Source organism: Crinia signifera, chromosome 4, assembly GCF_055691185.1.
Source record: "Crinia signifera chromosome 4, ASM5569118v1, whole genome shotgun sequence".
Classification (NCBI taxonomy): Eukaryota; Metazoa; Chordata; class Amphibia; order Anura; family Myobatrachidae; genus Crinia; species Crinia signifera.
In genome coordinates this window covers 244,023,909-244,312,266 of record NC_139220.1, presented here as the reverse complement: position 1 = coordinate 244,312,266, position 288,358 = coordinate 244,023,909, and the positions used below count along the sequence as shown (strand labels likewise).

Sequence of the window (288,358 nt, the reverse complement as noted above, 5' to 3'; positions counted from 1 at the left end):
CACACACGGCGCTGCTGCTGCGCCGAGCTTTCCTCCTCCCTGCACCCGGAAGAGGATCAGTGCAGGGAGGAGGTCACAGGTCTGGGCAGCACAGCTCTGAGGGGGCGATGTGGAGCCGCGGGGGGGCCGTGCGGGGCGGTGGTGGGTTCGCGTTAGAAGCCCATAGGCTTCTATGGGGCATAGCCAGATTTTTCTGGCGATGCCCCCCACCGCGGTAGAACTGAGGACTTGATATGTAACTGGCACTACTGGGGACATGATATGTAACTGGCATTACTGGGGACATGATATGTAACTGGCACTACTGAGGACATGATATGTAACTGGCATTACTGGGGACATGATATGTAACTGGCACTACTGAGGACATGATATGTACTGTAACTGCTACTAAATATGTGCAAGAAAACAATTAATTGGAATTCAAATTCAGTACTTGAGATAGTACACAAACTTTGTTTCATGTTTTGAAACCTTGGGGGAAATTTACCAATATGAAAAACCTAGTTTTTCGTATTGGTATTTCCCCTACGGCTGCATACGACTGTTTCAGTCGTATGCAAAGTCGTGTTCCGGAGGGTAATTTACAAAGCAGTCATATACGACTGCTTTGTAACCCTCCGATGTCATAGGAATTCGTATTAGCGGCCGTATATACGGCCGCTAATACAAATTATTTGTAGCAGTCTGCACGGATCAGTCAGATCCGTGCAGGCTGCAAGGTGTAAAAAATAAATAAATAAATGGAAAAAAAAACAGCGTGGGGTACCCCCCACAGCCGAAACCAGAACCAGGCTGACGGAGCCTGGAGCCGGTAATTAAAAATCAGGGAACCCGACAAATAGGGGTTCCCTGATTTTTAACAACCAGCCCCAGGCTCCTGCTCTGGGGCTGGTTCCCAAAATACGGGGGACAAAATGACTGGGGGTCCCCCGTATTTTAAGAACCAGCCCCAGGCAAAACCAGCCAGCAGGGTAATGCCACAGCCGGGGGGAGACTTTTTATGCAAGTCCCCCCGGCCAAAGCATTAACCCTACCGACCAGTCAGCCTGGCCAGTAGCCCTGGGGGAGTGGGGACCCCCCCAATAAAGGGGTCCCCCCCCTCCAGGACTTACCTGACCAGGCTGAAGCCTGGTACTGTCCCCGATGCCCCTGGGCGGTGGGCATCGGGCTGATTATGGTGTACCACAAGTCCCAGCCTGCTGGGCATTAAAGGGCCCGCTGGCACTTGTAGTTCCACAGTTAAAAAAATAGTACACAAAACACACTGGCACACATTTTAAAAAAAAGTTTAATACACACATCACACACACACTGATACTTACCTATCTTGATCCCGTCGGTAGGTCGCTGGCTCCGGTGTCGGCGGCTCCAGTGTCGGCGGCTCTGGGGTCGGCGGCTCCGGGGTCGGCGTCCTGTCTGAAGAAAATCCATGTTGGACGTGTGGAAGTAAATCCTACTCACCAGGTCCTCCATGGATGGTCTTCTGTCTTCTCTCTTCTTTTCCAGGACTTATTTCTTTATGTTGTTTCTTCTGTCTTCTTCTTTCTTCTTCTGTACGCTGCCGGCAGCTCCCGGGACTTTCAGAGCTGGAGAGATGTTGCCTCCTCGATGTCTGGACTAAGAATGAATTCTAGCCAATCAGGAGCCGCCTAGCGGCCAATCAGGAGCCAGTAAAGTCGGCTCCTGATTGGCTAGAATTCATTCTTAGTCCTTTGAGATTCACTTTACAGGATTCTTACCGATAGTACTCACTTAAGCACATGTAAGCACGTATTGTCTTCCTTCACATTGTTGGACATACCACTATGCAAGGTAGACACCTATACTGTAGCTTGTGCTTCCCAAACTTCTGATCCTCCTGTACACCACACCCTTTTACAAAAATGTCCCCCTTTGAGCCCTGCCTCAGAGCAGAATACACAGCACTTTTATGCCATACAAGTTCATCTCTGCTTCAATTGCAGTTACAAATGATTTTGCTTATTAGCTAAGCTCATTTCTCTCTCATAAACACAAGTTTCACATGCCCACTGAGCATGGAATCTCAGCTTGTACCTGGTTCTGGGCTCCGGCTGATTGAAACAAATGTACATCCAACCCTAGGTAGCAAAGTACAGTATGTTCTAGAGAATGTGAAAAATATTTATCCTGGGAATAGTATGCAGCTCCTTACTGGAAAAATACTGTTGGGTAAACTCCATTAATGGAGGCTAATAAAGCATAGCTTTAAATAGCAGATTTTGTCCATATTCATAAATATTTTTCATGAAGAGAACTAAAGACTTGTTGCAATAGTTTTTCAATTTGGTCACATCACTAATTGTATTATTATGTATTGTCAATTTTACTAGTAGTAACTTACATCTAGGCAATGTCTCCATTTACTCAGTAGTATTACTTTTGAGTGCAAAACAACTGTGCTATACAAAATCAATATTTATTTTCCATTGAATATTTCTGTCACGGCCCAGCGGCACTTACCTGTCCACGCTGTACGACGGGTCTTGGTCCTGGTGCGTTCGGCTACTGGGCGCCTAGGTCTCGACGTTGAGTCGCCGCTGCGGTGTCCTCTGCCCTCCTCCACCGGCGTGCACTCCAGCTGGCTTTGGCGGATGTGTCCGCTATAGGGCGCCATCTTTCCGGAGTCCTGTCATTGCGGCTTTTCCAGTGGCAGAGCCAATCAGCATGAGCCAGGGGGGTTAAAGGTGACCTCTCTGCAGCATTCAGGGGCCAGTGCTTCGTGTGCCAATCACTAGGGAGGAAGCTGCGTCCTTTGCTCTTTGAATGTATTCCTGCTTCGGTATCCTATACCTGCAAACCGGTACCTGAACCTGTATACATGCTCCTGTCTCCAATACCTGCAAACCCATACCTGTACCTGTATACCTGCTCCTGTCTCTGGTACCTGCAAACCTGTACCTGCACCTGTATACCTGCTCCAGTATCTTATACCTGCAAACCTATACCTGCAAACCAATACCTGCACCTGTATACCGGTTCCCATATCCGGTACCTGCAAACCAATACCTGCACCTGTATACCTTCTCCAGCATCCTATCCCTGCAAACCTCCACTTAGCAGCTGCTTTCGGATCGCATCGCACACACATTGCATGCATGCCGTGCGATGCGATGTGATCTAGCCCATAACGTATGCGATTTTCGCAGCATGTATGGGCACCTTTAGTGCCTGCAACATTTTGCGGACACATCACTGAGATGGTGTAGGCATACATGTACATGCACCCGAGATCCTCCATGTTTCATACGCTCCCAACAATCGGGCTGCAGCTTGTTGCAATGGCAATGTGAAAGGGAGCAAAATATATGGTTTGCAGGAGGGCGCCGGACACCCTAGCACCGGCCCTGCCTGAGAGCATGACAGTTTCATGATAAGTTTCATGATAAGTTTCCCACACTAGCCACTGTATTTCTCTACAGATATGTGTTCAAACAATGATGTATATTTACTAGAGATGTGCAGGCTCAGTTTCTGGAAACCCAAACCCGCTGAACTTCAGGGATTCAAAATATGAAGCAAAAAGTCTTTCATCATTTTATTTATCATTTTGTAAAGTGCAACGGAATATTCTGCGCTATATAAGAAATTGTTATTAAATAAATAAAAAATCCCGGCATAAGATGAATTTAGGAATGTTTTGTTATAGTAGTGTCAATCAAGTTTAAAAAAAAAAACCTGCATTGTTTTTGAAATCTGTAAATGAAAAAAAAACATACTATTTAGCATATTTTGGAGCACTGTGAGTGTGGTATATTTTGTCTTATCAATAACAGTGTCTGGATGTCAGATCTTGACCACAAAAAAATTTAATAGCATTGGGATTACATTACATTTTTTTGTGGTATGGAACAGGTCAATCCAAGCATACCTGATCACCTGCTGTGGACACTTATTCTTCTGTTCCCGTGGACGGCTGATGGTATCCGGACCTGTCAGCTTATCCAGAGGGACATAAAGATTGGAGACTCTTTTACCCATTGTGGTGATATACGATTTTAAATACTTTTATTGTGAGTGTATTTGTTTAATAAATTGTTTATACTGCAAAAGTGTAATTGCACTATGTTCCACTATGTGGAATTGCACCATTCTTCTGAGTTCCCCAGAGCCATTTGAGCGTGAATGAAAGGAAAGAGCCTGGAGAGCATCATTGGTCCTAAAAGGATCTCAAAGCTTTTTTTCTCCTACTGCATGTGAGTGCATAAAAAGGAATCAAGAATATTATAACTGAGAAAAACTTTACTTTGCACCATGTTGGTTTATTTTGAGTTTTAGGAAGTTTACCACCTATCAAGCAGTGCCAAAAAAGGGAAGTACTGCATGTGTATGGAGGTGGAGGGATAACTATTGGCAGCACCATTGTAACACACAAATGTTGTTTATTGTATCATTCAGTAAAGAGTTTGTTGGACTTTAGAAGACACAGAGGTGCACTATTCTATTAAGGGCAAACAAAAGGGATTTAACCTATTTTTTTGCACCAAGTTTCTTTTCCTGATCACATCAATTACAGAGCATCTTCTCCAAAAAAAATAAAAATAAAACACGTTTGAAACCATGAAAATGGGTCAATTATCAGGGATTTTTTCTCCCGCCAAAGTCAGTCACTTTGCACTAGGACAAGCTCGCACTCTCTTTTACTATGCTAAAATATATTAATGAACCACTCTAAGACATCCTGACATCATTTTAACTAAATCGGAGCATCTTCGTAGTTTTCGTCTTTTTCACCTAAAAAGTGAAACTTTAGGTCTCTTGCCAGAACAGAAGATGTTGACTCAGATCAAAAAGCTTTTACACGTTTCTTATTCAGGTCAAGTCACAACTTTTCCACACTAGCCGATTTTGAATTTCTCAATTTAATTTTTTTTCACTCTGCCCTAATGAGGGTACATCAGCGCTCACCTCTCATCGCTGCCCCGTACACAGGGCCGTTGCTAGGTTTCTTGGCGCCCTGAGCAATATCCCCCCCCCCCCAATATCCACCCCAAAAAATAACCTCTGACCCCCCCCCCAATATCCCCCCCAAACCTCTGACAACCCCCCCCCATAAAACCTCTGACACCCCACCCCCCCAATATATAAGTATACACTGCAAAATAAATGAAAAAAATAAACACAATACCGTGTCTCTAGTGCAGGTACAGCTGCCAGCAAGGAAACACATGGAGGGTGTCAGTAGTAGGAGCGGAGGATCTGCAGGCCTGCAGCTTGCTAATTGAAGCATGCTGCGTACAGCGGGAGTTGGAGGGAGGTTGTCCTGTAGGCGCCAGGCGGCCCAGGCAGCAGAAGCAGGATGTTACTCAGTGTGGAATGGTAACCAGCAGTGGCGGGGCGGTGCGCCAGACAGGTGTTCGGGAATTGGCACAATGAGTACAAATAAGTGCAGAGGGCTCGCACCCGCGCCTATAACCCATCCTTCCCCAGCCCCAATTATGCTCTGTGTTTGTGGCGAAGTGAAGTCACATTGGCGGCTGCTGTTGGAGGTGCCTGCTGAAGAAAGAGCACCCTCCAGTGGCTGGCACTCTAGGCAGCTGCCTAAAGCTGCCTAATGGTAGCGCCGGCCCTGAGCAGCAGTAGTAGTAGTAGCAGTAGTAGTAGCAGCAGTAGTAGTAGTAGCAGCAGTAGTAGTATCCACAATAATATAAGCTGCTGTAAAAGCAACTGTAATAATTATAGTATTAGAAGAAGTATTAGTAATATTAGATACAGCAGAATTTAGTAGGTAAATAACTGGCATTTTTTCTACGTACAAATGGAACCTATGTTCATTATATTGTTGCCATGTTTTATTTACATAGTGTGGTGTAATGATATGTCTGTGTGTGTGTTCATAGGACAATGTAATCCAAAATTAGTAGAGTGTGATAATCAGAAAGTGAGAGATTTTGGGAGAGTTTACCCAATTTTTTTTAAAGCGGCAATCATTTCACTGAAAAACCAGGTTGATTTTGCCATGTAATCGATTGCAACTTAAACATTGGAAAGCTCTCCCAAAATCTCTCACTTTCTGATTCTCACACCCTATTAGGTTTGGCCCTGTGTGTTTATGCATATACTGTAAAGGATGTTTGTGTACACATTTTTACATACATTATAAGCAAAGACTGCTGAAATAGTAAAAAAAAAGATGGATAATTTTAGTGAGGTAGGCTTAAATTAATAATATCCCACTGTTTATAATTATAGGTACAGAGATATAACCACTTGAGTGGTATGCCCAGAAATGTTCCGGGCTCAGCTGCGCTGCCACAGCGGGCTGTCCCGGAAAATTTACGGGCATGCCACAAAGAAGGTGTGCGCCAGTGGTGTCCAGGTGTGTACCACTGGTGCATCACCTGTACGGGCACCCCCCCACACACACACACAGTGGCCACTCTGATCCCTGTCCCCTCTCATCACCTCTCCGACGATCGTACGCCGGCCAGAGCTCCCCTGTCCCAGCCGCCATTAGTTGTAGTAGCAAACAGCTGGCGGCAGGCTCGGGGATGTTCCGCGCGGCTCGGAGGGACTCGGGAGCTCGGGCGCCCGAGTCCTCCCGAGCTACCCCTAACATCCCCAAGCCTGCCACATGTTATAAAGATGGCTGGGGCGGTGGAAGGGCTTGGAAGCTCTGGCGTGCGATCCCGGAGCAAAGATGAGGGGGAGTACTGGGGAGGGTGGCCCACAGCTCTATGGTGAGTTTTGCTGGGGCAGGACAAACCTGCCCTGGTAGGTTTGTCCTGCCCCAGCAAAACTCACTACTCATGGGGTTAAATAACCAAATGTGAAAAAAGATATGTTAACATATAAAATGACAACTAGTATAGATTGCATAATAAAGTGAGCTTAAATACACAAAAGATGACCAACTGTATATGGCTATATATATATATATATATATATATATATATATATATATATATATATATATATATATATATATATATATATATATAAATCAATGTGTGTATGTTCCCTATGAACTCCAAAATGGCATGACCGATTTTGATGAAATTTTCAGACATTCCTCAGATTAGCCCAGCGGGTGATCCTGTGAAGTTTGGTAGCGATCGGATCAACAGGAAAAAAAAATTTGGAAGGGGGATGCAATTTTCACCAAAGTTGTGCAACGGAACCAAATTAACCATCAAAAAATTGTCACCAAATTTAATCAAGGCAATAATCATTGGTGGCAAATTCAAAGGCGAAGACATACTGATTCCACGCATACCGATGATTTGCAACAATTTACCATTCAAATTAAAGCGGCTCCAGTTCCCTTTGCGTCTTGCCTTTGCTATTACCATCAACAAAGCACAAGGCCAATCGTTGACTATTGCTGGCTTAAATTTGTAAAATTCATGTTTTTCACACTGCCAGTTGTATGTGGCTTGCTCCCGAGTTGGCACACCGAAAAATGTATACGTTTTTACTCCAAATAAAAAAACAAAAAACATTGTCTATCCACTGGCCTTAAGATGAATTAATAAAAGAAATATAATGATGTAAATATGTAAACATATACTGTATAAGCAAGGTTACATTATAAGGTGATGTGGGTCTAAAATAATGATTTGCTTTTAAACTTATTTTGGTTTAACAAATATTTTATGTGCAGTTAAATGGTAATATGATGGGGTCCAATATGGCATTCATATGCAAATCTGTTCATGCATGATTATAAATGTACCCACATTATATCTATTTCTGCATTTTCTAAATGTAACTAATTTTATATTTGATATATTGATAATATATTATTGTTGTGGTCTTGAGGCAATGATTTATCCATTGTGTTCATTTCCTATATATAAGTCTGTGTTATAGTAGTCTTATTTACAACAGCAGCTTTTCACATATTGATTTCTTAGATGTTTCCATTAGATTAAAAAGTTAACATTTTTCCACCTGTGTCTCTTAAAAAGGGGTACCGAGCCTTCACCTGTAAGCATTAAAACTAAAAGACTTGCCATTGTCACAGCTTGTGAGGATTGTTAGAATTAACTCTGATAGAAATTAATTCACAGGGGCCCTTGCTAAAAGGAACAAAGCTTTATTGATAGAGTTATGATCCCAAAGAAGTGTGCAATGCTATACAGAGAGGTTTGTAGTTAAATACAGTACCCTAAATAAATTGTTTCTCAAGGTCAGTGGTTATGCTTTACAATACCAGGGTTCTGATCACTTTAAAGTTGGCACAATTGTAAGCTTGCGAGCAGGGCCCTCATACCTTTGACTGTCTGTAAATACCCAGTTTGTTGTATCAAATTCTCCTATTTTAAAGCGCAACTGAATATGCTGCACTATATAAGAAACTGTTAATAAATAATAAAATAAATAGGCAAACATGGATTTATTATTACTTCTAAGTCAACATAATATTTAATTTACTCCTTTTGTGGAGCTTTTTTTTTATCCTTACAGATGTGTTTCTTTCTATAGAAATCACTGCATCTTTTTGTTTGCACCTTCAGATCAAGTCAGATTTTTCCTAAAATTGTTATTGTAAGGAAAAATCACTCGGTCTTGCTATGGACCATGCAGGACCTTTGCAGATGATTAAATCCTGCAACAGTGTTGAGTACTGTATGTGTGTATGTGAGTGTCAAAAGAAAAAAAGTTTGGTACCGTGTTAGCCAGTTGATAAGAAAAGTTTTATTGTTCCTCAGTGAGAAAAACAAAATAGCAATCTAGCAAATATGATACCTTTTAATGGCTAACAAAAATAAATGTTGTTAAAATGCAAGCTTTCGAGACTTCTTAGGTCTCTTCCTCAGGCATGGTATAACAAGGTGTGTGAAGAACCACATATATATACACAGCAGAGTAGGAACAAGATGTGATAGATGGACATTCTTAAGATCAAAACAAAACAAAATAACAGAATGAGCTTGTAAATTGAGTCCTTAATTGGTTTGTAGATAAGTAGTGTGAAAGTTTTATTGTCTCTAAGTTGATGACAGACCAGAGTTAGAGCTCCGATGCCCTCACTCTCTCTGGGCCAGATTCCTCAGATGTTGTAGTGGGCCATAAATCCCTCGGATAGATTCAGTCCTGTGTTAAGGGTGTCAAACGTTGTCATTAATTTGTATTCTCTTTGTGATTTGAAATTTCCTTTTAGTATAATCACTTTCATATGATCCTGATTGTGTCCTGGGCTGCAGAAATGTTTGGCCACAGGAAAGTGTGTCTTTTTTTCCTTTATTGTGTGGCGATGGGACCTCATCCTTGCCTTAAGTTTTTGTCCTGTTTCTCCAACATACAGACCCCCAATAGGACATTTGGTGCACAGAATCAGGTACACTACATTGGTAGTAGAACATGTGAATGTCCCTGGGATCTTATAGTCCTGTTGTGTGTTGGGGATCCGTACACTGTCTGTAGTGAGGATATGGGCACAGGTTTTGCAGCTCCTTACATTGCAGGGATAGGTTCCTCTTTGTGTAATGGATGGCAGTGAACTTCGGATTATAATATTTTTCAGGTTTGCAGGTTGTCGGTAACATAGTAGTGGAGGGTCTGGGAATATTGTTTTCAGGCGGTCATCTTTGTGTATGATGTGAGGTAGTTTTTTTGCAGTTTTTCTTAGCACCTCAAGCTGTGGGTTGTAGGTGACTACCAGGGGTACACGGTTGTTTCTTTCTCTTTCTTTATATTGGAGAAGTTGATTTCTGGGTATCCTGATGGCTCTGATAATCTGATCGTTGATTGATGTGGGATGATATCCCTGATTTAAAAAGGTCCCTTTAAGTTGTTTTAAGTGGACATCTCTATCTGCTGGGCTGGAGCAGATGCGATGATATCTGATGGCCTGGCTGTAGACAATGGATTTTTTGATGTGTTGGGAATATTGTTTTCAGGCAATGTGTAATGTTTGTGAGTGTGTGTGCATTATTGTATATATGAACCTGTAGTGTAAGCCCCCCCCTCCCCCCATCACGTCCCCTGAGGTAGAGCTGGCAGAACTACATCTCCAAGCAGCTCTTGAGCCTCTCAGCAGCCCCAAACCTCCCAGCAAACCCCCCACACCCATTTTATGGATGGGATGGAGTGGAGGCCACTGGACTAGTTTAATTGCTTTCTGTTACTTGTACCACAGGGTTTTCAGCTTTGACAACACAGCAACCATTTTTTAAACATTGGATACTGCGGGTAATGGGAGTGTGTATACCCATGGTAATCCTAAATTGGATTACACACAAAACTGGATTGTCATGCACATCTTTCTTTGTGGAGGGCCTGGATCACTCCAAGGGAGGGATGTACTACGACTGTGCGGGATGCCTTACAATCTCAGATGATTTTTTAAAGGGACAATCAGTTACAAGGCACAACCATGCTATGTAAATGATTGCCTTTTAAAAAAAAGTCTGCATTCGCACAACCGCTGAAGTAAGATGCTATTAAATCCACCACATTTGAGGGAGGGGCGTGGCTACGGAGGGCAGGGAGTGAGACGCAGGTCGCTGCTCTCTCCTGCTCCAACATATGGCAGAAATCCTGATTGCTCCCCCCAGAGAAGTGTGTTAGTGCACAGGCATAAGGAGGAGGTCTGTCCCCACAGCTGCCTTAACGTGGAGATTACCTGCTGAATCAGCGGCGCAGACCTAGTGACGTGTCCCCTGTGAGGCTGAGAGGTGGACGCTGGGAGGCAGGAGAGGCGCACGTGCCCGGAGCTCAGACCAGGAAGCAGGAGAAGTGACGCGGCGAGCCGGGTGAGAGCCGGAGTCACCGCTCTGACAGGAGGGAGCCGGAGAGCCGGAGACCCAGAACAGTGAACCGGAGAGCCTGTGGAGTGAGCCGGAGAGCCGGGGGAGTGAACTGGAGACCCGGAGGAGTGAATCGGAGAGCCGGGGAATTGAGAGCCAGGAGAGCCCACCGCACAGGAGTTGCTGAGGCTAAACTGGTGAGGAGGAAGAGGTTGGAGGAAGGAGAAGGTGCCCGACTACAGGGGAAGAAGGGCTGAGGCACCCTAAAGAGATAAGGGGGAGAGAAAGAGCGCAGCAGGGCCTGATAAATGGTGAACAGCAAGAGATGAACTGTGATCTGACTCCTTAAGAGGAATCAAGAGCTGTATTGCCTGTGGAAGTATTATCTGCTAAAACAGCATGGCTTGCAACAAAAAGTGAGTAACACTGACTCCATCTCTTTGCTTAAAGCCCCCCCTTTATATATATATATATATATATATATATGTATATATATATATATATATATATATATAGCCCAGTTACAGTGAGAAATATAAATACATCATAACAGTGAGAAATAAAAATACATCAATAAACAGAAACTGTATAAACAGTGCTCCTCTGCCCCGTCTTTCGGAATAATATCCCCTTTATAAATGGGGAAAACCCAAAATGCAACTGCAGCCAATCGGCTTGCAAAATTCTCAAGACAACCTACCACTCCAACCCCCTCCACCAGAGAAGAGACTTCTCCCCCAGTTACCCCTCCTGATACGGAGTTAAGCGCCTCCGCTATACAAAAAGTACTTGACGCCCTATCAGCGAGTGAGGGACGATTGACTAATAAAATAGACAAGGTCCAAGAAGATCTGGACGTGATCAGGCAGTCAGTCCAAAAAGTTAAGGAACGTGTCAAGGAGGTAGAAAACCAGTCACCCCATTGGTGGCACAAATTGAGGACATGGCCACTCAAATAAAATTAATACAAAGATGACCGACATGGAAGGAAGGTGTCGGAGAAATAACTTAAGATTTGTTGGCTTACCCGAAAAAACAGAGGGCTCAAATCCAGAGTTGTTCCTGGAAAATTGGTTAATAAAAATATACGGGCAAGAGGCCTTCTCCAAATATTTTTCGGTAGAAAGAGCACACCGGGTTCCCATGAGAGCACCTCCCCCGGGAGAACCGGCCCGTACTCTTATTGCTAGAATTCTTTTTTCAGACCGGGACACAATCTTGAAATTAAATAGAGTCAAAGGCCCTTTGCTATGGGACAATGTGAGAGTCGCTGTTTTTCCAGATTATGCAGTGGGAGTGCAAAGAGAAAGAGCTCAGTATTTTGAAATCAAGAAACGCTTGAGAGAGCTGGAGCTCCAATATGCAGTTCTTTTCCCGGCCAAACTCTGGGTTGTGTGCGAGGGCAATACAAAAATTTTTTCATCCTCAAAAGAAGCTGCGGCCTTGTTGGAATCTAAATTCCCAGGCAAACGTTCAATGAACACTAATTAACCTGCAGAATCAGGGGGAAAAAAATGGGTTGGCCGGATTAATAAGACCAGTAGCCCACGATAAGCAAGCTCTCTGTATAAGGAATGGGGTGTTTTTTTTTATCAATTTTTTTTTCCTTCTCTTTTCTCTCTCTTTCCTTTTTGGGGGAGTTAAGAGGAGAGGATAGGTATTGCTGCAGATATCTGAATGCTTTAGATAAAAGATGATCACTGTGCAAACTGAGAAATGTGTATTATGAATATCATATAGGATGAACCACCCTTTTCTTCCCTTTTTCTGGATGCGTGGAGAACCAGGTATCCAGTTGAACAAAAATTTTCCTGCTTCTCCAGCTCCTACGCCTCATTTTCAAGAATCGATATGGCCCTTGTCACAAAAGACTGGATGCCCCTGGAAATTAGAGTAAATCTAGGAGAGGAAAAGGATTTCCCTTCTTGGAAATTAAATGCACACTGGCTAACCCACTTTAAAGTGGGGGAGACCCAATGGCAGGAATTTTTTTATATTAATCAGGGTTCAGCACCAGTAGAAGTTACCTGGGACACATTCAAGGCCAACCTCAGAGGCCAACTTATAAAAGAAATAGCAAGGCTAAAATCAAATCACAAAAAAAGGAACAACAACTGTAGTTAGCTTATTGCACCTTAGAACAACAGTACCTACGGGGAAAGACGCAATCTGATAGAGAGGCCTGGGTAAAAGCCCAGGAAGACTGGTGCAAATGCTTAAAGGATAAGGCAATGCACAGAGAGATATTTGCGGGCCACACCAGATACGCGGAAGGCGATAGGCCAGGGAGCTTTTTAGCCGGGTTAGCAAAAGCAGATCGATCCAGGAACACCGTTACATAAATCAGGGAGAAAGGGAGGGGATATAATTAGGCAAACACCTGAAATAGCTGGAAGATTCAGGCAATTCTTTAAAGAACTATATACATCACAACAGAATCATACCCCTGAGGAAACGCACGCATACCTTGGGGGGAATTCTGCACCCCATACTGTCAAGTGAATCTAGAACTATGCTGGATGGCCCAATAACACAGCGGTAGATAGAATCAGCGATAATGGAAATTCCTGGGGTAAAGCCCCAGGACTGGACGGGATCCTCCAGGAATTATATAAAAGGCATAGGGAGTTTTTCTCCCAAAAATTCCTGGAATTATTCTCTGGTCTATATAATAGCCAAGTAATACCGGCGTCCATGTCTGAGGCACCAATTGTAGTGCTTCCAAAAAAGGACAAGGACCCAAGCTTAGTGGAATCCTATCGGCCCATTTCACTTTTAACAAATGACGGTAAGATCTTGGCCAAAATATTGGCAAAAAGACTCAATTTGGTTATAAATGAAATAATCCACCCGGACCAAACCGGCTTTTTGCCGGGGAGGTCAACTACAACCAACCTAAGAAGGTTATACTGTCACCTTCAGACCCCGCAAGAGAACAAGGAAAACTCGGTGGTTATTTCTCTCGACGCAGCCAAGGCGTTCGATTCCATAGAATGGGGGTTCTTGTGGGAAGCATTGGAATGGGTGGGGATAGGGCCAGTTTTTATCAAGTGGATTAAGATGCTGTACATGGCCCCGGTGGCAAGGGTCTCTGTTAATTGCTTCATATCACCCAGATTTGATATAGAAAGGGGTACAAGACAAGGGTGCCCATTGTCGCCGGGGCTATTCGCAATAGCTATAGAACCACTAGCTTGTTTAATTCGGGACAGTAAGGCAATACAGGGCTTAAAAATAGGAGCAAAAGAAGATCGTATCGCACTTTACGCCGACGATATACTACTGTTCATTCAAGACCACCAGAGAGTAATTCCGGAAGCCTTGGATATGATTGACACTTTTGGGAGACATTCGGGGGCTTAGAATTAACTGGGCCAAGTCGTGTGTGCTCCCTTTAAGTGATACCTTTGACCCAGAACAGATAAACCATACCCCTCTGAAATGGGTGGACAATTTCCAGTACCTGGGCATATGGATCTCAAGGGAGACAGCTAGATTTGAGTCACTTAATTTGAAGCCCCAGATGGACTATATAAAATCCAGGATAATACCATGGGGCAAACTACCCCTGACCCTGACAGGACGAGTTAATTTAGTAAAAATTATTATTCAACCCAAAATAGTATATATACTTAACCACTCTCCACTTTACCTCCCCCGAAGAATCTTCCAGCTAATTGACGGTTTAATATCCTCATTAATATGGGGTAGTTAAAAAGCCAGACTTAGAAAAGAGGTGTTGATTAAACGTAAAGGAGAGGGAGGACTATCTTTGCCAGATTTCTGGCTATATTATATATCATCCCACTTAACCCATATTAAGAGCTGGATACAGATGGGAGGGGAATACGACCTGATATCTGAATTGGTGAAATTAGTGTCACCAGGACATACTCCCCTACACTTACTTCTATGTGGTAATCTGAAGCGTAAATGGCCACCAATAATAAGACAGGGTATTATAATATGGAGACAAGTGGACACAATGCTTGGGACCCAGGGCATGGACCCAGAAACACCGTTACATAACGCATATCCCCTAAGAGAGTTAAAATAACTCCAAATGGAGAAAACCTGGGGAGAAAGAGGAATTAGAGAAATAGGACAAGTGTATAAGGAGGGAGCGATATGCTCATTTCAGCTATTAAAAACCGAATATCTACTACCTAACAAATTCCTGTTCAGATATATCCAAATGCGTCATTCTCTGGAGAAACAGTTTGAGGGGGGGGAAACCAGATATAAATGATTCAAGGACAAAAAAAATAATAAAAAGAATCCTGGCAAGACAGGAAATCTCATTCTGTTATAAGGCCCTCTCGCAAACTAGGCATAAAGACGGGTTAATCAACATAAAAGGTAAATGGGAAAAAGATCTGGGACCGATAACAGAGGAGGGATGGAGTAAAGCCCTGAATAATGTAAGAACGGCTACCCATCAAATAAGGTTCCAACAGATCCAATTGCATCTGCTACATACAGTAGGATTTACATTACACCTGAATGTATGTACAGATTCGGAGGCAGAACCAACACAAATTGTCCTAAGTGTAAGGACCCATCGGGAACATTCTGGCATCTATTATGGGCATGCCCAAGGGTGACGGAATTTTGGGTAAAGGTCATTGACATAATTGTATCAAAGGGTATCCCGGCAAATTGCTGCACACCCAAAGTTTGCGTCCTCTCGATAATAGAAAATGATACAATGGATAAAAACAAGAGACAATTTCTCATCAACCTGTGCACTCTAGCCAAGATATGCATCGCCAGAAAGTGGATGGCAGAGGATGGCCCAGAGGTGGGCATGTGGAGGGCACTAGTTGATGAGACTATTGCCCACGAGAGATATGTCTTTGTGACCAGGGGTATGGAAAATAAATTTCACTTAATCTGGAATAAATGGTGAAACAAATAAGAACATAAGTACGAAATTAGGATACCTGACACTGGATAGGATAAATATACAAAGTAAAACCTGTAAATAGTAGTCAACTTAAGAAAGGGAGGGGGGTCTAGGTGGGAGGGGGGAGTGAGGGCGGGAGACAAGGAACTGGAGCAGCAGATATGCAGAATAGGAAATGTATTAAACAATGTGAGTTGAGTACGTCCAAAACTCGGCGCTACACAGTGACACCCGTTTGTATATAGAAGCAGGGGGAAGAGAAGTAGATCGGTAGTAAGCCTACATATTATATAAGCTCACATATCACTAAATTACACCATGAATAACTTAATATATAATTTAGGTACTGTAATAATAAGTAAGCTAGAAAGAGAGTATGAAGAATTATTAAATTAAAATAATAGATATAACAGATAGTAGACCACAGGACACGACATAAAAAAGCACTATGACACTGAATAAAGAATGGACACATAATACTAAAATAAAACACTCAGGAGTAGTATAGCCGATAGCACAGACGGATAGTCAGGATTGAAATCAATTAATGGGGGTCAATGATGTGGCGCCGAGGAACGGAGGGAAATAACAAATGTAAAAATAAAATGTATTTGCTCAAAGTTGAATGTTGTATGAGATGACTAAATAACTTGAATGCTGAAGTCTCACCCCCCTATTTTTATGTATGAAATTGAAATTTATATAAATAAAGATGAATTTAAAAAAAAAAATCCACCACATTTGTCTATATTAACACAGTTGCATTCATACAATGAAAATATATGCAACATCCTTTCAAAGTGTTATCAAAAAATGTATGTCTGCATGTTTTATCTCTGTATCCTTGTATCTTTACATTTATTATATATTTATTTATATTTGGCTTTGGTAACTGTGATCTGAAGTTAGAACCTGAAGCAAACATATCTCATCAGCTGAGCATCAATGCTGGTGGATGACACTATTATCTATCTCCCTAACATATTAGACCAGAGTAGCAATATCTCATTAGCACTATGTTCTTCAAATATACAATTATCTCTTTGTATTAAACATGACAAACAAGCAAATAGATTTTTTTCTCTGTCCCTGTCAAGAGTCTTATCACATCTGATTGTCTTTGCAGCAAAATATGAGAATGCCAACATGTAATCACACATATAAATAAATACATTATTTATTTTGAAAGATCCCTTTTAGCACCATCTAAAAACTGTCCGCTCAAAAGGGCCCATTCAGGTGAAGATTTAGCTATGTGAATAGTGGCTTCAGCTGCATGTACTTTGGTCAGAACACCTCTCAGGAAGACGTGCAGTCCACAGACTTTCCGAGTACAAAATGCCTCTTTACCTTTTATTTAATGGCCACTACTTACCATATATTTACAAGGAACGCATCAGAAACCTGTAATTTATATTTTCTTTTTAGCCATTCTGATGATGATTACATATAATATCCACAGATTTAATTGGTGTCCAACACCTACAGTATGTAAATGAGCAATGCTGGAAACTGAAATCACTTTTTAAGTAGGTTCTTTATAGAGCAGGACTTAAAGACCTATTGATTTTTTTCAGCCTTTGGTCATTTCCAAATCAACAAACATGCTAATGCTGTATATTTTATACTTCACGGATCACTGCATATGTATAATACTGCTGGATAGTGAGATACAGAGCCACCTATTATGTATATGGCATGAGTTGCATTGCATCTAGTACGGGAAGTATATCGCCATCATAGATTATTTGTTAGACAACGTTATTTCTGCAGGATTGGACCATCAGCATAAAATGACACAAAAACAAATTAAACATTATAACAATAAAATAACAAGTCACAAATGCCACAAAAGAATCAGTGATATACATAAAAAAAGGTGATATACACATAGTATAGTACAAGATATTTTAAGTATATAAAGAAGGTTCTGATAAAATACAGACATGGGCCAGTGGAGGTGGGGCTGCAGCACAATTCAGAATTCAAAACTGCCACCAACTGCCATTCCAAGTTGATTTATTGGAAGTGGGTGTGGCTCCCCTTTTTGAATTGTGCTACAGCCCCATCTCTGGAGCCACCACTGGATATGGGTCCTTACTCTGGTTGGATGTCAGGGCAGGCAGCTGACATCCGCTGTCATCAGCTGCCCGCACTGAAAACTGGGCATTCCCATAGGCAAATTCCATGGCCCACCTCCCCACTCCTCTCCGCGTGAGCGCTGTGGGCTCTCGGACACAGCGGCTGCACATGCGCATAACAACCTATCTAGTTCCCATGTGCAAATGCGTGGGGGATCGATTGAATTAGAGTAACCCCCATGGTGCAGTGTATATCATGTGATGCGGGCCCCACACATGAGCAGCAGAGAACTTACGAGTCAGGCTGTTTTCATAACACATTCCCTTGCATGGTTACGATACAGTGACCGGGGGTGGCAATTCGAGGGGGGGGGTGGGGGGGGGGGGGGCAGAGATACAAATGCCCAGTAAGCTGTGCGCTTCGGAGCTTACTGAGCAGATCAGAATGAGAGCCTTTTTACGAAATGCATTTTGCTATTAGAACAGTATTTTCATTGTTGTAATGCTATTTAATTGCCTTAAATAATTTTATTTCTCTAACAGTGTATTGAATGTAATTCAAATGCAAAAAATATCAGGTTTTAATAAAATTAAGTAACTGGTCATAGTAGGGATCGTGGAGCTTCAAGTCTGTCTTTCCATTCACAGCTTCAGTGTGTCCTTGGAATATATCTGAAAATGTTAGTAACTATGCAATACTGTGCTAGGATTTACTGGTGCTGCTGCTTCAGTAGCTGCCGTCCTGCTTATGTTTTATTTACTGTAAAGTTGCCAAGCTAACTGTTGCGTTTGCTTGGATATTCTTTGCTATGTGTCCTGCATCTTGTGTCCTTTGACGAACACCAAGCCAATGCTAATGACCGTGAGGCATGAACAAGACTTACTGTCAAAACCACGTAATGATATACTGATGCCTTGGCAACACTGTAGTGTTTCTGATGGATAAACAAGGCAGAATTGAGATGGCATGCTGCTCCATTCCAAATTCCTGATTAAAAGAAGCGACTTAAGGTAAATTGTTCAGCCAGCTGGTGCCAGGTCTATAGCACCAATGCTGGATGTATAGCGGGCTACAAACAAGGCTCAGCATGGAAAATGCGCCAAAAACAGTCTTTCATTTCCACCCTCAGTTATGATCGCCGTGCCTTCTGTGCTATTTTCTTTCAAATACAAAATAAGAAAACAGCATTATTTATTTATTTTGGCTGCATTTTACTTTTTTTTTTTCATTTTCAATCCAAAAAACAAACAAACAAACAGGCTACTAAGGAACCAGCATGTCACCTTCTGGGGCTTTGAAATGATGGTTTTATTCACAGTCTATTGACTTGTCTACAAGCTACTGCAACAGCTAGTTTGCCTACAGTCTTGGTTCCGTTTCACACATCTTACTCTGCCTGGTTGCTGATTCAAAACACATGCACCTGTTCCCTTGGTCCCCATAAACCTCCGTCCCTGTGTTCCAGTGCCAAGTCATTGTGGTTTTTCCTGAAATACTACAATCTCTTTATTTCTGCATCTAATCGTGTTTGGTTTGCTTCCTGTAATCTGTTTTTGTGTGGGTGCTACTGTATTATAATGTGTTTTTTTATTACTGACTTCAATTGTGACTTGTTATTGGTTTGTAGTTATTATTAAAGTAACTGCATTGGCATATATTTAATAAGTCTACTTTATATGCATCGCTGTGTCTCTATGTAATGCCCGACTAAAGAGCCATATATAATCTTCAAAGGAAGGTTCTTAACAATAAAGAGTGTGACCCAGAGTTTAACATACACCTTATTTGTGAAGCATTATCTTGAGTGAATATGTGGAAGATTTATTAAGCCTGGTGTAGTGATAAAGTGGTCGGTGATAACGCAGCAGCCAGTCAGTTGTCATCTTTCAAACCCAGCCTGTAACGACATTTAGGAGCTGATTGGCGGCCACTTTTACCAGGCTTAATAAATCTGCTTCTAATTGCTGCAAGTACAGGTTAAACAGAACCATACATGTTTTGTTTATATTTGCACTTATGACCAACAGGGATATCAACATACACTGTTTTTTCATATATATATATATATATATATATATATATATATATATATATATATATATATGTAGTCCTCACTGGTAAGTATCTTCTACTTTACAGGTAAGTATCGCTTTTCATTTACAGGATATCCAGATATAAACTTATGGACAGTTCATTACAATAAAACACAAATAAAACAATAAGGTAGTTTTATTACACTGGAACTCTGCTTTCGATGAAAGCCTGCTTGAAATCAACGTTATTATTGGGCATGAGATATCAACATGCAAATACAAACATTCACTCACATAACATTTGTGAGAAGTTACTGTCTAACAATAATACTTAAGAATCAGTTCCACCGTTTGACAGCAGAATAAATAAGTATTTAGCACTTCAATTATAATGGATAATCAAAACGTTACGATGGTAAATAACGCAAATAAATACTCTACCAACACCCAGAGGCCTCTGTCTAAATTGTTATCCTAGGTAGTTATTACTTTTATAAATAGGCAAACTAATTTGCTGCTAAAACATTTACTCTATATCAATTACATTAGAACGTTAAACATTTCCCCAGTACCTTTCGTTTCCTATAAGGCCTTTAGTTACCCAAATGGGTTATTATTGCGCAATAATATTTCTGAATGATAATAGTCTGGAGTTAGCTCTTTTTATGACTATAGTCACCTGTAATATAAACGCTTTTAATAACTGTCTATCCTTTCTATTGTAGGATTTCAGGTCCCACGCTGCGATGTTTATTCCTAGATATTTGTAATCCAAAGTGGGAAACGTATCAGGTAAGTCTTCCTAAATAATGTCCTGCCTTGGTATATACCCAATTCGAAGAATAAACTGTCAATAAAGGAATAACCTGCGCTGACACTTTTCTTTATAATAATTCTCCGTGCTCTGCCTTGAACTCTCTGCTGTTTGCAATGCAGAATTAATTTCTGTTCACTGGAGACTGTGCTCTATGAATTGTCCCTGTGATTACTGAATGAGGCTTAAGATTGTACTGGTGCACTGCTGCTAGTAATGCTATCTCCAGATGTAGTTTCCTAAAGTTCTAGTTGGATTGGCAGCTGTGGTCTAAAGCTCCCAGGTTAGAGAGTCTATTGGGTACTATGAGAGCAATAAAAGTCTTTAATGATAAAGTTCTTCTATAATCACTGTCGCCTCAGTAATAGCTGCTGACCCAGAATATACTGGCTGGGAGATTTGCTTCCCCTAATACTGGAGAATAGACTTGTAATTAAGTCCTGAACATAGGTCACTCATAGAGTTAATGCTGGCTTAGCACACAAATATGCGGCTTTGGCTGAGCGGAGCAGCGGGGTGCTACTTGTGAACTGTCACTTAGACTTAGTAAGGTGTCATATGCTGTGCGGGAGGCGGGACTGGGGAGGTGTTGGGCCGCCTGTTTGGGGCTGGGTCACGACTCACCACACCTCCTCTCTTTTCAGTGTCTGCTGCAGATTCCGGACGATCACCGCTTTGGTTGCCGCCCCTCTCCGCCTCCTGGATGACGCTGCGGCCCGCCTGGTCGCCGCCTCCTTGATGACACCTCTGGACCCTGGAGCTCCCCGTCTGAAGCTGGGAAGCGTAACACCGCTGAGGCTCCCTCCGACACTCACTGCTGGATCACCGCAGATTTAGGGGGATCGTCTGAACGCTGGTAAGCAGTCCGGTTCTCCCCAGCACCTCTCTCCACCTTCCTCTCCAGCTGCGTAGCTCTGCTAATTTTCTCACTGCTCCAGCAACTGCCCAACAGCCCTTAACGGCTGTCAGTTTTTTACCAAGGCTCTCGTGGCTCACGGTGCCAGTCCTGTGCATGGGCTGAATAACTTTATCGACATAGGGGTTTTCTGCCAGCAGTTCGTTGCTCCCTGTCTAATGTCTCTCTGGCGGGGAGCACAGTGTAAAACCATTAAAAGAACAGTCTCTTGCCTTCTGTGGAGGCATGCCCATAGACATACATTTAATGTCCCCTATGGGGTTTAATTATCACACAAAACATAAAATATTCTCTATGAGTCTTGCAGTATGACATTAAATGTACATTCATAATATATACATATCTACAACAAGGGTATATATCTACCGCTAAGGTGGCGGCTACCACACACTTCCCCGTAGAACCTTGCATGTCCCCATGCAACAAATTTTAAAAATAAACAGAATCTTTCCTACTTAGAATAAGATTCAAAAGGAAAAAATAAACAATACTGCATTACATTTGACCATGTCAGTAACACATTAAAAACTTTCTCTTTCTACTCTCTATACCTGAGAGGTAAGACGCCTTGTGTACTTCTGTTCGAACGTCTTAAGTCTGAGGTATCCTGGGCCACTTCATCATGTGGAATGACAGAAACATTACTTTCAGGGAATACAGGAATTTCAGTACCAAGGTTAACAACATTTGGATTTTCAGAAACATTCATAAAGCAGTAAGGCATGCCATTGGCTAACCCTGGCCAGAACAGATTTAACATTTCAGGGAATGAGCCACTGCTGTCCGTATCTGCAGGCTCCGAGACGGGAAGCTTAGGAATTGACACTGAATCATGACATTTCTTGAGCTGGTTTCGGTGTATTACTACTGAAGTTTCTTCGCCCAATTTGGAGATTTGATAAATGTCCATTCCAGGGTTTGGGATTTCTTTGATGATGAACAGCTGTTCCTCCCAAAACGAATCCAGTTTGCTCTGTCGTTGATTCTTTTTCTTCCAGACAACATCTCCCACTGCCAAGGGCTCTGCCAGTGCGGTTTCATTATAATACTCAGTCTGTTGTTGATGTAATTTATCTCTTCTTTGGTCAACAAGTTTGTAGGCATCACGGATTCTTTTTTGATGAGTTTTTACCCATTCCGTTTTTGGATTCTCCACTGAAGACATTTCCTGGGGTACTTCCAACTTTAGATCTGCAGGCAACCTGCCATTTCTCCCGAACAACAGATAGTATGGAGTGAATCCGGTAGCTCCATGCTCCGTGTTATTGTAGACAAAAGAAATCTCAGGTAGCAATTCAGGCCAATCTTGCCTTTCAGACTTGGATAGGGCTCTTAGAATGTTAATTAGAGACTGATTGAGTCTTTCGCAGGCCCCGTTGCACTGGGGATGATAGGCCGTAGTGTGTGTCTTTTTACAGCCATACCATTTGCACAGTTCTTGGAACAAGGTCGATTCGAATGCAGCCCCTTGGTCTGTGAGGATTCTTTCGGGATAACCGTACTGTTTTACAAATGCTCTCCAAATTATTTCAGCAGTGGTTCGGGCCGTAAGATCCTTCACAGGCATGATGACGGCAAATTTGGAGAAGTGATCTATGATCGTGATGGCGTATTGGTAACCTTGGCGACTCGGTTCTAATTTCACATGGTCTATGAGAACCAGCTCCAGGGGATGATGACTAACAATAGGATGTAGTGGAGCTCTTTGGGACGTTGCCGGTTTCTTTTTAAGTATACATCTCGTGCAATTCTTGCACCATTCTTCCATATCTTTCCGCATCTCTACCCAAAAGAAACGTTGCCGCACAGTGGATTCTAACTTCTCAGCTCCATAATGCCCGGAGTCATTGTGATAAGCTTGGAGCACTCTGTCCTTCTGACATCTGGGTATCACTATCTGACGGATTAAAGCATGTGTTTTGGGGTTAATGATCGCACGCACCAGTAGGTTCCCTTGGAAACGGAATTTGCTCCTCTGTTTGTATAATCGGATGAGCTCAGGATCCGCTTCTGGTTCGCATTCATACTTCCACCTTTTCTTAGCGGTTATCAATGTCTTCAATTTGGTCAACAGTGGACTTTCCTCCTGAATCTGTTCCCAATAATCTCTGTTTTCAGGGCTCGAAGTATCGGTTTCAGTTTGAGCGGCTAGCTGTTTCTTCTCCTTAGAAACGGTGGTTTTACCAAGGAAGATGTCTTGGAAAGCTGGCATCTCTATCTCTTCCCACTTGTCCGCATCCTCTTGAATAAACTGCTCTTGAGAGACACGAGAGAGAGCATCGGCGTTGCCATTGCTTTTCCCAGATCGATATCTGATGACAAATTGGAAGTTGGCTAACCGGGAATACCACCGCTGTTCAAGGGCTCCTAACTGAGCCGTTGCTAAGTGAGCTAACGGGTTGTTATCCGTGAATGCGACAAACGGGGTTGCAAGCAAATAATTTCGGAACTTTTCCGTGACTGCCCAAACGAGGGCTAACAGTTCAAGTTTAAAGGCACTGTAATTACTATCATTCCTTTCACTCTTTTTTAGGTTTCGACTAGCAAAGGCAATGATACGCTCCTGATCATGTTGCTTTTGAGACAGCACGGCCCCAAGCCCTTGAAAGCTGGCGTCAGTATATAGATGAAAGGGCTGACTATAATCAGGGTAGGCGAGGATGGGCGTAGTGGTCATTAACTCCTTAAGGGTATCAAAAGCTTCCTTCTTGGTCTCAGTCCAATTAATGGGAGTCTGTTTGCTCTGCTGTTGTCTATTGATCCCTCGTAGTAATTCATGTAACGGGGCGGCCACACGGGAAAAGTTCTTTATGAATCTACGATAGTAGCCTATAAACCCCAGAAAGCTGCGAACGTCTTTAATGGTCTTTGGCACAGGCCAGTCTCGGATAGCTGAAATCTTATCTGGATCAGGGACGATTCCTTGGGCGCTTACAACATGCCCCAGATATTTGACACTGCTCTGAAGAAGGAAACACTTGGAGGGCTTGACCTTCAAGCCGAATTCCGCCAGTCTTTGAAACACCTCATGTAGATGTTGGAGGTGATCATGGTACGTGCTGGAGTACACTATCACATCATCGAGGTATAGTAAGACGATTTCAAAATTTCGATGCCCCAGGCAGTGCTCCATTAGTCGTTGAAATGTTCCCGGAGCATTACAAAGCCCAAAGGGCATCCTATCAAACTCGTAAAGTCCCATGGGGGTGGTGAAGGCAGTTTTCTCACGATCCCCAGTGGCTACCTGGATCTGCCAGTAGCCACTGGTGAGATCTAGGGTGGAGAAGTACGATGCGGACTTTAGGGCGGTCAGGGATTCCTCAATTCTGGGCAAAGGGTAAGCGTCCTTATGAGTAACCTGATTCAGTTTTCTATAGTCGACGCAGAATCTCAAACTTCCGTCTTTCTTTTTCACGATGACAATGGGTGCCGCCCATGGGCTATAGCTTTCATGAATCACCCCACTCGCCTTCATGTCCTCTAACATCTTTTTCACTGGCTGATATAAGGCAGGAGCCAGCGTTCTGTATCTTTCTTTTATGGGTGGTGCGTTCCCAGTTGGAATGAAATGTCTTATGGTCTCAACTTTTCCGAAGTCGGAGGGGTATTTACTGAACGTTTGGGCGTTTTCCTGCACCACTCTCAGAACGCCTTCTATGAGTTCCTCCGGGGTGTTTTCCTCCCCGATGTGTATCTCTTTCCACCAGGGCTTATCTTCTGTACTTTCAGCTGTAGCGGTGGAGGATTGATTGAAGCTCACTACGTCATGGATATCTTGGAAAGCTATCCAGCTCAATTTCGCCAATGTCTGGTGATGTGCTACTCGGATGGGATAGTCATGCGGATTGAGCACTCTGACAGGTATCCTTCCATTGCTTACAGTGACAAGGGTTCGAGCAACGACTAGGTCGAGTCGGGATTGTGTTCTGCTCGGTTCCACCAATGCCTGATAGGATCTTCCCATTGGGCCACACCGGGCTTTGCACCATAGGATAACTTCCGTATTTGGTTTAACCACAAAGGCTCTCTGATCCGTGAACTTAACTCTTCCGATTTCTCCAGTTTCTTTCACAAACTGTTCTTGGCTACGCAACACTTTTATCACTTGACATAAGGCTTTTTGGTGACAGGAAGGCACGTGGGGTAATTCTGACTGTAAGGCGTTAATCAGTTCATTGGGGCAACTTTGCAGGATGTTCATCCCGATGATTATTGCAGGGATAGACGAATCTTCAGTATGCGTGATAAGACACCCTTGCCGAGTTAACAGTGTCTGTCCTATTTTTACATTGACCTCACAATATCCTTCACAGGGGATGGCTAGGCCATTACTGGCTAGGAGTCTAAGCCATGTGGGGGGCGGTGGGAGTGTCTCCCGTATATCGAGAGCACCACTCTTCTGGGGACGGACCTATTGAGGGTAATCTCCCCGGGGATCGGTCTCTGTCCCCGGGGCATTCAAGTTTAAAGGTCTCTCCTGACGACACATTCGCTCAATATGACCACCGCGGCCACATCTCCTGCAGATGGGACGACCTTGGGCGTCGAATTGATCTGTTGGCCTTCGGCCTCTTCCTTGACTAGGGCCCCACCACCCGCCTCGTGAAGAACGGTCTCTAGTATGCCAATCAGAATTTGGTCTTTCGTTGGGTCGACTGTTTGCTAACCTCTGAATCTCTTTCTTCATGTCAGCCATTCCTGTAACTAGATCCTCTATCTGTCCTTTTAGGATGTAGTTTAGATCTCCAGCAGCCGACTGTGTATTCTGAGCATTCACTTGTTGTGTCTTAACCTCCTTTGCTGCCCCCAAAAATTCATCTGGACTTGAAAATGAATGTTCCTGATACCCTGGGAGTTCCGGGAATCCAGCTCCAGTGTTACGCTTAACCCCAATTAGTTTAATGGCTGCATCTTTGAAATCTAGGCATTAAGCTTCGTCTTTTTGCAGACGCAAGAGTTTCAATTGGGTCCGGACACTGTCTTGGTGTACTCCTTCGATTAATCTGTTGATAAGAGCCTCATTTTCGTCTGGAATCTGGGCATCTTCTGCATCGAATTCTTGTATATCCTTCAGCATTTCCTGAAGACTCAGGGCGAAATCTCTCAAAGTCTCATCCAACCTTTGCTTTCTTGCATAAAACCGTGACTTTAACTCTGATAGAGTGGCAATATGGAAGGTTGTTGCTAGTCTCTGAAAAATCTGATCTGCCGTCTGCTTTTCTCTTGCTGGCCAGGACCAAACTTCCCTTAGCGCTGGTCCTTTTAGCTGCCCTATAACTATTTCCACTTGTTGCTGTGGACTTAATGGATGAAGTATAAATATAGAGTTCAGTTTCTTTTTAAATGCTTTCAATGAAACGCCATCCTTTCCTGTTTCTTCGCCAGAATAGCATGGAATCCATGGCGCTCCAAAATGATATGGCAAGGTAATTGGGTTAGGGGTGGCCATGGCTGGTTGCGGGGTTCCTTCAGCTGAATCTCCGCTGGACATTTTGCTGTTTTTCTTGTACGAATCCTGTTCGTGCGACGCCAAATTTGTAGTCCTCACTGGTAAGTATCTTCTACTTTACAGGTAAGTATCGCTTTTCATTTACAGGATATCCAGATATAAACTTATGGACAGTTCATTACAATAAAACACAAATAAAACAATAAGGTAGTTTTATTACACTGGAACTCTGCTTTCGATGAAAGCCTGCTTGAAATCAACGTTATTATTGGGCATGAGATATCAACATGCAAATACAAACATTCACTCACATAACATTTGTGAGAAGTTACTGTCTAACAATAATACTTAAGAATCAGTTCCACCGTTTGACAGCAGAATAAATAAGTATTTAGCACTTCAATTATAATGGATAATCAAAACGTTACGATGGTAAATAACGCAAATAAATACTCTACCAACACCCAGAGGCCTCTGTCTAAATTGTTACCCTAGGTAGTTATTACTTTTATAAATAGGCAAACTAATTTGCTGCTAAAACATTTACTCTATATCAATTACATTAGAACGTTAAACATTTCCCCAGTACCTTTCGTTTCCTATAAGGCCTTTAGTTACCCAAATGGGTTATTATTGCGCAATAATATTTCTGAATGATAATAGTCTGGAGTTAGCTCTTTTTATGACTATAGTCACCTGTAATATAAACGCTTTTAATAACTGTCTATCCTTTCTATTGTAGGATTTCAGGTCCCACGCTGCGATGTTTATTCCTAGATATTTGTAATCCAAAGTGGGAAACGTATCAGGTAAGTCTTCCTAAATAATGTCCTGCCTTGGTATATACCCAATTCGAAGAATAAACTGTCAATAAAGGAATAACCTGCGCTGACACTTTTCTTTATAATAATTCTCCGTGCTCTGCCTTGAACTCTCTGCTGTTTGCAATGCAGAATTAATTTCTGTTCACTGGAGACTGTGCTCTATGAATTGTCCCTGTGATTACTGAATGAGGCTTAAGATTGTACTGGTGCACTGCTGCTAGTAATGCTATCTCCAGATGTAGTTTCCTAAAGTTCTAGTTGGATTGGCAGCTGTGGTCTAAAGCTCCCAGGTTAGAGAGTCTATTGGGTACTATGAGAGCAATAAAAGTCTTTAATGATAAAGTTCTTCTATAATCACTGTCACCTCAGTAATAGCTGCTGACCCAGAATATACTGGCTGGGAGATTTGCTTCCCCTAATACTGGAGAATAGACTTGTAATTAAGTCCTGAACATAGGTCACTCATAGAGTTAATGCTGGCTTAGCACACAAATATGCGGCTTTGGCTGAGCGGAGCAGCGGGGTGCTACTTGTGAACTGTCACTTAGACTTAGTAAGGTGTCATATGCTGTGCGGGAGGCGGGACTGGGGAGGTGTTGGGCCGCCTGTTTGGGGCTGGGTCACGACTCACCACACCTCCTCTCTTTTCAGTGTCTGCTGCAGATTCCGGACGATCACCGCTTTGGTTGCCGCCCCTCTCCGCCTCCTGGATGACGCTGCGGCCCGCCTGGTCGCCGCCTCCTTGATGACACCTCTGGACCCTGGAGCTCCCCGTCTGAAGCTGGGAAGCGTAACACCGCTGAGGCTCCCTCCGACACTCACTGCTGGATCACCGCAGATTTAGGGGGATCGTCTGAACGCTGGTAAGCAGTCCGGTTCTCCCCAGCACCTCTCTCCACCTTCCTCTCCAGCTGCGTAGCTCTGCTAATTTTCTCACTGCTCCAGCAACTGCCCAACAGCCCTTAACGGCTGTCAGTTTTTTACCAAGGCTCTCGTGGCTCACGGTGCCAGTCCTGTGCATGGGCTGAATAACTTTATCGACATAGGGGTTTTCTGCCAGCAGTTCGTTGCTCCCTGTCTAATGTCTCTCTGGCGGGGAGCACAGTGTAAAACCATTAAAAGAACAGTCTCTTGCCTTCTGTGGAGGCATGCCCATAGACATACATTTAATGTCCCCTATGGGGTTTAATTATCACACAAAACATAAAATATTCTCTATGAGTCTTGCAGTATGACATTAAATGTACATTCATAATATATACATATCTACAACAAGGGTAAATATCTACCGCTAAGGTGGCGGCTACCACATATATATATATATATATATATACAGGGAGCAGGAGTCCGGCACACACGACTGCGCCGTAGCGCTTCACAAGTTATACTTCGCCCGGTGCCCTCACTGGAATAGTGTATAGCTTCAGTTTGGAGGTGCGGCACTCGAGGCTTGGATAAAGAAGATGCAGTACACAAGATCAGGTTACAGTAACCTGATCTTGTGTACTGCATCTTCTTTATCCAAGCCTCGAGTGCCGCACCTCCAAACTGAAGCTATATATATATATTTCATATATATATATATATTTGCGTGCCCTGAGTGTGAATTTGCCTTGTGAATGGATGGCGCCCAGCCATCATTCACAAGGCGGGGTTTGGTGGACTTGCAATGCTGCAAATGTGCAGCCTTGCGAAGCAACCTGAATAACCTCCACTGTGTGGGGATTCTAGTAATGTATAGTACATTATGTCTGTTTCCTAGTCATGTACATTGGGTCCGAATCCTAGTGCATTGCATTGTGTTCAGATCCATGTAATGTACATTCTGTTCGGCAGGGCCGTAACTAGGTGCATGCATCACCTAGGCCCCCAACTCTCCCAACCACAACCAGTGGCCACGCGTCCCCTCCTCACTGCACTGTGCAAATCAGCCGGCAAGTCCCCAGTCAGTTATGGCGCCGCCTGCCAAGCAGAGCGCTGAGTCTAGGACACAGAGGGGAAGGACTGCGCTGATACTGGTTGGTGCTACACCCAGGGCCGGTGCAAGGCACCGGAGCGCCCCAGGCAAGTCGGGGTAGGGGTGCCCTGGTGCCGGGGAGGGGGAGGGGGGTACCTGTTGCGCCTTCTGGGGAGCGGGCAGGGGGGGGTCCATGCTGGCATCTGACAGGAGCCTGCAGTGGTGTGCTTGCCGCGTGGGTACCTGTGGTGCTGTGTATAAAGCTGGCGGCGGCGGGGGGTCCCTGCAGTGAATAAGAAATAACTAGCGCTATGCGGCGGCGCGGGAAGCGCTTCTGTTTTGAAAACACTAGCCGCACGCTGATTGGCTGAATCTCAGCCAATCAGCGTGCGCCCAGTGTTTTCAAAACAGAAGCACTTCCCGTGCCGCCGCATAGCCCGGCGGATAGCGCTAGTTATTTCTTGTTCACTGCAGGGACCCCCCACCGCCGCCAGCTTTATACACAGTGCCACAGGTACCCATGCGGCAAGGACACCACTGCAGGCTCCTGTCAGAAGCCAACATGGACCCTCCTGCCCGCTCCCCAGATGGCGCAGCAGGTACCCCTTTGCACGGGGGGCGAGGGGCGAACTGTCGCCCTCCAGTGGCTGGCGCCCTAGGCAAATGCCTAGACCTGCCTAGTGGCTCCGGCCCTGGCTCCACCTCTGTGTCCTAGACTTGGCACTTTTATCAGCACATGGCACTGTGACTTACAGAGGAGGATGCCAGCAGGGGAGTACAGTGCAGCATGGAGGGGACATGCTGTCACTGCCTATGGACAAGAGAGGACAGAGAGCAGCAAGAGCAGCAGTGGGCACTGACAGTCCAAATAAATTGTATGTAAAATGGGGTGAAGAGGGACATGGCTGACATTGTGGAGAAGGGGGAGAGGCTGACACTGGGGAGAAGAGAGACAGGCTGACACTGGGGGGAAGGTGGACACAGCTGATACAGGGGGGTAGATGGACACAGCTGACACTGTAGGGAAGGGAGACAGGTTGAAAGTGGGGGAAAGGGGACAGGGTTGATTCTGGGAAGAAGGTGGACATGGCTGACAATGTGGAGAAGGGGGACAGGCTACTCTATGGACAATGTGTGCATAAGTGACACTAATTCTGTGGGCATTGTGTATAAGCGGCATTATTGGTACTATTATGTGACAATGCCCCTCCCTCATGAAGCCAATGAAGCCACGGAGCACGCACTGAATTAATTTTAGCTATTGGGGGGGGGGGGGGGGGGGGCGGGGTACCAATTCCCATTCTGGCACAGGGCACCACAATATCTAGTTACGGCACTGCTGTTTGGATCCTACTAATGTACATTGAGGCAGTTTGTGAATTTAATCTCACAATCAAAAGCACAAATCTTCTTAAGCCCACAAATGAATACCAACCCTCTACTCATTTCATAAGGACTGTACAACCTACTGTACACCAATGCCTGTATATGTGAAATGCCTGTGTGATATATCCGGTGAACTGAGAAAAGCTGCAACCATTGTACACGATAATAACCAGTGCTGTTTAATTATTCCGTTATTCTGCTTTCCAGATTCCAAAACTCTGCAAAGAATTGGATCACTAGCAGAGGCAGATGCTGGGTCCCTCAGCACAAGGTTATACTTGAAAGCCTTTTATGACACTATAACAGATGCTATAACAGAATAACTCATACTTAATCCTTTTGTTTCTAGGGGTAGCCACTTTCTGGCTACTTCTGTTTCATTTGCCATTTTCTGCATCTGTTTCATGGTGCGATGGCATCAAGATCATCTCTAAGCTTATCTGCTGTGTATTCTTTCTGTGCCAGGCATCTGTGCGCATGAGAGCAAGCAACAGGCAAAACTATTGGTCTTTTGACATGTGATGTGGAGATAACATGGTAAGCTAATATACCCAAGTGCAAAGACCAACACAGTTCATTATAAGGTGTCACATTGTGCAAAGCGTTTTCCTGACACCTTAATGACACCACTGTTATCAACTCCATAGTAAAAACAATATGAATTTGTCGCACTTCCAGTGTTGTTATTAATTAAGAGATAACAGTTTAGAAAACTGATGAGATGCATCTAGATAAAAACAAGTGGATGATATTAGAAAGAAAGCAAATACATTGTGTGTTTACCCCATAACTTTTATAGGGTAAGAACACAGGGGTAAATTTACTAAAATGGGTGTTTTATTGAAGGTGGGATGTTGCTATGGGCAACCAATCAGATTCTATCTATTATATTCTAGAAGGTGCTAAATAGGGATGCCAATTCCAGGGTGTTTTTTCAATCCTGGTATTGAAAAATTCTCAATCACGGGATTGGCCTCCCTAAAAAAAAGCCTCTGTCCCCTCAAACCAAACCATTATTTACATGGGCGCGCAGTGCGGCCAAGAGCGGGGCAGGCAGTGCGGGGGTGCCACCGGTAGCAGGCGGCAATGTGGCTGATGGGTTGTGTAGCATGACCTCTGACCTTGATAATTTGTGCAGAGCCACATGGCAGAGTCAGTAACAGCCGGACAGCATTTGAGAATCCTGAAAACCCGGGATTGGAAACTCCATTCCCAGTATATTAATCTCAACAATTTTAGGGTTAAATCATGAGATTCTGCCAATCTCAATTGACCACCCTAGTGCTTAATAAATAAAAAGAATATGATCCAAACTTCAACAGAAATCCCATTTTCACAAATTTTCCGACAGATTTACTGCAGTTCGTCTTTGTACTGTTTGAGTGTATGTATGTGTGTGTGTGTGTGTGTGTGTGTGTGTGTGTGTGTGTGTGTGTGTGTGAGGGGGTTGTCGCAGAGGAGTAACTAGATATTCGGAGGCCCCATAGCAAAAGTTTGTAAGGGCCCCCTGTTTAGCAACTGATGGTGATAAATGTATGCAAAACATATTAGTTTGACAGCAAAGATGGGCCCCTTTCAGCTCTGGGCCCCATAGCAGCTGCACCCCCTGCACCTATGGTAGTTACGCCCCTGGGTTGTCGTTAGTGGTGGGATCATTCCTTGCTATATGCATATGAGGTACACAAATACTCCAGTTTTGCACTTAATTGGACAAATATTTAAATCAACTGTCACACATAGTGAAGGTCCTTTAGTTACAGATAGATACGTTACAATGAGTTGGAATAGTCTCCAGTCAGTTTGGCCACATTCTCTGGGGTGCATGTAAAGGAAATCTGTGATGCTTGTCACAATATCACATATACTAATAAATGGTAAATAAATAAAGAAATAATACAATTTGCCTTTAATAATTAAAACTATGCATGTAAAATACTTGCCGATATTGTATATGCTTGCATTTTTAGTTCCCTATTTTTAACATTTGACTTTTCATATAGAATATATATTAACAGTGTTCCACTGACCCAGCCTAGCTTCCTACCCATGTAAATACATACAGTATGCTGTATTTAATATAGGACTCTTGTTGTTGAGCACCAAAAATAAAATTCTCCCACTCAGCCCCCAAAGCTGTAACTAATATCTTTTACAGTTGGGTCAAAAATTCAAGGGGTGATGAAGGCTGGATGCAAATCTTTGGTGCCAAATAGAAATGTTTCTGTGTTTGACCACCTAATATTTCATAGTTCTGACTATGTTTGTCCCTGTGGGTGGTTAGACCCCAAAACCCACAATCATACAAATATAGAACATCTCTCCCAATGCGATCCTATCAGAGCTGTACATTTAAGACTGTGGACAGCCCAAAAAGATTTTAATAGTGCACTCCTGCCAAACGCATTTAACTTGCAAACACATCAAGTAAAAAACAGTGTGACGATGGCTAGGTGTTTCAGAGGAAAGTTTACAGGAGTAGGACTGATCATTATGGTGCTTGTATGCAAAGATGCCCCTGGGATCCATTATGTGGTCTACAAACAGTGGCTCCTGTTTCCCATGTACTGCAGGAGGCTTTCCCTGTCCCTGTCGGATTAACTCGGAAGAAAATTCAACAATATTTTTAACACTTCAATATAGCAAAGAGTAGATGGGGTATACCACTGTGAAGCAAATATATTAACCGTCTGGTGCCTTGCATGTAGAATATTACTACCACCACCAAACCTACTGGGTGTGGTTTATCTAATGTGGGTGTGGTTTTACACAGATGAAAGAAATATATATGCATTTTTTTAAATGAAAATGTAATGCTCATGATTGGCACTTTTGTGAGACCAACATAATAGAAAGTGATATACTGTACAGTATGCTTCTACAGATAATGTGCCTTTCTGCCCCTGACATAAGGCTGCTTGAAGGGCTGTGACTTCAGACTCCCTTTTACTACAAAGCTGGAGGGGGTTTCTTTTAACCTAAGGGCTACTGTAGCTTCATCAAGGATCCTAAGTCTTCTGCCAACCTCCCTAATTGGAGGGGAGAGTTTGGAGACTCAGGGGGTAAGAACTCTCAGGAGTACTCCAGTGAAATGTATTCGCAAAGACTTCAGCAGTTTGCTGACTGTTCCACTAGTGGTGGACATGGAAAGACTACACGGACAAACATACTGTCTGTTAAAAATGACTTACCAGCACCACAACATCTTTAGGTTGGGGGCGAGGCAAGATATAATCATATTTTGGTGCCCCTAAATAGCTGTATGTCACCCCCTCAGGTGACTCACCTGCCACATCACCTACCTAACAGATATACTGTAGTTTTATATGTATTTTGAAAAATGTGCACCTAAAATCAGCAAAACGCTTTAAGGAGACTCCTTGCCACCCAATGGGACTGGACAACCACCTTCTTCACTAAGTCCACATTTGACCGGACATGCCCCAATTGCCATTCATCAACCTCCTGCAGTAAATTGCCATCCTTGTAAATACAACTCATCCCCACTTGGCTGCTATGGGGGCGATTCTGATTGACTTACTAAGCAGCGAAAATTTGCTGCTTAGTGAGCCTTCTAACGCCACCCACCACCCGTGTGAATGCCCGCCCCCGCACATCCCCGCCGCACATGGTCCGCACATCCCGATGCTTTGCGAGTGGATATTTTGCATATACATCCATTCACAGGGCAGTGTACGGGGCTGAAATCATTAGATTATTCTCTACGGATGATTTTTACCCTGTTCACAAATCTAAGTCATCTGGACTGACCTAGACTTGCGGCGTCCGGGTCCGAGAATGGGGCTTATAACGTGACATAAGCAGTCCACCCCCTGAAGGCAGGTGCCCGCCTGCATTCACATGGGGATGCCCAGTGTTTTTCTGGGTGAACCCACCATCTGACCACACCCCCTGGCTGCCTCCATCCTGCCCCCCACTGTGCGAACACCATGGCGACTATGCAAGTCCTGCGCATATGTGACTATGTGCATACGCAGTGCGTTATAACCGGTCCCTGTTGCGAATTTGCCAGGGACCGAGCCAACCAGAATAAGGGCCTATATACCATCTTTATCACATGTGACGACAACTTGCTGCACTACCATCTGCTCCATTCGGTTGCTGTACCTCATCCTAGCCATTCACAAAGGTAATTCTCTGAGGAGTAAAAAGAGGGAACACCATCTCCCCTACAGCTAGTGCCACCACACCATCATGTATCTATGAACTCACTAATTGTACACTATAGTGGAGGTACCAAATATCGGGGTATTATAGGAACAGACACAGTGGAGGAAATTTACTAAGATGGGAGTTGTATTTCACATGAGATGTTGCTATGGGCAACCAATCAGAATCTACTTTATATTTATTTAGCACCCTCTAGAGGATAATAGATAGGATCTGATTGGTTGTCCATAGCAACATCCCATGTGAAATACAACTCTCATCTTAGTAAATTTATAAGTATGTTGACATTAAATGTACCCACCTTTATTTATCTATTTGGCTTTTGTCTAGTGCAGTTACTATCATCTATCTCTTTAACATTTCTGTTTCAAGGTAATCTATTTGTTTCTAAACTTATGAAAGATATGTGCCAGTTGTTAATGGTAGATATAATTACTACCTCCATTTATCACATGCAAACAGATGGCCTGGTAGAAAGGATTAATCAGCCCCTAAAACACATGCGAAAGAGGGCAGTGTCTCAAGAAAAAAGGGGATTGGGACTTACTCTTAAGGTGCCCACGCACTAGAATGATTTTTTTGCCGATTGGCCGATTTTCAACCGATCCTGGAGGTGGAGGTCGTATTAAAGTCCCTATCGGCACACGGGTTTACTGCAAACCCTAAGAAATGTGCCATTGGTATGGTGAAAGAAAAATATATGGTGCACATTGTGGGCAGAGGACAGGTTAAACCTCAGCTTAGTAAGGTAGGAGCAGACCTCACTTGGTCTAAACCCAAATGTAAGTCACAACTTAGGAAATTTCTTGGTCTGGTGGGATACTACCGCAGGCTCATATGAGATTTTGTCACTAACTGAATATCTTAAAAAACAGTCCCCAGACAAGAAAATGTCGTCAAGACCAGTGGAAACTGCTCGACAGGATTTAAGATGAACTTTGTGTACAGAGCCTGTCTTTCAAGCTCCTGACTTTAAAAAATAATTTGTCTCGCAGACGGATACCTCTGGGACAGGATTAGGGGCAGTCCTTTCTCAAGAGGTAGATGGAGAGGAGAAGCCCATCCTCTACCTTAGCCGTAAATTACTGCCCAGAGGGCACAAGTACTCTACTGTAAAGCAGGAGTGCTTGGCAACTAAGTGGGCAGTGGAATCCTTAAAATATTATTTATTGGGATGAGATTTTTTGTTGGTCACAGACCATGCGCCCTTGCAATGGATGCACATGAAAACAGAGAGAAGAATGCTCATGTGACCTGTTAGTTTTCAGCCTTGCAGCCATTTAAGTTTGAGGTGGTGCAGCATCGTCCAGGGAAACAGCTTCTCAATCCATATGTCTTTTCCAGGAGGTTTTTAGGTTCTGATCCTTCAACCAACCCTATGGTGAAGCTAATGGAGTTGGAGGGGCAGATGGCACAAGTAGAGGTAGGCGAGGCAGAGAGCTTGTCTGAGAATTTATTAGCTTCACCAGGGTGGTTGAAGCTAAGGGGGGAGGAGTGTGGCAGGGACAGCATACGTGGACATGATGGTAATGTGGAGAATCCAGTTCAGGATTTAGAACAGCAGCAGCATGGCTAGAGAGATCCAACTTTGGTTTTCGTAGGATGTTTTATGAATCACTAGCTGATTAGCAGCACCTGGTGCTTCTTGTGATTTGTGTGTTTAGCACAGAAGATTGGTGTCCCCAATGGCAGTTGGTGCAGGTGCCAGGTATTACATTAGGGATTCTCTTGAAGTACCTTTATTGTAAGAACTGCCATTGCTCTAACCTGAGAACTGCCATGCTGTAATTTAAGAAATGTCAATCTGTTATCCTGGATTGCTATCTACCTACTGACAATAAAGAACCAGACTTCATCTTTAACCAGTGCATGTGATTCCTTGTCACATTATATAAACAGTATACTTATTTTTATATATCAAGTATATGCGGTGAAGAGGGAGAGAGAAAGAACTAAGGAAGAGCTGTGGGGTGAAGAGAAGAGGAAAATATGAAGTGGGAGCTGAGAAGGGCACAAGGCCTGTTCCAGAAGAATGGCCAGCCGCCCACAGTAAGTAACCACACACTGTAGGGGCTGGAGCTAGGTGCAGAACGGAAAACAGCCCATGACCCTTTCCAGATGCTCCCCATAACCCTTCATTGCCCTGCAATGAAGGGCTGTGGGGAGCAGACAGAAAGGGGATTATCTACATCCTGACACCGTCAGTGGTAACGGAAACCCTAGATGGTGCTGCCCAAGTACATTGACTGATGCCTTTCAAAATGTTTACTTTTTTTTTTGGAAGGGGGGGGGGGGTTGATACTCCATTGTAAGTTTTGTAGTTGAAACTGAAATAACAAACTTGCCAGTATTTACACAAAACTGCCAGGGATTGCTCTATTTGCGGGAGAGGATAGCCATTGTACATTGATTGAGATGCCAACACAAAAGCAAAGGGTTCGACCCTTCTTATTCATACACCCGTTGATATCAAATCTGTCATACAGTATCATGGTCTTACTTCTGCATATAGTCATTGAGATATCTGTCTGTAGCTCTCACAAATGGTAGCAGCAGAACCCATGTTATTGTCGTATTTGATGATGTCCCTTCTATAGACAAAAAAAGCCTTTTGTCAATTCCAATGCAGAGCCTCCAAATTAATGTTAATGTGCATGTTCGGCCTGCCGCACATCTCCTCTCTTCATTCTCTATTAAGCAGGATGTGCCCCTGAGCGACTCACTGAACCAGAGACTAGTTTATATAGTTGTAGGCACCACAGATACCATTGTGCCAATGCCACTCACTGTAAAAGGGCCACTGCCAACATTGAGTGTACATACAGGTGTGTGCTATCCTAAAACACACACAAAAGCGGAATTAACTCCCAAAAAAACCTGTCTGGTTCTGCTTGTGCCATTATATGCACACATACAATATTGCATTAATCCATTGTTACCCTGAATTATGTTATCTTCCAGTTAAGAATCCTAAATACCGCATTGACTAACATTCATCGCACAAACTTCATCCTTCGACATTACCTTGGTAAGCTGCATATACCTTGCTCTTGTAGTGATTGGTAACTGATGACCCAGGGCTGATGCAAGGGTTCTTCAGTTTATGGCCCCCAAACACTATTAATACCCACTTACAGTATCAACATTTCAGGGGACAGTGCAGAGAGGGCAACAGAGACATTGGAGCAGATTTATCTAGCCTGATAAAGTGATAAAGTGGCCGGTGCTAGTCCACCAACCAGTCAGCTGCTAATTGTCAAGTTACAGGCTGGGTTTGAAAAACAACAGTTAAGGTGCCCATACACGGTGCGAAGATCGCACCCGTTTTGGGCTGGATTGCATCACATGCATTTTGCATGCGATTTGCGTGCGATGTGATGCGATGTGATCAGAAGGCAGTACAAAAAGTAGGTGCAGCACATACTTTTTGTATTGTGCGATGAGACGCAACGGGAGCGCGCATTGCAAGGTGCAATCGCACTGTGTATGGGCACCTTTATTATGGTTGGGGGCCCACACCCCGGACCCATACCTAGTATTAGGGACCCCCAGTGACAGAGAGGCTTTGACGTACGGCCTGGGGGCTTAGCCCTATATCTGCAGATCTCTGTATTATCTGATTAATATGTAGTTATTTTCTCACTCAGTGTGCAATTGGGATACAACATGTTTTTTTTTTCCTAGACAGAATTGCCCCTCCCTTTTGGCACCTGAGTGACACACCTCTGATTGAGCAGCTTACCAACAAAAGTGTTGTGCAGTTGAGAGGCATAGATGGGCCAGCATTAGGAGGGATTGCTGACTCCAGAGTGCCATTGGAGAAGCCAGGGGTAGCTCCAGGTAAGCTGGCTCTCAGACGTTATACGCCATTATCATGTGGCCTTACACTGGGCGGTACTTGTGGAGTATCACGGCTCCCATCGTATGGCATCGTATGCCATATGTAGTGGCATACGATGCGATACGATGTTTTACCGATTTTTGAGCATTTTAGCTCAAAAATCGTATGCGATCGCATCGGATGCCATACGATGGCATCCGATGCGATGCGATGGCACCCGATTTTGCACTGAAATGCATCAGAATGCATTGAAATGTGTATTAAACTTGTGAAATGCCCCCAAATGCCATTTTTCATAGTGCACCACCCCCACTATCAACGTGAACCCGAAGCGTGGCGAGCGTAGCGAGCCCGCGAGGGACGGCGGTACGCGTCCTACGACCTTTTCATACCCCCACTATCCACGTCGGCGTGGAGTTGAGAATAGAATAGTGTGGCGAGCGCAGCGAGCCACCGAGCCCGAAGCGAGGCGAGCGGACGCGGATACCTGTGAAGCCCACGAGCGGACGCGTATAGCTGTGAAGGTATCCGCGTCCCCTCGCGGGGCTCGCTGCGCTCGCCACGCTTCGGGCTCGGTGGCTCGCTGCGCTCGCCCACTATTCTATTCTCAACTCCACGCCGACGTGGATAGTGGGGGTATGAAAAGGTCATAGGACGCGTACCGCCGCCCCTCGCGGGCTCGCTGTGCTCGCCACGCTTCGGGTTCACGTTGATAGTGTTGGTGGTGCACTATGAAAAATGGCATTTTGGGGTATTTCACAAGTTTAATACACATTTCAATGCATTCTGATGCATTTCAGTGCAAAATCGGGTGCGATCGCATCGCATCGCATGCGATTTGATCGCATGCGATGCGATTTTAAGCATACGATCAGCATACGATGAAGGTCGTGGGAGCCGTGATACTCCACAAGTACCCACTGGGCTATTAAGCCTAGACATATATGTTATTGCTTATGGGATGGGTTTGGGAATGTGGTGCCCCCTGTGTTGGTAGGGCTGGTCTGCTCCAGGTTAGCACACCCTAACACTTTATTAACTCTTATTTTTCCTATCACATTGTATATATTTTGTATTTTAATCACACCTTCACTTCCCTACATAGCACTTTGTGCTTCTTATTAACCCTTACTAATTTGTGTGCTGCCCTGGGGTACTCAGCCTGTGTCGGCATGTTGGGGGCCCACACCCCAGACCCATACCCAGTATTAGGGACCCTTAGTGACAGAGAGACCTTGACGTACGGTCCTATATCTGCAGATATATGCAACCAAGATCTCTGTATTATCTGATTAATATGTAGTTATTTTCTCGCTCAGTGTGCAATTGGGATACAACATGTTTTTTTTCACCTTTATTCTTTCTCTGATCTCCCAAACCGTTAAGCATGAGGTGCATGCAGACACCTGTGTGTTGATGATCAGACTTTGGGGCCGAATCAGACCCATTTGTATGGGTCTGAATTTGGCCCTGTTTTCGAGTGTGGGGTATCTGCGCATGGATGCCTTTGGCGAGTATCACACTCACCATGGTGTTCGAAAGTACAGGGGAGAACCAGGGGTTGGGCAGGGGCCGGCAGAGGGGCAACGGCCAGTGTTTTATGGGCGTCCCAATTAAAATGCTGGGCTTTTCCCTGAGATTGCAGGTGAGTCGATGCCTGCGTTAAGCAGGTGGCTGACGTCACATGATGTCAGCACCGCCCCGAATTCGGACTGCAGCAACCATCTGAAAAGTATTAACTTACTTTTCAGACCAAAGGCTGCAGAAATCATTCGATGGTCAGCGAACTGGGAGGCGGCATGTGAAGGGATGCATTTGTGAACACATCCCCTGGCATGCTAGTGACGGGATTTGGGCAACGTTGGGGGCAGGTGCTCGGCAGGGCAGTTCGTGGCACTGACATGTTCGGTAGGCTGCAAGTATATGCTGCCTTGCGAACAGGTCTGAATCAGGCCCTTTATGTAGGGGTTATTAGAACCATAGGCGAATATAGAATTATGGTAATGGGTGGTCCCAGATCTAGACATAATAGCAGGGGGACCCTTGTGCGGCGTAGCCGCGTGGGGAAAAGGGGGCATGGCCTCATGGGAAGGAGGTGTGGCATCACAAAAAGGGGTGTGGTATTACACTTTAGACCATACACAGTAATGCCCATTACACATTTTAGCCAGATCTGTAATACCCATTACACATAAAGCCACACGCCGTAATGCCAATTACACATAAGGCCACACACCATAATGCCCTTTACACATTGTGCCACACATCATGATGCCCATTACATACTATATAACAAACCGTAATGCCCATTACATATTTGCCACATAAGTGCTGCTTACCTATGTGCTCATTGCTAGGGGGTTCTTGCTTGATGGCAACATAGTACCCATTACACATGATGCCGCACACCATAGTACCCATTACACATGATGCCACACACCATAGTACCCATTACACATGATGCTGCACACATAATGTCCCTTACACATGATGCTGCACACATAATGCCCCTTACACATGATGCTGCACACATAATGCCCCTTACACATAATGCTGCACACATAATGCCGCTTACACATGATGCTGCACACCGTAATGCCCCTTACACATTAAGCCACACATTATGCGGAATGCCCCCACATACCGCCACTTGTAGTGTCCCTTAAGCAATGCCCCCAAAAGTGCCACTTACTGTAAATTTTTATATGAGCCTTCACTGCTGCTGCAGCGAGAGATGGAGAGCGGTGCAGCTGCTTCTATGGGGAGAGGAGCAGAGCGCAGCGCAGAACACGCTCCCACTCCCCTCCTGGTGTCCCCTCTAGCCGAGTGGACATTTGAAATATTGTTGTGCGTGATGTCGGGGGAGCACGCCGGGCGCCGGCACCATATGATTAAGGGGGGGGGGGGGCGGGCTGAGGTGAAAGCGGGGAGAAGAATTGGAGCGGAAGATGCAGGGGTGACAGTCATTGACAGCTGGGCAGAGAGTAGGGGGCTGCCCGGCTGTATTCAGAGAACTGCAGGTCACGGCTGTTTGAAATAATACCCCTTTCACAACAGAAAATGCAGGGATTTACCCGGGAATATGATCCAAGGATCATGCAGGGACATTCCCACGCTGACCCCTTATATACCAGCCTAGTCCCTGCATTTTCTGGTGTGAGGGGGTGAGACAACCACTCCCCTCTCCCTACTTCCCTTTAACCAACCAGCTATATCGTCGGAACCAACTGACCCATTTACATGAGACCAGTATCATATTGAAGAACTTTTGAGTTGGCTTCGAATGATTTTGGTCCCGTGAAACTGGGCTGTTTGGTTCCAGAGAAATCTGCCCTCAAAGGACATTTCAGAAAGGAAAGAAAGGTTTAACCTCAATATCCCTGGAACCAATTAACCCATATGGATCCAGCCTGGTATCAGATTGAAGGTCCAGCGATTTGGGTTCGACTGAGATCAACCTCCAGCTTCAGTGATGCCGAAGGGGGAACTGGCAGCCGTTGAACTGGGTGGGGGTCGGAATTAGCGGGTCCCATGTTATCCTATAGGGAAAACATTCCAGCTTTGCCTGGTAGTATCTCCGGTTCCCAGGGGGCTAGAGACACGGGGCTGGGCTCGTTGGAAAGTCCCATCCATCAGCTACAAAATTGCGTAATGGGTGGTCCGGTGCACCCCCGGACCACCCCCTAGATTCGCCTATGATTAGAACCGGTTCAACGCTGTGTGAATTTGCAGAGGTCTGCAATCAGATAGCCCGGACAGTGAAAATATAACCTATAGCCCGCCAGCTGCGAATCCATACGCAACTCACTCACCATCAAGTATGTGAAAATGTGCGTAACTCTCACCCTTCCTCAACTCTGTGACAGACACAGGCTAATGGAGGCCAAAGCTGACATCACAGACCCTCCCTGAAAACGCCTGGGCATGTCTGCATTTTTAGGACACTTCCAGAAAACGATACATTAACACCCACAAAGAACAGCTTCCTGTCAGTCAAGGTGCGAGGGAATTGCAAAAACAGTTATTTTCCTTCAATGTTTGGCTCAGCGCATGGCTACTACAATCCGTCCGATGCGCCGTTGTTTGATAATCGATCAGTTTGTGAATTCACACAAAAGCGATCAGGTCTGAATAACCCCCTTAAAGAGTGACGATTTTGGTTTGAATAACCCCCTTAAAGAGTGACGATTTTGGTTTTTAAATATGACAGGACAGGCAAACTCATCCCATTTATTGATGCTGCTGTCTCTAATTATCCCCTTAAATAAATTGTTAATACTGTAACCCTAGAAGGTCATATGTTTTATGCAACAAAATAATTTAATGGTAAAGTAATTTGATCAATAATTAATGTGTTCATTATTTTATTGATTTCTCCTGATCTATTTTTATGAAGCATTTATTATAGTCATTATAATTATTATTGCTGTTATTTTGGTGATTTATGATTTGTTAAGATTTTCTGCACAGAGACAGAACTAAAGAATAAACAGGGTACAGTCATGAAATATAGGCTTGTACAAAGGTTATACATTTATGTATTATTATTTTAACATTGACAGTAAGAATAATGGTTTCACTTTATGAATATTTGCTTGAGTAATACATTCTCCACAAGATGCTTTCAATACATTTATAGTCTGAGTCTTCCTTTCACTGAGTTATTTTGATGGAAACCACTTATCAGGGAACCTCATGGCCCTTATCTATTTCCGCTTACTTCTTTTTCCTAGCTGATACACTTAGGGCTGTTTCACACAGTACGGTTCCTGCCGCACGGTGAAATCCCGTACGGCCAGGGAGCCGTGCCGCACTCAGCAGTTGTGAATGGACACTATTGTGTCCATTCACACGGGACGGCCACGGCCCGGCCGCACGGCTGCAGCCGGATCCCCCCACTGGAAGGGACGGCTGCCGGGCTGTGGCCATCCCTGCCATTATAAAATTCTGAGTGCGGCGCGGCTCCCTGACCGTACGGGATTTCACCGTGCGGCAGGAACCGTACTGTGTGAAACAGCCCTTACAGTATGTTAGTGTAACTGGCTACAAACGATTTGCTGTGTGTGTGACAACTGCTTTCTTTCATCTAAAACAAAGCAGAATTATAAAGTTTATATTTTAGCACCCTCGTATCGTTTTTCCACCAAAATCCATGGTCACACACCCGATTTTGACCCGGGATTTTGGTGGATCCCTTCATGGTCCCCAATTCCACTGCCCTGTTTTCCCAGGGTTGATTCCAAGGAAAAGGGAAACCTGTGAAATCAAGGCAGCAGAGGGGGGCACCGGCAGTGGGGCACCAGCGGGGGGGGGGGTCAGTGGTGGGTGAGCAGGCACCAGCGGCAGGGTGGGCAGAGGCTTGCAGGAAACTGGCAGGGGTGGGCACCCATGGGGGGGGTTCAACAAAAGATAGACAGGCACTGATGGTGGGCAGTAGCGGTGGGCACTGGCGGAGGAGCGGGCTAGCAGTGATGGGAGGGACTCCTGACAGGGATCAAGTAAGTATACTTTCCATGCCCCCCCCCCCCCATTCCTCTGCCTGAACCTAACCTACCCCACCTACCTAGCTATCAGGTTGCTGGCTGTCCGTATTCAGGCATCAACAGTCTGAATCTTACAAAGTTCCAGCACCTGTTTTCTGAAGACAGTCAGTATGCCGACATCGTAATAATGAATGCCATCATCCTGACCGCTGGGATGCTGACTGCATCCCCTGTAGAGCTAGGAATACCACCAACCAGCCTTCTTTTCAGGTACTGTCCCACTGCTATACCAAGTTGTCCTACAGGGGTAAAGGTTGGGGATCACCTAGCAGCTTGGAGTGTGCTGGAAACACCTCAAAAGTAATATGAACTAGGGTGTGATGCTAGGATATACTTTATTTTCTGTCTTTCTTCCAACCTCCCATATGTTGAAAGGAGACATACAAGTTGCACCAGCTACAGAATAGGCACTGGTAAATTTATAATGGATGCAGTGTGGGGGAGGGTGACCACATCATACACAATGCATCCATTTCTTGAATACTTACTGTAGCCCACGCAGAGTTGCCTTGCTGATGAAAGCAGTACATTAATTTTTTCACATGCAAAGTGGAAAAAGTTACAGGAAATTGACCACCACACCATTTTTCTCACACCACGCACCCTGCACCTGTTTTTTTTTTTTTTTTTCAATTCTTATCCTCCGTAGTTCTCCGTAGGTAGCAGCAGTGCTGCAGTAATCCCCGGGAAAATGGCATGGTGGCCATTTTACATTCATTTAGCGCATGTACAGTAGACTCTGGGCCAGTGCTAGGGTCCTCTAGTGACAGCACTGCCAGCTAGAGAGAAGTGGACCCAGATGGAGTCTGTACACGGGCCTCCTCCTCTCTAGAATCACCCCAGTGGATAGTTTTTTTTTAAAGGGGCAATCATTATACGGCAATATTTTGCCTTGTAAATGATTACTCCATTAAAAAAAAGGTACTTGCTTCCTAGCAGGGCGCCCAGTACGCTCTAAGCGTACAGGGATATTCTCTGTACTAAAATCGCATCGCATTTCACGGCGCTACCATGGCGCAGTGCGTCTGAGTCCCCTTGCGGGGCTCGCTTCGCTCGCCCACGCTGCGGGCTCGGTGGCTCGCTACGTTCGCCACGCTATCTAAAATCAACTCCATGCCAACGTGGATAGTGGGGGTATGAACTATCCACGTTGGCATGGAGTTAAGTTACTTTATTTTAGATAGTTTGGCGAGCGTACCCAACCCGGAAGTAGCACGGTGCCATGCTGGCGCCGTGAAACTACACAAGAACCCAATTTTTTATGTAATTTATTCACTGCTCTGTTGGCCCCAGGGGATTGCATCGCATCACATCGCACCTCACATCGATCGCATGCGATTTTATAGGGTGCTAGGCCATACCCTTAACTATACACTTGCATGACATACAATGATGTTTTAGTCAACCCCCCCCCCACACACACACACTATCCACGCCACCCCGAAGCGCGGCGAGCACAGTGGTATGCGTCCTCCCAACCTTTTCATACCCTCACTATCCACATCGGCGTGGAGTTGAATTTATATAGTGTGGCAAGCGCAGCGAGCCACCGAGCCTGAAGCTTGGCGAGCGCAGCAAGCCCTGTGAGGGGACGCGGATTACTTTACATGTATTCAGCATCCCCTCGCGGGGCTCACCACACTTCGGGTGCGGTGGCTTGCTGCGCTCGCCACACATATAAAATCAACTCCACGCCGACGTGTATAGTAGGGGTACGAAAAGGTCGGGAGGACACGTTCCGCCGCCGAACACCACGCTTCGGGGTGGCATGGATAGTGTGGGGGGGGGGGGGGGGGCAGTAAAACCTCATTGTATGTCATACAAGTGTATAGCTAATTTATAGTTTCACATATTGTGCCAAATGATCAATTGTCCACGAACACTAATAATTAGACTCTTTCTCATTTCATCGTACTATAAATGTAAGGTTTATTATTGAGACATTTGTTGTGCCATTTATTTTAAAAACTATTTTTTATCTCTTTTGCAAACAAACAAATGCCGTCCTTTTTACCTCTGATTATTCCAATTATGAACTGTCTTCTTGCTGGAGTAAGTTTGACCTTGCACATATGCGTCCTCAACATTTTTTAGGAAGCATAATAATCATTTGTTAAGCTTTTGTCAGAGTTACAGAAAACATTCCATTCAGCTTTAATAACAAATGTAATTTTTAACTTTTTGTTTTCTACTTACAGGTCAAGTTTGAGACAAATTTGTCAGTTATAGAGTGACTCATTTTAGAGAAAACACAAATACTAATCACTCTTCTTTACACGCAGCATCTAGATGTTACAAAATGAACCAGAATAATCAGTACAATGTTTTTGAAGAAATAGGTCCAGGAACTCCAGGTCTGGGAGTGGATCAATTAAATAAATTATATATATACATATATATATATATATATATATATATATATATATATATATATATATATATATATATATATATATATATATACAGTCCAGGTATAGAGCAGCACAGCTTGAGACCTGAGCAATATGGATGTGGTGCCTTCCACTCCCCCTCAGGGTACATACATCACTCCAGACGGCGGCACTCGACAAAATAACGGAATGTCCAAGCAGGTAAGTAGATCAACGTTTCAAACTTTTTACTTAGTTCTTCATCAGGATATAACAAAACAGAAAGACAGTACATACATTTATACATACCACCAAGTGATGGACACCCAGACTACACCTCCCATCCCGGCGCCGTCGGACCCGTAGCCACGCTTGCGTCACCGGCGCACACTGGGATAAGGAGCGGATGGCCATGCATCGCATGACAAGAAGACAATAAGAGCAGCTTAAGGGGGTAAATCATCCGATCAGCCCCATGCCAGACATTTCTTTGAAATGAAACATAATCTTGCTAGTTTCAAACATGTCATAATAGATCATGTCCCTGAGGATAAAAGGTGACAAGCATAAAAGCCTCTTACGCCTGGAATCCAAGTGGATTTATTTACTAGATACAGTAAAACCTAAAGGGCTTAATGATCAATTAAATATGAATATCTTTTCTAACTAATTTAGGTACTGTATAGATTCTAACCATTGTTGAACTGCCTGTATGAATTAAAGTCCCAATGTGATGTACACCCAGTACTTTATGGATAGTTTTCTACATGATTTGATATGCATTAAATGTATGCCTTTATTGTAGGTATTATTATTACATATATGAGTCACTTTGTAACTATTGTATATATATGTTTGTATGTAACACAGCGCTGCAGACATGAGTGCCTAAACATTGGGCGGTATTCAATGACCTGAATCGTTGGTCACAGCGATTCAGATTTTACATTCGCCAGCCATTCACCGGTTTTTTTACGTCGATTCGCCAAGCGTAGGGATTCGTCGGGAGTCGCCGGGACTAGCTGTGTCACCCTATTCAACGTGGCTGAGAATCGCCGCCCCCAACGGCGATTCTCAGCCAATCCGGCGTTTCCCTAAACAGCTTCAGTACTGTAAGAAATTGCAGTGAAATGCAAGAAAAATGCAAATTACCCTGAAAAAACGATTCCAATACAGCAGACTGCAAAAGCTGTGTAATCTCCTCAAAGGCCAAACAAAGGAGTGAGGTGGGGAGGAGAATCATGGGTAAGTGCGGTGCACCATGGGTAAGAACAGTGCTTTGTGGGAGAAAAAAAAAATACCAGAAAAAATTAAATATATATTTGTATAGCACTTCTACGACCATCACATCACACAAGGGCAGCAAATAATAATACATTACACTTGCAGAGTTAAATTGAACACTTAAAACCAATTATTTCACAGGTTCCTATAAAAGTTCACCATAAAAAGATGACGAGGGACACTCGGTGAGGAACGGCGATATGAAACAAGAAATAAGAATCGCCAACCTCTCATTGAATACACTTTTGGCGATTCATGGTGATTCCCGTCGACTACCGGCGAATCCCCATGAAAATTCCTATAGACAAAAACCGGCGATTTGTAGAGAATAACATTTGGCGATTGGTGCTTCATTCACCGGTCGTCATCGGCGAATAGAGGTCGTTGAATAGGGTGATTCGCTTTTTCAGCTCCAAAAATCGCCGGCACACACGGAAAAAACACAGAATCGCCATAAAACTTGGCGATTCTGCCTCATTGAATACCGCCCATTGTATTATGTGCCGGCTTTTGTGTTCACAGATCTGCGTGCGTCTCCGTCCCCATGGTTACCGCCGAAGTGTATGCAGAGGGGAGGTTCTGAGAGGTGACACCCGGAACTTCCTTTAGACGCGCATGCCGGGGTGGCGGGATGCCAGGTGTGAGCTACACATGTATTTAAGGTGAGCAATGTTTTGTATGTTTTACTCTGTGTTGCCTGACGAAGGGCTAATAAAAGCCCGAAAGCTTGCAGTTACTGTTTGGTCTGTGGTTGTCCTTTTATTCAAGTCTGTGGGTGCTCGCATCTGGAGTGTATGTAAGTGTAAAAGTTGCTGGAAGCACCGCAGCAGCTGCTGTGTTGGAGGAGGGTGCCAGTCCCAGGTTGTCTCTCTCTACCTGCCTCCTTGTGGATTAAGGTCTTGGTGCTTTGATGCTTCATGTGCAGAAGGTGCTGAGGCCTTAGGTTCAGACTCCTCAGAGTCAGGTGCTGAAATAATCTCTTGGTCCATAGATGATTGAGGATGGCTTACAATGTTAATTCAACCTTATACCTTATACAGCTTGACATCTCCTGGGGGATGTACTTGAGGTCTACCATTTGTTTCTTTAGGATTACTAGGTACAGAAATTGCCACATGTATGCTGCCCTGTGTGTGTGCAGTTGTTGATATTGCACAGTTAAGATGGCCATACACCTGAACTATATCAGGCCCGGCAGATTGAGTGCACAACATGATATCGGTACAATGGGAGGTCCCGCAAGTCTAGAGGTTGTCCCTCAGATCACACATGTTGCACGTATGATCTGCTGGCTTTCATTGCTGCCGTAAGCAGATCGTATGTGCTTTTATTTGATCGCACTTACAACCTGCATATGATCAGGTCGTATGCAAGCTATTCAGGTGTATTGCCAGTATTGCTGTATATAGGCACACACCAGTGGATGACTCAAACAATGAATATCCCCAGCCGAAGCGAAGCGAAACATGCTCCGGGCACCATGGCTCCTAGCTACACCACTGAATATCCCAGGTATTTACCAGTGGTGTTATATGAAGGTATTAATCAAGTCTCTCATCTCCCGTCTCCCACATTGGTACACTGAACCAGGGATGTGCAGTCAGGGGAGGCAGGGGAGGCAGTGCCTCCCCTGTCATAAATGATTAAAACAAAATACAAAGATATTTAAAACACATATACAGTGCAATAAATATCTTATTGGTATTTTTTTAAATCATTTATGTGATGAGACCCAGTGTAGGAGGCTGGGAGACAATGGCAGCCATGCCTCCCGCTGATAACTGAAATCTGTCAGCCGCGGGGGGCGGGGCTTAGGACGAGCAAAAAAAGAGGCTGAAAAGCCCATTAGAAAACAATGTGGAAGCGGCACCAACTCCTCTGCCTCAGTGACAGGGACTGTGCCTTCAGCCAACATCAAAGCACGCCCCTGTCACTGTGACAGTTGTGATTGGACAGCGGATCAGTCTGTCACACACTGACAGACTGATCCGCTCCGCTGTCAGGGTATGGCAGACACCCTGCCCCCACCCCCCGCTGCACGGCCATTCCGCTTTTGCTATTGCAGCAGCCAGCTCACCTGCTGGCTGCTTGCCCCTTGAGGATGCTGCTGCATTCATAGAAATAATGGCAGCTGCAGATCCTAACAGCTGCTGGCACCCGCGATCCCTGGCCCCACTGTAAACAATCTCCCTGCATTTGGACAGGTGAGACACAGGGGAGTGAGGAGGGGTACCTGGGGGATCACCAAAGACCACATCGTGCTGCATGTCCTTCAGTCCCAAACTGCAGAGAAGGCTCAGCAAAGGCTGGAGTCTTACCGACCCGCCGGAGTAGGACATAAATCATCAGGGAGGATACAGAGAACAATCTGCAGCACATCAGTGACCTGGAGCACACACATGGTGAGGGGGGTCCTAACTTTTGAACTGCCAGGGAGGGACATTAGTGCATTAACCCTTGCACTGGACACTGCCAGGGTGCATTAACCATTGCACTGCTATATACTGCATTGACAGGACAATTGCACTGCCAGTGTTAGACAGTATTACCCTATCCCTTGCACTGGTCATGTACTGATTCATACTTTGGAAGGTGCACCTGGCAGATATAGTGGGTTTGCAGCTTGTCCCCCTGGGATGCCCAGCGGTCCCGCAGTCTCCTGCACATTACATGCACACTGCCAGCTACGCATCAGCCCCCAGCACTGGCTGTAGGGGGCATTCATGGTAGGGGTAGCGGGCGGCAGTGGTAGTGGGACTCGTTCCCATTTGAAAAATGCAGAGCCTCACCAGTGACTGACCTCACCGCATGTCACTGCACTGTACAGTCCCTTTAAGAAAATGTAATCAGTCATAATGGGGCAGATGTCTTAAGCCTTAACAAGAGATAAATGCAAGGGTGATAAGGAGAGATAAACGTCCAGCCAATCACCTGCTAACTGCCATGTTACAGGCTGTGTTTGAAAAAAGTCACTAAGGAGCTGATTGGCTGGACGTTTATCTCTCCTTATCCCACTTGAATTGATCTCTTGTTAAGGCTTAATACATCTGGCCCATTGTACGCTAAAAAGGTATTCCAGTTTCTGCAAATAACAGTCTTTAACCTTTGGAAGTCCAATGTTTTTTTTTGTGTGTGTGTGTGTGAATCAAACAGTCTGGTTTAAATGTTTAATTTAATTGTCATTTTTTTTTTATTATTCAGAAATGGTCTACATTAAATGTAGAATGATGTTTATATTCTTATTTTAAAATGGCTCACCATTGGATCTGCTACTGGTGCTAGGGATTTTGAGCCTGACTAGACGTTGGACTTGAGAGGGTTAAACTTGGAAACAGCATATTTTTTGAGTGTGGTAGTGCAGTCATGTGCAAAGATTGCTAAGGAGAACCTTTATCTTATCCACCAATCAAACGGCATTGCAGGGTTCACAAGCTCTATTTAGTTGCAAGCATGATAGCTTCAAACTCGACACATAAGGAATTCCTGCTCTTAACTCTAGTGATCAGCAATGAACTTGATAAGACCCAGCACACTTGAGGGTTTATTTAAAGGCTGCTGCAGGGGATCTAAACCATTTATTTGTCTGAACAATTGCTAGATTACAGGTTTTTTTTATTTACTAAGCCTTTGATGGAGATAAAGTGGATGGAGATCAATTACCAGCCAACTAGCTCCTAACTATCACTTTTCAAACACAGCCAGTAACATGGCAAATGCCCCCTGCATCATTAACATTATTTTATTGGCATAGAGTGCTTTACCCACGCAGTCAGGATCACCAATGGAGTTATGCTTCAATCAGTAGGCACACACTGGAAAGTCCTTAATGGTATAATTTGTTTATATAATGAAACTGGGACTAATCATAATACAAACTGTTAATCAGAACAAGTTAACTGTATATGAACAGCAATCACTGCATGCTCCATCTCTGGTTCATGTCGCCTTCAGATCTCCATTATCACACACAGGAACAAACAAGTGCAATATACATCACAGACACTATGGCCCTTATTCTGATCGGTGCGGATATTCCCGCATTCTTACGGAGCGGTCCGCACGCCACGGTGTTCTGCCGCGTGCGGCCATCGTCCGTAGAAACGCCCACGGGTCCTCCGCATTCGGACGGACTTAAGAACAGGGCGTGTTTACGGACGACATACAAACCATGCGTGTGCGGGAGAAACACTCAGATTCTGCACGGTATTACAGAGTATTACAGAGTATGCTCGGGAATACCGCATCCGAACGGGAGCCAAGCGGTGCTACCGCACGTAAGCGGAGTATTTACGCCAAACAACCCACTATTATGTATCTTCTGCAATACATCACATGACCCACTTATTCAATTACCTATCCTCATAAAAAACTTCGGTACTTATGTAGTAACTGGGCTGCCGATTTCTAAATCGGGTCGGATCGGGAGATCGCATCGCATCGCATGCGACCATGCGATTCGATGCGATGCGATGCGATGCGATGACCCGATTTTTCCATAGGAATCAATGTTAAAATGGACTGAGTCCATTTTAACATGGAATTCAATAGGAAAAATGGGTCCTTTTCATACCCCTACTATCCAAGTGGGCATGGAGTTGGATATAAACCTGTGGCGAGCGTAGCGAGCCACCGAGCCCGAAGCGTGGCGAGCGCAGCGAGCCCCGCGAGGGGACGCAGAATACTGTTTAAGAAATCTGCGTCCCCTCGCGGGGCTCGCTGCGCTCGCCACGCTTCGGGCTCGGTGGCTCGCTACGCTCGCCACAGGTTTATATCCAACTCCATGCCCACTTGGATAGTAGGGGTATGAAAAGGACCCCTTTTTCCCATTGAATTACATGTTAAAATAGACTTGGTCCATTTTAACATGTAATTCAATGGGAAAAAGGGGTCCTTTTCATACCCCTACTATCCAAGTGGGCATGGAGTTGGATATAAACCTGTGGCGAGCGTAGCGAGCCACCGAGCCCGAAGCGTGGCGAGCGCAGCGAGCCCCGCGAGGGGACGCAGAATACTGTTTAAGAAATCTGCGTCCCCTCGCGGGGCTCGCTGCGCTCGCCACGCTTCGGGCTCGGTGGCTCGCTGCGCTCGCCACAGGTTTATATCCAACTCCATGCCCACTTGGATAGTAGGGGTATGAAAAACACATATCTCACTCAATCTCACTTGCATCTGACACATTAATGACAACTGTAGTTAAGGATTAATGATATATTTGTGACAGAAAATAAAGCAAACAAACAAATTAATGTGACTTATTAAGCAATGTTAAGGCATGCAGGATACGGCCAAATACATCATCGCCAGCTAGGGACTTGCGCCATACAAATTCGGTCATGTAGCTGGTCAGATTGCTGCGAGCTGTTCCACGATGGCACTTATTCCTCCACTTGACACAACCCCATAAACGTTCTATGTTCTGGGTGTGTGCCCCACTTTCTGGATCCACAAAGTTGAAGCGGTGGTTCACCCTGGCATGAGTGTAGCCAGCCGCCTCCAAATCAGTGGTTCGGTATGCTCGCCAGCAATCCGACATCACAGTGGACCCAGGTTCGATGTTAGCTTGAATAGCAGCCATCAGGGTTGCAGCATCTCTCTGGGCAACTGGCAGCATTAAGCATTGCCCAGTCTCTCTGCAGACACCGCCGAACACCCATTGCTGGGGAAGTAGTCGGCCCACATTGGACTTACGACGGACAAAAAGAGTCTCATCCACCTCGACCACTTTTCCTGGGCCTCCAATCTTGCGCTGCGGCTGAGCAAGAATATCCTGTTCACAGGCCTGACGCATAAACGCATTATATGCGACCACTGTCTTGATTGACAGATTCAGTTCCTTTTGACACAACTCCACTGATGTCAACGCCTGGCTCCACAAATATATGAAACGGACAATTGTGACAAAAGGGAGTCGGCACCCAGGACTAAATAGCGCAGCACGAACACTTTTTTTCTTGCCGCAAGCCTTGATATAACACCGCCACTTTTGATCAGCCATGTTCAGGCGCATGGGATGCCCGTTGTCGCAGGTGGCTGTGGTGGGCAGAAGGCCATGTTGCTGCAGGAAAAGAACAGCAGCTTCTTCAGTCTGCGGCAATGTAAACAGCCTTGCCGACGACGCAGCTGCTGACGTGGAAGCTGTAGCCATATCCGTATCCAAATCTCCTCCAAAATCACCTCTCTCAAAACAGCACTTTCTCCTCTCAAACACCCTCACATTTTACTCCTCCCTAACCTCCTAAAATACCCTTTCTCCCAATTTTTGCCACCTGTGCCAAAGCCTAAATTAAAAATTAGGTGCAATAGGTGAAAAATCGGGCCCATCGCATCGGATCGCATCGCATCGGATCGCATGCGATTTGGTTGTATGCGATGCGATGCGATGCGATATCGCATCGCATCGCATCGGATTGTATGCCTTAACTTAAGGCATACAATCCAAAAATCGGCAGCCCAGATACTACATAAGTACCAAAACTTCTTATTTTGAATTGGAATCAATTAGATGCCAATATATCCTTACAAGCATGCCTAACACATGCATTGCACACATTAACCCTTACAGCAATTGAAGTGCAATGGTTTCAATTAAAGCACTGACAAGCGTCCTATTAGTGAGTAATGAGTAAAGGAGTCGATTCTATTGAGTTCAGGTGTTAATGCTTGTAGTCATTAGGCGTACGTTCGCCTACCGCATGAACGAGTGGTGTCCGCAAAGCAATAGTACACTTGTGGACACCGCACATTTCTTCCCTTTTTGATCGCGTGCATTCGGAGTGCTATCCGAATGTACGCCCCCCAACATAAGTGTACTCCCCCGTGTCCGCCCATGTTTCCGCCCCGTTTTGCCCACTTTGAAACTACGCCCATGTGTCATTCCGCATGACGCCCATAATACGCCCATATTTCCCGACTGATTGCGGGGAACAGTTTGGGACGGGATTTGGCCGAACTGGTACGGAGTCATGGCCTGGCACATGCGCGTTGCGTTCTCCACGCATGCGCAGACGGCGTAAAGACGCCATCCGAAAGTATGCGGTAAAGTACGCGTCAATCAGAATAAGGGCCTATAACACATAAACACATACATTACAGCTCCACCTGCTGTCCCTCCAGTGTAATTGCATATCAAGTCTCAGTCTGGTGTAATATTTCAACATTTATTTCACATGGAAAGTATTAAAGCATGCCATAAAAAAGAAGCCTAAGGAAACTTATACTATGCTATTAAAGGATTACTTATCCTTAAAATTGAAAAATATTAAGTGTTAGTCTTACTGTACATTTCACTGCACCTCTGTCAAATTGTAAAGTAAAATCTCCACTTTCCATTACACTTAGCTACAACTCTTCCAACACTGTAAGGACTGTGACACTGACAAAGGTCAAAAGCTGAGTCTAAAATGCCCTGCCCCAGTGTGCGAATGAACAAATCCACATGGTGCAGATCTGTAAAGCACAGTTGGCTATTTTAGCTGTCTGTCATTGTGCCTGAATCAGGCCTGCTCGCTGGGCTGCAAGTGCAGCCGCCCCGCTGAAAGCATGTCCACCCTGCCCACTGTGCACGGCTGCGAACACGTACACAGCAGTACACATAGAGGGAAAATCAGTCACTAGCAGATGATTTTCCACTGCTCACAGCGGGGAGTGAGCCAGAACTCACTCAGCATTGTGAGGCAGTGGGGAGAAGGAGGCCGCTGATGACATCAGTGGCCCTCCCTCCCAACAGCCAGGGAATGCCTGCAATTTCTGAGGCACTCCTAGAAAACACAGGTGGCATGCCCCAAATGCCCACAGGTTGTCAATCACCCTACAAGCGGTGAACAAAGGATAGCTTTTGCTTGCTGCCTTCAGGCAGATGGCTCACACATGCGCACTGCTTACCATATGCATGTGCATCGTTCGATATTTGGTTCGGGCTGCGAATTCGCAGCGCAGTGAATGAATCTGAATCAGTCCCATTGTCCGCTCAGTTATAGATACTTGCTCCTTCCCATGGTAACATGAAGCAGAGGAATGGTAAAAAGAATGGTAGAAATATTTCCTTAGTATTGAACTCCAGCTATTTGATGTAAATTACTTAGCTCATTAACATGTGTTGGCAGTGATATCCCAGGATCCGACAGTCAGAAGTGCCTACACGGTTTGGGTTGATTCCTGTTGCGTAAAATAGACAAAGGAAGATTTGGGATAAATAACTGCGCTTCGGAGCAAGCTTAAACCTATACGGTGAGTGTGTCACCATACACATAACAAGTACAACAATGGAAAAGATACCAACAGTTTTTTCAAGCGCTCCTTCTATGTACAAGTCCAGATGTCACTCCATCCTAGATGTCTCTGATAATGGCTCATATGACATAGAACAAAAAGAAACCATATATGGTGTGATACCTTCAAGTGTAAATTCTAACACTTATAGACTGTATATGATAAGAACCGTACCCTATGTAATTGTCCACTAAATAAATGGTGGACAATTCACGCTCAGGTTTGAGGGAGTGATGTCACTCCATGGAATACTCCAGTATTCTCCAAGTTGTTCCACATAGAAGAACCAGAAAATAGGTGTCCAAATAGTGAAATAACGTTTTAATAAGTTAAAAAACAATACAATTCATTATGGGTGTAAACAATGGACTCTCACCAGATGATAATGTCTACTGTGCAAAAGCAGACAAACAGGGCATGAGATGACAAAACCACAGGCGTTCCTGGATGCTTTCTGTAGATGTTAAGTCCTGATGTGTTGTCCACTGTTCACAAGTCCCCTACGGCGGGCAGAAAGCATCCAGGGACGCCTGTGGTTTTGTCATTGTTTACACCCATAATGAATTGTATTGTTTTTTAACTAAAAAATTAATTAAAACGTTATTTCACTATTTGGACACCTATTTTCTGGTTCTTCTATGTGGAACAACTCGGAGAATACTGGAGTATCCCTTGGAGTGACATCACTCCCTCAAACCTGAGCATGAATTATCCACCACTTATTTAGTGGACAATTACATATGGTACGGTTCTTATCATATACAGTCTATAAGTGTTAGAATTTACACTTGAAGGCATCACACCATATATGGTTTCTTTTTGTTCTATGTCATATGAGCCATTATCAGAGACATCTAAGATGGAGTGACATCTGGACTTGTACATAGAAGGAGCGCTTGAAAAAAACTCTCGGTATCTTTTCCATGTTGTGTAAAAGCATTTTGGGGGAGCTACAGTATATATAATATACGAGATTCTTGGCATAGTATTGGCCAATAGTATGAACCTGCCCACCACTTGTCAAGGTGACCTCGTCGGACATTTCCTTAACATTATAGGGGTTCACCCCTGGAGTGCAGGGCACCCCCAAACTGCCCCATCCAGTCCACCTATCCGACAAGGTTACCTTGACGAGTGGTGGGCAGGCTCATACTATTGGCCAATACTATGCCAAGAACCTCATGTATTTTATATAAAAATGTAAATGGTGTATGGTGCACCTTCTACTCTGTTCCTATGTTGTAATACTAAGTCTCAGGTAGCACATCCCATTATTAGTAGCTAGGATGTGCAGACCAGGCCCCCCTTTCCTCCTGTATATATATTTTGTGAGTAGGGATATAAACCTTCCGTGTGTTTTGACACATGAGAGGACAACGTCAGCAACACAAATGACCCTTCTATTAAATGGGGACTGGCCAACCTAAATTGCAAGAGTTGGAAAGTATATTATTATATACTCATTACTCATGTACAGTATTTATCTCCCTTGCTATCATTTTCAGAATTATACCATACATGTTACAAGACTGGCATAAAAACAGTATGTAAAAAAAAAAGAAATTAAAATTTTGCCAATGTCATAATTAACGGAAACATTCGTGTACATGGAAAAGCTGGCAACTTGGCTAATTCTTCCAACTCTTCCAACTTCAACTCTTTGTTACTTTACAAAAATAGATCCATGCTGAACTGCCAAATCCCCACCTTGGTGTCCAGACTGTAAAACAAACACCAATAACTGGAAATGGGCAAATTTCCGTTCTGCACGCTCAACATTTTTCTTGAACACAGAAGATATCTGTCACTATCTTTTATTTTATTTGAAACTTCTTTTTATTAAGCACTTCAAGAAACGAAAATGTACAAGCATGTCAGCAGAAATCTGAATAATGAACATTGTAAACCAATGCAAATAGTATTGATGGCACATGTTTGAATTAAAAAAAAAAGGACATCGTAGTACTCCCTTGTCATTATTCATATATGAGACATTGAAATGCATACAAGGTACAGTTTGACAATTGTTAAAAGGTATGCATAAACTGCAATAATGTGCCAAATATCAATGTGCATTTCAAAATTTGACAGTAAAATAAAGTAATAAAAGAAAATATTAAAAAAGATTATACTCTCTCTCCTCGCTCGTCCACCCCCCACCCCCAAAATGCCCAGCTCCATCACCGCAGTTCCATTGCAAATTAATTACCAATTATCCAATATCTATAGGGGTCTTCAGCTATTGATCACCAAATTGTGTGCTTCATGCTTTCATGAATCTGTTCTCTCACATCTATAGAGAAAGTGTTTCTATAACTTTCCCTCATTAGGAAGAATTTTTCGACTTTTGATTCTTTATTAAAGGTAGCTTCGACCAAATCCATTCTAAGTAAATAAAAGCATTTACAGATGGAGCAGCCGTAGGCTGCCTGCCCGATCAACAGATCTCATGTGCTGGCGCAGGCTGGCAGACGGCAGCTCCATCTGACAGGCACGCGCAAACGTCTTACTCGCTTGCACGTCCCCTTCATCAAGGTGATAGGGAGCAGCTTCCCTGCCCGTCTCTGCTTCAGGGAGACAGACAGGGAGCAAGGGCAGGCTGGGGCAGCTGGGGCAGAGTGGGTGGAGGGGCAGAACGGGGCATGCGACGCTCCAGGCGATTGGCGGTAGAATCACCAGGAGCAGCTCAACTGAGTGCTATGTGCAACAGAGATGTTGGAATGGCTTGAATACAGCAGGATCCGGGGATGCCTGAATGTCTCTGGGGTACATTAAAACTGGAACAGAACAACATAATTGTGCCAGAACAACATAAATGTGCCTCCTTGGCAATGACAGGAACTGGAACTTAAAGAGATCTACTTGGCATATAACTAAAACTAATAATTTATACACAATGACAGCGCCGCAGGTTCCCCCACGGCACGGACACCCCTGCCCGCTACAGCACTGCAGGGACGCCGGGGCCGCAAGTTTTTTACACAGTTTGCTGGGGGCGAGGGGCGAACTGCCGCCCTCCAGGTGCCGGCGCCCTAGGCAAATGCCTAGAGCTGCCTAGTGGTTGCGCCGGCCCTGGACAAGGTTACCTTGACGAGTGGCGGGCAAGCTCATACTATTGGCCAATACTATGCCAAGAACCTCATGTATTTTATATAAAAATGTAAATGGTGTATGGTGCACCTTCTACTCTGTTCCTATGTTGTAATACTAAGTCTCAGGTAGCACATCCCATTATTAGTAGCTAGGGTGTGCAGTCCAGGCCCCCCTTTCCTCCTGTATATATATTTTGTGAGTAGGGATATAAACCTTCCGTGTGTTCTGACACATGAGAGGACAACGTCAGCAACACACATGACCCTTCTATTAAATGGGGACTGGCCAACCTAAATTGCAAGAGTTGGAAAGTATATTATTATATACTCATTACTCATGTACAGTATTTATCTCCCTTGCTATCATTTTCAGAATTATACCATACATGTTACAAGACTGGCATAAAAACAGTATGTAAAAAAAGAAATTTAAATTTTGCCAATGTCATAATTAAGGGAAACATTAGTGTACATGGAAAAGCTGGCAACTTGGCTAACTCTTCCAACTCTTCCAACTTCAACTCTTTGTTACTTTACAAAAATAGATCCATGCTGAACTGCCAAATCCCCACTTTGGTGTCCAGACTGTAAAACAAACACAAATAACTGGAAATGGGCAAATTTTCTTTCTGCACGCTCAACATTTTTCTTGAACACAGAAGATATCTGTCACTATCTTTTATTTTATTTGAAACTTCTTTTTATTAAGCACTTCAAGAAACGAAAATGTACAAGCATGTCAGCAGAAATCTGAATAATGAACATTGTAAACCAATGCAAATAGTATTGATGACACATGTTTGAATTTCAAAATAAAGGACATCGTAGTACTCCCTTGTCATTATTCATATATGAGACATTGCAATGCACACAAGGTACAGTTTGACAATTGTTAAAAGGTATGCATAAACTGCAATAATGTGCAAAATATCAATGTGCATTTCAAAATTTGACAGTAAAATAAAGTAATAAAAGAAAATATTAAAAAAGATTATACTCTCTCTCCTCGCTCGTCCACCCCCCCCCCACCCCCAAAATGCCCAGCTCCATCACCGCAGTTCCATTGCAAATTAATTACCAATTATCCAATATCTATAGGGGTCTTCAGCTATTGATCACCAAATTGTGTGCTTCATGCTTTCATGAATCTGTTCTCTCACATCTATAGAGAAAGTGTTTCTATAACTTTCCCTCATTAGGAAGAATTTTTCGACTTTTGATTCTTTATTTAAGGTAGCTTCGACCCAATCCATTCTAAGTAAATGAAAGCATTTACAGATGGAGCAGCCGTCAGGCTGCCTGCCCGATCAACAGATCTCATGTGCTGGCGCAGGCTGGCAGACGGCAGCTCCATCTGACGTACACACGCGAGCGTCTCACTTGCTTGCACGTCCCTATCAGCAAGGTGATGGGGAGCAGCTTCCCTGCCCGTCTCTGCTTCAGGGAGACAGGCAAGGAGCGAGGGCAGGCTGGGGCAGCTGGGGCAGAGTGGGTGGAGGGGCAGAACGGGGCATGCGCGGCGCCAGGCGATAGAAACACCAGGAGCAGCTCAACTGAGTGCTATGTGCAGCAGAAACCAGAGATGTTGGAAAGGCTTGAATACAGCAGGATCCGGGGATGCCTGAATGTCTCTGGGGTACATTAAAACTGGAACAGAACAACATAATTGTGCCAGAACAACATTAATGTGCCTCCTTGGCAATGACAGGAACTGGAACTTAAAGAGATCTACTTGGCATATAACCAAAACTAATAATTTCCTACTTGGCAAGAAACTCAAATAAACAGGTAGACTTGGTGATAGGTTTGCTCGAAGTAAAGGAGAATCTAGGAAGGGGAGACTCCGGAAGCCAGTTGTCGGCAGGTTAGCTGGAAGTGCCAGGATGGCAAAGTCACCATTAGCAGAACAGCGTAGATGTAGCTCTCAGCAACTGGGTAACAATCTGTGGTTTGGGATAGGAAACAGGATGCAACAATCCCACCGTACAGTGGCAGGTGAGTGGCTAGGGAGCCAGGCAGTGTTTGGTGAGCAGCTGGGAAGCTGGGCAGTATCTGGTAAGTGGCTAGGAAGCCGGGCAGTGGCTGGCATCCAAATAGCGCGAGATTCCCAGGCAGCGGCTGCTGTCCGAATATCCCTGGATTGCTGGGCAACGGCACAGATTGGATGGAGCTGGAAAGCAAGACAGGGTCAGGTTAAGGATGCGGCTTGGAACCGGGTCAGGAACAGGGTTACAGATGCCGCTTGGAAGCCAGGCAGTACAGGGTTAAACAGGAGCAACCAGTAGCAGGCGTCTGAATATGATGTTGCTGAAGGCAACCTCAGACATTGACTGCAGGATATTTATCCCTTCTGTGTTACAAGGATTGAAAGAAAGCTACTACAGTAAGTAGCTTAAAGGGTGCTGGTGAGGGTTGCTTTGGCAAGCGGCTACCAATTGGACAGAGTAGGTCCCAATAATAAGCTAAAAAAAGGGGGAGAAAAATGAGGTAGCACTAGGACCAATGAGGAGTTTTTAGATGAAAAATTAACATTTATAGGTACACATACAATATTAATAAGTACAAAATAAAAAATAAAATATTAAAATGAAAATATGGTTGAAAGCATTTACACACTGCCCTTTAAGGCCAATAGGTCTTGAATTGGATCCACTCCCATTTTTGCCGCCAAAGATGGTTTTGAGAGAAAGGACCAGTCAATGGAACAGAATTGTGCACTTCCCAAAAGGTTGGAAATATGTAGATGTGGGTGTATTTACCGATACAGTTCACCAGTGTAGTTGATCTGGGAGATCTTTATATCCTGTTTGGATTGCATATCAGCTGTATCATCCCTTGTTGGTGAAGCATGAGGGAAGGAGTCCACTGTCAATCTGACTGTTGTAAAAAAAAGTCCACTGGTAAAAGCGGCTGGTTGGATCCCAATTTAAGGTGCATGAAGTGGCAGTTGGGGTCAGGTGAGGTAGGAAGCATTCTGGCGCGTTTCGCTGTCGCCAGGGGACAGCTTTTTCAAAGGTATACCTTTGAAAAACCTGTCCCATTAATGCCCCGCATGCTGGGACTTGTGGTTCTCCAAGTCCCAGCATTCAGGGGAGGTCTGCATAGTTCACCTGCATAAAGCAAGGTAAGCACAACCCACGACACCGGTGACAGCCCTGGGCTTCTGCCTTGGATGGGTGAAGCCTGGTGGGGGACCCCTTTATTGGGGGGGTTCCCACTACTCCAGGTACCCCGTCCAAGGCTGACCAGCCATGGTGCTCATGTTTCGGCCAGGGGACCTTAAGTAAAAAGTGTCCCCTGGCTGTGGCACGACACCGCAGGCTGTTGGAGCCCAGTGTTGGTTTCAAAATATGGGGGACCTCCAGAATTTTTGTCCCCCAAATTTTTGGACCCAGGACTGGTCCAAGAGTCAGGGGCTGGTTTCAGAAATATGGGGGACCCCTATGCTTTTTGTCCCTCGTATGTTTGGAACCAGGTCTGGCTCAATGAGCCCGGGGCTGGTTATGCTCAGGACGGGGGACCTCACGCCATTGTTTTTTTAACAAAATTTGCACATTTACTCAAATTCGCACATTTTCATGACTAAAAATCGCACATTTTCATGACTAAAATCACACATTATCGCACTTACTGTTATCGCACTTTTTGGTACTTATGTAATATCTGGGCTCCCATTTTTCTTATGAGACCGCGTCCCCTCGAGGGGCTCGCTGCGCTCGCCACGCTTCGGGCACGGTGGCTCGCTGCGCTCGCCACACTATATAAAATCAACTCCATGCATAATTGGATAGTAGGGGTATGAAAAAATGGGGTGCATTTAACATGGGAGCCCAGATAATACATAAGTACTCACTTTTTTACCCAGCACACGCATCTTATTAAATATGCTACTTCGCAGCAAAAAATGCGATTTCAAAAAGTGCGATAATGGGCGAAGTTGAGCGTGACTAAAAATCGCATTCCATTAAATGTCACCCAAAGTGTCTGTCACTATCTTTTCAAGCAAATGTCTGCAGCCAAATCAATAAATGCCACCTACTAAAAGTCTGTCAGAGTTTGAGGATTTTCCAAAAAGTAGTGAGACAATTTTTACAACATACTTTACAAATAATCTACTGACCTCAGAAAATAGAACCACACTACCATTTTATCCATAATAACGTAATCCTCCTAGATTTGTGGTTTTAAAACAGAAGAGGAATATGAAATTCAAATAAGAATGTGTGCCTACATTGTGTCTCTAATATAATGACGGAATTCAGCAAAAAGGTTTTGTATTTTTTTTTTTGTTAGGTTGGCATTGTTTCTTATTATTTTTTGGGCCATATAATATTCCACTGAGTAAGGTATTGTTAAATTACATACATTTATGCCTCAAGAAAAATAGTAATTTCTCTCTTCTTTAATAGTGAGTCAATTAAACCACATTACTCAAACAAGTTTCCTAGCAAGCGTATAACAGTATGGTCTATAAAATCCAAATAATCATGTAGTCACTAGCCAGGCACTGTGGAGAAACCCCACTCAACATGTCATAAATTATAACCATTCTGAAATCACCATAAACTTTGGAAACACAAAGTATATTTGTTTGATGGGAAAATGTTAAATCAGATGTTTCCAGGAATATTATGGATGAGTGAGATATTCCAAGCCCTTACCGATTTGGTAGTTAGCATAAACCCACTTTAAGAGACAGAGTAGTGTTTCAAAGCCCTGGGGACACATAACATGTTATAATAGTAAAACCATTGACCTCTGAGGAATAGAACAGAATCGATGTAGGCGGCACTCACAGAATTTTCAGCAAATAATTAAGGCATCCATTGTTTTTTTATATATACACACACATGCAAATAGGTCCTTTTTCAGATCGCAGTACAAATTTGTTCTCAAAATGGGCAAAATCATGTGCACTGCAGGTGGGGCAGATGTAACATGTGCAGAGAGAGTTAGATTTGGGTGAGTTATTTTGTTTCTGTGCAGGGTAAATACTGGCTGCATTATATTTACAGTACACTGCATTTTAGATTTCCGTTTCAACACGCCCCACCCAGATTTAACTCTCTCTGCACATGTTACATCTGCCCCATCTGCAGTGCACATGGTTTTGTCCATTTTGAGAACAAATTTGTACTGTGATCAGATCTGAATAAGGACCAAAGTCTAAACTTATATTTTGATCCAGAAGGTAATAATGGGGCAGATGTATTAAGCCTTATCAAGAGATAAATGCAAGGGTGATAAGGAGAGATAAACGTCCAGCCAATCAGCTCCTTACTGACTTTTTTCAAACACAGCCTGTAACATGGCAATTGGCAGGTGATTGACTGGATGTTTATCTCTCCTTATCACCCTTGCATTTATATCTTGTTAAGGCTTAATACATCTGCCCCAATGAAGGGGTGCTCCCAGCTGGGACCTTAAAAGGATCTAGGTACATATAACACCTAGTAGAAAGGGGCACTCAACAGAGCATCACGATACAGAAGATTTTGTTACTTATACCCCTTTCACACCGCACTTGTTAAACGGTATATTGCCGTTTTTTTCCCATTTCAACGTTTAAGGCTGCAGTGGGAAAGCGCCAGAGTTCATTTACCGGTTAAAAATAACCGGTATTTCAAAACGCTTAAAAAGCAGTCCTACACATGTCAGAGCCATTTTTTATGCAGTGAGAATGGCTCTGAAACGGTATTAGACTACAGACCTGTGATAGGCTGTCCCCTGCATGCTGCCTTGAAACGTGTTCAGGGGATTAAACGGGTTGTCTGATGTGAATGGTATTTAAGCAGTATTTAAAACAGCAATCTACTGCAATGTGAAGGCTCAGACCCGTTTTAAATACCGTTTCAAAATACCGTTTTTTAAAATGTTTAGGCAGTGTGAAAGTGGTATAACATACCGCCAGGTCAGGCATGGACGTGTGTTGCCTTCTTGAAGCTGCTGTTATGTTGCATGTCTTGAAAAAGGTCAAGCACATGCAAAACATCAACATTATGACCTTAAGTTACTGCATATAATTTTTTTCTTGAGTTCTGTAATTGTGGACCTTGAATACTTTTCTTGCTTATGATTAAAAATGTGTTGCACTATAAAGAATATAATTGGCAGCTTACATGAATACATTGATACAGTATGCAGATGAATCTATTGAGAGCAGATAATATAAAGCATGCTGTATTACACAATAAGACACAACATTGTATTATATTCTGAAATGTCACAGCATGCTGAAAATGCCACAGAATATATCTTTATAGATGTGACTGCACTTGCAGGAAGATCATTATTGAGTATCGGAATAAGTTGTTTAACTCTGTGAGAACTGAAAAAGGAGATCTTCCTATATACTATAAGAGTTTGATTTTTTTTTTGTAAATGACCTCTTTGACCTGTAGAGACTCTTCCAAGTGGCATTTACACTTGTTCTAACCCAATCAGCTGATGCTTCTATCTATATCTATGCAATGTGATATCTGAATAACCGATTGGACTGAAACATTGTTACTAACTGCTGGAGTCCAATTCTGATCTAACATGTCCCACAGTAATTATATAGTATAATACTGTCATGTAAATCAGGGCTGTCATGTCAGCAGCCCCTAGTGGCAAGAGGTCACATTGCAACCTTACTTGATGTGTAGTATATCAATTATAAAAACAATGTACTTACAAATAAACATTGAAATCAGGTGCATTTAATAAGGAGAATAAGATACTTTGAAATCATGATTTTGATTCATTATCTATACAACCAGTGCTACTTTATTACTATTTAAAATAGTCACTGTAATTTGTAGTACTATACTTTAAGGTATTGCAATTCAAATAAATGAAACGTAGACCTATCATCAGCAGACAAAGAGGGCAGGAGTTTTTTAGGTTGACCGATGTAAATGAGAATGCTGTCAGTCAGTTGTCAAGGAATTATGACATTATTATATGTTTTTGAACATGTCTCAGTCCACAATATGGCTGTGTCCATTAAACAAGAACAGTTATTTATGTTTTATTATACTTAAAAAAACGATATAAGCAATCATCTAAACAGTCAAATATTTGGAATCAGAATACCCCCAAAAAAAAGGAGCTTAACAGCGTTACAGTATGTTTGTTGCATATTACAAAAGGAGTCCCAAGCTATGATGGGGGCATATCTGGCTCTTCTGAATTGTAGCACCCTTACTTACTTACCACTCAACATACCCAACAGTGGGGCCAAAAATTCTGCAGGTCAAACTGGCAGAATTTAGAATATTCCTCTCAAATCCAACCTCTTTTGATGTTTTATATAGATCATGGGTGACCAACCAGTCCTCAAGATCTACCAACCGTTCATGTTTTCCAGACCGCCTGTGGATGCGTAGACGTGTTGGTTAGGAATGAATGTAGCAAATGTTTGAAAATGTGGCATTTAGTAATGACTGCACCTGTGCACCAGTCAGGTGGTCTGGAAAATGTGAACTCTTATTGATACTGGAAATTCCCATTTCAGAGCATTTCAGTGAACACTAAAAAAGACAGACTAAAAATACTGTACTACCACTAATATTTACCTTGCATATGTGATGGCTGTCTGCATGGTATATATCATATATTGTTATAGCTATAAAAATAAGTTCTTTTTGGACTTTTATTGACAATTTACTTCTTGCCTGACTGCCAAATGAGATATTGGGCCTGATTCAGACCCATTCGCAACCCTGCCGATTATTGGAAGACTGCATATGCCCGTGGTACACTGTGTTCATGTGTGAGGTCCTCTGCAAACAAAGTCAGCGAAGATTGACAGCCAGACACTGTCTGAAGGAAGGTCCCAGTCATTTTCAGGGAGGATCAGGAAAACCGCTGGCGGAACCAAGACGTATTCTGGAAAGGCATCTGACATCAGCACCAGCCTCGATTGGAAGAAATCCATTGATTTGCCAAGTAAGTCCAGAGCTACTCCATTAGACAGTGAGTGAATGAGAACGAAGTTCCCCCTATTTGTACAGTTGCGAGCGCATTCACAGCTATGCACAGGGGTGGGTTTTTACTCTGGTAGGGCGCCATTTACTTGACCACTAGGGTCCAAAAATTAGCAGCCCAGCGATCAATAAAGCACCATGGGATTATTTAATCTGTTCATTCTAACCACAATGTAACCCTGAGCTGGCGTAGGCTGGCGGCCAGGAGCTCCATCTGACGGTAACGCGCAAGCATCTCAAACGCTAACATGTCCCATCAGCAAGGCGGCATGGAGCAGCTTCCCTGCCCATCTCCGCTTCAGGGAGAGGGGCACAGTGAGTGGGGGCAGCTAGTGGGGGCTGCAGGGGGGCTGCATGGAGGGTGGTGGAGGGCTCCGACAGAATGGGGTACATGAACGTCTTGTGCTTGAGTGCCCCCTTCTGTCGGAAGGCGGTGGCTGGCGCAGGGTGGCGATTGGTGATTCTATAGCCAGGAGCAGCTCCATTGAGAGCTGCTCCATCTGTACATAAATTGTGTCTGGAAATGAAATGATTTGAAAAGGGGTTAAAATTCTTCCGATACAGTCATCAGGTTCAGGTCTTACTTCACCATTCTGCAGAACATCAGTGCACAGTGTTTGTGCAAATTCCGCAATTCATGGAATTTGTGGTCCATAAATAGAGATGTGTAGACGACAGTGTCCATTCATTCTGTTCTGTGGTGTGATTGGGGCATAAACGGGAAATGTCCTGGCAGTACAAAAAATAATAGGAATTCTCTCTAGAATAAAAAGTATAGAGTGAATTCCATGCAAAACACACAAAGCCACAGTTCACCTGTGAAACGAGAAATTAGAATAAGATTAATATTCCATGAAGCAGTTCTGAAATTGTAGTTAACTTTTACTGTCTAGTTTGCCCCTTTTTCTGCCTGTGATACTTTTACAGCTCTGATTCTAGTTCCTGTTTCCACCTTCTATCCCTTATTATTATTATTATTATTATTATTATACAATATTATTATTATTATTATTATTATTATTATTATTATTATTATACAATATTATTATTATTATTATTATTATTATTATTATTATTATTATTATTATTATTATTATTATTATACAGGTTGAGTATCCATTATCCAAATTCTCAGGAACAGAAGAATTTTGGATAACGGATTATTCCGTATTTCCGTATTTCAGAATATTTTTATATATTTTATATATTTTATATTTCAATGATGTATCAATCACATGAAATACACACAAATATATTTTATTTGTGCATAAAACAAGGTTTTAAAATATGAAAAAAAGTACTATCTCAGACTCTTAGAATAAGATTAATATTCCATGAAGCAGTTCTGAAATTGTAGTTAACTTTTACTGTCTAGTTTGCCCCTTTTTCTGCCTGTGATACTTTTACAGCTCTGATTCTAGTTCCTGTTTCCACCTTCTATCCCTTATTATTATTATTATTATTATTATTATTATTATTATTATTATTATACAATATTATTATTATTATTATTATTATTATTATACAATATTATTATTATTATTATTATTATTATTATTATACAGGTTGAGTATCCATTATCCAAATTCTCAGGAACAGAAGAATTTTGGATAACGGATTATTCCGTATTTCAGAATATTTTTATATATTTTATATTTCAATGATGTATCAATCACATGAAATACACACAAATATATTTTATTTGTGCATAAAACAAGGTTTTAAAATATGAAAAAAAGTACTATCTCAGACTCTAAATTTGAATGCCAAGCAATCATTTTCTTGCACATATTTAGTGCTAGTTACATATCATGCCCCCAGTAGTGCTGTTATATATCATGCCCCCAGTAGTGCTGTTATATATCATGCCCCCAGTAGTGCTGTGCTGTTACAAATGTCCCCAGTAGGTTTATGTCAAGAATTTTATTTTCACTTTCTGGAATGTATGGTTTTCTGAATAATTTGGCTAACGGATATTTGAATAAGGGATACTCAACCTGTATTATTATTATTATTATTATTATTATTATTATTACCATTATTATTACATATCATTTTTACCTAATATATGAAGAGATCACAACTAGGGTACATGTTACCTGCAATTCTGGAAATAATATATTTCTGCTGCTGAAAAGCAGTTTGAATTAAAAAAAATGTATTCTATTTATTAATGAATTAAGATAGGGCTTATCCCTCTTTATGAGGCCTTACTGCCAGACTATATAAACATAAATTAGAGAATGTTGTGTAAATATAAAAATGTAATACTAATTAATAGTATTAAAAAAGTCATAATTTAATTTATGTGGTGTTGCCTACTAAAATACATGCCAAATGACAGAACAGTCATGAACTGAAGGTGTCTCCTGCTGCCTCCCAGTTCCCAACATAATCCAAAGGCTTCAGGATGCTATTTGCAATGAACTACAGTATGTCATACTTCACTGTTTCATTGTATAATGCAGTGAAATGCAGTTTTGAATAAGGGCAAGGAACAATATTGGGCTACAATGATGTACAGCCCTTCTCCCCCGGATGCTTAAAACTGGGTGAGAAACAGCCAAACTCTGCTACTAAAGTGATGTTTCATGTCACTGGTCATACACTAGGCAAGACTAAACACAGAAAACACAAGTTAGTTATACTGCATCATCAAGGTCTCTCTCAGGCAATGCTGAGAAATACAGGTACAGATGGGGCTTGCCCCACCATCTCGCCATCCCCTGGACTTTGCTGTTTATACCTCCTTAACAGACTTATCCCTCGGTTCTGGTGCAATTCAAAAGACGTCCGTCCATCTGGACGCCTGGGCTAACACCTATTTCTTGCGGCTTGTCAGCTCCCAGCGCCAGCCCTTTCCATCTTGGGGCCATGCTGGTCATCAGCAGCCAACATCTTGCGGCTTGTCAGCTCCCAGCGCCAGCCCTCTCCATCTTAGGGCCACGCTGGTTGTCAGCAGACGAGTGGACGCCTGGATCACAGAGTCTTTTCCCGGTACCGGCTCACCTACAACGGAGCAACACCGGTTGAAGAGGACAGATGTGAGGATCTCAACAACTACCGCACACAGACGAGGACAGCAAGTGGTAATATCATTGATACTGTGAACTAAGATGATTTACTAATCAGTACCATTCTTAAAAGGGAGTCAGTGTTGATATTTCCATAAGGATCCAATTGATTTAACAGAGGCACTATTATAACGAAATCAGGTCTAAGGAGACAAGTCGGATGCCCATCAATTAAGATTTTTATTGTATATTTACATATGCATTTTATATATTATGTATGTTTTTTATTCAAGTGTACCGTTTAAATTTGTTATTAATTAAGTAAAATAATTATAAAAAGATCAACACAGTGCGCGCTCTTTTTTATTCTATTTTTGTTCATTCGATCCTAGAAAGGCTCTCTAGTCCTTCCTTTTGTATGGAAGCAGCCGTTAAGCTGTGGACCTAAATGTACAGATAATTATTAACTGTTTAATTAACTGCGCCTGATTTATCCATTTATTGGTAATTTGCTCTTTACAGAATATAGTTGAACATTCACATCAGTCCCTGCCCCAGTGGAGCTTACAATCTATATTCCCTACCACATGCACACGCACACAGAGACATTATAGGGTTAATTTTGTTGGGAGCCAATTGACCTAACAGTATATTTTTGGATTGTGGGAGGAAACCGGAGAACCTGGAGGAAACCCAGGCAAGTACGGGGAGAATATACAAACTCTGCACAGTTAGGGCCATGGTGGGAATCGAACCCATGACCTCAGCGCTGTGAGGCAGTAATGCTAACCATTACACCATCCGTACTACCCAGTGTAGCCCCTGTCCGCAAGCGCTCGCCAGCGGGGAGGGTCTGGCGAGCCCCGGCCAAGGATGGCAGGGGCTACATCTGTAGGTACTTGTCCATCATGTAATACCATCAGGTATCCGGTTCCAAATTTATTCTGCAGCAAGACAAGGACCCCAAATATATAGCCAGTGTCATTAAGAACTATCTTCACCATAAAGATAGCATGGCAACTGATCCGTGTGAGGATGCCGCTTATTGACACTACGTCTGACGGCCTGCGTGGTGACGTCATCTGAGGGCGTCTCTTCCGGGCTCCAGCGCTGTAGGAATGGTCCTGTTGGGGATATAAGGTGAGCATTTTCTATGTTTGTTTGTTTATCCTGATGAAATTCTTGCAAAAAGAATGAAACGTTGTTTGATTCAGCAATCCTTGAGTTGTGTATTTATTAGACACCACGAGTGCCACGCCGCTTTGTAGTAAATATATATATATATATATACTGTATATATGTATATATATATATAGGTACGGTATAGGCGAGCACACCTCAATGGAAACTCACTTGGGGTGCCTTCCCCTGGATGCTCCCAGTCATGGGGTCCACAATGTAGTCAGTTCATAGGGCGGCACTCACATCAAAAAACGGGTACAAAGTCGGAGCTGGATCAACGTTTCGAAGTTTAATAGATTACTTCGTCATCAGGATACATAAAAACAGTGCATACAATACCAGAATTTATACATACCCGATCCCCGCGAAAAGGAGACGCCGTCTGCACGTTCTTCCGGGTCACGTGGCGTATGGACGTCATCATCCGGCTGCCGTTGCTATGGTATCAGCATAGCATTCGGCGCTCAGATGGCGCGTCGACACTGTTACCCAGGAAGCTGACGGATCCAGCTGATAGGTGCTTACGCGGCAGCCCGTCGTCATGGAAACACGACGCTAGCTCGCCGCAGCATTCACCTCAGCAATCTACATTCACTGTGTGTCTGACATCGCCTTTTCACAAATACATAAATAACACCCAATGCAACATGGTACAAGAATTAAATAAGGGAAAGAGTTTACACAAATAAGCTTTACATCAGGATACTTGCAAAAAATAGAAACTATTAGTTTAATGAATGCAAAAAATTAAAAGATAGCACCCATAGTAGTTCAAGCTAAGCAATCAAATTCAGAACATGAATTAATTAGTTCTCATCAAAAGATCAAGTACACACTACATAAGATTATGCACTATACATTAGTATGTTTACAGAAAACAATGCAGCCCATGGGATTCGTTCAGGCCACCCGGGGAAAGGGTGCCTAATCTCTGAATCCAGCTGGCCTCTGCCCTAAGCAGTTTGAGGGATCTATCCCCCCTTCTTAGTGAGACAGGGATATGATCTATAATCACACTTTTCAGAGATGCAATGCTATGTTTGGCCTCAAAGAAGTGGCGTGCTAGTGGCTGATCACTGCCACCCTTCTCGAACGCCGCTTTAATGGAGGATCGATGCCCTGCTAATCTTTCCCTAAGGGTTCTTTCAGTTTTACCGATATAATTTAACGAACATGGACAAGTAAGCATATACACAATATATTTAGTTGTGCATGTCACACGATGATTAATGCTGATTTTGATGCCTGAATGGGGATGTAGGAAATATGGGCCAGACGACATTGATCTGCAAGACGTGCAGTCCAGACACCTATAGCAACCATTCCTAGGCCTAAGGAACTGTTCACTATTTTGGTGTCTAAGACCTGTAATGTCAGCCTTGACCAAATGGTCTCTCAAATTCCTTCCCCTAGTGTAACAACTCATAAGTCCCATACCAGTAAGACCCAATGTAGGGTCCGATTCGATCATGGGCCATAATCTCCTACCCACATTACTGATGGCATTACTCTCGGTGTTATAATGCTTCACCCAAGGGAGTCTTTTTAACGTTTTCTCACGTGGTGTTGGGCAGAGGAGCCGATCCCTGGGTTGTTCGAGGGCTTTACTTTTAGCCTTCTGCAGTAAAGGCATTTGATACCCCCTCTGGTGGAACTTGGTCACCATTTTGTCAATAGCCTGTTCAGCCAATAGGTCATTGCTACATATACGTTTGGCTCTCACAAACTGTGAGTAGGGGAGGCCAAACTTAAGGCTTTTGGGGTGAAAGCTGGAAGCATGTAGCAGCGAATTAACATCAGTTTTTTTAGTAAATACATCGGTCGTGATCCCACCGTCCTGGATTGTGAGCATCACATCCAAAAAGCTGACACAATGTGTATCTACAGTGTATGTCAACTTAATGGGACTGAGGCTATTATTTTGACGTTCGACAACTGTAGCCAAGTCCTGGGCGGATCCTCTTCAGATGAGAAACAGGTCATCAATGTACCTGGCATAGAAAACCACCATGCCAGATACATTGATGTCCGTGAAGAAGAAATCACGCTCAACTTGCAGCATAAAGGTGTTGGCGTATGCCGGAGCAAAATTGCTGCCCATGGCACAGCCAGACATTTGAATGTAATAACAGCCATTAAAAAGAAAATAGTTGTGCGTCAACACCATCTCCAACAAGCTCAAGAAAAAATCAACATTGGGTCCCTTGTAGAGGTCATTACCTTCAATCAATCTTTTAACAGCCAATAGACCTTGATCATTTGGTATGACCGTTATAAGCTTGAAACGTCTAAGCTACACAACAGGCTACCCATGGGGACATGGTCAATTTCATTGAGTCTTTCTAGAAAAGCAGTAGTATCACGTAAGAACCCAGTAGTAGCTGTAACACATGGTTGAAGTATAGCATCTATATACGTGGATACGTTTTGGAATAACGACCCACGTGCAGCTATAATGGGTCTACCCGGTGGGGGCATGATACCCTTATGAATCTTTGGAAGTGTGTACAGGAGTGGCACTGTTGGTTCAGGTTGACTTAATGCTTTAGATAGTTCTGAACTAATAACACCAGCAGATACCGCCTCCTGTAACACACCATCCAATAATCTCATAAATTGCTCGGTGGGATCCTTCCGGAGCAATTTGTACACATTTGTGTCAGCTAATTGCCTCTCAATTTCTGTGACATAATCTGAAAGGTTTTGCAAAACAATTGCCCCGCCCTTATCAGCGTGGCTAATAACCAGGTCTGTGTATGTGCCCAGATCACTCAGTGCACCAGCCTCCTCTTTGGTGAGATTACTATGTGTTTTAGCACATTTAGAGTTCTTCCCTATTTCTGATGTTACATCATGTGCCAGCATCCTATTAAAGGTTTTTATGGTAGCACTGTTGGATAGGGGCTCAAACACAGACCTGGGTTGTAGTCTCTGTACTTGACTAGGAATATCATTTACAATAGGAACATTACTCTTCTTATTCCTAGTAAAAAATTCTTTAAGTTTCAATTGCCTTGAAAGTTTATATTTTTCAATTTCCCACTTAGTGGGATTAAACAGTGTTGTAGGAACAAAAGATAAACCCTTATTCAAAACACTTAATTCATGTTCATTCAATATATGATTGGACAGGTTACAAACTAAATTCTCTGGGGGGGGGCGTCCTCTGCCCCTTCCTTTTCCTTTGGCATTGGCCACCGCGCCTCGTCCGATGGCGCCGGTGCCAGTCCGCGTTCTTGCCCCTAAAGGGAGAGAACCAGAGGGTGGTCTAGACATAATGTTGGCATTATCAGAGTCACTGGTTGTAGTAGCCTCCGCTGAAGAATCAATAGTTCTGGATGATGCTACTGTATTACGTGTTCTATTTCTATAACCTCTCCGATTGTAATTAGGTTGTGACGGTCCACCTGACAACCAGTGGTATACCTTGTTTTGGTCATAGTCCATTTTAACACGGTCCATTTTGTTCTTTTTGAACAGAATTAAGTCTCAGCGGTACTCAGCAATCTGTTTTGTCAGCTTGTCAGTCCAGTCAGTAGTTGTATCAGCAGAGGCGTAGGGAGGGCGGAGCCACTGGAGCTCACGCTCCGGGCGCAGATTGGTAGAATGGCGCCGGCCGGCCCGCCCTCCCTCCGCAATCGATCCGTGCACTAGATCAATAGTACTAACGGGCAGCAGGCAGCGTGCGCTGCCGGCTGCCATGCCCGGCGCCTGCCTCCTGCCCTGCTCACCCGGTCCAAACATCACGGACGGTGAGGCCGGGCAGGTAACTAACTGCTCTCTAAGTTGTTGCTGCTGCTGCTGCTCGTGACGGCTTCCGGGTAGCGCAGCGCAGCAGATTCCAGAACTCCAGACTCCTCCCAGGGTCCCGGTCACCTGCCCATGCTACCCTCCTCCCTGGCTACAGCAGCGCGTCATCAGCCATCCCAAGCGCTGGCTGTAGCCTGGAGGAGGAAAAGGTGTTCTGCTGCCGCCCGTGCCGCCCTGGACCTGCTGCAATCATTTATCCTTATTAAAGGTGAATGTGGATTTTTTTTTTTTTTTTTTAATACAGCTAGCTGATAATGTTACAAACTTGGGGATTGGTGGGGCCCGGGGGAGGGGTGGGGGGGGGGGGGGAGAGTGCTGTGCTGTATATATCTTTATGTGTATATATATATATATATATATATATGTATTTATTTACAGCATCTTATATAGCGCAGCAGATTCCGTTACAGTGTCTAATATAGCGCAGCAGATTCCGTTACAGCATCTTATATAGCGCAGCAGATTCCGTTACAGCGTCTTATATAGCGCAACAGATTCCATTACAGTGTCTTATATAGAGCAGCAGATTCCGTTACAGCATCTTATATAGCGCAGCAGATTCCGTTACAGCGTCTTATATAGCGCAACAGATTCCGTTACAGTGTCTTATACAGCGCAGCAGATACTGTTACAGTGTCTTATATAGCGCAGCAGATTCCATTACAGCGCCTTATATAGCGCAGCAGATTCTGTTACAGTGTCTTATATAGCGCAGCAGATTCCGTTACAGTGTCTTATATAGCGCAGCAGATTCCGTTACAGAGTCTTATATAGCGCTGCAGATTCCGTTACAGTGTCTTATATAGCGCAGCAGATTCCGTTACAGTGTCTTATATAGGAAAGCAGATTCCGTTACAGTGTCTTATATAGGGAAGCAGATTCCGTTACAGTGTCTTATATAGCGCAGCAGATTCCGTTAAAGTGTCTTATATAGGGAAGCAGATTCCGTTACAGTGTATTATATAGCGCAGCAGATTCCGTTAAGGTGCGTACACACACGGGGGGGGGGGGATATATTGCTTGCAATATATTGCTGAGCAATATATTGCTCAGTGTCTCCTTTTGATCAGCGACCAGAGATGGTCGCTGATGAAAAGGAACCTCTGCTGGGGGAGCCGCAGAGGTAATTAGCTGGTCGCAGGAGCAAGCTCCTTCGACCAGCGATTACAATGGGGCAGAAAACGGGAGCACGCACCCGGCGATTTATCGCTGGTGCGCACTCCAATCACTGGCAATATGGTCACCTGCGAACATATTCCCAGTGATTATAGCCCCTATCGCCCCCGTGTGTACACAGCATAACAGTGGTTTTTTTCTTTTCAAATGTAACATCCCAACACATGTTAGCCACGCCCTCAATTCATTACCGGGGGGGGGGGCGCGAAATATGCCCTTGCTCCGGGCACCATGACACCTAGCTACACCGCTGTGTATCAGATTCAAATGTGGCTTTATATGTTGTCTCAAACGCCACAATTTTCTCCCTTGCAATCAGCAGCTCCCTGTTAGCCTCTTCCACAACCAATAGGATAAGATCAAAGCTACATTTGTTGACAATAGCAATCCAGCGTTTACAGAATGTTGTGCTGAAGCGTCCTATTGTGGGGGCATTTTTTACACGGAAACCGCGTGGGATCAGTTTATTTCTAAAGTACTCACTTAACGTGATGCCATGATATAAATAGTAAATTTCACGTTGTTTGAGTTTGAGTAAATCTTTATACAGCTGGTTAGCAGATCGTATCTCAGTATCTTCATTAAAACGTTCCTTACTCAGGATTCTGTCGGCCTCTGACTCAGAAAATGACAACATATTGCCTTTAGTTGCAAGTGCTATATTCTCGCCAGTAAAGCCATCATCACCATTATCACCACGTGTGGGTAAAACATCAATTCCAGACTCCATGTCTGGACAAACAAGGAAAGCAGGGATCCTGTATATATAGACGATTAAGTGGGTGCTCCAAGCCAAGCAAATTAGGGATACTCCACTCCCAAAAACAGCGATAGATAGGTACGGTATAGGCGAGCACACCTCAATGGAAACTCACTTGGGGTGCCTTCCCCTGGATGCTCCCAGTCATGGGGTCCACAATGTAGTCAGTTCGTAGGGCGGCACTCACATCAAAAAACGGGTACAAAGTCGGAGCTGGATCAACGTTTCGAAGTTTAATAGATTACTTCGTCATCAGGATACATAAAAACAGTGCATACAATACCAGAATTTATACATACCCGATCCCCGCGAAAAGGAGACGCCATCTCTGAAAAGTGTGATTATAGATCATATCCCTGTCTCACTAAGAAGGGGGGATAGATCCCTCAAACTGCTTAGGGCAGAGGCCAGCTGGATTCAGAGATTAGGCACCCTTTCCCCGGGTGGCCTGAACGAATCCCATGGGCTGCATTGTTTTCTGTAAACATACTAATGTATAGTGCATAATCTTATGTAGTGTGTACTTGATCTTTTGATGAGAACTAATTAATTCATGTTCTGAATTTGATTGCTTAGCTTGAACTACTATGGGTGCTATCTTTTAATTTTTTGCATTCATTAAACTAATAGTTTCTATTTTTTGCAAGTATCCTGATGTAAAGCTTATTTGTGTAAACTCTTTCCCTTATTTAATTCTTGTACCATGTTGCATTGGGTGTTATTTATGTATTTGTGAAAAGGCGATGTCAGACACACAGTGAATGTTGATTGCTGAGGTGAATGCTGCGGCGAGCTAGCGTCGTGTTTCCATGACGACGGGCTGCCGCGTAAGCACCTATCAGCTGGATCCGTCAGCTTCCTGGGTAACAGTGTCGACGCGCCATCTGAGCGCCGAATGCTATGCTGATACCATAGCAACGGCAGCCGGATGATGACGTCCATACGCCACATGACCCGGAAGAACGTGCAGACGGCGTCTCCTTTTCGCGGGGATCGGGTATGTATAAATTCTGGTATTGTATGCACTGTTTTTATGTATCCTGATGATGAAGTAATCTATTAAACTTCGAAACGTTGATCCAGCTCCGACTTTGTACCCGTTTTTTGATGTGAGTGCCGCCCTACGAACTGACTATATATATATATATATATATATATAAAAGCACTTACCCCCCACGACGTGAGGAAATGGAGCCGGCACACAGAGTTGAAGAAAAGGTGATTTAATGTATCAGCAACATGTAGGCAGTAACAGCTGTATTCCCGACAGCCGTTTCAACTGCTCACAGGCAGATGAAAACTACCTGTGAGCAGTTGAAATGGCTGTCGGGAATACAGCTGTTACTGTCTACATGTTGCTGATACATTAAATCACCTATTCTTCAACTCCATGTGCAGGCTCCAATTCCTCACGTCGTGGGGGGTAAGTGCTTTTATTATCAACCTTTATGTGCCTGGCAATGGGACTGTGTTTGACTTTGTGGAGTGCCCACCTGTGACCCCTGCATATATATATATATATATATATATATATATATAGAAATACAGTATGGACCTCGCTTTGCGCTGACAATAATCTGCTGCTGCTCCAATAGGACTCCCCTGTTAGTGGGAGTCAGACAAGAGATTTAGAAAAAGGGGGGGTTCTATTGGAGTGCGCTGATTAGTGTACCACCTAATTACTTCAATACAACATACAATATTACTACAATTTTGTGTGATGACGGTTGATATTTGTCCCTTTCCCGAATGAGACGTGCCAATCTGTTCAAGGTATAAAAAAGTTCTTTATTGAAACCCAACGCGTTTCGTCAGAACGACTTCATCAGGGGTAAAAACTAGAGGTGGTACAGAAAAGAAAAGGGATGTACTGATCAGTTATGAATTTCATCGTCTTGTTTATCCAAATGGCAAATACATCTACTGGTTTCAGATACATACCAATAAGATTTTCAAGTATGTGGTTTGGTCCACTTTTAGTACTTGTACAAGGTAAAATCTAAAATCGTTAAAATAACCATAAATTACAATTTAGTACAAAAACAACGTGAAGAGCAAGCAAAAGGATGAAAAAATGAATGAAAAAAGGAAAAAAGAGAGAGGTTGGCGTTTTAGGCCAGACTACATACCCATATATGGGGTTTGGGCCAATACACAGGCTTAGTGACAAATGTAGATGTAGATCCGCGAATAACAAAAGGAGATTTAAGTCTGTAAATAATTATGGGTAGATTTAATTAATATGGCCCATATTATTGATATTCAAAAGAATTAATTTAAATTTTAACATACCCCTATTAGGATGGTTCAGGGGGAAAAATCCGTATGGTTCGAAGATATCAGGTCTGTGGACACTGGAGGCACTGGTTTATGAACCTAGATAACCATATATTAGTCAATTTTTTAAATTTTTTTTTAAATATGGATTATAATTGAGATGGGGTAGATTAATTTATAGTTTTACCCACCAATAGTAAGTGACTCCGTAGTATGAGCACAGGATCTATTCAGTAGAAGATTTTAGTGGTTTTGAGGAAGATTCTGAATAACAAAGTATGGTATCAAATTAGTTAGTGGGTCGGGTTTTTTTTAGAAAACATAACCAATTGTGTCGGACATACCGATAATAAGGTGCATTGACGTGCAGAATTCTTATGGTCGGGTATGGAAGAATAACGTCCTTTAATTGTAGGATCACTCCATTCCTATATATTAATTATACAATTTATCATAATGATTTCCAATGAAAAAGTAGGGGGGGGGGGGGTGAATCTATACATTTACGTACCAATACATGTGTTATGTGAAGGCTCCACCCGCCTTATATGGATAAAATACAACGATTGTCAGGAAAAGAAATCTAGAAATAAAAGAATTCTTATTTTTTATTTTTATTTTCATTTTTAAGTTCGTTTTTAAAGTAGAGGGGGCGGGTATATAATAAACATACCGTATCGATGTAGAATAATTATTTCCCACCAGACAGAAGGAACACTTGTTTTCTCAAACAAATTCTCCTAAGAAAAATGGATATATTGGTAATTCACCTTATGGTTTTTATGGGGGAGGAGAATATTATAATTTTATAATTAATCTTTTCAATGCATTTGCTTGCACTTTTACAACCTTAATATTCTTCTCATAAGTATTCGGGAAAAAAGGCAATATAAAAAGAATTATTTGCCCTTTTTTGTATATATAAGTCTTAAACTAAGCAATGTATTTATTTGTACTTATTACATTATTTAAAATGTGCAAATAAGTTCATATACATTTCAAAGATACGGCTCAACTGGTGTATTCACATTTTATTAATAATTAAGAAAAGCATAAAATTATTCACATTATCACATCATAGTACCCATTATTAAGGGATCATCGAATCCATATCTAATTATAAATAAATATTTATATAAAAAATTATTTAATAAAATTATTTCAATAAGTCACTTAATAAACACATTAATTATAGAATCATTAATTAACACATATAAACACTATTAAATGAAGGTCTATTAAATAGTTAACCATCCCTTAAACTGGGAATTGCGGGGAAGCTATTATTATTGATACACATCACTAATCCCACTATGTTGTTATAATAAATATAGTAAATATAAGTAATCACTTAGCGCTATTATAAATATTGAGAATTGCGGGGAAGCTATTATTGATACACACCACTAATCCCACTGTGTTGATTTAATAAACAAATTAAGTAATCACTTAGCGCTATTATAAATATCAAGGGGCATATGCTGCACGATCTATTGTGAACGCTGTTATAGTGTTCCAAACTGGGAACTAATAAGCGGGGAATAGCGGGGAAACTAATAATTAGCACACACATCCATTCAGTTTAGCAACCGACTTAGGGAACCGTATATTTATGACTAACGGTGAAGCAATTAACTATGCACATATGTGAAATATATATATCTGACACATATTAGCGAATGATTATACATAATCATTATCATAGGTATGGTTTATGATGGCGATCTAAGCACACTCCCTGTAGTGATCGCGCTATTAAAACAAATAGTCAAAAACGGAGAAAAACGGGGACAGTGATGCGAGCTGCGCCCTAATGGACATCCGCCCTAACAGGAAGTAGACAGGTGGAACGCACGCGAGCTGGCGTGCGTTCCACCACTTATGAAGTTAGCGTTATGGACATTAATACATGTAAAATATTTATCTTTACTGATGGAGCTGTATAAATAGAACTGTTCTACTAGCCCACTATATCTATACAAGTATTAAAACAGACCATTAGCCTCTAATTGGTAATAATGAATACCGGAAGTAAATCTGGGTTCATCTCCTATATATAGGCTCCAGTGTTCACTAGGCAAGTACTACCAGCCAGTGAAGGAGCCTCTGGAAAGTGCTACATTGTGGTGAGTCTGTATCTTTGTAATCTTTGTAGTTACTCTGTTTGAGTAACACCTTGTAATCTAACACATTGTATATGAACTTATTTGCACATTCTAAATAATGTAACAAGTACAAATAATACATTGCTTAGTTTAAAACTTATGTAAAGAAAATGACAATTTTTTATTATTGCAATTTTTTATTATTGCTCTTTTTCCTGAGTAACACCTTGTAATCCAATACATTGTATATGAACTTATTTGCACATTTTAAATAATGTAATAAGTACAAATAAATACATTGCTTAGTTTAAGACTTATATATACAAAAAAGGGCAAATAATTCTTTTTATATTGCCTTTTTTCCCGAATACTTATGAGAAGAATATTAAGGTTGTAAAAGTGCAAGCAAATGCATTGAAAAGATTAATTATAAAATTATAATATTCTCCTCCCCCATAAAAACCATAAGGTGAATTACCAATATATCCATTTTTCTTAGGAGAATTTGTTTGAGAAAACAAGTGTTCCTTCTGTCTGGTGGGAAATAATTATTCTACATCGATACGGTATGTTTATTATATACCCGCCCCCTCTACTTTAAAAACGAACTTAAAAATGAAAATAAAAATAAAAAATAAGAATTCTTTTATTTCTAGATTTCTTTTCCTGACAATCGTTGTATTTTATCCATATAAGGCGGGTGGAGCCTTCACATAACACATGTATTGGTACGTAAATGTATAGATTCACCCCCCCCCCCCCCCTACTTTTTCATTGGAAATCATTATGATAAATTGTATAATTAATATATAGGAATGGAGTGATCCTACAATTAAAGGACGTTATTCTTCCATACCCGACCATAAGAATTCTGCACGTCAATGCACCTTATTATCGGTATGTCCGACACAATTGGTTATGTTTTCTAAAAAAAACCCGACCCACTAACTAATTTGATACCATACTTTGTTATTCAGAATCTTCCTCAAAACCACTAAAATCTTCTACTGAATAGATCCTGTGCTCATACTACGGAGTCACTTACTATTGGTGGGTAAAACTATAAATTAATCTACCCCATCTCAATTATAATCCATATTTAAAATTTTTTTTAAAAAATTGACTAATATATGGTTATCTAGGTTCATAAACCAGTGCCTCCAGTGTCCACAGACCTGATATCTTCGAACCATACGGATTTTTCCCCCTGAACCATCCTAATAGGGGTATGTTAAAATTTAAATTAATTCTTTTAAATATCAATAATATGGGCCATATTAATTAAATCTACCCATAATTATTTACAGACTTAAATCTCCTTTTGTTATTCGCGGATCTACATCTACATTTGTCACTAAGCCTGTGTATTGGCCCAAACCCCATATATGGGTATGTAGTCTGGCCTAAAACGCCAACCTCTCTCTTTTTTCCTTTTTTCATTCATTTTTTCATCCTTTTGCTTGCTCTTCACGTTGTTTTTGTACTAAATTGTAATTTATGGTTATTTTAACGATTTTAGATTTTACCTTGTACAAGTACTAAAAGTGGACCAAACCACATACTTGAAAATCTTATTGGTATGTATCTGAAACCAGTAGATGTATTTGCCATTTGGATAAACAAGACGATGAAATTCATAACTTATCAGTACATCCCTTTTCCTTTCTGTACCACCTCTAGTTTTTACCCCTGATGAAGTCGTTCTGACGAAACGCGTTGGGTTTCAATAAAGAACTTTTTTATACCTTGAACAGATTGGCACGTCTCATTCGGGAAAGGGACAAATATCAACCGTCATCACACAAAATTGTAGTAATATTGTATGTTGTATTGAAGTAATTAGGTGGTACACTAATCAGCGCACTCCAATAGAACCCCCCCTTTTTCTATATATATATATATATATATACATTATATATATATATATATATATATATATATATATATATATATATATATATATATATATATATATATAGTTCCAGAAGTAGAAGCAGCAACACCGCCGAAATAGTAACTTTAAGGGTGCCGGTCCAAAGTATCCTCAATACGGGTACCCAATAGTAGTTTGCAGACGGCCGCACTCCCAATAAATAGTCAGGATACAGGTCACTTATATGAATAACGTTTCGAGGTTTTATTTACCTCTTCATCAGACTCAAATATAAAACAAACAACATGTGATATATATACTTACAATTCCATACAGTACAACCCACCGGGCGCGGGAGCAGCAGCCGGCGTCTTCTGTCTCCGTCATCACTGAGTGTCATGTGACGTCATCCCGCTCAGGCGTAGAGGCGGTCCGACGTCCTGGCGGCTCTGTTGCCACAGTGATCTGAAAACAGACACAAATATTTTAATACCATGACCAAAACCGTGAAAACATAAATTTTAAAAACAGTTTACATGCAGACAATGTTACTAGAAGCAGAGAGACTCAAAAAACAATAATTCCCATTATATAAGATCAAATGGCAATAACGTACTGGGTAATCTCAATACGTAATTATAAAGCATAACCAGTAAATAAACAGCATAAATCAGAGGAAGCATCGGAGGCCCAGGTGCTCATTAAGTCCCCGTGGAGATAAGGTACCCAAGCGGTGAATCCATGCTGTTTCACACCGCATCAATTTAAGGGACCTATCCCCACGTCTAATCGTTGCAGGGACATGATCAATAAGGATGAAGCGGAGTGAAGCCACACCGTGGAACGCTTGCAAAAAGTGGCGAGCCACCAGCTGATCACTTGCTCCACTATCAATTGCACTTTTAATTGAGTGCCAAAGAGTGGCCATCCGTTCCTTAATGGTCCGGTCCGTCTTACCGATGTAACCGTATCCACAAGGACAAGTCATCAGATAAATCACGAATTTCGTGGTACATGTCAACCTGTGCCTGATGAAGTATTTTTTGCCAGACAGGGGGTGGCAAAAAAATTGTGATGCTGTCATAGATCGACAAGTGAGGCACCCCAAACATTTGTAGCATCCATTTTTATGGGCCAAGAAATTATCTGAGTGGACCTGACTACTGGTCACCCCTGATATATCGGTTTGGACCACCCAATCAAATATATATTTGATAAATAATGTTCTTTATTTGGTCAGGATATGTGCTGGATCTAGAGAGACACCTCAGCAACCATAATTTTTCTAGCAGCCCCATTAAAGTTACACACTGTATATACCCCACAACCATAAACTTCTTGGATGTGCAAGTTTCTGTACATGAGGGTTGTATTTCTACCAATCTTTTTACAAAGACCACAAATCGAAATACCATACTTCATGCCAATAGTTTTAACCCTAAGTCGCTGAAGTATGGTCTCCCCTACTCCCAGTTTTTACGGGTTAGGAGGATATGTAGTTCTGAGGAGGCAGCCACAATACAAATGGAAAAAAGGTACATACATTTGAGGAGCGTGGCTAGAACTAAAGCTATGGCCAAGAATAGAGTTGACCTGCTTAAAGTACAACCCCGTAAGACCACGGGTGATCGTATGCCATGGGTCAACCACTATAACACCCAGAGCAATGAGATGAACAAAACAGCCAGAAAATGGTGGCCCATCATTACGTCTGACCCCAAAATTGGCATGGCTGAACAGAGGCTGATGCCATGTTACCAAAGGGGTCGAAACATATTTGATTGGATGGTCCATACCGATATATCAGGGGTGACCAGTAGTCAGGTCCACTCAGATAATTTCTTGGCCCATAAAAATGGATGCTACAAATGTTTCGAGTGCCTCACTTGTCGATCTATGACAGCATCACAATTTTTTTGCCACCCCCTGTCTGGCAAAAAATACTTCATCAGGCACAGGTTGACATGTACCACGAAATTCGTGATTTATCTGTTGACTTGTCCTTGTGGATACGGTTACGTCGGTAAGACTGACCGGACCATTAAGGAACGGATGGCACTCATTGGCACTCAATTAAAAGTGCAATTGATAGTGGAGCAAGTGATCAGCCGGTGGCTCGCCACTTTTTGCAAGCGTCCCACGGTGTGGCTTCACTCCGCTTCATCCTTAATGATCATGTCCCTGCAACGATTAGACGTGGGGATAGGTCCCTTAAATTGATGCGGTGTGAAACAGCATGGATTCACCGCTTGGGTACCTTATCTCCACGGGGACTTAATGAGCACCTGGGCCTCCGATGCTTCCTCTGATTTATGCTGTTTATTTACTGGTTATGCTTAATAATTACGTATTGAGATTACCCAGTACGTTATTGCCATTTGATCTTGTATAATGGGGATTATTATTTTTTTAGTCTCTCTGCTTCTAGTAACATTGTCTGCATGTGAACTGTTTTTAAAATTTATGTTTTTACGGTTTTGGTCATGGTATTAAAATATTTGTGTCTGTTTTCAGATCACTGTGGCAACAGAGCCGCCGGGACGTCGGACCGCCTCTACGCCTGAGCGGGATGATGTCACATGACACTCAGTGATGACTGAGACGGAAGACGCTGGCTGCTGCTCCCGCGCCCGGTGGGTTGTGCTGTATGGAATTGTAAGTATATATATCACATGTTGTTTGTTTTTTATTTGAGTCTGATGAAGAGGTAAATAAAACCTCGAAACGTTATTCATATAAGTGACCTGTATCCTGACTATTTATTGGGAGTGCGGCCATCTGCAAACTACTATATATATATATATATATATATATATATATATATATAAAAATATAAATGGACCCTGGAGCTGGACCCCTGGACCATGGAGCCCCAGACCCCTGGACCATGGAGCTCCGGACCCCTGGGCCATTGTGCCCCGGACCCAGGGACCTACCTACGGGCTCTAGATAGGTAAGTATCAGTATGTGCAAGCTTTAGATGTATTAAAGTTTTATTATTCATGTGTCTGTGTGTGTTTATTTTACTATTTTTCGCTGTGGAACAACAAGTGCCAGCGGGCCCTTTAATTCCCCGCATGCTGGGACTTGTGGTTCTCCAAGTCCCAGCTTGCGGGGGTGGCTTGCTAAGATTTATAGTTCCACAGTATTAAACAATAGTTTATTCTTTGTTTTACACTTAATCAGCCCGGTGACCACCGCCCAGGGTCACCGGGGATAGCACCAGGCTGCAGCCTGGTCAGGTAAGTCCTGGAGGGGGGGTACCCCTTTATTGGGGGTCCCCACTCCCCCACTCCCCCACTCCCCCAGGGCCCCTGGCCAGGCTGACTGGTCAGTAGGGTGATGTTTTGGCCGTGGGACCTTATAAAATAAGTAAATGCTACCTATAAACTGATTGGTTACTATGGTACCTTCATCACTCTTTTCAATGCTTGATGAATGAACCCCTTTGTCGATAAGTACAGTACTAAAGTCACTCACTTGCATGATTCCACAGATAATTCACACTATCATTTTATGATATTAGTATGTGTAAAAGGAATCTCAAGTAATAAAACCAGCATTCTATTCTTTTATTATAACTTTGTAATTGATACTTTTGTTCATTGATGTGCTGACAATAAATGTTACCCTATGTTTTACTAAATGTTTGTTTAAGGTTGAGGTTACTTTATAGTTTATATATAACAGCATTTTAATTAACATCAATTCTCAACAACTACTGTAGCTATTCTGAAATAATTAAAATCATAATCTAATGCAGATCCAAAGGTCTACCCACTTAAACAATATTTCCAATGTTTGAGTCATATTTCAGTTATATTTGGTTATCTTTGAGAACCAGGCTTCCAGGTTACTCATAGTTTCATATGAGTGACTAAGGGATTAAACATATAATAACATACATTAAAGATTTTTCCAAAATTATATTTTTTAGCTTGCCAGTAATTTGTAAGTAGATAAAATAGTTCCGTGGGTTAGGTCTCACATATATATCCTACAAAAAAAAAAGGAAGATAGGTTTGAAAAGATTAATTAATTTAAGAAATAGCCACATTTATACCAAGAGAATTTGTCACACGGTATGATTATAGTATTCAAGATGGGACAATTCCTAAATATATGGGAGAATATTTGGATTGCAGCAGAATAGGACAGGGGGTCATTTAGCTCTTTAAACAACTAGGTGGAGATTCCATTTCAGACAGTGTTCCGGAGACAATAATCTGTTTAAACAACTACAGTTGGTGAAGATTCTATTCCAGGCGGTGTTCTCCAGAGGCACTCATGTCTTTACGCAACTAGGTGGAGATTCCATTCCAGGCAATGTTTTTCAGAGGCACTCATTTTTTTACAGAGCTAGGTGGAGATTCCATTCCAGGCACTGTTTATCGGTGGCCTTCATCTCTGTACACATCTAGGTGGAGGTTCCATTCAGACAGTGTTTTTTAGAAACAGTCATCTTTCTACATAGCTAGATGGTGATTCCTCCTTTACAGGCAGTGTTTTGGAGGTGCTCATCTCTTTACACAGCTAGACAGAGATTACATTCAAGGCAGTGTTCTGAAGGTACTTATCTGTACATAGCTAGGTGGAGATTCCATTCTAAGCAGTGTTTTTTGTAGACACTCATCTTTTTATACAGCTAGGTGGAGATTTAATTTGAGGCAGTGTTTTTCAGAGGTGTTTATTTTTTTACTCAGCTAGATGAAGATTCCATTCCAGGCAGTGTTCCAGAAGCCCCTGACGAAGTCCGTGCAGTGACGAAATGCGTTGGGAGTGGCCTACAGACAGCAATGCGTGTCCTGTTCCACAACAGTCTACGGTGGTGAAGTAGGCGGCAGCGTGGACGTTGATACCTGTGCTGGCAAGCTGTTATATTTTAACATTTATGTATGTGAGCCTTTGTTACATTAGTAAAATTATTTGATATTATTGCTCTTTGTGCGCTCTTTCTCCATTTTTCCTAAGTGTTCCAGAAGCATTCATCTCTTTACACATCTAGGTGGAGATTCCTTTCCAGGCAGTGATTTTGGAAGGCATTCATAATTTTACACAACTAGGTGGAGATACCATTACGGACAGTGTTTTTCAGAGGCACTCATCTTTTTACACAGCTAGGTGGAGATTCATTTCCAGGCAGTGTTTCCTTAGGTATTAATCTCTTTACACAGCTAGGTGCAGATTCCATTCCAGACAGTGTATATCGGAGGCCTTCATCTCTGTACACATCTAGGTGGAGGTTCCATTCCAGGCAGTGTTTTTCAGAAGCAGTCATCTTTTTACACAGATAGGCAGAGACTCCTTCCTAGGCAGTGTTCTGGAGGTACTCATCTTTTTACACAGTTAAGTGGAGATTCCATTCCAGGCAGTGTTTTTTCGGAGGCACTCATCTTTTTACACGGCTAGGTGAAGATTTAATTCTAGGCAGTGTTTTTCAGAGGTGTTTATTTTTTTACACAGCTAGATGGAGATTCCTTTCCAGGCAGTGTTCCAGAAACATTAATCTCTTTACACAGCAAGGTGGAGATGCCCTTCTAGGTTGTGTTTTCCAGGGGCACTCATGTCTTTACACAGCTAGGCAGAGATTCCATTTAAGGCAGTGTTCTGAAGCTACTCATTTTCTACACAGCTAGGTGGAGATTCCATTCCAAGTAAAGTTTTTTAGAGGCAACCATCTCTTTACACAGCTAGGTGGAAATTGCATTCCAGGCAGTATTTTTCAGAAGCACTCATCCCTTTACACAGCTAGGTTCAGATTCTATTCAAGGCAGTGTATATCGGAGGCCTTTTTCTCTGTACACATCTAGGTTGAGGTTCCATTCCAGGCAGTGTTTTTCTGAAGCACTTCTCTTTTTACACAGCTAGGTGGACATTCCATTCCAGCAAGTGTTCCAGAAGCACTCATCTCTTTACACAACTAGGTGGAGATTCCATTCCAATTAGTGCTTTCCAGAGGCACTCATCTTTTTACACAGCTAGGTGGAGATTCCTTTAAAGACAGTCTTTCAGACCTACTCTGATTCCATTACAGGTAGTGATCTGGAGTAACTCATCTCTTTACACATCTAGGTGGATATTTTATTCCAGGCAGTGCTCTGGAGGTTTTTCTTTCTTTACACAGCTAGGTGGAGATTTTATTCCAGGCAGTGCTCTGGAGGTTTTTCTTTCTTTACACAGCTAGGTGGAGATTGCATTACAAGCAGTGTTTTTCAGAGGCACACATTTCTTTACACAACTAGGTGGAGTTTCCTTCCCAGGTATTGTTTTTGGAAGTCATTCATAACTTTACACAGCTAGTTGGAGATTCCATTCCAGGCAGTGTGTATCGGAGGCCTTTTTCTCTGTACACATCTAGGTGGAGGTTCCATTCCAGGCAGTGTTTTTCTGAAGCACTTCTCTTTTTACACAGCTAGGTGGAGATTCCATTGCAGGCAGTGTTCTGGAGGTATTCATCTCTTTACACAGCTAGGTGAACATTCTTTTCCAGGCAGTGTTTTTGGAAGGCATTCCTATCTTTACACAGCTACAGTAGGTGAAGATTCCTTTCCAGGCAGTGTTTTTGGAAGGCATTTATATATTTACACACCTAGATGGAGATGCCATTCCAGGCAGTGCATTTCAGAGACACTCATCTTTTTACACAGCTAAATGATGATTCCATTCCAGGCAGTGTTCTGGAGGTTTTCTTCTCTTTACGCAGCTAGGTGGAGTCCATTCCAAGCAATGTTTTTCAGAGGCACTCATTTCTTCATTTCTTTACACAGCTAAGTGGAGATTCCATTCCAGGCAGTGTTCCTAAAGCATTCATCTCTTTACATACTGTAGTGTCACGGCCTGCTGTGCTCCCGGCATTGGTCCCGGCCGGCTCTGTCCAGGCATCCTGGGGTCCGGGCGACGTGTGGCAGTTCCCCGCTGGTGTCCTCCATGCTGGCCTCCGTTTCCTCTCTGGGCATGCGCAAGGCTGGGTGCCAGTATCCAGATTCCTCTCCGGCATCTGCCGCAAATGTGTCTCCTGTATGGGGGCGGCCGTATTGTTGAAGTCCAGGACCCATTGCTTCTATCTCTATATGTCACCCTGGAACTTCCAATCACCGGGCTGCTCTGCACATATATTCCAGCAGCCTAGGTCTGCTAATCAGTCAGTGCAATGTTGTCCATTAGGTAGCAGCTCTTAGCTCTATAAAAGGCAATTGTTGCAGTGGTTTTCTCTGCTGCAGCCTGATATCCCAGGTGTTTTGCTACAGACACCCTTCCTATTGACTCTGCTGGTCATTTACTGCCCAGGAATAATATTGCTGGTGGGCTCACATCTACCGTCACTGGATCCGAGGCTGACATTAGGCATTCACACCAAAGGTGGTTGTCCGGTGTCTCCGTACCCACGGTAGTCCTCACTAGTGACAACCTCAAGTGTTCCCGGCATACATACCTGCAGCGACCTTACTCAGCAATCATCGTCATTATTATCTTCATTACTGTATCACCGTCATCATATCTTCATTATCATCGTCTTCGTTATCTTCACTATTATCTTCATTATCATTGTCATCATTATCTTCATTTTCATCGTCATCATTATCTTTATTATCATTGTCATCATTATCTTCATCGTCTTCATCAGGCCACGTTTTCGAATCATTACTGTGCCGCTTAGTTCAGAGACTCCCGCTCCCCGTGTGGGGTACCTATATTGCTACTAATCTATGCAGCACAGTTATATCAAAGAACACAGCTTCGGCTTCTCTCCAGCGACTCCTCTACAGGACCCGCAAAACGTGACACATAGCTAGGTGGAGGTTCCATTCCAGGCAGTGTTTTTCAGAGGCACTTATCACTTTGCTCAGCTAGCTGGAGATTCTATTCCTGGCAGTGTTTTGGAGGTACTCATCCCATGAATGTGAATACCCCTGTTAGAATTTAATAAACTGAATATTCCTATTAGAATGTCTGCATTCATCCCTGAAACATGAATGTGCAGGGAATCTGGTCCTCGCTGCCGTGCTGACAGGTACAGTACGTGTGAGCGTGTGAGACGCTCATGCGTCCCCATCAGATGGAGCATCTGACCACCATCCTGCACCAGCTCAACAATCTGGCAATTCCACAGGCTGGCTGGGGGGTGCTTCATCTGTATATATATATATATATATATATATATATATATAATGGTAGGTGGATCCGCACACTATTTGATCACGAGGCAACAGGGAGGTGCTCCACTTTAAGGGAATCGATATCCCAAATATAACTTTGTTGTTGGAAGCAGGCACTCACCAAACAGCATCAGAGCAAGTTGAAAAGGATTTTTTAATCAATCATCATGTAGGTCGACGTTTCGATCCGCCACAGGGATCTTTGTCAAGACAGGATATGTCACAAACAGGACAAGCAGCACCAGGAAGTGTCAAAACCACTTCCTGGTGCTGCTTGTCCTGTTTGTGACATATCCTGTCTTGACAAAGATCCCTGTGGCGGATCGAAACGTCGACCTACATAATGATTGATTAAAAAATCCTTTTCAACTTGCTCTGATGCTGTTTGGTGAGTGCCTGCTTCCAACAACAAAGTTATATATATATATATATATATATATATATATATATATATATATATAAACGCAGGTGGGTGATGGTTGCTCCTAAGAGGTAAGTCACCAACGCGGCACTCCAGGGCTTGTGAGAAACAAAAGGTTTATTGTGCAACAGTTTCGGGGACAACGTTCCCCTTCCTCAGGCAGACAGCAATACAACATTACAAACATAGGGTCCTACTGTACCTTATAACAGTGTGTGTAGCAAGAAGGCACCTCCTTCCGTTGTACGCGGCCGGTGGTCTGGTTCAGAGCGGGAGACGCCGCCAGCCGGATGCAGAGCGGACGTTACTTCCAGTTTCTGACGTCACCATGCTACGTCTGACACGCAGGCACCCGTTGCCATGCACACAGGGTAGCGTGAGTTGTTTACAGACGGTAGCTAGGTTACCAGGCACTGCGTAACAGCGGTAGCAAGGAATGGTGCTAATAGTGAAACAAATTGTGCTGTGTGGGGTTAAGAGATGCGTACAAACACTTATTATAAAAACATTTTGCTGATGTGAGATATATACACATATTAAATAGATTATGAAACGTGCAAAATAAAGATATTGCACGTAAGTGCTAAACAGTACGAATTAAGTCGAAAAAGCATGCAAGACATTTTCACACCCAGGCTGGATTATCTGGGATCATCATGAATGAAATAGATATATGGTTTAGAGTGTCAACAGGGTATCCATAATGGATAAATCAGTCCTTCAAATGCAGAAAAGGGGTCAATCCATCAAGTGCTACTGCAGGCATAGACAAACGGTGGACATGACTAAACCAGAGGAGACTAGGTCAGTGTATTCCACATAATTTGCTCATTGAGCCCTTTAGGTGAGACTGTATTGAGCCTGTAAATCCACCTTGCTTCCAGTCTTAGGAGTGCTTTCTGATGGTCACCCCCTCTGGGCATAGGTGGAATGTGGTCTATCATAAAGTAGCGTAATGATGCCAGTGGGTGGCCCTTGGCTTTGAAATGAGCCGCTACTGGCTGGTCCATGGGTTTATTTTCTAAAGCAGCCTTTATAGCCGAGCGGTGTGCAGCCATTCGCTCCTTAAATTGTCGGGTGGACATACCGACGTAGTATAGTCCACACGGACATACTATGATATATACAATATATCTGGTGCTGCAGGTCAAGATGTGGCGGATCTGTAGCCTTTTATCTTCATGGGGGTGTTTGAAAGATAAGCCTTGGATCAAATAGTTACATGTGGTACACTTAATGCATTTATAGCATCCCGGAGTTTTTCTTTGCCTGGTGGATGCTCGATTTTCATCGAACCCTGTTATGTCCGTGTGTACCAATAAATCTTTCAGGTTACGACCCCTCTTGTAGCATGTCATCGGTCTTATTTTGGAGAAGCACGGTAATTTGGAGTCAGTGGCTAGGATAGGCCACAGGGCTTTGCTGGCGATGGGTATAAGGCTGCTGTTGGTGTCGAATGTGGTGGGCCACGGGAATACTTTGGTGTTTTCTCCTTGGGTGTTTTTTGGTTTGAGTAGATCTTCACGTTTAAGTTTGAGTACTTTCACTTTAGCCTGATTCAGCGCTGACAGATGGTAACCCCTTTCATGAAATTTGTGAATGATGTTATCAAGCTGTAATGGAAGCGTATCTGTATTGCTACAGATACGGGCCGCCCGGAGCATTTGGGAGTATGCTAGTCCCTTTTTCAATGGTGGAGGATGATGGCTGCTGGAGAGCAGCAGAGTATTCCTGTCTGTTTCTTTGTAAAAAATGGAAGTGCTGATGTTACCTTCATTCAAAGTCACGGTCACATCTAAAAAGTTGATGGTATGACTGCTATGTGCATATGTGAGTTTGATTGGACCTGGCATTGCATTGATGGTGGTCATGAGGTCGACGAATTCATCTGCCATGCCCTGCCACAGCATGAACAGATCGTCGATATATCGACACAGGAGGATGATGTTATTGTTGGAGATTTGTTCTTGAAAAAATATACGCTCCTGGGCGACCATGAAGACATTGGCATATGCCGGTGCCACGGCTGATCCCATGGCACAGCCTGCCTGTTGGAGATAAATTTGGCCATCGAATCGAAAATAGTTACGGCATAAGACCAGTTCAAGCAATTGGAGGTAGAGTTTTTTGTTGAAGGTAAACCCTTCGCCAAGAGAGTCCAAGAATTCTTTCATGGCCAGGAGCCCCTGGTCATGAGGGATCGAAGTGTATAGCGATGATACATCCATAGTGCATAACATAGCAGTCAGGGGAAGTCTAGGCAATCGTTGTAAGCGGTTAAGAAAGCTGGTGGTATCCATGAGGTGCGTGTCTTGAACGATGACGTGGGGTTGAATAAAGACATCCAGTAATTGGGAAACCGGTTGGAATAGGCTGCCTTGGGCAGAGATTATTGGGCGACCTGGTGGAGACGTTGCATGTTTATGGATTTTGGGTACACTGTACAGAATCGGTAAGATGGGATGAGTTGTATGCAGTGCTTCTTTGAGCTTGATATCAATGATCTGCTGATCGACCGCCTCCTTGAGTAATGCGGTTAGTTCTTTTTGGTATTTCTCAGTGGGGTCGCTGTGCAGTTTCTTGTACGTGTTCCCGTCCGCTAGTTGGCGCATAATTTCTGCTCGATATGTGCTCAAGTTCTGGATTACGATGCCAATATATATATATATATATATATATATATATATATATATATATATATATATATATATATACACAGTATATATATATATATATATATATATGCAAAAAAGATGAAAAGAGAAACGCACGAATGAGCAATAAATCAGACAATATTTACTGTTCTTAATATGCTCACATACATTAAGGTTAAAAGATAAATGCTTGCCAGCCGTATGTACAACTCGATACCAGAGTATACACAAGCCACGCCCAACGCGTTTCGTCACTGGGAAGTCCTTCCACTGTTGATCCAGCTGAGACTCTGCATCTTTCCCTCCGGCGGCTCCGACGTTTGGTTTTTGCGACAGGCATCTGGAAGCTGTTCCTGGGGTATTGTGATACATCCTTGCAGAGTATACTCTGGTATCGAGTTGTACATACGGCTGGCAAGCATTTATCTTTTAACCTTAATGTATGTGAGCATATTAAGAACAGTAAATATTGTCTGATTTATTGCTCATTCGTGCGTTTCTCTTTTCATCTTTTTTGCAAGCATTTCCGTTTGGGATTGGTACTATCCTTGAAAGAGGGACTGCACACATTTTGGACATTGTGGACTCATAGGACACTGAGACTTTCTTGCACTGGGTATCTTGTTTTCTATATATATATATATATATATATATATATATATATATATATATATATATATATATATATATATATACATTATAGTGCATTGCCAGTACTATAGTGTATTCATTGCAGTGTATATTCTGGTTGATTGTACTAAAACGTATAAATTGTCCTAGACCATGCACTGTAGTATCCATGTTGTCTGCATGATTTTATCATCTCCAATACTTGTGTAACCCCTGTGGTGACTGACCACACACCATAAGTATGAGCCCCTATCACTACATTTGCCCTTCATACACCAGAGACAGAATGCAGGGACATTTAGTTCTGTTCAGAGCCTTGCTGATCTCATTGAGAATGGAACTACAACAAATCTTTTGCAGTAATAGAAGCCAACTTTTCCATCAGCTCAGTAGAAGTGGTTCTTTCTCTACAGATTGCTCAATGTTAACTTAGCTTGCCCTCCCAGTTTAAAATAGTTTAAATCTGGAAAAAAATGTTTGAGCATTTGGAAACCTTACTACCCATCTTTATGAACATCGGAATAATCACCTCCTTTCAATGGACTGCAGTAAGGTCAGTGGCTGGGGAAGTACTGGCTAGCATCAGTGCCAGAATAAAAAGCACACAACTTAGAAGTATACAACTATGACTATAAATGTTTACAATAATCCGAAAATGATTGTATTAAATAGAAAATGACAAATATAATATTATAAGTGTTACATTTATTTTTGTATTTTTCTAATTTTTATATTCAGTACTCTGCAGTATACAATAGTATGACAGGTGAGGCACTGCCTCCCCTACCTGCACATCGCTGCCTCTCAGGGGGGTATTCAATCCCAACCGCTATTTTTGCTGGACGGAAATAGCATCGTTTCCGACATTATTACGTCAGATGTCTTTCCACCAATTCAATGTGGGCTCTGTCCTTCCGACTGGTGAATTATGGCCCTGATTCTTATTGATTTAAAAAGCTGTGAAACGCTAGGAACACCGAGTCCTTGTAATGCCGCCCCGGCAAAATGCATGCCCAACCCCCTGCCATTTCCCCTTGCAATCAAGCGAGGGGATGTGTCACAAAGACACATCCCCTCACATGTGCCTGCATCCGAAAAAATCATTCGATGGTCGACAACCATCGAATAATCTCTCCAGGGCACTTATATTTGCGGGCTTACGGCCAAAGACAGTGTGGGTGGCTGACATGCCCCCAGCACACATTTTCCCACCCACAATTTCATGCCCCCGGCACTACTTGTCCCACCCTCAATCCCATGGGAATGTCCAGCATGTTCCACATCACTCCGTGTGAACAGCGAGTATGCAAGTCACCAAGTCCATTTGCTCAGGGACCTGCATATGTGCATAAATCATTAAAAAAATCGTTCCTCTGTGCGAACAAGCGGGGGGTCCAATGAATTGGAATGACCTCCCATATTCGACCAGTTGGAATGTCCCAGCATCGGAGGAAACAGGTGCTGATATTTTACAATCCAATTGCCGTTTCCGACAATACAGATTTGCCGCCGTAGGGAGACGACCTGTGGCAGGCGGGTCTGGGCCAGGATTGAATACTGTTGACTGCTATTTCTGCCCAGCAAAAATAGCGGCCAGGATTAAAACCCCCCCTCAGTTACTGCCCAGGAATTCCCAATTAATTTTAAAGGTATATAGCACAGGCCTAAAGTATAAGAGTTGTGTGTAATGCAGGTCTACTGACCTGGTAAATCCAATACTTTGCAGTTTGGCACACACGGATGCTTCAAATAAATATAATTTCCAGTACTTTCAGTTCATTAGAATATAATTATCTGCTATGTACGATTAGTTAACTTGCTCATGCTTAAGCCTTATCCCTCTACCAAATGGGAAAGAAGTCAGTAAAAAAAAAAACTAAGTCAGAATGTTTGAAGCAGTAAGACGGCTATTTAAAGTTCATCAAATATAGGGAGTTTGTATCTACTTTAAGAAACATTTCCATTTAAACATAGTGGAACAAACATATCAATTTATGTCATGGAAATATTTCTTATTACAAAGAGCTATTTTTTCAGTTACGAAGAAACCGCTTTATTTCCATGAACAAGTACAGTAAAAAGTGAATGCATTTGTTTTGCTAGCAAGTTAGTTTTAGAGTTCCCGTAACAACTCTGCTTAATATTACAAGTGATACATAAGAGCACTAAACCAATGTTCCATCTCCTTCAGTAAATGGTGTCAGAAAGGTAAATACAGAAAGGGCAATGTAGTATCAAGGCTGGATCCAAGGCTAACAGTGAGCTGTTTGTCTTGTAACCGACTCAAGAAATGGCATTCTGGGAGGAATGAAAATATGAGTACACCATGCACTTTAATTTCCTGACCTTCGCCTAACGGCTCTATACATCTTGTGAATGTTTGTTGTGAGCTGCACAGAACTTTTGTACTATTGTAGCATATTTTCAGAAGTTTGGATATCTGTTCTTCAAAACTTTAAGAACAAGCTTAAGTTATATATATCTATTTTTCAATACCTAGTAAAGTCAATGGTTTCTAAAAGTCAGCTAGTGAGTCTGTTGTCACGGGCTCCTAGTGACACCTTCTTGTCAATAAAGGGTAGTTTTCCCTGCAATGGCTGCAAGGTCTGCCCCTTTGTTGAAAAGGGCCCCAACATATGGGATTCAGATTGCAGAATCAAAGATTTTATCAACTGTAATTCTGTCTTTGTAGTTTATCTTTTAAAATGTGGATATGGCTTAAGGTACGTCGGGAAAACTAAGAGGTGCCTTAAGACCCGAATTCTTGAACACATTAGAAACATCAAGCATGGGGTCACAAACCATGGGGTATCCCGACATTTTAAAGAAGTACATGGATGTGACCCTTCAAGCTTACGTGTGAAAGGTATTGAAAAAATACAGCAACCAAAAAGGGGTGGTGATATGGAAAAATTCTTACTCAAGCGGGAGACGTCATAGATTCTGTCTCTCAACACGCTGGTCCCCCATGGACTTAATGAGGGGTACGAAATCACCCCCTTCATTAACTAGTTGTCTATTTTCAGAGTCTCTGTATACTCCTTCATTTCCAATACCGCTAAACTACTGCTTAATATGTTGCATTTTGCTTACCTGTTTGTATTATGTCGATTTTTGTATTGTGTCGACATTTTACTTTATCAATTGGTGACTATTCTAACTATCATATGGTCATTGTTTTATTGCCATATATTTTTAAGCACGTTTTTTATGAATTGTGTTATTTTATAACTGAGCTTTTTACTATGTATTACCCAGTGTATACAACAGCTGCCAATACACGTGAGCGGCCATTTTATATATATCTCTCATCAGTTTTTTTACTATTAAAAGTCCCATGCTCTAGGTACCATGGAGGCACCTGTTGGTTTAAGTATAATGCCAGCAGTTAAAACTTTAACATCTTCCGTTCAGCTGTTGGACGGCTTTTCACATTAGCTAAAAATCGGCTGTATATTTCCCAGCTGCTTTTTCATTTGCCCAGACGAGTCGGGCCCCCGCACTGTGATTGGCAGTTGTGGAGTATGTAATGAGCATGAACGTCAGCAATAGCCACGCCCTCTGACGAAGTCCTCAGTGACGAAACGCATCAGGGCGTGGCTTGCTACGTTCCTGCTCTCTGTGTCTCCCCGGACGTCTGTTTCGCCTACCGGTGTCCTGTGTCCCTGCGGCGCAACCCAGCGTCAGCACTCAACTGAGACCCGGCGTACCTTACAGCACGGACCGTGTGAGCAGCCTGTCGTTTTGGTTATATTGTTAAAGCCGTGTGGTAGCCAGCCCACAGTGTCTTTATTGCAGGTACGGGCATTTTATTGTTGTACAGTACCTCGGATTTTACCGTGTTGGTGTCCAAATAAATCTCTTTTAATACACCAGGAAGCGCTCTCTTCCCATTTCTTTTGTTTTACCCAGATTGTTTCTCCGTTGAATCCAGGAGCTCGCTGGGAGATTGAGCTGCAGCCCTTAAAAGGACTCTGGTGCCTGTGTTCCCCTGAGTTAATCTCAGGTGGTGTTGCTGGACTCATTGACTATTACACACCCTCAGCGCTACAATATTCAAGTATTTCTCATATAAATATATATATATATATATATATATGTACTTGTGTGTGTATATATATATATATATATATATATATATGTATTGTTGGATATGATCATAAATCCAACAATAGTGTATTAGATGTCCACAGGGAATGTTTTGGGGTCCTCAGCCCCCACCTACAGCAAAAGGACACCCACATATAACACATTTTTATACTTACCAGCTCCTAGCATTCACAGAACCACTACCCACCCGCATCCACTGACCGGAAGTGGTCACCCGGTACTTCCGGATGCAGGCGTCGACAGGGATTTCAAAGCAACCACCCATTTGCATTTCACACACCAGGAAGACCAGTCAGTCTCCTGAGAGCCATTTATTCCTTTGGGATCAGTCTCTGGGACCATGAGCAAGGTGTTTTATTGTTAGAGTGGTGGCAGTATTGGATGACTCGATCTGAAGGCACTGCTGACCCGAAAAATGGGCTGTGCTACACTCCAGTTTGGTGTGGTATTTGGTGAAGGGGGATCTATCGCCATGGCCCCCATTTTCGTCACTTTAAAGGCATGCCCAGCACTCTCCGATCAGCTGGGCAGCTCCCTGCTCTCTCCCTGCACTGATGAGATTGCTAGCTGCTCTGCATAATAAGCAGCGGTGATCTCCGTCTCCCCCCAAATGCCCCCCTGCTCATGGGACACTGCCAACCATGGAAGGTTGGCAGCGGGACAGTCTCCAAATAGCAGGAATTGGGACAGTTGGGAGGTACGGGTAAAACCGTGTTACAACCAGATGACTTAGGGGAAGATGTACTAAGACTTGGGGAGCAATAAAGTGGAGGGAGAGATAAAGTGCCATTGAATAAGCTCCTAACTATCATGCTACAGAGTTAGGAGTTGGTTGGTAGTTTATCTCCCTCCACTTTACTACTCAACAATTCTGCCCCTGGGGGGTTTATGTGCTGCATTTTAGAGATATAAAGTAGATGGAGATAAAGTACCAACCAACAAGCCCCTAACTGTCATTTTTAAACACAACAGCCTGTAACATGGCAGTAAGAAGGTGAATGGCTGGTGCTTAGTATCTCTCTCCAAGGCTTAGCACATAGACCCCTTAGTGCTGTACAACTAATAATATAGATTTTGTTCAGTTTTGGCACATGGCAACTAAAACTCACCTTCCCCAGTAATGCTTGGTTACAATGACTAGACCTGTGTGTGAGACTTAGCAATATGCCAAATACATCCAGGAATAACTTTAACACATTCATGTTATATTTTTAGCAGAACAGGGTTTCTTTTAATGCTTAATATTATTTATTATTTGTTAGATCTGGAATTGTTCAGTCACAGATTCCTTGCTTACTTGACAGTTAGAAACCATGTTTTGATGCTTATGACATAGAGATACAAAGGAATATGTGTGAGGTCACCCAATTCTAAAACAAGTCTGTCATTGTCTCTGTTATATACAGTTTCTTTCCCACTGAGGTAATTCTCCACCGTATGTAGTCATAGACATGTCACTAGACCAGTGGTTCCCAAACTTTTTTGACTCACGGTACCCTAGAGCATCAAAATATTTTCAAGGCAACCCTAGGCCAAATGCTTCTTATCGAGAAATTCAGAAAAAAAATTAAATTAAGTGCATTGGGGCAGATGTATTAAGCCTTAACAAGTAAGGGTGATAAGGAGAGATAAACGTTCAGCCAATCACCTGCTAACTGACATTTTTCAAACACAGGCTGTAACATGGCAGTTAGCAGGTGATTGGCTGAACATTTATCTCTCCTTATCACCCTTGCATTTATCTCTTGTTAAGGCTTAATACATCTGCCCCATTGTGTTTATATGTCACAGTTATGTGCTTCTATTTGTCCACATATATTATATATTACAGTATATATATAACAGGATTTGCTTCTATTTGTCCACGTATATTGTGATTGGTAGCCACCAGCACTGGTTTTGCCTGGTACATTGACCATAAATAATATGAATTGATCTTGGTCCACCAACCCAAGGTACCCCTGCAAGTGTCCTGAGGCACCCCAGTTTGGGAACCACTGCACTAGACACTACTTATTGGTTTAGTATGATTTCCCGACATTCAAAATACCGACACTCAAAATACAGACAAGCATTCACAGTCAAAATAACGACATGTTCAAAATGCCGACATTCATTATGCCGACATTGTCAAATATTGACATTGAAATGTTAACATGACAAAAAGTTGACATGTTTTTTTGTGTCTATATCAACATATGTCGACATGGACACCTTACAAGACTGGTGCCTCGCTGTGCTTGGCGTACCTTTAGAAACTTATGGGAAAAGGTATTAAGATGGGAGTTCTATTTAACATGGGATGTCACTATGCGCAACCAATCAGAATCAACTTCTTATTTATTTATTTAGCACCTCCTAGAAGATAATAGATAGTATCCGATTGATTGCCCATTGCAACATCCCATCTGAAACAGAACTCCCATCTTAGTAAATTCCCCCCTTACTCTATACCCACGTGGATCATGAAGTAAGAACAAGTCAGTTTCAAAGAAAAAATCATGAAAAAATCATGTAAACTTTTCGACATGATGACATTTTAAATGTCCCAATTTTGACCATGTCAGCATCATGAATGTCAGCATTTTTGACGTGTTGGTATTTTGACTGACTGTAATTTGACTGTCAGTAAATTGACTGCAACCCCTACATATACTTCAGACTGTATACTTTCACGTATATCCTCCAGATTATATTAAAAAAAAGGTAAGGCAGTCTTATTAGGCAGGCTTTCGGCTTTGTGGCTCCAACTCTATGGAACTCTCTTCCCTGCACAGTGCGAGTGGCCACTACTGTAGAATTCTTCAAAAATAGACTCAAGACTTTCCTGTTCTCTCAAGCATTTCACAAATACAAATACACTTAGGGGGCTATTCAATAACCCGCAGCTATCTCCCGAAGGGGGAGATGGCTGCGGGGCCCTATTCAATGCTGTCTTCCCAATAGCATTAAACAGGGTATCTCAGCAGAACGAGCCCGACATCACAATCAAACGAGCGCGTGCTGCCAAGAATGGGCGGTAAGTGACGAGCCGTGGCAACTCGCTGCCACGCCCCATTCTCATCCCACGGCAGGCGGGACATTGAATCCCGTCTGCTTGTTCTCGGTCAAGCAGACCGAGAATAGGACAGGGTCATGGCTGATAGGGTCATGGCTCGACAGCCATGACCCCAGATTGAATACCCCCCTTAAGCTTGTTTTGTGTGCTGTAAAGGCAAATGTAAAGCACTTTGAGTCCTATTGGGAGAAGAGTGCTACAGTATATACTGTATTTTTTGCACCATAAAATGCACTTTTTCTCCCAAAAAAGTGTGGGGAAAAGTGTGTGCGTCTTATGGAGCGAATACTGCAAAAAAAGTGCAAAAAACTCTTGGATGCTGCTGCTACACAAGCATCTCAGGAGCTGCAGCAGAGTCCGCTCCCCCCTCCGCTGGTACTTGTCAGCAGCTCACAGAGGTCCGGGCAGCGGGGATCATACAGTGTGCTGTGGGGTCCATTTGGCGAATGGGATATCATCGGCGGGGTCCCTGCGGCAGATGGGAACTAGTAGCACTACTAGTTCCCATTTGCCGCAGGGACCCCGCCGATGATATCCCATTCACTGAACGAAGCCCACAGCACACTGTATGATCCCCGCTGGCCGGACCTCTGTGAGCTGCTGACAAGTACCAGGGGAGGGGGGTAGCGGGCAGCAGACATACAAGTACCAGGGGAGGGGGGAAGCGGGCAGCAGACATACAAGTACCAGGGGAGGGGGGAAGCGGGCAGTGGGCATACAAGTACAGGGGGGGGGGGCGTACAAGTACAAGGGGAAGGAGGGAGTGGGCATTATACTTTTTCCTGTTTTCCTCCTCTAACACTAGGTGCATCTTATGGTCAGGTGCGTCTTATAGAGGGAAAAATATGGTAAATATAATTATTATTATTATTATTATTATTATAGATACAATGAAAATGGTTTGTAAAGGAAAAAGTTTCATTAGTCTAATTACTGCCTTTTAATCCCCAAATATAAATAATGTATTCAACACTTAGCCATTATTATTAATAAAAGCTCTATAACAATGGTAATATATTGCACATTAGTTATCAATCCATCAGGAGAACTTTTATGAAAAATAATACTTTAGCAAGTAACCTATGCAATCCGCCATTCACTGACATTATTTGTCCGAGTACACTGGTTGCTATGTCCATGCAGTGCTTGTAGCATCTTCACTCATCTGTCTGAATAATGCAATCTCTGTCCATGGTGCTGACATAAATAATTAGACATGCGTGATTTACTACCACAATAAAAGTGACCTTAATTCCCACTTTCTCTTTCATCCTTTGATCTTGTTAGAACTTGCTTTGAACTATTTAAATGATTATATGGTTTTATTTTCTTGCATTAAATTTTCAATTTTCTATAACCTTATTATAAAAATAAAAAATATAGGTTAAAAAACACACCTTCCCATAGAACAGTGGTTCTCAACCTCAGTCCCCCCAACAGTGCACGTTTTCCAGGTCATCCGGCAAGTGCACAGGTACACTCATTATTCACTGACACATTTTAAAAGCTGATTATGTCACCTGTGAGTCTGTGAGTGACCAGGAATACGTTCACTGTTGGGGGGTCCTGAGGACCAAGGTTGAGAATCACTGCCATAGAAGGAAACATGCAAACATTTTACCAGGGTTCATATACATATCTTATAAAATACTGGAGATGAATTGATAAGTATATGCATACCTCCCAATGTTCATTGGTGGTCCAACGGGACCTTTGCATGTCCGACATTTTAGGGGTGTGGTCTCGTGGTGAGGGGGCATGGCCTTAAAATTGTGTCACTTGTGCGAGGCCATGCCCTGTTTTGCCGCTGCTGCGCCTCTGCCTGCGGGGAATAGACACTGTGTGCATGCTGACCCCGGCGGGCCGCTGGAAGGTCCCCAAAAACCGGGACGTTCCCACAGTAAACAGGACAGTTAGGAGGTATGTACAGTATATGTAATGTACAGTTCATAGCTTTAAAATACAGACTTGTTCCATATCTCGGATGCATCAGCCACCACCTAGCCACACTAGCAGAGCATACTGTATAAAGGCCAGATTAAAGCATACTCCAAAGATCCTTCATTACTACGTGTTTCAGAATAAAAGCATATATTGTAGCACAGGTATGTCATACTGTTAAAACACAGAGCTCCTTGTTCAAAGGTAAACATTATTTCAAAGACTCTGCCCCTTGTAAGCTTTGACCGTTTAGGCCATGTAGAAAGCAGCAATTGCTACTTAGCAGAATTAAACAGTAAATTATGAGGTCTGGAGGGACTTTGAGCAAATTACACATTTCAAAAGGACTTATGGAGTTAGAAAGTTGCATACAGAGATGAAGTAATCAGTATGACCGACTGAAGGCTGGAACCGGGGCTTACGTTCACTTGGAACCTGGTATTGGGAGTGTATTTTACTGAAGTTTACTAGAAAAATACAGTACTGTAAGTGGATGGAAGACAAGATAGAGAGGTATTTTAAAACTGGGCATACAAAAAAGTGGAAAGAGAATGTTGTGATTTTAATACAAGCAAAAATGTTTTAGTTTATAAGTAAATCTGTAAGCTACATACTATGGACCTTTTTCGGGTCCGTTCGCTCGCATGCGAATTCGCATGTCAGCTCGATTTTTTTTAAATGTGCATTGTTTGCACGCATCCAACATTGCGGGCAGTGGGCGGGGATTGGGGGGCCGGGCTACTCGCCCAAGGGAATGCCCAGCATTTCATGGGCGTTTCCATGAAAATGCTGGGCGTTCCCATGATAATCGCTGGGTGACGTAGGCGCCGGGTGCAGGCTGCTGTCATAACCGGATGTCAGCTGCCCGCCCATTTCAGCCCAAAAGTGCACGCATATATAAGTGACCTGAGAGTCACTTATGCGTGCATGCACCACATTGTTCGATGGTCGGCGACCATTGAAAGATGTGGGAAGTTCCCCTTGGCCTGCGAATGGATGTTTATGTAAAACATTCATTCACATACTGGGCAAACGAACCTGGCGTGTGAATGGTGGGCCGGCGTACCACCATATGCTGGGCGGGTTCTGGTTGACTCGCAAGGGTGCGAATTTGCATCCAAGCGAATCAACCAGGATAACCCCCTTTGCACAATACATTTTATACTTATACCCCTTTCACACCGCACTTGTTAAACGGTATATTGCCGTTTTTTTCCCATTTCAAAACGTTTAAGGCTGCAGTGGGAAAGTGCCAGAGTTGATTTACCGGTTAAAGATAACCGTTATTTCAAAACATTTATAAAGCAGAGTCCTACACGTTTCAGAGCCGTTTTTTATGCAGTGACAATGACTCTGAAACGGTATTTAGTAAAAACAACAGATTACAGACCTGTGATGTCCCCTGCATTCTGCCTTGAAACGTGTTCAGGGGATTAAACGGGTCGACTGATGTGAATGGTACTTAAACGGTATTTAAAACGGTAATCTACTGCAATGTGAAGGCTTACACCCGTTTTAAATACCGTTTAAAGATAGTGGTTTGCTGAATACACTTTGGAAAAAAAAAAGATAAACGTTTTGGCAGTTTGAAAGTGGTATTATAAAGGCTTGGGAAAGAAATTGAAATGTTCAAATTGATTGTTTATTTTATATGAATTATTTTTGTTTTCAGTTTCTTTATAACGATTTAATAAACTAGGAGAGAACTGTAGGTGTCACTAGGGATTGAAAATGACATTCCCTATTGTTAGGCTTAGTTTGCTATCCCTAACCAGGACACTTATGAATTATACAGGTTCTGTCCCTAACCAGGACACTTATGAATTATACAGGTTCTGTCCCTAACCAGGACACTTATGAATTATACAGGTTCTGTTCCTAACCAGGATACTTATGAATTATACAGGTTCTGTCCCTAACCAGGACACTTATGAATTACACAGGTTCTGTAGCTCATTAAAACCAAGGTAAATACAGGCTTGCATTAAGTGTATGTGGTCATTAGGACGTCTAGGTTTACAGTCAAAAGGTCAACCACTATAGGTCGACAGGTAAAAGGTTGGCAAATTAAAAAGGTCAATATGCATTAGGTCGAAATGGTCAAAGATTGATAAGATCCAAAGGTTGATGTTAAAAAGGTCGACATGGGAAAAGTCTACATGAGTTTTTCATTGTTTTTTTATTTTAACTGACTCGCTCATACTTTACTATTACAGTGGGCATAGAGTTAGATTTTAATAGTGTGCCAAGCGCAACAAGGCACTTATGCCCAAATCATGGTGAGTCACGCGAGGGGACCAATTACACTTACCTATGTCAACATAGACAACCAAATTTGTGAAACTCTGATATCAAACTTTTTTCCATGTTGACTTTTCCTATGTCCATATATTGATTGTGTCGACCTTTTGACCATCTTGACCTAATGCATGTGCCAATCTTCTGCCTGTAGACTAATAGTGGTGGACCTTTTGACTGTCGACTAGACACTGTCAACAAATAGATCCAATGCAAACTGTACAGTACCTGATGGTGACTAAAATAGCATACTGGGGCAGATGTACTAAGCCCGGAGATAAAGTGAAGATAAGGTGTTAGGAGATAAAGCACCAGCCAATCAACTCTCAACTGTCATTTACAAACACAGTTCATTGGCTGGTCTCGTTTTACCTTATCTCCACTTTATCTCCAGTTTATCTCTTCTCCAGGCTTAATACACTGAATCCTATCTAGCTCTCATAGGGCCAGATGCACTAAGCTTCAAAAGTGATAAAATGGAGAGTGATAAACAGCCAACCAATCAGTTCCTGCCTGATATTTTTCAAACACAACCTGTGAAATGGCAGGTAGGAGCTGGTGGCTGTTCATCACTCTCCATTTGATCACTTTTGAAGCTTAGTGCATCTGGCACATAGTATGATAAACCAGCTATTATTAGCCTATTTACCTGAATAATTATTGAATAAAATAAGATTTCTCTAAATGTCTGTAATACCCCTTTCATACCCCTTACCCTTTTCAGACAGAAAATGAAATTACCGGGTGAAGCCAGTAATTTGCTGAATAACACGGGTATTTCTTCTGTGTGAAAGGGCACACCCGTGTCGTAAATCCCATGTCTCCGACCCTGGAATTGACCAGGGTCGAGGACACGGGATTTATGACCCATGTTGACCCTTTCACACAGAAGAAATACCTGTGTTATTCAGCAAATTACCCGGTAGAAATTTTCAACCCGGTAATTTGTTCTTCTGTGTGAAGGGGGGTCAGGCTGCTCCCGGCAAAATGACACGTGGCGAGCGCAGCAAGCCCCGCGAGGGGACGCGTATTACTTTACATGTATTCCGCATCCCCTCGCGGGGCTCGCTGTGCTCACCATGCTTTGGGCTCAGTGGCTCGCTGCGCTTGCCACACTATATACAATCATCTCCACACCGACGTGGATACTGGATAGTGGGGGTATGAAAAGGTCGGAGGACGCGTACCGCCGCCCCTAGCGGGCTCGCTGTGCTCGCCATGCTTTGGGTTGCCATTGATAGTGGGGGTGGCGTGGGGGTGCTTTTAACATTGTAAGCACCCATTACGGTGCTTATACAATTAATTATCTTATAGGGGGCACATTTAACATTGAAAACACCCGTTAGGGTGCTTATACAATTTCAAATCGTATACCATTGTATATGGCATACAATGCGATGGTATACAATTTAAAATGGTATAACATCGGCTGCCATCGCGTAACATCGCATCGCATACCATCGTATGCCTTATGGTATGCGATGCGATGGGCGCCGTGCTAGGAAACAAGTATTCAAATAATCTCTATGATTAATGATAAGTGGGGAAAATGGGGCTCACCCGTGGGAACGCCCAGCGTTTTATGGGCATCCCATGAAAGTACAGGGCTTTCCCATGGATAGGCGGGTGGGCCGATGTCTGCAGGGGTGGGCAACTGAGGTCACATGACGTCAGCTGCCCGCCCTGTCTTTGTCCTAGCATCCGCAAATAAAAGTCAGTTGAGACTGACTTTTATTTGCGAAAGGCAGGAGAAATCATTCGATGGTCAGCAATGTCCTATGAGGGGATGTGCACATCCCCTCGCATGGTACCAAGGGGATTCCGTGGCGGGGGGGGGGGGGGTTGGGTATTCGGCTGGGTGGGGTCTCAGGCTCTTGGTAAGCTGCAATGTTCCCAGCTTACAGAGCCAACCTGAATGAGGGCCTTTGTTAGCTTGTCCCCGTTAGCTAATGCCAGCGCTCTGATTCCTCCCTGATAAATACTGCTTTCACATTCAAGGCCTAATGGACACTGGGTACACTGTAGCTGAACCGGACAGAAACCTGGAAATAGAACGATAACTTTACTTTTAGCCTTTTCAGAGCACACTTCCCGGCATCTCACTGATGACAAATAGCCTGGAAATACAGTATGCTGTGATAAGGAATGTTAGTGTATGGGGTCCGGGCTGGCTGCAGCTGCTGTGTTTCTCCTCCACTCTATGCACTATGGCATGGACACACAGAACTTCTCATATAACTTGTCAGTCATGTTACTTAGGTTTTAGAGAGTATCTCTCTAAAAGGAGTAAAAGTAAAAATGTTTTCTTTAAAAATCCAATATACTGCAGACCTTATTCCGATTGGTATGCTGGCATGCGAGCTCAATGGTTGTGAAGTGCGCATATACATTTCTGCACATGGGTGATTTGTTTGCCGGGTGCAGGCACCCAACACTGCGGTAGGGGGGCAGGGGGCGGCGGCAGGTAGTCGTGCCTATGGGAAAGCCCAGCGTTTCATGGGCGTTCCCATGGAAATTGCCTGTTGAAGCAGGTGCGGGGGTGTTCCTGGCCAGGGTGCACGCAAATTTAAGTGACCTGAGAGTCACTGAAAGCAGCACTTATTACCTGGTGTTTTGCCCGTTTTTTACCATTTAAAAAACGGTAATATGTCAAGTGTGAAAGGTCCAGAGTGAATTTACCAGTTCCAGAAAACCTGTACTGTATTACTAAATGGTAAAAAAGCAGGGTCCTACCCGTTTCAGACCCGTTTTTTTGCAGTCTGAACGGGTCTGAAATAGTATTTTGTCTCAACTGCAAGCTACACAATGTGATAGGCTGTCCCCCTGCATGATGTAAGTACAATGACATCCACTGTTTTCTATGGGTTAACTTAAAACGGGTTTAATGTGAAGGGACAAAAACGGCATTGAAACGGTAATATATCTGTAATATACCGATGTGAAAGGGTTTTTAGCTGTCTGACCCATTTATAGAAACATTTAAAAATACCATGTCGATGCCATTTTTGCGGTGTGAAAGCAGCATTAGATATGCATGCACCTTAAACATCATTCGATGGTCGGAAATCATCGAATGATGTGGGTGTTTCCCCATGGGCTGCAAATGGATGTTTATGTTAAACATCCATTCGCAGCCATTCGGGTGAACCCACCGTGCGAGGGGGGGCAGGCGGACCAGCGGGTGGCGTCTGGGGGACTCACAAGGCTGTTAATTTGCAGCCTTGCGAGTCCCCCAGAATAAGGGCCTCTATGTCATCCTAGTTCCAGCACTGAACACCAAACCCACTGCTGTGCATCACATATTTCCTTCACTCTGATAGCACATTGTACTATATTGTATATTTCCAGATTTTATGAGAACAGTCCCAGCATTATTGACTGAAAATCTTTAACATTAGTACCTGTATTGTATTCCAAGAATAAGTTTATCTTATTGTAACCAGATGTTAATAACCAACTAGAAATAGCTCATATGACTGTATTACAGCATGTGTCACCTGAAAGTAAGTCATGGCTTTCATGAGTAAGGCGTTCCAGGGGTGGGGCTGCAGCACCGATCAAAATTCAAATAGGGGAGCCACACCCACTTCCACCGAATGCCATTCCAAACGGATTCACTGGCAGTTGGTGGGGCCTCCCTATTTGAATTTTGAACTGTGCTACAGCCCCTCCTCTGTTTATATGTGTTTCCCACCCAGCAACTACAGCCCATAGTAATAACAGTGTTAAGGAACTGAGTAACTGTAAGTGCAGAATCAGCAGAAATAACGGATATTTTAGTTTTGCATTACTGTAAGCACTATTAAATAATGTGTCATACATTGTGAAAAAAACAGGAACATTACATTGTACATGAGAGACCAAACAAGACCATTACAGACACATTACACATTTTACAGATTAAAAAATACAAATAATAAAATCAATTCAATATGCAGAAATCATAATTACATAGGGATCACAGTAGGCGAGAGGGCTTTGCTAACAAGAACATACACAAATGATTTCAACTGCGCAGATTAATTTACGTCCCTTCCCTATTTTTTCCTGGCTGCTGTAATTTACTGGTGCTGTCTGGAGGGCAGATGACTGTTAACAGTTTCCAACACTTGAACTCAGACAACCCTTCACTGCCAGTTCAGACAAAAAGAAGCAGTTTTTTACTGGCTGCCCTCTTTATTGGCTGCCCTCTGAAATTTGCATGAAGCCTCTGTCTGGAGAAATAGGGGCACTCGAACAAAGCATGTGTAGTCCAAGTATTCCTATGTGTAAGAGCTGCCTGCGGATCCTACTCATCAGCCTGCTGATGGAGGCAGTTTGAAATATATATATATATATATAAATATATGTGTGTGTGTGTGTATATATATATATATATATATATATATATATATATATATATATATATGTAACAAGACCGAAAAACCCAACCGCGCCTCACAAATAGAAGGCAGCACCTCTGAGGGGCCCCCTGTTAGACAGGACCCTGTATCATCTCTTGGAAGATTCCTGAATACATTTTTTATGATTCTGCTTCAGACTACTATACTGTTTGTTCAACAATATTGTTGTATATGCAAATGAATTGGCGCACTCTGATACCCCATTTTCTCTATATATATATGTGTGTATGTGTGTGTGTGTATATATATATATATATATATATATATATATATATAAAGGTGACAGGGTGAGGGCACTCCAATAATGAAAAACACGGTGCCGGGGTGCTGCACTGGGGGAACAGGTAGATGCAGGGCAGAAAGTGGCACACGCTCGGACTTGCAAAAAGAGATGACAGACACACTGATCTGTATCAACGTTTCGGGGGTTTATTCCGTTGTCAAGATAAGTTCTTATCTTGACAACGGAACAAACCCCCGAAACGTTGATACAGATCAGTGTGTCTGTCATCTCTTTTTGCAAGTCCGAGCGTGTGCCACTTTCTGCCCTGCATCTATATATATATATATATATATATATATATATATCACACACACACAGTTGTGTAAGTTTGTTCTAGTTACCTGGAGGCTAGGGGAAATGTCGATCCCCCCATGATAGATGAATAGGTAGGTAGAGATAGATAGAGCGTGAGGGAGATATATAGAAGGACTGAACTACCATTGGTGTGTGTATATCACCATAGATGTCACCTGGAATTTGGAATGACTTCATAAAAAAATGCATGGACTTAAATATAAAATCCAATATAAACCAAATTCATTCCTACCAAATTGCTGCAGTCCTGTTAGTATATAATCCTAATTGGGCCCCATGACCGATGGTGGGGGGCCTGCGCATGCAGGTATATTCACAAGGGGAGGGCTGGGGGGGTCAGAGGGTGGTTGCAGGAGACCCCCCAGCGTTTTATGGGCGTCCACATAAAAAAAGGGCCTTCCCCTAGAAGCGCAGGCCTGCTCAGGATGGGCTGCTGACGTCACATGAAACCAGTGCTCGCCTCCTAGAAGCGCAGGCGGGCCGATGCCTGCTCAGGATGAGCTGCTGACGTCACATGAAACCAGTGCCCGCCACCTTTTCGGCCATCTCCGACGGTAATAAATCAGGCCATAGAGTGATATTTCTTTGGCTGCCTTGGTCACAGCGACTATATACAATACACTGCTTCGGTGCTTCCTTCTGGATTTTGCTTCCTTGCCCCACTGTGGGGGTAATTCAGACCTGATCACTGGGGCCTGAGATTTCAAAACCCATCGATCAAGTAAATGCCACACGGACTGCATTCCCCTACTCATGTGCACAGCTGCGAATGGGATCGCAGCTGTGCACATGAGGGGTAAACCATTCATAATTCACACACACTCCCTTACATTATCGTCAGGGGAACGCCCAGAGTTTCCCCTAGGCGTGGAGTTCCGTGCTCGGGATGGGCCCCCATCTTCGGCCATCTCCGGTTGAAATAAAAGTCAGTTTTCACTGACTTTTATTTCTAACGGGGAGAGAAATCATTCGATGGTCGGCGACCATCGAAAGATTTCTCGTCCCTTCTGCCGCATGCGAGGGGATGTGTTCTCGGACACATCCCCTCTTGTATGTTACCGAGGGGATGCGTGCTTACCCGCTCCCTAACAAGTGGGTCTGAATCAGGCCCTTTATGCATTCCAAAAGACAATTAACAAGTCAATCCTCAAGTAATAACATAAACACCATATCTTTCAATCTTTAAAACACTACAGGAATATTGGCATATACTGTATTATCACTTATTAGGGGTGAGGCTCCCAGCACACAGTGGGGTCGATCCTATTAGGTCCAAAGGGTGTGAAGTGCCATTCAGGTGCCGTTTTGATGTAAACGCCACCTGAATTAAGCCAATCTTGCACCCATTGCTGGGCCGAATTCACTTAAAATTGTTCCCAACCCTATGAAGGTGCGAGCGCTTTTAAGCGAATTCAGCCCACCATAAAGTGCACCCGGTGCCGTGATGATTTGCACTCATGAATCATCCGCACGGAATAGGATCAACCCCAGTGACTCTGATAGGAAAGTCTTTAGGTAACATCAAAGTCCAGTATGCAGTAATAGTAAACAGGGATCTTGACTTTGGGGACGGGAAATATTTCACAGGGTCCTTCTAGTATGTAACACGTCAGGGATATTCTGGATCTGCACCTGACTGCTGCAATTTCTGTATCAGCTACAAATATTCTTGGAGTGGCCCCAATGGATCGGGTTCAATATCTACCAGAATCCAGCATTGTCCAGATAAGCTAGTTTTTTTCTTTGTTCATCTGATACCCCTATTCACATTGCTATGTTGGGTGGCTCCCGGGATTTTGTACAAGGGTACTTCCTGGTTGAGGACTGGCTGAGTCCCCTTTGAAATCACCATCATCAGGTCCCGAGCTGGCTATTGCTATGGTAAGAACAGGTGCCGGGTCACATCAACTCAGCTTACCTGTGCACACTGCACTTAGAGCCAGGTTGAACCCATGTTCACTCACTACCTGAGTTGAAATGCCGTGTCAATGGACACAACTTGGTGCTTTACACTGCATAATATCATGGGGTACTGCACGCTCATGTGTAATAACCTGGTATCAGTGACGGATTTAGGGGGAGGCACGTGCCCCCCTCTCATTTCTGACACTTTGTTTTATTGTAGTGGACAGCCTGGACATGGTCATGCCCCGTTCCCCGTGTTATGAGTGTCCCCTGCTCGCAGCTTACCCTCAGCCCGGGAGAGAGAAGTGATCAGCAGTGCAGGGGCTTTTCACTCATGAACAGGCCACTCGTCTGCTCTGCCTGCCTGCTGAGTTTGCCCTACAGCTGGAACTCCAGTCTGCTGTGTTCTCCTATACAGTGGCTGTGCACAGGAAATTGAGTTCCAGCTGCAAGGAAAACTCAGCAGCAGGGAGAGCAGACGACGCGGGCAGAGAGCTGCATAGCATTCAGTGCTGTTAGTGTGTGCTAACAGTTAGCTGCTGCTTACTTCTCTCTGCCAGGCTGAGATGTGCTAAATGGGTGTGGTATGAGCTCTTGACAGTCAGGATGCCGACAGTCAGTAGTCCGACACCGAAATCCGTAACTCAAACAGTGGGGCGAGCACAGAGAAGCCCCTTGGGGGAATCCCATTAAGGAGAAAAACCCCAGTCATCAGGATCCCAACTGTTGGACTTTTAACAGTCGAGATTCCAACGTCATTCTAAACAGAGGTAGGGGGTTCTATGGTTGCCAGGTGACTTTTTAACACTACAGAAAAATGGGCACAATCCCCCTCCCTCTGTTTATCTCTTTATGTCGTTATTTATCGTTTTATTTCATGTCCCTCATGAGCTTTTTTATCACTTACTCACCTCCATTTTCTCTCTCCCTCAATTTCCCCCTCTGTCACTTTCTCTCTCTCTCTCTCTCTCTCTCTCTCTCTCTCTCTCTCTCTCTCTCTCTTCCATCCCCCTTCTCTCTCCCTTCCTCTCTCTCTCTCTCTCTCTCTCTCTCTCTCTCTCTCTCAATCTCTCACTTTCCCTCTCTCACTTTCTATCCCCCTCTCACTCCCTTCCTCTCCCCCTTCTCTCTCCCTCGCTTAAATACCCCTCTCTTTCTAACACCCACATTCTCTCTCCTCTCTCTCTCTCTCTCCACTTCACTTTCTTTCCCTCATTTTCTCTACCTCACTCTACCCTCCTCTCACCCACTTTTGTCTCTCTTTCTCTCTCCTCCCCCTTCTCTCTCCCTCATTTCTTCCCCCTCTCTCTTTGACTCACTTTCTTTCACTTTCTCTCTCTATCTTTCCCTCTCTTTCACCTTTCCTTCATTTCTATTCTTCACTCCCCCCTTTCCCTCTCTCTTACTTTATACCCCACCCCTCTGTCTTCCTTTCTATCACTTTCTTGCCCAACCTTCCTCAATCCCCTTACTTTCTCTTCACCTTTTCACAAATACTTTTACTTTATCCGTCTATACAAACTAAACTCTAATTTTCTCTTCCCCTCTCCCTATCTCCCCCTTCTCCCTCTTTTTTTCCACCTCTCTTTACTCGCATGTTATACCCCCTGGTTTCTTTTTCTGCCTATATACCTCCACTGATACATTCCCCTTCGTGTTTAAGTGAACCATTCCCGCCCAATTTACCCCATTTACAGTACTTCTTCATACAAAGACCTCAGATAGGCTCTGCCTCTTCCATTCACCCTCTCCCCCCACTGCTTTTTCCTTTCACCAACTTTAGTTCCTCTGCCTCTCACTGTTACCCTCTTCCTATTACCCACTGCTTCTTACTGTTAACCAGACCATCAAGCACCTCTATCCTGTTACCGCCTACTTTTAACCCCATTACCCACTGTCTATCCTTGTCATTCTCTACCTCCCACTGACACCCACTATTCTGCCCTTTGTAGTGAGGCCACACCACACTACAAAGGGCATGTATCAAATAACCTTCCCCACTTCACCTATCATGGTTCCCTGTCATTTTCTTCTGATTCCACCCCTGCCTGGCATATTGATGGCAGTGTCAAAAGGGGTATGAGTGAAATTCCTTTCTATGTAATAAAATCTTATACAGTATTATGCTATTATTCAATACTAGGTGCTACTGTTTTTTTCTGCAGTCTGTTGTCCTATTACTGGCATTATTGTATATTGTATCCATTGTATTGGCTACATTTTATTTTGTTATCCATTGATAAATTTTTACTTAGTTAGCAATACCTGGATAATTTACCATAGGCTGTAATGTTGCAGTAAAGTAAATCTTTCTCTATTTAGTCAAATGTCCTATAAAGTCACACAGGGGATGTGCAAATAATTAGTGATGGTATGCATAAATATTGTTTTTTTGACACAAAAAGAAAATCTCAAGAATCAAAACACAATTGTCAAGATATGCTGTAATGCGGAATGCAAAAGTTGATATAATTAAAATAGGAAGTGAATAGTAACAAACCTAACTCCTAAACTCTATTAACCATATGAAGGAAAGTTCAATACTTTAAGATTTAGGGCCAGATGTATCAAGCTTTAAAAAGTGATAAAATGGAGAGTGATAAACAACCAGCCAATCAGCTGCTACCTGTCATTTTTCAAACCCAGCCTGTAACATGGCAGGAAAGAGCTGATTGGCAGTTTATCACTCTCCATTTTATCACTTTTTGAAGCTTGATACATCCGGCCCAAAGTATTGCCATGTTTGTTATACATTTCTATTATAAAATGCATTGTTTTATTTCACTTTACTTCTTTGAGTATAAAGTAAAGGGTACATAACCCATCATAAAGTAAATATGACGAGCCTGTAAAAAAAAGCAAAAGATCAAAAAGGCTTTGTCTACATTTGTTGGTGTAAGTGACTTCACAATACATTACTATTCCATCATATAAGGTAACTGTAAAATATGAAAAGTTGATACACAGCACATAAGCACAACCAGTTGTTGCTCCATAAAGAGACTGAATAGATCACCTTGACTTTGAAGATAATACAATGTTGAAAAATGCATTAATAATGCACTCATGGTTGTTGTTTGAAGTACATGTTGCTGGGGCTGGGACTTCTTGTCCCACAGAAGCTAGGGATATATAGATAGGTTTATAAAGCCTGTTTTAACCCTTCATGAGGGAAAATTAGGCCTTTAGTCTTCTGTAACTGCAGTTTAAGCTTATGGTCTGTAATAGCGTCCTTAATTCCAGTTGCAGTATGTGCCTCCTTACGGCGAGGGACCTTTTATATGTTATCGTCCTAATGATAGGACACCCCAGGGGGTAGCAGTTCGTCCCATGGTCCTAAAACCCTCCTACTTTTCTTTTACCCCACAGTTTCGGTCGGTTACATCTGGACTTTTGCCTACCCCTGCAGGAGGGTCCAGAACACTTAGTAATCAGCAGGCATTTCCAGGAGTTATCAAAAGGGGGGGGAAAGTTGACAGGAGGAGTCTGGAAGTCGGTGCCTGCTAAACTTGGTCAGATTGTGAAAAAAATTCTTTCCTTCAAACTCACTTACAATACACTACAGCCCTGCTATTCCTCCTGCTGCTGCCGCAACTGCCTGCTAGGGACCTGACACAGTATACCATAAAGGAGGATTTTGCATTCTAAAGGTGGAAGGCTGGGAAACATCAGAAAGCTGCTGAAGAAATCCTTATAAAGAAAACTCAACAATTTCTCCTATCAAACAACAAGAGACCAACTTAAATTAAAGTTTTCTGCCAGGTGTATGGGACATAGATTATTCAAAAACTGCACTGAACTTTTAAAGGTAATGTTGTTGTTGTTTTTTTTATTAACTCACTGGCTTTTTTACTTAACGTGTGTAGTATATATAATATATAATTTTTTAATTTATGTTATGCCAAAAATGTCAATGATTAGATGTTTTCTGCAATGTCAAAGTGATATTTCCTGTATGATAAATAATAAAGTAAATGCAGTAGTCATTGATAGTCACTGGTACATATTGTAATGTATTAGCTGGCTATTTCATCTTTTGAATCACACGGTGCGGTTTTGCTTGTGATTGGGATCGAATCAGGATCGAAATGAACGGCAAGCAAAACGCAATCGATTTGGACTATATAGTACAGATATAGTCTGTACTATAGATATATGTACTATATAGTCTTGCCTGCACAGTCTAGTTTACCGTTTGATTCACACTAAATGGGAGCGCGCATCGGGTTCAAATTGGTAGCGAATGAGGCTGAAAACCATTCGATGTCCATTCGATTATGATTTGATTTTGACTATATAGTCAAAATCGAACACAAAATCTCACCGTGTGTACACAGCATCTTGCTAACGGTGTAATCTAATTCTCCATAGTGTGCATGAGTGCGCACGTTCCGGAGAATTACAATGTTCGCACATCTATGGGCTGCGCAGGATAATCTGTGCTGTTTGTGGCCTGCGTTGCAGAGGGAACTATCTGAACCTCAGCAACTAACAATAAAAGTGACTTCTACAGTATTTATTTTTTATCATTTACTTATACAGGTATAGAGCCAGGAAATGTTTTTGCGCTTAACAATTGGGAAGAAAACACTTATAAAGCAAGTTAGGATCATAACAGACAGATAAAGAGGTTAAATAATACTTATAATGACATACTTAGTGTCAAAGGTGATTATCTTATGTGCCGCTAAGGTGGAAACTCCACTATATCATCTACGATGAGCTGAGTGTATTTACCATCAACTCCACAAATAGTGTTATTGGACCACATCCCTTTGCCACCTCTGAATCACTGTCCACTTTTCATGGAACACTATAAATAACTCCCCAGAATATATTGAGGTTGACAAAGGAGTTACTTACTGTATATGTAAGGTAATGTATTTCTGTAAATCAATGTTAGCATACTTATGGGTAGGGATACCTGTATCTTGGTCAAATAACAACTTCTAAAATAAATACATTGTTTTATTGATATTTACCTATTACTAGAACGCTAAATGGTATTTATTTTATATAATGAAAGATGTGACCCAGATTTTCATCAATTCTCAATATTTTGCCATACGCACACACGTAATTAACTTTGCAATGGACCGCTAAAGGATACCAGATTAAATTGGCAAAGTTGATGGGCGCAAGGTGCCTGTGTTCTGATTGAACTTTGCAGACATTTTTCTGCAATTCAATTTATTCTATAATGTATCATCTGACTACGGTCACCAGCAACCCAAAACTGTGCTGATAGTTTAGGGCAGTGATGGCTAACCTTGACACTCCAGCTGTTGTTGAACTACACATCCCAGCATGTTAATATGTTGCATGTTCACATGAATAGATAGATAGATAGATAGATAGATAGATAGATAGATAGATAGATAGATAGATAGATAGATAGATAGATAGATAGATAGATAGATGATAATTAAATACTCCATATTTGTTCATAAGTGATTAATGTAGGGAAAGTGTCAGGGTGTGGCAAGGAAAAGCAAGATCTTACTATTGGCTATATGGAAATACTGTAAATCTATATTCAAGGTGGAAGGGGAGAGGGAATGCACAGGAAAACTGGTAACATACTTAGGACAGCACAGTCTGTCAAAATTTCCACTTTCTTCTCTTAAACCACTATATTAAGGTTTCCTGTAACACCAGCATTCCAGCTACAACTGAATAAGCTAAGCAGTGACTGCCCAAAGTGGGCATTTAATACGGAAAATCATGATGCTGGGTTATTTTAAGGTGATATGAAAATAGAACTGGAAAAAAAGAAAATAAATATTGAGGAAATATCTTACTGAGTAACTTGTCTAGAGAATAAATATCTGTCATCGCTTTACTGAAGACACACAGGTAAGGATTGTGTTAAAAGAAATACATGGCGCTTAGTATATAATTATAAAATTATCAAAGGTTTCGCCGTTAAGCCAAAAACGCTTACACATACACAGGCTGACTGACAGCAGATAGATATAGAGAGAGAGAGAGAGAGAGAGAGAGAGAGAGAGAGAGAGAGAGAGAGAGAGAGAGAGAGAGAGAGAGAGAGAGAGAGAGAGAGAGAGAGAGAGAGAGAGATAGATAGATAGATAGATAGATAGATAGATAGATAGATAGATAGATAGATTGTATATACTGTACACATGAAATTCTCAGTTTAGTGCTTAAGTAATGTAACTGATTTTCATATTTTGAAATGCTCCTGGAACCTTCTAATACTGTGCTCCTTAGCACCCCCTGTAGGCTATTGAAAACTACAATACTTAAAACACAGTGCCCATTGCTTTAATGCCCCAGCCCAACTACGCTACAGCTGTATATTTAATTAATAAAACTATTATCCCTATGTATTAATATAACACAAAAGTTTACTGTATACAAATAATAATAACCATTATTTACCCAATAGGCAAAATAGGCAATTGCCTAAGGCACCACTTATCAAGGGGGAGGCAAGAATAACACAGACGTTTCTTTTTCTACTATTTGGTCTTTACCAGTCACCTATTTTGTTGAAGGTGAGAATGTTGGATAGAGGATGGATAAGTGTATATAAGCAAATGTTTCGGAAATGTTAGAATTTTCACTACATTCCCCATTACGATGAACGCTTGCAGGTTTTACTGGCAGATGTTGGTCTTAGGTGTGCGCCATCACACAGCAGAATGTCATTACAATGTGATCCCAGCTCTCTTAGTAGAAAAGTGATTCTACAAGATGCAAGTCTACAAATATAGTGAAGAATGGGCATTGGACATTGAGCGGAATGTCAAAATATAATTAAAACTTGATGGCTGCATGCTTTGTAGCGCTGCAGAATGGGCTGCTCCATAACTTAAATTGTGCAACATTTCACCAAAGTTTCACTCATTGCTGTACTTTGACAAGAAAGCAGTACATTGCGTATTAGTGTAAACCATCATTCTATGGCAAAGAATGCTATCCATACACACCACACATGCATAGCATAGATTAAAATACAGGCATATACACGCAAGTATAGCAATGACAGCTTTGATAAGTAGACATGCATACATACATACATACATACATACATACATACATACATACATACATAAATACATACATACATACATATATACAGATGGAGCCCCACTCAGCTTTACAAGGGCTGGTGATCCAACCCCTCGCCAGCCGCCATGCCCCACCATCCATCGGAACGGGGCGCGCACACACGAGACGCTTGTGCACCCTGTTCCGCCACCTCCCCGTTGCCGTTTGCCGGTCCCCACATCCTCCCCGAACTCCCCCTAACCCTGCCCATCTCCCTGAAGCGGAGACGGGCAGGGTTTCCGCCACCCAGCTGCCGAGTGACTGGGACGTGCGTGCGTGTGAGATGCTCGCTCGTCCTAGTCAGATAGAGTGCCTCTACACCGGCGATCCCCGGCGCTGGCTGAGACACGCTTCATCTGTACATACAAACTTTCATACATATATAACATACGTTCATACATACATTACAGTATATACACACACACACACACACACAGTGATATCAGCACTGCCATGGATACACAGAGACACACTTACATGAACAAATTAAGAACCACTTGGATGACTCCACAATATGGCATACTTGCGGTTTTCACACTTGCATTTTTAAGGGTTGTCCATTTATATTTGTTGTATTTGCCAAAGTTCCAATTCAGCTTTACATTGTTGGTCAGATAGAGCATTAATTGTACTATGATGGGGAAGTACTAAGCCTTGAGTAGTGATAAAGTCAATACAATACCAGCCATTCAGTTCTTAACTACCATGTTACAGGTTGGGATTGGAAAATGGCAGTTAGGAGCTGATTGGGTGTTACTTTATCACTCTCCACTTTATCTCTCTCCAGGGGCCAGATTCTTTAATATTCAAAAGTGATAAAATGGAAAGTGATAAACAGCCAGCCAATCAGCTCCTGTCTGACATTTTTCAAACACAGTCTGTGACATGGCAGGTAGGAGCTGATTGGCTGGCTGTTTATCACTCTCCATTTTATCACTTTTGAAGCTTAGAGAATCTGGCCCCAGGGCTTATTACATGCCCCTACACCTTGATGTACTATGATATTAATACCAAGAGCTCTGTATTATAGTTTTAGTTATATCTACATTTTAGAACATCTTCCTTTACAGATAACTCCATATCTACAATATATCTGGAGTAAAAGCCTTAAAAAGTAAACTGTTAAAAGGAGGCAATATGAATAGGTTTCATCATGTCTTAGTTTAAATCTAGATCTTCCCCTTTTTGTTTCTATTACGTTTTGCTATGTCAAGAGGTTTTGTGTATTTTTTTTTTTTTTTTGTAACCACAAGATGACGCCAGGCTCACTCCCTAGTTCTCCACCCCCATCCTCCTTCCTTCTAAACAAACCAGTCTCTGTGTCTTCGATGTTCAACTTCTCACCAGCAACAAAAGCAGTGTTCATCTAGCTACTTAGACCACATACAGTGTGCCAGCACCCTGCTACCGAGGGTCCATAGAAGCCAAGAAAAGTAAAGCTTGTTTAAATGTGAGAAAGGGCGAGAGGGAGACAGGGACAGAGAAAATCACAGGCAGAAATGTGACCGTTAGAGAGGGGGAGAAAATGGGTTTGGTGGAGCAATGGAAACCTTGCAAGTTTACATTTGAGTAATCACTGACTGCTTGTGAGAGGCAAAACAGCCAGTCTGTGTATGAACCGGACACTGAGTGTATGAGTCCTTCTCTTTGCTCAGTCACTTTCAATGGGCCTACAGTATTACCTGAGGAAGAGATTTTTTCCACCTTATGAATACATGCATTTCATGACAAATCGTGTAGAAAAACATCAATTTAAATGATACAGAACATTTTTTTATTCAACATTATGATCAAGTGTATATATTCCAAGTAAAACAAATTTGTTTATATTCAAATTATTTTCAATCATACTGCATTAACTACACCCCGAAAATGACCGTTTATTTTAAATAAGCGTCAATTTTGGTAAAACTTGCTCAATTGCCATACAAACTGTTTAATTGGCATCTGTCAAATCTTTTTCATTCATTTCCACAGGAAAATTTAAATAACAATTTCTACAGTAGTTTGATAATAGGAACAGTGCTGTACATATATTATATGTAAATAGGTTCACTGTTTGGTAGCATAGAAGTAGTCTTACAGTATGTTCATTTTATTTACTGTATTTCTTTTTGTTTTGTTCATGTTTTATCTTTTTTTTTTTTATTTCATACTAGGGGGTACATTTACTACAGTACATTTACTAAAGTGTAAGGTTTTAGAAGTGAGAGATGTTTCCCATAGCAACCAATCAGATTCTACTGTCCGTATAATTTATTTAGCACCTTCTACCGGAAAATAGCCTAAAAACTCACACCTTAGTAAATTTACCCCTTATTGTCCAGTTGACAATAATGGATAATGCCGTTTTGGAACATTCATGTGGCTTTTTGGGATATACAGTTACTAATTAAGGAATATTAGCTTTCTAGTCCTAGTAGATAGACAATTCTAGATACAAGTCTGGATAAGTTCCAGCAATATCACGGCTGGTTGGGATATTTTTGGCAATCATCAATCTGGAAACCCTGGTGAGGTATAAAGTTCCAAAAAACAGAGGTTAAAAGTGCACCTATAAATTATGTAAAGAAGAGAACAGATGAGAAATGTTTGACTGAAGATTTATATACTGTATAAGCATCGTACATGATTTTACGGCACTGCTGTCAATACCAATTAACATTTTTAAAACTGATTTCACTGAAAGCAAAATGAAAATGACAATTATTTAGTGTTTTGTAAGATTTTTTCCTTTTTTTAGAGAAAGTTTCTTGTATCTACAGTTATACGTGATAGCAATCTATCTGCTATATTACTCGAACTGAGTGATTAATAGTAAGAAAATACTGAAACAAATTATTAGTTTAACAGTCCACACACATTGGACGATTTTGACCAGCATTTATGGATAACGATGATGGAGAAAGTCGCTGGGCTGAAAATCGCTCAGTGCATACACACAGGACGCTATGGAAAGCCATAAACCCCATCGCTCATCTGCTCGTAATACCAGCAGATGAGCGGCCGGGCCAGCGATGATGCGGGAGCACGTATAAGCTCTCATCGTACACACTGGGCGGCTTTTGTGCTGAAAGCAGCTCAGTCGACATAACTTGGCTGTTTTCAGCTCAAAGTCGCCAACTGTGTATGGGCCTTTAGCATCACAACCCCAAAGTATTCTGAAATCTGTTTAATGATCGGCAACATGGATAGAATCTTCAGGTGTATTGATGGCAAATGGGTTTTAGAACTTGGGAGATACAAGTGTTTTTTTTTCACAATATTTTATTAACTTGTATTTTCCCACTTATAAATCACAAAAAAATGTATTTAAATATAACTAACCCAAAATACTTTAAACACCTTTATTTGCTGGAATACAGATTGGCTTTTATTTTTCATCCTATGCAATAAAAAGCTTATGTTGCTCATAACCTATATGGGGGAATTCAAGTGTTTTGCAAGGGCATAACTACCATAGAAGCAGGGAGTGCAGCCGCTATGGGGCCCACAGCAGAAAAGGTGCCACCATCCCTGTTAAAGTAACATGTGCTATATACATTTGTTACCATTGGGAGTATGTAGGGCCCTTACAAAAATATGCTTTGGGGCCTACATATTTCTAGTTACGCCACTGTGTTATGCTGTTGGGCTGGTAAATGGTTCATTTACAGTATAAAAGTTGTAAAATCAAATACTGTGAAACTTTACAATAACCTTCAAAATTTTGCTTATGTCCACCTGCTATTTTAATTGCCAATTTATCATTCTGCCATGCACTAAACGTTAGTCCGATTCAGAAGTGCATGCAATGTTAATGTCGGACGCAGTGGAGTGAATTCTTACCACTGTGCACAGGGCAAAACTGAACTTGTCGTGTGCTACAAAAGAGGAAGTATTCGCAAAGCGAGTGACATGTCAGCAGCATTTGGGTATATAACATCTTAGATAGAACAATCATATTCTGGGCGTTCCATAGTCAGCCTCTGTAAATTTGTTGGCATCTGTAGAGGCTCAGGCATTTTAGTAGAGCTGCTCAGTCTGAGACACCATACATTTGATCTGGGATCTGATGGTGCAGCGGATATGCGTCCAATGTACCCAATGTTCCATAAAATGATGGCCATTGTTTATTCTTAGTTTCTTATAAAGCTCGGGAAATTCCATTGGATTTACAATTGGAAACAATGAAAAAACAAACTGAATAGTTACAGACAGTCATAGAGTTGGCAAAGCCCTGCTCGCAAGCTTACAATCTATAGGGAAATAGGCATTGATACACAAGGATAGGTGTTCTTGGTGGGCTGTATGATATGGCCACACAGCATTGTTGGCCTGGAGTCAGAAGTATGGGAAAGTGAGAAAGAGAAAATGGCCCTTATTCTGATTGACTCACAAAGGCAAATTCCTTCTCAAATGCACAAAACCATGTGCACTGCAGGTCGGGCAGATGTAACTTGTGCAGAGATTTGGGTGGGGTTTTCCTTCAAAGTGAGATCTTTATTGCAGTGTAAAAATAAAGCAGTCAGTATTTTCCCTGCACAGAAACAAAATAATTCACCAAAATCTAAATCTCTCTGCACATGTTACATCTGCCCCCCTGCAGTGCACATGGTTTTGTCCATTTGTGATGGAATTTTCCTTTGCGAGTGTACCAGAATAAGGGCCAATATGTGTGGACTGTATGATGGGAATGTACAGTAATTGGAGAGGAAAGGTTTATGAAGGTTATATGGGCTTTTTGCAAATAGCCTGCCTGCAAAAATTGCAGCTAGGCATGCAACTTCATGTACCTCTCAATCAGGCTGATAGTTTGCACACTGCTGAATTAACGTGATACTAGTGTAATGCCCACAAGCTTTTCCAATTTCATTATCAAAATTAGCTAGGTACATCACAAAGTACAGATTAATGGTATTTTGGGCTTTTGCTAACCTGTTATGTGCATGCCCTAATGATGCATTCAATGACAGATGCAAGACTGTCAATGACACCTAGGGCTAATCAATAAAGTTAAATCTGGGCCTGATGGACTTCCTGCCTAAGTGGATCACATCGGGGAGGCTATTGTCAAATTAAAGAATTCTAAATTTTTAGGTCGCCTGCCTAGGCAATTGTATCAGCAGGTGCCCAAGACAGTAGGTCACATAATGCCCTTCTGTATAACTGTACTACTACTATCTTAGTAACTAACGGTAGCCCCTTCTGGCTGAAACGTGGAACTGTCTCTCATGCTCAATAAATCAGTTATCGGCTGCATGCTTTAAACCAGGCATGTCCAACGTTGGCCCTCCAGATGTTGTGAAACTACACATCCCAGCATGCTTTTCAATAGTTTTAGCATTCTCTAATAGCAAAACTGTGGCAAAGCATGCTGGGATGTGTAGTTTCACAACATCTGGAGGGCCAACGTTGGACATGCCTGCTTTAAACTCTCAGTTAAGAATCCTCCTTCATCCTTCTGGAACATCTACCACCATTAGTGTGACGCACAACCATTTAACATCTACCACCATTAGGGTAGCATACACAGAGTGATCCATGCTCCATTTCTAAGCTATCTGGTTAAATTGCTTAGAAATGGGGCAGAATTCACCCAATGTGTATGCCCCTTAAGTTTCCGGTCTTGTAGACAGATCAGTAGATGTGCCCCAAGCAAATGTGTCACACAAAAGTCAATTTTTTTGTTTTTTCACAGCTCATATTTTCTTTATTTTAGTTTAGCACAACACACAGGTGTACATGTAAGGCACTGCATCGGGAACTTGCTCATAGAATGTTGACGTATCTACCACTGTCGCTCTCACATTGGGCCTTATTCTAGTTCACTCTTTCTGGCAAAATCCTTCTTAGATGGGCAAAACCATGTGCATTGCAGGAGGGGCAGATGTAACTTGGGCAGAGAGAGTTAGATTTGGGTGGGGTTTTACTTCAAAGTGAGATCTATATTGCAATGTAAAAATAAAGCAGCCAGTATTTACCCTACACGGAAACAAAATAACTCACCCAAATCTAATTCTCTCTGCACATTTTACATCTGTCCCCCTGCAGTGCACATGGTTTTGTCCATCTAAGAAGGATTTTGGCAGAAAGAGTGAACTAGAATAAGGCCCATTATGCCTACTTGTTGGGGAAGTGGCATAATAACACAATTTGAGGGAAATTGCATCATACAGTTTATTTTGCAGGTCATGATGTGAAATGCATTGCCCCTTCAACACACATACACTAGCATGCACACACACATACACAGTCTCTCTCACACACACACACACACACACACACACACACTTATTGGCCCTTCCCTCTACAATCTCTCAGAAATTCTCCATCATCATAACTGAGCTACAAAGACAGTTGGGTCAGTTTAGTAAGGTGGGAGTTCTATTGAAGATGGGGTGTTGTCCATAGAAACCAATCAGATTCCGTCTATTATCTTCTAGAAGGTGCAAAATAAATAAGAAGTATAATATAATTGGTTGCTATAGGCAACATCTCATCTTCATTAGAACTCCCAACTTATGAAATGTACCCCTGTGAGAGCAGGAAGGAGCTCCTGTAACCAGTCATTGTACAGTGTAATTAACAAACACTCCTAGAAGGGAGACAACACAAGCCAGGGGCCACGGAGCAAGGTCAGCAAAGTGTTTGCTGCTTTTGGGATTGTGCTCTCATCTGACCTCATGGCAATGTTGCCAAGACCAGTCATGATGGGATTAAAGTGGACCTGTGACATAATTGGAGCTGGCCATTTTTTGTTTGAAAGCAATATTCATGAGAATGCCCCATCACAAGTTAATTCCCTGGAAACTGGGACGTTATTGAGGTACTTGGAGCCAGATTCTCTAAGCTTCAATAAGTGATAAAATGGAGATTGATAAACAGCCAGCCAATCAGCTCCTGTCTGACATTTTTCAAACACAGCCTGTGACACGGCAGGGAGGAGCTGATTGGCTGGCTGTTTATCACTCTCCATTTTATCACTTTTAAAGCTTAGAGAATCTGGCCCTCTATGAGCTACAGAGCAGCACGGACGGTGTAATGGTTAGTATTTCTTCCTCACAGCACTGAGGTCATGGGTTCATTTCCAATCATGGCCCTGACAGTGTGGAGCTTGTACATTGGGCCTGATTCAGACCTGCTCGCTGGGCTGTGATTGTTCGGAGCCCAGCGAGCAGGTTAACACCGCCCCGCCAAGTTCTCACCCCCCTCACCTGTGCACGGCTGCAAATGCATTCGCAGCCGTGCACACATATGGAAAATCACTCACCATCGAATGATCCCCCCCCGCTCCTAAGCGCTAGACTTACTCAGCGCTATGAAGGCCATGGGGAGAAGGAGGCCTCTGATGACGTCAGCGACCCTCCCTCCAAACGGCTGCGGACCGCCTGCATTTTCGGAGGCACGCCCAAAATACACTGCGTTACCACCCCCAAATGCACGCAGGCTGTAAATAACTCTGCGAGCAGCCAGTGAAGGCTTTCCTTCGCTGGCTGTCTTTGTACATTAAGGCTTGCATATGCGCACTGTGTGCTGCGGGAATGCGCGGTCATACAATAATCGCTCTTGCTGTGAATTCGCAGCCCAACGAGTGAATATGAATTGCATCGATTCTCCCTATGCTTGCATGGGTTTCCTATGGGTACTCCATGTTCTTCCCATGCTCCAAAAATATACAGGTAGGTGAACTGGCTCCTGCCTAAATAATTAGCCTGGTGCCCATCCACTACACAGACATATCTGAATCTACAAATCTCTTCAGATTTCCCTTGAACTCTCCCAGGAGATTCCCAGGAATCTGATCTGACCCTGGGCTAAATTTTCACGCTATTCACTTCAGATACAGGTCATACAGCTTATCAGATCTATAATGGACCTCTGATGGCTTCAGATCAGATGGATCTTTTGTGCAGCACCGAAGATTTTTTGGGTCATATAGATCTGAGACAAAGCTGCACATTTGATCTGAGGGAGCTCAGATTTGGCCTGTTTTTTTTTTTTTCAGATCAGTCTCTCAGATCCATCTGAATCTGAAGAAAGAAGCCAAATCTGACTAGTGAATGGGGGATGAGCCAAGTTTTATTTAAAATTCTATGTTTCTATGTTAGGTACAAGGCCATTTTCTCAGCAGAACCAATGTAGCCAAACAATTCTCTACCAGCCAGCGACATAACTGACCGGCTTTGATTTCTAATGTATAATTAGGGTTTTTATTTACTAAGATAGAAGTTCTATTAAAGTTGGGATGTTGCTATGAGCAACCAATCGGAATCTACTTCTTATTTATTTAGCACTTTCTAGAAGATAATAGAATCTGATTGGTTGCCCAAAGCAACATCCCATCTTCAATATAACTCTAACCGTAGTAAATAAATCTCTTAGACTCCATTTTCATGAATATTTGTACTCCTCATATGAATTAGTTTAACATATAAAATGGCTGCCCTCTAGACAATGAGCATAACTGAGCTGATTTGCTGTAGTAGAGATTCACTCATCATTTACTTCCTATTGTAGAGAAAATGCATAGGATACAAAGGTCTAGAATGGCTGAACTGCAGACATTTTCCAATTAAAATAGTGAATGTTCTGTATGTTTTATTTTGGCAGCAGGTCTGAGCTGAAATGGTTTCGTTTATAGTGAAGGCTCTGTATTTACGCTTAGTCTCAAATTAATGCAGGAGGGGAAGCGTTGGAATTCCCGTATTGCAATGGAAAGACCAAGGTCTGAATGAATAAAGAAAGCCTGTGGAAAGGAGAGAACTGACCAGATATAAACGGAGGGAAGTTTTTAGTTTTAACCCTTTACATTTCACTACTGTAACCAATATTATAACACAAAGATAAAGACCCAATAATTAATCTCTTACAGTATATATCATGATTACATATAGTTTTAGCCCCCACAGGAAAAAAATAAAACACATTAGTCCCTGTAGACACATTAGCTTCTGATAGGGAAAAATAAGCACAATTAGCCCCTACACATGTAAAAATAAATGCACTTGCCCCCACAGGAAAAAAAGAATCACATTGGCCACCACAGGAAAAAAAATAAAGCGTACACAGAAGACTATGTTGTCAGGTGTTAAAGGATGAATCGAGGACTTAGTCAACCTCAGGGTTCTCGTCTGGTCCATATTTTGGCTAATGGCATCCGGAAGTGCACACTAACCGGAGCAGATGACTTCCAGTTTGCGTTACATAGTGGAATGCAAATATTAGAAACCCAGCAGCCATTGTGAATCCCCTGGAGGTGGGGGAGAGAACCATGGGCCAGGGCCTTTGCAAGCCATTGAAGGTAGCATGTGACTGGCTCAGTAGGAACATCCCTGTGCTCCCAGTGTCACAATGCAGTGTGTGTTCCTCATTTTTCAGTGGCAGAGGATTCTGCGCCAAGGGCATCAAGCACTCTCTGTGACAGCACTGACCACACTTTCCTAGTTATTTGTAAAAAAAGAAGATGAAGATGTACATATAAGTAATGCAAAGTGATGGACCAGTGTAACAGGACACTTTAAACTAAATGAATAGCACTATTCAGCTCACAAAAAAGACTGGGGCTTAAAAAAATGTTGCATATTTCTCTGGAATAACAAATGCATCTTCTTCATCACAACATGCATCTTCTTTATATTGCCATAAAATCAGCCTTCATGGAACAATGACTGCTTTAGTGATCATGTTCTAAACAAACTGACCCTGAGATGTTTACAATATGAATTATTTAATGACAATATCCCATCAGTATTACATGATACATTGTTTTCTACGCCTGTGATCCTAACAGAATTCAGAGTATGTTTTAAAACATTTAAAAAATAATTTCTAGAAGATGTCACTCAGGTGAATGAAACACATAAACAAGAGATATAATGCTCTCTGCCTATTAATAGTAAGTTTATCTTTTTATGTTTCACATCTTCAGGAATGAATAACTGAAAACGATCATTTGAAAGGAATGAACGTAACCTAGTGTTATATTCCAGAAAGTGCATGAAATGATGTCACTCTTGTGGTACTCTGGTTAATGTAATCCACATTTACATATTACTGAAATGAGACATGTTCAATTATTTTAATATAAGGTCATTGTGCTGGGGAAACAGCAGTAATCTGCAGGGAAAATATACTTCCAACAACGTTGTGGGTATCCCAGCAAAACCTGCTGTAATTTCACAATGACATCATCACATCTTCAGCATTATATTATTAAGCACTTATTGAAGGGAAAGCAGACACCAAATGATATTTTGTTTTATGACTAACCTTCTCAAGAAACAGGCTGGAAGCGGTCATCACTGGCGTCATAGACTCGCCCAAAATACATCTGGGCACATGCCTGCGTTTTCCCAAACACACCTTAAAACGCCATCTTTCTGCCCCTAAATGCTGCCTTTCTTTAAATCAAACTGCGACTACCAGGGGCGGATTGGTGATTTCAGACTGTAGAAATCATTGGATTTCTACAGTCTCCGAGTACCCCTGCTTCCCGACGATATATACTGCTGACTGTGCATCCACACAATGCTCCAGCAGTTGGCACCGGGGCAAGTTTGTTCACCAGCTGAGATAAGTCCTGAGTGACGGTCCTTTACATCGCTGCTATATATATATATATATATATATATATATATATCCTGAGTGCCGCCGTCTGGATAGCTGTATGTACCCCGAGGGGTTTTGGATGGCACCGCAACGAGTATATCACGTGCCATGGTAGTGCTGCTCCACATCTGGACTTTATATATGTATATATATATATATATATATATATATATATATATATATATATATACACAATAAAGATGGCACTCTCCAGGGCTTGATACTTCATATTCAATTTGTTGCTTTAATTCATCAGCAAAATGCACATTGATACATACATGTCAGGTCGACGTTTCGGCCACAGAACGTGGCCTTACCAGGGGCGGATTGGGGACTAAAAGTGGCCCTGGAAATTTTCTGGAAGTGGCCTCATGTAGGCCGCAACAGGTCAATAATGGGAGGGGCCAGCATAACAGTAGTTTACTAAGAGACATCGGTGACAGGCAAGACTAAAGGCCAGATGTATCAAGCTTCAAAAGTGATAAAATGGAAAGTGATAAACAACCAGCCAATCAGCTCCTACCTGTTGTTTTTCAAACCCAGCTTGTAACATTACAGGTAGGAGCTGATTGGCTGGTTGTTTATCACTTTCCATTTTATCACTTTTTGAAGCTTGATACATCTGGCCCTAAATCATCAATAGTGTCTGGAATTATACAGCACACATGGCCGCACCCCTTGACTGATATGGCACACTTAACAGTAACTTGGCAGTAAGAAAAAAATACAACACCTTTTTTTTGCTTTTAATTAAAAAAAAAAAGCCAGCTCCCCAGGAATTATATGGCACACATGGCGGCACCCCTGAAATTATACAGCACGTATGGCAGAATGCCTGAAATTACACTGCGCACACGACCGCACCCCTTGACTGATATGGCACACTTAACAGCAACTTGGCAGTAAGAAAAAAAATTAAATAAATTATTTTAATTATAAAAAAACAAAACACACTGCTGCACTCTGATACAGCACACATGGCGGCACCTATGGACTGAGACGGCACACATGGCATCACCTCTATAATTATACAGTACAAATGGCGGTACTCCTGGAATTATGCAGCACACATGGCAGCACTCCCGGACTGATACGGCACACATGGGACACTCCTGGAATCATATGGCACACATGGGGCACTCCTGGAATTAAACGGATGGCATAGTTGCCTACCCTTTAAGAGGATGACAAAAATATGGTGATGGAGATGCAGATAGTGACAGGAAGAGACCATCCTGATGGGGAGAGGCAGAGAGGCACTAGGTGACAAAGATAAGCAAACTGTGACTGGAGAGGGTGACAGGGAGTGTAAATGGGTGATGTCAGGGAGAGGAAGACATAAAGTTGGTGAGAGGGTGACAGGCATTGTGTGACAAGAAGAGGGGAAAGGGGAGAGGCAGTGGCTGATACCAGGGAGAGGCAGTAGATGGCCAGTGAGAGGGTGACCAGCAGTAGGGGACAGAGGGAGGATGATAGGAGAAGCAATGGGTAAAGGGAAAGGCAGTGGTTGATGCAAGGCAGAGGTTTACAGGCAGTGGAGGAGAGGATGAGAAACAGTGGGTGATACCAGGGAGGTGACAGGGAGAGGAAATGTTAAAAAAAAGTCTGTGGTTTGGGGGACCAAACAGCAATTTGGGGGCCCTAACCAGGACTTTAGACCGGTTTAGCTGGTGTTTTTAGATGCAAAAAGCGCTGTTGAGCACAAATCAATTGGTTTTATGTAAAATAAATCTGAATCGTTCTTTTATGTAAAAGAAAACTGAATCGCTACAGTGACATAGAAATGACACAGGATTACCAGGGGCATAACTAGAAATTGTGCTCCCCCAGCCCCCAAAAAATCTGTTATGCCAAATACACATTACTCAACAATGTAATGCCAATTACACATTAGGCCACACACCGTAATACCCAGGGGCAGATCCAGAAAAAAAGGACAGGGCACCACAACAGTGGGAGAGGTTATTTGTGCGAGCTCCTGGAACAGTGGCAATGGCCTCACATTGGCGTCGTCTCAAAGGGAATGATGTAGAGAAGCAGTGGACAGTGAAAAGAGAGGGAAATGATGGGGAGAGTTTGAGGGTGATGTAGTGGATAAAGGGGAAGGATAGAGGGATATAGAGGGGCAGGGAGAGACAAAGGGTGACAGTGAGAAGCAGTGTTTGACCTCAGGGAGAGAGTAAAAGAGGTAGTAAGTGGGTGATGCCAGGGGAAGGCAATGTGTGACAGAGGATGGCAGGTAGAGGCATTGAATGACAGCAGAGAGAGGTGACAGAAAGAGATGGGGGGGGGAGGTGCGGGGATAGAGGGGAAGGCGGGGAGGGAGAGAAAGGAGGCGGATAGAGAGAGTGGGGTAGAGGGAAATGGAGAGACAAAGGAAGAGAGGATGAGAGGGAGGGAGAGATACAGGCTAAAGAGGGGGAGAGAGAGAGAGAAGGGGGAGGAGAAATGGGAGAGAGAGAGAGAGAGAGACGAAGAAGAGGAAGAGAGAGGGAGAGAAGGGGAGGAGAGTGAAATGGAGAAATCAGGGGTAAAGGAATGGAGAGAAAGGAAAAGAAAGACACTGAGGGGTGGATAGAGAGAGAGAGAGAGAGAGAGAGAGAAGTTAGAGAGAGAAAGATGGAGTGATGTAACATTGGTGCAAGTGTGGTGTGAAGCAGCTTGTGAGGTAGAGGGCCATACTGCCACACCCTTAGCTGCGCTAGACCTCCCGACTTACCTGTCAGCTCCAGGCTGCTGCACGACTCCCGCTTCTGGTTGCCAGCTCCCGGCAGCTGCGAGGGTCAGAGCCCATCTCCTGCTGCTAGATGTCAGCTTCCGGCTAGTGCGAGGTTCATATCCCAGCTCCTGGCTCTTGATTCTGGTGTCAGCTCCAGGCAGCTTTGAGGGTCAGGCTCCCGTCTCTACCTGTCTGCTTCTGGCTCCCGCGAGGTTCAGACTCCAGCTCTCGGCTCTTGCTTCTGGTGTCAGCTCCTGACTTAAACTAGATTAAAAAAAATAATCACCTAAATGACAGGGGGCACGTGCCTTGGTGCCCCGCCCCCCCCTGGATCCGCCACTGGTAATACCCATTACAGAATAAACACACTGTAATGGGGCTCCATACACTGTTATCTCTGCCCCCCCCTTCCCCATGGAACATCATAAATTCCTTCCCATGCTGCAACATAAAGTGGCTCCCTGCCCCTTTGGCCTGCGCTCTATGACACTGACCTTCACCCTGCATTCTATCACTCCGAAGCGCTCCCTCACCCTGCGGCCTGCTCTCTACCACATTGACGCGTTACCTCACCCAGCGGCCTGCGTTCTACCATACTGACGCACTCCCTCAACGCGTGGCCTGTGTTCTATCACAGTGACGTGCTCCCTCACCCCTCGGCTAGGGCTCTGTAACATCAACATGCTCCCTTACACTGTAGCCGGGGCTATATCACACTGACACACACCCTCACCATGCTGCCACAATAGGTGTGCGCCAGTGGTGTCCAGGTGTGCACCACTGGCACAGCACCTCTAGAGCCCATCCCCCATCACAAACCTCCAGTCCCCCCATCACCTTTGCTCCGGCGATCGGTACGCCGGAGCTCCCCTGACCCGCCCACCAGCCAGTCACTCATTTTACAGTGACGTCGGCGGCAGACTCAGGTATGGTCGGCGCGGCTCGGGGGGACTCGGGAGTGCTCAGGCACCCGAGTCCACTCGAGCCGCCGCAAACATCTATCAGCCTGCCACTGACGTCACTGCTGAATGTGACAGGCGGCCGGCTAAGGCAGCAGGGACAGCGGCGGCAGGGACGCCGGAGCAGAGGTGAGGGAGGGGGGCTTCCAAATTCCTGTGGTGGGTTTTGCTGGGGCAGGACAAAGCTGCCCTGGTAGGTTTGTCCTGCCCCAGCAAAACCCACCACTCAAGGGGTTAACCCTCATACCCTGAGGCCTAACCCTAACCCCCCCCCCCTCAGCCTAACACTTACCCCCCTTCCCTGAACCTAACCCTCCCCCAAATATAAACACATACCAAATACCCTCACTCTTACCAGCAGCATCTCCTGTCCTCTCCAAGTCCTTTCCCTCTGGCACAGGCAGCAGCAGCAGCCATCAAACCATGTAGCTCCGCCCCCCTACCGGGTCACGTTTAGCTCCGCCCCCATCGGGTCCCGCGAAAGGGGGCTGTTTTGGGGAAAGTTTCTAGGTGCAGTGGGCTGGTTGGAGAGGGAAGAGGGTAGAAACTGGGCTAGCAGGAGGGGAGACACTGGGATGGGGGGAGTCAGTAACAGTAGGGGTTACTGGGCTGGCGAATGGGCAGACAGTGTGAAGGGAAGGAGCACTGACCTGGAGTTGTTGGTGCGTGCTGGTGTTTCTTCCTGGAATGCCTGGTCCCGCAGACTTGTTCCTCCAGCATAGCACCCGACTCTGCTGCTGGGGTATGGGCGGGCACACCAGTGTGCTTGTGATGTGGCTGTCTGTGGTCCTCTGCGCTGTGATGCAGTGTGGCCTGGCCCGGTTTGGGGGTGGGGGGGCTGGCTCGGTGGAATCTGTATGTACTCAGCCCCGGCGTCTGTCAGCGGGTGGAGCCTCTCTCCAGCGCTAGAGAGCGCATGTTGGTGATGACAGATGTCATGTGGCTGGGACCGGCTCGGCTCCTGAATACCGTCACGAACTGGGCAGGGGCACAGTGCAGCGCAGGTGGGCCAAACTCGGGTCTCTATCTATATATAGCGGGAGGAGGAAAGTCCTCAGCAGCGGGTGCGAGGAGGCGAGGCCTCAAGGGGGAGGAGAGGAGGCCGAACTGGGCTGGGACATGGGCTGCAACCTGCCGCTGAGGCTGCGGCTCAGCTATACAATTACAATATGTAATGGCACCCGGCCGAATTGTGTGGGCAGCGCAGGCGCGCTACACACCAGCCCCGCATCTTTCGGCCTCACTGTGGGCGGCCTCCCGGGAAACTTCCCGGTGAATTTCATGGCCAATCCGCCCCTGCGCCTTACTCATGACCACATCAAAGACAGACAAACATCCTCTAGCATCCTTAAAAATGGTCTGCTATTAGGGGCAGCCATTTTGTGAGGGTCAGTTAGTTTTCATTAGCACTGCAGGAGGAGATCTGTGGTCCCTGAATGCGGCAGCAGAATGCGGAGGGGGAAGGGGGGGGGCGGTGTTGCCGAAATCGTCAGGGAGGGGGTGCCTATTTACTAGTTACGCCACTGGTCTTGGGAGCAACCATGGTAGCTAGCTGGTTGAAATCCCATGGCATGGGTCGCTGGATTTTGGCCCGGGACCCTTTCACACCAGCACTACACCCGGGTTGTTCCCAATGCCTACCCGGAGAATTTGGCCGGTGTGAATGGGGTATAAGAGTAACCAATTATTTGTATTATTTGATATTCCTTATCAAGTTGACTTACAGTAGTACAGTACAGGTATGTGTAAAATTGGTCAAAGCCTTAGTCAGAGTAAACAAGAAAATAAATACTATACAACAGGCAAAATCGGTCCTCAACTCTACAAACTAGACATGTTTTTCAGGCCACCCTGCATGTTTGGAAATGTGAGTTAGTAATGACTACACCTGTGCACCAGCTAGGTGGTCTGGAAAAACATGAACAGTTGGTAGATCTCAAGAACCAGTTTGGCCACCCATGGTATACAACAGCTGCTTATTGCCTACCCTGTTCTTCTTCTAATTATTGATAGAAAGTGTGTTCAGACTTTTACACTAGCCTCTGTTTTTTTTTTTGTGTTCAGATATTTTAAAATCAGCAAATATATTGTACATTTGAATTCCAATATATAGTGTAGGTCTGATGCTGCATTAAATAATTTGCAATTCATTGACACATGCAGGTTTACCCAAAGTGGACAAAGTTTTGCATACAATTGGCCATTCATTACAAATTTGCTGATTTGCATGATTTTAGGTGGAGTATTTTACCTCCTTTCCTCTACCTTTGGGGTTGATTTTTTTTTTTTTTTAAATCCCAGCTTAGTGTGCGTATACAAATATCTGTCACAGTTTCCAGATCAGATCACCCAGCAAATTACATGTACCAGGTCACCCAGCAGGTACACAAGGAGTGTTCCCCAACTGTCACATATTCCAGAGTACAATGGTGATGTACTATAAATGACAGGCGGACGTGTTGTCCATCAACAAATCGATGAGCCAAAACCTTTAATTTGGTATATGCTATGCATTGTATCCATTCTAGGAGCTAAAGTATGGTGATCCATGGCACCTTTTGTATTTTTGCTTTTTGCTTGCTTGCTTGCTTTTATCTCTGTATGTAAATATGATTTACATTACCTTTGATTTCGCACTAATGTACATGGAAGATCTTCCAGTGCATTTCAAGTTGAGGGAGAAGGGAGATTCCTCTGAAAACGATGGGGCAGATGTCCTAAGCCTCAAAGGTTTATGCAAACCTACAGACCAAGGGCCCGATTCAGACCTGATCACATTGCTGCAAATGAGACGCCTCCCGCTAAATTGAAATTCCACCATGTGAATAAATGTGTACGTTCCGTACATATAAGGAATCTCCCTTCCTCTGTTCTAGTGCACTGCGCACTGTTTATCGGGACAATGATGACGGGTGGTCGGGGCAGCCCCCTTCCTTCAGAAAGATATGAGCCTCTGCTGCTGCTGATTATACAGTATCTCTGCATTTTCATGATGTTGTGTAGGTGGACCTTCAGGCTGTGCACAGGTTTTGCAGCAAAGATCGCCAACTCCGTACGCGGTAAGAAGCTGGCCGAACGGACCGCACGTGTATTTTTCACGGAATACGCCTCCTCCATCTCAGGGAACCTCCCCCATCATTCGATGGTCGCAGACCATCAAATGCAGGACCGAGTGCTCCACCAGCTCCCGCAACCTCAGACCACATGGACATTTTTCTGGGCGGGCAGCTGACATCCGGCGATGTCATATGTCCGCCCCCTACACGTGCGTCATGGCCGCATTACCATACGTACGCCCAGCGTTTGCATGGGAACGCCCATGAAACGCGGGACATATGCATATGGTAATGAGCCCAAATAGCCCTTCACGCCCCTCTTCACCCCCTGTTCGGAGTGTTCACATTTCATGCGGGATTTTGCCGTACGCCCCGCTCGCACATGCGCAGAGACGCCTCTGCACATGCGCAGACACAAAACATCGGCGGGCCGAACGCACGCGGATATATCCGCACCGACCAGAATAAGGGCCCATGTTTCCTTATATTACAGAGTGTAGGCAAAGTTCAGGCAAGTAATTTATTTATTTATTAACAGTTTCTTATATAGCGCACACAAATTCCGCAGCGCTTACAGAGAATATTTGAACATTCATGTCAGTCCCTGCCCCAATGGAGCTTACAATCTATATTCCCTACCACATGTACACACACACACAGACATTCTAGGGTTAATTTTGTTGGGAGCCAATTAACCTACCAGTATATTTTTGGATTGTGGGAGGAAACCAGAGTACCGGAGAAAACCCACGCAAGCACGGGGAGAATATACAAACTCTGCACAGTTAGGGCAAAGGTGGGAATAGAACCCATGACCTCAGCACTGTGAGGCAGTAATGCTAACCATTACACCGCCCGTGCTGATCAGTCTCTGCATTGATTCCTTTATAGGAGTTATGCTCACAAATTTGGGATTGGGTACAAACCAGAATGGTCCAGCCCTGCAGCAAACGGTGCCACTATGGAGTTTGTAGTGCGCTTCTCCATCTGGGGGGTGCCCATGACATCTGCCACCGGTAGTGAGGGAGACTACAGCCTCCCTATATGGTTTGGACATTATGGTTTATACCCAGACCATATGTAACAGGCACTGCGTCTAGATGGGACACCCTATGGGCAGGGATGTGCATAACAAGCTCCAGTGTGGCAGAGGTTGCTGCACGGCTGGACCATTCCGGTTTGTACCCAATCCCGAATGCTGGGATTCCGAACGCATAGCTCCCTGATTTCCTGCAAAATGTGTTTAATAAATATGGGAAGTTTTCTAAAACAAAGAGTCGTAGATATATATATATATATATATATATATATATATATGGGGAGGGAAAGAAAAAGATGTATGGCGCCACTTGTGTCCTCAGACTGTCCAAATGCTCTGATAAGCAGTTAGTAAACACTGGTAACCCTTATTAAAAAACAAGGGGATGTCAGCTAACCTCTAAATATGGACACCTTGGTAAGGGGTGTCACGAAAGGGATTTACAAATGGTTGGAATAGAGGAAACAGGGACAGTCAATACCTATGTACTACACGAGAAACTCTTTATAATAAAAAAGTTTTATTTTATACAAAAAAGTGCACAATAGCACTAAAAAAGGGGAGAACAGACAATAATACAATATATAGAAAAAACAGTAGTAAAAAATGCGGTATTGTTACTAAGAGGCCTACAGGTGATATCGCTAAAAAATGGGAGGAGGGAAATATATACTCTAAAAAAATATATATATAATATATGCTCTAAAAAGTCTAAAAAGTGGATAACTTATCTCAATGGAGGAGTCAGCAGGCACTACCCAACGCGTAGACGAAACGCGTTGGGTAGTGCCTGCTGACTCCTCCATTGAGATAAGTTATCCACTTTTTAGACTTTTTAGAGCATATATTATATATATATTTTTTTAGAGTATATATTTCCCTCCTCCCATTTTTTAGCGATATCACCTGTAGGCCTCTTAGTAACAATACCGCATTTTTTACTACTGTTTTTTCTATATATTGTATTATTGTCTGTTCTCCCCTTTTTTAGTGCTATTGTGCACTTTTTTGTATAAAATAAAACTTTTTTATTATAAAGAGTTTCTCGTGTAGTACATAGGTATTGACTGTCGCTGTTTCCTCTATTCCAACTATATATATATATATATATATATATATATATATATATATAATATATATCAGAGAGAGAAGCTATAGAGAAAATTACTTTTAACTTGTACTATGCAACAAGGACACACAGGTAATGGCAATTGCTGAAATTCATTTGATTCCGATCCCCTGCTAGGGAACAGAGGCAGGGCTGTGTGTATTCATCCTACACTCTGTGCCTGTAATAACCATGATGGAATTCCCAATTGCTATGGCTTTTGACCCATGATGTGAAATGTTATACTACATGTCCACTGCCCTCTCATAGTAGCACCTCCTAACAAGTCCCTCTGCCTTCCTGTGGGACACTCTCCTATCATGGCCTCTGAGTGGCATTTCCTCTTCTATAATATCCGGTTTCTCTTATTTCTTTCCTTATAAACTCCAGTCATATTCTGTATATAGCACTTAAAATGCAGTGTTTATTTTACTATCATCATTTAAAGGCATCTGGACTATTGATTTGTACATTAATGCTTGTCGTGCACTTTGTAATCCAGACAATGGGCCCATTGATCTTTCAACAACGAAATATCCAGATTTGTTTTAAAGCGCCAATCATTTTCACTTCCAAATCAAACTGGTTTTGCAGTGTAAATGATTGCCGCTTTAAAAAAAACTGGAGATTTCTTACCAAATCTCTCACTTTCTGATTATCTCACCCTATTACATTTCCCCCATAGTATCTATACTTAGTGGCACATTTATACCCCTTTACACCGCCGAAAAATCCGGGTCAGCGGCGGCTCAGACCCGGATCTTCGGCGGTGTAAATCCCTAACGCCGTGTCCCTTTACAAGGGACTTCTACCCAGGTCCTGACCTGGGTAGAACACGGCTAGGACCTGGGTAGAGGGCGGTGTAAATGGGAACGCCGGGTCGGATGACCCGGCTCCCATTTACATGAATGGGGAACGTCCAACCTGCGGACCGCAGCGTCCGCAGGTTGGACGGGTTGTCAGCCTGACACTGACAGCCGGCGCTGCTGTCTGCTATACCCTGCAGACAGCAGCGGCGGCGGGGGAGGGAGGTGAACGGATGCCTGTGTGCGGCATCCATTCACCTCCTGTACAACGGCGGGGGGGGGGGTGCGCGCAGTGACTGGGGGCAGTCCAGCAGCTTACCTTAGTGCTGGGCTGCCCCCTGCAGCGTTCCGGTCCGGCAGCGGCGGTGATTGGCGCTTGGAGATGACTTCATCCTGTCATCTCCAAGCACCGGGAGGGGAGGGGGGGGGGATGCGGGCCGGGCTGTCCACCCGGTGTAAATTGCACTAAACGCCGAGTCGCACCCGGCTTGAACCTGGGTCTAAAAAAGTCTGGTGCGACCCGGCGTTTTGGTGTAAAAGGGGTATTACTAAAGCTTCTAAAAATTATCAGAGGTGATATTTCCCATAGCATCCAATCAGATTCTGTTTATGATTTCTCCATTGTACCCTAGAAAATGATAGACAGAATCTGATTGGTTGATATATTCTTTTCATTTTTAGAAGCTTTAGTAAATGTACCCCTTTCCCTTAAGTCAGGGGTGATGTTACTTAGATATTGAGAGAAAAGAAAGTTTGTAATACAGTAAATGGAGAAACTACAAATAATGCAGTGTGTAATAATAAGGCTGTCTAGTCATTGACTAATGAAACAACACCCAGCAGCAGTGGCGGCTCTTACCTTTGTGGAGAAGGGGGGCTGCTGCAATGCCGCCCCCTCCCCCCTCCACTCCCGCTGCTGGACCCCACCGCTAGTGTTCGCTGGTCCTTTGGTTTCTTTCTTCATTGTCATTTTTAGTTTTATCTCTCTTCTTTGTCTTTCTTCATGTGCAAAATGTCACTGGATCCTCTTCTTGATAATGTTGCAGCAGATATACTTTAGCGTTTATCACCCAGTTATAAGGTAATTATTATTACCTTTCATGTATTTCTTAATTACATACAAATAAAATGTTTCTCTACCTAATTCTTGACCACCTATCGGCAGCCTCCATCAATTGTTATCATTTTTCCTTTAACATCCTCATTTTTATTACCATCAAACTGTACGCCTTTCCCCATGCTCTATAGTGTATATAGCATAGCTCCTTGGCTCCACAGCTACTTTATTATTTCCCATAATCCATTCTGGTCTCATTGGCCAGCCTAGACCTGACAGCCTCGTCACCTTCTGAGAGTAAACATTTATATAACAAAGACACAATCAAGAAATCCATTTTAAAAGAAATTTATTAAATATGAAAAATTTCAAGGTATAATCAAACTTCTTTACTCTGCATTATACATTAGAAAATGATTGACCAAGGCTGGCCGGCGGCTCTTTCAACCCTGTCCTATAGAAGGGTCAAGCTGGTGGTAGCCTCCTGACTCATAAAGAGTCATCCTTCAGCACTCAGGAGAGGAAAAAAACCCTGTGGGGGAAACCTCTGGGGACCCGTGGCTGAAGGACTACGCATCCCTCTGGGCATTAGGTGGCTATGCAGAGTTACATTAACAAACTTAATAAAATACTGTATAAACATTGCAGATTGAAATATACGTTATACCCTAAAAGATAACATTGGGCCTTATTTTGGTTCATTCTTTCTGACAAAATCCTTCTTAGATGGACAAAACCATGTGCACTGCAGGGGCGGCAGATGTAACCTGTGCAGAGAGAATTAGATTTGGGTGAGTAATTTTGTTTCTGTGCAGGGAAAATACTGACTGCTTTATTTTTACACTGCAATATAGATCTCACTTTGAAGTAAAACCCCACCCAAATCTAACTCTCTCTGCACAAGTAACATCTACCCCACCTGCAGTGCACATGGTTTTGCCCATCTAAGAAGGATTTTGTCAGAAAGAATGAACCAAAATAAGGCCCATTGACTGACGTCATTAATATTACTCCTGTCCTTGTCTCCTGATATTACCCATTTCACATTTCTCACAAAGCTGCAACATTTTTTAAAGAGGATGCTCACCCCCTTTTGAGAAGCTCCGTATATTCCCAAATGGTGACGATTTCGCCATAGCTGCGATTTTCTGCTAGAACCTCCAATAGTAGTAAACAAGTTCAAGGTCATTTTTTTTTTTTAGGGTAGTCAAGCTCCAAGTCTGCAGGCACATCCAAATGAGGCACCTCATGACAAGATACTTACCTCCCATAGGGATCTCTCCCCAAGAAGGCTAGTTATATATAGGAGGAAACATCAGGTTGCAGAAGACATATCTGGAGGATGGTAATGGCAGCAATGATTATATTGTGTCCATGTCCTGGGTAGGTGGCAGCAACAGGAAAGCATTGGTATACAGTAGGCAGTCACCATTATGACATCACTGCACAACCTCAATCGTGTTTTAAAGTCCTTAAAGGAGAAGTGCTCAAAAAATAGTGATGTGTGATGTTTCTATTCTTCCATAATACCACCACTTCCTATTACACACCTATCATGTAATACACATCTGTCCCCTTACCATCTCTATATTTTCCAAACAAGACTGAGCTTCTATCACCACTTTCTTATGTCATTGCTCTGCTGGTTTTGTCTACGTTTTTTTCAAGTCTGCTAGTAGGGTAGAAAACAAGCAAAAAGTGAGGCCTCACCCCTTCGTGCCACTGCCGCACTTTTACAAGTTGGGACGTATGGTGTTCTAGCAGCAATTACTTTGCAGTGGAAACATCTAACCATTATGGTTTTTTTTAAATCTTTTAAAGATTGCAAACAGATACTGTACAATGAGATCACATTGTTACCTCCCCTTGAATAACCTATCAATGTAAATAGGTATCATCAGAGATTATTGGGTTGATGGATTTCTACTCTGCTGACATAATCTGTCATAGCCCAGGTGGAACAATTAGCTTGCAGTAAATTACCACGGCTAATTGAATTCCCTTCCCCCAGTATATCTAACATCGTTGGTTAATTATGCGTATATATGTACCAATTATGGTAAGGATCTTTCTTACACAAACATAAATCATTTATTGTAGTGCATTCTAAACATTCAAATATGTCTTAACTATTGCCAAGAAATATTGTGCATTTTTCCATGAATGGCTCCTTAAAACTTGCAGCGCCACCCCTTATACTCCTGATATCATAGACAACACTCTTGATCTCATTCAATATAGGACAGACTGAGTAGACTTGATTTCTTTTGCTGAGTCTGTGAACGATGTCAGACTATAGATATACAGTATTGTTTATCACAAGAACAAATGTTATATCTTTCTAGTGTATACCCAGCATTACATTTTACAGGTCTAATTTGTGCACTAGGAGAACTATACATAGATTGGAATGTGAAAATTAGGTAGTGCTGATAGTATCCAAATATTTCAAATATGTATTTATATCAGCCTTTGTTTAACAGAATTATCGTCCATCCACTATACATTTACATGTCACCATGGAAACACATCATTTCCTGTATCCATGGAAATGATATAGTTGCAGGTACATTTGTATTCTTACAAGTATTTTTTCCGCGATTTCAAAGGATCTTTTATGTCTCCATTGTTACATGGCAGAAATGCATGGATATTTATAAACACACAGTGTAATACAAGAGTACAAATATGTTTCTATTATTGTGTGATGTTCTACTAAAAGTCAACAGAAAAGTGGAATTCAAAGAGCCGGCTGGTAATCATTGATTTAGCCAATGTTGCCACGTCTCATCCTGAGCGAATTTCAAAAGGCTGCATTGTACGGGGACTCCAGCTAAAGTCATTCTGGCGTACAGGACGCCAAGATCAAATATACACAGTGCTTCTCTTTCACAAATTTGGTCTGGAACACACAGAGCACAATTTTCTTTGCTTTTCAGCTGAAAAAAATATCAAATGCTTTTTCTTTCCCATATTTCCATGTAAAGTTTCTTTATGACGCTTCTTTAAAAAAGCAGTTTTACAGACTTTCTAGGTTTTGATTATAGCGGTCAAACTGTAGTGTGTGTCTTTATTATTGCCTCGTACAGGCGATCCAAAGGGATAAAACTAGAATTATAAGTATCATAGCTTCTGGTATCAGGACTACATTTTGCATTGGGTAATGGTCTCTGTTTCTGTGCAGAGTTACTCACTGAGGGGCATTAGCTTTTAAGGAGCAGTGGCACATCTATCATGGGGATCCACACACCTAGGGGAGGGCCTCTATATTTATTTCATGAGCCACGATTTCCAACCAAGTGCCGGATGTAATTCAGTGCAATTCCAGTGGCCATGTAGGATGTTGGAAGACGAACCCTGAGTTTTTTTAAGAGGCAATCATTTACAGGGCATGGTTTTGCCTTTTAAATGATTGCCCCTTTCCTGCATGGCCGGACTTGCACTGCATTGCATCCAGCCAATAGACATTTGCACATTTATACAGAATTACTTATACCTTCCATAGGCAAAATCATTGTCTGTTTGGAGAAACACATTGCCCAATATTTATACAGGCTGGACTAATAGGCATTATTAAAGGATTTTATACTCTCTGAAGGTTTGCATTGTAGCATATGCAGCTGAGAACCACTCACCCAACAGTCAGCAGCTAACTGATCTTATTGATCACTTTCGAGAGGTGACAGTTCCGCTTGTATATATAGGAAGCAGCTTAATACTTCACTTTAGCTATTTGGTACCTTTTTCTATCTATGAAACTCAAACTATTGGCAAGTGATTGGGGAATTATGTTAAATATAAGTTGTTGTGATGTGAAAGTGCTTATCCTCACATACTGTCTGAACATGCTTACTCTGTAAGACTCCTTAAAGTGTAGACCAATCTCCCAACTGCTGCCCACATCCATGGACATGCAACAAAGTGTTTTGTTATGGATCAGGTCTTGTGGCCCCATCTCCCGTTGCACATACCTCTGGGGGGGCGTGGCAGAATTGAGGTTATTCAGAGTACTGTGCCCTTGTACAATCTTCCTGGACGTTCCCTCTAGGATATCTCAGGGGGCGCATGTAAAAATAAGGTAAGTATGCTCTCACTTTCAAGTATACAAAGTGGTCCTTATTCCTGACTCGAAAGACACTGCCCCCCCCGAACCCCCGCAGACATGTAAATGGATGATTTGCATAGTCATCCATTCACAGCCTTGGGTGCGGGGGAGAAATCATTCAATGGTCGGTGACCATGAAATGATTTCTTCAGCACATGCAGATCTGAGACACCTCTATGGTGTCTCTGATCTGCGCCCACTCAGCTAATGTAAAAATAATATATTTGTGTGTGTGTGCCAAAAAGAAGAATGACCTCATAGCAAGGTAGTGTGGTCTTGCTATAATAGGTGTGGTCATGTAGGAAAAGACTGCAACACAATAGTGCCCACATATTATGGACCACACTGTAATGAACATTGCACCATATTATCATATAATGCCCCACAATAATGCTCCTTGCACCAAATTATGCCACACACAGTTATGCCCCTGACACAACATTATGCAGCATGTCTCATGTCGTAATGGCTCTTTCTATTGCCGCTACCTGCCTGTTGTCAGGAGTGGTTTCACAATGCTGCTTCTGCTGACGCTCCTGATGCCGCTTTCCTGGCACTGCATTTTTACCAGTATTTCATGAGGGGAAACCTGACTGTATGATGGGTCTTATTCGGACCCTAAAGCAGATCTGACAGATCTGCGCATGCATGTGCCAGACCTGAAACTATAATCACAGGAGGTAGTAATTTCAGTGTTGGCCAGGGGCAGCAATGGGGCAAAGATGCGGCATTGCGGGGACAGGATGCAGCATTTTGTGGGAGCAGTCAGGTGTATCCTGACCACTAGGGGGGAGGGCCGCAATAGCTGTGTGATGACACATGCAGCCATTGTGACCCGGAACATGTCTGGCCTGCGTTTGGCACTGCAGCAAGGCTGCAGAGCCAGGGGGCAGCTGTTCATGTGCGAGGGCTTCGTGTGTGGGCACGGCGCTCTAACCAGCCTTTATTGCTTGCTAATAATTTGATGCTGAGACAGCATTGCTAACCAATTGATTCTTTGCTACAAAGTCTGTGGATAATACATCAAAAGCTGGCATGGAAACATTGTTGCATCCATTGTACTAATGGCTTATTACCTGCAACTCTAATACACAGATACTGTACTTGACTAATTCCATGCAAATGATATGGCTGTTTTACTTTATTTTTTATTTCATCTTATATTTGAGACCAGCTGATTATGGTAATAATACTTTACAGCTGAGGCTCACGAAAACCAGGCCCTGCAAGGGTGGGCAAACCTCCCAGGTTTCCCTGTTTCCCTCACATTCTCCCCCGCATCTTCTTACTTTGCTTTCAAATACCGGCATTCACGGGTATAGGTGGAGGGGGCGTGGTTAAAATTATGATATTTATATCACTGTAGTCCCGCCCCTTCCACGTACACCCTCGGATCGCATTATTTTCTGCAATTCAGCGGGGCTTGATGATGCAAAGCACCGTCCCCACCCTCCTGAGTGCAGCTGAAAGTCTCCTCTCTGGGCTTCTCCCGTAGAAGAGACATGAAATGTCAGCAAGTACAGTACGCTCTGTTTTTACTTAGTTTTTCCTTGCAGGTTGTTTTTCCAAAGGGTTGGGTATCCCTTTGTAAAAACAGCAGCAAATTGAATATATCAACAAATCTGCGCTTAGTCACCTTCCTTGTTTTTTTGTTTTGTTTTGTTTTTTCCTCTTCAATCAACCCGAGGTCGATCCCTGAACATGGGCAAAAGGCGTATAACATTTAGTTCTCTCTTGTTATTTCAATGAGATCTGTGGAGCCCAGCCCCATATATATTTCAACTGGTTATATATGCATATTGGATTTATTTATTTTCTGTTTGTAAGTCCAACTAAACAATACAAATAAAAAACTATGTCACACAATAAAAATAATGCATAGATTTGTCCTAATCACCACCCTGGAACGGCCAATACATTTCTAATTCTGGATCACCAGTACTACAACTCTGTGTGTAGACAATCGGGTCACATGTGAGTCAAAACTTAGATGTATGCTTCGTAACAAAACACTGACCCACTTCAACCAACATAAGTATCGGAATCAGGCTCATAATGTATAATACATTTATATATATATATATATATATATATATATATATATATATATGGAAACATAATAAAGTACAAGAGTTAAAGTAACAGAGCTTAATCTATTTATAGTGCTTCAGTTAATTCAACCTAAAGGGCCCCATACACTAGCTATATCATCTGCAAAGTGTCACATCGTATGTGTTTTACATCCGATCCGACGCACGGTCCCGTGAGTGTCGTATAGGAGCCCCTTGATTGGTTGTACTCCACCAGCGATTTATCGGATTCGGATGGAATCGTATGGTAAAAGGGGTGCTTTTTGTGTATGCGATATATTGTATGTGATATATCGCAGGGAGTTTGACTGATGTTTCCAGTCCCTCTAGCCCCCCAATCCTGCCCATCAGATATATCTTATGGTACAATTGTATACCATAAGATATATCTCATGACATTTATCCTGGCTTGATCAATCGTATGAGATACTGTATATCTTATGCAAAAATTACACCAAAGTACAATATCGTATAGAATCACTCCCGGGAAGCTCGAGGGGGAGTTCAAGTGAAATTCCATCCAACTTCAGGGTCAGGCATATCGTTGAGGTGTATGGGGCCCTTAACAAGCATTACAGAACTTAGACAGTATTAATTAATAATCGTTATAAATTAGGATGGATATTACAGATAAGTCCAAAATTTGTACAGTACGAGGGTGCAGAAGAACCACAGGTTTGCTTTAATTTGACAACAGACCCTGCTCAACCGCAACCATACATTTGCACAAAGCATATTGGTTAAATCAGGGGTAGCCTACTCCAGTCCTCGAGAGCTACGAACAGTTAACTTTTCCAGGTCTCCTCACAGAATCACAAGTGAAGTATTCGGCTCCACCTATGGATCTATTAAAATGTGTCAGTCAGTAATGAGTGCACCTGTGTACCTGCGAGGTGAGCTGGAAAACGTGAACTGTTGGTAGCTCTCAAGGACTGGAGTTGGCTACCACTGGGTTAAATCATTAAACTGAATTTGCTGTAATCTGAAAACAGACCCCGCTGTACACAACCACAAATTTGCACAATTTTGTATTTGTTAAATCATTAATCAGGAGTTGTCAGGCAACTGCTGCTTGGAAGATTACAGACTGTTTATATGACATTTGAAAGGTCTGTGACTTTAAATCCAAGTAGAGTTCAAGCTCTTTAGAATAGGTGGTTAGGGGTGGAAATAGCACCAACTGTACATAGGTAACTTGTGACATGATGAGAATACTCTTTTGAATTAAGTGATGTACCTTTCACCTTTGGTGCTAGTTTGATCCTTTGATCCTTGTTCTAAAACATCTAATTGGCAGCCAGCACATAGAAGGAGAGGGAAGAGGGGGTTCGTAGTCGTACATGGGGAAATTTGATAGATTGTTGATCAACAAAAATGCTCTGCTTTTCTTTTACATTTTTTGTTGTTTAAAGATATTTATAAACAAAATTTCAATTAACGGCAATTTAGAAAACATTAATTTACGAGTTTTAGTATTTAGTAATTTATGAAAACCATGTTTCTTAAAGGGTAATTTGGATGGGAGACAGTATGATACACAGTAATCCAAGATTAAACATTAAGGGGGTTATTCTAGTCCATTCTTTCTGACAAAATCCTTCTTAGATGGACAAAACCATGTGCACTGCGGGTGGGGCAGATGTAACTTGTGCAGAGAGAATTCGATTTGGGTGGGGTTTTTCTTCAAAGTGAGATCTATATTGAAGTGTAAAATCATGCAGTCAGTATTTTCCCTGCACAGAAACAAAATAACTCACCCAAATCTAATTCTCTCTGCACATGTTACATCTGCCCCCCTGCAGTGCACATGGTTTTGTCCATCTAAGAAGGATTTTGTCAGAAAGAATGAACTAGAATAAACCCCTAAGATACATTATTTTAATCACTACAGAGATAATAAATCAAGGTTCATATTGATATTACCTAATTTATATGAAATAATCATCTAATATCTTTTATGCTCCATAAGACTTGTAGATGTATAAATGTTCTGTGTTCTGGTGTTCTGTGATACTGTACGTAGAAATGCAGGCATTCTCTAACCCAGTGGTAGCCAACCCTAGCCCTCGAGAGCTACCAACAGTTCACATTTTCCAGACAACCTAGCTGCTGCACAGCTGCACTCATTAATCACTGACACATTTTAAAAGATACACAGATGGAGCTAATTAGCTCACATGTGATTTTGTGAGGAGACCTGCAAAACATGCACTGTTGGTAGCTCTCGAGGACTAGGGTTGGCTACCCCAGCTCTAACCTGTACAACTCCTGGTGTCTTGTTTTACAGTTGTGCTCATACATTTACACACCCAGAATTTGTGATTTTCTGGCCATTTGCCAGAGAATATGAATGATAACTCATAAACTTTTCTTTCACTCATGGTTAGTGGTTGGGTGAAGCCATTTATTGTCAAACAACTGCGTTTACTCTTTTTAAATAATAATGACAACAGAAACTACCCAAATGACCCTGATCAAAAGTTTACATACCCCCGTTCTTAATACTGTGTATTGCCCCCTTTAACCTCAATGACAGCTTGAAGTCTTTTGTGCTAGTTGTGGATGAGGCTATTTATTTTCTCAGATGTTAAAGCTGCCCATTCTTCTTGGCAAAAAACTCCCAGTTCCTGTATATTCTTGGGCTGTCTTGCATGAACTGCACGTTTGAGATCTCCCCGGAGTGGCTCAATGATATTGAGGTCAAGAAACTGAGATGGCCACTCCAGAACTTTCACTTTATTCTGCTGTAGTCAATGACAGGTCGACTTGGCCTTGTGTTTTGGATCATTGTCATGTTGGTACGCCCCATAAGTCCCATTCCGGGCTGATGAGTGCAAATTTTCCTCCAGTATTTTCTGGTAACATGCTGCATTCATCATGCCATCAGTTTTGACCAAGTTTCCAGTGCCTTTGTAGCTCACACATCCCCAAAACATCAGTGATCCACCTCTGTGTTTCACAGTAGGAATGGTATACCTTTCATCATAGGCCATGTTGACTCCTCTCCAAATCTAACTTTTATGGTTGTGGACAAAAAGTTAAATTTTGGTCTCATCACTCCAAATTACTTTGCTCCAGAAGTTTTGAGGCTTGTCTTTGTGCTGTTTGGAGTATTGTTAGCGGGATGCTTTGTGGCATTTGCATAGTAATGGCTTTCTTCTGGCAACTCGACCATGCAGACCATTTTTCTTCAAATGCCTCCTTATTGTGCATCTTGAAACAACCACACCACTTTTTTTCAGAGAGTCCTGTATTTCAGCTGAAGTTGTTTGTGGATTTTTCTTTGCATCCGGAACAATTTTCCTGGCAGTTGTGGCTGAAATTTTTGATTTGGATTCCACAGAATCCCTAATTTTCCACTTCTTAATTAGAGTTTCAACACTTCTGATTGGCATTGTCATTTGCTTGGATATCTTTTTATATCCCTTTCCTGCTTTATACAGTTCAATTACCTTTTCCTGCAGATCCTTTGACAATGATTTTGCTTTCCCCATGACTCAGAATCCAGACCCATCAGTGCAGCACTGGATGAAAGATGCAAGGGTCTTTCAGGAGACTAGAAACTCACTGACCTTTTATACACACACACTGATTACAAGCAAACAGACAGATCACAGGTGAGAATGGTTACCTTTAGTAGCCATTCAAACCGGTTTGTGTAAACTTGTGTGCATGTTATCAGGCCAAAATCTCCAGTATATGTAAACTTTTGATCAGGGTCATTTGGGTAGTTTCTGTTGTCATTATGATTTAAAAAGAGTAAACACAGTTGTTTGACAATAAATGGCTTCACCCAACCACTAACCATGAGTGAAAGAAAAGTTTGTGAGTTATCATTCATATTCTCTGACAAATGGCCAGAAAATCACAAATTCTTCTAGGGTACGTAAACTTATGAGCACAACTGTATATGTACAACTGCCTGTGTTCTGTGATACTAATAGTAGAACTGCCGATGTTCTGTAATACTGATGATATGTAAAACTTGTGATATGTAGTGTTCTGTATTACTGTATGTAGAACTGATGGTGTTCTGTGATTCTGTTTGTAGAACTGTCAGTGTTCTATGATACTGTATGTAGAACTGTCAGTGTCCTGTGATTCTGTTTTTAAAAATGACAGTGTTCTGTGATATTGTATGTAGAACTGACGGTGTTTTGTTATTCTGTTTGTGGAACTGACAGTATTCTGTGATACTGTATGTAGAACTGTCAGTGTTCTATGATACTGTATGTAGAAATGACAGTGTTCTGTGATACTGTATGTAGAACTGTCAGTGTTCTATGATACTGTATGTAGAAATGACAGTGTTCTGTGATACTGTATGTAGAACTGTCAGCGTCCTGTGATTCTGTTTTTAGAAATGACAGTGTTCTGTAGGCTTACTTGGAGGGGAGCTAGAGACCCCAGAGTGATTGATGAAGCTAGAAAGAAGCTTAATGCGGCCGTTGCTCGTTGGGTGCTGGCTACTGGGGGGGCTGTTGTCTCTCACGATAGGATCAGATTTAGTTGCCAGCATCTTTTCCAGCCTGATGGGGTCCACTTAGTGAGTGAGGGTCTGTTTATGTTCCTGGAGGGTCTGCTTGGTGTTATAGATTCCGTTGTCTAGTTGGTGGTGGGGCGGGGGTATTTCAGTATAAATCCCCCACTTTGGCGGGAAAGAACGGCTGATTTGATCAATTAGATCACACTAGGTGTTTATGTTGATGTTTTAATGGCTTGTTTGAGGTGCACTCACCTCTCATTGGCTTAGGCCTTTCGCTGTATCACCCGTTCGGGGACAGCGACCCCACCCAGCTGGGTGGGTATTCGATGTGTTAGGTAGAGTTGGAGACCGCCTGTTTTTGATTTAGGCCAGTTACGTTAGAGTTGGGGTGGAGTTACATTAGTAGCCGTTCTTTCTGGCCACCATTAATAATTAGACAAATTAATTTAAATAATCAAATTAGATTAAAAGTTGCTACAAATAAATCAGTTAACAATTTCTGCCAAACCTACGCCTCTGAGTCTTTATTTCAGGTTTAGTTATGTTAAGTTAAGAATGTATATATATATGACATGCTAAAGGTACACATAAGATGTTGGGATCTTTATGTATGTAGAACTGTCAGTGTTCTGTGATACTGTATGTAGAAATAACAGTGTTCTGTGATACTGTATATAGAACTGCCGATGTTCTCTGATTCTGTTTGTAGAACTGTCAGTGTTCTGTGATAATGTATGTAGAACTGTCAGTGTTTGTGATAATGTATGTAGAACTGTCAGTGTTCTGTGATAATGTATGTAGAACTGTCAGTGTTTGTGATAATGTATGTAGAACTGTCAGTCTTCTGTGATATGTGGAGCTTACATTTTTCTGACATTGTGATATGTAGAAATGCCTGTGTTCTGTGATATATAGATTTGCCCGTGTTCTGTGATATGTAGAATTGCCCGTGTTCTGTGATATGTAGAATTGCCCGTGTTCTTTGATATGTAGAATTGCCTGTGTTCTGTGCTATGTGTAATTGCCCGTGTTCTGTGATATGTACAATTGCCCGTGTTCTGTGATATGTACAATTGCCTGTGTACAGCACACGCACTATTGCGCACTCCCAAAAATTGTCTAGTGTACACTCTACTTACATATATACCTGATATATCATTAATGACCAAACAACACAAGATATATTATTGTTCAGTTGTTTAAAGGGTTGTTCATTGTAGACGCACTATATTGTTTGTCCTGGGGATGAAGGGAAACCATTGCATCCTTTGCACACTGTCATTTGTTGTGCAACACACAGGAATGACAAATAACAATAAACTATAAGGCAGTGAGATAATGGTAGTTCCTGCCATCAGGCCACCTTGCTTGCACCTCATGTCACCTGTAGATTGTAAGCTCCTTGGAACAGGGCCCTCTTCCCTTCTGTTCTCATAACCTTCTTCTCTTGCACTTCAAATACAGCTCTTCTACTCGGCGACAGTGTATACCCACATATCTTCTTACTTATAATCGTTCATCTCTTCTAACGGCAACCCGCCCCTTGTAGCAGTACGCAGACAACTCAGCTGTATTGTGCATGAGAATTGTGGTGCTAATTGTTACACACACTCTGTTTTCAGTTACTGTGATGTTAATTTATGTGTACCCTGTATTGTTCTAATGTGTACCATATGTATGGCGCTGCAAACCATTTGTGGCGGCTTATTTATAAAATGTAATAATAATAATGGTACACAGAAAGACATGCTGGATCACAAATACGTATTTGCTATAATCGCAGCACTGTAATGCTGAGTGTAAACATAATGGGTGAGATTTAATAGGACGAGAGATTCAGAAAGTGAGAGATTTGGTGAGAGATCTCCAGTTTCTTTTAAAGCGGCAATCATTTACACTGCAAAATCATACTGGTAAATAATTGCCGCTTTATTAAAAAATGTGGATATTTCTCACCAAATCTCTCGCTTTCTGAATCTCTCGTCCTATTAAATTTCACCTTGTATCTCAATCCTAAATACGCATGTGAAAACCTGAGTTGTGTTTTAGAACTTCTGAATGCAGGACATTCAGATATTGCTTTCAAACACTGTGTAATAGGTAGATGCTTTGTACAAGTGGAATGCTGTTGTAAGTTCCCCTCTCATTTGGAAAAGTATATATGAGGAAATAATTTGCTCTTCTACATTATTCTTCAAAGATGACTTGCGAACATGTGTTTAATATAATACTATAATTGAAGCATAGTTATAGCACATCTTGAGCTGAAGACATATTCAAACTTGTAGGTTAATTAAGAAATCCCTCGTTTCACAGCAGGCTAGGCCAGCATATTGACGAGGAGTACAGCAGGACTCACAGTAGTCTTCGGTTATATTAGCATTTTGTGATTCAGGAATATTCAGGGGACTATATTGAGGGACCATATCGCCCATGTTTTTTGTGTGTACAGAGTGATAAATCACAACAAGCGTGCTCCCACAGCCAGCCCTTAATGGTTTCTAGTCGCAGGAGCACGGTTTTGGGGTGTATTCAATGATTTTTGCGAGCTGTGACAGCGGGCAGTGCTGAATCCTTGCTGTCACAGCTTGCAGGGTCAGTATTCAACTGACCCCCCTGCACACGCCATTTCCACCTTGCTAGGTTTTTGTAGCGAGAGGGAAACGGCATGTGCAGCCGCTAAAACAGCGAGACTCGTGGCTAAATGCAGCGGGCTCCCTGCATTAGCTGCGAGCCTCGCTGTTTGGGGGAATCCTCTCCGTTCTCTGACAGCGAGGATTCCCCCGGAACGTAGAATAGGGTGAGCAGCTGGCCACATTGAATACAGCCCCTTGACTTTTCAGTGGTAACTTGCCAGTCAAAACTGAAAGGTTACCAGGGGGAAATGGTGCACGGTGCGATATGTTCGCTGAGCGATAATAAGCAAAAATTGCTTTTATATTGCAACATGTGTACACACCTTAGGTTTTGGAAAGAGTGGCTTCTTTAGGTTGTTTCATTGTGATAGAGATGTGTTGGGCAATTTCTGTGGCCCCCTTTTCTTAGGTAAAAGATGCTGAGAACAGGCAAATACATGAACAAAAATTCTGCTCTGCAAATGTAATCATTATACTTTAAAAAAAGAAGAAATGCAAGTGGTTTATAACAGTCCTGACTCTTTTCTGCTACATACAGTTCTCAGTCTGTGTGAGGTTCTGTGGGTTTTTCTTTTAAACAGAGCAATGCAGGCTGGGATTATAAAGTAAAATAATTGACTGGATTTTACTATACTCCAGTGTAATATCCAGTATCTGTCAGTTTCACTTAGACCCAACTATGTAACGTAATCCTACAGAATATATGGAAACACAGCAAACCGCAAACCAGGTTATAATAACAGTGCTACAAGAGCCAAGCAATGCGAAGTAACATGCGAATCCCATACAAAAGATGTATAACCATTTTACACCCATTATCCTTTAGAGGAGATCAGGGTTTATTTATTAATAAACTGACATTTGCTTTCATTGCCTAACTTGGAATAGAATGAGCACAGCTAATTGTTATTTAAGGGGAAATTTACTAAAGGAAATTTGTAAAAATATAGGTGTATTTGTATCCAGAAATACACTTATTTTTGACATTTACTATCCCGAAAATACGGCAATTCGTATTCGTATTGATGTGCTATCAATACGAATACGAATTGCCGTATTTTCGGGATTGTAAATGTCAAAAATAAGTGTATTTCTGGATACAAATACACCTATATTTTTACAAATTTCCTTTAGTAAATTTCCCCCTTAGTTGCTGTTGTTTATTACATATTTGCATTTTTGCATTTTGTTACTATGTAAACCCAAGGACAGACAACTAGGGGGGAATTCTGTTGTTGCGGAAAGGTGTAGATTGCCATTGCTGCAGCATATAACCACTGGCAATGGCAGCTCATCTCGTACTATGTACCTGGCCAAAGGTCAGATTCACACAGAAGTGCTCAATAACCTATGGGGCAGTAACAACTTTTGTAGCGCGATTTGGCTGCCAGTACAGTGCAGCTATTGCAGCGGTGATTTACCAGCAATTGAATTCTCCCCTAATCTCAGTTATTCACCCAACCTTTTCAATGCTTTTTTTTTTTTCTCCCAACTTTATACATCAGGAAGCAAAAATAACACACATTTAAATATATAGCTCCTATATTAGGGGTAGGCAATCTGTGGCACTCCAGATTAAACTATCCCATTATGCTCTTTGCTGTTATGCTAAACCTGTGGCAGGGTATGCTGGGATGTGTAGTGCATGGCAGCTGGAGGGCCAGAGATTGCCTACCCCGTCCTATATAAAATATAATTAATGTACATACTGTATTTATTTATTTATTTATTTACAGCTTCTTATATAGCGCAGCAGATTCCGTTGCGCTTTACAATAGTAGACAGTGATAAAACAAACTGGGTAACAACAGACAGATTTGGAGGTAGGAGAGCCAGGGCCGGCGCCACCACTAGGCAAATCTAGGTATTTGCCTAGGGCGCCGGCCACTGGAGGGAGGTATTTCGCTCTCCCCTTGCCGCCCGGGTACCTGTCCTGCGGCGTAAATGTGCGTAAAAGCTGGCGGCGGCGGCAGCGGGGGGTCCCTGCAGTCAATAAGAAATAACGAGCGCTATCCGCCGGGCTATGCGGAAGCGCTTCTGTTTTGGAAACACTGGCCGCACGCTGATTGGCTGAGATTCAGCCAATCAGCGTGCGCCGTGCGGCCAGTGTTTCCAAAACAGAAGCGCTTCCGCATAGCCCGGTGGATAGCGCTCGTTATTTCTTATTGACTGCAGGGACCCCCCGCTGCCGCCGCCAGCTTTACAGTGCCGCAGGACAGGTACCCAGGCGGCAGACACCGGGGCGCCCCCACCCCGACTTGCCTGGGGCGCTCTGGTGCCTTGCACCGGCCCTGAGGAGAGCCCTGCTGCAAGCTTACAATCTATAGGGACATATGAGGCAAACACAAGGACAGGCACCAGTAATAGCATAGCAGTCCCACCAAGTTACAAGTCCAGAAGGGAAGCTATATAATACATAAGTGCCTCGGAGGGTTATGCATGTAGAACTTCAATATTATAGGCTTGCCTGAAGAGGTGAGTTTTCAGGGAACAGTTTGGAGGCTACTATACTGTATAATATTTGGTTTGACACATTCAATTCATGTAACATAATATAAAGTTAACATTTACTGTTGATTTTTTTTCTTAAGGTCCATACACACTATGGGCAAGATGCACAAAGCTTCAAAAGTGATAAAATGGAGAGTGATAAACAACCAGCCAATCAACTCTTAACTGCTATGACGCAGAATGTGTTTGTAAATTGTCAGGCAGGACCTGATTGGTTGGTTGTTTATCACTCTCCATTTTATCACTTTAGAAATTTAGTGCGTCTGGCCCTGGGCATTTTAGCTAAGCATGTATGGTGAGAGATGATGGGGAAAATCGCTGGGATGAAAAACGCTCAGTGCATACACTCTGAGCGTCTTTCAACCATTTTAGTTATTTTCCCGGGGTTGACGTCTGATTGTATCAGTTGTATTCCTGTACAGTATTTGTACAAACCCCTTATGTTCTGTCATATGTTTGTTTATTGTGACCTCAGCAAATATCTCTTACCTATTCTATTTTTTTCTGTTATTTGACAGGTAAACTATGACCACTTTATTATTAGTGTTCGTGTGTTTGCGGGTCATCGCTGCAGCAATATCAGTGGAGGTTTCAGGTAAGATTTCATACAAAATCCATACATGACATTTCATCTTATCACATTACTCTGTGGGGTTTATTTACTAAGCTATGAGTTATATTAAAGATGGGATGATGCTATTAGCAACCAATCAGATTCCATCTATGCAGTGCATGTATGTATGTGTTTAAGTACAGTTTTCAGTATGTGCAATTATCATGATTAAGCCCCGTACACACTAGAGGACCCCCCACAGCACAGCCAATATCGTTACAATTAGTTCCAGTGAATGATAAAGTACTTACATGCTGAATAATATAATTAATCATATAGTTCAGAGACATCACCTACCCAAAATCCTCATGCATCATGCAGGTGGTTGGCTACATAGCCAAAATTTACCTAAATGTACCACTATATTGGGCATACACACTACACTTTAAAAAAAAAAAGATATTCTTCTGAAGGGCCCCTCTGAATGATATCTTTTAAAATCTCATCTAGTGTGCATGGGGCTTTACCTTGCATATTTTAGCTCAGCGAGGGGGTATATGTACGAAGCAGTGATAAGGGAGGACAAGTGATAAAGTGCCTGGTACATTATCACCGGCCAATCAGCTCCTGACTGTTAAGTTACAGGCTGGGTTTAAAAAGGGACAGTCATGAGCTGATTGGCCGGTGATAAAGTACCAGGCACTTTATCACCTTCTCTCTTATCACTGCTTCATACTGTACATTTACCCCCGAGTGTGAAGGGTGTCCAAGTCTGCACATGCTCTCACTGCAATCATTAACTAGCCCCTATACCAAGTAGTCTTCATTCTAGCACCCTGCTCCTTGCAGTTCCTCCTTCCTGCCTGGGGTGTCACTCGCTGCTGGGGTGTTTTTGCAACAGTCTGGTTTGTATCTCAACATTAAAATACAAAGTAGACTGTTCTAGAAGTATCACAGCAGACAGCGACACCCCAGGCAGGAAGGAGATACTACAAGGATTTTACAAGGAGCAGGGTACTAGAATAAACACTAACCAAGTAGATATTCTGGATGACATAAGGTGGCTTCTACTGTATTTATTAAGTAAACAACATGCATCCTATTTTTTCATAAAAAATCACTTTTAAAAGTACTTGGAGTATAATGTAAGCATAATTTATGATATGTTCTTTCCAAGCTGTATCATTGTAGGTTATAAGAATACATTTCCAGTGATTTTCAAAAAAGCCTTCCCCACCTCTACACTCAGAATTTATTGCATTTATGAGTAATTAACCATTATGTAGTGTATACATACAGTCATGTATTATGCAGTGTTACACACAGAATATTTCAGTCATTCAAATGTGTTCTTGCCCAGGGCTAGATTTTTAGAATGGGGTGGATGGAGCTACAACTCCTGGTCTCCACATACAAATAGTCCCATCATCATCGTGATGACCAGCTGCCTAGCTGGTCCCACAGTTGACCATAAATCAGGGGTTCCCAATCTTTTTCGAATCATGGCACACTAGAGTATCAGAATTTTTCCGTGGCATCCCTAGGCCCCCAAAAATATATATAAAATGAAGTAGATTTGGATTATATGTGATTCTTAGCTTCAGTTATGTGTTAAAGGGCAGGATTTGCTTCTGATTGTACACACATTTTATGATTGGCAGCCACCAGCACTGTTTTTTTCCATAAGTAATTGTTCATAATTAATTTGAATTGGTCCTGGACCACCAAACCCGTCGCACCCCTGTAAGTGTCCCGAGGCACCCCAGGGAGCTGCGGCACACAGTTTGGGAACCACTGCCATAAATCATAAGTATTCAAATGAAATTGCTATTTTCCCCATAAAATTCTGCAATTTTTATTTTATTTGACCACACCCACACAGTACAGGCTGCAGCTCCTCCCTTTCTCAGTTTCAACATTTTCATTTCAAGGCCAATGTGACTCTAAATCCGGCCCTGTCCCTTCCCAGTGAAGCTAACAGTCTATATTCCATATCACCAGGGGTTAAAGTGAGGGGGAACGGGGTGGAACTGAGTTCCACCACCTCTAATGGTGAGGTGGAACATTTTAACCTCCACATTGGCCCTGTGCAGTAATTCTAACAGAAAAGCATTCTAGTTTGCAGGGGGATGCCAAAAACCCTACCACTGGCCTTGTCTCTGTCGAATGGGGGTAAGGGAGGGAGGTATAATTAGGTAGCACAGATAAATGAGTTCCACCACCTTTGCATGACCACTTTAAGCCCTGCATATCACACAGACAGGCATTCACACTAGCTTTAAAAGATGGGGTCAGAAGCCTTGGTCTAGAATTATACTCATGACCTTTAGGCTGTGAAGGAGTAATGCCAAACACTACATCAACCCTGCTGCCCAAAGTTATTCTTTTCTGTCATATTTTTGTAAGTTTGTCATGTTTTTAGCTTTCTATAGTAAGTTGTGTTTATGCTAATTTATTTATAACTTTATGTCTAAGGGCGGTATTTAATCAGGGATTCTAACTGTCGGAAATGTCCAGACAGTTGGAAACCTTGGCCTTTTTCTCCCAGCTCAACAGAAACTCGACAACCAAAATTCAATGCTCCGGTTACTGAGTGTCGGAAAGTGGTCGTGTTGGCGAAAACAGCCGCGGATTGATGAAACACAGAAATTAATTTGACAATCCACGGGCGTATCCGACAAAACAGATTTGACTTGCTTTAAAGTTGAATCTGTTTTGTCAGATTCCTTCTTCAATGCTGTCAGAAACAACAGCAATGAATCGGTGGCAGCCGCTATTCCCCTGTCGGAAATAGTGGCCGGCATTGAATAACCCCTAAGTCAGCAATAAAATGAATAGCCTTGTTTTAACAGACCAGTGTATATATTCTTTCTTTACTAATTTTAATAATTGTATTATCTGTGTTAAAGTCCAAAATATGATCATTGTATACATGTTATTGCTATAAATGACACATGTAAGCCCCCTGTGTAATTGTGCTCTCTCTTTGAATTAATTTACAGACCCTGCTAACTCACTGAGTGTTAGTATACCCTCGGAGGTTCCACTGAACGTCCAGCTTGGACACTCAGTTATCATCCCCTGTTACTTCATCAATGCTTTGGAACACGTGACTGTGGTTCCCTCAACAGCACCTTTAACACCCAGAATCAAGTGGAGCAGGCACAACAAGGGACGTGAGACTGTTCTGCTGGTAGCCACTGATGGCAAAATCCGCCTGAATGATGCCTACAAGGATCGTATTTCTTTACCAAACTATCCTTTCATTGATACTGATGTCAGTTTGGAAATTGCAAACCTGTTGTCCAGTGATTCAGGGATCTATCGCTGCGAAGTCATGCATGGAATTGAGGACAGCCAAGACACAGTACAGCTCAATGTGAAAGGTAGAGCTAGCAGACTCATATAAGCTCCTTTTCAACTTTTTAAAATAAACCTGACTCCTGCATACAGAGGAAGCAGACATTTTGAGGGATGAGCCAATACTCTATGAAGCCTATAGTTCAATATGAATAAGGGACATCCATGTGGCCTTTATGTCTCACCTCTCTGAGATGTTACCATTTTCTAGTGAAGTGACAGGTTGAGAATTGGCTCCATTTACAAAATGGCTTCTTGAAATGAGCGATCCACTTTAAGAAACAAGGGCCATGATAAATCATAAACCTATAATCTATGAGGTGCTGCATACTGGCATCTTCATTTTCTCTGCTGTGTGACTAAGAACGTAACGCTTGTTCCAAATTTGTATGTTATGTTAAGTGGTGCAAGTCCTTGGAGGTCATGAAAGCTTGTTAAATCTAATTTTAGCTTATTAACAGACTGATGGGAAGGATACTAAACTGTAGATTAAAAATGTGTGTCCTGGGCTTTTTTAAGGAAGTTTTATACACAATATATTCTACAGTACTAAACCTGAAGAAAAGTAGCCAATCTTCTTATCTTGGAGGCTTGTGGTTTGGTTTAAATTCCTTTCATTTCCAATGTTGATCAGTACATACCATGTTATATATTCCTCTATGCTCCACAATGTAAAGATCAAATCCAAAACCTGTCTACAATCTGTTTGTGTCATGCATTCTGACAAAACAGCATGTTGATCCCTGGAGAAATGGGAACTCATGTTCTGATCCATAAAGAAGAGTTTTACTGGTGTTTCTTCAGTCTGTAGATGTCATTAAGTGATTCAAGGACAGATAACAGAAAAATATCTAGTGCACACTGCCTAATAACAGCTTACATCAAGTATTCGTGCTCACCTTCCAAAATGACAAGATTGTATTGGAAGTGTAACTTTGATTGATTGCTGGTAGTAGACACATTCATTTTGAAAGTCCTCTCTTGTTATGGAATCTCACCAGTTCTTATACACAAAAGGAAGTTGTTTGGCAGCGCATAGCGTTAAAGTGAGACTAGGTAAACACTGGACCCGGACAAGACCCTGGACCACCAGACCAGACCTCAAAATCTGCAGTCCGAAACTTGTAGTGTCCGGTCCGGGGGTGTCCCGTGCTGGGGGTGTCTTGTCCAGAGGGATGCCTGTGATAGCTTTCACCAGGGACATGGGGAAGGGGAGATTACAGCCTCCCCGTGTGGTCCGGACCATTCCAGTTTTTGCTACATGCACGAACCATACGGGGAGGCTTTATTCCCCCCCTCCTCCTCTCCCTGGTGACAGCTGTCAGATGAAGCCCCCCCCCTCCCCCTGGAAAGGACCCCCCCCCCCGGACAGGACACCCCCGGAGCAGACACTACAAGCTCCGGACTGCAGATTTTGATGTCCAGTCCGGTGGTCCGGGGTCTTGGCCGAGTCCGGCTTTTACCCATACCCCGTTAAAGTCGCCTGCCTGCCCTTAGACTGCAATCACATTTTCCAAATGATCATAAATAGGCTCCACTAAATTGCAAGGTCATTTAAAATTAACAAGCATATTGAATATATAATAGATACACACTTTATTAATAATTAACATACAGTATACAGAAAATAAAAAATATAACTTTGAGGCTAGAAAATAATTCCCATATGTAACTAATGAAGTTCTGTGTTTAAAATGAAATAAGAGAAAACTACTTGGTAAAGTAGAATTCTCAAAGGGTCAAAAAGTAAAGGTAAAATACCTCAAATATCCTGCTACAGCTATATGTTTTATGGCCCTCAGACAGCCTGATGAAGTGGACATGAGGTCTGCAACAAAATTAATATATCAAATAATGTTATTTATATAGCGCTCTTTTTCCAATAGAACACAAGGCGCTTAAAACTATTACCATACAATCCAGAAACCAAAAAAACAGGAAAGTCTTGATTCTGTTTTTCAAGGATCTAGGGCCTTATTCTGATCGGTGCGGATATTCCCGCATGCGGACGGACCGCCGATGTTGATCGTCTGCGCATGTGCAGAGGTCACTCTGCGCATGTGCAGGCGATTTCGCCGCACGGATTCTTTATACGCCGCACAAGGGGCGTAGAGGGTCGTGAGGGGCTACTTAGCCTCATTACCCTATGCATACGCCCCGCGTTTCATGGGCGTTCCCATGCAAACGCGGGGCGTATGCATGGTAATGAGGCCGTGACGCGTGGGTACGGGGCGGGCATCTGACATCGCCGGATGTCAGCTGCCCGCCCCCATACATGATTTCACACGGACAAGTGTCCGTGTGGTCTTGTGTGGCGGGACCTGGTGGAGCGTGCGGCCCTGCATTCGATGTTCGGCGACCATCGAATGCAGGGGCTGCTCCCAAGACGGAGGAGGCGTATCCCCGTCCAATTTCATGCGGATCGCCACATATCCGCGTACGGACGGCAGGTGGCGATCCGTATGGAAGGCGGGGATTCGCCTGCACGGTCGCGGCCGCATATTCTGATCGGGCCGCACCGATCAGAATAAGGCCCCTAGATTGGAAGCCTTTCAAACTGTACAGAAAAGTGAGTTCCTTAGAGTCAAAGCTGGGTTATACTGTATGATGGAGAAGACATTGGTGCCATACTGTACAATGCAATCTTACTATTGGGGAAAGATAAGTGCTACCATTGTACCAGTACATAAAGGAGCAGATTCAGTGAGTCACATGGTTTATCCTTTGGCTAATTGCTCTGATTTAAGCAATCCCCAGAGGGTGCACTTAATGTGAGATTTATTTGCCAAAACTATCTTTAATATCTGTGGAAACATATAGGTCCCACTCCCAGCACTTATCGCATAATCTATGGGGTAACACTGGGAAAATGCAGAGAAATGTCATAGATTTTACCATTTTGAATTTAATGAATAAACACTGTGGTATTTGAATCTGCCCCAATTTAGAATTTAGGGACAGACATCAAAAGGCTAAAGTTACTTAAAATATCAGTAAAAATGTACTTTAAGGATGGGAAAGTAGTCCTGACATGACCAACTCACAACTTGAAGTAAAGATTAAACCTTTTTGTTTGTATTTTGAACTTGGTCTTGTTTTAACAAGAGTATTCAAAGCATGGCCATAAATGTTGATGGCGCAATTAAAATAAAATAACTAATAGATGATCAAAAATTATTTGATGCACAGCAAATGTGTGTGCTCAGTTCCATTTGCTCACACTGTTCTTGTTCATGTGCACTAACAGTGCATTGTGGGCTTGAATTTAACACCCATGTGTACAGGGCCTAAATAATATAGGTTTATAACCCCCAGATTGTGTGATTGGGTATGCATTATGCCTGTAACTCAAGTTTACTTTTTTGTATATAAGCTGCCTGATACCCCTTTCAGACCACACTTTTTAACCGTTATTCTGCCGGGGTTTTTTACCGTTTTAAAATGGTAATTTGTGCAGTTTGAAAGGTGCAGAGTGAATTTACCGGTTCTATTGAACTGGTATTTCTAAACGGTAATAAAGCAGGGTCCTACCTGTTTCAGACCTGTTTTTTTTTATCCACTGTTTTCTATGGGTAAAAACGGGTTCAGTGTTGTGAAGGAACAAAAACTGCATTGAAATACCGTTTAAAGACATGCGGCGTGAAAGGGGTTTTAGCTGGCAGACCCGTTTTTAGAAACGTTTTCAAATACCTGGTCAAAGCCAGTTTTGCGGTCTGAAAGCAGCATAAGAGTACTGTAGAATTCTGATAATCCATATACATTTTATATACATTTTTGTCAGCATTGTCTTTGGTTTTAATTTTTGTATATATTAATATGCTATTAAAAGAGTTAGCGACAGTGAACAGAATATAGTATCAAGTAGTTTCAAGAAAAACAGGTGTAAACTAGAACTAACCCTTTGAGTGCCAAGGGAATTTGACAAAATAGGTGTGAAAATTGCCAAGCAAAATTTTGTATTAAATATGGCTAATTAACTGGTACTCTACTTATTGTAATTATGTGTATCCTGCACATATATTTATATTATATACATTTTGTTGTTGAATTTCCTCTGCTCTTAGTGAATACCACAGGGAAGTGTTGCCATTTTTATTCAGTTTTGCAAATACAAGTAAGTGGGCAAAACTCAACCAAATGCTCTGCAATGGAAAATGGGTGTTGACAAAACTAAATTACTGTAGCTACAGTAGGTCTGTCTAATAAGGGATTGGATTTAAACAGCCATTGAAATATATATACTGACCTCTGTACAATGCAGAGATCATTCTTATCAATAGATACAGAGTACAATACAGGTACAATACAGAGGACACACTAGTGTAGTGACTCTTTAATCCAGAGAGCATTGTATTGACACATTTATAAAACACCATTCTGGTGACATACTTAGTGCATTCCAGGGACTTCTGTGCAATTTAAACACTCTAATGAATTCAGAGAGCATTCTAATGACCTGGGAAATGCTACTGAACTAATTGAGCATCTACCACTATCTGTGAGCATTCTAATGACACAAGAAAGCATGCTTGTGACATGCATATACACTGCAGGGGACAGTCTTTTATACAGTTTAGAGAACATTGTAATGACAGATGTACAATACAAAAATGTTTCTGGTGATTCCTATTAAATCAGAGCGCATTCTAATAAACAATGCAGAAGCTATCCTAGTAGATAAAGTCCAATACAGACAATACAGTATTCTTTATGTAGCCCCAATGTATTGTATATGTCTTATTAGATGTACCTAATTTGTCATATACAGTACAAAAGTTTAGTTGTGTTTTCAAGTTTTTTTTTGTTTTTTTAAAGTTTATTATTTGTTTAAATTAAAGTGATCAAACATGTTATTTATTCCCTAAACCTATAGTTATTCTCAGAAAATATTAATATATTAATTTGATGTTTGTTTTATGGATTTCATTAACTATGATAGTGATGAAGACATTGTTACTACCTTTACTATATATTTCCTTTTTGTGTGTTTGAACCTTTTTTTAGTACATTGGACAAAGGGGGTGATTTGTGTTGGATCGGTCCCTGGCGGGGACCGATGGCGTGGCTCTGCGCATGTGTATGGGCAATTATACGCATGTGCAGGGCTGCTGCGCGAACGCCTTTGGCGTCTAGCACAGTCCCCGAACCGTTTGCACGGATAGGGGAGGGGGCAGACAGGGGAATGGCCATTGTTTTATTGGCGACCCCATGAAAAAGCTAGGCGATCCCCTGGGAACACAGGCGGGCCGATGCCTGCTGGGGGTGGGCGGCTGGATCACATGACATCAGCACCCGCCCCCTCTTCGGCGGACTTCTACGTAAGTAAAAGTAAATATAGACTGACTTTTATTACGAAGGAGAGAGAAATCATTTAATGGTCGGCGACCATCGATTTACTTCTCTCCCCTTTGACCACATGCGATAGGATGTGTTCTCTGACACATACCCTCGAATATTACCGAGGGGGGTGCGGGCGGTACTGGCGGTAGGTGGGGGCGGGCGTTCGATGGGGTTGGCGGATGGGGTAAAGACACTTGCTAAGCAGCAAGCTGTTCTGAATCAGGCCCAAAGTGTGCTTACCAAGGTGCTCATTTGCTGAAGTGCACCTAACGGCTAAGTCCTTTTATAGTTTGGAAATGACCACACCTCTAAATATACATTCCAAACCCCTATATATAATTTTATGAATTTTCCTCTGAAATATCTAATTTTCACACTCCTATGCAACACTAGACGCTTCGCCCACCTCCTCTAATCCTCTGAAGGTCATTTGGCAGGAATCTTGCAATTTGTCATTGTTGGTCCAATGTTAGAATATAGAGGGGGAATGTATGTTATTTATCGGCGTGCAAAATCTAATCCAGCATTGCTGCTTATCAATGCAATGTAGGCTGTCTATGCAGTGTAGTGTTTCAAATCCCTAGTTGCTGGGCAGGAATTGTAGAAACAAACCCATTGTGGCAACATGTCATTTCCTGTAGTTGTATGTATGGGCCCCGTTGGGTATGTACAAGTGTATATGGCCATGTTCAAAATAATGAATTGCAAGACTATACAAATAAAACTATACATGCACATTAAACATAGTGAGCACAGTCGGGTTCATTCGGAGACGGTTCTGCATTAAGTTTTTGTGACAAACAAACTATACTATTTGTCACTTTTTGTGACATAATTTTCATGTCATAGCGGAAATGGCTGCAGAAATATTAAGGAGTCAATTATGTGCTGCTGGAGAAAGCTCTGATTTCTCCATGTTATGCTTTTCATATATATATATATATATATATATATATATATATATATATATATATATATATATATATATATATATATATATATATAGAAGCCTTATTAAGCCATATTTGCTGGGAAAAAAGATGTAACAGTAGTTGAAAACTAATGTGATAATCACAGTATCAAGATGGCAGAGCCTACCAATGAGTAAGGCATAATATAGCCATCATATACGTTATTGTGGAGAGTTTTGGTTAAATCTCTACCACATAGAGAGCATATCCTGGATGATTGGAAATGGTGCTAGCAGCTCAGGGAGGACAGAAACCTCCTTTGAAGTACAAAGGAAAAGTGAAACCTGTAGAATCAGATAAACATTTGTTTTAGTTCTGCATTGATTTATTTCAGGGATCGTTTTCCACTACAGAGCAATCTCCACCAGATACACCTTGGACTTTGAGAATGCCAAAAAAGCTTGCATCCAGAACAGTGCAACCATTGCTTCCCCGGAACAGCTTCAGTCTGCGTACGATGATGGGTATCACCAATGTGATGCCGGTTGGCTTTCTGATCAAACTGTGCGGTAAGATAATGTGATGTAAGAAAATGAATAATTAATGTCTCATTCTTTATTTACACAGATTCTTTTTTTTTATTACGTGTCCCTCTTTTACATCAGGTACTGTCTGTTCTGCAGTACATATATTGCTGTTTTATGACATTTTATTCCACTTAATCCTCTTTATGTAAAATAATTACATCAAAATACACTGAGCCAGATGCAGAGTGGGACCTATGCCTAAAGCTGGGTACAAACTTAACAATGTCAGCAACATTTTTGCCGATAGGACCCAGCATGTGGCAAGTGCATACACACTTACCGATGACGAGTCTGATGGACATGACATGTTCCTTTATGTTGAACATCCCCGTCCACATTACTGCACAGTCATTATGAATATGTGATTATGGGGCAGATTTTTTAAGCTCGGTGAAGTGATAAAGTGTCTGTTTTTTTATCACCGGCCAATCAGCTCCTAACTGTGAAATTACAGGCTTGGTTTGAAAAATGACAGGCTGATTGGCCAATGATAAAAACTAGACAATTTATCACTTCATCCAGCTTAATAAATCTACCCCTATGTCACTAGGGAACTTTAATATCTCGGGTACAAACTAGATGATGTTCCTGATACGTCCCTTCGGCATTGGTGTTATGCAGATCCGTATGCACCTGATATTATGACTACTTATCCGCATAGAGGCAGCAAATTAGAAGTACAATAAATAAAAGAGTCTGTCCTGGAGATAGGACAGATTCATAGGCGATGAACAGAATGGGCACCCCATAACCTGCTACAAGCACTAGATTAGGATAGGCTGGGTCAAAGCAGAAATGTCTGGCAACATAGCATCTGAAAACAGTAGCTTCCTAAAGATGGATATAATCTATAAAATAGCTTCCGGCAATTACTTTAATGTTACTTGTATTAAGATCTTAAATGTGAATAAACCATGAAAACACCAGTGCTGGAACTATGAAAGGATCAGGATGCCTACACCAGAATCCCAACTACGAGCATCCCTGCTGGTATAAAGACACTGTTTTTAATAAGTTATTGTTAGAGAGAAAACAGTTTAATAAACACCCTATTGAACACAAGCGAAGCGATCCTCTGGAATAAGTAGTACTATCGTTTGCGTGCCTGGGAGTATCTCATTAATGCCTGTACTCTTCTGTGGATGATCTGCCCTGAACAAAAATATTGATAAATATATATTTTTTAAATGAATACAACGGTTGCCATGGCCTCCAGAAAGAGAAAACTCAGTGGAGTGGATAAAAGGGAGTGATATTATTTGTATATGGCCCCCACTATATTACCAAAGATGTTTCTGCAATATACCTGGAAGCTCGACATGAAATGTATTCCGTTTTATATTGCCATTGTCAGTGTGAATTAGTTCAGATAAAAGTTTAAAAGATCACAAATAGCACACTAATAATTGAATTGATAGACAGACAGACAGAGTCACTTGCTGTCTGTATTAGTGACATATATTGGTTGAATGACCAGCTTGCAGTTTCCCCGGTAACAGATTTCCTGTACAGACTGCAGGAGCGATGATCATCAAAATACAGCTAGTGTGCTATGCTCTTTATTTCCTACTGTATGACATTGACCTCAAAAAGCATTTATTTATAACCCATAAATAGGTGGAAATCACTTCTGTTACACATTGTATAAAAGGATTATAATTAACTAAAATATAAGGTATATTTATACTGTGCCCTATGTGTCACTAGTTATCCAATCCATAATCCTCGTGAACCATGCTACGGGGACAAGGACATATTCCCTGGCGTCAGAACATATGGAATTCGAGAGACTGATGAAACTTATGATGTATATTGCTATGCTGAAGATATGCAAGGTATGTAAAAAAACTTTCTATCTATCTATATGTCTGTCTGTCTGTCTATCTGTCTGTCTGTCTCTATCTATTAGTAAAGTAATGAATATCATTTTATTGCTCCCCAGGTCAAGTGTTTTATGCAACATCTCCTGACAAGTTCACTTTCCAAGAGGCAGAAAAACAATGTCAAACCCTTGGAGCCAGATTGGCCACTACGGGACAACTCTATCTGGCTTGGCAGACTGGCATGGATGTGTGCAGCGCTGGTTGGCTGGGAGATGGCAGTGTTAGGTACCCAATATCCATTGCTCGCCCCAACTGTGGTGGAAATTTAGTTGGAGTCAGAACTGTTTATCTCCACGATAACCAGACTGGATATCCAGATCCATTATCACGTTACGATGCAATCTGCTACAGAGGTTGGTTTATATTTTTCTTGATATGGTTTGATTACCCCATGCAGCAATAAAATATATTTTGTGTTCAGCTGAATAAATAAATATATCTTTTAGTACATACAGTATCACATACCTATACATACATACATACATACATACATACATACATACATACATATGCATAAATACATTTATTTGCCAGTGGATAGAACAATATGCATACCCTCCAACATGACCCATTCCATTAGGTACAAAATGCTCTGTTCCTGGACTTACCTGCCAGTGGTAGTTACAGAGGTAGGACTCCAGCACAGTCCAAAATTCAAAGAGGGGCGTCACATCAACTTCCAGTGAGTCCAGGACAGTGATGTTTGGAGTGGCAGTAGGTGTGGCTACCCTTTTTGAATATTTCACAGTGGTGCAGTCCAAACTCTGTAACTGCCACTGGCAGGGAAGTCCAGAAACAGAGCATTTTGTACCTAATGGAATGGGCCATGTTGGAGGGTATGAATATGTATGTTTTTTTAATATTGCTAAAACAGACTTCAAAGTCAGATGCAGTACGTATTAATAAATGATTCATACAATTTTAATTAAATTAATTATTTGCCAATTCAAAAAAGTCTGTCCACCTTCGTATATTATGCAAACCACTTTGCATAATGGATAATGGATGCGGTTGACATATTGGCAGTCGGGATCCCAGCTGTCAGATGACCAACAGTGGGAATCCCAATGGGTTCTTGAGGTAAGTACTGGGGGTTAGGGTTAGGCAGTAGTGGGGTGGTTAGGCTTAGGCTGTGGGGAGGTTAGGGTCAGGTTGCCGGGGAGGAAGGGTTATGGTTAGGTTGCATGAGGGGGAGGCTAGGGTTAGGCTACAGGAGAGGTGGCTTAGAGTAAGGATTTAGGGTAGGTTGAAAATACTTGAAGGGATCCGTCGGGGTTCTGTCTGATGAGATGTCTTCTGACTGTCGGGATTCCGACTGCCATGATTTCGTACCCAACCCCCTTGGTTGAATGGTACTTCAAATTTTAAATAAATCCAAGAAAATCATAGCAATATATATAAAAATACAATAAATTATTTTAAATATTAAGTATTTATTATAAGGTATGCAGAACAGACAAATAAATTAAAAACCTGAATAAATAATAGAATCTTAGAAATATCATATACATCATATATATCATAAAATAAAATAAAAATCTCATTCTAATTGAGCACAGTTCTACTCTCAACGTCTTCTATATGTAATTTTTTTAGTACAGGATTTGGGGCCTTATTCTGATCGGTGCGGCCCGATCAGAATATGCGGCCGCAACCGTGCAGGCGAATCCCCGCCTTCCATACGGATCGCCACCTGCCGTCCGTACGCGGATATGTGTCGATCCGCATGAAATTGGACGGGGATACGCCTCCTCCGTCTTGGGAGCAGCCCCTGCATTCGATGGTCGCCGAACATCGAATGCAGGGCCGCACGCTCCACCAGGTCCCGCAACACAAGACCACACGGACACTTGTCCGTGTGAAATCATGTATGGGGGCGGGCAGCTGACATCCGGCGATGTCAGATGCCCGCCCCGTACCCACGCGTCACGGCCTCATTACCATGCATACGCCCCGCGTTTGCATGGGAACGCCCATGAAACGCGGGGCGTATGCATAGGGTAATGAGGCTAAGTAGCCCCTCACGCCCCTCTACGCCCCCTGTGCGGCGTTTAAAGAATCCGTGCGGCGAAATCGCCTGCACATGCGCAGAGTGACCTCTGCACATGCGCAGACGATCAACATCGGCGGTCCGTCCGCATGCGGGAATATCCGCACCATCCAGAATAAGGCCCATTGTTTTTAAGTCTTTATTATTTATTTATGATTGTTTGTTATGTATTTTTGTGTTATTATGCTGTGTTTCGGTCTTAAATCAACTAATAAAAACTTTTCCTTATTCTAACAGTTGGTTCCCCACCTACACTTTCATGTTGACTGTTGTGTAAAACTGTCCATCGGTATTAACTTATAATGTGCACTCTCCTAGTTATAAATAAATACAAAATTATGCCATAGTGTGTAATTTTGAAGCAGCGCGTCATTGACTTACAATTTAAAATTATATAGCCTGGCATGAGGAGTCTGCTGTGACAACAAACTGTTATTAGCCTATTCCTAAATCTATTTATAATTGTAAACCCTACATTCCTTCAACTGAAATAAAATTTGTGGAACTGATGATTTATGAGATGGGCCATCTTTGGAAAACATCTTCCTTGTAATAGTAAAAAACAGGAAATAACTCTATGGGGATCTGTAAAGTAACAGCACAGCCTGTGTTCCTCCCACACACTCAGGGCGGTAATCACGCCAGCCTTGTCCTGTGACCAATAGGATGCTGGTTACAGCAACCTAATAAAATCCCCCTTTTAATAATAAACTCTCCAGATGAATGAAAAAAGACATGACGTCCTGTGGAAGAAGTCTCCAAATTACTGGAAGATAATACAATTAATATTGAGGAGTATATTTATCAAAATGGCTATTTTTATATCATGGCTTATTGTGGTGATTGGACATCATCTGTAGTGTCCAATTCTCTATTAAAGATTGGTAAGAGATAATAGCTGTTTAGGCAAACGGTATTTTACCCAGCCGGTAATTTCATACAAGCACTGGGAAATCAAAGCCCTTTAGTACAGTTAACCCTTGACAATTATTAAGGACTAAGGGCCAGATGCACTAAGCTGCAAAAGTGATCAAATGGAAAGTGATAAACAGCCAGCCAATCAGCTCCAACCTGCCATGTCACATGCTGTGTTTGAAATAATGTCAGGCAGGAGCTGGTTGGTTGGTTGTTTATCACTCTGCATTTTATCACTTTTGAAGCTTATGGTGTGTACTCACGGGTACAATCAGCATTAGATTTTGAATATATATTTTGATTTTGTATAGTCAAAATCAAATGTCAAATATCACCGTGTGTACACAGCATAAGTGTTTTGGAGACTTTGATTTATTTATTTGGTACTCTTTACCTAGATGGGCGCCAGCGATTGAAATCGAGGGCGTCGGGGGTAAAAATCGCGGTCATCGCGTCATCGCGGGCATCGCGGGTAAATCGGGATGGCCGCGATGCCCGCGATGACCGCGATTTTCCCATAGGGAACAATGTTAAAAAGGCTGATTGACCGCGATTTTACTGTTAAATGCCTCAATGGACCCGATTTGGCCATAGGAATCAATGTTAAATGGGCCACAGAGCCCAAATAGGCACAATTAACCCTTAAATGTCCCCCCCAATTTTTAACGCCACCCCACGATCCACGCCAACCCGAAGCGTGGCGAGCGTAGCGAGCCCGCGAGGGGCGGCGGTACGCGTCCTCCGACCTTTTCATGCCCTACTATCCACTAGGGCGTGGAGTGAGAATATAATAGTGTGGCGAGCGCAGCGAGCCACCGAGCCCGAAGCGTGGCGAGCGCAGCGAGCCCCACGAGGGGACGCGGATACCTTCACAGGTAGACGCGTCCCCTCGCGGGCTTCACAGGTGTCGGCGTCGCCACGGACACCTGTGAAGCCCGCGAGGGGATGCGTATAACTGTGAAGGTATCCGCATCCCCTCGCGGGGCTCGCTGCGCTCGCCGCGCTTCTGGCTCGGTGGCTCGCTGCGCTCGCCACACTATTATATTCTCACTCCACGCCCTAGTGGATAGTAGGGCATGAAAAGGTCGGAGGACGCGTACCGCCGCCCCTCGCGGGCTCGCTGCGCTCGCCACGCTTCGGGTTGGCGTGGATCGTGGGGTGGCGTTAAAAATTGGGGGGGACATTTAAGGGTTAATGGGCTCTGTGGCCCATTTAACATTGATTCCTATGGCCAAATCGGGTCCATTGAGCCATTTTACAGTAAAATCGGGTCCATCGCGCCTTTTAACATTGATTCCTATGGTAAATCGGGAGCATCGCGTCGCGGGCATCGCGGGTACATTTATGGCCGGCCGCGACGCGACCGACACGATTTCCATGTTTAACATGGGTTTCAATGGGAAATCGCGGGCATCGCGTCGGTCGCGTCGCGGCCAGACATAAATGTACCCGCGATGACCGCGACGGGCGCCCAACTAAGTAAAGAGTACCATTTATTTTATTTAATTATTTTTAGATTCATCATTTAGATCACTAATATATTTAAATATACTAATGTGAAAGAGTACCCTTATTTTTCATTATACTATTTTGCTCCTTGAACAGATGAAGCTGAGAACATTACTATTCAAACTGTGACCCAACCTGGTCTGGAGCTCATCATCCCGCAGAATGCTACTGAAGAGGAAGCCCGTGGCAGTATTGCTACCCTGGAAGGGATAGATTTCACCCTCACTCCTTCTGAAGATGGCTTCACAGCAACTCCAGAATTCTTAGTAACATCATTAAGTCCAGAAAATGTAACCGAAGATGGGATTGAGCTTTGGCTGGAAAATATCACCGCCGTTCCCACCATTGAAGCTACTGGCACAGGAGAAGAGGAGATAATACCAGTCACTGCTGCTATTGATGCCGCTCAGCCAGAAAAACCCATATCCGAGACTGGTAAGCTAAGCGGGCATTTACATTATGATATACTGTAAATATACTTCAGTCAAAATTGTGCTCACATCTCATTTATTGATTAGGCTTTTCATTTATGAGTGCCCCCTCCTCTCAATTTGAAATATCCACTGCTATCAAGCCACCTATTCAAAGATTCAAAGATAAAGCCGGCTCCATTTGTACTTACATATATATCATGTACAGATGGAGCCACTCTCATTAGAGTGGCTCCTGGTGATTCTATCACCATTTGCTGTCCCCCAACAGCCACCGGAGTCCGACAAAATGCACACAAAAGATGCTCCCGGAAGCCCTGCAGCCCTCCACCCATCTCCCCACTCACTGCCCGCTCTGCCCCTGCTCCCTGCCTGTCTCCCTGAAGTGGAGGCGGGCAGGGAAGCCTTCTGTCCCCACTCCCCACCACCTTACTGATGGGGACGGGGATGTGTGAGCGAGTGAGTTGCTCGCATGTTGCTGTCTGCAGGCCCACCCGGCTGATGGCGCCTCCATCTCTATATCAATTTTAGGATGTGTGGGTGATACTCTAGCTATTTATCAATCTTGTTTTGTCCTAAAAGGTGTTGTGTTCCATTACCGGGCTGGATCCAGTCGATACTCCCTGAACTTCACCCAGGCGAAGCAAGCATGTCTGTACAATCATGCCGTCATTGTCACCCCTGCTCAGCTCCAGGCTGCCTATGAAGCCGGATTCGATCAGTGTGATGCTGGATGGGTATCAGATCAAACCGTCAGGTATAATCACAAGACTTAAGTAAATAGAGGATTCTAACTGCTACAGCATAATTGTGTTTGACCATTATTATTATAATTATAATTTTATTTATAAGGCACCACAAGTGTTTTGCAGTGTCATACAAAGGAACAGTACAGGGAGACAAAACTTAGCATTACACAGTTCCATACACATTACAGCTTAAATATAAGTAGTGGGGACTCAATAAACGTACAACTAGAGGCTTGTGGCCAATGATGGAGATGAGTATGCCGACAAAGATGGTCACTGAGTGAGTATGGGAGAGCTGTGAGTGAAATGTGAAGAGAAGAGGGCTTTGGCAACAGGAGAGAAGAAGGAACTGCTCTGAGGAGCTTACAATCTAGTAGAAAGGGGAGACAGACAGATTACATGAGGTGCAAGCAAGTGGGAGGTGGCTTGATAGCAGGATGTAAGCAGGAAGGGGTCGGAGAACCAGCCTCAGGACTAGTTTATGCAGCGGAATGGTACGCTTTGATGAACAGGTGAGTTTTCAGTGCCTGTTTGAAGCTTTGCAAGGTCGGGGAAGGGGTGCAGCATGAGCAAAGTCCTGAACTCAAGCATTTAAAACTGTAAATATGACAGCTCTACAGCATAATAAACCAGTAATAGTGTTTGAACTTATCTCCCCGGCCACCTAACACCCCCATTAGGAAAAACCAGGGCTGGTTATTAAGTGCCCTCCAGAAAAGGGTGCACCAAAGGCACGTTCTGCACAAAAAGGGGCATGGTATCACAAGAAAGCAGCATGGCCACAAAATAGTACCCCCAAGTGAAATCATGCCACACAACAGCAGAATCTTCATCACGCTACACCGAGTGTAGCATCTTAGTTTATTCATGTTACACTGCATGTAGTTCCCCTTAATCACATTATGCCACACAGTAATGCCCCTTATACTGTACACTTAATGCCACACATTCTACTACCACTGTCCCCCCACATACAACTTATATCCCTCTGCCCTCCCACACACAAAAAGACTTTAGTCCTCCCACATACACAACATATCTCTCTTTCCCAAACCACACACTCTACTACCCCAAACCCCCCACATACACATTTCATATCCCCCCGTACAGCCCATACCATGGTGGTAATCCCCTCCATTTTTCAATCATGCTGGAGCTCACACAGCAGCCAGGTGGCTTGTAGCCACTTTACAGAATGGTCAGCTACACACAGGGCATCCTGAAGGAGCTGTGTGGGATGTGGATACAATTTACAAATAGTTTGCGTAAGAAAACTGTGGAGCATGGAGCAGAGCAGGGCCTGGCCATAAGTAATGATAGTAGTGTTCCACTCTCCTACTTCTATTGGATGTGTGAGGTGCCAGGTGTTTGAGGTTCCAAGGAGAAAGTATATGCAGTTGCCAGTACATGAAAGGTATATGAGATGCCGAAAAGGTCGTGTGTGAGGTGCAGAACACAGTCTATACTAAATGACATGTAGCAGGAGTGCATGCTAACGGCTGGGTATGATACAGGTGCTTGAGGTGCTGGGAGTGGTATATACGTTTTGTGGCTAGGAAAGAAGAGCTGGGGGAGGTGGAAGTGAATCTCCGCTAATTACAACTGATAGAATGCAGTTCAGCCCCATTCTGTCCACTTCAACCCTTGGAAGAATCTTTGGGCCACCTTATCATCATTAGCTTTATATGGCTTTATTAATTAGAGATGACTCATTGTCTATCCTCCCTCCACGGCTCTTCCTGCTCCACTTACCTTAGTCTCACTTTTTGATTATCACCCTTCACTCTGACCTCATTATTGTTCACACATTTTCCCAACTCTGTAGCATTACCAGGATCTGGCGCCTTGACATACGGGAAGCTATTGAAAGTTCAACCTGAAATAATAATATCATAAATATATTGTGATAGAGTGATCACAATACGATCATGTTTGATTAAAATTTTAACAAAGATAATTATATTGGAGCAACTAGGTCCTTAAATTTCAGAACAGCAAACTTTGATAAGTTTGAGAAGTCCTTAAAGGATATAAACTGGAAGGTATTATTTAGAGGTATGGATACTACTAAAACTTGGCAAACTTTTAAAAAATACTGCTGGAGGGCACTGATAAATTTATGCCTAGGGCAAATAAAAGAACAAATGTCAAAAGGAAACCTATGTGGCTTAACAGCAAAGTCAAATTTGAAATAGCTAAAACAAAGGGGGCATTCAAAGTGTTTAAACAAGATGGGACACCCAAATCATTTGCCACATATAAAGAATTTAATAAGAAATGTAAAATACAATCAAGAGGGCAAAATTAAAGACTGAACGTAAAATAGCGCGGATAGCTTGTATAACTACAGTTATATAAACAGGAAACGTTAAGGAAGGAAAATATTGGCCCACTAAAAAATAAGCAAGGTACCCTGGTAATAGAAGGAAAAGAAAAAGCAGAATTATTAAATTACTTTTTGCCTCTGTATTTGCAAGGGAAGAATCTTCACAGGATCTCCCACAGATTAAATGGTTGGCTCTTGATTGCTCCCAAACTGTATGTTTGAGTGAGGAAATAGTAAAAAATTGATTACAGAACCTAAATAGTAACAAATCTCCTGGGCCGTATGAAACATACCCTAGGATACTAAAAGAATTGAGTTCTGTCATAGCACTACCATTACATCTGATAATCGAAGAACCAAGGGACTGGCGCATAGCTAATGTAGTACCAATATGGAAGAAAGGTAGCAAAACTAACCCTGAAAATTATAGACCAGCCAGCCTTTCATCCATTGTGGGGAGAATATTAGAAGAAATAATAAGAGATAGTATCCAAAATTTCTTAGAACATGAGAAGGTGATAAGTAAGGCTCAGCATGGGTTTGTCAAAAATAGATCCTGTCAGACTAATTTAATTAGCTTCGATAAGGAAGTTAGTAGGGGGTTGGACTTAGGGAAATCTGTTGATGTAATACTTTTTGATGTTGCTAAAGCTTTTGACACGGTGCCTCATAAAAGGTTATTAATAAAACTAGGTAATTTAGGGTTAGAAGATAAAATGTATAATTGGATTAGGTACTTGTGTATTATCACGGCACCCGCGTAATCAGCCGAAAATCGGCCGCAAATCGCATGCAAAAATCGGATGCGATTTAGCGGCCGATTTTTGCCCTAATGAAAGTAAAATAAATAAGTGAATGGTAATTCCCTATACTTCTATGGCAAGACTGCTTCTAAAGACTTCATTTGCTTTGTGTAGATACCCAATTGTCACTCCTAGAGAGAACTGCCATGGAGATAAGAACGGCTTCCCTGGGGTTAGGAACTATGGAGTGGTGAATCCGGTGGAACAGTATGATGTGTACTGCTATATAGATAAGCTCAGAGGTAAGTGACCAATACTTTTGACATACACTGTAATACAAAGAACTTTTATCATAAACTTAAGTTTCTCTTGATGCCACCCTACTTCTGATTAACTTCTATGCGTTTTATTAATATTTTGTGTATTAATCATACTTGCCTACCTGTCCCTCTCCATGAGGGAGAAAATGCTCTGTTCCTGGACTTCCCTGGTAATGTATGATTACCGTTACCCGTGATGAGCTAGGTAATTGATAAGAAAGGTGTTTCACCACAGGTGATGGCAATCATACATTACCAGGGAAGCCCAGGAACAGAGCATTTTCTCCCTCATGGAGAGGGTCAGGTAGGCAAGTATGGTATTAATGTAAAAGCATTTTATCATTATTATGGCTTGTGCTTGATATAATTAAACACCAGGTAGGTGGCAATCCATCCATCCAATATAAACCTGTATAATTGACGCTGCTCCTCCAATACAGGCAACCCTTGGTGAAGCTGGTGTACTGTGCAGCTATGTTATTAAACCTTTTCTTTCATTTTTCCAAATTTTTATTATGGCAACAGGTAAAAGAAAATCAGATCCATATGGAGTTGGACATTTTAAGGTTATAGCCAGCATGTACATTAGTGCAAGACAATGGGGAAATGCCATCCATGTATTGCAGTATTTTCAAAACCTTGTCCTCAAAGCCTCCTGGCATTAAGGATATCATTGCTTGAGCACAGGTGACTTAATTAGAATGGGAAGTGCTTTGATTTGACCACCTTTGCTCAAGCATAAGTATGAGTAATTTTTATTAATTGACACTTACTTCTCACCATCTTTTAATGATTTGTGGCAGGTGTTTTAAACCAATTAACTAATCAAGCGTGGAATGGTGTGAAGACATTTACACATCAAATCGGAAAGGAAACTATTTTTTTTCCACTTTTTATTTTGTTCCTGTCTACTATTACAGAAATAGGTATCAAATGCAAACTCGGTCCTCAAGTCATTCTAAAGCCCCAAACAATTTAGGCGATATTGTTAAAGGGGCTTCTGAGCGATATTATTCACAATATCATCTAGTGTGGACACTCAATATCGTTAATGATGAGCGATATTTCATGCAGGTCAATTTGGTAATATAGCCAAACGACATGCATGTTCAGCGGGTCCCATTGGTGGCCGATACCATTTACTGTAAACGGGCAATATTGGCCGCCTGTGTGCGCGGTTGACTATATCGGCAGCGGTCGTGTAGTGTGTATGGGGCTTAATAGTGTTAAAGATATCCATGTTTGGTCACAGGTGACTTCATTAGGACCTCAGTCAATTTGATTTAACATCTGTAATAAACCATGGACATTCTTAAAACCTGGATTGTTATGGTGCTTAGAGGACCAATATGGTAACTCATGGGGGTGGCACGTAAAGATACAGCAGCTGCAAGGAGATATGAATGACCAGCAATCTCATGCATCTAGGTCAGGCATGTCCAACCTGCGACCCTCCAGCTCCAACTACACATCCCAGCATGCCTTGCAATAGTTTTAGCATTCCCTAATAGCAATACTATGGCAAGGCATGCTGGGATGTGTAGTTTCACAACAGCTGGAGGGCCGCAGGTTGGACATGCCTGATCTAGGTTATAGCTAACACTATTAGGCACCAAACCAACAAAATCAATAACAAAGACAAAATGAATCCTTGTCTATCTACTTGTGAGGGATCCATCCTGCACACATTGCCCACAGTGTTATCTACAAAGCCATTGTGGTATCTCTCGGTCGTCCCTGATAGTGAGACACTGTCAGTATCCCAACTCTTTTATTTAATCCTCATAGCCACAGCCTGTTTCCTTGCTGTGGATGCCAGAAAAGCAGAACAAGCCTAAAGGAATGAAGGCTCAGGCTTTCATTGTTGGCTCCTGAAATATTTACAAAAATTTGCTTCTGCAGCACATTAGAACTACTAGTATTTTAAAATACATAAGAAGGGATATACACTATATATATATATATATATATATATATATATATATATATATATATATATACTGTATATATAATATAAGGTATATATATATATACTTTTTTAACACTAAAGGGCATATTCTATTATCTCAGATGCTGCTTCAGACAATAACATGTCCAGATATCATGATTACTGTCCAATGGTCATTACCATGGTATCCAAATAGCAACTTTTTTTTTTGCGGATGAAAAATGACCAGTGATCGGGCGAATACACATTGTATTGGGGATAAGTCCCCTATCCAGGGACAGATTAAGCCTTCAGGGGGCCCAGTTCAATTTAGACAGAGGAGCCCCCTCCCACATGTCATTACTAGCCGCAAACTGCACTGGAGAATACTACAATGTCAAAACACAGTAATGACAGTATAAACTTGGTCAATGGGTAACTGCAGGGGGGGGGGGGATTAATATATATACCACATGAAAAGCCTGTGTTTGTCCTTCTGTACCATACTCTGTAGGGGACCTCACAGGCTCAGCGCTGCCTCTGATTAAAAACCCTCCCATGACAAGGCTGCTGCTGCTGTCCTCCATGGGCCTGAAATGCATGTGTTGACCTCCACCAATCAGAGCACCATTAATCATTATCACACTGGCAGATAGGTGAAGCTGCAGCACTACCCCGCTACTATGCACAAAACCTTTAGCTAAATTTTTTTTTTTAATTCATGCCGACCACAGGCGGGCCTTAGATAAAGGGGGGCCATGGGTACTGACCCCCCTGAGCCCCCCCTTAATCTGGCCCTGCCCCTTTCCAATGTGTTATCACAGGTCCCAGCAATGCTTATTGTGAATTATACCCACGCCAAACCTAGTATATATGTATATATATTCCCTGCAGTTACCCATTGCCTTTACTCTGTGTTTTGACAGTGTAATATTCTCCCATGCAGTTTGCGGCCAGTAATGACAAGTGCGAGGGGGCCCCCCTGTCTAAAGTGCCCCAGGCCCCCCGAAGGCTTAATCTGGCACTGGTTAGCCTCAATGTTTTTTGCTCATTTAATTGATCTCTCAAGGATTTTAAAACATCTTTGTGTGTTCTAATACTAGTTTATCTTTTTAGGGTTATTATAATATAATTTTAACATATAACATAAAATGGGGGAAATATAATAGGATGAGAGATTCAGAAAGTGAGAGATTTGGTAAGAAATCTCCAGGTTTTTTTTAAAGCAGCAATCATTTACACTGCAAAACCAGTTTGATTTTGCAGTGTAAATGATTGCTGCTTTAAAAAAACTGGAGATTTCTTACCAAATCTCTCACTTTCTGTTCTCTCATCGTATTAAAATTCACCCAATGTTCCTGTGTCGTATGCATTTAGCATTTCCATATGCTGTAACAGGATATGAATGTGTGTATTCTTACTCTGACACCACAGTTACTTCTTTCAAAAATGAAAAAAAGATTAACCCCTTCATGACAGAGCCAGTTTGTGCCTTCATGACAGAGCCCTTTTTTTCAAATCTGACATGTCTCACTTAAGTGGGGATAACTTTTTTTTGCTTTTACTTATCCCAGTGATTTTGAGATTGTTTTCTCGTGACACATTGTACTTCAAGTTAGTGGTAAATTTGGGTCGATACAGTCTGTGTTTTTTTGTGAAAAATACCAAAATATCGTGAAAAAATGGAAAATTTAGCAATATGCAAAATGTCAAATTTTCTGCTTGTGAGACAAATAATCATACCACTCAAAATAGTTAATAACTAACATAGACCATATGTCTACTTTATGTTGCCATCATTATTTCAACCCCCTTTTCATTTTTTTGGACACTAGGAGGCTTCAAATATGACTAGCAAATTCTCAAATTTTCAAGAAAATTTCAAACACTGATTTTTTTAGGGACCAGTTCAGTTCTGATGTGACTTTGAGGGACTTGTATGTGAGACACCCCCATAAATGATGCCATTTCAAAAACTGCACCCCTCACAGTATTCAAAACAGCATTTTGGAAGTTTGTTAACCCTTTAGGTGTTTCACAGGAATTAAAACAAAGTGTAGGTGAAATTTCAAAATTTCTTTTTTTTTGCAGAGTTTCAATTTTAATACATTTTTCTAACAAATACAGTAGATTTTACTAGAGAAATGTGACTAAAAATTGATTCCCCCAATTCTTGTGTTTTCAAAAATATCCTATATGTGGCCCTAGTGTGCACGATGACCAAACCACAGGCTTCATAATAGAAGGAGCACCTACTTGATTTTGGAGCCTCCTTTTTATGAGATTTTTTTTTAGGCACCATGTAGGTTTCTAGGCACCATAAGTGCTAAAAGTTAGGAACTTTCCCCACAAGTCACCCCATTTTGCAATCTACACCCCTCAGGGAATTCATCTAGGGGTATAGTGTACATTTCAAACCCCCAGGGGTTTCACCAATTTTGGTACAACTGGGATGTGAAAATGGAAAATTACATTTTTTTACACAAACATGCAGTTCTGGCTCAAAATTTTTCATTTTCACAAGGAATGAAGGAGACAAAGCACCCCAATATCTGTGCCCCAATTTCTCCCGAGTACGGCAATGCCTCAAATGTGACCAAAAAATACCAGTGGGGCGCATAGCAGGACTCAGAAGGGAAGGAGTGATTTTTGGATTTGGCAGCACAGATTTTGGTGGAATGAATGGTGGGTGCCATGTTGCATTAGCAAGACTCCCAAAGCACCAATACAGTGGAACCCCCCCACAAGTCACCCCATTTTGCAAAGTACACCCCTCAGGGAATTCATCTAGGGGTATAGTGTACATTTCAAACCCCCAGGGGTTTCACCAATTTTGATACAACTGGGATGTGAAAATGGAAAATTACATTTTTTTACACAAACATGCAGTTCTGGCTCAAAATTTTTCATTTTCACAAGGAATGAAGGAGACAAAGCACCTCAAAATCTGTGCCCCAATTTCTCCCGAGTACGGCAATGCCTCACATGTGACCAAAAAATACCAGTTGGGCGCATGGCAGGACTCAGAAGGGAAGGAGTGATTTTTGGATTTGGCAGCACAGATTTTGGTGGAATGAATGGTGGGTGCTATGTTGCACCAATACAGTGGAACCCCCCCACAAGTCACCCCATTTTGCAAAGTACACCCCTCAGGGAATTCATCTAGGGGTATAGTGTACATTTCAAACCCCCAGGGGTTTCACCAATTTTGGTACAACTGGGATGTGAAAATGGAAAATTACATTTTTTTACACAAACATGCAGTTCTGGCTCAAAATTTTTCATTTTCACAAGGAATGAAGGAGACAAAGCACCCCAAAATCTGTGCCCCAATTTCTCCCGAGTACGGCAATGCCTCATATGTGACCAAAAAATACCAGTTGGGCGCATGGCAGGACTCAGAAGGGAAGGAGTGATTTTTGGATTTGGCAGCACAGATTTTGGTGGAATGAATGGTGGGTGCCATGTTGCATTAGCAAGACTCCCAAAGCACCAATACAGTGGAACCCCCCCACAAGTCACCCCATTTTGCAAAGTACACCCCTCAGGGAATTCATCTAGGGGTATAGTGTACATTTCAAACCCCCAGGGGTTTCACCAATTTTGATACAAGTGGGCAGTGAAAATGAAAAATTACATTTTTTTACACAAAAATGCAGTTCTGGCTCAAAATTTTTCATTTTCAGAAGGTATGAAGGAGAAAAAGCACCCCAAAATCTGTGCCCCAATTTCTCCCGAGTACGGCAATGCCTCACATGTGACCAAAAAATACCAGTTGGGCGCATGGCAGGACTCAGAAGGGAAGGAGTGATTTTTGGATTTGGCAGCACAGATTTTGGTGGAATGAATGGTGGGTGCCATGTTGCATTAGCAAGACTCCCAAAGCACCAATACAGTGGAACCCCCCCACAAGTCACCCCATTTTGCAAAGTACACCCCTCAGGGAATTCATCTAGGGGTATAGTGTACATTTCAAACCCCCAGGGGTTTCACCAATTTTGATACAAGTGGGCAGTGAAAATGAAAAATTACATTTTTTTACACAAAAATGCAGTTCTGGCTCAAAATTTTTCATTTTCAGAAGGTATGAAGGAGAAAAAGCACCCCAAAATCTGTGCCCCAATTTCTCCCGAGTACGGCAATGCCTCACATGTGACCAAAAAATACCAGTTGGGTGCATGGCAGGACTCAGAAGGGAAGGAGTGATTTTTGGATTTTGCAGCACAGATTTTGGTGGAATGAATGGTGGGTGCTATGTTGCACCAATACAGTGGAACCCCCCCACAAGTCACCCCATTTTGCAAAGTACACCCCCCAGGGAATTCATCTAGGGGTATAGTGTACATTTCAAACCCCCAGGGGTTTCACCAATTTTGGTACAACTGGGATGTGAAAATGGAAAATTAAATTTTTTTTACACAAACATGCAGTTCTGGCTCAAAATTTTTCATTTTCACAAGGAATGAAGGAGACAAAGCACCCCAAAATCTGTGCCCCAATTTCTCCCGAGTACGGCAATGCCTCATATGTGACCAAAAAATACCAGTTGGGCGCATGGCAGGACTCAGAAGGGAAGGAGTGATTTTTGGATTTGGCAGCACAGATTTTGGTGGAATGAATGGTGGGTGCCATGTTGCATTAGCAAGACTCCCAAAGCACCAATACAGTGGAACCCCCCCACAAGTCACCCCATTTTGCAAAGTACACCCCTCAGGGAATTCATCTAGGGGTATAGTGTACATTTCAAACCCCCAGGGGTTTCACCAATTTTGATACAAGTGGGCAGTGAAAATGAAAAATTACATTTTTTTACACAAAAATGCAGTTCTGGCTCAAAATTTTTCATTTTCAGAAGGTATGAAGGAGAAAAAGCACCCCAAAATCTGTGCCCCAATTTCTCCCGAGTACGGCAATGCCTCACATGTGACCAAAAAATACCAGTTGGGCGCATGGCAGGACTCAGAAGGGAAGGAGTGATTTTTGGATTTGGCAGCACAGATTTTGGTGGAATGAATGGTGGGTGCCATGTTGCATTAGCAAGACTCCCAAAGCACCAATACAGTGGAACCCCCCCACAAGTCACCCCATTTTGCAAAGTACACCCCTCAGGGAATTCATCTAGGGGTATAGTGTACATTTCAAACCCCCAGGGGTTTCACCAATTTTGATACAAGTGGGCAGTGAAAATGAAAAATTACATTTTTTTACACAAAAATGCAGTTCTGGCTCAAAATTTTTCATTTTCAGAAGGTATGAAGGAGAAAAAGCACCCCAAAATCTGTGCCCCAATTTCTCCCGAGTACGGCAATGCCTCACATGTGACCAAAAAATACCAGTTGGGTGCATGGCAGGACTCAGAGGGGAAGGAGTGATTTTTGGATTTTGCAGCACAGATTTTGGTGGAATGAATGGTGGGTGCTATGTTGCATTGCCAATACAGTGGAACCCCCCCACAAGTGACCCCATTTTGCAAACTACACCCCTCAGGGAATTCATCTAGGGGTATAGTGTACATTTCAAACCCCCAGGGGTTTCACCAATTTTGATACAAGTGGGCAGTGAAAATGAAAAATTACATTTTTTTACACAAAAATGTACTTCTGGCTCAAAATTTTTCATTTTCACAAGGAATGAAGGAGACAAAGCACCCCAAAATCTGTGCCCCCATTTCTCCAGAGTACGGCAATGCCTCACATGTGACCAAAAAATACCAGTTGGGTGCATGGCAGGACTCAGAAGGGAAGGAGTGATTTTTGGATTTTGCAGCTCAGATTCTGGTGGAATGAATGGTGGGTGCTATGTGGCATTAGCAAGACCCCCGATGCACGGTGAAATGATGAACCTAATAATCCATCGATGTGTGGTATATTTTGAAACACTCCTTTATACATAGGCCGGGTTTGTCGGGGCAAGTTTCACAGTGGAAAATAGTTTCCTTTCTTATTCCCTTTTTATAGCAAACTTTGCACCTTTTTTGTGTCCTGCCCTTTCTTGCAGTGGAGGGGATTTCGTTGGGAAAATGCTGCCCTGGTACAATACGGGGGCCAGTACTAGAAGTACTGGGGCCCTCTGCCTGCTGATTCCCAAATGTTAGGCTCTTTATGACTTCCTCTTGAAAGTGCATAAATGTCCCCCTCTGGCCGGTAGAACGGAATAGCACGTAAGCGTTATACAGTGCCATCTGGATGATATACACGGCCAGCTTCTTGTACCAGATATTTGTTTTCCGCAGGGCACTGTACGGCTTCAGTACCTGATCTGAAAGATCCACTCCACCCATGTACTTATTGTAATCTAGGATACAATTTGGTTTTGAGGTGTGGGTACTGGTACCTCGTACAGGGATGGAGGTGGTACTGTCTCCATGAATTGTTGTCAGTATAAGGACATCCCTCTTGTCCTTATATTTGACCAACAACATATTTTCGGTGCATATTCCCCTGCTTTCACCCCTTCTCATTACTTGGGCAATGTGCGTTTTGGGGAGGCCTCTTTGGTTCTTGCGCACAGTACCGCAAGCTGCTGTACCTCTTGAACCAAGGGCCTTAAACAGGGGGATGCTGGTGTAAAAGTTATCCACATAGAGGTGATAACCCTTATCCAGGAAGGGGTGCATTAAATCCCAGACAATTTTTCCACTAACACCTACGAGGGAGGGGGGGCATTCTGGTGGTTCAATTCTTGAATCCTTCCCTTCATATACCCTAAACTTGTGGGTGTACCCTGTGGTGCTTTCACACAGCTTATACATTTTTATCCCATACCTTGCCCTCTTACTGGGAAGGTACTGGCGGAATTTAACCCTTCCTTTAAAATGTATAAGGGACTCGTCGATACTAATACATTTATCAGGGATGTATAGCTCTGCAAATTTGGCACTGAAATGATCAATGACCGGCCTGACTTTGAATAGCCTGTCAAAGGTGGGATCATCTCTGGGTGGGCACTGTGCATTATCGGTGTAATGTATAAATTTATGGATTGCCTCAAAACGAGCCCGGGGCATGGCCATACGGTGAAATGGGGTGCTGTACAGAACATCTGTACTCCAATATTGCCTAATTTGTGGCTTTTTTACTATGCCCATATGTAACACCAGACCCCAAAACGTCATCATCTCTACTGCATCTACAGGGGTCCACCTAGCAAATGATGACGTGGGGTTTTGAGCAATAAACTGCTGGGCATATAAATTAGTTTGGTCCACCATTAAATTTATAAAATCATCAGAGAAAAATAATTTAAAAATGTCAATTTCTCTGAGACCTGTTGAATCAAATTGGATTCCTGGGATGGCCAAAAACTCAGGAACCTGGGGCTCAAAATTGTCTGGTGGTGGGGTCCATACGAGATCAATTATTGGGGGGGGGGTCTCAGCTGCTCTACGGGGGCGTCTTTGAGGGGGTCCCTCATCATCAGAGGAGGAAGAGGAGCTTAAGACAAATCCTTCAAATTCCCCGCTTGCCTCACTTGCTGTGTCAGAGTCAGAGGCAAGCATGGCATATGCCTCCTCCACCGAATACATTCTCCTGGATGACTGGGACGACATTTGGGATGACATTTGGGATGCCATTTATATTTTTGTGTTACTGGTAGTGAAATGTTTCAACACGTGTATAGTGTAGGGGGGGGTACAAACTTTATTTCAACCCGGGGGGTATGTAGTGTGTATGTATGTAGTGCAGAAAAAAAAAAAAAATACAAAAATAAAAAAATTGAAGGGTTCAAAAAAAAAAATGGAAGGGGTTAAAAAAAAAAATGGAAGGGGTTAAAAAAAAAATGGAAGGGGTTAAAAAAAAATGGAAGGGGTTAAAAAAAAAAAAATGGAAGGGGTTAAAAAAAAAAAAGGTCCTGCGCCAAAAATTGAGCACAGATGTTGGTCAGTAACGTCCGTCACTGAACAGCGCTCAAAGGCAACAGGAATTTGATTAAAAAAAAAATAAAATAGATCAACCCTGTGCCGAAAAAGCTGATCAGTGATGTACGTCACTGATCAGCGCACAGTGGCCACAGGACACACACAAAATCACAGTGTGTGTAAAAAAAAAAATGTAAAAAAGACCCCACAGCACTCACAAAAAATAAAAAAAGGTGATCAGTGATGCGACACTGATTACCAGTGAGGGGCAGCAGGTGCACAACCTTTGGTGGTACTGACAGGTATATCTAAAAAAAAAAACCTCTGCACCCCTAAAAAGTTGCTGATCACCTCAGATATAGTGATCAGCACAAAAGGCGGGGGCAGCAGACACAAAATTTAGCACTCTCTATCACTCTCTGTCACTATCTCTCTCTATCTCTCTATCTCTCACTATCTATCACTCTATGACACTGCAGCAGCAGCACTGACAGGTATATCTATATATAAAAAAAAACCTGCGCCCCCAAAAAGTTGCTGATCAGTTAAATTATACTGATCAGCACAAAAGGGGGGGCAGCAGTCAGTTATAAAAAAAATATATAGCACAATCTGTCACTATCTCTCTATCTCTCTCTCTCTATCTCTCTCTATCTCTCTCTATCTATCTATAGCTCTATCACACTGCAGCAGCACAAAATATAGCACTAGGCCTCTCTATCTCTCTCTATCTCTCTCTATCTCTTTCAGTTATATAAAAAATATATAGCACAATCTGTCACTATCTCTCTCTCTCTATCTCTCTCTCTCTATCTCTCTCTATCTCTCTATCTATAGCTCTATCACACTGCAGCAGCACAAAATATAGCACTAGGCCTCTCTATCTCTCTCTATCTCTCTCTATCTCTCTCTCTCTAACTCTCTCTCTATCTAATAAATCGCAGCAGCACAAGATGTCACAGGATGTCACAAGATGTCACAAGCATAAGCAATCTCAATGATCAGGTAAGTATTTTGGATGGGGTCTGGTCAGTATAGGCGGCAGCTGGGCACGGTGACCGCACTGCACGCTATTCCAGACCGGAATGGCGTCTGCAGTGCAGTCACCGTTAGTTTAAACCCCCCTCCATGGCTGTGATTGGTCCGTCGGTCCGACGAACCAATCACGGCCTTTGGGGGCGGGAGGGGTGAGGTGGGGTGACACCAGTGTCACCCTTACACCCCGCGGTGATTGGTGCTGTACTTTACAGCACCAATCACCTCCGATCCCGTGTCACCGGCGAACGTTATTCGCCGGTGACACAGAAAACGCTGTGAATGGCTGTTCACAATGAACAGCCAATCACAGCGATCGCCGACGGGGGGGCGGCATCGCCGCCCCCCCTGGGCATGCACGGACATGTCTGCTGTCAGGGACAGCAGACATCGTCCCTCTGTCACTGCGTCTCTAGACGCAGTGACAGTTTTAAGCCATGACGTATATATACGTCAACGGTCGGGAAGTACTTCCCGGCCATGACGTATATATACGTCAAATGTCGTGAAGGGGTTAAACAAAAACATTCAGAAAAGTAAACACATTTAATTTAAGGTTTCAGCATCTATAATTAATACCTAAATTGAAACGAAAATATTTGATTATGATAAATTCAAATATATTAACAGCAACTGTAAATATAGAGATTTATATATATTTATACATGATGATTCATTCTGCATGACAGTGACCTCAAATGACCTATGTTCTAACCTCATATTGTTTTCTTTACTTTTTATTCCATAATAAAATATTGTTAATTATATTTTGGAATGCTTATATATTATTATTCTCCTATTTCTGTATAGGTGAAGTGTTCTTCGCAACTCAACCAGATCAGTTCACTTTCCAAGAAGCAGTGGAGTTTTGTGAGAGCAAGAATGCCACTTTAGCATCCACTGGACAGCTCTATGCTGCCTGGAAGCTAGGACTGGACAAATGCAGAGCCGGCTGGCTATCTGATGGCAGCATTCGTTACCCTATTGTGTCACCACGTCGAGTTTGTGGGGGAGATAAACCTGGAGTGTGGACAGTCTATGTCCATCCAAACCAAACCGGATTCCCTGATCCCTTGTCCAAACACCATGCCTTTTGTTTCAGAGGTAATTGCATTGTCTTGACTAAGATATGTGATTTAACAAACATGTTATACATACTGAGGATGAGATAATATTAAGGCAATAATCCAATTATTTGGGCTATCCAATAGCCCCAGAGCCAGTAGTCGTCGGGGATTTTTTTTACTGATGTCAGCAGATTGCAAAAAAAAAAACCTAGTGACTTGGGGGTTACTGCACATGTGCAGTCTGGATTTGCAGAAATATTTTAAGAAACAATTTTATTTATAGAAAAATCAGCATGTTGGGTTTATAAATATAAATATGTATTTTCCAATATTTTACTACATGGAGGGGTACTCTATCTCGGCGACTATTTCCTCAGGCGGAATAGGGGCTGTCACCAATTCAATTCTGCCGTTTCCGACAGCATTGAAGGCAGTTTTCAACAAAACAAATCCAACTTTAAAACAAGTCAAATCTGTTTTGTTGGAAAAGCCCAGGGATTATCATATTCACAGCCATTTTTCCCCAGTCCACTGCCATTTTGCCCAATCCTTGGACTTTCTGACTTTCAACAGTCAAAACATTGAATTCCGACTGTTATGTCTCTGCGGAACAGAATGAAAATTGGGATTCCAACTGTTGGGACGTTCCGACAGTCGGAATCCCAGATTGAATACCCCCCTTAGTGTATAAAATATATGGCTGAGGATCTGTATGCATATTATAATGGAGACTTGCAAGTGCATTGCACTGCATACATGACTTTTTCATTTTTTGCCACTTATATTGTCACTTATATTGCATCAGGATAAATACTCATGGTTTTCCTTTTAAATAATACAAATAATATGTCTGATGACATATTATATTCATTACATATATTTTAATGTAGGCAAAAGAAAAGTATTAACCCTTCGTTGCATGATTTCATTTTATTTTTTAAATATTTTCATGCTTCTTGTGTATTGTACTGACAAGGACAAATAATGAAAAAATCACAGGCAAAAAATAAAAGATTTATTTAGAAAAAACACTCTAGCAAATTTGATGCACCATGTAATGGGATACCTACAATATATACCTTATGTAAATGGGTATATGTCAGTGTTTTTCAACGACTGTGCCGTGGCACACTAGTGTGCCTTGAGCTGTTCTCCAGTGTGCCTCCAGATCTAGAGATGGCCAAACTAGTTTTCAGCCACCACCAGTTCAACTGTTATTTACTGGTCTCTTCTTTTCATTTAAAGGGCCAATGTATTTTATTTGTGTTACCTGTGGGGACGAGTGTGATTGTTTTTTATATGGGGGGCAAAAGGTTTGTTTTTTTCCTGTGGGGACCAATGTGTTTTGCCCTGTGGGGATCTCATGGTGTGCCTTGGCAATTTTAAAATCTTATTTAGTGTGCTGCAAGGTAAAAAGTTTGAAAATCACTGGTATATGTATATGGGTATGTAGCAAATTTGCAACAGTATGCAACGAAGGGTTACTTATTGTATTTTTTATATTGTAGCTGCTCCATTTGCAGAGGAAGAAGTTACTCCATCAATCGAAGAAGAAATTTTTGTAACTCAGGTACTTCCTCATTTGGAGGGATTACCTTCTGGGGAAGAGACCACTGTGGAAACGGTGATTGCCACTGAATATGAGAATGAGACAGACTTCTGGCTGGCAAACGTCACTGCCCTTCCAACTGTTGAATTATTAGAGACAGGTATGAAGCATGTATCTATTTGTTATGAAATTCCTGCTGTTCCAGATTTGCAGTTCAATTAATTAAAAAAAAAAGAGACATATTTTGGGGGTTATTCTGGTTCACTCGCAAAGGCAAATTACTTGCAGGGGGGCAGAGGTAACATGTGTAGAGAGGGTTAGATTAGGGTGAGTTATTTTGTTTCTGTGCAGGGTAAATACTGGCGGCTATATTTTTACACTGCAATATAGATCTCACTTTGAAGGAAAACACCACCCATATCTAATTCTCTCTGCACAAGTTATATTTCCCCTCCCCCGCAGTGCACATGGTTTTGTCCATTGGAGAAGGAATTGCCTTTGCAAGTGAACCAGAATAATTGCCTTTATTCTTTAGTATCTTGTTTTGTCCATACAGTATTGAACTACCCTCATGTTAATTATAATGCATGTTACCTGTGGAGTGTCATGATGTTTTGTTTCTGTATACAGGTAGTTATCATTATTCTGGTCTATGGAAATAAATGTTATACTGACATATAATACACACACTGCTAATTTTTGGCCATTTTTTTTATACTCTTCACCAATAAATTTCTAGTATGCCATAGAGAACTGATAGCTAGAATATGGTTGGTTGCTATTGGCAACATCCCCACTTTTCATTTTTAGAAGCTTTAGTAGATTTACCCCCCTGTGTTTGTAGTAATTTTGAGGGCTATGTATCAAATCCCAAAGTGACAGATCACCTGATGCACCAAGCTTCAAAAAGTGATATAGTGGAGAGTGATAATTAACCAGCTAATTGGCTCATAACTGTCATTTTTCAAACCCAGTCTCATACCTCCCAACATGACCCTCTCCAGGAGGGACACAACGCTATGTTACTGGACTTCCCTCTTAATGTGTGATTGCCATCATCTGTTTTATACAGAAAGGTGTTTCCACCCAGGTCATAGCAATCATAAATGAAGAGGGAAGTCCAGAAACAGAGCATCGTGTCCCTCCTGGAGAGGGTCATGTTGGGAAGTATGCAGTCTGAAGCATGGTATTTAGGAGCTGATTGGCTGGTTGTTTATCACTTCCCACTTTATTACTAAGAGATAAAGTGGACAAGGGCGTAACTGCCATAGGTGCAAGGGGTGCAGCTGCTATGGGGCCCAGAGATGCAGGGGGCCCATCTTTGCTGTTTAAGTAATATGTTTTACATATATTTATCACCATCACCATAAATAGGAGGCCGCTTACAAACTTCTGCTATGGGGCCTATGAATATCTAGTTACGCCCCTAAAAGTGGAGGAGATAAAGTACCGATCACTCAGCTTCTAATTTCCATTTTACAGCAGCTAGTAGCTAATTGGTTATTACTTTTACTATTTCCTCTATTTTAAATTTACTTAGTAGTGTCCTAACACAAAGATGTTGGAATCAATGAATTGTGAAATTGAATGATGGTTCAGATGGAGTCGCGCCCATCCAGTGCACCTGGGACCCAGCAATACTTTCCTGGCAGCTGGCGCACCAGGGCACGTGGACGCGCAAGCGTCTAACACGCTCATGTGTCCATTGCTAAGAATGGAACACCCGAGCGTTGAAGACCACAATCGCCGCCATTGCTTGTCGATTGGCACGCCGAGAGCGGGCTAGATGAGTCTGTAGGTAAAACAAAAATTAGTGACAGAAGTTTGCTTCATACTGGACTGCATACATCAATTTATTCATAGTCATATTTTAAGTTATTGCTCATTTGAAATGCACAACAGGATTTCTTATATATATTAGAGATGTGCAGGTTCTGATTTAGTCTGATTTCAAAGCAGGATCTTATTGGCTATCCCAAATCACATGACAGTTGTTGACAGTTATATATATGTGTGTGTGTGTGTGTTTATATTCACCACAATGATAATATTTTTTTTCTATCTAAAGTGAGCCCTTCAGCGATTCCCCCTGTGAGTTTACTTCCTGAAGGTGAAAGTGGAGAAGCATCTGTGGAAGACAGTGGGCTTAGTGGCATTCCATCTGGAGAAGTGTCTGGTGAACCCAGTGGAGAGATCTCAGGAATATGTGAAACAAGTGGGGACCTCTCTGGTGCAAGTGGATTTTGTGGAGAACCATCAGGAAGCGGTTTTCCATCTGGTCTAGATCTTTCTGGAGATACCAGTGCGAGTGGACTTCCATCAGGAGAGGTTTCCGGTGAATTGCCATCAGGTGAAATGAGTGGTTTGCCTTCTGGGTTACCTTCTGGAGATGAAAGTATATCTGGGTCAGCTTCTGGAGACCTGGATACCAGTGGACTGCCTTCTGGAATAACATTCATTAGTGAGGAGACCTCTGGAATTGACCTTGCAAGCGGTTTTGGAGATATCAGTGAATTGCTTTCTGGTAGTGGAGATATTAGTGGACTTCCATCTGGCTTTGAATATATTAGTGGACTGCCTTCTGGTAGTGGAGATGTCAGTGGACTGCCCTCTGGTTTTGAATATATCAGTGGACTGCCTTCTGGTAGTGGAGATGTCAGTGGACTGCCTTCTGGTTTCCCTACAATCATACATGTGGAAACAACTTGGATTGAAGGTGTAACAAAAACACCAGAAACTGAAGCAGAAGGCAAAGGATTAACTGAGAGTAGTGCAACAGGAGAGCTATCTGGGTTACCATCTGGTGATTTTAGTGGTGAACATTCTGGATTAGACATAAGTGGACAACCCTCTGGATTTTTTGATGTGAGTGGAGATGTTTCAGGTGTGGATGTTAGTGGTTTTTCATCTGGAATCCCAGAACATAGTGGAGACCTGTCAGGGTTTCCAGAAGTAAGCGGGGATATTTCTAGCGTTAGTGGAGAATCATCTGGAATAATTGATATTAGTGGTGAAGAATCTGGAGTAATTGACTTCAGTGGCGATTTATCTGGAGTAAGTGACCATAGTGGTGATCTTTCTGGAATATTAGATGTTAGTGGTGATTTGTCTGGCATAAGCGGTGAATCTTCAGGTCTCGTTGACATAAGTGGTGAACTTTCTGGAGCTTTTGATTTAAGTGGACAACCATCTGGTGTGAGTTCTGGTATATTTGATGAAAGTGGTGAATCATCTGGTATTACTCTCATAGATGATAGCTTAACAGAACTTTTAAAACCATCAGAAAAAGAGGAGGAAGGAAAGGGATCTGTAGAAACAAGTGGTATTTTTTCAGGTGATTTTTCTGGTGAATTATCTGGGATTTCTAGTGTTAGTGGTGAACCCTCAGGTTTTATAGATATCAGTGGCTTTGTCTCTGGAGATGTTCCTAGTGGTGACATTGATATCAGTGGACTGTCAAGTGGTGTTATTGACTTAAGTGGGGAATCATCTGCAATTGACTTAAGTGGTTTACCTTCTGGTATTGATGATATAAGTGGACTCACATCTGGTCTCCCTACAATATCTCATTTAGATTTCCCTATAATAGAGGCCCCAACATTGGGACCTGTTACAGAAGAGGCAGGTCAGGGGCCTTCAGGAATATTTGAGATTAGTGGATTTACTTCAGGAGAATCATCTGGAATTATTGACTTAAGTGGCGTGCCATCTGCCACAGGAGAAAGTGGCGATGTTTCTAGCACCTATACTTCAGGTATGCCTGACATTAAGCTTATTACTGATGAATTAATTGAAGCTGTGACCAAACCAACAGTTTCACAAGAGTTAGGTGGTGTAACCTATCCATATTTTATCGAAACCTCTGCATCTGGGGATGTCAGTGGTGAGGCACCTCTCACTGTTCCTGAAATCAGTGGAGATCCATCTGGAATACCTTTAACCAGTGGTTATCCAGATAGAGATGGAAGTACAGAATCCAGTGTTGACATATCTGGGCATCAGACTGTCCCTACCCAAGATTTGTCAGGAGAAACATCTGTACCTGAAATCATTATTAGCACCTCAGAACCAGAATCTGAGTTAAAACTTGTCTCAAAAGAACCTGAGGAAGCAAAAAAAGACACAGAGTTATCTGCTTCTGCATCAGGGGATGTTACAGATGACACCATACCAACGTCAATACCATTGATAGAAGTTGCACCTCAAGTTGTTCCTGACACAACTGAAATTGAAGGTATTCTTGCTTTATACACATCTATTCTAAATATACTTTTTTTTTTTTTTAGAAATGTCATTATATTCATTGTATTATGCTTATGAAAGTACATTTTCAGCTACTAAAGTATTTTTCCTATGTCAAAGAACCATGCAGCAGCAATGAGGCTGCAATTCATTGTCTACCATGCTCTGGCAAATATGATTTCCCATATCCAGTCCAGATGCACCACCAACGCTCATGTGCTCAGGCCATGGCTATTGACAATCTAATCTATGATTGCTTCACAATGTAGAATGTTTCCTACTGATTATTATAATAGCACACTGATCAATAGAAGGAGCTTCAGTAATCTGGAGGAGATTAGAAAATGCCAGCTTTGTATATAAGGGAGCCCTTTACAAATTGTAATGTGTATCCATGTACAGTATGTTCAGCTCTAAACAGTAGTTATAAAGAAACAGGCGAGATGTAATGAAGTCCGGGTTTGGCGGACGTGTAGGACGCTGGTTGAATTTGGATGTTTTTTTTTAAAGGGGCAATTATTTACAATGCAAAACTATGTCTTGTAAATGATTGCCCCCTTATAAAAAATGTCAGAGTTTGGTCGTCATATAGACCTTATCCATAGAATTTGATGGCAGATAAGAACCACTTATTTATTTTATTTATTATAAGTTAATTATATAGCGCACACATATTCCGCAGCGCTTTACAGAGAAAATTTGAATATTCACATCAGTCCCTGCCCTATTGGAGTTTATAATCTGTACACACACACACACATGTTCATTCTAGGGTTAATTTTGTGGGAGCCAATTAACCTACCAGTATATTTTTGGAATGTGGGAGGAAACCGGAGTACCCTTAGGAAACCCACAGAATATACAAACTCTGCACAGTTAGGGCCATGGTGGGAATCAAACAAATGACCTCAGCACTGTGAGGCAGTAATGCTAACCATTACACCATCCATCACTTGGTCCATGCACACACTGGGGTTCATTTTTGGCCAGGAGCAAATTAACATAATAGTTTATTTTTGGATTGTTGGAGGAAACCCAAGTACCCAGAGGAAACTCACCCAACCGCAGGAAAAATATGAAAACTACACACAGGGTTGTCATGGGAATCAATCCCAAACCTTTGTGTTGTGAGGCAGTAATGCAAATCAATACTGTCTGATATGTTTAGGATAATTATGACCCAATGAATGTACAACTCTTCAGGAAATCTCAGATCTTTATAAATGAATGATAATGTATTAATAAGAAACATTAATCATGTGTTTGGACAACTTATTTTATCTATAAAAAGGGATAATAAACTGACAGATTTTTGTTGACCACAGGTATTATTGGATCATGTGCTGATATTGAATGTGGGTCTGGAACTTGTATAGAAAAAGAAGGACGAGTTCACTGTCTGTGCCCACCAGGGTATGGAGGCGACAACTGTGATATAGGTAAATCTTATCATTATATCTGAAAAATGGAATGATAAATCCATGGAATTGGCAGTGAAGTTGGTGATTCCAAACAGCAGGGCCAGCTCTACCATTAGGCAGCTTTAGGCAGCTCTTGGTGGGGGGTAGGCGTCTACCAATCACAAAATTAAGGATCTCAAAGAGGAAGACATCCTTGTTGTACTTAATGCAGGTGGCAGCTGTAGAGCTTCTAAGATGTCACCTCCACACTTGAGGGTCTGGAAAGTGGGAATTGGTGGCAATGTGGGGTTAAGGGGATACTGAAGGTTAACGTTTTGCCTAGGGTGGAGAGAAGACTTACACTAGCCCTGCAAATATCAACAAATAATAAATAGATTGGAAATTACTTCCATTATCTCAAGTCTAAGGATCTCTTCATCGTTCATATGCAGAGATGTTGAGAAATCCACAGGTTACTGAGGGAGGCATGACCAAATCCAAAAAGCATAGCCATGTTCCCACTGGAGAAAAGAGGGGACATGGCTATGTGAGCTGCAAAGAGGAACATTTGCCCCACAAGCAGCTGGCCAAGGATACTGCAGGGCCCCTCCAACAGGGCTGTGTCTAAGTGACAAGTACCCTCCAGTTGTGGTTCCAGAGGTGGTGCTTCAAAATGTAATTGGGGGAGCCACACCAACTGCCACTCCAAACATTGTCATATGGGACTCACTGGCATTTGGCGTGGCTTTTATGTTTTTATTTGTGCTGCGGAGCTGCCACCCCCCCCCCTGCTCCTCAATGTCCCTATTCATATGGCACCAGCTAATCATAGTCACACAGATGTGTCCCGCTATAGATTTGCTGCTTACAGCAAATCATGGCATGCCACGAGTATAGGCATCTCAGCCAGGTCCCATTACAGTGAATGGCGGCAATCACATGTGCAAACTTGAGCCCAATTAAGCCATTATGAGAAAAATGTAATAAGGATGAATTCTGCCCTTTACTGCAATATAAAAATACTACTGTGGGGTTAGATCCACTTTAAGCAACTACAATAAAAAATAAGTATTGGCTGTTAACACAATGGGGCCTTTGTAATACTAAATGTTTGCAGGATAGTCGCCCCAAAATTTTACCAATAGATTACACCATCTCCAGGAGGCATTATCCCATAGAAGCTACTGCTTTGCATATTTGCATGGAGAGATATCCTCTCTATCAGCCACGGTGATGCAATGGCTTCGCATAAAGTGTGCTCCGAGGAGCCTAACCAGTCAGCAGTGTGATAGTGTTACACTAAACCACTGCTTCCAGCTACTCAATAGGATGGAGCCTATCTCCTGCAAGAGAACATAGTACATTTGTGGGAATATATACATTTTCACTTTGTAAATTAAAAATGCGGATTACAATAAAAATGCCCCAACAGCAGAGGTTCTCAACCTCGGTCCTCAAGGACCACCCAACAGTGCACGTTTTCCAGGTCTTCACACAGAATCACAGATGAAAAAAATAGCTCCACCTGTGGATCTTTTAAAATGTGTAAGTGAATAATGAGTGCACCTGTGCACCTGCTGGGTGACCTGGAAATGGTTCACTGTTGGGGTCCTTCAGGACTGAACCACTGTACTACATTATATTAGAGAAATTGATTGGTATGGTGGTATATGGTTTATATTGGTATATGGTATATGGTTTATATTGGAGGGAGGGATATTTATATAGCAAATTCAATTATTTGAATTTAAAAAATTGAACGTTTTCTATGTCCATTGAAAATGTGGAAAAATATAAAATTTTAAATTTTAATTTACTCATTTATACTATTGTTAATATTGTGTTGTTAGGAGCTATAGACTCCTTTAATTGCAAATTCCTAAATCTATTATTAAGAAATCATGCCTATAAAGTGATACACATTACTGCATTCCTGTAAAAGGCACAAATAAGCCCCTCCTATAATCCCCCAAAGCCGCTCCAATGGTAATACGCTAATTTAAATTTATATTATTTACTGTATTACTTTGTGCAACTTATTATTCAGTTCGTGAAAATACTGTTTACTGTTGTTATTTTTTAAAGTAAATAATATACAAAATTAGATATCCAGTTTATGGGAAAGCTGGTCATTTATCATAATCAGCATAACACGGCCATGAATACTATTGTTCCAGCTACTGTGTGTTACATTCTTTCACTTACAAAACATAGGTTCAATTAGATTGATAGTTGAATTTTCATGGGATAACTGTGTTGTTACAAAGAAGCCTGCCCAGTGCCCTACATGAAAAGCCATTGACTTTATGGGATTAAGCTAAAGTTGGGGTGATTGTTGTTATCTGACACTGTGATGTGTTGTTCTCCTCATTTTGTTTTTCTCCAGGAATTATGTAAGAGAGAGACCGCCAGTGGCCTGCTAGAAGCAGAGGAAGCTTAAAAAATCCTAATCTCCTGCCTATTAAAACTCCCGCCGCCCCCTGCTGTCCGCCTTGCTTTAGCTAAATGCCTAATTTTCCCTTTTACAGCATACTTAAAACTTAATTGTTGCTAATTAAAAAATGAAAAAGGAGAACAAGTTGCTAGGTTAGCTGGTGTGCCTTCAGTGCTACTACAAATTGCTACTGCTTGCTGACATAGAGCATGCTGGGCTATAGAACATTAACCCTTTGCCATGGAGCCGCAGAAAGTCTACACTCCCCTTACACTGAGTCAATATCTTAAGACAAAGGTTACATACAGTTTACTTGTTTCAAATGCAACTAGACTTGCCACCTACTATTCCCATCTTAATACAGTTATTTTGACTTAACGAACATATGATAAATAGGTCCATTTATCAATAACCAGTATTTGTTAGAAAATATGTTATTTACACTGCCTTTATACGTTTAGCTCTGAAAGGCATACATACTGTATCTTATTTTATGGAAGATTATGCATAAAACACACTATACCCTATGCTTAAAGCAATGCTGGGGCATAAATATAGTGGGTGCAAGGGGTGCGATTGCTATGAGTCCCAGAGGCATAGGGGCCCCCAACCAACCCACTGTACCATGCACGTTTTTTATTTTAAATGTCATCTTTTTCCTTTATTACACCTTTGCAGGTGGGTGTGGTGGGGTGGGATTGGAGGGGGTGGGGGTCAATCTGTTCAGCAAAATTACCCTGTTACCCAGCACTTCGATGCGGCCTCTTGTGTAGCACTAGCTATAGCCACTCTGGTGAAGACTTGAGTTGGGTCTGGGAGCCCCTTGAAGATTTTGCTATGCGGCCCATAAAGTACTTAGACAATTTGTGTTTCTGCATCTTGCATTGCTTTCTGGTTAATGATAAATGACCCAATACCCATTTAAGAAAAGTAAAATAATATAATCTGTAGTTGTTGGAACATTTTATCCAATTAAACAATAAATTATAAGTGTAGATAATGGAATAGACACATCAGCTTCTTCAGACAAATTAGTAATTTTCTAAAATAACGCCTTTGACTGTTAACAAACACAATCATATTAAATAACGTAATGCAATATATAATCATACATTACACTATTTAATTACCAGAGAACAGTTGGTACAAGTAAACTAGAGTTGTGCGGTTCAGTTCCCCAGAAGTCACTCAAATGTTGTGGACTCGAACCCTGCAATAACCTGGTCCTTATAAATCCAGAGGAGCTCTTTTCCAAATCAAATCCCTGTTTGGATTTTACTTCAACTTGGAATTCAGATTTTAAATCTGGATTCTAGGTTTTTGGATTGATAAATGTCATTTATTATTTTTTTCAACCAAACCAAAAAACAAATCTGAACAAAAACACTTGAGCGTGGTTTTACAAAACCAAAACATGATGAATTAGAACCAAAACCATAACCTGGGGGTCTGTGCACATCGCTATCAAAAACCATTACTAGGTTTTGTGTATGTCATATAGTTTTATAGATGCAAATTAATTATATATAGGGGGATATACATTCCGTCAACAATCTTCGTCCGTTTTAAAAGTGCATTAGATTTGCCCTATTAAATCTCAGTGCCAATTTTTCACCACGTTGAAATTTAGATACAGGCAAAAACCACATGGATCGGTGTATTTGGCTCAATCCACATGTTTTGTGAAATTCAAACAATTTTGTGTCTGTTTTCACCCATGCTGATTCGACAACAAAAAAGTGAAAAGGTATGGGCGAAACATACTAAATTAATTATTGACATTTTTACCTTTCAAAAACACCAATGCTTGATTAGTTGCCTACACTCCTGCATTCTGCAGGAGACTCCCTGAAATAAGAGCAATCTCCCTCTCTCCCTCATTAGTCTAGCAATCTCCCTCATTTCACCTAGCCCACATTACACTGTTACATTTTTGGAGAAAAAGGAATGAGAGATAGATACATTTACATTGAATCATCAGCACCATTTCACAGCACTTTACCAAGTATAGTTTCTCTTACTAACTGCTTTGGGGCTCATCTACATTTGGATATAAGTCATTTAAAAAGATTCCTCTCAGATGTAGCAGTACACACTCCTGCTTCTAGGTACCACGTTCACAATCTCTTTTCACAATCTCTCTCCATATATGGAACTAGACACAACCTTTTTGTGGAGCATGACAGGCCCCCTCAATGGGCCGCCATGCAAAATTCTACTACCAACTATAATCTCCCTGAAACTAGTTTTCAATAGTAGGCAAGTATGCATGAAGTTCAAGCTACTTTTTATATATAGAATATTAAGTCTGACAATCTTTTCCAGAGATCATTGACAGTGATTAGATACAATCATAAATAAATATACAACACAGTTCTATGGAATAATTATGACCTTCCAAACAATTTTCTATGTGCCATTAATGGAGAAATGGAGTAATTGAAATGTGGCACAAAGCTGAATCTACCAAAATATCTGTCTGGGGTGTGCTTATCATCAGGATGAGTACACATTAGGCAATGTGTAACCTCACCAACGGCATCACAAGATATTTATATGTGCACACTGAACAATATTTCATGCAATATATCATTCACGGTCACATTCACCTGTGACAGTTCCAGTTTCTAGGATCATACCTTTGGGCACACACAGCACCCCCAATGAGGCAACCCAACAAATGACCCACAGGAAAGCACGACTGCAGGTACACACTAGACAATTTGGCCTACATATCATATATTGTTCCACATTTGACAATATATTGGACAATGTTTCATATAGTGCCTTACATTGCCTCCACAAGGCCTCATTTATGAAATACAGAACAGCTGAGATGCTGTATCTTGTTTTGAGGTTTGATACAACTCCTGATTCAAATCTGTAGTTAACAAAGCTATGGTATCTTCTTCAAAAAAGAATAAGTATGCTCAGTGAAGTTAGGACATTTAGATACACAGGCGCTAAAGCAAGGCATTCTGCAATATGTACCCAATAAATAAGGTCATTTTTGTTTTTGTTTTGCATATATCCACTAAAGCAGGTATATGCATTTATGCTCTAGACGCAGCATCTGAACAGCACGGCTTATGCAACCAGATGAGCTCTCCTTTCTTGGTCAGGGCTGCAAACCTAGGAATCCTAATGGCAGAACCTTGATTTTTTACAGACATTGATGAGTGCCTCCCAAGCCCTTGTGTGAATGGAGCTACCTGCGTTGATGGCATCGACTCATTCAAATGCTTATGCCTTCCCAGCTACGGAGGGGACCTATGTCAGATCGGTACGACCAATAAGGCTTGAGCTAATTTTACTAACAACTGCATTCCAATAGAACGTCCCTCCTTCAAACGCAATAGGGTTCTGCTTGTTTCATGGTGGGCTCATTCCTAATATAGGCCTACCTGTGTGAGAAGAGTGAATAATCTGATTTTTGTTTCTTTCAATGTCTCTTTCTTTTCTCCTCTAATAATGTGATTTATTTCATATTACAGGACAAAGCCCTGCACAGGATGACCTCAAGGCTCATATTTACTTTTTGACTTTTCTAACCAACTGCAGGTTCCTTCTCATAAAAAGACAGTATATTTAAGGGAAACAAACCAACAGTGCCCCAGAGGCTGAGTAGGCCAATTGAAACCAATGCTTTCAATACATAGATTGCTAGAGGGAACATCCAAGAAACACTTTGAAACAAAACAAAACAAAAAATGAAAATAACTGAAGCTTATTAAAAAAAAAAGATAATGTAACCCATCGCAACCAGTTTGATCTTTATCAAATTTCTAAACGAGACAATGACAGCTGTTCCTGAATGACCCTCTCAGCCTTAGTAATCAGCCAACCAGTAGCTGTTAGTGCTGGACACCATCATCAGCCAGTAATTATATCAGTCCCCAGGTACAAGTGATTACTGGCTACTGACAGGCATATATGTGTCTCTAGATAAAGAAAGGAGGTTCAGAGTGCGCTATCAGAAATTATTAGACAATTGTAAATTACATACAATTTAATAAAAGGTGCCTTTTTAAGGCCACATATAAAACAAAAGCACTTTTTACAGCATGTAATGATTGGCTCTCAGTTATTTGTGTTGTTCTTTTGGTGAAGCAGGCCCAACGCGTTTCGTCAGAAAAATGACTTCATCAGGGGCTTACAAGCAGAGAACTTTAACAACCAAGTGGCACTTTGTGTAGGCTAAAAGTGTCTTACAGATTTTACGGGGAACTTCAGTAGTGCATACCATTAAAATACATATATATTGTTTATAAATTTATTCACATAGGTAGAAATGATCCGACCCGATCTGTGGGGGTGAGAATCTGCCCCAGAGCCGAATAAGATCTCAATAAAGGTTTTTGCTTCCGCAACAATATTTACCCATATAGAACAGGAGAACAGGATGTGTGCTCTCTGGATGTGTACCATTAAAGCACATATATACTAATCAGAAATTTAGTCACATGGACCTATAAGTTCGGACCCGATTAGTGGGGATGGGGGTCTGCCCAAAACTGATAAGATCAAAAAAAAGACTTGTTTCCACAATAAAGATCGCCCATATGGGTCAGGATAACCGGATGTGTACTCTCTGGAGTCCAGATCAGAATATATGTGTCTCTGTGCAGGTCTATCACTGTTGACAATTACACAGAGACATGGGGGGACATTTAATGGGATGAGAGATTCAGAAAGTGACAGATTTGGTGACAGATTAAATTTCACCCGTGATCTTAACGGTACTGAGTTTGTAATTGGGCACCCCTTCCTTCTACAATCCCAGCATTCCAAACATTAGGAGGTGCAATCTCCAAATCTGCATATGGGCATAGGCATCCAAATTTTTTTTGTGGACCAAACAAAGTTAGGCATTTTTCACTAAGAAAATGGACACATACCCATCTATGGGATATCCCCAAAGTTAGAAATACTGTGTTGTGAATATAATTTTTAAATAATGTGCACTATATGGCTATTTTGAAATAAAGTATTTGTCCTGTGGCATACAATGTTAAATAATGAGTACATAAGCTATAATGTCAAAAATGTCATTTAGGCCCCTCTCCTCCAACTCAACCCAAGTCCACAATATGCAAAATGGCAGTGGGTGACAGGGAGAGGCAGAGGATGACAGGTAGACGCAGAGTGTGACAGAAAAAAAAACAGTGGGTAACAGGAGGAGGGTGATGGGGCAGCAGTGGGCCCCTTAGTCCTCAGGGGCCCCTGTACACTAATTGTAGTTCCACCTGTGGTCCCAGGATATTCAAATCCAGAATCTCCCAGAGAGGAGTCTGCAAACTTGCCAAAAAAAGACTGCTGATATTGGGCCAAATTAAAATATTATGACTGGTCCTGTGCAGGCCAGTCATAAGATGATAAGATCATCATGTTAAGATGTTACATTTGGATTTGCCACTGAAAGAAAAGAAAAACTCTTGATTTGAATTTGTGTGGATCTTTACAATCTTCATTTCTGATATCCTATTGGAATATTTAAATATTCCATTAAATAAATTTAGAAGTGAATATAGTTAAAAGCCATAACAAAGAAAGAGGAGACTTTAAGAGGAGTGCGTTATGCTTGCATTTATAAACATTCAGAAAATACGCTTTTGTGATGTCAGAGGTCGGCAGAGTAACCAAGCAATAAATAAGAACAAAATATATGCACAGCCAGAAAACATAAAGAAAAAACTGCACTGTTCACTCTAAATGATGGAATTTAAACAACCTTTGTTTTTAATTAATAAACAGATTCACATAGGGTATTTAATTTTTATTGAAGCCACAAATACTAAATCTGCCTTTTTTCATTTAGACAATGTACTGCCAGAAAATTGCATTTTTATTTGTGCACTATGGAAAGGTCAATGTTACTTTGTTGTAATGGAAAATCTATTCATTTTCTCGTCTACTTTAGGCAATTGTCTGTTTAGAGGCCATAATACACCGGAGGCCAAAATTATTAAATTACTTCATGTTTTCATTTAAATAGCATATATTAGAAGTGTAAGAGTGGCTACCTTCTACTGAAAATGTTTCTTTTCATTGTTAGATTAATTGTAGTATGCTTACAATATAATTAGCAGCATTCGGAAAATTTGACAATGTCTTGTTTTATTGCTGCTTTTAAAATACAGATAATATAAACAATTTAATCCACACAATTTTCCAACCTCTTTACCCGGTAAAAGGCTGGTTTGTAAGCAAGTAAAATCTTTGGATTAGAGATGTGCAGGTTCTGATTTACTCTGATTTACTCTGATTTCAAAGCAGGATCTTATTGGCTATCAACTGTCATGTGATTTGGGATAGCCAATAAGATCCTGCTTTTAAATCAGAGTAAATCAGAGTAAATCAGAACCTGCACATCTCTACTTTGGATGAACAATGCTACTTGATTTGCGCAAGTGTTCCAAGATGTCTGCCAAAGTGCATAGCTTGATAGAGAAGCAATCGTTTGCAACGGCCAGTGCAAGAAAATGCTCAAGTTAAGGCAATTCCTTTGCAGCATACAGAGAACTCAAGTTTGAATTAGAGATGTTCAGGTTCGGATTTACCCAGATTTAACCGAATCTCAACAGGATCTTTTTGGCTATCGGCTGTCACATGTTTTGGCTCCAAAACATGTGACAGATGGATAGCCAATAAGATCTCGTTTTGAGATCTGGGTAAATCCGGCTAAATCCGAACCTGCACATCTCTCGTTTGAATTGGTTGCCTTTCACAGTCCTCTTGCCTTTGGGAAGGGACCGTCTTTTTACTGTAGGTGCAGTTTCCCAAATATCTCTTAAATGCAAAAAGGTGCCATATATAATAAAGGGATTCTAGTTGTCTTCTTAGTCTCAAGCAGGCCACCTAGAAAGTGATTAAAGTTATTTATTAAATGTGCTCCAAAAATTAGGTCTTCAGAATCTGTATAAGTAATCCATATTCTGTTCTTTATCTTATTGGGTAATCAGAATAATGACATCATCGCTCTAGAACCAGAATAATTCTTTGTCTTAATGATCATCCGCCACATCGGACATGGTTTGCATGTGTCATTCTCTCTTATGTTAGATGTCTTTAAATCATTTAACTATTCCAAGCAGGCACGTCCTATTTCCCTTGGTCTTCCCGTACACCAGTTTAAAAAATTTCCTCTGCATTAACTAGTGGCAGGCATATATAGGGCATCTACAGAAAAACGTCAAAAACATATTTATCAGACAATTGGTCCACCTAAAATCAAGTAAAGTTCAACGCTATCAAATTATTTTCATATAATTCAAGGTTGATAATCGATGCCTTATGAAGCTCCAATGGTGACACAAAACAAAATACAACAATTGTAATTTCCCTGCCTGAGAAACACCAGACAGAAAAGTGCAGGAATACACCAGCCAAAATATTGAATACTATACTAGACAATATGAATACATTAACACATGGGAGTATTTTATTTACTTTGGTTGTTTGACTCTCTATATTCACAAAAGGAACCTGCAGTTAAATTGTCTTTCCTTTCGCTTTTGTAAGTCATGAATTCCTGTATGTCTGAGTGAGGTTGTCTGATTCTCTTTCCTTTTTGTTCAAGAATTTCAGGCAAAAGAAACACAATAATAACATTATCTCTGTTCCCCCTGATGTCATTGTCTTTTTGGATCCTGCAGGTTCTGGTGGCAACAAATGGAAGCAGCTGCAAGGTGGATACACATCTTCCACTTATAGATGTTTTCCCTCACTTCACTCTTTTTCTTGTATCTCAGATCTTGAAATGTGTGATGAAGGATGGACTAAATTCCAAGGACATTGCTACCAGCACTTTTCTGAGAGAGAAACCTGGGTGGATGCAGAGAATCAATGTAGAAGCCACCAGTCACACTTATCCAGCATCCTGTCACCAGAGGAACAAGAGTTTGTGAATGGTGAGCCATTGCTGTGCCTGGCACCAACCTAATTTTGGGCCAGATGTGCTAAGTTTCAAAAAGTGATAAAATAGAGAGGGATAAACAACCAGCCAATCAGCTCCTCACTGCAATGTCACAGACTTGTGTTTGAAAATTGTCAGGCAGGGGATGATTGGTTTGTTGTTTATCACTCTCCATACCTCTCCAGATACCAGGGGACTTTCTGTGGTTTTACTTACAGTGCACCTATGATCAGGGTTAGTTGCTGGAATCCATTCCCTTCCAGCAGATATCATTGTGTTTTTTTTTATTCTACTTTTTTACCTTTAACTAAAACACTGCATAAGACTAGGCTCCACCCACTTTGTGGGATTGACCAATATGCAAGCAGTATACCTAGCCAATAAGAATCAGATACTTGTATATTAATGGTTCAGCCTACAAAATGGTTACACTTGCATTGTATAGGAAATTAGTTTGTACTAAATGGGTGCACGCTAGATGTAACGCATATAATCAAATTGACCGAAGGCGGTCCAGCCCTCTAACATAGGCTGGGTGATGGTAACCTTACTGTACATTGCTGCAGTACAACTGCAGGCTAGTATGTGGCACTGTAGAAGACTCTAATATCCAATAAACCTTCATCTTATTTGATGAATAACAGGCAATGCACAAGACTATCAGTGGATTGGACTTAATGATAAAACTCTTGAGAATGACTTCCGATGGTCAGATGGCAATCCTTTGGTAAGTGTTGTTAAACATTTTATACATCTGTACCTGTAATATTATGACTATCAGAATAATGTATTTTTAAAAAATGAATGGAAAACTTATCAAAATGTCACAATAATAAAAACTTAAAGTACCATATATACTCGAGTATAAGCCTACTTTTTCAGAACAGTTTTTATGCAGAAAAAGCCCCCCTCGGCTTATACTCGAGTGAGGGTCCCACTGGAGTCAATAAGTTTTCCCAGTTTTTTGTTGTAAAATTAGGGGTCTCGGCTTATATTCGGGTCGACTTATACTCGAGTATATACGGTAATTATTGGCACATGTATATATCACAATTTTAAAAAGATTAAACATAAATCAATGAATAAACAAAACAAGTTGAGTATATCCTTGGCTCTCCATAGAGATGCATTTGGCACAACATAATGGAAGGGCAGTTTAATAGTCGTCTTATCTTAAAACTTTGTGGTGCTATGATTGGGTATAAATGATTTCTTTAATTTACAGTATTATTAGTGGTTATTTAAATAGCACCTGTATTACACCACTCCACTTCCCCAGTGAGAACAAAAATAAGTAATACATCAAACATTGGTGATTAAGAGACAGATAAAGTCATTAGAATCATTTATAGGATTTTGGTACATAAGTTTTAGGGCCACGTATTGCGTATTGGTTCAGTCACACTGCAATGGGTAAAATGCTAAGTGGGGCTGTGTGATCCAGATGCACAAAGGGTTTGGGGTTAGAGTGTTGCTCGAGTATAGAAAAAAAATCTAAGATATAAGTTAATTTTGTATCGGGGTCATTGGGCATAATTGCTAGGTTAAGAAGGTGGTTCAGATATTTTATGAGCATGCTTAAAAAGTGAGTTTTCTGTGAAGGCTTGAGTGTTTAGGGGCTAAACGAAAGTCAAGCCCCATACACTCGGGGTGAATTCAGCCGCCATCGCCGGGGAAATAGTCGCTGAGTGATCATATCCCTGTGCGTACAGGATGGCGGTCGCCGGGAGCGCGCTCCTGCAACCAGCCCTGCCATAAATACTGGTCGCAGAGGCATGCTCCTGCAACCAGCGGCTTCCCCCGGCAGAGTGTCTTGTTTTCATTAGCGACCATCGATAGCTGCTGATGAAAACGGGACACTCAGCAATTTGGTCGCTGAGCGATATAGTGTATCGCTGAGAGACCAATCGCTGTGTGTACGGAGCTTTACAGTATTGTATGAAGGAAGAATGTATTAATCTTATAAAAAAAAGCTCTGTTACCGTGAATGGGAGCAGTCAAAGGATGTGGATGAGTGAATCAAATCATGTGCAATGCGAAGAGTCTGAGTTGGGAGATCATTTGAGATAAGTTTATGCGCCCTGATGCTAGAGAATGTGAAGCCATGATGTCATACAAAAATGGCAATGGAGCAGGAATATGATGCTGTTTGCATTCTCAGAACACATCATGCACTTCGCTATGCAGAGTAGTCATCAGAACCACAACCGTACTGGCCCATAAGCCTTTATTCTTAGGCCCCAACACTGGTCTTACACTTTTCAACATGGCCTTGTTAGTTGCTTTCTGTGTTAGTAGAAGTATAACCCTTGAGAGATGAGTTTGCAAGCACTGCACAGACCCAATAAGCCCTCTGTAGGGTTGTATAATTTTAAAATTAGATACAAATAGTAAAATATGGTTTAAATGCATTGGAGTCCCCCTCTATTTCATTCCAAGTCCTGGATTAAGCAACCTGCAGTTGTTTAAAAATAGGGTAGAAAAAGGCATAGGTTTCCTCGTTTTTCACCAATCAGAACAAGGCTCAAAACAGCCCAGCGAGCTGATATTATAGCAGGAAAACGCGTAGCATGGGGTCTCCCTGTCATAACAGTAACCAACCCTCAACTGCTCAGCACAGGGTGAATCCCAAAGGAAGTTAAAGATCCTCTCTAAGTATGACCAGCACTGCAAAGATATTATGAATCTTTTGCAGACTGGGAAATCATGGCAAGATACAGTAGCTGTTGTTTTTGCAACGGGACGGGGATTTAGAAACTACGAGGGTTTGACAGCGGATCTGTCTAGTAAGCAAAATTTACCTTAAATAAATTTTCTTAGCATAAACTGCGGCTTCTGGTGGGTTCTAAATGACATGAAACGTGCTGCTTAGTGCATTTAGCCCCCAAAACTGTGGGTGTCATCTCAATAAATGTTGCTGAAATCCAAAGACTTATGGAATTTGCAAAAGAAGCAGTATAGATATAAAAGAGCAGAGGTATTTTAAAGAACAAAAAAGGATCTAGAGCCAAGCCTTCTGTTAGTCCAACTGAAGGAGGAAACAAATGGCTTGGATCAGAGAAATAATCACTTAAAGAGATATTTGAGAACCAGAATAGGACAGTGTCCTAATTATCTTGGTACTGCAGCATTTATGTGAGAAGTGAGTGGTCAAAACTGTCATTTGCATTAGATAGGTTGAAGAGACAGACCATGGTGAGATTGTTATAACATGGCCAATTTAGGGCCTGATTCAGATTCAATCAGATGGAACTGAATTCGGACCCATTTCCGACTGTGCGAGTCTGCGCATTGGAAAATATGCGCATTTGCAGCCCCTCTGTGCGAACGCTTTTGGGGAGTATCACACTTGCTGAAGTGTTCCCATGGTCAGGGGAGAAAAGGGGGCAGGCAGGGGGCTGGGGCAGGGAAACATCCAGCGTTTTATGGGCATCCCCATAAAAATGCTGGGCATTCCCCTGGGAATACAGTCGGGTCAATGCCTGCTCGGGGAGGGCGGCTGACATCACATGATGTCATCGCATGACATCACATATCATCAGTGGGATGGGCTTTGACACCCCACCCACTGAAGACCTGGAAGCAGAGTGAAAGCTTATGCTATCACTCTGCTTACTGCTTCCCTGCAACCAATGGTGGCTCTAAATATGGAGCTGCACCATTCAAAATTCAAACAGGGGAGCTGCACCAACTGCCACCAACTGCCATTGCAAACTGACTCACTGGGAGTTGGTGTGGCTCCCCTCTTTGAATTTTGAACTTTGCTGCAGCCCAACCTCGAGCCACCACTGCCCACTGCAAGCGACTGACATGTGTCATCAGGGGCTGAGCTAGAGAAATCCAAGCCATTTATATACATACACAGATACACAACAAGACAGTGTTGTCCGCAATAGATAATTATTCCCCAGGACATGGCTTTCCCACAAGATCTGCCCATTCGCCTTCACTTTGAGAAATTAATTTAAGATTTTTCATATTTGTAGCAGGGGTATGGGTAATATTTCCCTCTCACAGTTGATAAATATGTCTGATTTAGATTTGAGTGTAGAATTAATGTCCAATAGTTGGTTGAACCCATGATCTCTATACAGGAAGTCCATAGTGTTAACCATTACACCAACCATGCTGCACATGTCTTTTTTTTCACAAATACATTCATCTATGTACAGTAATGATGTTTGGCTTTCCTCCAGCACATTATATTAATGTTGTGTTTTTGGCTACTAGCAATATGAAAACTGGAGGCCAAACCAGCCAGATAACTTCTTTGCCACAGGAGAAGATTGCGTGGTGATGATCTGGCATGAGAAGGGAGAATGGAATGATGTGCCCTGCAACTACCACCTGCCATTCACATGCAAGAAGGGAACAGGTAATATACTAAAGTTTAAGTTAGATTTATAACTGAACCAGAAGGGATTCAATTTTTAAAATGCAAGTTGTTTTAATATTTATTTGGCCTACAGGGATACTGAAGTGTAAAATCAAGAAGCTAAATGATAAAGTTACATATCCAACCGAGCAGGTGATTTCCATAGCTGGGGTCTACCAAGCTTTTGTCCAGAGTAGCCCAATATTCTGTGTCTTATAAAGGTTTCTCATTTATGTAAGGGAGGGGTGCAGAGAGAGTGGGCTGCCAAGTTGTATGCACTCTTCAGTGTGTGGAGCAGCAAATGAAGAGGGCACATTTATTTAAAGTGATGCATTGCTATGCCCCCACAAGCTTGGCTACTCTCCTCCCACCTTAATTCTGGGACCGATAGATCTCCTGGTGGCTTTGATATCAGTAACTATCAGGAATATTAAGGTATAAAGGTATTAGAGGTTGGACCTATTGAAAAAACTTGTCTGAATACATAACTGCAGTACAAAAAGGACCATTGAACATTCCCAACCATAAACTTGGTTGGGAAATTACACTATTTCAGTTAGCAATGCATTATGTTTCACTCCCACTTGTTTACACTGCAGAGAAAATAAGTGACATTGGGGCAGATGTATTAAGCCTTAACAAGAGATAAATGCAAGGATGATAAAGAGAGATAAACATCCAGCCAATCACACCCTTACTGCCATGTTACAGGCTGTGTTTGAAAAAAGTCAGTTAGGATGTGATTGGCTGGACGTTTATCTTTCTTTATCTCCCTTGCTTTTATCTCTTGTTAAGGCTTAATACATCTGCCCCAAAGAAACCTTGGTTAAAATGAATAAAACACAGCATTCATCAGTGGTGTAGCTAGGATATTGCAGCCCAATCGGTGTCAGGAGGGAGTGCTGGCGCTGTGGGGATGTGGGATCTACTCTTTGCAGATTCCATGCGATCTGGCCATGCAATCTGCTAAAAAGGCCCTGCAAAAATGGCCATCGCCTTGTACAATGAAGATGCTAGTGGTCCTACTGGAGCTCTAGTGCCTGTCAGGGGAGCGCAGCGCATAATGTGCTACCCGGAAATGCCAGATTCCAGAATCGCTGGCATGCTATGAGCATAGAACAATATGTCAACAAGCTTGTTACCCAATAGCAATGAGCAGGAAACTGCTAGCAATGAGCATGTGACCCCTGGCCCCAGAAACTTTTTTAGGTATGGGGAACAAAATTTTTAGTTATGCCACTGACATTCATTCCCTCAGCTGCTCGCTAAAAATCTTTAAATGCTCGCTTCTCCAACTTACAAGACTTATCCTGTGCTGTTACCGCCTTATGGAATTTCCTGCCAGTGCCACAGCCTCCAAAACACTAAACACTCTCCGAAAACCCATCCCTTTATCACAGCTTACCCAAATCTCATATATACTACCCAAACTAAAACCCCTTCACAGCTGTCCCAATGCCCCCTCTCAGTAACACGTACTTCTCTTGTTTGAGCTGTGCCCTATATTCTGCCAATGAGAATGTAAGCTATTTCATAAGCAGGGTACTCCCTACTTTTATTGTAGTAGCTACATTTAAATTGTCTGCCTTGGGTGTGGTATGGTCCTGACAGTCGGGATCCCGACAGTCATTAGCACAATGTCGGGATCCTGACTGGCCGGACTCAGACAGTGGGGTGAGAGCAACAAAACCCCTTGCGGGTTCGCTGTGCTCTACACGCTCGCCACCTATTCTATTCTCCCTCTATGGGGGTCGTGGACCCCCACAAAAGAGAATAGCTGAGTGTCTGGGTTTTGACTGTCGGGGTCCCGACGTCGGGGGTAATGACAGTCGGAATCCTGACTGTCGGGAAACTGTCCGGCACCCGGGCGCCTTACCCACCCCTGTTTTATTTGTATCCTGTGTCCCTGATGTCTGGTGCAGTCATCTTACAAATCAAGAGTCTTAATAATAATAATTATGTGATAAGAGATGCAGATATTTTCAGGGGACTGCCAATGAACCCCAATACATAGGTTTTTACACAATGGATTTATTTGTTTCCCGTAGTCAAGTGAATCAGGAGGTGATGTCTCATGAGTAAAAGTAGGGGCATTGGAAGCAGTGCATACAAATGTTATTCATTGTATTGCTTTTATGCAGGTCGGTGTAGAAGTGGGGAACACGGCATTTAAAAAACATTAATAAAATAACTGTCTGACATATACAGCTAAGCTGAACTTCCCTGTTGCAGCTGTAATTTCTTCTGGCTATTTCCCATCATTTGCTTTGTTTCACTAGCTCTGAGAAAGGGAAAGTCTTGTGCCATTTTCAAAAGAACTTGTTTTGTTCAAGGAAAATCCTCTTCAATATTGTTGCTAAGCACCCAAGATTCAGCGAAGGCCAGACACAGTTAATAAATACACCCGCCACTACATCTTGGAAAACATAATAAGGAGACATTGAATAGTTATTTACAAAAAAATGTAATTAAGGTTGCTATTATTTATAGTGCACAAGAAGTCCAGTGACAGCTTGAGAATTGGTGATTTAATTTTACATGTACTGTATGGCACAAGTAAGGTGGCTGGGGAGCTGGTGAGCCTAGCAACAATTCTGCCAAATTCATGGGATTAATACCAAGCAACAGTTACTGGTCCTTTATTTCATAGCCACCCTTTATCTGGAAAATGCTTCATTTGTATGAGAAAAGAAAATTCATAAAATATGATTTACTTATTATTCAACTAAATGAAATGAACAGAAAATGTAATTTTATTTCTAAGTAGTGTAGTTATACTAATGCTCGACCTTCTGATTTAATAGTTCCTTGAAAAATCAAATTTTGCCCATTTAGTAATATGAGTGTCCTTCGTAAGATAACGGTTATAATATACCCGCTATTGTTGGATATCATATATATATATATGTCTAGTGTCCGTGTGTAACCGAAACACTGCCATCTGCTGTGAAAAGTGAAAACTACGGGGGAAGTATAATACGGTGAGAGAATCAGAAACTGAGAGATTTGGTAAGAAAATATCCAGTTTTTTTTAAAGCGGCAATCATTTACACTGCAAAACCAGTTTAAATGATTACCACTTTAAAAAAACGGGAGATTTCTTACCAAATATCTCACTTTCTGATTCTCTCACCCTATTACATTTCACCCAACGTCTCGATCTATTTCACACATACAGAAACACAGAGGCAATCACACAGACAGAAACACAGAGGCAATCACAAGGTAGCAGAATAGCTTTTAAAGATTTTACTTTGAGCTGTTTTAGCTAATGTATTATATGGTGGTTAATTGTGTTAAATGTGGAAGATCCGTACAATTTGAAACTAATATTATACTTACTTGCTCTTCCAGAACCTGCGGGAGACTCCCTATTTTTGGTTAGTCCCCTGGAAGAGTGGTTATGTTTCCCACATCCTGCCCACTTCCTAGCAAAATGGGAAGAATAATGCCAGTAATCATGGGTCGTATGGATGGGCAGGACAAAATTATATTTCTATGATAAATATGTAATTTGGCACCACCCATATTCATTTTGTGCATTTTACCCATGGTGGTAAGGGCTAACACATATCATCTGGCCTCACCCTCATCACTCGCAACTTGCCTATGGGAGTAACCCAGAGAGGAGATGAAAGTAAAAGTAGGCAAATATGACTTACTGTACTTTGAACATCTACATGTATTATAACAGTTACCATAGAGAAAATCACTTTTTTACTACTACTGTATGAACACATATGACTTGTATTATGTGTGAAATGCATGTTGTACTATTTATGAGCATGTCAATACTTACAATAAGCCGCCTATTGGCTGAGAATATCTGTACCACGGAAATTATAATTATTATTATTATTTTTATTATTATCCTTTATTTATATAAACTTAAACAAACAAACAAAACAAGTTCAAAGTATTGGGTATTTAAACATAGCTGCATCATTAGATGATACTGAAATAAGTATTGGGTGGCAACAAAAACAGAGGTATTAGATGCTGTCAAAGGGAGTAAGGAGATTGAAAGGGAAAAGGGAGATTGGGAGGTATGTCTATGCACAGGCTATGTTTAATGTATATTAATTAATGTTTCTATGAATTAGCATATGTATGAAAAGTCCACAATGTAATTAATGCGATACTAATGTATCAGTCACTCAAGTGGAGGTGCTCCCTAGAGAGTAAAATGTTGTATACAAGAGAACGAAAGAAAGAAAAACATACTCTCTTTTTGTGGGGCACACTTGTGATTTGATAGTTTTAAGACAGCTTTTAATAAGAATAAAGTGTAATAAAATCTTAACCAACAAACATGACATTAACATACATACAAACGAAAACGGGGAAAAAAGACACATCATAAAAGGGTACCTGAAATGGGCTCAGTTATCCCTAAGGTTTCATAACAAAATAAATTACAAGCTTACAAAAACATCTTGGAAAATATTGCACATACGATATATTAATTCACATATTATCCTGTGTCCCTCACCAGAGAATCAGGGTAAAATGCTGATCCCTTAGATAAGGTACAATAGTGCAATACAAATGTTACGGTACAGTGATGGTATCACGCTGAATTATTGAAAAGTTGGTACAGATTTCCTTTCAGCATACATCCCTACTGGGGCAGAAAGGCAAAAAAGGGAGTAAGCAGTAGAAGATGATTTAAGTATGGAAGGGCACATTATTATTATTATAATTTTATTTATAAGGCGCCACAAGTGTTTCGCAGCGCCGTACAAAGGAACAATACAGTGAGACAAAACTTGGCATAACATTGAATAAATAGCAAAAATACAGTACAAATAAAGAGCACCACAGTTCAATACACATTACAGCTTAAATGTAAGTAGTGAGGACCCAATCAACATACAACTAGAGGCTTGAGGCCAATGATGGAGATGAGTATGCAGACGAAGATGGTCACTGAGTGTTGGAGTAAAGGAGAGCTGTGAGTGAAATGTGAAGAGAAGTGGGCTTTGACAACAGGAGGGAAGAGGGTCCTACTAGGAGGAGCTTACAATCTAGTAGAATGAGGGAAGAGGGCCCTTTATTTTATTTGCTACATAATTATTTATTGAAACTGTGTGGAAAGAAATCATCTTTGAATCAATGTTATTAGGCATAACACTTGGTAAAATGGAATTTGTGTCAGCAGGTATTGAATCTATAAAACTATAGGTACTTGTTGATCTTTATGCCAGTCCTTTGTCGTCCTGTCATAGAATAGATGTACAGAATAATACAGAGGCATTACGAGTGCTTGCATGATAAATAATAAGGGGTCTGGACAGAGGCGTACCTAGATATTTGTGGGCCCCATAGCAAAAGTTTGTAAGGGCCCCCTATTTAGCAATTGATGGTGATAAATGTATGTAAAACATATAACTTTGACAGCAAAGATGGGCCCCCTTCAGCTCTGGGCCCCATAGCAGCTGCACCCCATGCACCTATGGTAGTTACGCCCTTGGGTCTGTAAAGTGTCAGGCGTGAGCAAGGACTGGGGTTCTTATTAACAACAACAGTGTATGGGCCGGATTCATGTTTTAAGTATAGCAAAAAAAAACATGCAACTGTGCAATACTATGCTGCAGAGTTAGTTAAATTTGGGTGGGGTATGTTCAGATTGAAATCTCAATTGCAGTTTAAAAATAAAGCAAAATGTGTCAGAAGGCTGATTAAGGATTCCAGTCATCCGAGGCTAATACAGAAGTGCCCCCCCCAAATACATTAATTATATTTGTTTACCTATGTGCTTGTTACTAGGGGTTATGTGTTCATTGCCAGGAGCTACTTGCTCCTTGCCAGGAGTTTCTTGTTCATTTCCAGGGGGTTAGGTGATCTTTTCCAGCGGGTTACATTCTCGTTGCCAGGAGGTTACATGCTTGTGATAATAAAAGGATGGGACTGATTTTAATGGGAGAATGGGGCAATGGGGAGATGGGGCTGGTGATGGGAATGACGCTCTGGTGATGGGAAGATGGGGCTTGTGTTAATAGGAGGATGGGGCTGGTGATAGGCGGATGGGGCTGGTGATGGGAAGATGAAGCTGGTAATGGGAAGATGGGGCTGGTAATGGGATTATGAGGCTTTTAATGTATTAATTTAAATAATCTATCACAACATATATTAATATGGGATTACAGCAATTACTTCATAGCTTTCCCTGGACCCCAATGAGCGGGCGCCACGCCCCGTTACACTGATGCTATGGCACCATGAATAGGTAGCTGTGTAATGTGACCTGCACAAGTAATGAGGATGGTTATTGGTGCCCCATTATCTTCTCCTCCACCTCCTGCTCCTGGCCACTCTATGCCTCAGCTCCATCATCTAGCAGTACGGGGTCTCCCTAAAGCCAGGCTCCTACAGCAGAGATAAACTGGAGCGCCCTGCAGCAGGTATAGCAGCAGTGTCTGCACCGTGCCACACCACTACTCTATTCATTTATTGTACTGGCGCTGCCCCTTCCAAGGGCCCAGCGCCGCTGGGCTGCAGCCGAGCAGTCTATTGGTTAATTGGGCCTGTTTGCGGGCCACAACACATCCAAATGCAGCTAGTATTGCATTGCAACATGGTTTGTTCCATACACAAAGTTACTTGCTATTTTTGCTTTACTCAGAGACATCAGGCCAAATGTTCCTTATATGTATAATGTAACTAATTTCTTCTATCTGTGTGATGAATAAGTTTGCATATTTATTATTTTCCCTCTAGTGGCTTGCAGTGACCCTCCAGTGGTTGAGAATGCATACACATTAGGAAGGAAGAAAGACCGGTATGAAATTAGCTCATTAGTTCGATACCAGTGTGACCAAGGCTTCCTACAGCGCCATGTTCCTATAATTCGGTGTCTACCAACTGGGCAGTGGGAAGAGCCAAGAATACAGTGCATAGATAGTAAGTATTTTAATGATAGAGTACATTTTTCATTAAATCGAACACACACTGTCTTTGAAATAGGGGCATAATTAGGGTTAGCACCTCATTCCCTTTAATTCTGGACAAATATTAACTACACAGGTTCTGTTGCTGATTAATTCCAGTTGAAATGAAGTCTTGAAGTCAGCCAGCCACAGAACCTGTGTAATTAATATGTGTCCAGAATTAAAGGGATGAGGGGTATCCCTAGGCATAACTGAGGTTGGGGCACAAATCTTGGGGCATATGATGCTTTTTTAAGGGCACGATGGAGTGTATAATGTAATTTGGGGGCAAGGTGGGGCGTATAATGTGATTTTGGGGGCACAGTGGGACGTTTATTGTGATTTGGCGGCATGGTGGGGTGTATATTGTGATTTAGTTGGACAGTGGGGTGTGTATTGTGAATTGGGGGCACAGAAGGGGTGTTTAATGTTAATACAAAGTGTTTTTTTTTAATCCCTCACTGCTAATAAGGGATGGGGTCTTTCAAGATTTTTCTATGGGGCCCACAGAGTTCTAGTTATCCCCCTGCCCTTATCACGGGGTACTTATCCCGAAACCTATGGGCTATTGTGTGTTAGGCACAATTTTAGTACATGGGAATAGGGTCTGTAGTTGGAAAGCTTCAGGTGTAAAAGCCTGAGATTGCCACCCTTTTTTCTTACTTTGTAAATTAACAAGATTAATTGAATCCTGCCCTTAGAGTTCACTTCTTCATTTCACGGAATGCCATTCCCTACTCTGTGCTTTCACACAGAATTTCTAATCTGAATACCATACTGTATATTAGTTTATTTTTCTGTGTTGGACTGAAAAACACTTAAGTATGAAGAGAAATGTTTGAAATTTTGGAGACTCTTGGACATTTTGGAAATTTTCCGGAACAATTTTGAAAATGTCACTCTTCTTTAAGGCTATAACATTTATTTATTTTTAATGAAGCAAATTATATTAATGATAAAATGATGATGATGATGATGATCATGATAATAATAATAATAATAATAATAATAATAATGATGATGATGATGATGATGATGATGATGATAATAATAATTAAATATTATTTAAAAAATTAATTATAATAATAATAGTACAAAAATATTATACTGTATTGTTATTATTAGTAGTAGTAGTAGTATTATTGAATAATAACAATAATAATAATAATAATAATAATAATAATAATAATATAGTAGTAGTAGTGGTAGTAGTATCAGTATTATTATTATTATTAGTCGTATTATTGAATAATAATAATAATAATAATGATATATATTAGTAGTAGTAGTAGTAGTAGTAGTAGTATCAGTAGTATTATTATTAGGAGTAGTAGTAATTATTATTATTCTTTATATATGCAGAGAAAGTCTATTTTTTTTTTCAAGAGAAATGAAGCTCAATTACATTTCCTTTAAAGCAAATTAGAAATAAATTCTTGATAATTGTTCTGTAATAATGGTGATCAGTGGCTAATTCTAGCAAGTGAAATCATAATTCTACACATAAAAAAAAACCTCTACTCAAAAGTCTTTTTTCTGTTTCCTTTTTCTCTGCAATTAATTCCCCACAGCTTCCACTTACAGACACAAGAGAAACTCCAGACGTCGATCGAAATCCATTGGCAGAAATGCACAGAAATCAGCCCAAGAAAAATAAACACAAAAGACCAAAACATTATTGTAAAGAACATTTATATTAACAATGTCAATTTAATTTTGTTTTGTCATGTAAGGAGTTTATATTGAAGAAAACCCAGGCTGTATATATAAAAAAAAGCACCAAAGCAAATTAGGTTTCAGCATTTTTTCTAATGGTCAAAGTGCCTTTGTCAGGGATCATGTTGTGCCTTTCTAAATGGAGGCTGGAAGAGAGTTGATTAGAAATAGGAAGGCTACGTGAAGCCATAAAGAGTATTTTTCCCATTGTTTTATTAATTATAGTGTGACAATTATGTGATATTTTTATTATTTAAACTCCAGGCTGGCCGAATTTAATTAAGATATATAAATATAGTAAAGATTACAAAAACATTGCACATCAAGGACCTTGAATTGAAAAAAAAAATTGTGAACAATTACTGAATGTATCTCAACTGTGAGAGGACAAAGGGGTGGGTGAGAGATTGAAAAGAGAGACTGTCCACATATGTGCTTTTAATGTAAAATATTATCCATTTTAAAAGCACTTCTAACATATTTGTTTTTTACATGCGCTACAATGTATAGTCCTCGCCCACCACACGAATCACCCAAGAGTTACTGTTGAGAAAACTTTTGCAAGATTGTTCATTAGAGATCTGTAGGATTCATAAGGTTGTAATGGTGTGTACACACGGTGAAATTCCCTTGCTATTCGACTTAAGATCCGAGTGCTATGCAATCTTTGCTAACTGTACTATTTACATACAATTCATACAATCTACATTCAATTTGCACTACATAGTCATTGCTGCCCTGTCTATCTGGGTTTCGATTTGTGCTGTCACGGTAGCGCGCATCGGGATCTCAAGGTAAAAAACATGTGTGATCTGCATGCGATCTACAAGCGATCTGCATGTGATTTTGCCTATATAGTCAAAATCTAATGTCAAATCTCACCGTGTGTACACAACATTAGAGTAAAGACCTCACTCTACTCTACCGTAGATGATACACTCATGCAGATGCATGGCCCTACGCTGCTCACTTCATATGTTTTAGTATGCTCTGGAATATTTGCACACATGTTGTATACTAATACTGCACTTAAGTTACAATGCACTTAACTACTCGTAAGTAAAAAAGCATCATATCGGATTTAATACATTGGCTTTATAAATCAAATTACCGATTGCACTCTGAAAAATATTTAGAGTTTCTTATGTTTTTCTAAGACATAAAGATGTGTCATTTGGACAAGTCAATGAAAGTGTGAGCCATACCTTCTGAAAACCTTCACCGGTGGTCTTCAACAGTTTAATGTTTCTTAACTACGTACTTTTATTTTGGCAAGCCAGCAAGATAATGGTAATTTCGGATAAGGCCTGGGAAGCCCTGCTCTGCGTAAATCTATTGGACCACTGGGACACCCTGTGGATTTGTGATTGCAGCAACACTTGACAGACATGTTTTCGGTGTCTGACAAATTATCCATAGCCTTGAAAAAGAGATACTGTAATCTACAGCATAAATGAAACCAATGTTTCTATTATTTTTTCCAATTTAGTAGAATGAAATCTGCAGTTGGGCTTTCAATGGCTAAAGCTCTGACAGGGTCAGGACTATTATTTAAATGTGGACAGGTTTTTCTGTAAGCATAATACAATCCGCCATCACTCTGCTTCCCCTGCATTTCCAGCTGCACCTGTGTCTCTTAGATAGAACCTTAGTGCCTCCCCCATATAGCAGGACTGAGACAGTTTTTGCTTTCATTTCTCCCATCTGCTCTCCGGGGACCGTGCAGTGCATGATGTTTCCGTGCACCTATTTATATGTAAAAATATTATTAATAATAATAATAATAATAATGTTATTAAAAAAAACACAATTGGAGTACTAATTTGTGCTATTTTTTATTTAAATGAAGTTGCAATACTCTCCTAGATTTCTGGAGGAGCCTCTGTGTGTAATGTCGTGTCCAACATTTTCTATATATTTTTTTGTAAAAAGCAAAACAAATATTTTATAAAACATGTGCATAAAGAGAAGACAGAGTAAATGTTTTAACATCAGAGAAAAAAAAAACATTGTGAAATGTGTATAATAAAATGCAAGACCTGTTGTATTTTATTTTACTGAATTTGCAGTGATATATTTTTGACCGGTGTGTGTGTATTCGGTGCCAGCCAAAAGTGTGTGAGTACTGTGCGTATATTGATGAATGAGGTACGAAATTTGGTACAGAGGTCTACTGTTTCCCCATGCCCAAGTGTTTCCCAGCTAAAGGTGCTGCTTGTCCTTTTTACGGCCATTGGATGAAAGGTGTTTGTTTCCCAAAAATATTTTAAGTTTTGAATTCTGATCAGCCAGATTAAGCTTTACGGGGCCATATGAGATATAAAGAAGTCTTTTCATTTTCATTATTTACAGAGATGTGTGAAAAACATTTTTAAAACAAACTTTTTCAAATAAATTTGCTCATCCGGCAATAGTATGATTAGTAAATCGTTGTTTCATACTGTATAACGTTTTTTTTATAACCTATCTACTGTAGCTGTGGGCCTTATTCAGAGATACATACACCTGATGTTTAGGTATATATATATATATATTTACATTCATAATTTAGATCATGCGCAGACAAAAAAAAATTGTATATATATATATATATATATATATATATACAATTTGTTATGTCTGCGCATGATCTAAATTATGAATGTAAATATCTATAAATGCGACAATGGTCACAGTGCCCTGTAAGATGCAGCATAATTGACATACTGCAGTCATTTGGGGCAAGTATGGGGCAGCAAAGGACTTCCTTATCCAGTGGGGCAGCAACGGCTATATTCAGATTGGTTGTCTCATCTGCACTGCTGCAGTGGAGATGAGCCAGCCAATCTGAATAGCCTTATGCTGGCCACACATCAGACCAACTTTCCTCCGACCATCCAACTAGTTGGCTGAATGGAATAAAAACCTGGTACTGGATAGGAGCTAATGTAATTTGTAATTAAGTCATTTGTTTCCCAAATTGGAATATGGACAACAACTGTCACTCAGACAATGTACTGTAGTCGGACCTGTTTCAATTAAACAATTTCACTGAATGTTTTTGTCCATTCTCCTGAGTTTGTGAGCAAATTGCTTATTGGCATTTGTACCCATACAGTATGATATTTTCAGCACAACCAGCCAACTAGTTGGATGGTTGGAGGAAAGTTGGTCTGATGTGTGGCCAGCATTAGACTCAGATGGCCGATGTTGTGACTGATGGTTACAATGGGTATTCGATGCTGCGCCTTTAGATTAAGCTCTTGTATCTGCAATACCGGCAGTGGCCATCTTTGGACATCACGCACCTCTCTGAATCAAGCCCCATGTTTAGGAGATTACAGATACATGTGAGTTGAGACTCTCACTACCACAAAGCATAGTAGGTAGCTGTGAATACTAGTTAAGTAAAACAAGACAAGCTGTGAATACTAATTAGACTTTGTGGGACACAATGGTAACCTTTAGTACTGCAGAGACGTTTAAACTTATACAACAGAGAAATGAGAAGCCAAATTTGTCATAGATCTCCTTATTAATGGAGAGATATTAACTTAAAGAAAATAATTGACATCTTTTATAAATATACCATAACATAACAAGAGATTCTTATGCTGAAAGTCAATGGATATTTGATGGGTAATCAACTTTTTTACAGCAGGACATTTGACATAGTACAGATAACAATAAAACTGTCAATACGGTAAAGTAAAAATCTTTGCACTGTACTCTGTACCATGGAAGACCTATGAAATAAAGAATTGAGCCAACAAATATAATGAGAAGTTGACATTTTGTTTCAGCTACAAATATATTACTGATGGGACTCTTGGATACTTTTGCCATTCGCGTAAAGCAGGCATGTCCAAACTATGGCCCTCCAGCTGAAACTACAAGTCCCATAATGCCTTGCCACAGTTTTGCTATTAGGGATTGCTGAAACTATGGCAAGGCATGCTGGGATGTGTAGTTTCACAACAGCTGGAGGGCCATTGTTTGGCCATGAATGCTGTAATGCTTTGTGCATGGGAACAGATCACTGTAATATGCAGTAATAGGAGTATGGTGATGAGTGTGAGTGAATTGCTCAGTGTGTTGTGGTTAGTGCAAAGGTTTAACCATTGTGCTACTTGGCAGCACTGGCCTGTATACTAGCTTTTGCCTCTTCTTACAGTATGTGATTAGACTGTGTGTATGAGAAGTCTAATAGAGTAAAGGTGCCCATACACTAGTAAGATGTATCTTCAGATCTGGGTGGTTGGAACAAAAACATGGTTATGGATGAGTGACAGTTTGTCAGTTTTCCAGCATTTCCAAGCAAATGGTCAACTGTCATTTGCTCTCATCCATAACCAGGTTTTTGTTCCAACCAGACAGATCTGCAGATAAATCTGCATGTGTATGGCCACCTTTATAGTAGGGCAATCTGTGATCAAGCACTAAACGCACATATAGGTGAATATGTAAATGCTGGGCTTTCCCAAGGGTCCATTGATAGGTTTCAACTTTGAGTCAACTCACCATAATTTTAGCTTGCGCAGACTGGTATCAAGTCAGTTACAGCCATAGTCACAAGCTGAAATTGTTACACACAACTAAGCCACAGTTGCCAATTCTGACAGTGCTTTCATCAGGGGCATACGTTCATACAGTACCTTGTGCCCGGAGGCAAAATTGAACACTCAAGGGGCTCCAGCTTGCACATCTGCTGACGTACCAGTGACTTGCTAATGGTATATATGGAAGTATAAAGAATCCTTATCGCAGCTAATTTTGCCAATACAGAATCTTTATTTTTGGGTGCTGGCTGCAATGATAATAAATGGAGCTCTGGGGGGGGGGGGGGGGGTCATTTACCAGCCAACCTTAACATTTAACAGGCCTTAATTGAAACATGACAAGAGCGGATTGGTTGGTATAGTATCTCTCACAATTATAGCTCTCTCCAAGCTTTGATTAAAAAAAACTAAAAGTTTTATTTTAGAAAGTGCTCTCCTTTCTTTTATCATATAAGACACAACAACAGAGCTGTAGATTACTATATACACACCTTCATATTCTCCACTCTGCTGTTTCTATTGAGTCTACAGCTCGAGTCGACTACAAAAGGGGTCTGCAGTTAGCAGTGACTAGCAAATCACTATGAAATGAGTACAAAATGATCAGGCCCTTTGTCTTTATTCATTTCTTGGTGCTCTCAGCAGTGTGTGCTGATCGATCTGTCACTGCCCATGTTCTCAATAGAGAAAACAGAGGCGACGACTAGATATTCACTGCATGCAGTCAAAATCTAGTCAGGCAAAAGCGATGTGCGGAACCCAGCATCACCGTCACAGGGGGCCAAGCACATGGAGTGATCCGATCTCCATTTCTAGTCAGATCGCTCAGAAGTGGTGCTGAATTTGCCCCATGGGTACTCTTTACTTAGCACGGTGCCCATCGCGGGCATCGCGGCCATCGCATGCACTACAGTAACGGGTGCGACGCGACCGACGCGATGCCCGCGATTTCCCATAGGGATCAATGTTAAATTTTTCAATGGACTCGATTTTTCAGTTCAATGCCTCAATGCCCGCGATTTTCCCATAGGAAACAATGTTAAATGGGCCAAAGAGCCCAAATAGGCACCCTGAGCAGTGAAATGGCCCCCACAATTGTTAACGACACCCCACGATCAACGCGAACCCGAAGCGTGGCGAGCGCAGCGAGCCCGCGAGGGGCGGCGGTACGCGTCCTCTGACCTTTTCATACCCCCACTATCCACGTCGGCGTGGAGTTGAAAATAGAATAGTGTGGCGAGCGCAGCGAGCCACCGAGCCCAAAGCGTGGCGAGCGGACGCGGATACCTTCACAGGTAAACGCGTCCCTTCGCGGGCTTCACAGGTATCCGCGTCCGCTCGCCACGCTTCGGGCTCGGTGGCTCGCTGCGCTCGCCACACTATTCTATTCTCAACTCCACGCCGACGTGGATAGTGGGGGTATGAAAAGGTCGGAGGACGCGTACCGCCGCCCCTCGCCACGCTTCGGGTTCGCGTTGATCGTGGGGTGTCGTTAACAATTGTGGGGGCCATTTCACTGATCAGGGTGCCTATTTGGGCTCTGTGGCCCATTTAACATTGTTTTCTATGGCAAAATCGCGGGCATTGAGGCATTGAACTGAAAAATCGCGTCCATTGAAAAATTTAACATTGATCCCTATGGGAAATCGCGGGCATCGCGTCGGTCGCGTCACACCCGTTACTGTAGTGCATGCGATGGCCGCGATGCCCGCGATTTTTTACCCCCGATGACCGTGATGGACATCGCGGGCGCCGTGCTAGGTAAAGAGTACTGCCCCGTGTGTATGCCCCTTTACACATTCTTTCAGATGATTTCTTCCATTGGCTTGTAATTGGTCAGCATTGGGTACAACTGGAAGCTGTGGTCTGGGATCATAATGTCATGGAATATTTGGCATTGAGCCCCAGCAGAGAGTAGGAGAATGACATTTTTATGGGCTAGGAACACTGTGGGGCAGAAATGCTTTAGGAAGTCAGAGTTCACATACTGTAACTACTGATATGCTTCTGTCTATTGGAAATGATTGCTGGTTATTACAGGTGTGTCCTCATACATTATTGCTTATGTCACGCTAAACAGCCCTGTTTCGCATTTCAAGTCCTGTACAACTTTGCCAGCACTGGGTACATTTTTTGCTCCTTTTTCCCTCAACAACGTATCTTAGTCACAATGTGATGTGGCTTAAATGCAACAGAAAAATAGCTGTGAAATTGCCCAGGCAACACAACGATGCTTTGATTAAATTAGTATTCAACACTTGTATAACTGTGTGCAACTGAGTCTGAAACTGTATGCAAAGTGCTGCAATGTAGCAGCTGCAGCATTTTTCCATGCCTTTGTGAAGGTCTATTGTGCTTTGTATACAGACTTAGTCATACACAGATATATCATACTGCCCAACTGACACGGGGGGGGGGTAGCAGTTGGGAGTCTCCCCGTCACCCATGAATAGACGCTATGCGCAGGCGCACAGTGTCTATTCATGCCCCCCATGGTGGCAAAACTGGGGGCACGGCCTTATGGGAGCATCACGAGTATAGGCCATGCCTCCTTTCTGCTAGGTCACGCCCTCAAAATTTGGCGCACACCAGCGTTCCTCCTCCTCCTCCCATATCAATGTTGCGAGGTATTGGTATATAAGTGTTAGATATCATATTAATCAGCAAAGTCTCCTGGTGTATCCTCATTGCATCCCATTGTGGCTTATGGGGCATAAACACGTTGTGATTTTTGGCTATTTTCTAAGCAACCTGTCTAGTTCGCTTCAGAAATTAAGCACAAATTGCTCAATGCAAAAAATAGTCAAAATCTAGTCAGATGACTTTGCAAGTGAGTTCAAATAGTAATGTCTGTACAGAACCAGTGACAGCCACAGCGATCTGCTATTTCACAAATCACTTAGCCTTTTTTTTTTTTTTACTTAAATAATGAGTCTTGGAAGCATACAAAGGGGGAAATTTTTTGCTGTTTTCTAAGCAATCTATAAAGATTGCTAAGAAATGAAGTACACATAGCTCCATGTGTACACCCTATAGCGGTGACGATATGCAGTCCCACGCATCCCCATTTCCTGCTCAGCCAAAATCTAGATAAATCGCCTGCATGTGCATAAAGAACACTGAGTTAGCACAGATCGCCCATACACACATCGCTGTGTGTGTATGGGCGATATAGATACTGCGAAGTTCAAGAGTAATCGCCTGCCCTAAATCGCCTAGTTGGTCTGTGCTGGTTGGTCTGTGCTGAGTGATGTAGGCCAGGGAAATCGCCCTTGAGCTTCCCAGTGGCTAGATCACCCATACACATATAGCGATGTGTGTATGGGCAATCTGTGATAACTCAGTGTTCTTTGTGCACATGCAGGTGATCTCTCTAGATTCTGTCTGCATGTACTGTACTAAAGATTTGTGTGGGACGATGCATCGCTACTGCTATGGGGTGTACACATGGAGCGAGTTGTGCTTATTTTCTAAGCGATCTAGATAGATTGCTTAGGAAACAGCAAAAAAACGCACATCCCCCCCCCCCCACCCCGTGTATGCCCCATTTAATACTCATTTTTTAAGTATAAAAAATGCCAAAATAGGCCATTGAAAGCAGGATTGCATTGTACCATTTTGCCAGGTGTCTCACAGCGAATTGTGTATTGCACAGCTAAAAGTATGAGGACAAACAGGCTGCTGGGACTTATTATTTATAGCAGTAGACTCTACTGGGCAATCCGACTATTAGATTACAATTTTCTGCCCAATATAATACTGGAATATTTCTATTCTTTGCTGGGCATCAATTCTGAATTATAACTTCCTAATGGGCATTATTACTGGCATATAACTTCCTAATGGGCAATATTATTATGTAAATTACATCTAGCTGAGCATTACTATTGTCATACTACATACATACAGTATGCATTACTGTGAGTCTAATATACATAGTTGCCAGTACTAGCCTTTATATTACATCCTTTTCAATGATAATATTCAGATATATTATCTTGATGGGTATTATCATTAGCATTTCATAGCTGCGTGGTAGAGTTTTACAGGCATACTGTGTGAAAAATTACTAACAAAGGCATCGTTGTGTTGCCTGGGCAATTTCACAGCTATTTTATACATTCATGTGCATTAAAACAGGAGTATAGCTAATTACTGACCGTTATTGCTGGCATATCGCATATTACTGGGTATTTGCACTGGCATCTAACATATAGCGGCTGCATTAGCGGCTGCATTTTCTAGCCATTATTATGAATGATTTAATAGATTCATTCACTAAGTAACAACAAAATGCAGAGTTAACCTTACCGGCGCTACTGTACAGAGCGTCTAGTGGATTCCACTGAATGCTCCACAGTTCCGTCGGAGCATTTGGTGGAATACCAAGTGTTGTACTGTACGTCTCCCTTGTGGACGCTCTGTTCCCACTTGACAGCATCTCTCAGTGCTTTAAACGGACCATTTTAAGCAGAAAAAAAAAGATCAGTGTTTGACCTGTGGAGGCTTCATGGGCTCCCCTGGAGCACGGGATCACCAAAGTAAAGGGAATCTAACTTCACAATAAGATGCTAAATTATTGACCTAGAACCAACATTTACTTTATTTATATATCACAATAAATAAAATTGTAAGTTTTGGTTTCAATAATTGAATTGTCATTTAGATTTTATAAATTTTCAATTAGGAAAACTGTGGATTTGGGAACTAACAACTTATTGTATTTACACTATGCCATTTTTCTTTTAATTAGCAAATACAATTCCTGACCTGCATGGCTTTGAGTCAATAGACAGACAGGGGTTTATTTACTAAGATGCGAGTTTTATTGAAGATGGTATGTTGCTATGGGCAATCAGATCAGATTTTATTTATTTTCTTCTAGAAGGTGCTAAATAAAAAAAAGTAGAATCTGATTGGTTGCAATGGGCAACACCCCTTCTTCAATAGAAGCCCCATCTTAGTAAATAAACCCCACAGTTTGTATAGTCAATATGTTGAACCTAAAAAAAAAAGAGAAAAACTGCGCTTTGAGGAGAGAGTTGACATCACACAACGTGTAGTATAAAAAAATAGATGTATTAACATATATTCTAAACAAATGAAAAAAACATACAGTAATCACAATTTAGCAATGAATGAGGGAAATTGACACCCCTTCTTTCCTCTTTATGTAGGATCCTGTTTCGGACTTAGTTATTGGCACTGGTAAATTAATGGAGGTATTTGTGCAGACGGACAGTTTTCAATTAACCGCTCACAATTTTTGGGGACCTTTTAAAAAGCTGAGAACCCCTCAGCAAAACACGTCAGTCAGACAAAAAAATCTCAACCACAACTTGCCCACTGTGGATCTTCATAATTGATTCTTCAATTGGATACCTGAACCAGGACTTGTGGACACAATCTTATTTTGAGGAGCGCAATCTCTCCAGTACAGGACATCCATCAGCTGACACCACCCCGAAGGGTTTTAACCATCATCAGCACATAAATTTACCACTGCCAATAACTAAATCCGGTATAGGAACAGGATCCTACATGAGGAAAGAAGGGGTGTCAATTTCCCTCATTCATTGCTAAACTTATGTGAAGTAACATCATTGTGATCACTGTTTTAACAATCTTTTTTAATTATTATTTTTATTTGTTTAGAATATATGTTAATAAATGCATTCATTTTTTATACTACAGATGTGGTCGCTGTAACCCAAGCGGATCCTATCGCGCCATCTGCCATCCACCAGAATGGGACGCGCTCACGTTGAGACACTCACATGCCCCATTCTCAGCATGTGAGACGTTCGCCTGTCCATGTCATGTCCCTGCCCGCCAGATCACCATCTGCCAGAAACCAGCGGATGGCGGTCTGGTGGAAACAATGATAGCAGCCCCATCTGTGTGATATCAAATCTCTCCTCAAAGTGCAGTATTTCTCTTCCTTCCTTTTATTTGTATATACGGGACCAACTATCCATCTAATCAAACTGTTGCTAATTGAGGATGGCCCACAGCAGCGCCTGTAATTATCCCTTAGGGATATCCATCCAATATGCCGACCCTGTATGGTTGACATGCAACAGGTCAACATGTTTAAAATGTTGAAGTAAAAGGTTGTCTATGTCTAAGGCCAACAAATACAAAAGGTCAACGGGTTGAAATTGGTAACATGACAGTGTGTTTTTGAATCTTTATCCATTTTTTTAAAACTTATGCTTTATTTAATATACATGTGGAATACAATCAGGAACAGTAACCGGTGGGGGATGCAGCAGTAGTGGAGCGACATGGGGGACAGCAGTAGTGGAGTACACATTTTTACACTAATTGTGAAATGGACAAATTTTGGTAAAAACCTTGTTTTTGTGTCACCCATTTTCATGTCGACCTTTTTTTTAGCACTGTCGGCTTTTTTTAATCTGTAAATCTTTGAAAAAATTGACCTTTTGCATATAAACCATATATGGTCGACCTACCGACTGTCTATTATATGCAGATCTTTTATACCACACTTGACTCACATACCCATGGCTGCTTATACTGTACCTATGTTTGTGCCACAGTGCTGTCAGTATGCCTCTTCCCTGTTCCACCACTATAAGCTTAAGGAGCTGAAAAGAGTAGACGTGTAGGCCTGGAACTGGAAGTAATCATTTGTATTGTTTTGTGTGCACATGGTATTATACACAAAATAAAGTGGTTCATACATCAGTCACCAATTCCTCAATGGTATATCCACTTCCCCAATCTACAACCCTATTTGCTGATGATAATGGTGATCTCCAATAATGCCATGGTGGACAAAACCAACATGCTAAAAAACCCTGACTCGCAGATACCGATCATTTTTGGCCGGAAACCAGTGAATCAAAGATTTTCTAATGTTGGATTTGACACAACTATCAGAAAAATGCTGGATTCTGCAAATATATTAGTGTATGATCCCATTAACTCATACGTCTTTCCCTCCATAAGCCCATGTGTCACATTTTCCAACATCTAATTTCCCAGTGCACAGGCTGCTCTTTATTAAATTAAAACAATTAAAACAATCTAATGTAATCAATCATTACCTTCAATTACTAATTACTAATAACTTAGAAACATGAAGAATAATGAGAATGATAATAAAGTTGGAAATGTGGTTTGACTTTGAACAGTATTACAAAGTACAGCGACAAATCTTTAGAATCTTCTACTGCCCCTAAAAATGATTGACAGCTGGGAACCAAAGTATGGTGTGTTTGTGAAAGCTAATCCTTATGTATCTTAGGGAGTATACAGTATTTATGTGATATCCTATTAATGTAGCAATGCACAAAACATCAAATGTGTATCCAGTGGTAGTGCATGCTGCACTAATGCAATCACATTCCCTCCAACATGACCCATTCCATTAGGTACAAGATGCTAAGTTCCCGGACTTTCTTACCAGTGGCAGCTGCATAGGTGAGACTGCAGCTCAGTCCAAAATTCAACAGCAACTGCCAGTGTGTCCCAAACAGCGATCTTTGGCTGTGTTTGGGATGGGGGTTGCTGAGGTTCCCCTATTTTAATTTAGGATTGCGCTGCTACCCTAATTATACTGCCACTTTCAAGTTAGATCAGAAGCAGAGGGATTCAGTATTGAATCCCGGCGGTCGGGATCCCGGCGTTCAGAATCCCGACGCCGGAATCCCGACAGCCGAAATGCCGACAAGGGGGGGACGTGGATCGCCCCCCCTTGCGGGCTCGCTGCGCTCGCCACGCAGCGGGCCCGGTGCCTCGCTACGCTCGGCACACTAATTTATTCTCCCTCCTGGGGTGTCGTGGACACCCCAGGAGGGAGAATGTGTCGGCATTTCGGCGGTCGGGATTATACTGCCACTTTCAAGTTAGATCAGAAGCAGAGGGATTCAGTATTGAATCCCGGCGGTCGGGATCCCGGCGTTCAGAATCCCGACGCCGGAATCCCGACAGCCGAAATGCCGACAAGGGGGGGACGTGGATCGCCCCCCCTTGCGGGCTCGCTGCGCTCGCCACGCAGCGGGCCCGGTGCCTCGCTACGCTCGGCACACTAATTTATTCTCCCTCCTGGGGTGTCGTGGACACCCCAGGAGGGAGAATGTGTCGGCATTTCGGCGGTCGGGATTCCGGCATCGGGATTCTGAACGCCGGGATCCCGACCGCCGGGATTTTAACTGCATCCCGAGCAGAGCATTGTGTTGAAGGGTATGGAAACAGCACCCATTCATTTCAAAGGTAAAAAAAAATGTCAGATGCAGTGGACTTGCATCCATCTTTTGGATCGATATTGGGTCCCTATGTCTACATTTGGACCCTTATTCAGATCTGATCGCAGTATAAATTTGTTCTCAAAATCGGCAAAACCATGTGCACTGCAGGTGAGGCAGATGTAAAATATATAGCGAGAGTTAGATTTGTGTGAGTTATTTAGTTTCTGTGCAGGGTTAATGCTGGCTGCATTATTTTACACTGTTTCAACACACTCCACCCAAATTTAACTCTCTCTGCACATGTTTCATCTGCCCCACCTGCAGTGCACATGGTTTTGCCCATTTTGAGAACAAATTAGTACTGCGATCAGATCTGAATAAGGGCCTTAATACAGAAGATTACCAAAATAATATCAATCTTCTCGGGAATGTAAATTTCTTGGCCACATGCACACAAAAGTCTATGGGTGGGATGCTCCAAACAAAAAATGCCGTAAAAGCCCTGTTTTCAGGGGTTTTATTGCATTTTCATATGCAGCAAAGCCCCACCGCCGGGGCTTCGCTGAGGGGGGTTACGCCAGTTCTAGATGGTGTAACCCCATGGAAGCCTATGGGCTTCCCTTCGCGTCCCATGCCGCCCCCCGCCGATCCGCACTGCATCCCCCTCACCTGTGTCCAGGCAGCCTCCAGCTGTGCTGCCCGGACCAGTGACCTCCTCCTTCCTGCACAGCTTCCGGGTGCACCGAGGAGGAGACAGAGCCCTCACAGCCAGGTAAGGGTGCAGGGAGGGAGGGGGGACCTGCTGCACATCGCCGGCCATCACCTTTGAGTTAATAATCGCATATGTTACTGCATATTCGATTATGAACAATGCGAATGCCAGTGATGTGCGGCTGGGGTTATTAGAGAATCCCACCCAATGTATGCACACTGGAGCAGTATAGGCGCTGATGTACAGGGTATGCGCAGAAGAGAAAGAAACACCAGATAAAAATATCACTGTTACAGTAACGTGTTTTTTGGACAGATTCTATTGAAACACAGAGGTGGACTATCTCTACACGTTATGCAAATGCTGCTACTAAGTCCTTCCCAGGGGCACAATTGAGAGCTTTCCAATTTTTTCAAAGTGGCAACCATTTACACTGAAAAAACAGGTTGATTTGCCATATAAGTAATTGCCGCTTTAAAACCAATAGAAATACTCTCCCAAAATCTCTTACTTTCTGATTCTCACAACCTATTACTTTTTGCCTAATGTATCAGTCATGATTGTAAAAGGTCAAAGATCAACGCTCCTCTCTAGTAAGATGTTCTTTGGTGGGGAATATATACACTGCTGTTAAAGTTCTATGTAATGATCAAGAAGACATTTTATGTTGTTTTAAAGCTGTCAAGTTTATACAGACAGCTGTAAGACTTTTAGCTAATTATTACGTTTTAATGTTCTTGTATCCTGACCTTTCTCCATCAGAAACTTAACCAGTTGCACAGCATGGTTGCTGAGCTTTCCCTGATGCAGTTGCATCTAATGCCACCATATTAGAGTACCGTATCATTTGTATAAAAGTAAAGGTCATGTGCCTTGTGGACAATCCAGATATTCATAAAAATACTAATAATAAAAAAAAAACAGAAATGTTGACCATGTATAGCTATTAAAATTGACTCATATTTTATATATATATATATATATATATATATATATATATATATATATATATAGATTGAAAGACCAACGAATATCAAAATAGATTTTACATAAAAATAGAAAATTAATAATCAAATTCGCAAACCACATAACATGCCGGAGCATAACATCCCTCAAGTTGGCATCTGGATGATAGGTCCACCCTAATTAGGCCAATAGGTCAGCCCCATATAGTCCACATGATCAATAGGTTATCATGTCAAATTTCTACAGTGCTTAATTTTGACAGGTTCAAAAGATAGACAGGTTCAGATGGCAAACATGACAATGGTTGGCATAAGCTTTTTTTCTACTTCTAAAATGTTTCATTCTTTACCATACACATGGACAATGATTGGAAATAGCCATCTATCTTGGAACAAGGACACCCCCCCCCCCCCTGTATCCACCATTTGTGTCTTTCATCTTTTTCCATATGTTCTCCTGAGTGTTGCATGAAAGAGACACTACTTTTTTTGGTTTTCTTTTAAATGCAACTTTAAAAAGCTAACAACAGGAACCTATTTAAGAGGGTTTCTTGTTTGCAAAAGACACACAAATGTAAGGATGAGCAGTACAAATTAATATGGTGACATAATAGAAATCGAGCTAGAATGGAAGTGCAACATAATGTTGGGGATATTTGTGACATATCTGACACTAAAGATGATGTTGATGATGAGGATGTTGTTTCTGTTGTCAGGCACCAGCGGAAGAAGTTCCAGCTTATCATAAATTGAATGCCATTGTAAAAGACCTGAATTTTTTACTCAAATCCTGACAACATATGTGAAGGCATCGGTACCATCTTTTAGGATAACATTTGTAGAGGTAGTAACATTAACAATCTAGGCATCTCTCCAATGTTATAGTAATTTTCAGTGAGTTCATGCAACTTATTTAGCAAATTTATAATGATTTGTAAAGTAATAACAAGCAGTTCAGTATAAGCTAAAAGCAGTTTGGACCAGCAGATGAAATAATCATGGCCAACACCCTCATTATCATCCTTGTCATTATTGACCGTAGTTAGTCCTTACGGAAAAAAATGGTGGGGGACAAAACAAACCAAGCACTTCCCCCAAATTGCAGTCCCTGTCACTTAAGTGTTTGGTTTGTTAAACTGTATTATATACAACATAAAGAAAATGACAATTAAATCTTGCACCACTTTTCTTTTTATAATGGACTGTATTTGAGGGGGGTATTGTTTTTTTGCATAACAAAACATTTTTATTGGTTATTGTTGTAATACATTACTAATTTGCAACACATTTTTAACCAGAAAAGTATAGAATGTTAATACAATAGACAAGGTTTATTGAAGAAGGTTAAAAGGAAAGATAAGCCAAGCAAATTAATTGTTGCAATCAGGGCTTACAATGGTCCTGGGGGGAAGGTGGAACTCATCTCCTCCATCGAAAATCCCCCTCCCCATGCTCTAACTTAAAAATAAAATATTGCCACAATTAAAGTAAAGGAAGTGCAAGAACAGTTTAACCTCAGTATGGATGTGATACTGTAACTACTACATGCACACACACACATACGCACTCATACTTTTGTGGAAAACTTTAGTGGTACCCCTAAAGCTTTAGGGGTTATGATAGTGTGAGATATATTTTAGATTCCTGCCACCAGCTGAGACTATAATGTTAGGTCACTTAATAAGAAAAAAAATGTCCTATGCCATAAGTGCTATTCTTAATTAGTTTTCTGATACCCTCTGAATTTTTTTATGGGGTCCTTAAATCTTTGTCACAAGGTTTTGTTGCGACCCCTAAATATCCCTGTGCTTGAGTGTTTTCTTACCTTTAAAGTGTTTCTCTGCAATATGGGACTGAAGAAAAAATGGAGTATCACAAGGGAGTGTTTTGAGCCAGTATTCGGCATGCATATAGATTATGTGGTGCAGAAGCCACCTTTTTGTGTAGCAACAATTGGAATTACAGTGCTACATAGGTCTAGTATATAAGCTATATTTATCAGCTGCTATATTGTCACATCCACAACCACATGTATAACAAACAGTTTGGGCGCTCCAAGTAAGCCAACATCCAACCCAGTATATATTAGTTTCCAGCAAGCTATAATCATAGACTTGTCTGTCAGATACTCCCCTTATTCCGGAGGAGGTCTTTATGCAGTGTTGACCCAGAAGTCAGGGCTCTTGTGCACCAAACACACTGCACCCAATGTAAATATGCCAATGTCTTATTCACATGTACCACAACCTTCACATGAAAGCACAGCAACAGAGGTTCAACTTGATAATAAATAGTAATAGAAGTTTTGGGAAAGGACAAATTATGAACGTCCCTGATCAAACATCCTGGAGAAACGTCATCTTCCTACATCTTTCCAGTGCAATAACCACTGTATCTCTTTAGCATTAACCCCCCTGCATCAATCCACATGTGTGCTACCATTGTCACCCCCCTGCATCTCTTCAATACCACCAGCTTTATGTCTCATCATACCCATCTTGCTATGTCTCACCAGCATCAACCCCTCCATCCACTGTCCTCCAAAACCATTTATGAGTGTCATCTCACCCAGCATCTACTAAACAGCAAACCTTCCCCCCATGTCTCTTCTGCACTACTGCCTAAGCGTTTCACAGCATAACCTTTCCTGCATCTCACCAGCATCATCCCCGAGCATCTCAACTACCTGTGTCCCTCCAGCAGCTCACCCCATCTGTGTCCCTCCAGAATCTCTCCCCACATGTGTCCCTCCAGCAGATAATCCCATGTGTGTCCTTGCAGATGCTGAGTAGTAATGTCACTGCATTTCCACATTCCCCCTCCAAATAGAAAACACAGTTCTGCCCCATTCTGGCTCACTTTAACCACTGCTTGCAATCAGTCATCTAAAAATTTTCTTAATCAATCAATTTAATGAATTAATACAATATTAACATACAAGGATTCCAGACAATGGTTGCAATGAAAGAGAAGCCAGAACTGAAATCTTCAAATCAGCCTATCCCATGCTTACATTTTCTGAATTAAACATTATCTAAAATTAACTAATCAATCATCTTAACTTTTCTGAATTAAACATTTAAATTATTTAATCACTCAATCAAACAATCAATTACCTGTCTTCCACTACATGCATACGGCTTATACACACACACGTGTGTGTGTATATGTGTGCGTGTGTGTGTGTGTGTGTAAACTGGGCAGAGAAATCGCACTGCCAAGTCATTCCCTACGCGTTTCATCATCAGACTTCCTCAGTGGTCTGATATCTACTACCTTAATTTTAAAGGTAATTAAGACAAAAATGACATTATGCCCAAAAATAAGATGTGGACATATTTTTTAAATGTCACAGAATGTCTTTAGTCAAGCTTAGCAAATATATCACGATGGGGGTTATAATACATCAGAAAAGTATACCTTAAAATTGCTTTAAGATGCCAGGGTCCTTGTGACATACAATAGCACAAATTACACAATTAAATAGAGCAGACAAAATACAGAAAATGTGATTTTACTTTACTGTCAACAACCAGTTTCACTACATGTGTTTTTAAATAAAAATGATCATAAGAATAAGAAGATTATAGAATATTATATTAAGAAAAGAATGTTTATTTAATACAAATTCAAACAATGTTATGGTGTATATTACATTAAAAACAACTTGAGGGGAAAAAAAGAAAATTAAAATTCATTACATAAAAGCACATTTACATATATAACATAATAGCACCTTTTGTTACAAACATAATATAATATAGTCCCTTTATCTCTCTGGTAAATTAGCTTCAAATAAAATGTTTTTTAAAAAATGAGTAATTTAGTGAATAGGCGCAGATAAATAAAAAAAAGTTACAACAATGTCTCTTGGAATACACAAAAGATTTCTATATAGAATATAAATTAAAACTGCCACAAAAGCTCTGTATTCAAAAAGAGTGCGAGGTAAAAAGTAAACGTGTCAAAATAAAGGATATTGAGAGGAATATCACACAGCAAGGAACTCTCATAGATATTCTCTTATGGGAAAACATTATTATTACCTTGTCTTTGCAGGATCCTGCCTTTATAGCTGACATACTGTACAGTACAGTAGCAGTCGTGGATAACCCTATATGGTAAAACAATACACGTACAGTAATATAAAAGTGACACATTTTAATGGCTAACTAAAAACAAGAACATTAACTGGTTGACTAAAATGTTGCCAGTCCCACTCCAACAGACCACACAACAGAAATGACCATCATAATCCTAGTTATATTATTAGGCTCCATCAAGTTACAAATACAGGGTCAGATTCAGTAAAGAATAAAAGCAAGTGATTTAGTGTCTGGAACAAACCATGTTGCTATGCAAGGGGAGCAAATCCATGTATATTGTTTATCTGCAAGGTAAATACTGCTTGTATTTTAACACTGCAATTTAGATTTCAATTTGAACACACCCCTCCCAAATCTAAATCTTTCAACACGGTACATGTCCCCCCTGCAGTGCAATATGGTTTTGCCTATCTGCATGGGTTTTTTGCTTTGCTAATAAAAGCTGAATCAGGCCCACATTGCGAAATTGCCGGTTAATGGAGCAGCAAAGCAAAAGTTGCGCTCAGACGATGACATCACCAGAACTGCACTTATTTTGTGCAACGTTTTAGTAAAGCTTTGCTCCTTTTTTTATTTGCAAGCTTTCAGGATCCTGTCACCTCGCAATGCCAGAGATTTTTTTTCCCCTCCTCAAATTAGTTCTTCAAATTTTCCAAAAACACAAGCAGTTACTAACTATTTTCTGATATAAAACATTCCCAAAGGCAAGATTTTTACCACAGAAAATACTCTAAAGGTGTTTCCAACGCAATTTGTTATTATTCATAGTCCAGCAGTATACAAGCCGTTCTGCTAGTCTTATAAATCGCTTTGCATTCATTATACCGTTTTCAGTAATGTCATTTTGTTTTGCAGGGACATAGCACAAGGCCGTCCTACTTATACACTTGTGACCAGTGTTCCCTCTAAGCTGTGCGCATGTGCGCGCGCACACACCTTGACGAGCGCGCGCACAGACATTACAACTAAGCGCACAAAGCAGCAGTGGTCCCTTTTTGCAGTTGTGGACTCAAGTAATGTGTGTTTCACCCATTAACTATATTGTGTACTGTATTTTGAATGTTTAAATGTGTAATATCATTTTGAAGTAAAGTTAGCACAAATGCTGAACGTCATTTTCCAGTTATTTATAAGTGACGCACAAAAATGTAAATTTCATTCCAAAGTTGCACAGCCAAAATCTTTAGCTGCACACAGCCTTCGTAAAATTAGAGGGAACATTGCTTGTGACCAATGCAACTCGCACAGTAGAGAGAAATGACAATACTTTGCATAGTGACCTAAATACATATATACAAAGCTCAAAAGGAAGCAATACGGAGATTTCTTTTTTTTTGCCTGAAAGTACAGTAACCAGAAGTTGAAAAACTCATTCAACTATACCGTCCTTATGAGACACATTTATATTAATGACCATTTTTGTAGTTGAGTTTTGACAGCGGGGTATGGAGGAAAGGAAATGGCTGTAAATATAAATGACAGAGAAGAAGCCTGAAGGAAAGCCACGACAAACGACATTTTTTACAGGACTAACTATTGCCAACTACTATACTGCTGTTCCTGCGTCCGAGGATTCCATGAGTAGTTCTGCCATTACCACTACTTAAGTAGCACAGGAATAAGTGAAGTAATTGCTAGTGTATACCTTTAATGTATACATGCCAAGTAAATTGACATAGAATCAATTCACTAATGATTCCATTTCATTAGTAACCGTTTGAACTCGTGAACACCTAGTTGCTATTTATGCGCTTTTCCTGTCTTCTTGCTCCCACTGTTGTATAATTTTTGCAGTACCTATTTCTCATGCATTAATGCACAATATATAGCACTGGTAAGAATGCAGTGCATGAGGTGGCATTAGAAACATGGTAAAACCCATGATAAATATAAATGAGATTTATGTACGTTTCTGTATTTTTCCAGCATACAAAGAGCATGTTAATATTAATTTAGAACAAGCTAAAGGATATTATCAGGAGCGAGCTGCAAAAGTGACTGAATAGTCCTTTATAACAAGGGTAAATGCATAAAGAAAGCATGAACTGCCCTCTCATGTATGGATTGGACACTATGATGTACAAGCCAGGGAAGGCACATACAGTGGAGCGCCTTTCTTCCTAAGTGGCCCTGTGCAGATTTGTTCTGTTTATCTGTTTGCCGTTGGCCACCTGGAGACCTCGCGGTTTTTACACAAACTGGGAAGCTCATTGAGAAACTTGGAATGCTGCCATTCTGGGAATACAGAGGAGAGCTGTTCTTGAAGTAGCCCATTTTCCTGCCTGCCACGTGGACGCCCACTTTGAATAGAAGCGGCAGTGTGGATTCTGTGCACTAGGAAATGCATTGAGTATCTCCAATACTTACTGTTAACTGGGTGTAACAACATCAACACACGGGTTAACACTTCGTCTGCCAGATAGTGTAGGCATAGCACATCATAAAGTTCTGCTTGTAAGTTAACATGACTAGATTATAGCACATAGAGATCTAACAGCAGCAAGCCTCAAACATAAATCTATTTGCTGGGATATCCCATAATTAGTAATGACATGACCGATAATCACATTTATTACTTTTTTCTATTTCCTTGCAGCTAAAAAAAAAAAACATTTAAACCAATCAGCTTTTCTATGCACTATTAATATGTACAAATGGGAATCAATTTAAAGTACTAAAAGTGCTTTTAAAGCGTAAAATACGTTTCAATCTTTCAGTGGTTGCTAAGCAAGCGATTACCAAGATATATTAGATCAAATAATGGCTAAAGAGGAGTTCTAAAATCTGCTCTTGTGGTTTTTATTATGATTATTTTGATTATTTTTATGATTGTTTTTTTATTATAATAAACATGTTCCAAAAGCAATGGCGAGATACCTTGAAAATAAAGATGAAGCGAAGGACTTGTCATTTGTCTTTAGAAGTATGTGCGAGTGCTAAGGGTTAACATTTGTACTTTAATATGATTATTTATAAATGAATAAGAATAAAGCGCTGTTCCGCTGTTTTCTGCAGTGTTCCTAATGAAAGCAGCCTTGCTGCCTACGCCTGCTTGCAGCATCGATGAAAGCTCTATAAAAATCCCAATATTACTAACGGTTTTTTCTCTCTGGCTCAATGTAAAACAAAAGTCTGCCAGCGTTAATCATGTAAGTACATTTTCGGTTCTTCCTTGATGGATGGAATGATGAAAACAGAACAATGATCTGATCGATACGGCAGCCCTCACCCCTCCAAATCTGTGATTTTTCAGGATTCATTAAAAAGAAAGAGTGGCACAGATGAAATGCGCAGTCATTGATTTTGCATCAAGTAGGTTTTTGATCCCTTGACAAAATAACTCTGTATGTCTGATGGCAAAATCAATTTCCTACTTCGGGAGCAACACTATAACATGTGACCTGCAATCACTGTGAACAGTCTATTAAAGTAGTATTGTCAGTCTGGACCTCCTGTCCACTTGTTCTCAAATAGAAGGGCCTTTATTCTGATCTGTGCGGAAATTCCCGCATTCTTACGGAGCGGTCAGCACGCAACGGTGTTTTGCCGCATGCGGCCATCGTCCGTAGAAACGCCCACGTGTCCTCCGCATTCGGACGGACTCACTCTTTAAGAACAGGGCGTGTTTACGGACGACATACAAACCATGCGTGTGCGGGAGAAACACTCCGATTCGGCACGGTATTACAGAGTATTACAGAGTATGCTCGGGAATACCGCATCCGAACGGGAGCCAAGCGGTGCTACCGCACGTAAGCGGAGTATTTACGCCAAACAACCCACTATGAAGTATCTTCTGCAATACATCACATGACCCACTTATTCAATTACCTATCCTCATAAAAAACTGCTTATTTGGAATTGGAATCAATTAGATGCCAATATATCCTTACAAGCATGCCTAACACATGCATTGCACACATTAACCCTTACAGCAATTGAAGCAGCAATGGTTTCAATTAAAGCACTGACAAGCGTCCTATTAGTGAGTAATGAGTAAAGGAGTAGATTCTATTGGGTTCAGGTGTTAATGGTTGTAGTCATTAGGCGTACGTTCGCCTAGCGCATGAACGAGTGGTGTCCGCAAAGCAATAGTACACTTGTGGACACCGCACATTTCTGCCCTTTTTGATCGCGTGCATTCGGAGTGGTTTCCGAATGTACGCCCCCCAACATAAGTGTACTCCCCCGTGTCCGCCCATGTTTCCGCCCCGTTTTGCCCACTTTGAAACTACGCCCATGTGTCATTCCGCATGACGCCCATAATACGCCCCTATTTCCCGAATGATAGCGGTGAACAGTTCTGGACGGGATCTGGCCGAACTGGTACCGAGTCAATGCGTGGCACATGCGCGTTGCGTTCTCCACGCATGCGCAGACGCCGTAAAGACGCGATCCGAAAGTATGCGGTAAAGTCCGCGTCAATCAGAATAAGGGCCAAGGTGTGATGGCTCAATGACTGGCAGCTAGAGCTTTATGGGTAAAATAGCTCACATGGCTATACCCATGAATGTATAGGTCACTGTCACTTCTGCCTCTATAAAAAATGCCCCTTTATACCTGTTTTTCCTATTGTGCAAATTTAAAAAAATAAAGCAGGTAAAGAATAATAAAATAAGCACACTGATGTTGCTGGGGGTTTTGCGGACAGTTCAACATCAATTTGCCTCTCAGGGCCAGATGTACTAAGCTTCAAAAGTGATAAAATGGAGAGTGATAAACAGCCAATCAGCTCTTACCTGCCATGTCACAGACTGTGTTTGAAAAATGTCAGGCAAGAGATGATTGGCTGGTTGTTTAATCTTAATTTTATCACCTTTGAAGCTTAGTGCATCTGGCCCTTAGTGAGTTACTAGTGGAGCCTATTAGATATGGAACCAACAATTGTAAAAAATGACAACTGTGAATCACAAGCAACCAAGTCTTTCTTTGTAACCCGACCCATGCTCACAGCCTACAGAGACGCTGCTAAATCACATCATGTTTTTAAAAATAAAACACTTTTACTGAGGACACGTGAAGGTGTTGCCTGTAACAACCAAATAAATTCTAGCTATCATTCTACAGAATGTGCTAGAGATGTACTATGCTTTGGTTGGCTGTTACTTTGGGGGTGATTCAGACCTGATCGTTTAGGTCCAAATTCACTGCCCTGGGCAATGGTGGAGGTTTGTGCATTCGCGAATATGCACATGTGCAAACCCCCCCATTCGCACCAGGATGGGCCTTCGTGGCATTGGGCAGGTACAGGGTACATCCCAGTGTATTATAGGCATACCCCTACGAACCCAGACGAGCTTATGCATGCTCTGGGCGGGCGGCTGACATCACATGACGTCGACGCCCACCCCCAATTCGTTGGATATCAGGCATCTGAAACGTAAGTATAAACGTACTTTTCAGAGCGAAGGCTAGAGAGATCATTGGATGGTAAGCGACCATTGAATTATTTCTCCAGTTAGCATACACATCCCCTCACATGTCAGTGCGGGGACTTGGTTGGGCGGGGTGGCGTGCATTTGGCGGGGCGCCGTGTACCTGCTCACTAGGCAGCAAATATACGCAGCATAGCGAGCAGGCCTGATTCAGAATCTTTACTTCTCTCCACTTAATCATCCTCAAAGGCATAGTACATATGTCCCTGTAATACTGTAGATCAGAAGAAGATCAAGTCAGGCACTCCAGCTCCTGGGGAACTACACATCCCAGAATGCCATGGAGTCATTGTGTTAACAGACACCCTCTGGCAGAGCATACTAGGCTGCGCAGTTCCAAAGCAGCAGGGGGGGGGGGGGGGGGCACAGGTTTCCTACCCCTATAATGATAGCTACATTTTGATTAGTCGATATAGGCAACACTTCTAGTTGTCTTTACAGGGTATGCTAAGCCTCCGTTCTATCACCTACCATTACAGCTACAATGGAAATGGGTGGCATTACATGGAATGAGTGGATTTGGACAGTAAAGCTGCTATTCGCTATACTGAATTCGTGTTACAGTGACAACACCAATATCTCTATTTGCCTTCAGCTGCAGAAACAAGGCATTATGCTGCCAGCACATTCTTCTATAGTCTATCCACTTATCTAAATGGAACATAGCCTTGACTTCCATCTGCAGGACACAGAAGACCGGATTTCTAAAAAGTTTTGTTGATAAAGGTTAAAGCACAATAACTTACAAAGCAAAGCAATGTGTTTTTTTTCTAAGAGATATATTGTGCGTGTAGCTGAAATAAAATATTATCCAAAGCACTTTATATTGGATGAGACTAAGCATCGGGAACTTTTGAAAAAAAAAAAACAATTTGAGAGTTTGTAATGTATGATTTATGTGAAACCTTGTATTTAGTGGCCGTCTGTATGAAACATTCCTCATCGGCCAGTCGCACAATGTAAAGCATATAGTTGCATATGTGCCAAATAAGATCGTGACATTTGGGTTAGGTCTGTGTCAGCTGATGAGGGAAATTTAGCACGTAGCGGGTATGAAATATGGATATGTATCAGCTGCACAAACAATGGTTAAAGCCCCACTGTTCTACCTCGTACTGGTAACAGCTTCCATAATTTACTCTAGCTTACTAGACAGCCAAGGTTGCTTTAGCACTGCTGCAAAGGAAGGTACAGTACTAGTGGTGGAAATTGGGAGTGGTTGGCCCAGGTGCAAAAATATAATTTGGGCCTCCACACAACAGTGGGTGGCAGCAGTGGACCCCTTAGCCCTCAGGGGCCTCGGTGCAATGCGCCTGCTGCACCAATGGAAGTTCCACCTCTGTACAGCACTAACTGATCTGACAGCCTTTATGTACTGTAATGTCATTATTTGTTGTAAGCAGGGCTGTGCTGATGCAGGGTTGTATATTTCAACAAGGGACTGGATTGTAGCTAGGCAAACATATAGCACTACAATAGCACTACATGGGGCAGATGTACTAAGCCTTGTAGATAAAGCAGATTTGCCTATTTTTACAGTCTCCTCTTCGGGAGAAGCCAGGAGACTGTCAGCAGCACTTCGGGCTGCGGGGCCTTATGTAGACATCATCAAGTAGTACAAATCCCGCAATTTGCAGGTCTTCGGAGGGAGGGGCGGGGCCAAATGGTGTTTACATATGTAGCCCCTCCCCTGAAAAGCCGCGAATCATGGTAATTTACCGCTGCGGCCAGGGAGATTTGAGGGGGTTCCAGTGGTATACGGGAGGGTTTCCCACCTTTCTGGGGGGCCGGGAGGGGGACCCGATTTTTGGGAGCTGCAGCAGAGCATGCTAGGATGTGTAGTTCAACAACAGCTGGAGGGCCAATGGTTCCCCATCCCTGTCCGAACACATATAGCAGCATTCCAGTATTATAAAGAGTGCACCAGATTTATGTCAGGCTAACAGCAGATACACCAAAAGTACAATGCACAATGACAGGGTTCTGCGACTGCAACACTAATACCTCACATTAATCACATTGGTGAATCCAAATTAATTTACTTCCAATATTGAATAAAAAAAGAAAACAGATAAAAACATCATTATTTTGTTGGTATCAAGTCTGAATATTAGTATTTTATCATTATTGTTTGATACGCTGCTGAAACACAAAGTGTATCAAATATATGTATATGTATTCTTATGTTCATTCATTCATGAGGTGTCACAAACAAGAATCTGTGCTGCACAGTGGAAAAGCCAAGCCAATGACAAAGCCATACAGAAATAGCATGAAAAGTGGTGTGAGATCTTTTTCAAGCATATTCAAGGATGGGTTTGTGTGAAGCCAAGACTGCGCTTGTAACACAAAGGGGTGTATTCGATTAGCTGCGAATGGGGCAAAGTGCTTGGGAAAGCTGGCAACGGCACTTTATCTCACCCTTTCTCATGCGGGTTTTCTCCTAAGCACACAAGGCTGGAGGAGTTAAAGGCATTAAAAAGTCCTCATCATCATTACACAAACATCCTTTAACTCTTTGAGTGCCAAAATCTCTGTGAGAGATGTTCAAAATATCCACTAAACAAATGCCAGCATCGCTGACATTTGTTATATAAATTCAAATAAAATGCGTAGCGTAAACAAAGATTATATTTCCTATATAAAGGTAAACAATTACAGATCATTGTGATGAATAAAAAATGTTTGCTTGGCAACATCTATTTTGACAAATTCACTTGGCACTCAAAGGGTTAAATGGTATTTGCACCATCTGGGTGTAATCCAGCTACTGACAGGCGAGTCTTCCCTGATTTTCAATAGTGTCCTTTACTGTACAAAATCTGCTAAAATGTCAAGTTTTTCAAGATGGCTTGACTGCAATGTCCAGATTAGCAATGACACATTTTTAAAATATTATCTAATAAAATCATATACATTTAATGATTCACTCCTTCACATATGGGAATAATGTGTTTAATGTGTGCTAATGCAGATAAAAGGCAAAGATCCAAGATCTTTAATATTAATGCACATGACTTTACACTTATATTTATTGCCTGCACACCGAGACTCTGAGCAGAGTTGGAGATTCTATATTATCCATAATAAAAATAATTGTATTAAATGTTTGAAAATATTAAAATAAATATTCAGTACTCCTAATGACAGCCCTCAAATCTTGTGTGGTCTGCATAGCATTTGATCAGAAGGCATGCTTTTCTTGTTAGACATTGCGCCATCTGCTGGTGGAATAAATGATTGCAGTAGCAATCTACACCAGTTCTGTATTGTACGCTAGTGTGCATTTTACACATATATGCTCATCACAGCTCACAGCCATTGTTATGTGCTGCAATTATATATCCATCATAAATAAGTGAGTGAGCTTACAATGATGCACAGCAATGCTTCAAGCTCTGTTCTGTGGCTGCGTGTGATATTTTCAGTCGGTGCAATGGACCTTATACTGTACAATCACAGGTATTAATACTCTTTACCTTATTTTGCAGTATAAAATATATAGTTTTGGTGAACTATAGTCATATATTTGACACAAGCACAATAAAATGACAGTTTGGCATCACCAGTTTACCTATCATTAGCCTTATGGCTTAGATTTGCAATTGTTTTCTGTTACAGTTCATTGCGATGAGATAGATTTGTCTGGCAGATATTCTCCATCCTTTGTCCACACCTTTGTTCGGAGGGAACAAGAGCGTATTCTGTAAAAAGTAAATGTTCACAGTGTCCTGGAGGGGGCAGTATAGTACTTAACTCATCTTATAGCAATATACTCCAAATTTCATATGTTTTACTGGAAATCCAACGCTCCGTACACCCGGTTCTGGTGGTCCACAGTTAGGGCGTGGGAAGGCAATTGGATATCTGATGCTGCCATCATCCAACCATCCAGCATCGCAGCGGTCCAAGTCTACGAATTTCCAGGCAGCAAAGAGCTGACCAACCTTGGCAATTTGAGCGCCATCCTGAACGCAGGCTTCTCTGGCCTCCGCAAATGTCAGCTTGTTAGGATGCTGGAGGTAGTACACTCTACCTGTAGGGAGGACAAGTAACCAATTAGACAATGCACAGAATAAACAACTGCACAGTGACATGTAGCTGCATTACTCCTAAACACAAAAGTGTTTTCACACAATTTATAAATATATAGTATACAGTAGGATGGCACAATTTGATAACACACTGAACAATTAATTTCTTAGTCAATGAAACATAAAATAAAGCATACAGGTCAAGTGTTTTTATACAGGTTACAGAACTCAATAATACAGGGGTGGCCAAAACGGTCCTCAAGATCTACCAACAGTTCATGTTTCCAGGGTATTAGTAATGGCTACACCTGTGCACCAGCTAGGTGATCATTTACTAACACCCCTTTCAGATCACACCTAATTACCGTGTTCATGCCAGATTGTTGCCGGTATGACCCGATAATAGGTGCAATCTGAAAGTGCTTACCGGGTACAGCAAACCGGCAACAATCCGGCAACAATCTGGCATTACAAATTGGTATAAAAAAAAAAGCAGGGTTCTAACCAGTTCGTTGCTGGGTTAATGTGCAGTACAAACTGGTTAATCGAGTCGAGCAACCCGGTTCCCGTTCACTCTGATGGAGGAGGCAGTGCTTGGAGCAGCGTCAGCTCCAAGCGCTGCCTCCTCCCCCACCCCCGATGCCGCTCCGCATGACGTCAACGAACCAGCAATATTGCCAGTCGCTGAAGGGTCCGGAAAGAGAAAAATGCAGGGTCACTTGGGGGCTGAATCGTTCAAAGTCCCAGTGCGACGCTGCATTTTGTGATCTGAAAGTGGTATGATTGTCACATTTTGATACATGTGCTGCATTCATTCCTAACCGTCACATTCTACAGACCTACAGGTGGCCTGGAAAACATGACCTGTTGGTAGCTCTTGAGAAGCAATTTGTGCAGAAAAGGCAGAATCAAACATCACTGCCATGCAGAGCCTAATCCTCCCTGTCCATAGGATCATATCCAATAATGGGCGAAGCCTTGCCCCTCCAGCATCCATGACGCCACAAAAATAGGGCCTGCCCAATGACTTAGCAGCCCTGAGAACATTATGCCTTACAATACGCTAGTTTAAATGTTCAATTGTCACAGAACACTTAAAAAATGTATTCAGATCACACAAGTTAGGATTATTAAGAAATATATTAAGAAATATACAGTATATTGGGCCTTATTCAGACCTGATCGCATGACCCCTTTCAAATGGACAAACCATGTGCACTGCAGGCGGGGCAAATGGAACATGTGCAGAGAGGTAGATTTGGGTGAGTTATTTTGTTTCTGTGCAGGGTAAATACAGGCTGCTTTATTCTTACACTGCAATTTACATTTCAGTTTGAACACCCCCCACCCAAATCTAACTCTCTATGCACAGGTTACATCTGCCCCACCTGCAGTGCAGCATGGTTTTGTCCTTTTGAGAAAACAGGTGCTTTGCGATCAGGTCTGAATTAGGGTGCATACAAACCTAGCTATGTCAGCGGCCTCGGGGACCTGGCAGGGTGCATACACACTTGACGATTCCGGCGAGTGAGGAACGGTGGCAGGGGGAGAAGCAGGGACTATGCTGCATAATGCTATCGTTAGCGATCCGCTCCCTCCTCTGTACATGCACAGAGAATGGAGGGGGCCATTAACGACCCATGGGAATGCGCATCGCCTGTCGCTGGGTGCCTACATACTGGGTGATAAAATGAGCAATATCGCTTATTTTAATCGCCCAGTGTGAACGGGGCTTAAAGCCCATTATCTCTTATTGGCTAGCCGAAAGTAATTTCCTTAGCACCCCAGAAACAATTAATGAACAGAAGATCTAATGCACATATTGTTTCATCATCTGTTCCTTTCAGTATAGTCCTATGTGAAATACACAAAAGCACAGCTAGGCCTTGAAAAACAATGCTTAAAACAACAATCTTCATAATAAATGTAACCACAGTAGTAAATGTAATGAAATATAAGTGTTCTATTCTGGAGTTTAATTAAAAACAAGATTATACACATTTCATATCAGTATGGAGTCGGACTACTCACTGATATTTCAGAAACACAGAACAAAATTTAACCCGATAATCATGGATTGGACCTATGTAATTTACAGTTTATTAAATTGTCTTATCATTTAAAGTGAACTAGTAATTAGCTTTTTTTCTTAACTTAAGGGGTGTACACACGGTGAGATTTTGGCAGGAAATGTTGACTAGATAGTCAAAATCTCCTAGAAGGTTAGCCAAAATCTCCATATTTTTCTCCTGCTTAGTCAATATTGTCTAGCATAGATTGCTTAGCATAGATGGACTGTGCAGGCAAGGACATTTGACTTCAGGCATTCCCAACCATGGTCCTCAAGGCACACCAACAGTGCAGGTTTTGTAGATACCCAGGCTTGAGCACAGGTGACTTAATTAGTATCTGAGGGATTCTGATTAAACCATCTGTGCTGAAGCCTGGATATCACTAAAATCTGCACTGTTGGTGTGCCTTGAGGACCGTGGTTGGGAATGCCTGGACTAGATCATAGACTATCATTACTAATTTAGACAAAATCGATTAGTCAAAATCTCCAGTGGATCTAGCCAAAATCTCTCTCAAAACTACTTAGACAAAATTGTCCATTGGCCAATATCTCACCATGTGTTCGGGGCTTTAGTCAATTTCACTAAAATTATTTAAAAGAAAAGAGCACATGGAAAGTGTAAATTTTCTGTATTTCAGATTCTTATTGTTCTATTTGGTATTAAAAATAAACAATACAAACAGCAGCCATTTGCTCTACAGCAGTGGTTCAAAATCATGGTTCTCAAGGACCTCCAACAGTTCAAGTTTTCCAGGTCACCTGGTAGGTGCACAGGTGTACTTATTACTCACTGACACAATATAAAATATCTGCAGGTGGAGCTAATTATAACACTTGCGATGCTGTGAGGAGACCTGGATAATGCACACTGTTGAGGACCCTTAAAAACTGACTTTGTGAACCACTGTTCTACAGAATTCTCAGGTCAGGTGGTAGCCCTAATGTTTGTAAACAGATAGCACTTCTGTAGAGCTCCTATATATACACATAGTTTGCAGTAACTAATGTGGCCCTTCCTCTTGGGAGATCAACATTACATCATGGAAGCTGCTATCTGCTCATATTATAATTTTATTTACAAGGCGCGCCGCCACAAGTGTTTGGCAGCGGAGTACAAAGGAACAGTACAGGGAGACAAAACTTGGCAGCCCTTCTCTGAAGAGTTTACAATCTAGTAACAATGCAAATTAGTTAGGAATGAAAGGCATGTAAATGTGCCTCCAATCATATGCAACATTCACTCCCTCATACTCAATTAAGATTAATGGGAAATCTGTATCTGGTATTCAATTCACTAACGCTGGGTACACACTGGTAGATATATCTGCAGATCAATCAATCTTCAGATACTGTATATCTACAGATGGATCAGGCAGTGTCATCCATATGCACTGCCCGATCCATTTGGGACTGACATCACAAGTGGGCAGGCACATTTGCCACCTACCCACTGAGCTGTCAATTCCTGACGGGGCTGTACAGGTGGTCAGTGGATCGCCTGTACACACAGCATGATGTGCCGATTTATCTTTAGATATATCGGGGTATTGACTGTGGTGCACAGCCGACACAATATAGCTGTGAATGACGCCGTTCACAGATATATCAATGGTACACACTGGCCGATGGTTGTTCAATCATATGGTCGATATATTAGCAAGTGTGTACGCACATTAACACTCACACAAGGTAATGGTACGGATCCCCCTTAATATGACACAATCCACAAAAGCACATCACTATATGTATGGATAGAAATTAATTTAAAAAAGGCACACATAAGATTTATGAATGTTCTATTTATATGATAAATGGAAATGATGCCTAAGACATGACACATGGAACCGATGCACAAAGGATTGACATAAAAATCACCACCAGTTTCCATAAGTGACCACCCCAGTGAATTATTCTACGAATGAAAGATAATCATACAATACATTTGCATGGGAAGCTCTGTCTCTGAGACCTCACCTTTCAGGGCAGAAGAGAAGCAAAAAACATCATATCTGTGCAAGTGTTTGTGGCGCTCTCCGTAGTTTCTAACACCAGGTGCCATCTCCTTCCCACCACAAGGTTCTCTGGGTAAGGTAATGGGGTATTGGACAGTACCATCCATTACCCATCCAGCATTGCACCAATCTAGACCCTCTTCCCAGGCTGCAAACAGCTGCTCAAATGAAGCCATCATGGCGTCTTGTTCCTCACAGGCTTTCTTCGCATCGTGGTAGTTGAGCTGGTACCTTCCATGATGAGGCTGATACGGATAAACAACACCTGCATGGAAGAGTATTTCATTAGCAAAACAGTCAAAATGGGAATAAACACAAATTGTCCACTGTGATGTTGTTTAAAACTGTTTTACATTTACTGATTTTCAAACAAACTACTGTAGAACATTTTCAGAATGAGCACTGGCCATATCCACAACAAGCAGTATGCACGAACACTGATCAATCATGGTGTGTGCCTGCAGTGACAGTTATTATAAATAGTTACCCCAGCTAGCACCATGTGATAGTTCTACTCCAGGTCTTTCTGTTGTTTTTTTTTTCTTCTTAGGAATACTGCACCCGACATTCTTTGTGTAAATAATGGTCCTTAGTGCATAGTGTTGAGGAAACAGGATTTGCACACCTGCTCTATAAATGTTGCGCTCAGTAGGGAATTTGTAATTATTTAATTTGCAGAACTCTATTAGAAATTCCTCTGCATATCCCTCCTACAATAAATAACTATTTTCACTTTTTGGGCTTTGAGTTAAGAGCAGATGGTGCAAATTAAGGTGCAAATTTCCATCTTATTCTGAGCTGCATGCAATTTGTACAATTCTGCAAAACCCTGTGGTTCAGGTGTTGTACAGAGTGTACTCACAAAGGTGCTGCTGCGTTTGAGTCACATGGTATCAGAAATGTGATGGGAAAATGATGGGGGATCCTGAGCAGTGACTGGGAAGTAGCCAGTCTAGACCATGACACTGGGCAAAACTGGGGGCTAGATGCACTTAGCTTCAAGTGGAGAGTGAGAAACAACCAGCCAATCAGCTCCTAACTGCCATGATACAGACTGGGGGCTTTGTGCATCTGGCCCTGGGTGTGTACAACACAGTGATGAAGTCATCACTCTCTTCGCAAATTCAGAGGTAGATGTATGACGCAGTGATAAGGAAGCAGAAGTGAGCCAGAGGAGAAGTAGCCCATGGCAAACAATCAGCACTGAAGTAATGTCTGTAATACCCCTTTTACACCAGAGCTTCAACCCGGGTTATTGGCGCTCCACTCTGGGCGGGGCTTGGTGTAAATGGGGTAAAAAATAATAACCTGGGTCCTGTTCCCCAGGTGTGCGACCCGGCAAATGCTTAGGGTCGGACACGGGGCATCCCCAGAGTCAGGGGCCGTGTAAATGGGTAAACCAGGTCATCTGACCCAGGGACCCATTTCCACCAATAGGGGAGCCCATACCTCTGGATTGCAGTGTCCTGCAGTCAGTCTGGAGGTTAGGCATAATGAAGCTGGGGGTGCACGGAGGCTGCGGGCAGCCCAGCAGCCTTTTTTGATGCTGGGGTTGCCCCCAGCATGTCGGTCAGCGTCGCGGGGGGTCCCAGCTGGCAGGTTTCCTGGCGCTTAGGGGGGTATGCAATGTGTGTCAACCTCCCCGACAGATGGCTGCGGGGCCCTATTCAATGCTGTTCTGCCGAGAAAAGCCGGAAATAGGCGAGCTCCCTGCCGGAGCTCGTCTATTTCCGTCCTCAACTCGCGGCCATGCCCCCTTCTCGCCGCTCAGCGGCCAGGACATTGAATCCCGACCGCTGAGCTCACTTCGAGCAAAGCGAGAACGGGACAGGGGCACAGCTGTCGAGCTTGCTCGACAGCCGTACCCCTGACATTGAATACCCCCCTTAGTGCCTACTCAGGTCCCACCTTCTCCCGCCCGACATAATGCCAGGGGGCGCCGGTGTAAAAGGGAACAACTGGTGTAAAAGTGGTATAATTGGCATACTATTAAATTATACAGAGCAGCTAAATAGTTGCCATGGGCCACTTCTTCACTGGATCACTTCTCCTCCCTTATCACTGTTTCATACATCTACCCCTCAGGGCCATAGAGAGGATGGCTGGACATTTGTACTGAGGGTGTGTGGCCTAATGTAAGGAGACGTTTCGCTTTTACCCACACAGCCCAGACTGCTCCCACCGCAGCCCAGCACATGGCAGCAAGCGCTGGGTTCATAGGCAGGTAAGACCGTTGTTCTCCAGCACAATGAGGCTTACATATGTGTATGTGTGGCCAGCATTACAGGGGGGGTGTGCTGGGGATACGGTCATTGGATCTACAGAAAGTTGGTCGACAAGCATTGGGTCGACACTGTTAGGTCGACATGGGAATAGGTCGACATGGTTCTAGGGGGTTTTAGGGTTCTAGGGGGGTTTAGAGACACCTATATGGTGTCTCTAAACTGCGGGCGCCCTGTGTGAGGACAGAGCGGGCAGCTGATATCTGCTGACATCAGCTGCGTGTCCCCCGCACCCGAGTCACGGCCTCATTAGCATGAGAATGCCCAGCGTTCTCATGGGAACTCCCATGAAAAGCTGGGCGTTCCCATATGCTAATGGGGCTGCCTATGCCCCCCGCCCTTCTCTGCCCCCTGCCCGCTGTGTAGGGTGTGTGGACCCAGCAAACAGAATGTTCGCCGCAGGTGCATGCACCCTGCATCTGCACAGTTACATGGTAGATAAGGCTGAATAAAGACTTGCGTCCATCGAGTTCAACCTAGATTTTAATAGCTTATCCCTTGTTATATAGTATATTCTGATATTTTTAAAAACAGATTATGATTCTTATTAGTACTCTTTGATGTTTTTAACCAATAAATGTTTGTCCAACCTTATTTTAAACGTATTTAATGTGTCTGCCGACACCACCTCACCAGGAAAAGAGTTCCACAGTTTGACTGCTCTGACCGTAAAGAAATTTTTCCTCCTACTGGAACGAAATCTTCTTTCTTCTAATCTAAACTCGTGCCCTCATGTCCTAGATTCCTGTCTAGCAGTAAAAAGGGTGATTGACAGTTCATTATATTGGCCCTTGATTTATTTGTACATGTTGAGCATGTCCCCCCTTAAACGTCTCTTCTCTAGTGTAAATAGTCCCAAATTGCTCAATCTCTCCTTGTAGCTTAAATTCTCCATTCCCCTAATAAGCTTTGTTCCTCTTCTTTGGGTTTTTTTCTAATTCTATGATGTCCTTTTTCCTTTTTTGAATATTGGCACTACCTCTGCTATTCTCCAGTCTTTTGGTACCTTACTTGATGATAGTGAATTATCAAAAATGTAATATTTAGGGGTCGCTAGGTCCTCCCTTAATTCAATTGGTGCCTTGGGATGAATCCCATCTTGCCCTGGTGATTTGTTTGTTTTGATTTTGCTGAGCCGCAAAATTATCTCATCGGTCGTGAAAGAAATATTGAGATCCGGCTTGTTCGTCCCATTTGTGGTACCTGTGCGTTCCACTGTCTGCTCTCCCCTAGTAAACACTGATGAGAAGAACCCATTTAACAGTTCTGCTTTTCCTTTATCATCTGTATCCCACATGCGCAGGGGGACCAAAGCGATTAGAATAAGGTCCCATGCCCAAGGATGTGCGTTACATTACAGGGGATCTGTGACTATTGCATAAACCTTTGCAGACATCAGGAGCAGATAAATCCCCATTTGGTCACCTGAGTGATATGTTGACAAGCTAGCATGTCAACATTTTATCACTTTCTACATGAAGGGCAGGGAAAAGAGAAGAGCAGCAGTTGATTTTTCATATACTGATGGTCCTTGGGATTTCATCTCCGTCAGATTTCAGGACACACAAAGCATCCCACTGTATTATCAGGCATAAAATGATCTGTACCAGTTTAGAAACTCATGTTCCTCACTGTGACAATTTATTCAGTGTACATATCTAGTGACAGTTATACTGAATATATAAATATGTGCGCCAGGAAATAAATCTACATTTATTTATAGTTATTAGAAATAAATGGTTTGTTTTTGCAACATAGTTCTGCAAAACAATTCATTTTATAGCTGTTCTGGGCAGAACCGTTATGTGTCTCAGTATGTTTAGTACTGTATATGTGTAATAATCTTTTACATACTTACACAGACACTGTTGTGCTAATTACAAATATAATTTGTTTTGTTAATTTACATTTAAGTGGGATGCTTTCCAGCTTTGTCTCAATGGATATTCTTTCAAAAATTTTGTAAACAGTGACATCCTGTGGCTGATTTTAGGAAGTCTACAAATAAATGGTTTATGAAAAATGAATGAATTAGGGGAAAAGGGTGACTTAAAGAACTCCACAACTAATGATAGAAAAATAGTCTGCATTGTTTAATCACGGTAAAAAAAAAAAAAAACTTTAAAAGGTACAAAAACCTTTCTCTGCACACAGAACCAACAAATGTGGAATTAAGGCTTTATGGGCAGACATTTACCAATGCCCACCTATTCACATTGCCTTGCATATTTTTCATTAGTTCTATGTCTGACTGTTTAAACACTATAGTCATTTTAGGGGTTTCTTTGCTAATTAAACTTTACCTAGCAGAAGCCAGGATGAAATCTAATAAGATACCAACAGCTGCCTATCGGAAGCAACAAGCTTTTATTTATTTTTCTCCCCAGCAGCTTCCGTGTTTGCTCAAGCTGCATGAGACCGTTGAAACTACAAGGCAAAAACATTGATGTGTGAATGCCTCTACCCATAATGCCAGTGGACGGTTTCTTCTGACTGCGAGCGCTGGGCTTGTGCGGATAAGGGAATGTTCTCCCAACTTAGCCAAGTTTGCAACAAATAAACAAACAAAAAAAAAATTGATTTTAATAATTTTTACATGATTACTAAAACAGAGGGGGTCATCAATATCAAAATATTTTTAATTACCCTGAGCATATTACCAAAATTGTGTCCTTAACTGCGGGAGAAGATAGTTCACTACATGATAGGTATTAGGGATATATATGGATTTTTGATGGTTTAACACACACACACTATGTATTGCCTCTCTGGGAGATCCTGGAGAGGAGGATGCTGGTAGCCTCTTCAGGTGCAGGTGCTGGGTTGTGAGAGGGTGCTGTCCATGTAGAAGGGGCGGGGCTTCACTAGTAGACACTTCAGGGGAAAGGGGCTAGGCTCATACTTGCCTACTTTTAAAAACTAGTTTCAGGGAGATTATACTTGGTAATAAAATTTTGCAAGGTGCCTCATTGAGGGGGTGTGTCATGTTCCATCCAAAGGGCATGTCTAGTTCCATATATGGAGAGATTGTGAAAATAGATTGTGAACGTGGCACCTAGAAGTGTGGGTGTGCACTGCTACATTTGAGAGGAAGCTTTTAAAGTGACTTATATCCAAATGTAGATGAGCCCCAAAGCAGTTAGTAAGAGCTACTATACTTGGTAAAGTGCTGGGAAATTGTACTGATGATTCAATGTGATTATATCTATCCCTCATTCCTTTTTTCCCCAAAAATGTAACCGTGTAATGTGGGCTAGGTGAAATGAGGGAGATTGGTAGACTAATGAGGGAGAGAGGGAGATTGCTGTTATTTCAGAGAGTCTCCTGCAGAATGCAGGAGGGTAGGCAGCTATGGCTAGGCTGTGTGCCCTGCACCCTCTGCTCACAGCTGTGGTTCCAGCTATTGCCGCAGCATTCTGCCCTCTACACTAGTAATGCAGGAGGGAGCACCACCAGAGAAATTGGGAGTCTCCCTTAAATTTTGCGAGAGTAGGCAAGTATGATTAAGCACCATCAATTTTTTCCATCGATGGTAGTTGCCTTCAGATTGTGTACAATAAGCTATGGCCATCCAATGTTAATATGCAGCCATATTAAGTTAACACCGGGAATATGTCACATAGCACATTTCGGCACATACTGCACCCTGAGAAATGCATACCTCTGCCAGAGCAGCTTATGCGCATGGACTATGATTAGTCATTAGCGTATACTTACGCCCACGCTATACTAGGTGTGATCAATATGCCACCTAACAGCACTGCACACACCTCTTACCTGCTGGACTGTATGGCTACATTTGTGTGACACGCTATTGCCTAAGTGAGAACACTATTTCACTGTTCTGCCTCTGTGGTCATATAATGCATGCTTGTAGTTGTGTGTGCTTATTTTCTGAACATATGCAGGGCAAATTTACCCAAGACATATTATGCAAATAAGCATGGAGTATGGTCATAGCAACAAATACTAAACAACCCTTTTCTAGTTCCAATTCTATCATTTTTTCCCAAGACTGAAAAATGCTTAATCCTGAGATTGGAGTGTGGATTGCTGTAGAGAGCAGTGAAGAAGAGTGTAGGGAGCAGCAAGTGAGGCTGAGTGTGGGGAGCAGTGAGGGATGATGAGAGTAGCGAGCAATGAGGGGGGGGGGGGGGGGGGGTAAGTGTAGGCAGCAGTGAGGGAGGGTGCAAGTAGCCAGCAGTGAGGGTAGGTGGGTGTAGGAGCAGTGAGGGAGGGTGGGAGTAGAGAGCAGTGAGGGCAGGTGGCAGTAGGGAGCAGTGGGGAACAGTGAGGAAGTAAAGAACAGTGATGGTGGGTGTTTGGGAAAACAAGAGGATGGATGTAGGGAATGTGTACATGGCACTTACTATTAGGTGGACAGTCATAAAAGGCACAGACAGTGCCTGCAACATTTCAGATGTAGCGCCAGCTGCCAGCCAATCAGAGCTGGCAGTCCAGCCGTCAATCAGGAGCTGCTGCTGCTTCCATGAATGGCTGTTGCATCTCCGATTGGCTAACCACAGGCGCTACAATTGAAATGCTGCTGACCCTGTCTGTGTGTCTATGGCCACCTGTCTAAGGGTCATATACACCACTCAGTAGATAATGGGGGCAGGGGAAGGGGGTTGAGGGTCCGCACACACGTTTTTCTATGATATCCTTTTGTATTTTATTTAAGGAAATATTATTCTGGCGCCGTTATTCTGTTTATATCGGCGATGGGTGCTATCCGGGCAACAAAATCGTAATGGTAATTTCGAGAGAGAAAGGAGTTGCACTGAGGATGCACACCAGAAGAGGGAGGATCTTTTGCAAGGGAGAAAAAGGAATCCTTACGTTTTAAAATTTATACTTTTATTAATTTTTGTTAAAAAGAAGAAAGAGCAAACCTGTGTGGATTTTTTAGCATATAGAATCACACTAGGTAATCTTCTTCTGTGCCTTGTGAAAATTTCTTAAGAGGTTAAGACTTTTACATACATACATATAACATACAATGTGTTAGTGCCAAATGCACAAGAAAAGATAGAAGTGTGTTTAGGGATTAAAATAGATTTCCCTTTGGCTGGCTACTTGAATGATGCTGTGATTTTAATTTAAGTCCTCATGGGAAGAAAGGTTTATGTCATTCAATCACCAACTGATTTGTTTATTTTAGGTGATTTGTGGTGGGTTATTTCCCACGTGTAAATATATCAGTTTTTATCTGGCAGATATTTATTACAGGGCTACGTGTATTATTTTGTTTTTATTTGGGATACACATTAAGCGTATCCACCTCTCATAATTCTTCCAGATGGTTTTTTCCCCAAAATAATTTTCTGGTTCCCTTAGTATTTGTTGCCAGTTGGTGGCTAATTTCGAGTAATACACATAAATAAGCCTGTTTCAGGTTTACCCTAGTTCTCCGCTGTATCTCTCTCCCAATTTGTTAGCTCTCTCTCACTGAGCCATTTATATTGGGGGGGCGGAGGGCCTGATAAGTTTATTTCACAACTTTGTGTTGATACACTGGCATATTTATACTCAGATTGTGGTTCGAATTCCACTTTTTCAATTCAATATGTTAACGCTGTTCAATATATTCAGTTTTTATTAATGCAATCAGGAGAGTATTTAGAGCAGTGAAATGTTTTATATCTGATTTCAGCAGTTTCTAGGTGGGAGCATCAAATATTTGATGCTCCCACCTAGAAACTGCTGAAATCAGATATAAAACATTTCACTGCTCTAAATACTCTCCTGATTGCATTAATAAAAACTGAATATATTGAACAGCGTTAACATATTGAATTGAAAAAGTGGAATTCGAACCACAATCTGAGTATAAATATGCCAGTGTATCAACACAAAGTTGTGAAATAAACTTATCAGGCCCTCCGCCCCCCCAATATAAATGGCTCAGTGAGAGAGAGCTAACAAATTGGGAGAGAGATACAGCGGAGAACTAGGGTAAACCTGAAACAGGCTTATTTATGTGTATTACTCGAAATTAGCCACCAACTGGCAACAAATACTAAGGGAACCAGAAAATTATTTTGGGGAAAAAAACCATCTGGAAGAATTATGAGAGGTGGATACGCTTAATGTGTATCCCAAATAAAAACAAAATAATACACGTAGCCCTGTAATAAATATCTGCCAGATAAAAACTGATATATTTACACGTGGGAAATAACCCACCACAAATCACCTAAAATAAACAAATCAGTTGGTGATTGAATGACATAAACCTTTCTTCCCATGAGGACTTAAATTAAAATCACAGCATCATTCAAGTAGCCAGCCAAAGGGAAATCTATTTTAATCCCTAAACACACTTCTATCTTTTCTTGTGCATTTGGCACTAACACATTGTATGTTATATGTATGTATGTAAAAGTCTTAACCTCTTAAGAAATTTTCACAAGGCACAGAAGAAGATTACCTAGTGTGATTCTATATGCTAAAAAATCCACACAGGTTTGCTCTTTCTTCTTTTTAACAAAAATTAATAAAAGTATAAATTTTAAAACGTAAGGATTCCTTTTTCTCCCTTGCAAAAGATCCTCCCTCTTCTGGTGTGCATCCTCAGTGCAACTCCTTTCTCTCTCGAAATTATCATATACACCACTGCCACAGGGACCACACAGCCGAGCAGCGTCTGAGCCAATTACTGCTAATGCTCAACACTGCCAAGCCCAACTGCGCCTGGGCAACCTAATCCATGCATTTTTGGGCCAAAACCTGGAATCACATTGTTTGTGATCCCAGTATTGGCCTCCTTAATTCTAAGCTTAATGAGTAGACTTTTCAGCATTTGGGTGTTTGTGGCAATACATTGCTGATGTGTCCTGTCATTCTGTAACATCTACACCAGGTAAGCTACATAGCTGCCTATGCAGACTACCAGGTACTTGTGTATTTTGGCGGCGCCCATCGCATCGCATACCATAACGCATACGATGGTATGCGATGCGACGCGATATCGTACGATAGTGCACGATGGCATACAATTTTGAAATTGTATGCCATTGTACATGGCATACGATGCCCTACGATGCGATGCGATTAAACATTGTATAAGCACCCTAATGGGTGCTTATACAATGTAAAGCACCCAAATGGGTGCTTACAATGTTAAATGCACCCCCACGCCACCCCCCCACTATAAACGTGAACCCGAAGCGTGGCGAGCACAGCGAGCCCGCGAGGGGCGGCGGTACGCGTCCTACAACCTTTTCATACCCCCACTATCCACGTCGGCGTGGAGTTGAAAATAGAATAGTGTGGCGAGCGCAGCGAGCCAGCGAACCCGAAGCGTGGCGAGCGCAGCGAGCCCCGCGAGGGGACGCGGATACCTGTGAAGCCCGCGAAGGGACGCGTTTACCTGTGAAGGTATCCGCGTCCGCTCGCTGCGCTCGCCACACTATTCTATTCTCAACTCCACGCCGACGTGGATAGTGGGGGTATGAAAAGGTCGTAGGACGCGTACCGCCGCCCCTCGCGGGCTCGCTGCGCTCGCCACGCTTCGGGTTCACGTTTATAGTGGGGGGGTGGCGTGGGGGTGCATTTAACATTGTAAGCACCCATTAGGGTGCTTATACGATTTTTAATCGTATAGGGGGGCAAAATCGCGTCGCATCGTATGCCATCGGGTGCATGGCATGCGATGCGATCCGTTCATCGTACGACGGACATCGAGGGCGCCGCCAAAATACACAAGTACCGACTACCATTACAGAGGAATTCAGTAAATAGCTTACCTCTTAATTCCAATTCCACTATTCCGCTTTCATCTTCAAGCCCATCAATGATTTCACACTTGTACTTTCCGTAATCCTCCAGACGTAAGTCATTAATGACAAGGGACACCTCGTTTGGTGTATTCTGTTGCAAGTGAACTCGTCCTTTGTATTCACCAAAACTACGGTGCCTCAAGCCAATAGCCACCAGCACGTCCCTCTCCCTGGTGTTATCTTTGTGCAGTTTGGACCACTTGATGCGGATCCTTCTTGGTGACTGTAACGCCGGCTCATAGTGGAATGAACATGGTAGAGTGATGTTACCACCACGGTACCCAAAGTGGGAATCCTCAGGTGTAGTAACCACAAGCTTCACACCATTGAAGTGAACCACTGAAAGGCAAAATGACAATTATAGCAGTGCCAAACGTTCTATAACCACTATACTCCAATGTTCTCATCATGTGTCAAACAATATGTGACCAAGCTTAAAGATTCGTTATCAAGATGGAAAAAAATTATATTAATCAATATGTGAAATACAGTTATACACAAATACCTCATGTATAAAATAAAATGCTCAGTAACATGATAAAATGCGACCTTGCTATAAAAGTAAACTGAAGCCTTCGATTCCGTTACCATCTAGAGTGAAATGTCCCGTTTTGCTGTTGTAACAGCAGTTATAATATGTAACCACTAGATGGAGCCAATTTATAATTTAACATCCACAAGCCCAGCATTAACATCCATAAGCCCAGCACAATGGTCTTTATTCAGATTTGATCGCAGTACAAATCTGTTTGGAAAATGGGCAAAACCATGTGCACTGCAGGTGGGGTAGATGTAACAGGTATAGAGAGAGTTAGATTTGTGTGAGTTATTTTGTTTCTGCGCAGGGTAAATACTGGCTGCATTATTTTTACACTGCAATTTGGATTTCCGTTTCAACACACCCCACCCAAATTTAACTCTCTCTGCACATGTTACATCTGCCCCACCTGCAGTGCACATGGTTTTGCCCATTTTTCCAAACAAATTTGTACTGCAATCAGATCTGAATAAGGGCCAATGAGCCTGATTTAAATGTGGATGAAATTAAGCCCCTGATGTTCCAATTCGGTCCGAGATGCACTACACATGCATCCCGATGGTTACCCTTTTGTCAATGTCGACCTAGTGCATGTCAATGTGAGGATACGTGCTGCATTCATTTATTGTGTCCACCTGCTCAGGTGCAGACACAAACTGAAAAACTCATGTTGACATTTTCAAGTGTTGAGCTTCTCCTTGTATCAACCTTTTGTCACCATCCACCTGGTGCATGTCGACCCTTTGTCAGTGTCGACCCAGTGTTGACCTATTGAGTGTACACCTAGGCTTTATCTGTGAGATATACCACACCACCTTATTATTCCTAATAATAATCCTCTTGGATGGTAAATTATGAAAACGTTGAAAAAAAAAAAACTTCCGTCGACTATATTTAAATCAACCATTGTCATGTCAACATTTTGGACCTGTTGGCCTTTTGAACCTATGGACCTTCTGCGCAAACACTGTGTACCTTTTTACTTGTTGGTCTTTTGTCCATGTCAATCTTTTCCATGTCAATTATTAGGGGTCGCTCTACTGACATGAGACATGCCATTCAGAGACATGTCACTCAGCTTTTTCATCAGTGACAGGAAAGGGTACACTTGTCCCATCACTCAGATAATTTTATTAGGAACTAAAGGAGGTCAGAAGGTTTGGTGACATGGCAATACCTGGCTGCACCCTATTCTGCAGAGGCTACCTCTGAGCCAGTGTTCTGAGCCACAGGAGAGGTCCCCACTATACTCTTTTTGTATAAAAGCCTTGAAATGCCTCCATACTGTGTACTAATAACATTACATCACAGGCCTGAGAAAGCAATACATATAGATATTAATACTTTTTCTCACTACATACCAAACCATGATATTAAATCTCATAATTATTGAGGAACTTGGAAATCTATTCTCCTCACAACCCATCGTTGTGACGTGGGTTTCAATCAACTGCCACCATGAAGAGAATTGAAATACCTTTTGCAATCACCAGACAGTGAAGGTCTATTAAAGATGGGATGTTGCCCATAGCAACCAATCAAATTCTACTTTAGCACCATCTAGAACAGTGATGGCTAACCTGGATGCTCCAGCAGTTGATGAGCTACACATCCCAACATGTCCTACATCAGTTTTACTATTTGGCCAAGCTAAAACTGATGCAGGGCATGCTGGGATGTGTAGTTCAACAACAGCTGGAGTGTCAAGGTTAGTCATCACTAGAAGATAATAAATAGAATCTGATTGGTTGCTATGGGCAACATCCCATCTTCAATAGAACTCCTATCTTAGTACATTTACCCCTTAAATCAAACTTAAAAAATCCACAGTTATTTATTACACATATATGGCATGTGAATTTACAGAGATTTTTAGGCTTTATTGAGAAGTTATCTCTAGGGTTATTTACAAGAAAAACAAGTAAATAAACAATAAATAGTTAAAAAATTCACAGAGAGGTTTGGCCATGCCCCATTAAAAGAAAAAAAACACTTTTTTGGGGTGGGCAGCACTGCTCATTACCTCAGGGAGAGAGAACAGGCTGCCGCTGTAGCTGCCTCTCTCTCCCAGGTCAGCACACAGCACTGAGTAGTGTGTGCTGAGCTGAGCAGAGAAGCTGTGCTGCAGCCGGTCCTCTCACTTCCACTGCCCGCCTGCTTGCAACAGAGAGGAGGGAGCGGTACCCAGGCCCCTCCTTCAGACCTGACCTGGGTATAATGTCACATGACATCAGCGCCGCCCCAAATTCGGAGGACAGCGGGTGCTAGAAAAGTCAGTCCAGGCTGACTTTTCTCAGCGAAGGCTGGACAAATCATATGATGATGATGAGCGACAATTGCACGATTTCTTATGCTTGCAGCTGCATACGAGGGTATGTGTTGCACATACACATCCCCTTGCACATTAGAGAGGGGATTTGCACTTCGGGGGAGTGCGTTCAGCCGGACGGCAGGTGGCATTTACCTGTTCTCTAGGCTGCGAACGGGTCTGAAACAGGCCCTTACTTTGGATCCCTTTGTTTATTCTCATCTTGGTATTTATCCATGTTGAGGTAGCATTTATCAAGCACATTTTTTAAAATGATAGGTAGAAGCTGATTGGTTGAAATGTTTAAGTTCTCCACTGGTCTACAATTTCCCTCCTTTCAACCCCTTGGCATCACAAGGGTCTGTTTTTATTTTCAAATGTCATTTTAATGCATCAGACCTTCACAAAAGCTGCCATCTTGCACGGTGAGATAATGGCAAACAGGATAGACAGACCTATTCTATCGCAAACCCAGTATATCACAAATCAGTCATCCTGAATAAAATTGGCAACAAGAATATATTTCCCCATTGGCAATCCTGACACTGAAGTCATAGGGGGTTATTCTAGTCCATTCTTTCTGACAAAATCCTTCTTAGATGGACAAAACCATGTGCACTGCGGGTGGGGCAGATGTAACTTGTGCAGAGAGAATTAGATTTGGGTGGGATTTTTCTTCAAAGTGAGATCTATATTGAAGTGTAAAATCATGCAGTCAGTATTTTCCCTGCACAGAAACAAAATAACCCACCCAAATCTAATTCTCTCTGCACATGTTACATCTGCCCCCCTGCAGTGCACATGGTTTTGTCAATCTAAGAAGGATTTTGTCAGAAAGAATGAACTAGAATAAACCCCATAGTTATCCAGTCAGTATTATAGGACGCTTCATAGATGTCTGCTTCAATGACAGCTACGTAGCAGTTTCACATATCACTGCCGTGGTCCCAGCAGTCGCAGCTGTCTATGAAATATATATGCATCCTACATACTAATGGTGTGAAATGCTGAGATGATAACGTTCACAATTTAAATAGAACGCCACCACTCAGTATAAATGAACTAACTTGACCCAGGTATGGGTCAGTGAGTCAACCAAATTAAGGTCAACATACATTGGGTCGAACACTGAAGGACAACAGGCCTTCGGTTGACACACAAAAAATGTCAACATGCCTAAGGTCAACAGGGTCAAAAGGTCGACGCAATACTTGGGTCGACATTGGGAAGGTTGACAGTCAAAAGGTGGACATGGGTTTTTCTAATTTTTTGCCCTGAATGCCAACACAGTCGACATGGACACCAAAAAAGTGCACAGCGTCCCCTATGCTCAGCACACTATTATATTCTCCCTCCACGACCTAGTGGATTGTAGGGCATGAAATACCGCCTGTCGGCACATGTCGGCTCAAAACAAAAAAAAACACGTGCAAAACCCATGTCGACATTTTAACTGTCGGCCTTCCCGATGCTTTTGTCGACCTTTTGACCCTGTTGACTTTAGGCATGTTGATCCTTTTCATATGTCGACGTAAGGCCTGTCATTCTTCAGTGGTTGACCCAATGTATGTCGACCTTAATAGTGCCCACCTTACGAACGAATACCCTTGACCCATGGACCTGCCACCTTTCTGTTGGAACCCATTACCATCTGAGTCTTGGAGTAACCTAGCTAGTCATATGAATATAATTCCATTTTCTATATGTAAGGGGCCCCCCACAAACATTTATCTGGCCCTGCAGCTGAATATGATATGACTGCAGGTATTCACAGGAAACAGCTTTACAGTTGGGTATTGTACAGTCATATTGTGAGAAATGTTTTCCACCTGCCCAGTTATTTGTGGAGCGTGCGTCTTATATTCAGATGACTTGACAGGAAGTTGAAAGCCAGTCCTTTCTTCCGTCAGGTTGCTGAAATGTCAGTAGTGTTTGCATGTTCGTGTAGACACATTGGAGCTTTAATGTAGCTGAACACACTAAATGAGTTATTAGTTTATTACACAGCTAGATGACTCTTGAGTGAAAGACTTCACCTCCATTCGCTTACTTGATTGGTATTAGGAATCTGAGGGTCAAACACACAGTAAAACATCTGTTGCATGTCCAACAGGGCATACTACTAAGATGTGAATTTTCAGAAGCTGCGAGAAGCAGGGAAAAGCTCCCTCCAAGGACATAAATCAGGGTGGCCTACCCTCCCAGAATGTCCGGGAGTAGGGTTGCCACCTCTCCTGGATTTCCTGAATTGGTGGCACCCCTCCAGGACATTTTTGCAGTCTCCCGGATTCTGGGATTCTCCCGGAATCCGGGTGACTTTGAAAGCCTCCACAGCCTCCCAAATGAGTGTGCACACTGTCAGGGGCATACGGAGGGTGGTTCCAGCGGAGCATGAGCTCCGGGTGCCAGAAAGGCCACAGAGCATGCACAGTGTGTCTCCAGCACTTGTGAGTCAGTGAGTCAGTGTTTGGGGCAGATATGCATGTTAGAGAAGTAAGGGGGTGGGGGAGGTTGCTGTGAAGTTGTTGTCACTGGAGTCAGGGTGAGGGGAGGATGTATCCCTGTGTATGAGTTGTCAGTAGGAGAAATGTGTTATTAAATGTAACAATAGGGACTTCAATACATGTCTGTATTAGAGGCCACGCCCACTTTTCTAAAGAGGTCATGCCTGTTTTACAAAGCCACGCCCAATTTTCTGGGAGCGCATGCGCACATGAAGATGTGTGGGGGGGAACCCTCCCGGATACCGTCAGTCCCCCGCCCCCCCCCCCCCCGCACGCATCTGCTCTGCGGCAGCGTTAATTTCCCATGATTTGCAGCTTTCCGGGCTAATTTAGCCACGCCCCCTCATCGAAGACCCGCAAATTGCGGGATTTGGCGTTCGGGTGGCGGAGCTTGATGATGTCTACATCAGGTATGTAGTGATATGACAATGGCCTAGTACAATTAACAATGCAAAACACACACAATTGATTGATGGGCACTTCTCTTAATGGAATACAGTTCTAAAAAGCAAAAAATCTTTGGTAAAATTTATTGCTGGTATTGCTTAGTGGCAGGGAGGTGTTTATAAAGGTGGGCACAACATTAATACCCCTTTCACACCGCACTTGTAAAACGGTATATTGCCGTTTTTTTCACATTTCAACACATTTAAGGCTGCAATGGAAAAGTGCCAGAGTTGATTTACCGGTTAAAGATAACCAGTATTTCTAAACGTTTAAAAAGGAAAACGTTTCAGAGCCGTTTTTTATGCAGTGAGAATGGCTCTGAAACGGTATTTAGCAAAAAAACAACAGACTACAGACCTGTGATAGGCTGTCCCCTGCATTCTGCCTTGAAACGTGTTGAGGGGATTAAAACGGGTTGACTGATGTGAATGGTATTTAAATGGTATTTAAAACGGTAATGTCAAGGCTCAGACCCGTTTTAAATACTGTTTTAAAATACCATTTTTTAAAATGTTTAGGCAGTGTGAAAGTGGTATTAGAGGTGCCTGTTCATGTTTTGCTGTGTTGCTTTGTATTGTTTATCTAGTAACTTTTGTAATTTTTTGGGGGGCAGTCTGTCTTCAGCTCCTGTTTTCTGCTGTGCCATTGGTGCTGTAAACTGAGCTGCCTCTTCACAGCATCAAGGGTCACTGCAGTAGCATGGGTAACTATGACCAGCAGCCCTCACCTGAACACTGATCATCAGTACCTGGGTGAAGGCATTGTTTTATTTTTAACTTTTTTTTTTACAGTGATTAGCTTGTGTGGAGAGGCGTGGCCTCTGTTAGAGAGACATCTGCCCCCATGTGCCATATAAGAGCTTCCTCCTGGTTTTTATAGACAGCCGTCTCTCTCAATATAGAATATACCTGAATATACCAATCCACCGGTTACCGCTCTAATCTATTAACACACTTCTGACTCATTTTGGAGAAGATGCATTAAGCCATGAAGAGAGATAAAGTATTAGTCAATAACGTAATTTCATCTCTCAAACAAAAAAGGGGCAGATGTATTAAGCCTGGAGAAGAGATAAACTGGAGATAAAGTGGAAGGAGATAACGCACCAGCCACTCTGTGTTTGAAAATGACAGTTGGGAGTTGATTGGCTGGTGCATTTGATCTCCTGGGGCAGCACGGATGGTGTAATGGTTAGCATTACTGCCTCACAGCGCTGAGGTCATGGGTTCAATCCCCAACATGGCTCTAACTGTGCGGAGTTTGTATATTCTCCCCGTTCTTGTGTGGGTTTACTCCGGGTACTCCGGTTTCCTCCCACAATCCAAAAATATACAGACAGGTTAATTGGCTTTCAACAAAATTAACCCTAGGATGTCTGTGTGTGCGTGTACATGTGGTAGGGAATATAGATTGTAAGCTCCACTGGGCAGGGACTGATGTGAATGTTCAAATATTCTCTGTAAAGCGCTGCGGAATATGTGTGCGCTATATAAGAAACTGTTAATAAATAAATCTCCTTTTACCTTATCTCCACTTTATCTCTTCTCCAGGCTTAATACATTTGCCTCACTGTTCTAACCTGGCAGTTATGGGCTGATTGGCTCATACTTTATCTCTCTTCACTTTATCACTTTAGTATATCTCCCCCATGTAATTGGCCTGCTAATTCACATGTATGTGGCTCTGAAAGGTTCTAGGGTAACATCCCCAGATAGTCAGTTATCATTCACTTTAGCTTCCCACATCCTTGCCCAAACTGGACAGAGGTCCTGAAGCACTCTACATACGCTAAGCATTCGAGGCTGCCCATTTGTTGCCAGCTTTATGGAGGTTGACTTCAAATGGTCTCCAGACAATCTGCAATCATGTTTCTAAAACGTTATTTCAAATATTTTCTGTGGATCCTGAACTGTTATTAGGGTTGTTACTGTTTTATATCTTCTCTTATGCCATAGTTTTAGCATAACCAGGTGTTGTATAGAAAGTCACCATGCATCTCACTTCTGCATCATTAACATCTACAGTACTCCAAGATTTGTACATTCATTGCACATGTTGATTTGAAGAACAGCTCTTTCTAGGGGCTACAGAAGATGGTTGCAATATGTCTTGTGGTTCTCTTACCTTCTCCGTTCCCATTGCCAGAACTGTTATTTAGGATGTGGTCATAGTAGAAACCGTTATAGAAAGGGAGGCAGCAACATGAGCTGACCATTAGGAGGAAGACAGCTATTCCCGTCTGCATTGTGATCCTTTGGGTCTGCACTCCAAACTACTGGTCCTGCAAAACAACATAAGGTAACAGTGAGTAAGAACTTGCTCCCATTCGGCATGTGTGTAGCATCACCCCAGACTTCACTACACATTGGCTGAGATTCAATTGTTGCTCTGTTAAGGCACAGTCATTTGCATTTCAGCTTGTAAAATTGAGGTCAACCTACCACAGCCAGATGACCATCAGATGAGAACCCAAGATTCTGAGCTGGCACAACCTTCCCATTATTATGACACTATTTTGCACAATAATTACTACTTCTCATCTATGTAGCACTTCTAGTACTGAGAGAGATGCTACTTCTGCCACTAGTGCAGTGGTTCTCAATCTCGGTCCTCAGGACCCCACAAAGTTCACGTTTTCCAGGTCACCCGGCAGGTGCACTCATTACTGACTGACACATTTTTAAATATCCACAGGTGGAGCTACTAATTTTACTTGATTCTGTGAGGAGACCTGGAAAACATGCACTGTGTGGGGTCCTGAGGGCTGACTTTAAGAACATGTGCACTATTGTGATGCCTTGGCCCTGGGGAAGGTCCTGCTTTCTGGAAATGAACATTAGGAATGTACAGGACCCACTTGGCGAGGTCCCCTAGCTGTTCTACATGGGCCAAACATTATGCTAAGAACAGGATTGCCTACCTGACCCTCTCCTTCAGGGAGAAAATCCTCTGTTCCTGGACTTCCCTGCAGTGGGGTAAATATAAATTTTGCTACCCCCTGCCAAAAAGTTTGTGGCGCCCCCTGGGCTCCTCTCCAGCGTGTTTCCCCAGCGGAGAAGCTGAAGCAGGAGAGAGGCACAGAGACCAGCAGACACTTCTGCTTCCCCTGGCTCAGACACGTCCCAGGCCGCCCCAGCATGCCCATCCTGTACACAGTAGCCAATAGCCGGCTCTGTGTACAGTCAATTGAATCAGTGGGGGGATTTGCCGTCTCTGTCATGGCTGACTCGCCTCCGGTGCTCAGCCAGCAGGCAGCGGCAGGCAGCAGCATGTCAGTGCGTCGAGCAGGCACAGAGCCTGCTGCCGCTTGATCCCCCAAGCAGCTGCTGGGGCTGCCTGACAGTAGTTACACCACTGCTTCCCTGGTAATGTAGGATTGCCATCACCTGTGATGAAACACCTTTCTTATCAATTACCTAGCTCCCCACAGGTGATGGCAATCATACATTACCAGGGAAGTCCAGGAACAGAGCATTTTCTCCCTAAAGGAGGGGGTCAGGTAGGCAACCATGGCTAAGAACCTTAATTGTACTCCATGCACTCCATTTACTGCAAGTCTCAGCATGGTAGCACCTCTTATTATGTTTAGAATTGGGGTGTGCAGTACAGGTCCCACCCCCTTATATTTTATATTTTAAAAAGATAAAGGGCAGTATTTAATGTGAATACTGGCGACGTGCAGCGAATCCTGTTTAGGATTCGCTGCACATTCGCCACTGCTCGCTGCGTTCCGGAGCCTCGCCGGCTCCGGTATTCAACGAGTCAGGGGCTCACTGCCCCTGACCGGCGAATTTGAGCTCCTGCGGCAGATGCCGCAGGGAGCCTGAGGACGGTGGCAGGCAGGGAGATAGAAGTCTCCCTGCCTGCCCCAGAACGTTTGTGGGGGGGAGGTGGGCTCCCCGGGAGCCAGGCAGCACAGGCTGCCCCCCGGGGGTGCCAGCAGGGGACCGGGTATATTCACTACACCCGATCATGCATATGTAATGATCGGGTGAAGTGAATATATTAATATCTAATGAGCGGCTCGGCTCCGGCCCCCTACTGGCTGGTCTGTGTAAAAAAAAAAACATATATATATTTTTTTTTTTATTAAATATATATTCATGTGCTTACAGCACATGAATAAAAATAGCATGCCCCTCCTCAGAATAAAATTCCAGATTTTTTGACACCAATTGTAAAAAAAAAAACACTTTATTTTAAAAGTTCACCTTCCACTTCACCATAAAAAGATAGCGATTGCTACTTGGTGAATCATGGCGAAAAAAACCTTGAATTGTATTCGCCATCTGGTCATTGAATTGGGTGATTCACTGTTTTAGTCAGAAATTCGCCTTACAGCACAAAATCGCCATAAAAACCTGGCGAATCAGCCTCATTGAATACCGCCCATAGTGTAGAAGTTGCCCATAGCAACCCATCAGTTTTAAACTCCCATTTCATAGGCTGTGCTAGATAAATAATAGCTAGACCCTGACTGTCTCTAACACATTAATTGTGTGATTAGGTGATGCAAACGTTCTGCTATTTTCTTACCCTACAAGTTACTGCTCATATCATATTTTCCCAGATATTTTTCCTGAATTGTGAGTGTCTTAACGCAAACTTAGCAATTTCCAAAATCTTCACTGATAACTGTATTGTCCTAGACTCTGCAATGAAGTTGTTGCTTACATCCTGACTCTACACTGTCACTATAAAGAGATAAAGTACTAAACTGCTTCCTATGGACAAGTAAGCAACTCTAGTTTTATAGAAGTGAATTTGGAGAAGCCGCATTAACATCTCATGTTACATCATCAGGAAATTTAGACGCCAAAGCTAATTCCGAATTTTCACTGCGGAAAAACTGTTTCACCTTATTGAGGCTCATGAGAGCAGGATTGGTGATATCTTTAGTTCATGTGTCTTGCTGCAGAGACAATTTGATAACAATGGATTGAAGATGGTTTTAATCACTCCCTTGGGACTGTATCCAAACAAGCCACACACACACACGCAGAGCAATAATTACATCAATGCTGAGACATAATACCACGATAGCTATTGTCAGCGAGTAATACGGCTTCACTGTTAGGGAAAGTATTTGAACTTTAGGTGGCATTGTATAAAATTAGTCAGAATACAAGTGGCTTCTAGCAATATACAGTAGAAATGCAGGTACTTATGTAATATCTGGGCTCCCATTTTCTTATGAGACCGCGTCCCCTCGCCACGCTTCGGGCACGGTGGCTCGCTGCGCTCGCCACACTATATAAAATCAACTCCATGCGTATTTGGATAGTAGGGGTATGAAAAAATGGGGTGTATTTAACATGGGAGCCCAGATAATACATAAGTACCGAAATGCAATAGCACAGGGCCCTGTTTGGAATGTTTGGTGGTAATTACATATGTGGTGACCCATCACGCACATCTTTATGGTACATCACTGGACAAATATTAGCCTGCAGTAAATAAACCAGGAAAAGCAATGTAGCCACCTAATACTTAAAATTGGTTAAAAACATTGTGAGTCAATTTCTCTTCCTATTCAAAATCAAAGTGAGAGATTTGGTAAGAAATCTCCAGATTTTTAAAGCAGCAATCATTTACACTGCACAATCAAACTGATTTGGCAGTTCGGATGATGTAATGGTTAGAATTACTGCCTCACAGCGCTGAGGTCATGGGTTCGATCCCCACCATGGCTCTAACTGTGCGGAGTTTGTTTATTCTCCCCGTGTTTGTGTTGGTTTACTCCGGGTACGGGTTATTTCCTCCCACAATCCAAAAATATACAGATAGGTTAATTGGCTTCCAACAAAATTAAACCTAGAATGTCTGTGTGTGCGTGTACATGTGGTAGGGAATATACTGTAGATTGTAAGCTCCATGGGGCAGGGACTGATGTGAATGTTCAAATATTCTCTGTAAAGCGCTGCGGAATATGTGTGCGCTATATAAGACACTGGTAATAAATAAATAAATAAATTAACCCGGTAATTTGCTTCTGGTGTGAAAGAGGTATTAGATATACTGGACATAAAAAGAACAAGCCCAGTGGCTATGAATTTATCTACATTCCATGCAGATTACATCACTAAAGAACTCCGCAAATGTAGCTAGTAATCTTGTCAGCCTATTCATTTCCAATGTCTCTATAATACACAATCATTAAAATGAAGCACCCGGCGCTATCCTCTATTGAGAACACCTGGTCTTGTTATCTGTAGTTCAGAACAGTTGTCTGTCAGATGTAATTGACTGAATCTCTGTGGCTTCCCAACTGTTATATGTGATGTGTGTACATAAGGAATGTATGAGGACAGGAATTGTGCTACAATGATTAGCACTGGACAGTAAAAGGTCAATTTACTAAAGCTTCTAAAAATGAGAAGAGGTGATGTTACCTATAACAACCAATTGGATTCTGCCATTTTCTAGAAGCAATAGAGAAATCAAAGAAGGAATGTGATTGGTTGCTATGGCAACATCACCACTTTTCATTTCTATAAGCTTTAGTGATGCTGGCCACACATCAGACCAACTTTCCTCCAACCGTCCAACTAGTTGGTTGGTTGGACTGAAAATCTGGTACTGTATGGGGGCAAATATCAATAAGCAATTTGCTCACATGCTCAGGAGAATGGACATTTGGTGAAATTGTTTAAATCAAATAGATCCAACTACGGTACATTGTCTGAGGGACAGTTGTTGTCCATTTTCTGATGTGGGATTACAAATGACATGTGCTCCTATCCAGTACCATGTTTTTATTCCATCCAACCAACTAGTTGGATGGTTGGAGGAAAGTTGGTCCGATGTGTGGCCAGCATAAGTGTACCCCTGAGTTTGAACCTCATCGAGGTCTATTGTTACATTCTTATTTTCTCACTGTGTTTATGTTAATTCCGTTCGACTCAAAGTAGGTATGTGCGTCTAGATTGTGAGCTCTATAAGAGAATATACTGGAATAAAGTGTGAGTGTACAAAGCTCTAGTACAGGCATTCCCAACCACGGTCCTCAAGTCACACCAACAGTGCAGGTTTTAGTGATAGCCAGGCTTCAGCACAGATGGTTTAATCAGAATCCCTCAGATACTTATTAAGTCACCTGTGCTGAAGCCTGGATATCTACAAAACCTGCACTGTTGGTGTGCCTTGAGGACCGTGGTTGAGAATGCTTGCTCTAGTAGAATATGCTGCCACTGTAGTATTTGTAGTATAAGTATATGCTGATAATCTCACTGTATCCAGAGCAATTACAGGGCATTTTCTAAAGGGCCCTACACACACAGCAATATTCAGCCACTTTCGGAGCGATTTTTAATCATTTTACTAACTCGCTCAGAAAGTGTCTGAATATCGCTGTGTGTGTGTAGCCCACACAGCGGTACAAATGCGCAGCCCCGAGGGTCCCCGATCTAAAACGGCCCTGCTAGTAAATTCATAGTGGTCGCTCAGACGGCCCTGCACATTTCTGCTGTGTGGTGGCCTTCTGTGATCTCACATCGCTCTGTGTGCAGCGGCCACAGCGATATCACAACGGTGATTAATATCCAGCATGCTGGATAACTGTAATTAGATCGCCGGTCAGGACCAATGTTCTCACCTGGAAAACAGTTTCCATGAAATCGCTGAGCGTTCTCATGGTAATCGCCCGGTGACGTGGGTGGGCAGCTGACATCCGAGAACGTACACACATATATAAAAGTGACCTGTATATATGCGTGTGCGCACCACATCTCTCAGTGGTTGGCAACCATCGAAAGATGTGGGAGGATCCCACTGGCATGTGAATGGATGTATATGTAAATCATCCATTCGAATGCCATGCGAATGTACGCACCATGCAAATGGTGGGCCGGCATACCACCATTTGCAGGGTGGGTTCTGGTTGACTCCCAAGGATGCGAATTCGCATCTGAACAAATCAACCAGAATAACCCCCTATACACGGACTACTGACATTTTTTAGTAGTCAGTACAACTGGACAGGTATAGTATGGGAATGTGATACAACAATGTGTAGTGTACATCTCTTAATATTTATACTGTCACACTTAATGAAAACAGCTATTTGGAATACATTTGGAATACATTTACTACATTTTCTGAAAATTAAAAGAGGTGATATTGCCCATAGCAACCCCATTTTGTTTACCATTTCTTTATTGCATCCCAGAAAATGACAGACAGAATCGACATATGCGTTAGGTCGACAGGTCGACATGGGTTTTTGCACTGTTTTTTGAGCCGACATGTGCCGGCAGACGGTATTTCATGTCCTACCATCCACTAGGGTGTGGTGTGAGAATAAAATAGTGTGCCCGAAGCATTGCGAGCGAAGCGAGGGGCTGCGGTTGACTTCCAACTGTGTCCATGTCGACTGTGTCGACATTCGAGTCAAAAAACAGTGAAGTGGTTCATACAGTATATGCCAGGGTTGCCTACCTGACCCTCTCCTTCAAGGAGAAAATGCTGTGTTCCTGGACTTCCCTGGTAATGTATAATTGCCATTACCTGTGGTGAGTTAGGTAATTGATAAGATAGGCGTTTCACCACAGGTGACGACAATCATACATTACCAGGGAAGCCCAGGAACAGAGCATTTTCTCCCTCATGGAGAGGGTCAGGTAGGCAACCCTGATAATATATGCTGTCAAATTCTTTGTTTCTGCAATATATTTCTTAAGGTACAATAGAATATTACAAAGTGGAGTTCTGCAACAGTTCGGTGCTATGATAGAATACTTAGAATACCCTCCAGATTCCCTGTGATACACCGAAAGCTGCTGGTTCCCAGGGGCTATAAAAGGCCTATTACTTTTTTCTCCCTGCTCCTCTCCAGACTGTCAATCAAAATTCCTCAGCTGCTAATTGATACACCTGTGTTTAGACATGAATATCCTGTTAATAGCCCTCCAGGACCCCTGTCTTAACCCATGCTTGCTGAGTTCAGCTAAGTTAACTGCTATGAAGTCATTTCTAGTATATTTCACACAAAAATTCATATCTTTATATTATTATTTTTTTTCACTAGAGAAGTTTATAACCTGGAAGGGTGTAACCCCCTTTATCCTGCATGTTCTCATCATGTGTATTACATTCCTGACAAGAAACAGACGGCAATCATATCCTCCAAGGAGCCGTTAACAGAGTGGAGAGTCCATCTGTTCCAATACTCTGACACTAACTAATGTACACACAACACTGTGCCCCGTTAATGTTAACATCCCAACTTAGCAGCGGTCCCCCTGGAAGACAAAGCACGTTGAAAGTTAATGTGACAACATGGAAAAATGTTGTCACAAAGTTCCGGGTATGTCAGAAAACAATCACTAATGCCTCCATTGACAGCGAGTCGGAAACTTTAGATATAATAGACAATGAAGACAGCTGGATGCCCTCCCAACTCACCCCAGGGTCTATTGGAGAGAGAATTTAATTTGTTCATATGAAATGAAACCTTGGCATGTCCCTACCGCATGTGGGCTCACGTAGTTGATGAGTCTGGCATGAAGTTGTCTAATTCATTTCATTCTGGGGTTTTGAGACATATGCAAAGCCTTATAAGACAATATACTAACCAGACAAGGGGGGGTATTCAATCCCGGGTCACAACTGTCGGTCTGTCCCGACAGCCATGACCCTGGCCCGTTCTCGTTTTACTAGACCGCAAATTGCCAGGCGGGATTCAATGTCCCGCCTGCCGATCGGCAAAAAGGGGAGTGTCGGCGTAAACAGCCATGGATTGTCGAGATCCAGCCGTGACAGCGACAATTCACGGCCGTTCTCTGCAAAACGGGTCCGACAGCTTTTAAAGTCCGGTCTGTTCTGTCAATCTGCCTCTTCAATGCTGTCGGGCAAGACAGCATTGAATAGAGACCCGCCGCTGTTTCCCTCCCGCCGGATATAGTGTCGGGGATTGAATACCCCCCAAAATATGGGCTGAAACTCTTAGCAATCAATCAGATGTTTCTTTTAATCAATTTAGTTGTTCTTTAAAGAAAGCCAATGTCTGATTGGTTGCCATGGGTTATAGAATGTGGGTGTTATTAATTAATAGTAGTTAAGCTGCAGTGTTGTTTTTTTAACTTGTGCCTAGATGTGACTTCTGACAGCAGTCTCTTTCTGGTAAATGTAAGGAAAATACCATAAGGGTACATTAATCTAATGATCAGTATAGGAAATGATGTGAGCCAAAATCAGTATACTACTGGGTTTCATATACCCTTCCACCCACACACCTACTAATGATCTATGCAGAAACCACAGCAGCTGTACAAATGAAAGGGTACGTTTAACGTCTCCCTCCAGGGTAACGTATACTGTAGCGACTCTTCCTAACTGTAACAGTATCCATATTAAAAAGGGTTTGGACTATACGGTGTTGCCAACAAATGTTTTGACAATGATGCACAATCCCATAACATACTGTGTGTACAGTAATGTTCCACCTATACAAAACATACAGAAAGGGCAGCAGCCCTTATATAGCCCTGTTCCAGGTGTTATGTGTGTTATCAGCTCATCTGTAAGCATAATACACAGTGAAGGATACTCTGTACTACTGTGAGTAGCCAGCCTTATGGGCAAATATGTGCAATACTACACACCTACATCCAGTTAGAATGCATCATTATAAAGACAACTTCCCAAGTCAATACTAGCACATATTAGTCACACACACACACACACACACACACACACACACACACACACACACACACACACACCTTCCTCACCAGACCTTCATAAAACGACATAATGGGACGGCTGGATAATCTATAATGGCATGTTGACCTATGCACACACAGAGGAAATGGAGCAAGATAAAGCATGGCAATGTATAACCAGCAGCACAGAGCCATTTCCCATGGAATTTTAAGTGGGGGGTGACTGACACATCAAGGTCAGAGATTCCTCCCATATAATTACCCATCATTCAGGCAGAGGCTGCAACAAGGATATGGAATTCTGTCATGTGTATCCTATTATCACTTGTATGATGTGCCCAACATCCAGAGATCCATCTATCTATTATGTAAAGCTGCACTGCACATTTCTTGCTATCTGGATAGGGATGGGAGAACACTTTTAACCCTTCCCAGACTGAGTTTCTGTGCAGCTATTGTTCCCTTAGTGTAATAATATATATTCTTGTTATACGGTTAATATTTGTACCATTTATAAAATGCATTCAAATATTGACAATGATTTCAGTAACAAGCAGCACATGTAGCAGTAACAAGCTGCCCATTTGTGGCTTTCCCTGACATTGGTATTTGCTGTTACAATACACTGTAATAATGGACAATGCTTTTAATTTTATATTGTGTTACTAGATGTACTGTTACAAAATTCTAGTTCATTCACAAAACAAATGCTTGGAGTTGCTTGGAAGACTTGCGGGGCGTTTTATCAAAGCTTGGAGAGAGATAATGGCCCTTATTCTGGTCCCACTACCGGCCGCGTCCCGTCCCCCCCTTCCTCGCCCATCGCGATTCCCTGCATGGCTGTGAATGTAGGATTTGCATAATAACACCTCTATTGTGCCTCTGATCTGTGAGCGCCATGTGCGTAGTGTTCCCGCTAGGCTGTTTTAGCGGGGCGCTGCGCCCTGCCCGATTTTTAAAGGGCAAAATGCGCCCTGCCCATCTCGCAGCGCCCCGCTAAAACAGCCTCACGGGGAAGCCCAGCGTCGCCGTTGACGGCGATGCCTGGCGCTTCCCCGGCAGCACAGTGGATTCGGAGGGGCCGGGCCCGCCCCTTTGATGACTGTGGCGGCCGGGCCCGCCCCCTTTGATGACATCGGCGGCCCGGGCACGCCTCTCATTACGGCGGCGGCCCGGGCATGCTCCCTTCATGACGTCGGCGGCCCGGGCACGCCCCTTTCATGATGTCGGCTGCCCGGGCATGCCCCCAGCTGTGACGTCGGTGTGCCCGGTCCGCCCCCCAGCGCCCTGCCCAGTGTCACTCCTAGAGTGAACACTATGTGCGGGAAACGGGTGGGCAGCTGACATCTACTGACATCAGCTGCCTGCCCCCGAAACCGCGTCACCAGGTGATTTGCATGGGAACGCCCAGCGTATTCATGAGAATGTCCATGTGCCCGCTGCCGCCACCCACACTGCTAGATGCGAACATGTAGTTCACTGTGCCCGCTCGCAGCCCGCGTCTTCACATGCGCAGAAATGTGCATGTGCAGATGCAAAACTGTTAATAGGGTCTGGAGAACCGATTAAATTAGAATAACCCCCAATGTGTAGAGGTAGAGCACCAACCAATCATCTGCTAACTGTTCCTTTACAGCCTGTGTTTCGAAGATGACAGTTAGGGGTACACGTATTAAAGTTTCTAAAAGTGAAAAGAGGTGATGTTGGCCATAGTAACCAACCTGAATTGCATCCTAGAAAATGATAGACAGAATCTGATTGGTTGTTATGGGCACTTATCACTTTTCACTTTTAGAAACTTTTAGTAAATGTACCCCTTACAAACAAATTGGTTGGCACTGTATCCCTCTCCATACTATCTCTCCTCTCTCCAAGCTTTGATGCCTCTCTCTCTCTCTCTCTCTCTCTCTCTCTCTCTCTCTCTCTCTCTCTCTATCTCCACTTTATAAGTTTAATAAATCTCCTCCTTAGTATTTTGTTATTGTTATAAAGCATTCATATTTACAGACTGTAAGATTTAAGCAATCTCTGATTGTTTCCACATATAGGACACATCTTTCCTTGCTGCTTATATATAAATGGGTATGGTGGTCAAATGATATAAAATACTGTATACATGTGACAAACTGGCTGCTTCTCACAATACAATACAAATGTTCTGCTTATTTCCCACTTATTTTTGTAGTGCCATAACCTAGACTGGACTTAATATTAATCAAATCCACGTTAGTGGCTCCAAGTTAGCGAAGTTGGAAAATAAGTTGCTAGAACAGAAAGAGAATGCCATGACACACTGGAAAGGAGCCAGGTTGGCACATATACTGTGTATTTATAAGAATATTTCTGCTGAAATTGGGATATTCCAAGACAGGATAAAACAGAGTCACACCAGTAGAGGGTGACACATTCCAAGTCCTCTAATCTCTTGGACGACCAAACTGATGACATCTGTTGGGAATACTATGTGAAATTTACTCAGGAAACAATTCAGAATGTGAGAGTGCAGAGAGGGAAACCAGGTTTAATAATGATGGCAGAATAGGGATGCAATCTCTGCCATGAAAAGGACCAGCAATAATACACCAGTCTCACCATTACCAAGCCATGTGTGTGGTGACCAGGGTCCTATGCTCAGCATACTTACAGCATTTTAAGGGGGGGGGGGGGGGGTATATTTTCTTCATAGAAAACTTCTAAATAAAATAACTCTGACAAAATAAACTAAATGCAATGTATCACTAAATGTACAGATAATCAAGCAATACAATTCAGTTTAAAATAACATATTGTTACCAGAAAAAAAGTGTTTCATTGGAATAAAAGCAGACGACATAACTTTTCCTGAACATGTAACTAATGTTTTCTGCCATTTCAACTACTAGTATTATTTTTATATAATTTATTATCATTATACCATAAGAACAGTCTCTTGGTGCTCCAGAAGTAGCCAATATACACAGCCATGGAACATAATAAAATACAAATCTAGATTTAATAAAGAGAGTGAACGGTGGAGAGAAGCAGGGACCCTGCTCAGCCTGGGAATCATCATATACTCACAGTTATGTAAGGAGGTGCTGCTGTGGATAAGCCTGTGTATTGTGTGTCCTGGGCACCCTCTCCTAGGACTGCTATGCAGCTCTGTAGTAAAATGTTTGGGCTCTAGCCTTAATGAGTGTGCACTGGCAGAGGGGAAGCACAGGACGTGAGGAGAAGCCAAGCCCCCACTCAGCCTCGGGATACAGCCCCTTACAGAGAGCAGCATAGCCATACACTGAAGTCCTGAGTGGGTAGGTGGGGACTGGGTGTGATCCAGCTATGAGGACGCACACATTGCACCATCCTCTGTGTGTGTGTAATTCTACACTCCTCCATCCACGGCACGTTTCCATCCTTCCCACTAGCACAGCTAAACATTTGCAGAGTTCGGAAGAATATAATTCATGCATCTGTCTGTATGGATTGTGTATGATCTCTGGGCTTGTGTCATTGCTTCTTGTCATGCCATCATGCATTCTGAGTTATATGTTGCAGATGCCTCCTGGTGAAATGGTTAATTATGGACAAGTTTTTGCATTGTGATGTGATAAAGGAGAGGTGGAAATAGGTCATGTGATGTGATGTATGACAGACTCTGGGGCAAACCCATTAAAGTTAAATTGCGTGAACCCCAAACTGTTGTTTTTCTCTATAGCTGTGTACAGTACATACTAAACGATGTGTGCACCTGGTGACCTTGATAGTGACAGGACCCACACATGCCAATGCCACCGTGATGAGCAAAGGCAGGGGGTAGGTGGGCGCCATGCTGCATATGGCTCCTGCTAGTGATATCCTCCTTTGCCTTGCAATGATGGAGGACAGAGGATGTCAATGACAAAGCGTGGAAGCATGCACCATCAGAGGCATTGTGTATACACTGGATATTTGATTTTGTCGTTCTGAACCGTCAGAATCGTAAAAAGAATGTAAAAGTACAGTGTATACCAGTGGCGGCTACTACCTCTGTGTAGGAGGGGGGTTGCGGCTGGCCGCGATGTCGCCCCCCTCTGCTGCCACCGCTGCTGGTCCCCGCCGGTCCCTTGTGCTGCTGCAGCCACCCCCGCTGGTAGATCAAACGTGGTAAAGGCATATGTGCAGTATGGTCCTCGGTATTGCGCATTCACTGGCCCCCAGCTTATATGGGCTGCTTTAGTAGCAGCCCATAGAATATAAATCCCGGTCCCACCACCTGTACATTGCAGATGACAGGCACTGGGACCAGCACATTTTGCTGTATCAGCCTCGATACTGTGCATACCCCAAATTCTATCGGCTGCAGATGATGCAGCCCATAGAGGCATCCCGGAGAGCAGTACTGCCACCAGGAATTTTGGGGTCCGGGACAGATTGCCAGTCCAGGCCCCACCCACAGGCCACTCCCCGCCAACGGGCACCGTGGATGAGCTGTCAGTGCGCGGACCTCCATCCCCCCCCCCCCCCCTCCCTTCACTTACCTCCCAACTCAGCAGGTCCCGAAACACAGTCTGGCTTCTTCAATGCAGGACGCCAGTGACCAATTAAAATGCAGCACTGGCAGGTGACAACACAAACAGGCTATAACCAGAGTACAAAGAGAAGTGGGATTCATTAAATAGTACCTGCAAAATGCCAGTGTCAATGTCTACAGTGAAGAGGCGACTCTAGGTGATTGGATCACACAGAAGAACATTTGTGAGATGCAGAACAAGTTAAAAGATGCAGGAAGAGTGCCTGACGCCATCTGTCAAGCATGGGGGAGGTAATGTGATGGTCTGGGGCTGCTTTGGTACTGGCAAAGTAGGAGATTTGTACAAGGTAAAAGGGATTTTGAATAAGGATATCACTCCATTTTGCAATGCCATGACTGTGGACAGCGCTTGATTGGAGCCAATTTCCTCCTCCAACAGGACAATGACCCAAAGCACACCTCCAAATTATGCAAGAACTATTTAGGGAAGAAGCAGACTGCTGCTATACTGTCTGAAACAGAGTGCCAGCGCAGTCACCAGATCTCAACCCCATTGAGCTGTTGTGGGAGAAGTTTGACCGTATGATATGCAAGAAGTGCCCACCAAGCCAATTCAACTTGTGGGAGGTTCTTCAGGAAGCGTGAGGTGACAATTCTTCAGATTACCTTAACAAAGTAACAGCTAGAATGCCAAAGGTCTGCAATGCTGTAATTGCTGCAAAAGGAGCATTATTTGACAAAAGTAGAGTTTGTAGGACAAAATGATTATTTCAAATAAAACCATTATTTCTAACCTTGGCAACATTTTGACTAGATGTTCAATTCATTTTGCAACCCATTCGATAAATAAAAGTCAGTTTTCATGTAAATGCTGGGAGGGATCCGTAATGGATTCCTCACACAGCGCTGGGGTAAGGTAAGAAGCCCATAGGCTTCTGCAGGTAATCAACAGCTTTTGCTGGTGATTCCCTCCGCAACGCTGACACTGCGTAGGGGCAATAGAGAATACAGAAATTAGGTAAAAACCCAGATAACGGGGTTTTTTTACAGCTTTTCTGCTTTAGAACATCCTGCCCAGAATTAGGAAAATGTTGCTGAGAAGGGGCATTTCCAGTGGCTGAGAACCAACTTTATTTAAGTACATCATTAGTACATCTTCCTATGATGTCACTATCTCAGCGCTTTTTCAGATATTGGACATTTTGGATTTTTCAATAAGGGATACTCAACTTGTATTTAAATTGTATCATTTACTGATCAATACCTGTCACAATAGTCCCAGGTCACAAAATACTTATTACAGACAATAAAGCTCATTTAGTACATTACTAAAATCTCCAGGTGAGCGATTCCCACCCACTGATGCCATGAGCTAAATTCTTATCCAAGGCACTATCTGAATGGAGTTTGTACATTCTCCCTGCATTGTTCGAATTTCCTTGGGTGATTGAACTTCTCACACCTGGGTATGTGTGTCAGTGTGATAGGGAACAGATTTTTATCTCCATTGGGACTATTGTGAGTTACTGAAATATTCTCCATAAAGTGCTTTGAAATAATAGATTAAGGACAGGCACAAGGGAAACTGTACACCAGGCCCCCTCTGCCAGGAGGCTCCTCAGCCAGAACAAAATGACATCACTAGCTCTCCTTCTTGTGCAGCAGCAGAACCAGGCAGCCAGAATGAGGGCAGGACAGCCATGGACCCCAGCTTCTCCTCCTCCCTGCCTGAGTGTCTGGTCCTGTGTAACCTCTTATATAATGAGAACATTCTGGCCTAGAGAGAGACACAGAGGACTCGGAGTGTGTTGGGCAGGACTCAGGGTACATAGAGTACCCCTATTCGTGCATGTGACATGCTAAATTATAGATTTTATAAGTCTAATACCACCCTGTATTAATCCCCCCCCCTCTTAATCCAAACCTTGCTGGAATATGTGATAAAATAACTGCTGATAAATGTATGTTGATATCCATTCCTATCTTTATTGCTGTCTTTGATCGTAATTGTAAAGCATTGCGTAATATGTTGATGTTATATAAACAAATGTTCTTCATCAAATAAATAAAACATTCAGAGGAAAAACGCTATAACAACCATGATGACGTACAAAAGTGATGTCATGGGTTAAGTCAGAGACAAGTCTAGGGTGTGATGGCTAATCAAACAATCCAAGGGGGAAATAAACAGAGCAATCAAAGGAGTTAATAGAAAAGAGGCAGGCTGTATCATGGCCATAATGGGAGACAATACAGGAGACAGACAGCACTCTGCCCTGGGAACATCTGTTGCCCAAGGCTGTCCCATTTCTCCTTAGCATAAGCCTTCCAGGACTACATTCCTGCAGCATCCGAAGACAGATTGATATGGTCCTGTTGGAATCCAAGCAATAACTTAACATACAATAGTTGTTCTTAGCAGTTATCCATACTGTGGGAGACATGTACAGTAGTACAGTAGGATGAGATTTTTAGTAGGGTCCTAAAAATGCACAAAATCACATTTTTTATTTTTTTTTATCGCAAATGTGAAAAATGCAATGTCATGCGATTGATGTATTGTATGAATGTATGAATATTGGGATTATAGCAAACATTGCCGCAATTAATTAGGAATATTTTATTTGTGTTTGAAGTGGGAGTTATTAGTAAGGAAGTTTCTAGATTATATTGTACATTGGGGTTATAGGGACTGTAGTTATGTTTGAGCAACTAAATCTGACTGATGCTGAGAGTGCTGTTTGATGTTAGCAGGGGAAAGCCCATTAAATTGATCAAGCAAATAGAAGATACTCAGCTGCCAGTAAATTCTCTCAGCCAGAACTGAGCTGCCTCAGACACTGTAATAATAACCTGTACTCTTCTGCTGATAATGATCTGCCTGCTGT

The 288,358-nt window shown here is 42.2% G+C and overlaps 2 protein-coding genes and 1 long non-coding RNA gene across 4 annotated transcripts; 2 read left to right on the top strand and 1 right to left on the bottom strand.

Moving 5' to 3' along the window:
* The first annotated feature begins 21,348 nt into the window (after positions 1 to 21,348).
* On the top strand, positions 21,349 to 28,499 carry LOC146072558 (uncharacterized). The gene is made up of 3 exons (XR_014473183.1): positions 21,349 to 21,406; positions 27,658 to 27,724; positions 28,391 to 28,499. It is a non-coding gene; the product is annotated as an uncharacterized LOC146072558 (long non-coding RNA).
* An 88,895-nt stretch (positions 28,500 to 117,394) lies between these two features.
* Positions 117,395 to 224,920, top strand: ACAN (aggrecan). 2 transcript variants are annotated; one of them, XM_083184193.1, is made up of 19 exons: positions 117,396 to 117,816; positions 158,763 to 158,839; positions 161,800 to 162,183; positions 168,803 to 168,977; positions 170,703 to 170,830; positions 170,938 to 171,231; positions 175,449 to 175,787; positions 176,366 to 176,540; positions 179,776 to 179,903; positions 191,552 to 191,845; positions 193,317 to 193,517; positions 195,426 to 197,591; positions 198,925 to 199,038; positions 204,603 to 204,716; positions 209,185 to 209,343; positions 209,993 to 210,075; positions 213,579 to 213,723; positions 220,444 to 220,626; positions 222,224 to 224,920. In XM_083184193.1, exons 2-19 carry the CDS (start codon positions 158,770 to 158,772, stop codon positions 222,307 to 222,309), a joined length of 5,238 nt encoding a protein of 1,745 aa, XP_083040319.1. In that variant the 5' UTR covers positions 117,396 to 117,816; positions 158,763 to 158,769; the 3' UTR covers positions 222,310 to 224,920. The 2 variants fall into 2 exon arrangements, with proteins under 2 accessions (XP_083040320.1, XP_083040319.1); XM_083184194.1 differs by lacking the exon at positions 204,603 to 204,716 and having other exon boundaries at positions 117,395 to 117,816.
* Positions 224,921 to 242,228: 17,308 nt separating this feature from the next.
* Positions 242,229 to 284,237, bottom strand: HAPLN3 (hyaluronan and proteoglycan link protein 3). Its single transcript, XM_083184192.1, has 5 exons — positions 284,042 to 284,237; positions 272,445 to 272,601; positions 264,491 to 264,862; positions 254,423 to 254,725; positions 242,229 to 250,376 (listed from the first exon to the last, which is right to left on the bottom strand). The coding sequence occupies exons 2-5, from the start codon at positions 272,563 to 272,565 to the stop codon at positions 250,093 to 250,095; spliced, it is 1,080 nt and encodes a 359-aa protein (XP_083040318.1). The 5' UTR covers positions 272,566 to 272,601; positions 284,042 to 284,237; the 3' UTR covers positions 242,229 to 250,092.
* Between the last annotated feature and the right edge of the window lie 4,121 nt (positions 284,238 to 288,358).

What these genes read in the sequence shown, in the direction of transcription:
- ACAN (XM_083184193.1), top strand. Translation starts at nt 158,770, where the DNA reads ATGACCACTTTATTATTAGTGTTCGTGTGTTTGCGGGTCATCGCTGCA. An exon ending in AGGCGACAACTGTGATATAG is followed by an intron (nt 199,039 to 204,602) that starts GTAAATCTTATC and finishes GATTTTTTACAG; the next exon opens with ACATTGATGAGTGCCTCCCA. An exon ending in GGTCAGATGGCAATCCTTTG is followed by an intron (nt 210,076 to 213,578) that starts GTAAGTGTTGTT and finishes TTTGGCTACTAG; the next exon opens with CAATATGAAAACTGGAGGCC.
- HAPLN3 (XM_083184192.1), bottom strand. Translation starts at nt 272,565, where the DNA reads ATGCAGACGGGAATAGCTGTCTTCCTCCTAATGGTCAGCTCATGTTGC. An exon ending in AGTGGAATTGGAATTAAGAG is followed by an intron (nt 254,726 to 264,490) that starts GTAAGCTATTTA and finishes TCTTCCATGCAG; the next exon opens with GTGTTGTTTATCCGTATCAG. An exon ending in CTTCTCTTCTGCCCTGAAAG is followed by an intron (nt 250,377 to 254,422) that starts GTGAGGTCTCAG and finishes TCCTCCCTACAG; the next exon opens with GTAGAGTGTACTACCTCCAG.